We start from the raw sequence: 288,358 nt of genomic DNA on the forward strand, positions 1-288,358 counted from the left end.
CGTACCACAATAGTTGTAATAGTTACTACTTACTGCTTAACAACCAAAATGTGGTATTGAAGGGAACATACAGCTACTGTTTTTCATAATAAAGCCCTCCACCAAATATGGATGGTCACCCTTTAGGGTAAATTTCTGCAAATATTTCAATGTAATTTCACATTATAACTTCTTTTACAGTTAAAACTGTACTTCTTTTACAAAGAACCTTTGAAAAAAATGTATCCTAGCATAGAAAGTTCATATGCACTTATATGATCTAAAGATCAAATTATAGGGTTGTGCAGCATATCTTTTACGTGTGTCTGATGCCTAGTTCGATGTCATTGTCCACTTTTATATCTTTCGAAAAAGAAACCTAACGATGACGAATCAGTCTATAATTTGAGACGGTATTACAAGTTGTGCTCCTCGGAAATAATCTATCAACCTTTCTTAGCAAATCTGTCTTCATAATTAAGCAAATATTGTATAAAAATGACATATTCAAATTCCGATAGCACACAACACTTCTTCGAGAGAATCCGTAAACATGCTATTAGTATTGTATTGTTTTTATTTTAAACAATAATGATTCAATGATGTTTGTACCCGATACTAATTAAAATCAGTCATTAGATGTTTTTTTTTAATATTATATGCTAATGATAAATGAACAACATTTATAAATGAGTGTATACATTGTAGGCCCGCCATTATCAGGGATCTACGTATCAATTCATATTTTTTGTCAGTAGATCTGCTAGATGTTTATGCTTTCTATAAGCTATAATGGGCTTTGTTTGCAGTACTAAAGGAATTTCATAATTTGTGATATTCTTTTTTAAATTGATAATGTTTATTATCAATTAATAAAATTGAGAATGGAAATGGGGAATGTGTCAAAAAAAACAACCCGACCATACAAAAAATAACAGCAGAAGGTCACCAACAGGTATCCAATACAGTGAGAAATTCCAACACCTGGATGCGTCCCTCAGCTGGCCCCTAAACAAATATATATTAGTTCAGTGATAAAAAAAAAACTGTATACATGCCATGATTATTAAAACTAATGGAAAAAAAAAATAAAGATTTACAAACCCCTAAATAAGGTTCTGTCAATTTAACCACCAACACAAATGTTTGTTACGGTGATTTATAGTAGAAACCAGGTTTTCTGCTGGCAATGCTATTTTTGAAAAGCGAAGTAATTAATTAGCGGCGAAAAAAAATCCTAACTTGCAAACAATTTTGCGGCTTGCGTACACTATTTCAATCTTTGTATCTATGATGTAGGAGGGGAGAAAGATGAAAGAGGTACATTCAAACTCAAAGATCGATAATAAACTGACAACGTTATGGTTAAAGATTACATATAATAGTTTTTGTAATTTGTAAATTATGAAACGTCATTCAGACATATTAAGATGAGATATGAATCGACGTTATACGTGTCTGTCCCAGGTATACATTTATTTAGCACTATTTAACAAACCTTAAGGAATTTTGGGTCCTCAATCATGCTTTTCAACTTCGTACTTGATTATACCTCATTAATTTTTTTATTGACGCATTAATCATTTAAAAACAGAACGCACGTCCGGCTTACAAAATTGAAATCCCTATACATGTATCTATGATGAGGTTTTGTCATAGAACTACAACCGTTGTACAGTCTCACAATTTTAACAAGTGTAGTATGTGTTTGTCTTTATGAACATGTAGACACTCAATGTTATACTTATTTGAAAATGTTTCAAATAAAAACGATAGTCAAAAATGTACCAGTTACCACACGACTTTATGACGAAAAGGTATTATCTTTAACAAAATGTCATCAACAAAAAATAAAAAGTCACTGTATACTTCCATTTCATAAATTCAGTGGTGGATAAAATACAAAATTAACCTCTATATAATCTTCTACTTTTACAATTTCGTTGTCTGCAGTATTTATTTGAAGAAATAATTTTTAACTGATGAGTTTATACTGCTGACAGTTAGCCTAAATTCAAAATTTAAAAAAATCATAGATGTGATTATGAGAGTTTTTCTATTTAAAATGTAAGACTTGATAAATCCTGATCAAATTAAAACGAATAAAATTAATATTTGCAGAAAAAAAACGAACTTTTCTAATCGTTTATATTCAAATAATCAATCAAATCAAATCAAACCATTTTACAGTCGTATAAACATTACAGTATTTGACCAACATGTGTTAACACAAAAAAACATATATACATAATGTCAAAAATACACAATAAAAAAGCATCAAAGTTTATAACCACAAACAAGCTGTTAAGAATCCCCAGCCCTCAGTTCTAATGACTTTTTTAAGAAGGATCCTAACTTATTCGTTTGTAAATATAATAAGTATGATTTAGCCAAGATAAAACAAAATCACAGTCTTTCATGAATAATCAGACGCCCATATATTAACATTTACTGAATACAACATAAACTAAATGACGGAAAAATAACGTACCAAATTCAGTCACTAAAACGCAGATAAAGATCCACAGAATGAAACACATTTTACACATTATGTTAATTTACTGCATTCTGCGCTCGTGCAAATTGACACAGTGGTTGTCAACATATCATGTAATAGATTTGATTCCAATCAATATAGAAATACGCCATTTTCATTTTATTCAAATTATATTGGTTATTGTAAAAGTTTTTATTAATAGTTGTATAGCAGAAAAATTGTGAGAGTCTCTCTGTAATGATTTTTTGTAATTAATACATAAGCAAATGTCTGTATCAAGTCAGGAATATGACAGTTGGTGTTCATTAGTTTGATGTGTTTGAGATTTGTTTTTGTCATTTTATATACGGACTTTCCTTTTTTGAATTTTCCTCGACGTTCTGTTTTTGTGTTATTGTACTTGTTATTGTGAAGATGAACAAAACGATATCTCGAAATTGACAATGAGGGTCGGTCAAAACAAAACTTTACGTCAAAAGAGATAAGTTCAGCTTCCAATTTGCTCAATTTAAAATTGTGTGTAACAACATTCCAGCAGCGACTGCTTATGAACCTTTCTATGTTGTGTTTGGATACTGTTGCAACAGTTTGTTTGTCTGTTGGTTCTTTGTTTTTTTAGTCATTAGATTATGTTTGACTTGTAAGATTTCGTCTTTCTTTACATACTCACAAAATCAATCTTGTTTTAAACCAAAAAATCACAATTCAGTTTAAGAGATAACAGACAAAATATAAATAAGTTTGCTCGATTATTCGATTGACTTGTTTCACAATTTTCGAGCCGGGGCCCTTTACAAGTATATATGCGGTGTGCTTTCCGTTCGTTATTGAAGTCCACACGGGTACTTGTAACCTGTATAACTGCGTTTAAATTTGAATTAGTATAACTAGTGAATTAGTTGGCAATCATACCACATCTGCATTTAATCTTTAGTAGAATATTTCAGAAAGTACAATGTGCGTTTCGTTTGTTCTTGAAGGACATACGGGTACTTATAACATGTATAACTGCGTTTAAATTTGAATTTGAACAGTTAGCGAATTAACTGATTATCATACCGCATTTGCTTTTAATCTTCAGTAAAATATTTCAGAAAGAACGATGAAAATAAATCTTATTTAGAAAACCGGATTACTTCGTTCCAAACAAATTAAACGGTCATTTTGACTAGTTACCAACTTTACGAAAAAAAATCAGCGATATTTTTTACAATACAATAAGAGAAGCGATAAAAGGGCGTATGAATATAGAGAATAATCTTTTAGGACTATGTGCTTACTAAACAAATCTTATAACCTTAAATTATTTTGGAAAACTTTGATCATCTTTCATATCAGTTGAAAACGTAACATTTTCTTTTCCAATGTTGATTAGCACAATATAACTAAATTTGCACATAAAAAAACAGCGAATACCTCCCCCTTTTTTTTTTAAATATTATAAACTAAAATATTGGTACTATGCTTATTTAACTATACATATGATACTTAGATTTTTTGTTATAAAACATTTGAAATCTAGATCAAAGTCAAACGCAAATATGTTCAGTAAAAGACAAGTGAAGTCAATCTTTTTCAATTGGGTTTTAAGTCATGGTATAAAGTTTCATTGTAAAATATACAAAAAGTTATTCATAATGGTACAGATGAATACCGCTCATTAATAAATCAGTTAAATTACCTTTCAAACGGAGCTAATGGATATTGTTCTGCTATCATTAAAGTCTTTCTATGAAAAGTAATATTTCCGTACCTATATTATTGCCCAAAACTACGCAGATGTAAATTCTTAAACGAATAATGTGAAATATGAGGATAGAATATAAGACTTTTTTTTAGTCATCGGCGAATTTCTATGATGGATATTTGAAATTTGATTTTATAATTGAACTTCAAACTATAATTGTAGTTCATTGACTCTCATAAAAAAAATTACTTTAAGACTGTATAAGGAGTTTTGTTGGGCATATCGTTTTGATTATTATTGACCTGAGGGAGCATTTGCGTGCAGTGGTACACGCGTTTTGTCTACATAAGACTCATCAGTGACGCTCATATCAACATATTTATAATGCTAAACAAGTACAAACTTAAAGAGCATTGCTGATCCAAAATTCCAAAAAGTTGTGCTAAATACGGTTAAGGTAATCTATGCCTGGGATAAGGAAATTCTTAGTTTTTTTTCTCGAAAAATTGAAAGTTTTGTAAGCAGGAAATTTATAACAATGACCACATTATTTATATCCATGTCAACCCCGAAGTGTTGACTACTGGGCTGGTGATACCCTTGGTATCCAAATTCGGCTAAGGTAATCTATGCCTGGGATAAGAAAATCCTGAGGTTTTTTTTTCGAAAAATTTAAAGTTTAAACTAGCTTCCATTAACTGCGAGTACTCTCAACTCTGTTGTTTGTGTCTTTTTGTTGTTGAGATATAAAAGTATTCGATCATGTTTACGTGTTTTTGTTGTTGAGATATAGAAGTACTCGATCATGTTTACGTGTTTTTGTTGTTGAGATATAAAAGTATTCGAATATGTTTACGTGTTTTTGTTGTTGAGATATAAAAGTATTCGAATATGTTTACGTGTTCATGTTGTAGAGATATAAAAGTATTCGATCATGTTTACGTGTTTTTGTTGTTGAGATATAAAAGTACTCGATCATGTTTACGTGTTTTTGTTGTTGAGATATAGAAGTACTCGATCATGTTTACGTGTTTTTGTTGTTGAGATATAAAAGTATTCGATCATGTTTACGTGTTTTTGTTGTTGAGATATAGAAGTACTCGATCATGTTTACGTGTTCTTGTTGTTGAGATATAAAAGTATTCGATCATGTTTACGTGTTTTTGTTGTTGAGATATAAAAGTATTCGATCATGTTTACGTGTTTTTGTTGTTGAGATATAGAAGTACTCGATCATGTTTACGTGTTTTTGTTGTTGAGATATAGAAGTATTCGATCATGTTTACGTGTATTTGTTGTTGAGATATAAAAGTACTCGATCATGTTTACGTGTTTTTGTTGTTGAGATATAAAAGTATTCGATCATGTTTACGTGTATTTGTTGTTGAGATATAAAAGTATTCGATCATGTTTACGTGTTTTTGTTGTTGAGATATAAAAGTATTCGATCATGTTTACGTGTTTTTGTTGTAGAGATATAAAAGTATTCGATCATGTTTACGTGTTCTTGTTGTAGAGATATAAAAGTATTCGATCATGTTTACGTGTTTTTGTTGTTGAGATATAAAAGTACTCGATCATGTTTACGTGTTTTTTGTTATATGTTTTTTTTAATTGTATCTATATGATGAGTTGAAACTTCTCAACTGATTTTAATAGTTTGTTTTAATGTTGTACTGTAACACCACTGTTCCAGATAGGGGAGCGTTGGGATCCTGCGACTATGTTAAACCCCGCCATATTCTGTATGAATTGGCCTGTCCCATGTCAGGAGCCTGTAATTTAGTGGTTGACGTTTCTTGCTGTGTTACATAATTTTATTGTTCGTTCATAGCTGTTTTATTCTTTGTTTGACAGTTGTCTAATCAGCTAAACGTTTAATAACGTTGAGCTGTAAAGGGATTATTTAGCTTCTCAATGATCAAAATTAGTGTTTTTCAAACTGCTATATAACCAGTGTATTTTTGTCTGAGAAATTGGTCCGAGACCACATTTATCGTCCCTTGATTTTCGTTGTTCACAAATATAGTCCCTAGTGTTGACAGTGGGTACCTTGCCATTAATTTGTATACCCATCCCACATTTAGTTCTTAATGTGTAATGCCTCAAATTGTAAGTTGGGGTTGAAATTACACTGTAAAAACATTTGGGTACAGAATTAACAGGAAGGAAAGTAGTGATTTGGTCCAGCTGATCAAGGTTTAAAATTAGCACTTCGGAAGATTTCAAAAGATTTCAAGACGCTCTATACATAAAATTGTCCAGTATTTTGAGTTAGAGTCGATGAAGTTTTCTATAATTTTGATATGATTTGTCCCAAATGTAGTACAACGCCCCGTGAAAGTTTCTTTGAGAAAGCGCAGGTGGGAATTTTTTTTTTCATTTATGTTTTGAAAGAAATGCACTAAGAAATAATTGTGGTCTCGGACCAAATGGTTGGTTCAAATTTTTGGATATTTTCATATTTTTGTCAAAGGGTCAAACTAAATACTTTGTCAGAATTTTACAAAAATTAAACGAGCCAACTTAATTTAAGTGAAGGTGTTGGGTACTTCTTTTAAAAAAAAAATACCAAAACAAAATATCATAATGACAGGAGGTATAAGAACTGAGACACGTCAACTGGATATTGCCAAAAATAGACTGTAGAACTGAAAATTTACAATGCCCAAAAAAAGAATGAAATAATACATTATAAAGATTATTAATAACGTCAATACCTAAAATATGTACTGCAAGACCATCGAATAGATTTGAGAAGTTGATACGGAATATTTATCAACAAGGTCTTGGTAACTACCGAAAATTTTTTTTAGAAAAGGAACAGACATAGACCTGGTTTATTTACTCTCTGCTCTGACACTGTTGGCGTTTGAGAAAGTCTGAGTTATGACTGCAAGATTTTGAATAGCAAAAAGTAAAAACACAATAAATACTGAACTCCGAGGAAAATTCAAAAAGGAAAATTCAAAATCAAAAGGCAAAATCAAAAGTCCAAACACATCAAACGAATAGATAACAACTGCCATATTCCTGACTTGGTACAGGCATTCTCTAATTATTTGAAAATGTATATTCCTCATACAGTTGAAGTCGGTAAATTACTCCTCAGGTGTGAAAAAGTCATAATTTATCATTAAAATCGTTTCGTTTGTCATAGCTTCTAGTACTGAGATGACCGCTAATATCAAATTCGAAGGAACAGTCTTAAAATGGAAGCCTACTCTGTTGTGTCTTTAATTTCTATTTCTGGATGACATGTTATTGATACCCAATCAGAAAAGTTTGCATTGTTAATGCAAAGAATATCATCGATATATCTGAATGTGAAATTGAATATGTATTTATGAATGTTATAATGAACACGTGTACGTATTTGTTTTGACATTTGTAACATGACTAGATACCGGTATAAGGTACTGAGTATAGTACAAGCTAAAATAAAATAAACGGGAAGAATTGTTACGGTAAAACTGGTTGTAATAATGTGTCATTCGACGCTTCCCTTCAGTTCACTGTGGTCATTTCTAACCCCAACCACCAACCTACATCTATTTTATCAATGTTGTAATTTGGTGCCTTCATTCTTGTGATTCATGTGGAGATTGTAAGATTATACATGATTGAAAAGATTGGTAACAAAGACATTTCTTTTGTAGATTGTGTATAATTAGAAAATGATATATTGAAGCAGCGGTTACGTGCAGACTCACATTCGTGCATTGTAAATAGAATTAATAAAGTTGCTTAACTGTACTGTCCAGACTAGCTAATATCACAAATAGTGTTGGGTTTTTTTATAAATATATTATGTTTGTTTGAGTAAACGAACAAGAACATACAATATTGTTTCTGGTTCTTCTTGTTTTGACCAGAATATCTAAGTATATATTATAGGAACTCCCACTCAATTGAAAAATAAGCAGAGGTCGACAAAAAGAGCCGAATAACTAGTTCCCCTAGGAATGCTGACAATTTGTGGGAAAAGTATTCCGCCAAATTTTACAAATACGTTCTCAATAAGAACCTCCAGTATACTATCAATTTTTACTCTGTGTAGTATGTGTAACATCTTTGTTCGTTTTTGAGAAAACATACCGTTTGTTATTTTAAAGCAATAGTAAATAGGGGGGATAACAAAAACAATTAGTAAAAGGGCCTAAATTAAAAAACGATTATTGGTACTTTAGCCCTTTAAAGATGATTTTTAACCAGGGTTTTTTACATGAAAAATATTAAAGATAGACAAAAAAAGAAAAAGAAAATGTATAAACAACAGCAGCAGACAATGTCTTCAAATATTCCACCAAGACTGCAATGAAAAGTCAGCTTCGAATATTTGTGTTTCTTGATTGGTAACATTATCAGTACCAACTGACGATGAGTTTTTACTATGTATTTGATTTTATTGTAGACTGGACTCTTATAGTCATTGTCAATTGACACTAATATATAATGTGCTTATGGGCTTTGTTCATTGTTGAAGCCCGTACGGTGACCTATAGTTGTTAATGTTTGTGTCATTTTGGTCTTTTGTGGATAGTTGTCTCATTGGCAATCATACCATATCTTCTTTTTTATATGTCAATGTATGAAGATCAGACGTACAGAAAGATACCAGAGATATATTCAAACTCATAGATCGAAAAAGAAAAACTGACAACGCCATTGTTGAAACAGAAAAGACAAACAGACAAATAATAGTGCACAAGACACCACATAGAAAATTAAGGACTAAGCAAAACAAACCCCACAAAAACTTGGGCTGATCGCAGGTGCTCCGAAGGAGTAAGCATATCCTGCTCAATATGTAACAGTTCGGGATGTTCTAATGTGAGGTGAAGGATTTTTTGTCAGTGGTTGTAACTAGTTAGTTTATTTTTGCTAATAAACAGGGTATTAAGTCTGCAAAAAAAAAACGGTTTTCTTTTCATATAAGACTTGGATAGCTCATAAAAGCAGGTCATTTTTCAAAGTTTTAGCAAATTCCTGATTTCTTTTCTTTCGATTTGAAATCCAATACAAACCAATAAAGATATTTCACCTGCCATGACTCTTCCAGACTAATGGAGGTTAAACGTCATTGTCACATGCCATGACACTTCCAGACTGATGGAGGTTAAACGTTATTGTAACATGCCATGACACTTCCAGACTGATGGAGGTTAAACGTCATTGTAACCTGCCATGACACTTCCAGACTGATGGAGGTTAAACGTCATTGTTACATGCCATGACACTTCCAGACTGATGGAGGTTAAACGTCATTGTTACATGCCATGACACTTCCAGACTGATGGAGGTTAAACGTCATTGTTACATGCCATGACACTTCCAGACTGATGGAGATTAAACGTCATTGTTACATGCCATGACACTTCCAGACTGATGGAGGTTAAACGTCATTGTTACATGCCATGACACTTCCAGACTGATGGAGGTTAAACGTCATTGTTACATGCCATGAAACTTCCAGACAGATGGAGGTTAAACGTTATTGTAACAAGCCCTGACACTTCCAGACTGATGGAGGTTAAACGTTATTGTAACATGCCATGATACTTCCAGACAGATGGAGGTTAAACGTCATTGTTACATGCCATGACACTTCCAGAATGATGGAGATTAAACGTCATTGTTACATGCCATGACACTTCCAGACTGATGGAGGTTAAACGTCATTGTTACATGCCATGAAACTTCCAGACAGATGGAGGTTAAACGTTATTGTAACAAGCCCTGACACTTCCAGACTGATGGAGGTTAAACGTCATTGTAACCTGCCATGACACTTGCAGAATGATTGAGGTTTAACGTCATTGTAACATGCCATGACAATTCCAGACTGATGGAGATTAAACGTCATTGTTACATGCCATGACACGTCCAGACTGATGGAGATTAAACGTCATTGTTACATGCCATGACACTTCCAGACTGATGGATATTAAACGTCATTGTAACATGACATGACACTTCCAGACTGATGGAGGTTAAACGTTATTGTAACCTGCAATGACACTTCCAGACTGATGGAGGTTAAACGTCATTGTAACATGCCATGACAATTCCAGACTGATGGAGGTTAAACGTTATTGTAACCTGCAATGACACTTCCAGACTGATGGAGGTTAAACGTTATTGTAACAAGCCCTGACACTTCCAGACTGATGGAGGTTAAACGTTATTGTAACCTGCCATGACTCTTCCAGACTGATGGAGGTTAAACGTCATTGTAACATGCCATGACACTTCCAGACTGATGGAGGTTAAACGTTATGGTAACAAGCCCTGACACTTCCAGACTGATGGAGGTTAAACGTTATTGTAACATGACATGACACTTCCAGACTGAAGGAGATTAAACGTCATTGTAACATGCCATGACACTTCCAGACTGATGGAGTTTAAAAGTCATTGTCACATGCCATGACACTTCCAGACTGATGGAGGTTAAACGTCATTGTAACATGCCATTACACTTCCAGAGTGATGGAGGTTAAACGTCATTGTAACATGCCATGACACTTCCAGAGTGATGGAGGTTAAACGTCATTGTAACATGACATGACACTTCCAGACTGATGGAGGTTAAACGTCATTGTAACATGCCATGACACTTCCAGACTGATGGAGGTTTAACGTCATTGTAACATGCCATGACACTTCCAGACTGATGGAGGTTAAACGTCATTGTAACATGCCATGACACTTCCAGACTGATGGAGGTTAAACGTCATTGTAACCTGCCATGACACTTCCAGACTGATGGAGGTTAAACGTTATTGTAACATGCCATTACACTTCCAGACTGATGGAGGTTAAACGTCATTGTAACCTGCCATGACACTTCCAGACTGATGGAGGTTAAACGTTATTGTAACATGCCATTACACTTCCAGACTGACGGAGGTTAAACGTTATTGTAACATGCCATGACACTTCCAGACTGATAGAGGTTAAACGTTATTGTAACATGCCATGACACTTCCAAACTGATTGAGGTTAAACGTCATTGTAACCTGCCATGACACTTCCAGACTGATGGAGGTTAAACGTCATTGTTACATGCCATGACACTTCCAGACTGATGGAGGTTAAACGTCATTGTTACATGCCATGACACTTCCAGACTGATGGAGGTTAAACGTCATTGTTACATGCCATGACACTTCCAGACTGATGGAGATTAAACGTCATTGTTACATGCCATGACACTTCCAGACTGATGGAGGTTAAACGTCATTGTTACATGCCATGACACTTCCAGACTGATGGAGGTTAAACGTCATTGTTACATGCCATGAAACTTCCAGACTGATGGAGGTTAAACGTCATTGTAACATGCCATGACACTTCCAGACTGATGGCGGTTAAACGTTATTGTAACAAGCCATGACACTTCCAGACTGATGGAGGTTAAACGTCATTGTTACATGCCATGACACTTCCAGACTGATGGAGGTTAAACGTCATTGTAACATGACATTACACTTCCAGACTGATGGAGGTTAAGGTAGTTCGGGGGTTTAAATTTTCGCGCCGTCTGCACATAAAGTTGCGCATTGATATCGTAAGTGATGTACATTGTCGTAATTTTCCATAACAGTAAAATATGATCATTTAACCCTCTTGCTGCCAAAGGGACATTTATGGCTTCTACACACAAATCTTGTTGATTGTGTAGAACGTCAAAGGTCCATTGTAACGTCACAATACTCAGGGGCACTGGCAACGTCAAAAGACGGTGTCAAAAGGACGATTTTGGCGGGAATGAAGCAAACTGAATAAAATGCTTTAAAAGTATACTTAAAACGGATGTTAAGAAATGATAAAGGATCATAAGCTTGTTAGTACTATGATACCAACTTTACTACTTAACTAGTTTGTCATTTTTATGTAAAATGTTGCATTCTTTCGAGAAATTTGTTTTACGTTTTTTTCGAACATCTATCAATCAGAATATCTCCAGAATATAAATCAATAATCGTATTCCTAGAAAATAACCACAAAAAGGTAACTGCTATACTTGATTAAGCGAAATAATAATATTCATTCACAATACACCATACACGCTTTATTTAAAAGAACTGGATATTTTTTTTAGGGCTCAAATACCACGATTGAAATCTCAGTATTTTTTGGATGAAAGCACACACAGGTTAACCGATGTAGAATCTACTTGTATTGCCATACGAAATTTCAATACATTTTAAACCTGTTTTATCATGAAAGCACTGACTTAAAAATAAATATTTTCATTCAAAATGGGAATGTTAATATAAATGATCATAAATGTGTAGTAGACACAAATTTTAATGATTTCTATTCCTATCATAGATATTCGTTCCCAGTAAAAAACTCTTTTTTCTGGCATTCATGACAGATCTTTTACTTTGTAGGACCCACTGAGCAATAGATTTATTGTATATTGAATTTCAGACGTCCTTAATATTGCATGAACTATTTGCCACTGAACGCTGAGAAGAGAACAGTTTTTCAATTAACAGATTTTAAAGCGGATAATTCGTGTATGCCAATTACAGTACATGTACTTTATCATAGTAAATGAAAATGAATTATTATTGATTCAGGCTCACTTGTGGACGATAGTAAATTAATTTCTCCCCACGTTTTTTCTGGGTTTTTTTTAATTCGTATTGTCTTAAATTTTGAGTAATAAGTGGTCAACAAAATAATAATAAACATGATTAAAAAATAAGCAAAATGAATAAGGATTACAATTTTTATTTAGAAAATATGTCCTCGCTTACCGAAACAAGGATTGAAATCATGATATTTTAATATGACACGTTTGATACTTTACAACAAGAAGTAGTTAATAGAATCATAGAACAGCTCCTCGGATATTTATTTGTTTTTATCAATTTGTTCCCGCTTTGTTTTGTGTTTTTTTTCATTTTTGTTGGGTGCCGTTATTTGGCCGTTTATATAATGATTTGAGAGATTTTTTCACAGTATTTACCAATTACCTAATTAAAAACGAGAATAAATATTTTAGTATTGTATAGGTGGTTAAGAATCATTTATGCATTTCACTTGACAAAGATAAAACATAGTCGCCTTCAAAGCTAGTATAGCAATTGGTATATTATTTTCTCTTCATTTTAAGACAAGAAAGATGAAAAAAAATATATATTCCAAGGTTAAAAGTTGTATTCGTAAATAATGTTGCATAAAAAACATCGTTTATGACAATCTTAGAGCAATAACTTCCGTAAAATAACTTATACATCGCTTTTCATAATTACGGCTACATTTACGCGGGAAAAACTATGGACGGCGGGAAAGCGCGGTTCTACAGTGAGACACAAGTTTTGCAACGTCACAGATAAGAAACGTCAAGATGCTTTTGGCGCGACAAAGCAAGAAAAAAACTCGGCAGCAAGAGGGTTAAATAATCTTTTTTATTCAAATGCATTGAGAAAGGAGTTGAATAACTTTTAAATGCAATTTTAAACTTAATAAAATTTATTGTTACAATTGTCATTGTTGAAATAGGACTTCCGTTCTAAAAAAATAAATATCATTTTTGACGAAGGAGAAGAAAGAAAAGAGAATTACTCACATTTATCGAACACGTGAACTGCTTTTCATGAATACTGTAATGCAGATCGAAATTATAGTTAACGATCTTCATTTTGGTAGCTTATGAAGCAGTTTCACTCTTGTCTTACACAAGAAAAGGTCCGACAAACATGCGAATGATGATGTAAACAAATCATGGAAAAGGGGAAATTTATACTGACAAGTAAGTACTAATGAATTGAATATACATGTTCAAGAGCGATTCACGACCACTGAAAATAACATGTAAGCGTAAATAATTTCAAAACAATATCCGTGTCGAATAACAAAACAATGACTCCCCCCCCCCCCCTGAATATATATAAATGTAACCAAAGGCATAGCTCATTATACTTTTATCATGTAATAGATTTGAAATGTTGGACCTGAGAAATATGTCATCTGCATAGGGTTCAGAACATTTAGGTTTCTGGGAGAAAAGGTCAAGATTCATGAAAGTAAAGGTTTATATACATGTAATTACATGCATATGCAAACAGAATTTTCTTGTTGTAAACCTGGAGTATACACCTTATAGCTATTAGCTTACTCTGTCGGCTGACCCGGCTGCTTGACCTTTTGACGCATACAACAATCACTTTTCCATTGTGACGTCAGATATTTTATTTTATGACGTCAAAATTTTACAAGAACTGTGTGATATCTTGTAATGGCGGACAAATAGCAATAAGGTGTATTCGAATGTGAATGCAGTTGATTTTGCCCAGATTCCAGTAATAACATTTTTGATTAAGCATGCACACTTAAAATTAAGACATGTGAGAACAAAACAATCTATATAAAATAGATGTGGTATAATTGCCAATGAGACAACTTCAACGTATCCAAAAGAGACCAAAACGGCACATACATAAACAGCTACAGGTCACCATACGGCCTTCAACAATGAGCAAAGCCCATACCGCATATATACTAGTCAGCAATAAAAGGCCCAGATTTGACAATGTACATGATGTACGTATACATGTACAACAATTCAAACATGAAAACAAAAGGCCTTATTTTTATATAGAAAAATTAATGAAAAACAAATATGTAACATATAAACAAATGACAACCACTGAATTACAGGCTCCTGACTTGGGACAGACACATACAGGAATAATGTGGCGAGGTTAAACAAGTTAGCAAGATCTAGACCGTATAAATTATTTTTAAAAATGAATCATTTCACAAAATAACCTTTCTTACGTATATCATGAATACCGATGGTCTGGATTGAGGGTCCTTCATTTCATTCCTATCTTATTCTTCATACCATTTATCTCTATTTATTTGTTTCCCATTTTTCTGTACTTCTTATAATTTAACAACCCGTTTTTCTTCATTGTTACATGTATGTCTGTTTTCTTTATTTACAAATGTATTGTGAACATTACATGCATTATTCTCTATTCTTTAAAACTTTTCCTTACCCCCTATAATATATTTGATCCTACAGAATCTTCATGAGAGAAAAAAACAAAATTTTTACTACCTAAACAGGAAAAGTGGTCTTGTCATAAAGTTATATTTTTCTAAGTTTAAAAGCTTTTTAGGTCTCTACACAGTTATTTCGAAGTTCATTTATTTAATATATTATAGACATTAAATGCAAACTTTTAAAAATTACACCTGCGCTAAATGGGTGTCATATTCTCTTGGTGGCTTCAGACATTTTTTTACGTTTTTTAGCTTGTCCATTCATGACCAAAAGTTACAGTATAATTTCAACTCTTTAAATACTTCCTATTTAAGGCATATTTATTAAAGGTGTATGAAAAAAATATTTCAAGATATGTACATTTTTGTAATCAAATTTATAGAAATGATTATATAATTGATTTTCATGTGGAATGCATGGTAATGTTCACACAAGAGTCTTTATTTTGTAAATAAAGATAAAATCAAAGGATGTTCCTAAAATGTATCTAATAGGATAGTAGAAACTAACTGATCTTAACCAACTTTGTGTGACCAGAGATTACTAAATTAAAAGCCTACGGACCAAGTTTCATGGCAATTATAAGATATATATATTATAGACAAAATGTTTTTAAAGACTAATTTGATGTACATGTATCAGATATGTAGAATGTTTAATAATTATTCAAAAGTCAAATTATACAAATGTATAAGCATGATAAGTATGCGCCTTTTAGCATGTTTTGTAGGTTTTTGAATGAAAAAAAAGGGGGGGCTTGTATGAAGAGGTGATATTTCCCTGCAAATTAAAACCTCATGAATGATTTTGTTGTATAAAAAATCCCAGTGGCGGATCCAGAATTTTTCATAAGTGGGGGCTCACTGACTGCCTAAAATGGGACCCCACTCAGGTCATGCTCCAGTGATTCCCTATATTATTAACCAAATTAACGGCTTTTGACCTGTAGCTGTTAACTTCTGTGTCATTTGGTCTATTGCGGAGAGTTGCCTCATTAACAATCCATTATCATACCACATCTTCCTTTTGTATTGAAACACAAATATTGACACATAAAAACCTTTTAGATAGAAACTCAGAATGAGACTAATGGATAACAAGAGTGCACACACTGAAATGTCTCGCCTTCTTTACAACTGTCACATAAACTTAACATTAACCAAGACAGCTTAACAAAGACTAATGAACCATGAAAATGAGGTCAAGGTCAGATGAACCATGCAAGGCAGACATGTACAGCTAACAATGCTTCAATACATTAAATATAGTTGACCTACATGTATTACTTATAGTTTTTAAAAAATAGACCAAAACACAAAAACTTAACACTGTGCAATGAACCGTAAAATTAAGGTCATGGTCAAATAATACGTGCGGGAGTGACATATAGATCATAAAATATTTCCATACACCAAATAAAGTTGACCTTTGGTATATAATATTAGATAAAAAAACCAAAACTCAAAAACTTAACTATAACCACTGAACCATGAAAATGAGGTCAAGGTCAAATGACATCTGCCCGCTAGACATATACACCTTCCAATCATTCCATACAACAAATATAGTAGACCTATTGCATAAAGTATAAGAAAAACAGACCAAAACACAAAAACTTAACTATAACCACTGAACCATGGAAATGGGGTCAAGGACAAATGACATCTGCCCGCTAGACATGTACACCTTACAATCATTCTATACAACATATATTGTAGACCTATTGCATAAAGTATAGGAAAAACAGACCAAAACACAAAAACTTAACTATAACCACTGAACCATGAAAGTGAGGTCAAGGTCAGATGACACCTGCCAGTTGGACATGTACACCTTACAGTCCTTCCATACACCGAATATACTAGTCCTATTGCTAATAGTATCTGAGATATGGACTTGACCACCAAAACTTAACCTTGTTCACTGATCCGTAAAATGAGGTCGAGGTCAAGTGAAAACTGTCTGACTGGCATGAGGACCATGCAAGGTACCCACATACCAAAGATAGTAATCCTATTACTTATAATAAGAGAGAATTCAACATTACAAAAAATTTGACCTTTTTTTTTCAAGTGGTCACTGAAACATGAAAATGAGGTCAAGGACATTGGACATGTGACTGACGGAAACTTCGTAACATGAGGCATCTTTATACAAAGTATGAAGCATACAGGTCTTCCAGCTTCTAAAATATAAAGCTTTTAAGAAGTAAGCTAACGCTGCCGCTGCCGTAGCCGCCACCGCCGCCGGATTACTATCCCTATGTCAAGCTTTCTGCAACAAAAGTTGCAGGCTCGAAAAAAACTAAGCAGACTGTCAGCTCACACTTTTCATATGTTGTCACAAATATGGTTTTTAAAAGCACAATAATAACCAGATGCTCCGCATGAGGCAGCTTTATACAACCGCAGGGGTCAACCCCTCTTTGAACAATGAACAACTTCTGTCATTTATTTTGCTAAAAAAAATCTCTTGGATAGCCGATGACCCGCAAATTTTATTTCAATTTTATAAAAAAAGAGACATCAAGCTATACAGTATGAAAAAATGATCCACTTCTGTCATTTATTTTGCTCTGAAAATTCAATCATAGAGATTTTAGGTCTGTTTTTCCTATATTTAGCCTATTTGCACTCTTTTTCAGAGGTCAAAAAATCTCTTGGATGGCCGATGACCCCCGAATTTTATTTTAATTTTGTAAACAAGAGACATCAAGGTATACAGTATGAAAAAATGAGCCACTTCTGTCATTTATTTTGCTCTGAAAATTCATTCAAAAAGATTTTAGGTCTGTTTTTTCTATATTGAGCCTATTTGCACTCATTTTCAGAGGTCAAAAAATCTCTTGGATGGCCGGTGACCCCAAATTTTATTTCAATTTTGTAAAATAGAGACATCAAGCTTTACAGTATTAAAAAATGAGCCACTTCTGTCATTTATTTTGCTTTGAAAATGCAATCAAAGTGTATTTGTGTCCATTTTCCCTATAATTCCCTATAACCTATTTGCACTCATTTTCAGACGTCAAAATATCTCTTAGATGGCCGGTGACCCCCATTTTTTTTTGCATTTTTTCATTTACAATACTTCAAAGTTAAATTTCACAAAGTATAAGAAAATTCTGTCGATTTTTTTCTATACCCCTGAACTACCTTAAACGTCATTGTAACATGCCATGACACTTCCAGACTGATGGAGATTAAACGTCATTGTTACATGCCATGACACTTCCAGACTGATGGAGGTTAAACGTCATTGTAACATGACATGACACTTCCAGACTGATGGAGGTTAAACGTCATTGTAACATGCCATGACACTTCCAGACTGATGGAGGTTAAACGTCATTGTAACATGACATGACACTTCCAGACTGATGGAGGTTAAACGTCATTGTAACATGCCATGACACTTCCAGACTGATGGAGGTTTAACGTCATTGTAACATGACATGACACTTACAGACTGATGGAGGTTAAACGTCATTGTAACATGCCATGACACTTCCAGACTGATGGAGGTTAAACGTCATTGTAACATGACATGACACTTCCAGACTGATGGAGGTTAAACGTCATTGTAACATGACATGACACTTCCAGACTGATGGAGATTAAACGTCATTGTTACATGCCATGACACTTCCAGACTGATGGAGGTTAAACGTTATTGTAACATGACATGACACTTCCAGACTGATGGAGGTTAAACGTCATTGTAACATGCCATGACACTTCCAGACTGATGGAGATCAAACGTCATTGTAACATGCCATGACACTTCCAGACTGATGGAGGTCAAACGTCATTGTAACATGACATGACACTTCCAGACTGATGGAGATTAAACGTCATTGTTACATGCCATGACACTTCCAGACTGATGGAGGTTAAACGTCATTGTAACATGCCATGACACTTCCAGACTGATGGAGGTCAAACGTCATTGTAACATGCCATGACACTTCCAGACTGATGGAGGTTAAACGTTATTGTAACATGCCATGACACTTCCAGACTGATGGAGGTTAAACGTCATTGTAACATGTCATGACACCTCCAGACTGATGGAGGTTAAACGTCATTGTAACATGCCATGACACTTCCAGACTGACGGAGGTTAAACGTTATTGTAACAAGCCCTGACACTTCCAGACTGAAGGAGATTAAACGTCATTGTAACATGCCATGACACTTCAGACTGATGGAGGTTAAAAGTCATTGTCACATGCCATGACACTTGCAGACTGATTGAGGTTAAACGTCATTGTTACATGCCATGACACTTGCAGACTGATTGAGGTTAAAATTCATTGTTACATGCCATGACACTTCCAAACTGATGGAGATTAAACGTCATTGTTACATGCCATGACACTTCCAGACTGATGGAGATTAAACGTCATTGTGACATGCCATGACACTTCCAGACTGATGGAGGTTAAACGTCATTGTTACATGCCATGACACTTCCAAACTGATGGAGATTAAACGTCATTGTAACATGTCATTACACTTCCAGACTGATGGAGGTTAAAAGTCATTGTCACATGCCATGACACTTCCAGACTGATGGAGGTTAAACGTCATTGTAACATGCCATGACACTTCCAGACTGATGGAGATTAAACGTCATTGTAACATGCCATGACACTTCCAGACTGATGGAGGTCAAACGTCATTGTAACATGCCATGACACTTCCAGACTGATGGAGGTTAAAAGTCATTGTCACATGCCATGACACTTCCAGACTGATGGAGGTTAAACGTCATTGTAACATGCCATGACACTTCCAGACTGATGGAGATTAAACGTCATTGTAACATGCCATGACACTTCCAGACTGATGGAGGTCAAACGTCATTGTAACATGCCATGACACTTCCAGACTGATGGAGATTAAACGTCATTGTAACATGCCATGACACTTCCAGACTGATGGAGGTTAAACGTCATTGTAACATGCCATGACACTTCCAGACTGATGGAGGTTAAACGTCATTGTAACATGACATGACACTTCCAGACTGATGGAGGTTAAACGTCATTGTAACATGACATTACACTTCCAGACTGATGGAGGTTAAACGTCATTGTAACATGCCATGACACTTCCAGACTGATGGAGGTTAAACGTCATTGTAACATGCCATGACGCTTCAAGACAGAAGGAGGTTAAACGTTATTGTAACATGCCATGACGCTCCCAGACTGATGGAGGTTAAACTGCATTATAACATGCCATGAAGTTTCCAGACTGATTGAGGTTAAACGTCATTGTTACATGCCATGACACTTCCAGACTGATGGAGGTTAAACGGTATTGTTACATGCAGTTAACTAATGAATAAAGATGTTAAATATACCTTGGCTTTTCTTGTAAGCCCTGGCTTATACATGTAGTACATCATGTATAAGTTCTTAAGAGCTTTAATGTTGTAGTTTAGAGTGGAAAATATTTTAATTTACATTTTAAATTGATACATTTACCTTAAGGGGCAATAAAGGAACCAATTGACTTATTTGTAGATCGTACTTTGCTGAGCAATTTTGTTTTTCATTGTAAACAATTTAGTACACCAGACGCGCGTTTCGTCTACATAAGACTCATCAGTGACGCTCATATCAAAATATCTATAAAGCCAAACAAGTTCAAAGTTGAAGAGCATTGAGGATCCAAAACTCCAAAAAGTGGTGCCAAATACAGCTAAGGAAATTTTTGCATGGGATAATAAAATCCTTGGTTTTTCGAAAAATTTAAACTTTTATAATTAGGAAATTAATAAAAAAAAAATGAATACATTATTGATATTCATGTCAAACTCGTCATATATACCAGGACTAAAGTGTTATGCTTACGCCACACGTGCGTTTCGTCTGTCTACACAACAGTGTATCTCTTTTTATCATTGTTAATTATCATATTTAAGATAATAACAAAAAACTGCACATTTAGTAACAGCAACCCAACAGCTGGTTGCCTGATACGTCTGATAATTTCAGGGAGAAATTAATACATTTGACCTGCTGAACATCTTAAATTATTGTCAAAATGGCTCTGACTGCTTTAGTTACAGAGATATAATATTTTCCCCATGTTCTTCCCCATATTTTTCCATTTTGGCCATCTTGGTTAATTGGTTAAAATGACTCGAAACTGACTTCCTTCTATTTACTTAATTTCTTGCCTATTTCACAATTCATATTTATTGTTTTAACCCCTCGAAATTTGTTAGAACTAATGAAAATCTCAAGTACCGGACTTTGACCTTTCATTTAAAGAAATGCATACATTTTCATCTATACAACTAAACATGCACATTTCACGTGCAGATCTGTTGCACTATCAAAGTTGAAAATGGGTTGCCTTGGTCACCCAAATATAGCATTTTTTATTTCTAATCTTCCAAAAGTCGTTTTTGAAGTTGAATGAACCGTTAAATAACCGCTAAGAGATATGAACTTGTGATTTTCCATTTACATCGTTATAAAACCAGATCTAGCTTTTCGTATATTGAAATAAAATATAATGTTTATGTAGATAAGTTCTTTGACGGTCGAAAATAAAGAAATTATTCATTCATTCATTGTCATAAGCTATTATTCGATAGCGCTGTACAAGGGCCCTTTATCTTCATGGGTCATCATAGCAATTTAATAACTGGACAAAAACTACATGGTTTCTAAGTTGGTGGAAAACCTTGAAAATAAGGTTGACGTTTATTTACAGATTACTGGTATTGCTACATTAATTGAATATATTCAAAAGACGTAAGAATTTCATTTGAACAAGACTTTAAGACAGTGGATCCATTTGTTTCTCTTTCTAACGGATACTAATTAGGGTCTTCTTGTTGTTAAATATAACTTTCATAGTTTTCACAATTGCACAATGTCCAGCATCGACCAAAAAAATGTTTAATTGATGAAAAAAACGTCGTGATCAGAATTAGCCACGACATTGGATCCAGTTTTCTTTTCCATTATGGTGCAATTTGAGGTCTTCTTGTTGAAGTCTGCAACATAACATTCTTTCATGAAGGCACACATATAGGTACAGTAAATGTCACTTTTCACAATGGCGCTGCTTAGGGTCACATTATGTCCTGCATAACTTTGGCCTTGGAATCCGCAGGTATACGGAACAGTTACTAATGGATAAATATACAATGTAAATTAACTGTATACTGCAGATTGTTATTCATGTTCTTATTTTTAAAAGGGGTATCAGCTACGATTAAGAAAAGCAAGTTTTTTTTAACATTGATAAAAGCAAAATACATAAATAATAATGCACTATTAGCAGTCAGTTTGCGTCAATTTCCTGAAAACGATTTAAATAAACATCACAGACAGAAATAAGCAAACCAGAATTTGACAGCTCATATAGCATTAAAAAAAACGAAATCCTACATTGATGTTATATCCATGTTTAGTTTTTACATAATGTTCAAACCAATAAATCCTCTTTTTGTTTCTTAACCCTTATCATGCGTTGTGTGGGGATCATATATCAGTTGGTCTTAGTCAAAATAAAAATGATTATGGATAAAAGAAGAACAAATATCATATTGATGTTTGATATTAGTACTCTCAGTACATGTGCTTTAGCAAAACATTTTTATTTTTAAATAAAAACATTATGCAATTTTCGTATGTAGAGGGTTAAATTAGTTTTTCAAGCATACAACCACCATAGCTTTGTCGACTTACATGTCGTTAAATTAAGACAATGATAAGAAAAAAACTTTACTTCTAGTGTTCAACTAAATGGCTCTTCAAGTCCAGAAAAAAACGTAATAAAAAATAAACAAATGTGAAGAAATTGTTGAAATGACTGAATGAATAATAGTTTCTTGATGAATTACCTGAACGTAGATAACGAATAAATGTACCATGCACTTCAACTTCACATAGTGTTAATGGATTGGGATCATTGAGCCGTATGCGAACATACTGTCCCATCATCTTGTAATTACATGAAGCATTTAAAAATGTAATTGGTGCTTGCTGATGATAACACAATTGGCTGGCACCGTCCTCAAACCAATAAGTTCTGTTTCTGCACGGTTTAATCACCTCGATGTCGAAATTCGAAAGTCTCTCAACTGAAAAAAAAACAAGAACTAAATTTGAAATAAAAACAAAAAAAGTTGGAAAATAACCAATTCATGCAGTAACCAACAAACCGTTAGATACTTGAGTAAAAGCAAAGTCTGAAAATTTGCATTTTGTTCGCAGACAGGTAAAAACGTTAAAAAATTGTATCACAATGCAGAAATGTTAAAACAACAACAATGTCGTTGTTAAATTTGTTGATTGGTAAGGGTGTTCTACGCCGCTGTAGAATTAAAGGTTTTATTGCAGCGACGGCATTGTTATGTGTATACCTACGAATATATTTGTGTACTTTAGAAACAAATCCAATGATCATCTGTTTACAACACTTAATTTTAAAGTGCTTCAATTTAGTTTTATTAAAATTTCTGTAATCAGCACCCTACGATATGTACAACATACCAGCCGGAGCATAGTCATTTCTTCCATAGATAATCACGTTGGTGATGTCATAAATGCCACCCAGATCCACTGCCCACCATGATGATTTATCTTCCAGGTGAGTATGAGTACAAAACTGCTCTGATAATGTCATGTGTTGTGTATATTCACCATCTACAGCATTTCGAGATAGTCCGGAGGTTTCGCTCCAATTGGTTGACTGCTTGGTTGGTTTGTGTCTTGCTACTTCCAGTGTATCTACATGTACAGTGGGTATATGAATAAATTAAATAAACACTTTCTAGTTAAATATTTAAGTACATTTAATTAAAAAAGCATGCATACTACATTACGGCCAATAATTATCAATACAAAATATTAGCATGGTACCTTTGATAACAATACACATTTTCTATTGTATAGTTATTTGTGTGTTCCTCTGTCCTCAATGCATTTTTATATTTATTTGTACTGTAGTCCTTCATTTAATGTTGTCATTGTAGTGTTATTTATGACATTGCCATACAAGCGAAAAATTGGCTAGCCGCACAACCAGTTCAACCCACCATTTTTCTTAAACATGTCTTTTACCATTTCAGGAAAATGTCAGGTTTTAACTTAAAGCTCGTTTCTGTGTGTGTGTGTTGCATTGTGGGTTTTTTGTTTTGTTGCACTTCACTGTTTCTGTTGTTTTCCTCTTATTGTTTATGTGTTTCCGACGTTTTAGTTTGTTACCCAGCTATGTTTTCTCTTAGTCGATTCATGAAATTCGTACTATTGTTTGTCTTTTTCATTTCTAGCCATGGCGTTGTCAGTTTATTTTAGATTTATGAGTTTATGAGAATAAAAAGTATAGTGAAATGAATTTGTTTACTAATATTTTCTGTTGATTTTTCTTACTTTTAAAAACTAATGTTTTCTTTATTTATTTTATGTTTATAGTTGGTTTTTTTTTAATGTTTTTATAATTTTTTTAGTTTGTTTTCCTAATTCATTTTTATTTGTTTTTTTATTCTCTTAATTTTTAAGTAATATTTTTAGTAGTAATGACAAAAAGTCAAAGATAAGTTATTGACTAGCATTTGACACCAACACAGAGTGTCACTGGTGAGTCTTTTGTAGACGGAACGCGCGTCTGGCGTATATACAAAATTTAGTCCTGGTATCTATGATAAGTTTATTTATTAAGTTAAAAAAACTTATTTTACATTATGTTAATTGTATTCCATTGTTCTTATGCATTATTTAATGAGTTATTGTTCATTATAACGCATACTCATTGAAATGATATGTTTATAGAATCAATGAAGCAAGTAATTTAACAAGCCTTTTCGTCACAAAATAAAATCATCAATATCATTTTTTCACAATGAATTTTCATAACAAAAATTGCACAATCTATTAGTATTACAGAAACATACAGATAGCATTATATGTGTTAGGAAAAATAACTGCAAAATGTATATTTGTTTATCGTTTTTCAAATCTAAAAACAGGCTTTGTGCATGTAAATTCACTAGAGAGACTATAACTTTAAACTTTTAACTTTAAATGTCTACCTAGTAATCATTAAATTTTGATAAAGGCTAGTTTAAAATGCTAATCATGATGAGAAATTGTATTATCTCTGAACTCTGAATATTTTTAAAAGAAATTATTAAAAGAAAACATATCTTTCTTTTTTAAACAATTGTACACTTCCGTAGATTGTTACATTTTCATAATCTATTGATTGAATCACTTTTTGTTTTGTCTATTATAATGTCAATCGTTCTGAACACGCACGAAATATTTGCCTGTGGACGTTGAACTGGCATGCTACATATTGTTGGTATATATTTGCCAAGAATGTTTCATTGTACATAAGCCTTTTAGATAAAGTAAATAAATGCAGGGACTTGAATTAATTTGAAGACCTTGATTTATAATAAATGTAAAAAAAATATAAGAATATGTTATCAAATAGAATAAAAACTTATGATGAAAACTGTAAACGCAAATGCTTTACTAAGTTAAGGATTATTGGTCATAATTAAGAAATAAAAGGATGCATTACAGCTATGACATGTATTAGAAAATAGTTTATCATTTATTCGTAACTTGCCAAAAAATACATGTAAAACAATATTGCCAAATTAATAGAACTATTTTAATAAAAGGTATAACATCAAAACAAATAGTCATGGGGACATTTTTGTATATATATAGTTACGACCAACGAGTATTTTGTCTATATAAGTTCAAAAAATGTAGTGAAGTGTAAAACAAATAAAGGCAACAGTAGTATACCGTTTTTCGAAAGTCATAAAACAATAAGAGGAGGGAGGAGGGGCAGGGTTGTATAACTATCATATTGTATAATAACTGGTTTTTTTTAAATATATTAGTGTATGGGCTTTGCTCATTGTTGAAGGCCGTGCTGTGACCGATAGTTATTTATTCATGTGTCAATTGGGGCTTTTTATGAGTTTTAGTATCGGACATAATACAACATATGTATACGGAAAAATCATGTGACATAAAATTTGTTAAGCACAAACAAAGGTTATTTGGTACTGGACTTTAATGGCATGCGCTTCACATTTTTACACACTCAGGACGAAAGCGATCAACGATCAATCATTCTTTGCTGCACAAAACAGATAATAAAGGTCACCGTTAAACTCATGTAATTCACCAATTTTCACAAATATAGCATAGTTCATGTTTTGAGTAAGATGTCGTGATGACAAATATTTGTAAGCTGGAATAAAAAACTCAAAAAACGGTTATATAAAGTATTATACTTTCAACAACAAAAAATAGCACAAAATGTAATATAAGAAACTTCATAATCATTTAAGCAAAGAAAGGTTGCAATGATAAATTGTATATCAAACATTAAGTATATAGATAAAAGTATGATTCGTCAGCATATGTTGACACTTATCTTTATAAATAAACCTGATAAAGTTAACCTTTGTTTTGATGGTTTCAAAAACATAATATTGAATTTGATATATAAAATGTAAACCAATTGTTAATCAATTTCAAAAATGAAATTTAATAGACGGCCCAATCCTTGAGGCGCGTGTGATTAGAGATCTTATAGAATAAGAAAGCACCTATTTAGAAATGTATCACATTTTCTTAAAATTTTATTATTTTTAGAATTTGTAAACATTATTAAAAAGTAAAATCACAAAAATACTGAACTTAGAGGAAAATCAATTCGGAAAGTCCATAACCACTAGGCAAATTCAAATAACAAAACGCACCAAAAACGAATGGACAAGAACTGACATATTCCTGAATTGGTACAGGCATTTTCGAATGTAGAAAATGGTGGATTAAACCTGGTTCTATAGCGCTAACCCTCTCACTTTAATGACAGTCTTACCAAATTCCGTTATATTTACATTGATGCGTTAAATAAACAATAAACAAGTCAAAATATGGGTACATCAGTCATCATCGTATAACAATTTTAAAAGGAACAATTTAACAGAACACACAAACATCTACTATCTACAAATACAGTGATTGATTTGAGTGTCTGACGTCAGATAGTTTTTATCCGTCACATAAATTTGTTGTTCAATGTGCATACACACAATTTTATGTTAGCATACAGGGTTAAAAAATCAAAAGTATGTAAGAATAAATTTCAGAAATTGACCGATATTTAATTAGTTATCAAAGGTACCAGGATTATAATTTAGTACGCCAGACGCGCGTTTCGTCTACATAAGACTCATCAGTGACGCTCATATCAAAATATTCATAAAGCCAAACAAGTACAAAGTTGAAGAGCATTGAGGATCCAAAATTCCAAAAAGTTGTGCCAAATACGGCTAAGGTAATCTATGCCTGGGATAAGAAAATCCTTAGTTTTTCGAAAATTCAAAGTTTTGTAACAGGAAATTTATCAAAATGACCACATTATTGATATTCATGTCAACACCGAAGTGTTGACTACTGGGCTGGTGATACCCTCGGGGACGAAACGTCCACCAGCAGTGGCATCGACCCAGTGGTGTAAATAGTTATCAAAGGTACCAGGATTATAATTTTAAACTAGTCCAAAAGTTATATATGTATTTATAAGAATCCAAAAATAGTTGATTCCACTACGCGATTGAATGATTTTGACGTTTGTGGTTCAACGTATATAGTAATTCATAATAGAAATATATCAAATGACATATAATAGAAAAATATCATACTGACGGGATCTTTTAACGTACAGAGTAACGTTATAAGAACAATAGAAATACAAAAAGTCGCATACACAAAACAAACCACTCAAAAATGAAAGCCAATACAAACACATTGATGAGATGTATAAGTACCTAGCCACGTCAAACGGATATCACATAAAACCATTCAACAGTAAAAGTAATATTAGTAATAGAACAATAAAACACGTTATTAAGATGATAAACAATATCAGCACGCAGAATCTATACAACAAGACCATCGTGTATTATTTGAGAAGTTGATACGGAATATTTATCAACAAGGTATTGGTACCTTCCGATGAACTTTGGTAAAAAAGGAGGAGACGTTTTTTGACATACCCCTGGTTCATCAACTAAATGTGCAATCATTTCTGAAAACATTTGTTTTATTAATATATCAGCCGCAGTTCTTGTAATTTATTTTACATCCGACATATTTTTTATTATATCTGTATTTGCGTAAAATTGATTATAACAAATTTTTCTTTTTACATCTTAACTATACACTTGGAAAAAAGTATTGCAACACCAAATTGAAATTGAATTAAAACAAAACACTTTTCCATTTTTTGTGATAAAATTTGTTGAAATTGAAATAGTTAAACATTATTGGAATATCACCTGAGTTTAATCAATAAATATCGATTCGATATTTTTTTATCAGCACATTTAGCTTCTGTACCCGTAAACAACAAAACCGATGATTTTATCCTCCTTGTTTTCAACACTTTAAAGAACCAAGTTTATAAAGTTATGTGATTGACACCTTGTCATGGGTCCTAAACAACTCTTAATTGCCACAAGATGGCAGAATATCAGCATGAGAAAAGCAGGTATGTCGTTGTGACAATTGCACGTATTGTTGGTTATCACCATTCCACTATACGTCGTTTTGTGGAAACATATGATATAAAAGACCTTCCGAGACCAAGAAGACTCCTTATATCATTTGTTAGGGAAAATCAAGCATAATGAAGGTTGGTCAGAATGAAACCCATTGCATACAATACATTCTTCAAAGGGAGTGGTGGTCATACAGGAGCCTTTAAATAAGAACTGTTCGAGATCGACTCATCGCTCCTTTTTATCGTGCGATAGGACCTTTTCGAGGACCTTTGCTTACGAACAGACACAAAATTGTCCGTATTGAATGTAGTGCAGAGCTCGTCAAAGTTGAATATTATCATCTTGGAGGAAGATCCATTGTTCCAATGGAATTCGGTTCATCTTCTTTGGACCAATCGTAGCCCGGATTTGAACTATATCGAGTATATATGGGACACTATTGGGCGTAGAGTGCACGAAAAGGACACCACAGTTCAAGCACGTCACGAAATAAACAATGCCCTCATCATAAATGGTTGCTGCTACCTTAGCAAAAATTTAGTCGATTTATTGCAGGAATCAGAAGACGTTAAGAGTCGGTTATCCGTTTGAATGGAGGCTGTGCACAAAGTACTAATTCTTTGGCGTTTAACGATCAAACATGATTTGAACAATTTTCTTAAGATTAATTTTAAAATGTCTGACATTGTAAAGTTCGACTATAGATACATTTTTTGTTCGTGTAAATGCCCATGTTATCATAAACTATGTTTCAATATTATGTCACAAATATTTTATCATATTCCATTCAAAATACCAGGCTGATTTTTCAATTCATAAAACATTAAGGTGTTGCAATACTTTTTTCCACGTGTATATCAGATTTGCATTCTCACTAATAGGTGACTGATTAAAACAGGGGAATGATTTTGAACTTTCGTTTTTGAGACATTTATATTCTATATACATGTATCTTATCCATGTATATGTTAACTGTCGTAAAATAAATACTTTATGATTATCATTATGTATACATAAAATTGAGAATGGAAATGGGGTATGTATGAAAGAGTCAACAACCCGACCATAGAAAAAATAACAGCAGAAGGTCACCAACAGGTCTTCAATGTAACTAGAAATTCCCGCACCCGGAGGCGTCCTTCAGCTGGCCCCCAAACAAATATATACTAGTTCAGTGATAATGAACGTCATACTAATTTCCAAAGTGTACACAAGAAACTAAAATTAGAATAATACAAGACTAACAAAGACAAGAGGCTCCTGACTTGGGACAAGCGCAAAAATGCGGCAGGGTTAAACATGTTAATGAGATCTCAACCCTCCCCCTATACCTCCAGCCAATGTAGAAAAGTAAACGCATAACAATACGTACATTTAAAAATCAATTCAAGAGAAGTCCTTGTCTGATGTCAGAAGATGTAACCAAAGAAAATAAAAAAAATGATAATTATACTTAAATAACAACAGACTACTAGCAGTTAACTGACATGCCAGCTCAAGACTTCAATTACACTGATTGAAATATTATGATTTCATCATATGAATATCAGGCACAATCCTTTCCGTTAGGGGTCTAGTATCATACCGTCATAACATATATGAGAAGAAGTGAAGCAGTATTAACACCACAATATGCAATCTTTAATGACCTGACAACAGTATCGTAACTATATTCCTTCTTAATAAGTCTGTTTAAAGGTTTTGAAAGCTTCCATGTGTATGATAGATTTTCATCCTCATTAATAGGTGACTGATTTAAAACAGGGGAACGATTTTCAACTTCGTTTTTGAGACATTTATATTCTATATATCGTATCCATGTATATGTTAACTGTCGTAAATACATTATATGATTTTCATTATGTATACATGTTTATTTGAAATTCTATTTTGAAGTTATCCGTTTACTTGCCCTTAGATTTTGTTGGCTGCTTGTCGGTCATGCGAGTGGCTATGTAGAAGGGAAAGTTATACTCTTGATTTTTGCTTTTTTGTGCAATTTTCTTGTATATCATAAATTTATGACAACATTTCTGTATATCATATTCATGCAACTCATTTGCCTTCTTATTTCATACCCCAATTTCCCATTCCATACCCAACATTTACCATACAAATACCCATGATCAAATATATTTCGTCGTCATAAATATATACTTCATTTCACAGAAAACAAATGTTTTTTGAGGTACGAAATGGCAACTGCGTGTCCTAGTTTGTCAAGGTAAACTCTAGAACGTGTATACATTATTTACAGATTATGTGGTCGATTTAATTGTAATTTATTTACAACAAAATTGATTTGAACAGGAATACTATAAAATGAACAAAACAAAATCAGGAATACAGGGTGTGTATCAGTTGACATTCATCAATCATTCATTGAATTTTTAAACAGTTTTGCAGAACTTTTGAAATTGAAATTGATAATGTGTTTTATGTCGTTTTTTCGGTTTTAGAATTTAAGATTAATTACACGATTTTACAATAAATGTTATATTTGCATTATTTATAAATGCATTCCACGTATTTGAAATTAATCAATATCGATACAAATTTACGCAGTTGTAAAATGTATAGAAACAGAAATGTATATGTAAAAAATAAGTACAACAAGAGTTTTATTGTTCGTTACACTTCGGAGAGTTTGAAAACTGCAGCAGTCTGTGCATACAGGAAAAAACATTCCGAAACAATATATTCTTAAACAATTATATGCAGACTGTTTTCCCTTTGATTGAAATATAATGGTCAAATATACGACATATGTAACAGTTCAAAAGTCACCAGATGTCGACAAAATACATGTATCATTCAGTTATTAATTGCCTAGGTCGGCGATTTTTTTTTTTGGCGCTCGAATATTTATTTGAAATTGTGCTTACATTTTGTTTATTTTCCTGATTTATTGGGGACACACTACTCATTTTCATCCAGTTTTGGTCAAGATTATTTAATTCTATAGTTCTAACGAGTAACGACCATAGACCTAATATCCAAAGTCTACATTGGGTAAGGTTTCTTCCAACTGACAGAAGATGGTACTTTACCATCATTCAGGATTGGATCTAATATTGGTCAAATATTTATTTGGAGAAAGTAGAATTGTTTATAAATTCATGGATAATATGTCATATAGTGAAAAAAATGGTCCAGCTTTAGTACGTACATGTATATATGCATCATGCACTTAAGCTAAAATTATAAGTTGTACCGATAGCTAACAGCTATTACCGTTACATCGCGTTCCTTTTTCAGTGTCAATTCAAGATTCAAGATTCAAGGGGGTAAAAATGATAAATATTTTCTTATGGTTAACGATGACACTATATTCGCCCATACTTCAAATTACTTTACTTTTCGGTTCCCAAGACATTCAGTACTGTTTCAGACGGACTTTTTATAAACTACGTTTTTTTTATCTTTTAAATCGATTTGCGGTATTTAACTTGTGTTTATTTTGCTTTAGTACCTTTTATCCCAAATCTTCTTCTGATATAACATAATTTTATCACAAGGTGATCTAAGGTTAGGAAATGAAGGATGTAATACTATGTTAATTTCTGTTTGACAGGATTTATATCAGTCGCCCTCTGGTCACACTTTTATTATCACGTGACCATTTTTAAGGGTTTGCATTTATTTTAAGAAAACTTTATACAGTTCTATAAAATTATTTTTGAAACACGGCCTTTATTATATGCCACCTTTAGCTGGCACTTATGGTAGAAGCATCGTTTTGGAGTAAAGAACGATAACTCTCTCTACACGACCCATCTTCAAAAGTTTCGCCACTCTCGTAAAATCTCGTACGAAATTTTTTTAATTGCGGCCGAATTTAACGTTTCAACGCGATCTTGAAAAAACGGGACAGATCGGAATGATTTCGCTGTTGAATACAACATGAATTTTTATTTGTTTGATTAAACAAGAATTCAAAAATTTTGGTAAATTGTGTAGCTTATTGAATTTTATTGTACCACGGAAATTCTGAAGTTAAGGACAACAACATCTGACGCCATGGTTCGTCTGCTATAACATTCCATTATTAGTGAGGTCAAAACAAATAACCTACATAATCACAGGTACTTCATTTAAAAGTCACAAAATCATAGTAAACGATAATATATTTAGCGTAAAAGTTCCGACCAGCCATGGGAACACAGAAAAAAACCTCTGCAGGCAATATATGTCGGATTTTTTGGTATGATGGCCATGCGGCATGCGGGGTAAACTCCGGTGCAAAGGCACTTGTTTCTGTCAAATTATGTGGGGTTTTACTGTACTGGTATGGAAAGTAACCCCCACATTGACAGAAACAAGTGCCTGTGCTCCGGTGCACTTGTTGACCATGACTACTTATGTTCATCTGCAACAATATTCCCCACATAAAGGGAAACTGATGATTATACTGTTGAATGAGATCACTGTTATTCATGTAGTCAATGACGAATCCAGCATATTCATAAGGAGGGCGCTCTAGTCATGCTTCAGTGATTCCCTATGTAGTCAACAATTTTTTCTTAGAAAAGGGAGAATCCCCCCTCTGGATCCTATGGTATCCCAAAGACTAATTCAAAACTTAACAACTTTGGTAGCCCACAGACTGATTTAAAACTTAACAAAAGTTTAAAACATAAAAAAATCTTCAAATTATTCACAAATGTTTATATTGTATGCTCCCATATTGTCAAAGATTGGATTTTATGGGAAGAGGGAGTTATTATGATAACCCATGAGAATATCATGACTTTGATAGGTATATACAGGGCATGTTACTTGGAAGTGTGTGGGGTACATCCCAAAAATCTAGCTACAGCAGACTAGTCGCCTGCATATTTTATGCATCAGTTTAAACCTTTCAGATCAAAACATTCTCTCTACCGAGTACTTTATCACTATATCAGGTTCACATTTCAACCTATTTAGCAATACACACTTATGTTATGGTTATATAACATCACAGTACAAAATTGTACTCAGTAACCAAATAGCACCTTTTTAGCCAAAAAAAACTGCAAAAATCTCACAAGTTTTCTTTCACCATGTGAAGTTATTTTATTATCCTCTTTTTAAAATGAGCAAATTAAATTTGTTACCAGCATCCTTTTTTTCAAAAAGTAATAGTTAAAGCATGAAATAATGTCAAATTGTTCGAAATATTTGAAGAAATAAAACAAAATCTCTGTTTATATCCCAGTTTTAAAGATTTGAAATTAACCATAAAATTGAGAATAGAAATGGGGAATGTGTCAAAGAGACAACAACCCGACCAAAATAAAAAAACAACAGCAGAAGGTCACCAACAGGTCTTAAATGTAGCGAGAAATTCCCGCACCCGGAGGCGTCCTTCAGCTGGCCCCTAAACAAATATATACTAGTTCAGTGATAATGAACGCCATACTAATTTCCAAATTGTACACAAAAAACTAATATAAAAATAATAAAAGACTCACAAAGGCCAGAGGCTCCTGACTTTGGACAGGCGCAAAAATGCGGCGGGGTTAAACATGTTTGTGAGATCTCAACCCTCCACCTATACCTCTAACCAATGTAGAAAAATAAACGCATAACAATACGCACATTAAAATTCAGTTCAAGAGAAGTCCGAGTCTGATGTCAGAAGATGTAACCAAAGAAAATAAACAAAATGACAATAATACATAAATAACAACAGACTACTAGCAGTTAACTGACATGCCAGCTCCAGACTTCAATTAAACTGACTGAAAGATTATGATTTCATCATATGAACCTCCGGCACAATTCTTCCCGTTAGGGGTTTAGTATCATACCATCATAACATATATGAGAAGAACATAACCCGTGTCATGCCAACAACTGTTTTTAGAATAAATGTCTTTAGTTCCGACGCAAAGACCTTATCAGTGACTCAATATTAACGCCAAAATATGCAATCTTTAATGACTTGACAACAGTATCGTAATTATATCCCTTCTTAATCAGTCTATTTAAAGGTTTTGTAAGTTTCTGAGGTGAATACTGACACCTTTGTGCTTTATAAAGAATATTTCCATAAAAAATTGGATGTGAAATACCTGAACGTATAAAAAGTCTGCATGTTGAGCTATATTTACGAATGATGTCTTTATACCGATGATAAAATTCAGTACAAGTTTTGACTAGTTTGTGATATCGAAAACCCTGATGTAATAATTTTTCAGTAATACATAAATTTCTCTCGTTAAAATCTAAAACATTGTTACAAACACGAGCGAATCGTACAAGTTGAGATATATAAACACCGTAAGATGGTGACAAGGGAACGTCACCATCTAAAAACGGATAATTAACGATAGGGAATGAAAAATCATCCCTTTTATCATAAATTTTAGTATTCAGTTTTCCGTTAGTGATATAGATATCAAGATCGAGGAAAGGGCAGTGGTCATTATTAGTATTAGCTTTATTTAAAGTAAGTTCAGCAGGATAAATTTCATTAATATACATACTGAAGTCGTCATTATTGAGAGCCAAAATATCATCCAAATATCTAAAAGAATTATTAAATTTGTTTATCAAATGTTGTTTTGATGAGTCTTTGCTTATTTTTGTCATAAATTGTAACTCATAACAATACAAAAAGAGATCCGCAATAAGTGGTGCACAGTTAGTTCCCATTGGAATTCCGATAATCTGACGAAATACGGAATCCCCAAAGCGAACAAAAATGTTATCTAGTAAAAATTCAAGGGCATATATAGTATCAAAGCATGTCCAATTAACATAGTTTTTTGGTTTATTGCTACTAAAAAATGACCTAAAAGAGTTTGAACATATATATTCACATTCTGATTTTTTGAATGCCCATTTAATTAGGTGTGTGAATTTTTTCTTAATGAGAATGTGAGGCAATGTGGTATACAGGGTAGAAAAATCAAAACTTTGAACAGATTCAAAATCACCAATATGAGCATGCAATGTATCAAGTACTTCCAACGAGTTCTTGACACTCCAAAAGTAATTTATTCCACTATTTTCGAAGGCCTTATTTGAACAATGTATTATACAGTCAGGGGCGTTACTTAAACAAGTTATTTTTTTTAATTACTTATATAAGTATTTTTTTATTTTAAAAATAATAAAATTACTTGATAGAGTTATTTTATTTTTCAATAGAAACATAGACTAAATGTAGTTTTCATGATTTTAAACAACATTTTATATCATAAAATAAAGAATGTATCAGATTTGTGTTTTATCCATTTCATACAGTAAGTATGGAGTGAGTCGTGGATGATATTACGACACTCATTCCAATTAATAATTGACGGGGGACGATATTTAGGTCCTTTACTGAGGAATGATTTTAACTCTCGGTCTTGAACGATGTTAAGATCTCCTGTTATAACATGGGAAATGGGTCCATAAATATATGCGGAACTACTGCAATTACATGAAGTAGGTGTATTTTCACTGATATTAACATCTTTACACAATTGACTATAATTAAACACAAATTTCCGGGTAGATTTCTTGTAAATATAACAAATAAGAGGTAGCTCAATATTGTCAAAATAACCAGGAATTTGTTCTTTAACAGAATGGTCGTTAAATATACCGGCAATATTTACAAAATCAAAGCCTTTATTGACATACTTAATTTTAATAAAATGTTTTTTATGATCTTCAGGGCGATCAATTTTGGGAAATAATTTAGAATAACAATATGCCATGATAATTTGAACAATTTCATACTTAGGTAATGATGTATGGAATTTGGGTACTTACCTCAGTATCATTGATTGTTTGGATGTTATTTCAAACCCATTTTTCACTGACACTACATGGACTCAAAATTAAATTGGTGTAACTATATTGTAAACAAGGAAAGTCTACAAAATAAGCACAAATTAAACTTTTGTCTGGTACATAAAAAAAAGTTGGTAAAAAAACTGACAGTTAAGTTGCAATTTGGGTATTCTTATGTAGCAACTCCACAACAGAACTTCAAATTTATTTTCATGACCAAATCAAAAAAAAAAGTACAAAACTAAAGGCAATAAAATGTTTTGCCACGCATAGCCTGATACGATCACAGATGTTTATATTAAGCATATAAAAAAATGTCAGTTGAAATTAAACATATTTTAATTTTGGATCCTTTAAACTTCAATATGGACTTATTTGAAAACAGGTATCAGGTGAATCCACATATTTCTATTCAGTAGAAGTCTCTAACAACATATCTCCTTAATTTCATATGATAGTAAGTCCTACAAAAATATTGTGCATTTAATTTTTTTTATAGCTTCTCTCATGTGAAAGCAGTACCTTTTTGGTCACTATTTATGTGCTGTGTCTAAATAAGAATTGTAACACGTTATAGTGACTGAACAGGTTAAACAAATACTTCTCAAGAAATGGAAAAAGAAGGCAACTTGAAACAGCACCAGCCATGCCAGTATACCTGTATGTATGAATAAAAAATCGGATCAGAATAGCATGGACAATACAGGGGCGGATCCAGCCATTTTAAAAAGGGGGTCCCAACTTCTGTATGTCCCCATTCAAATGCATTGTTCGGCCCCAAAAGGGGGGGGTTCCAACCCCTAGAACCCCCCCCCCCCCCTGGATCCTTCAATGCAATATATTCGTTCTATGTCCTTGTGAATATATTGTGAGGAAAGTTATCGATAATTCTGCAGATTACGCAATTTTATCAAGTGTTTTGTACATTTTCTGTTAAAATTTTCACACAATCAGTGAAACATTCAAACAGGCTAAACTAAATTTTTATTACTGAAAGTGTCAAACCATGACAAGTGTTTTATTTACCAAAAAACTCATGTGTTTTTGTGAGAGAAAAAAAAGCATGTGCATTATTCATTTTGGAATCAAAGGGAAAGAAGATCCTTTTGCAGCGCACTGGCACATGTCAATTGTGAATATATACTTACCAAATATATTTTCTTTATCATGATACTCACATCGACATTATCAACAAGTACATATCATAAGAAAAATACACAAATTACAAATGAAATATTTAAAACACCCTATTTTGAGTGCAACTCCTCCCAAATCAGTAGAAGAAAAACCCAAAATTTTAAGAAAAAAATACCCCCAATAATGTTGTTCTATAACCCCAAAATCAATTCGAATCTTCCTTTTGTGTATTGAACCTCCTAGAAAAATTTCATGGAGATCCATTAACTTATACTCAAGTTATTGCCTGAAACCAAATGTGTCTTCTTGAAAACAACTATGACATGATTAATCATTACTCGAAAGCAAATGTTTTACATGCTTTTATTTCCCATTTCCATTCTCAATTTTATTCTGCTTTCATATAAGAACTTGAAAAGTAATTAAGCTACATCATGTACATGTAACAAAAAAATATATGAAAGAAATGACATAAAACCGACTCTGAATTTAATAGTACATGATATTGATGAAGAACTCACAAACTGAGGTGAAACAAGATGATCAGAAATACAAATGTTTTTTTTTTTTTTATTCGAGTCAGATTTTTATTACCGAAGCCCTTTAGTGCAATCAATTAAAATTATTTAGTCAAAATTGAACACTAGTATTAAGTTTTAGCATAGACATTAGACATTAGACATTATTTTATTATACCAATCATGGGCCCTTTTCAGGCAAGATACAAAAACATCATAATACAATGATTATATAAACTTTAGTGAAATACACAATAAGTAATACACAAATAATAAATTGATAATATGAGCATTTAAAATTAAATCGCTGAGAATTCAGATAGAAAAGGCAAAATGCAAAATAAAGTATCAACGAAAATACATTGGTTTACAGTTACAATGAATGTACACAAAGTGTCTTCTAAAACAATGTAAAAGCTCATAAAGGATATCAGCAAAGAACGATTGCAATTATAAATTTTTTATCACACACTTAGTGTATGGATTATAGTATGGTTCTTAAACATATGTTGCGAATTGCTTACATAAAGTTAACAGTTGTTCTGATGGTTTCAAATACTAAGCATCAAATATTCAATATTCTTAATGTTTTACCGATCTCAGGAACATGCAATGAAGTCAGATTTATATTTTGGTATTTTTATCACAACACTTGCGTACCCTGGTTTTTGAACAATTCAAGTCATTTATATTTGATATCATTCACCGTAATTTTACAAAAATAAACTATTCATATTCATTCATTAATACGATGATGCCTTTGTATTCACAAAGACGGAAAACAACTTGAAGCGAATAAAGAAATTACGTACCACTCTCAGTAACTAAAAGGCATAAAAAGATCCATACAATGACAACTATTTTAAATAACATTTCGATAATCTGCATGTCGTACTCAACTCTTATCACAACTGATTGGGACAGAAATTGTTAGTCAACATATATTGAATTATGAAAAACGCCTCGTTAGTAAATCAATATCGGGTTACTATTTAAAAGTAGATGTTAAATAATTAAACAGCAAAACCAATGTCACAATTACTGTACAGCGATTTCTGATTAACAGTTTTTTTTAATTATAGGAGACAACGCCTTGTTAAAGGAATGAATTGATGTATAACTTCGACCAATTCACTCGTTATTATACGTTTGTGAGTGACTTGGTTCAAGCTGTTTTAATAATGTATTTAATATTTATAATTCTTTGAAAAATGAGATAAGGAATTTATATTCCCAACACGTACATGACGTGGCCTCTTTCACGCGTAACATTGTATACTCCTGTCATGGAAATGACCTGGCGCATAGATATATTGTATAGTGAAAATGAATTATCATTCAAATGAAAAAGTTGTCTTTATTATCCTATTTGTAAATACAGACGAAGTAAATATAAAAAGAAGATGTGGTATGATTGCCAATGTTCACAAGAGACCAAAATGCAGACATTAACAACTATAGGTCACCGTACTGCCTTCAACAATGAGCAAAGCCGATATCACATAGTCAGCTATAAAAGGCCCCGGTATGACAATGTAAAACAATTCAAACGAGAATTATTTATGAAGAAAACTTGAGAACAGCTTTCCGTATTGTTTACGTCGAGGCGGTTTATGTTTTTATTGTGGTTATCATATTTACATTGATTAAATTATTGAATAGTCATCTATTCAAAAACAAAGTTCAAGAGACACTTCCAGAACACTTTTCGATAATCATATAAACCATATTACCTTATACATGTTAGGCCTATATGCAAATCATACAAGATGTCTAGACAGATATTATCGTCTAGCAAATAGAGAAAACTAAGAACGCAATATAACGTTACTTTACACAACTACAAGTGGGCGGTTTGTCTAGCTATAAACCCAGGAATAACCTACAATTTGCTTTAGAACATGTCATTCGTTCTTTTGGTAATATATAGACGTGATTATGATTGTTAGGATTTTCGGGACTTTCCTTTTATTATTTGTTTATTTTACTTTTTTTTTCAATTGAAGCAGTTCCCAAGGTAAGTGATTTTTTTTTAACATTTTACTTGTTCTTTACCTTCGTAAGGGGGCGTATGCTTTACAAATGTTTCTTCAACGTTTCGACCCAAATATGTGTTTTTTTTAATTTTTAACGTACAATCACTTCTATCCAAATGAGTACAAATGTATTAATTTATAGTTAAGTCATAATTCATGGAAGCCATAGACTATTGGAATAACCCTGCTGCAATGTTGCACCTGTCCCGAGTCAGGAACCTCTGGTCTTTGTTAGTCTTGTATGACTTTTAATTTAAGTTTCTTGGGTATAATTTGGAGTTACGTATGACGTCCATTATCACTGTACTAGCATACAGGTACATATTTTTAAGGGGCCATCTAAAAGACGCCTACGGGTGCGGGAGTTTCTCGCTACATTTAAGACTCGCTGGTGGCCTTCTGCTGTTGTCTGCTCTATAGTCGGATTGTTGTCGCTCTCACACATTCCCCATTTCCATTCTCAATTTTGAATTTCACAGAATGTGGCAAGAAATATATTCATTTCTCATAGAACCATAAAGGAATTTTTTTTTTTAAAAGCATGTCACTGACTCCAGAGCTTATGGTGACCACAAGGACCCGCAGTTTAGCAACAGGGGTACATTATACTGATAAACATGTCATATGTGACTGATAAATTCCATATGAGACCTGCAATTTATAAGTTAAACAAATAACAATACTTTATATTTAAAATTCAAAGAACCATATATTTTGTGTCGTCTTACCTTTTCAATCCTTCATCAGCCATATATGAATTGTCAAACGTCAATATTCGCATAAAAACTTAGATAGAATAAAAAACAGAAAATCTTTTGTTGTTCTTTTTCAATGTATTAAAATGATTTTTTTTCTTATCTTGTACCAAAAACATAAGAAACAAAACCGGATCTTTTATATTTCTTTTCCATTATACTGGTCACTTTAATGATAACGCTGTTAATTATTTTTATTTCGATTCAAACAAAAAACAGGTAACGATTTATTTTTAACGAATAAATATATCATTTATGAATTATTGTTATGTTATGTGTGTAATTCATTAACTAATGAACTGTTCACTATAAATTATTGAAACAAGCAAAAAGTATTCTAGTTAATAGCAATTTTATTTTGAAAACGTGACAATAATTTTTCATGAATTATTATTAAGAAGCTGCGTTGATAGAATAGACCTTAGGCAACGAAACACTTAACATATATATCATTTTTAAATTATTGTTATTTTATGTGTGAAATTCATTTATGAATCAACTGTTCACTATAAAATATTGAAACAAGCAAAAAGTATTCTTATAACTAGCATATGATACAATTTTATTGTGAAAACGCGACAATATTTTTTCCAGAATTATTATTAATAAGCTGCGTTGGATAGAATCGACCTTAGGCATGTGCGTCTATACACTCATTTGATTAATATTGGAACAATCAAATACAAAATAGACATTTTTTTCCCTTTTATATGTGTTTTTATATCAAATCATTTTTTGATAAATTTGTTGCATCATTATTTTTTAACCGAAATTATTTAACAACAGTTATCAAAGGTACCAGAATTATAATTAGGTACGCCAGACGCGCGTTTCGTCTACGCTCATGTCAAAATCTTTATAAAGCAAAACAAAAAAAGTACCAACATGACCAAGTTGAAGAGCATGGACAATCCAAAATTCTAACAAGTTGTGCCAAATACGGCTAAGGTAATCTATGCCTGGAATTAGAAAATCCTTAGGTTTCGAACAATTTAAAGTTTTGTGAACAGGAAATGTATAAAAATGAACAATATTGATATGCATGTCAACTCCGTGTTGATATTCATGTTTATAATGTCGATTTCTATCCCACGCAGCTCTTTTTTCATTTGGTTGATAGTCATCAGTGTAGTTCAAAGTTAGTACTTTAAAATATATGCTTGTACAGCAAAATACGTTTGTTAAAGTAATACTTCGAAATAATTTTAACCAAGAGAAAGCTTAAAATCAGATAGGATATATATTTTATAAAAAAGAAATGTCACTTAAATTACGCCATAGAGTTAAATATGGATGCATTCCATTCTCAATTTTATGCATACATTATGTATGTACCTGTGCAAGTAAAAAGGGTGTGTTTCATGATGGTTGTGGCTTGGGATGCATATCATTTGCTTTTGGAGTATTGCTATGCATCTTAATCAGCATGTTGTTTTCTTTGAATGGCAATTGCAGAATTCATACGTTATACATCACATGAGCACCGACGTACTTAGCTGAGAACGTAATAGAGAAGTAATAGACCACAAGCAAACGTTTCAACTAAAAAGAAGTAAATGAAAACAACACTTTAGTCTTTACTATTCCGTTCGTCTGATTTTTTAATGAATCAAAAGGAATAGAACCACATCTCCATTACTTTCTTTGTTAAATCCTGCAACTTCGAACATAAATGGCATGGCTTCTTTGTCTAAAGTTCAAACAAAGTGGTCGTCGTTCTATTTTAAAACTATATCTTATCCTGACCTAAGCCGTACTTGGCACAACTTTTTTGAATTTTGGATCCTCAATGCTCTTCAACTTTGTATTTATTTGGCTTTTTAACTATTTTGATCTGAGCGTCACTGATGAGTCTTATGTAGACGAAACGCGCGTCTGGCGTATAAAATTATAATCCTGGTAATTTTGATAACTATTGTGTTGAAGCGTACATTTTATTGCATTTACGATCGAACTACGTTTGGTAGTACAAAATTAGAACCTCTCACTCAATCAGCAAGCCAAATATTCCCGATTACTATAGTTCCCTAAATAAACTATTATTCTAAAGAAACTTTCAACAGGGATTCAACAGTAATCAAGTTAAAGCTATGCGTATGAACAAGTTTGTTTCTATTTTCTTGTATGTTCTTTATGATCGGACCCGACTACGTGGCTAAATAATCATGATAATATAACAAGGTTGAGAATAAAACGTAATTCTATAGAATGTATATGTAAACTTCTTTAAATACCCGTCAATTTGTTGGTATGGTACAATAATACTATGATTATCATTTCTCTGACTATGCCTGACTCAGCTTTTTACAGTTTCTATGACTAGCAGCTTATCAGGATTGGTATTAGACAAAACTCAAAATCTACACAGTGAAATGTTAACTACTCAAACGTTTGAATAGATATCACACAAACTTTATTTTTATAACTTTACTGCTTGAAATCATTAGGCGAAAAACATACAAACTCATAAAGAATTGACATGTAATGAAAGGAAATATCAATGATAGGAAAGAAAATGACGGTTTTTCGTCAACTTAGGAAGAGATAGGTTCACGTTCAAGGTACGACAGTAATACGATAAGCAATAATGTTAGTCATTGCTAATCGAAAAACAAGTTACGCATTTCTTGCTATGCATGTATCACCATCCATTTTTATCAACAGTCAGTCAACATTTTAAGATAGATTAGGGAATAGAAAATGTTTGGTAAAAAATGTTTCATCAATTAAATTGTCATTTTAATAAATTTTCAGTAGACAAAACTTTAATTTTTCGAAAAACTAAGGATTTTTCTATCCCATGAATAGATTACCTAAGCCTAATTTAGAACAGCTTTGTACTTTACATTTTTTTTATCTGAGTGTCACTGATGAGTCTTATGTAGATGAAACGCGCGTCTGACGTATTACATTATAATCCTGGTATCTTTGATAACTATTTTCTGATCAGACGACTTCTTTGGTACATGATTAGCTAAGACCCCAATAAAACATAGAACAAAAAGTCGGACTTCGAAAAGGATGAAGACAAAAAACCAAGATACTAATGAAAAATTGAAAAAGTAAAAGTGCAATAAATGCAGACAACACCAGGACGACAAGAAGTCAAACATCAATAAAAAACATTATTCATAAAAATGAATATAAGGATCAAAACAAACCCAAAACAAACCATACGAACTCATGTGGTCCGCAAAGGACAGTATTTTTTGATTCACTAATGTACATGGCACAATTCTAATATTTGTTAACGTTTTGGTAATAGATCGCATTTATAAACACTCGGGAAAAAGAGTTGGGATACCAACAAACGACAAGTAGAACACATATGGTTTTAACCTATGATGCAGATATTCCATCTTGATCACTTCATTAACAAATTCATGATGGCATCCGTAAAAGTGTTGAAGGGATGACTTTGACCTCATTTGTAAAATGTATGCGGTAAATAGTAACCCTTTATAAAGAAAATCGTGATGGGAAACGCAAGCATGTGACTATCGAATCGATTAGGAGCTTTATACTCCATAGAAGAAAGGAGCCTCTGAATTTTTTCCATACCTCCATAAAATAGCACACAGTATTATAGTGTTAATCCAGTCTTTTCTGATGCATAATGAAGATTGAAAAGTAGTTGTACTTTACACAATCATTTGTTATATAATTGTTTCCTCAATTATAAAAATACGTTATATCTATGAACACCATTCGATTTTTTGTAATCAAATAAAAAAAATAAAAAAATAAAAAAATAATAATGTTAAATCATTCGTCTTCAATTAGCCTATAATGAGCGCAAAACCACGTGTGTGTCCCTATTTGCCTTATATATGTACCTTCCATGATAGAGAATTCCATTTCAATTGTTTAATTTAATTGGATATTCCCCTGAATATAAATATCAAATCAGCTGAAATGACAACTGCAAAAAGCTTTGATTCAGATAATTAAGTGCTAGTAAGTAATTCAATGTTTACTTTTGTCGTTTAAAGTCATAAGAAACCCCAAATCAAAAAAAAATAATGCATATGTTTTTAAAACTTATGTACATATACTTTTTTCTGAAGAAAATTCTTGAATTTATTCATATTTAGAAGAAGTTTAATTTATTTGAATTGCTTCCTTCCAGCAAGCAATTCCCCGATATATTTTCCGTATGCAAGGTGACCTCAGTGTGACCCATCTCGTAAAAATCCGGTGACCACAATACGCATGGATGTCCTTAAAATAAACTATTATCTGAATTTAAATGTTAAAGACGTGCTCAATTTCCATGCTTTTTTGTTTATTTTTCGTCAATTGTTGACAAACAGGTGACAATCGTTAAACTTCGGCTTCAAAACACAAACTTTAATTACCTGCCATAATTTTACGAAATTTACACGAAAAAAATGATAAATTCGAGCACAGAAGACTAAGTTTATAATGTTTGTATGCATTGGTTAAAGAATTGGAAAAACATTATTTTTCACCGGTCACTCGTTTCTTATGACTTTAAGGTGTTATAGGCGACTGGACGAATTGGTTTACTGTTGCTCAAAATGAAAAATTTTATGCAATATACAAAGAAGAAATGAAGAGTTGTGATGTTGACTTTATCTATGGACAATAATCATGAAATCAATTATCATTTCTTTTCCTGTGTATTTAACAGTATTTTTGCAGTTGCTGACTGGTCTTCAATAACTAGCACAGATATAATCGGGCCTAGAAATTAATTTATAGCAACAATTCTATTGCATGATTATATGTCCACTATATCATTGGTCAGTGGTCAGTATATTAATCGGTCAAAAAATTTGTTTTGATATAAAACATATATGTCACTGGATTTTCTCATTTTCCAGCAGTAATACATTTTAGTTAAAACAATTTTGTCCGTTTGGCTCTGTGAGGTGTATATAATCGTAGATACGGATTCATATATGCCTACAAATATAGTCAAATCCTATGCGTTTAAAGATTAGCGTCTGGTTACATTTAGTACAATGTAGTAAGGGTTATTCACAATCGGTTATAACTCGTTAGCACTACACGGTTTACAAAAGTTATAGAAAGGCAGTTAGAGAGATTACAATATATGTTATCACTACAGGGGTAAACAAATTTACACAAGGCAATTACAGAGACTTCAATAGATATAAACACTTACAAAAAAAACAACTGATGGAAGTATTACAAGGATAATACAGTAAGAACTACAAGGATACATAAGTAAGATAAAGGTAGTTATATAGATTTCAATAGATGTCAGCAATACAGGGGTACACCAGGAAGATAAAGGTAAGTATCTAAATAACAATAGATGAAAGCACTATAATGGCAAAACAGTCAGTTCGAGGCAACTACATCATTTGTACTTACATAAATACAGATCTGAGCACACAATGAGTAAATCGTTAGACAAATGTAAGAAATTAACGATACTTTCACCGTCAGATAATATCAAACATATTACCTAGTTTGCTAAATAATCTTTTTAGTTATCAATGTACCAGGATTATAATTAAGTACGCCCGACACACGTTACGTCTAAATAAGACTCATCAGTGACGCTCATATAAAAAAAGGGGTTACCAAGTAAGACAAATGTAAGAAATAAACGCTACTTTCATGGTCAGATAATATCAAACATATAATTACTTGGTTTGCTAAACGATCTTTATATTTGATTGCCTAGAAGTAACAAATGAATGAAAAAAATCTTGAAGAACTGACTCCTCTTTCTGTATACTAGGATCAGTAATAATTTTGATATGCTTGTTGTTAGAAAAGAAAGTGTTTTACAAAAAACTATTACTTATATCAGCTGTATCAAATACACATGTTTCAAAGACGAATAACACGTTGTGATCAGAATCAGCCACATCATATGATCCAGTTTCCTTTTTCATCAAGGTACAAACTGAGGTCTTCTTGTTGAAGTCTGCAACATGGCATTCTTTTGTGTAAGAACAGATGTAGGTACAATGAATGTCGCTGTAGACAATGACACGTCCAAGGGTCTCATTGTTTCCATCATAACTGTACCCTCCAAATCCACAGGCATAATGAAAGCTAACTGTTTGATAAAACACACCACATTAACTATTTATGTTTAACACTTGTAACATGTTTTTTTAAAGATAATACAAAACTCGTTATAAATGTAACGCGTTCGAATCGCTTTTCTGGACTAACCTTCATCAGAAAGGCTCATAGCCGAATATATGAAATGTTACGCTATATAATCACCGTAATATAAAGGGTCGAAGAGCTATATAACCGAACAGAACATAATGTCAACTTTTGTTGAACTTACAGTTGAAACCTTAGTTTCTTATAATTTATCAACGGGCAATATTACATGTTGACCATTTAGATGTGCAATTTTCGTATCACTATAGCAATAGACTTCATATTACAAATACATTGCTTTATGGATGTTATGTGTATTATTAGGGGCATCAACGACAGAGTCGTCGTAGCAGTTAATCTACCACATTAGTTCTGAGGTTGAGAGTTAAAACCTTGGTCGCCACAAGGTGTGCTTGGTTCGAATCTTACTTTTTAGTTTTTACAAAGTATCTAGTTGAAAGTTGGTTTTTCTCTCCACGTAGTCCAACTTTAACCAGACCAAAACCTGATGCTTTGGTTGATGTCGCTTACGTCAACTAAACAAACAACTATTTTGTATTTATCTTCATGCTTTCATGTGTTATATTCATGTTTCGTTTTAAGTTACTCGGAATTTATGTGTCCCGCATTAGGTTTTTTGACAGTCCCCATTTGACAGCGGATGACATTGAGGGAATTGAGGTGTATTGCTATAGTCTAGATTTCCATTCGTTTTTGGTTTTTAACCGATCTATAATCATGATACCAACGTAGATATCATCGAGGGCAAAACAACATTCATTACCGTTTGTTGTAAATAAATCTCTTCAATGGATACTGATAAAAATACTTTTGTTTAGAAAATAAACTAAAGATATGAAAACGTTTTGTCGTTAGATAAAATTGAGAATGGAAATGGGGAATGTGTCAAAGAGACAACAACCCGACCAAATAAAAAACAACAGCAGAAGGTCACCAACAGGTCTTCAATGTAGCGAGAAATTCCCGCACCCGGAGGCGTCCTTCAGCTGGCCCCTTAAAAAAAATATATACTAGTTCAGTGATAATGAACGCCATACTAATTTCCAAATTGTACACAAGAAACTAAAATTAAAATAATACAAGACTAACAAAGGCCAGAGGCTCCTGACTTGGGACAATATATATATAAAATATGTTCAGTAAAAGACAAGTGAAGTCAATCTTTTTCAATTGGGTTTTAAGTCATGGTATAAAGTTTCATTGTAAAATATACAAAAAGTTATTCATAATGGTACAGATGAATACCGCTCATTAATAAATCAGTTAAATTACCTTTCAAACGGAGCTAATGGATATTGTTCTGCTATCATTAAAGTCTTTCTATGAAAAGTAATATTTCCGTACCTATATTATTGCCCAAAACTACGCAGATGTAAATTCTTAAACGAATAATTTGAAATATGAGGATAGAATATAAGAATCTTTTTTAGTCATCGGCGAATTTCTGTGATGAATATTTGATTTTATAATTGAACTTTAACCTTTAATCTGTAGTTCATTGTTTCTCATAAAAAAAATATTTAAACTAAGACTGTAAATGGAGTTTTGTTGGCCCTATCGTTTTGACCATAATTGACTTGAGGGAGCATTTATGTGCAGTGGTACACATATATCATGTACTTTTTTCATGTTTCTTATCTCACCTGCGCACAGAAAAAAAAATCACAAAAGTTCCGAACTGCTATGAAAATTCTAAACGGAATAATTTGTTAGCAAACGGAAAAATCAAAAACTCAAATACATCAAACGAATGAATAGCAAGGGTTATATTTCTGACTTGGTACATACTTTTTTGGTGTAGAGAAAATGGGAAATAAACCCTAGTTTTATAGCTAGCATACCCGCTCTACTTCATAACAGTCGCATAAAATTCCATTATATTGAAAATGATGTGTGAACAAAACAAACAGACAAATGGTACAAACTTCTTGTGTTTATTTTTCACAATTCGTTCGCTATGCTCCTGTCTTTTGTGAAGTTTTGGTTTTTTACGAAGGTAGTCTGTGTATTGCATGTACATTATTAAGTATGGAAATTCGTTACCACAAATTGATTAAAACTAAATCCTTCCAGCGACAGAAATTTTTGTTTTCAAGTTCGAACGAGCTAGCACATTCTTATTTATTTTTAAGATGTTGCTTACCGGACGTTTAGAAAAGATTTTGGTAAACTTATTGATTCTAAAAGGTTACCAATTCAATACTGTAACTAAAATAAAATTATTCGTTGTAATATTTGTTCTGTTGTCAGTAAATTAAAATCAAACTGAATATCATTGTTGTACACATATGCACTTACATTCATGCATCCATTTGTGGACTGCAAATCTTGGACTTGAGCAAGGTCATTTTTTGTACTGTTTAAGACGTCTTTAAACTAAATTCATTTGATGTTGGATGTGTACTGAGTGATTATTTTGTGTAAGATGCATGATTCTTTATATTATTTGTTAATGGCTTTAAATAGTTATCAAAAGTACCAGGATTATGATTAAGTACGCCAAAAGCGCGTTTCGTCTACATAAGACTCAACTGTAACGCTTATATAATAAAATTTATAAAGCCAAGCAAGTACAAAGTTGAAGAGTATCGAGGATCCAAAATTCCAAACAAATTGTGCCAAATACGGCTGAGGTAATATATGCCTGGGATAAGAAAATCCTTAATTTTTTCGAAAAATTAAAGTTTTGTAAGCAGGAAATTTATAAAAATACCCACATTATTGATATACATGTCAACACCGAAGTGTTGACTACTGGGCTGGTGAAACCCTCGGGGACGAGACGTCCACCAGCAGTGGCATCAACCCAGTGGTGTAAATTGTTATCCAATGTACCAGGATTATAATTTAGTACGCCAGACGCGCGTTTCGTCTACATAAGACTCATCAGTGACGCTCATATCAAAATATTTATAAGGCAAACAAGTACAAAGTTGAAGAGCATGCTGATCCAAAATTTAAAAAAGTTGTGCGAAATACGACTAAGGTAATCTATGCCTGGGATAAGAAAATCCTTAGTTTTTTCGAAAAAATGAAAGTTTTGTAAGCAGGAAATTTAAAAAAAAAATGACATTATTGATATTCATATCAAACTCGACATATATACCAGAACTAAAGTGTTATGCTTACGCCACACGCGCGTTTCGTCTGTCTATACAACAGTTTATCTCTATTTATCATTGTTAATTATCATATTTAAGATAATAACAAAAAACTGCACACTTCGTAACAGCAACCCAACAGCTGGTTGCCTGATACGTCTGATAATTTCCGTGTAGAAATTAATACATTTCACCTGCTGAACATCTTAAATTATTGTGAAAATGGCTCTTACTGCAATAGTTACAGAGATACAAGCCAAAAACTATATTTTCCCCATGTTGTTCCCCATATTTTGCCATGTTGGCCATCTTAGTTAATTGGCGGGGCCATCGGACACAAATATATACCATAAAGAAGATTTAGGCCAAATTTGATTTTATTTGGGTAGTAATTTCAGGGCAAAACAAATTGTTACAGTAAATAATGACGACGACGGACGACGACGTTATAAATGACTTCGACGGACTACTTCGACGTTGACGACGACTGACGAGGACACAATTAGTCCTTTAATTTTCTATGTGGTCCATCTAAAAATGGGCATTAGGTGCTTATATCCTTTTTTAAAATGACTCGAAACTGACTTCCTTTTATTTACTTAAGTTCTTGTCTAATTTACAATTCATATTTTATTTTTTTAACCCCTCGAAATTTGTTAGAACTAATGACAATCTCAAGTACCGGACTTTGACCCTTCATTTAAAAAAATGCATATCTTTTCATCTCTACGACCATTTCTTTAACTAAACATGCACATTTCACGTGCAGATCTTTTGCTCTTCGAAAGTTAAAAATGTGTTGCCCTGGTCACTAAATTGTAGCATTTTCTTACTTTTAATCATCCAAAAGTAGTTTTTGAAGTTGAATGAACCGTTAAATAACCGCTAAGAGACATGAACTTATGGTTTTTCATTTACATCGTTATAAACCCAGATCTAAATTTTCTTTAATTCAAATAAAATACAATGTTTATGTAGATAGGTATTTTGACGGTTGAAAATAAAGAAGTTATTAATTCATGCATTGTCATAAGCTGTTGCTCGATAGCGTTGTTCAAGAGCCCTTTATCTTCGTGGGTCATATTAGTGATGTAATAACTGGACAGAAACTATATTGTTTCTGAGCTGTTGGAAAACCTTGAAAATAAGGTTGACGTTTACTTTAAAGATTATTTTTATTGCTTCATTATTGAATATATTCAAAAGACGTAAGAATTTCATTAGAACAAGACTTTAAGACACTTTCTATCGGAAAATAGTTAAGGTCTTCTTGTTGTTAAATATAACTTTCATAGTTTCTCAATTGCACAATGTCCAGCAACGACTAAATAAATGTTTAATTGATGAAAAAAACGCTGTCGGTTGTTTTTTTGTTGCACTAACTTCAGTGTTTCTGTTGTTTAGTTGTTTTCCTATTATTGTTTATGTGTTTCCGACGTTTAAGTTTGTTACCCGGCTATGTTTTCTCTTGTTGAAGGCCGTGCTGTGACCGATAGTTATTTCATAAGGCAGCAGGATATCATATATTTAGTCGTCGTGCTCGTCTACAATAGGTTAATAAACAACTAGGAAAACTTGGTGAATTTAATAGTGAAATTTTAGTGAAAAAAGGAAGTTTATGTTTTTCGTAAAAAGTAAAGTAACAAAAAAAAAGAGAACTCCGAGTAAAATTGAAAACGAAAAGTACCTAATTTAATGGCAACATTAAAAGTTCAAACTCATCGAACGAATTGCTAACAACTGTTTATTTCTGACTATTGTTAATCATGATTATTGAAGTAAATGAAGCTAATAAAATCATTCATATTTATGTCATATAAAATACGCGAGTTTACCCCTAAAAATAAGTTTAACTGAAGACGATAGTTTCTAAATTAAAATTATCCTCAAATAGATGCATTTCTCGAAAATATTAAGTTGCAGGGGTTTAATGAAGTCGAAAAATAAAAAAGAACTGACTCTTCATCATCGTTACCAGAACTTCTCTTCGATATCGATCAATACTAATGTAGCTTTCATTTTTAACGATTTGTTTTTAATTTTGCTGTATGAAAAGGAGGTTTGGCTAGCCATAAAACCAAATGCAACCCACCATTTCTTCTTAAACGGTATACTACTGTTACCTTTATTTAATGTTAATATCGAATGTCGTAATCCCAATCCAGTCCTTTTTTTCAATTGAATCAAAATGATTTCTTTACTGGAAGAATGTTAAACTTAAGTACTTTTCTTTGTTAGCACCTGAGTAGCACCTGAGATCACCCCTAGTTTTTGGTGGGGTTCGTGTTGTTTATTCTTTAGTTTTCTATGTTGTGTCATGTGTACTATTGTTTTTCTGTTTGTCTTTTTCATTTTTAGCCATGGCGTTGTCAGTTTGTTTTAGATTTATGAGTTTGACTGTCCCTTTGGTATCTTTCGTCCCTCTTTTAAGTCTTCACTAAACTAAGGAATTATACTTAAATCGGAACCTTTCTCTAATTACCAAATGATATAGTCTAGCTCATCACATGTACTGATCATCCGTGTAAAAGTTTCTTATGATTATTTACATTCAGTGATCAATGCATGCTTTTATTTTAAAGAGCTGGGGTTATATAGATATTGGCATGTAAAACAATTCAATAGAATGTAACACAGTATAATCACAGTGTAGATACTATTCTGTACGCTATCCGGAAGTCGCTATTTTCGAAGCGATGATTTCCAACTGGCTAACAGGACGTTTTGCCTACGGTGAACTCCTTCTTTCCAAGAACAATCATGGAATGGAATACATTACCTGCCAGGGTTGCTGAAGTGGGATCAGTTGAAGATTTTCGCTCAGGGCTAGAGACAACACATTAATACCAGACTGGACGATTGTACATAATTTTAACCGTAACAACCTGATTTTATTGTAAATACTGTATATAGCCTTAGGGGACTAGATATGTGATGTCACCATGCGTAGTCCCGCAGAGTTTAAACGTTTCATTGAAGGAACCCAACTCTTATATGGAAGAAGATTCTGTGGTGTTCTGTGGTAAAAAGACGCTCCGCATTTTCCAGATGCATCACGGGTAATCTCACAAAATCTCGCGTCGCATAAGATGTTTTACTACAGTCTATGCAAAAGCTCACGAGATTCCAATCCTTCTAACTATACAAATCCTTGGTGAAATGAGAAAAAAAAAGTGGACAACATTCTCAACTGATATAGTGATATAGTTATATTCAATAAACACTTTGTTAACAAAACATAAGACACTTAAGTAAGAAATTGAGGCTATGTATTATTGGTTTAATTCCTTGTAGTACTAACGAAAAATTGAAAAAAGTACGCTTTAATGCTGTAGAAATATGCTATTTTGTCGGTTTTTTAATTAAAATATTTTAATCAGAGTCGGCGGCTACATCTCTCGCTACATAAGTTAGCATTTTTCTATTAGGCCTAACATTTGTGATACATTTAATATAAATCTATGATTTATATGGAACCCTTTATCCGATTTGTTCCAGTGAGCTTCCTTGACAAAAAATTACATTTCAATCTAGAATATACAATGCATCTTTGAATTCTCCGCCTATTATGATAGGCCGTTAACCTTTAGAGTTATCTTTCTTGGGAAATCTTTACATTTTCAGACGATTGTTGTGTGAGTAAATAATATATGTATTTATGTTTATTGGTAATTTCTGTGTAAATAGCTGTATTTAATTGTTACATTTATATAGTTGAAAAATTCACTAAATTTTATGAGAAATTTTCATGCGATTCAAGGTGTATAAAGGTTCCAAATTTCCAATCGACATTACAACCGTGACTCACTTTGTTTGGCAACTGAACAGAGAAATATAATAATAGAATGATATGTCGTTGATTTCAAGATTATTTATATTGCATTGAACAGTGGGAGAACTAGAAATCTTGAAAAGGGGGGGGGGGGATTGTAAAGGGGAAAAGGGGGGATCCAGTCATGCTTCGTGATTTTCTATATAATCAACCAATTTTTTCCCCTTATAGCCTCAGCAGGAGTCTGCCTCTGTTGAAAGCATATCAGAGCTTGTGTATTTATAAAACAATGAAAAGGTTAATACTGCTAAAGACAAAAGGATACACTAAATGTATCTTCCAAAGAAATATGTATTATAATGTGAACGTACACAAAAGGTATGGAACACAATTACTGACATCAGATACATATACCATGTATACTACAATGTCTACAATTATATTGTAATATACATAATAAAATGTATCTCTGGGGATATTATTTAGCAGCTAAAAAAACACCAATGTTTCCTAGACATTTACAATAAAAAAAAAGAGTACTGATTTGCATGAGTTTGCTCACAGGCACTTGTCTCAGAAAAAAAAATTACCTCTATACCTTAATATAACAACACCGTGTTATATTAAGGTATAGAGGTAATTTTTTTTTCTGAGACAAGTGCCTGTGAGTTTGCTATAAAAAAAAATGTTTTTTTAAATGGTAAAATTTTGTATCAGCAGTAGTGAATCAGTAACACCCCCAAAAAACAAAAACACAAACATACTGTCCATGATTTGCAAATGCCATCTGTAGCTTTTTTAAAACAACAATCAAAGAGCCACTCCCTCCAAAAAACAAAAAGAACAATTTGATAATTAATCATGTTAATTGTTGAAGATTCATAATAGAATATAATTATGATTTTTATTAAAAAACATTGCATCATTCAATGATATTCATTTGTTTTCTGTAATTTCAGTCTGCATATATCCACTCCTACTGATAACATGGTTAAGGACAGTCATCCACTCATACTGATAACATGGTTAAAGACAGTCATCCACTCATACTGATAACATGGTTAAGGACAGTCTTTCTACAAATTGAACAGCAGCTTTTCTGTGTAAAAGCCACTGTTACAACAACGTTATTATTTCTGATAATCAAGCACACATACTTTTTTAGAAACAACATTTTCTGCTGATTAAGCTTCCTCTGTCAACAGTTTAGGTTTATCCGTGTATTAAGGTTACTGTATCAATATTTTTGTTTTTCAGATGCAGCTCACTGGGTCAAAGAACAGTTTTTTTTCTGAAAATCTCACTTCAGATTAGTGGATAAACAAGTTTTGATGATACTTACAGACTGAAACCTCTTGACCAGGGCATATTTGTTTGATTCTTGAAAATGGAAACTTTCAGAGAAATATCTATCATTACTGAAGAACTTGTATATAAAGAGTTGAATTGCACTGAAAAACTTGAACTCTCTAATACTAGCGTTAAATGTTGCAGATGTGATCTATGTGGTAAAGAGTTTACGAAACCTAGCTACTTAAAATTACATTACCCTACCCATACTGGATACAAACGTTATAAATGTGAAGAATGTGGTAAAATGTTCACTCAAAAAGGAACGCTGCAAAAACACATGGTAATCCACACAGGCGAAAAACAATTTAATTGCGGCATATGTGACAAAGTGTTTACACAAATAAGTAATTTGAATGCACATTTAAAAACACATTCTGGTGACAAACCTTATAAATGTCAAGAATGTGGTAAACAATTCGTCCAAAAAGGAAATCTAAAAAGACATGTTAAAACCCATACTAATGAAAGACATTATAAGTGTAATCTATGCGATAAAGAGTTTACTCAGAGTCAGAGCTTGAGGAGACATTTATTAACACATACTGGTGAAAAATCTCATAGATGTGAAACGTGCGGGAAAGCCTTCAGTCAGAGGAGCCATCTTCAAATTCACCTGAGACAGCATACCGGTGAGAGACCATTTCCTTGTGGTATCTGTGGTAAAGAATTCCGATTGGCTGAAAACTTGAAGATGCATTCAACAACACATACGGGTGAAAAACCATACAAATGTGAAGTATGTGGGAAACAATTTGGTCAGAAAAATTCAAAAACAAGGCACATGAACATCCATACGGGTGAAAAAACATACAAATGTGTGATATGTGGGCACAGTTTTAATCAGCATCATAGCTTGAGATCTCATTTAAGAATACATACTGGTGAAAAACCTTATAAATGTGATATGTGTGATAAGGCTTTTCGTAATCGTCACAACTTGACAAATCATTATGCTATACACACAGGTGAAAAATCATTTTCATGCGGTGTGTGCGGTAAAGAATTTCGACTAAGTCAGCATGTGCAGAGACATTTAAATAGAGTTCATGTGAATGTGAATAAAAATTGAATAATTTCTTTCATACATTTTTTAGGATTTAGATACATATTTAATAACCGATTGCCTTGTGATTGCCACAGTAAATACAAGAGGCAGGGGGGGGGGGGGGGGGTCCAGCCATTTTAAAAAGGGGGATTCCCAACCCAGGATTAAGGGGGGGTTACAGCTATATGTCCCCATTCAAATGTATTGATCGGCAAAAAAAGGGGTGTTCCAACCCCTGGATCCACCAATGAGAGGGCACATACTGAATTGTTTCGTCTCTTCCTTATTATTGAATCTAGGCTGCAGGTCTTCAATATGAAGGTGTAATACAAACATCACATAAACTAAACATGATCATTGATCCATGTAAATGAGATCAAAGTCAGCTGTTACCTGCCGGACAGACATGCCCACCTTAAAATTATTCCATACACCAAATACAGATCTATTCAGAAACAGACTAGAATGTACCTTTTGTAACATGGTAAAATGTTTGAATTGTTTTACATTTGTCATTTCAGGACCATTTATAGTCGACTATACAGTATGGGCTTTTCTCATTTTTGAAGGCCGAACAGTGACATGTACTTTCTATGTAATTTGGTCTCTTGTAGAGAGTTGTCTCATTGGCAATCATACTAGATATTAGATGTTGTATTATTATCATTCTCAAGTAGTCACATTATTCACTTAAAAAAAACTCACCATAATTTTTGAATTTACAGTACTCTTAAATTATTGCATATGATGATACAAGTAACAAAAAAAAAAACCCAGTTTTTTAAGCAATCACTGATCCATAAAAATGAGGTCAAATATAATGGAGAGACATAAACTTTGTAACATAAGGCATCTATATACAAAGTATGAATCATCCAGGCCTTATTCCTTTTCAAATTAAAGGATTTATACAAATATTTAACACCATTGACTGATAAGCATCCCTATATCTCTTCTGAGAATTTTGTTATAGGTAAGACAATAAGATCAACTCTTCTTTGAATGCATAATAACAAACTACTCTGTACCAGTATTCAAATTTATGAAATATCAACTGGTCAGACTCCTGTAGTTTTGTGTATACTGTCTTTAGTTTTTTTGTGTGTTCATCCCAATCTGATGAGTCCAGCCTTTTTCTGAGTTTGCTGTTTCACCACATGGCACTGACTCAATTTAGAGGAGGGTTTAACACATCCACAGCCTTTATATAATTGCCTGTTCACAGTCTGGAACCTGTACTTTATTGGTTTCTGTTTTAGCCATATTTGTTTGAGCAGAAATAAGGCTGTTATTTTATATTTTGTTTTAAATGTTTTTGTTATGGTTGTGGCATTTTATAGCTTACCTCATAAAGACTTTGTGTTTTGCTCATTATTCAAGACTGTATGGTACCCTATAGTTATTTACACGCTTGTACTTTAGTTACTAGTTGATAGTTGTTTCATTGGCAATCATATCTCCTTAAATTTATATTACCTTCTAAGTAGTACTTTATATATATTTGACTACCAGAAAATAAGGTGCTAACTTTTACTTTCATGTTAGTAGATAGATATAGGAAGATGTGGTGTGAGTACCAATGAGACAACTCTCCATCCAAATAACAATTTATAAAAGTAAACTATTATAGGTCAATGTACGGCCTTCAACACAGAGCCTTGGCTCACACCGAACATAGGAAGATGTGGTGTGAGTACCAATGAGACAACTCTCCATCCAAATAATATTGAATAAACAATAAAGATTTAAACATGTGAAAGCTCTCTCACAGGCTACTTAGTTTTATCTATCCAGAAAAACGATTGGTTTAGAATCATCAAAAACATAATAATAAAAAAATCTTTTATTTTTCAAAATCAATGTTGACAGTTATCTTTCCAATGTGTCCATATCATGACCTGTCTGCAGTAAGGTGAACTCTGTAACAAACTGCTGGTTTAATTCTCCATCTAACTGGTGGATAGCTCTGTAGTGTAAAGTACCTACATTCTCAGGTTGACCTTTTGGATGGGTCATCTCCATTCTAATGAAGTCAAGCCAAAGATCTGAAATAGGTAGAAAAGATATTAATAATCTAATCACATTAATAATCCCTAATAAAGCACATGGTTATTGGAATTTAAATAGCAAGAACGTTTTGTCAGTTTTATATTTTTCCGTTTCCGTAAGATACATATTTACCTCTGCATGTAAATTATGTTAATGTAGATTCATTTATTTTCATGGGTACACATTTTTCCCCATTATAATTCACGAAACCCCAAACAAAAAGATAGTTAGTACCGTCACACATCAATGTGACAGCAACACTAAGAAACAAACAACTTACATCTAGGAGGAGGGGAGGTAGGAGGGGTTCTGATCGTGAAATCCCGGGCTTAAAAACATGAAATCCTGAGGTCTCGAATTTAAATAAATCAAAATCCAGAGTTCCTAAATTCGAAAAAAGAATTCCTGGATCCCGAAATTAAAAACACCCCATCCTGGTTGAAGTCCTATTGAAGGTCTTATCCCCCCTCTAGGAGGGTAGGCTTCAAAGTTGCACTCATTACAACCCTCATCTGGAAGTCTCAACAATACAAAGGTTTAACATGAAGAAGTGAGAGATATTTCCCTTGGCTACCATTTTTCAGGCGAAAATGTTTCCTTATTTGACTAACCAAGTTGAGACATGTATTACAAACATCTTCATATTCTTGTATGTGCTGCACTTCAATTATAACTATAACTTCAAGGCCACTCCATCAAATATTAAGGAAGTTGGCTTGTCATGTTTAATGATTTTTTGTCAGTTTTTCGGAATCCTCTTGTTTTATCCATTTAAATGCCTTGAAAAAATTTGCACGGTGACCCCCATTTTTCTTTTGGTTAATCTTTTACATGTATAATGATAAAGCCATCTGTAAAAGTCTCATCAAATTTTAATTACTTTTTTACAGTTTCTGAGAACTTCAACTTGTCAATCATGATCATCAAGCTATGAAAAATCAAGAGAAAATATTTTCCCGCCAAAATTTTAATGGATAATATCTTGAAAGTAAGCACGGTGATGGGTGACCTATATATTTTTTTTGCTCTTTGGATTCCTTTATTAATCCCTTATCTATATAAACTAGTGTTTTGAAAAGTTGATTACTTTGAAACTGAGTAGCAAACTCCCTTAATATTGGTATATGTACTATAAAGTCATGGTACCTAAAGTTATATTTACTCTCTAATTTAAGAAACAAATTGATGAAAACTTGTTGATGTCCCAACACTTCATTATACAGTATAATCACAATTTAACAAAACATCATCCTACAAGCTGTTCATTTTATATATGAAGATTCATTACAGTACAATCTAGATCTGATTACCTGCATTACTGTTTCCAAACTCCATTGTAGCATCTTCATATGCTCTTCTTAGTAGCTTAATCTTTGAAGTTGCCTGCAGGAGAATAGAATAATAATCAATGCTATATACTGGTATTGTATTGTAATGAAGTAAAAGAAATATTATTTTCTTTTGAGGACAAGTTTGTGCTTAAATAAAAGCTACTAATAGAAGGAAAGTATGCGACTCAAAAAGATTAAAATTGTGGATGGAAACCATGATACCATTCATAGAAAGTCATCTTTTTAAATCGTACTGTTGATTTATTATAGCAGGTACCATTTTTTGTGGATATTTGATTTTACATATAAAGTTGTCATTCAGTAGATAGTTATAGGAAGATGTGGTGTGAGTGCCAATGAGACAACTCTCCATCCAAATAACAATTTATAAAAAAAGTAAACCATTATAGGTCAATCCAGCCCTTCAACACGGAGCCTTGATTCACACTGAACAACAAGCTATAAAGGGCCCCAAAATTACAAGTGTAAAACCATTCAAACGGCCTACATATATAGCTTGCAGAGCCTTTAAATTGTGGTTCAGCTTTACCCAATAAATGCACAAAAATCTGTATCCCAATAATAGTAATCAACAGTAAGCTGCTAGCTAGCAAGTCATTTGACGGTTGTGCCAATATAACTCAGTAGTTGCTGCATTGTAAAAGAAAACTTTATACTGGTAATAAAATTAGACTTATCTCCCTTTGAATAAACTATTTGTTACATCTTTTGTCATCAGACTAGGACTTCTCTTGAACTGAATTTTAATGTGTGTATTGTTATGCGTTTACTTTTCTGCATTGGATAGAGGTATAGGGGGAGGGTTGAGATCTCATAAACATGTTTCTGAGCCAAGGCTCCGTGTTGAAGGCCGTACTTTAACCTATAATGATTTAATTTTTAAATTGTTATTTGGATGGAGAGTTGTCTCATTGGCACTCACACCACATCTTCCTATATCTATTCACCCTCATCATTTTTGCGCCTGTCCCAAGTCAGGAGCCTCTGGTCTTTGTTAGTCTTGTATTATTTTAACTTTCAGTTTCTTTTGTACAATTTGGAGTTTAGTATGGCTTTCATTATCACTGAACTAGTATATATTTGTATAGGAGCCAGCTGAAGGACGCCTCCGGGTGCGGGAATTTCTCGCTGCATTGAAGACCTGTTGGTGACATTTTGCTGTTGACTGCTCTATGGTCGGGTTGTTGTCTCTTTGACACATTCCCCATTTCCATTCTCAAATTTATTTTAAGATGATCTATGATTGAATTGTCAATATGATAACTATCCACAAATGACCATATGATGCAGATGTAAGCAACAAGATGTCATTTCACCCTTTCAACAATGAGTAAAACCCTATTCATAATAGTCACCTGTAGGCCCATACATGACAAAATTTGGAACAATTAAAACACAAAAAACCATCACAAGTGTATTTCTAAGGGAAAAATTTTCTAACATGATTTAAAGAGATGTTGGTGGACAAAAAGTGTATATTCAGAACTAGCAATAGACCAAGTGTTGTATGTATTGGATAAACATGAAGGTGAGATGAGAAGATTGGTTCTGAAAATTGTCAATAGGTGAAAGGGCATTATGCTTATTAAACTAAATAGAATCACATGGTGATGTGTGCATATCTGATATGATTGAGAATTCTACAAAGTGAATAAATTATTGGAGCTAGACAGGGCAAACATTTCTTAGACTACAGTGCAAAGAGCATTATTTTTGATAAAGTAGCCAATATTTGGAAAAAAGTTTCTATGGTGAAAAATCCTACACTTGTGCACGTCCATGACATCTGTGTAATACATGTTATAGGAACTAATAATGTACTTGGTTTAATAAAGATATGATTAACCATGAAGGAGAAGTCAAGAGGACAAGGTAAACAATTCTAAGGTTCATGGATATTGGGTTGGTGGTTTTGAGTCAAAGTCTGCATAACAAGCACTATATCTAACAAGTGTTTACCCATGAAACCACAGAAATTGGCATCTTAAGACAAATAAAATTCTTCATTAAAAAATAAACAGAATATAAAATTCTGTACATGGTCATGTTTGCATATCATGATCATTAATTCTACAAACTTTGAAATGCATCAAATAAAGAGATTTGCTTTAATAGACAAATGTATAGACAGATGTTGAGAGACAGACAAGCTGAATTCTTTAAACCCCCAAAATTTAATCACAATTTGGACAACAATTATTTTATAATTCACTTTCTGTTGAAAACTCTACTTTACATTATAATGTTGCAACCCAATATGCAAATAAACCAAATAAACTGAAAAATAACTGGTGTAAAAATAAACTTTAAATGTCAAATTTCCCTGTTCTTCTTGGGAGATAACAGTTTTAATTCTTTTTTCCTTTGTGATACACATATTATTAATTCTAGTCTTTTATGGTTATGCATCAGTTCAATACAAAAACTGACAACAAATGTGTACAGAATTCTCCTCAAATTTCAAAGTAGGGCTCAGTCTTGGTGCATTTAAATAATTGAAAGTATAAATGCAGACATAAACTTAATCCAATCTCAAATTTCATGCTTTCTTGTCAAAATAAAGCAGATTATATCTACAAAATGAGATGAGGTCTTTGTGAACATTGGCAGTTTACTGATAAATGTTTTAACAAACCCATTAATCTATTCAGTGATATTTATTGAAAACTGTCTATAAATTCAATGAATGGTGAAAAATTGACTTTTTTAATCAACTATCTTCAGATATATTGCAACCGCTTGGCAGGTCATGTGGAAAATTTCCAACCTTTGTTGTTATCATAGCTGTTTTTCATATGTAGATATTACGCCTGAGCAATCGTAGCATCCCTAAATCCAATTTTCCTACTGATAACTCGTTATTTGAAATATCCGATTTTTAAGGACTATAAGAACTGTTTGAAGATAGCCGTAATGCTATTATTTTGTTTGATAAGTTTTAATTCGGCTCATTTCAACTGAAAATTATTTGATAGAAATCAAAACTTAAAAGGAAATGTTGTTTATTACATGCACAAGTTTTAAGGATGAGGTTTAAATGATAAGAAATATGCCTTCTTCCAGTTATAGAATAAGGTTAAGCCCATCTTTGCTATCTCGTTAAACTCAAAGATATCTGAATTTGTTTTTTTAAAGAGCAAAGAACACATGATAACCTCTTAGAATTTTAATGTAAAGATAATTGGTGTTTATGGCAGATCTTTGAAAATAAAGTTTATACTGCCATGGTTAGGATGGAAAACAGAGAGAAAAAAAGGGGGAGGGTCATTTTAGTATATTTTTATTTTTCAGGTTATTTTTGACAATTAATTATTTTCTTTGCTGAATTCTCTTTAATCTCTATATATTAGTCCCCAATTAATAGTGTTTCTAAATTAAAAGTCGCCTTAATTAATCACAAAGTAGTTTGATGATCTTTCAAATAAGCAGAAAACAGCTTAATTCTCAAAACATTAGTCAGACAAACTTATTTTAATGTGAAAATAGCAACTAAAAAACAAACCACATTTCACCTAAAAGAGGTCAAATCTCACATGATATAAACATTATTCAACATCTTAAATAATTGATACAAGAGAACAAGGGAAATTACATTCCAATACCAACTCTCTGCTATAACTTTCAATACATATTTTATAATCTTTGCATGTCCAGAGTCAATAAATTAGAATTAATTAAATCAGAATCCTTTGGTACCTGGTTAAGTTTTAATATAAATTTTTTCATTACCTAATTTGTTACAATAAATAGCATTCTTTAGTATAAAGACTATTTAACATAGACAAATCTATCTGTAAACAACAAACCTAGTTCAAATTTATAGTTACTGGTAGTCCAATCTCAAAATAAATTTATAAACTGGCTGATGGAAATTGTATAATGTTGCGTTTAAATTTTGTGCATTCATACCACTTAATAACAAAGTCAAACTCTCTCTGCTTAAATTTATGAATTGTTTAAACTGAATCTTAAACTATTATCAATATAAAAATATGAGGATGTTGTATGATTGCCAATGAGATAACTCTTCACCAGACCAAACTACATAGAAGTAAAAACCTACAGATCACTGTACAGCCTTCAACAATGAGCCAAAATGATAATTATATAATTGATATTGGTTTGTTTTGGCATATCTATGATGGTCTATAAAAACAAAATTTTCTAAACAGGGGACCAGTTTAAAGCTTGACATTTTTAGCAGACACTTGTCTATTTTTAGGTCTTTCAGTTTTTCAACTTTTTGTGTTGTTAGGTTGCTGTTTCATTTGTGTATTCCTAATATCTTCATCATCAATATTGTATAATTGACCGCTAGTACTGTCGAATAAATCATTAAATATTTGATAATGTTTAGGGTCTAGTATAGAGATGACATGTGCTTATATCAGATATATAATGAGTCACGATTTGCTAATTATAAGACTCATCTATTACTCAGCCATTAGTAACAAAACAATAAACTACTGAATTCCCACACCCCACTTTTATCATGACCCAATATCTACATGATCTAACTGGAGTTTCCTAATGGTAGCTTGAATCAAATATTTATAGAAATGTCTTACATTTAAATTCAAATTCTTTCATGATGGTAATTAAGACCTTGAATTAACCAAATGTTTTTTTTATGGCCATCTGACACAAACTTACAGATAATTTTTATTACTTTTTGTTAGTTTTTTGGCTGGAGAAACAAAAAGAGCAACATAAACCTGCCTAAATGGAAGAAATCCAGTGTATTAGAAAATAAAAATTATCAAAGCACATGTTTGTCATGACACTTTTATGTAAACAAATGCATCTTTAATAAATAATTATCACAGACTTACATTTATCTCTTGTAATATCTAACGATTAATTTGATAAATATTTATTAACACTACACAGATGCACAATTTTATAGGGTTTATAGAGTTATCTCCCATTTACAGATAAAATATATATACTGTTATCAAACCTAAAGATTGACTTTAAATTTCTAAATATATACAAAATGTATCTTCTACAAAATTATATCAAAATGTGAAGATTGCCAATAAGACTTCTGTGAATGAAAATTGGTACCCACATAAATAAGAGAATGTCAGAATGTATCAGAAATAAACATGGATGTGTGAACAAGAAAGTGCTTCATGATAAACATCAGTGCAAACCAACAGCACTTGCTAAACAAAAATCTTTCTGAGCTATTGACCTCGGGATGGCATGTTAGATCTGACAGGATTTTTCACCTAAAGGCCTTCTATATCTTTAAAACTTAAAATATGTGATCATTCAAATTAACATATCAAATCAACATGTAACCAACAAATACCTGTGAATTTTCTATCTTGATATATTCATAAAACAGCTGTAAGGAAACAGGTTTCGTTTGAATCAATCTGAAAATAAACAAAAATTATTTTTTATCATACAATCTGATTACTCAATACAATATAATAAATCACTGACAGCCAAGTAAAATCAAAATTTTATTTAAAATAAGAAAAAGATACCAAAACAAAAATAGTAACTATAAAGTCAATAGAGACTGACAAAATTTGGACAAAAAAACAAACAAAACATTTCATTGAATACTAAAGACGGAGCAACTGACCCCACCAGAAACATATGGTTGGGCTCAGCTTTACTGGTAATTCCAGGGGGTCTAATTGGGGGGTTCTGATCCCGGATCCCGGTTACTGTTTTGTCAGATTCCTGTATCTTGCTTACACTATGTACGTAAGCAATTCTCATTTTTTTGTCAGTTCCCAGCGGTCCCGCAAGACCTCATTTCCTGTATTCACACCACAATAATTTGACTTTCACGTGTCACGGTTACAAAAAATCGGCAATCCCGCGTCACGCTTAGACCCCATCGAGACCCACATTCCAGTGTTTATTGAACCATGCAAAATAGTCTCATGTAGAGAGTTGCCTCCTGGCAATCATTACAAATCTTCTTGTTTTAATAAATAAGGCAAAGGGCAATGCATGGACTAGCAGCAGAATGAAACTTCAGATTATATGGAATTAAACATTGATGAATGATCCATGAAAGTGAGGTCAAGGTCAGATGAAACCTGCCAGACTGACAATTATTCTTACAACACATAAAATTGACCTACTGCTTATAGTATTTGATAAACAGACCTAATCAAATGTCAGATTATAAATTTATGCAACAAAATACTAGTATTGCAAAGGCAAAACAAAAACTAAGAATTCATCATGAATGAACCATGCAAATATGAACAGTGAACTCTTTTAGATCATATTTTACAGGTTAAATTTCTAAAGACTTTATTCAGATGCTGATGAGAGGGCTGGAAGTTATGTGGGTTCAAAATAAAAATATTGTTTCATGAAAACTTGTTAGAATAATAACATCTTCTTGGTGCAAAAAAGTCCTGACAAAATTACATTAAACCAAATTAAATCAATGTTTGTACATTTCTAAATATTTTATACCTCTTATCATCTAACTACTTACTATAAAAATGACAAATGCATTTTAACAAATGAAAGCTGTGATACAACAATATACCCCGCAATGACAAGGTTGCATGTTTCATACCCATAATCCAAAGATTTTCTACTGGTGATTAAGGCATATACAAAAACAACTCTCCTTGTATTTCTACGTTCATATTGGAAATCAATTTGTTTCAAATTAGAATCGGCTTGTTAAATCTTTTACCGCGATCACTTGATATGCCTTGAAACAATGACATTTTTCAAAAGGAAATTAGGACATAAAAGATTTCTTCTTTTGACCAGAGATCCAATTAAATTCTGTGTTGAAGAATTATAATTTTCTGAAAAAGTCAATAAATGGGGAATTTGTTCCCGAAGATTAATTTAATATGTCAGGATTAAAAAAAAAATGTTATCTAAATGTGTACTGTCTAATTTGAATATAAATCTTAACTTGGCAATAATAAAGGTTTATTATAGCACTCATGGAAATGTATGACATAAGGGAGGTAATTGGTAAATATCAATGAGACCACAAGCTAACAAATAGACCCATGTATGGGACCAATAACTAACAAGTGACAACGAGGCAGTAAACAAACAACAAAACAAATGTTCTGAAACAGTAAACAAGGAATTTATTCCCAAGATCTATCAGACATATGGCTTATTTCAGTAATATGTCATTACTGGACCAAATGACCAGTATAGACATAAGAATATAGTAATACTCAAAATATAAAAGACTGCTAAAACACTGACTGGACCAGTAATGCTTGAACAATCACTGCACCAAAAGATGAATGAGGTCTTGAAACCCCTTTGGAACCTCTGCCAAGCAATACAAATAAAAAATTCTGAGACAGTAACCAAACAATAAAAAATAGAAATCTGATAGGTTGACACCAAATCAAAAAGAGTCTTCTACAAAGTCCAAAATTTCCCTTTGTATAACAATTTTTACAAATAAGTTTAATTAAAACTGTACCTTTGGAATAAAGTCCTGGCTTTCTGTACACCTTTGGTCAGGTACATCCACTGCAGGTAATATTCTTTGAGTGGTAAAGCCACCTGTCTATGGCTGCATATACCTTTCTGCATTTAAATAAAAAAATACAATAATTTGCTGAATAACATTATACTATAAACTCAATATGCAAAATCTGAATGTATTGGTTTAGAGAAGCAGTATGAAATAAAAATATCTGTTCTACAGCCAAGCAGACAGTATGGATACCCTTAAATCTTAAACCTGAACCTCAAAGTATACCTCATATTTTGTAATAATATTGAATACATCTTTAGATGAAATCTTTTTTTGTTGTTCAGTTTGTGTAATGAAATAGACGATTTGATATGTGAGGATGGTACTCTCTTTGTAACCCATAATGTGTCCACTAATATATCATAAAAAGGTGAAAGTGATAAATAATCCACATCAGATATAGGTAATTCTTTAAAGAGAACATCAATACAGTTCACACTTACCTCAAATAATTCCTCTGTTTTTTCTGACTGACATGTAACACAGAAATCCAATAACAGTCTCCATATCTCCAAACTTTCCTGCAAAAGAATTAAAATGTAAAAACAAAATCAAAGCACTGACCACCTGTTCTCATTTCTATACTTTTAAACATAAAGAGTCTGCATCAACTGAAATATCATACTCAGACTCAGAAATCAACCAATCAAAATACTGGATTTAGCTTTCTGAGCCCCTATTTTGTGTTCCAAGTACTGAGTAAAGTTTTATGACTTGTAGTTCAATATACATTTTGTTCTCACCTTAGACATCACCAGACACTCAAGATTATTTTGAGGAAATGTTACAAAAATTCTCTTGTTTATATATCAGCAACAAATAATGAGAGATTACAAACAAGAATGTGTCCATATGAAGTATATGGATACCCCATCCCCACTAGCATTTTCTATGTTCAGTGGACTGTGAAAATGGGGTAAAAACTTTAATTTGGCATTCAAATGAAAAAGATCATATCATAGGAACATACATACTAAGTACAAAAGACTTCAACTTCATAAAAAACTACCTCGACCAAAAACATAACCTGAAGCGGGACAGATGGACAAACAAACAAAAGAACAAACTGATGGATGAATGGAGGCACAAACCAGAAAACATAATACCCATATGGGGCATAAAAACAATGAACTAATGCTTAGTAAATCTTCAGTACGATGGAATCTCTAAAGTGGATACCTTGTGTATGTAGGGTTGTTTATACAAAAATAAAATGTAAAGGTGTTGTCACTGATAAATGCAACTTGTGCCACATGTGGAGCAGGATCTGCTTTCTTTTCCAGAGAACCTGAGACCACCCCAGTTTTTGGTGGGGTGTGTCTTTCTTTTTAGCCATGTTGTTGTTAGTTTATTTTCACTTTGTGAATTTAAATGTGCCTTTGGTATCTTTTACTCTCTTTTCCAGTTATTTTGAACCGTAGTTAGTTGACCAATTACTGATTGAAACTCATCTTGAATACCTTGATATATATAATATGAATAAATTAAGGCATTGAAATTGGGTCAAGGTCAAGTGAACCTAGAAACAGATATGCAAACCTTATAAGGATTGTATTGATGAAATAATCATTTGATCTACTGCTAATAACTAGATATATGAAGATGTGGTATGAGTGCCAATTATTGATAATCATGTTTAGTAAAACATAGAATTAATAGAAACACACACAATTTCCTCCGCAGCCAATAACCATGAACATACAGTCAAGCAAATGAGACAATAATTACAAGAAGGAAACTTTGTCCAATGGTTGTTATATGATCATGAGAGATCCAGCTCGTCACACAAATGTCCAAATGTCATTCAAACAGCTGGTAACATATACACTGGAATTGCATCATTGGTATTGGATAGGATTGGACTGAAATGTGCTTCTTAAAGTAAGAAGCACCCCCCCCCCCCCAAAAAAAAAAACAACAAAAAAAATAAATAAAACAAATAAAACAAACCTCAAAAAAACAAAACAAATCCAAACCAAACCAACAAATAGTCTAGTAGTTAGTAGTAGTTTACCAGTTTCCTCTTTTATTATATTACAAAATATTTTGTTGGCTAATCATTAAAGGGGGGGGGGGGACAAAGCAAAACAAAAATAGTTTTGGTTCCCTCATGCAACTTCACCAATGTGCATTGAGAAATACAGCTTCAAATTCCATTCATTATTTTAGAACTCATATATTACTAGAGTAAACAAATTCTAATTTTAATTTTATGAATTATTTTTACTTATATGACTGGACGATAAAATCAAATGTACAGTAGTTGTCGTTTGTTTATGTAATATATACGTGTTTCTCGTTTTGTTTATATAGATTAGACCGTTGGTTTTCCCGTTTGAATGGTTTTACACTAGTAATTTTGGGGCCCTTTATAGCTTGTTGTTCGGTGTGAGCCAAGGCTCCGTGTTGAAGGCCGTACATTAACCTATAATGGTTTAATTTTTAAATTGTTATTTGGATGGAGAGTTGTCTCATTGGCACTCACACCACATCTTCCTATATCTATAAATAAAAATTTCAACGACGAGACTATAATACTAGAAAGTCTCAGATAGTGAGAACATCTTATTTTGTTGCCGCTGAAAGATAAACTGAGAAAGGCATACACCCGGATGATCAATGTTAGATTGATGTTTGAAATCATCCAGGTGTTGCGAGTTATGAGAATGTTGTACGGGAGATAATCCTTATGTATGTTCCTTGACTGTATAAGATATAAACTGTGAGATAACCCAGATTTTATTTAAAGTAAAATTACAGTACAAATCAAACACAAATATTAAGAAAATCAACACTTGAATTTTCTTATTGCCAATAATGATTCAACAATTACAAAGACTACATAGGTTAGATATAAAACAAATTGTTAATCACTCATATGCCATATCTGTACATAGTTCTCATAGCAAGTATTAAAGGATGAACACAAACCTTTTAAACAACTAGCATGATTAGTACTAAGTTTTAAAACAGGTATATCAATATATATTTAGCATCTATAGTTAAAATCACAATAATATTAACATTACTAATAAAGCCAGTTGTATTGCACCATGTGCACATTTCAACAGTTTGAGTCTCTTCAATAATGCTCAAGGCCAAAAAAGTTGAGAGTTCAAAATCTAATACAAATTTGAATTGTTTGTTTTCATTCCATAGTACTCATCAGATTTAGTTCAATCAATAAAGTAATATTTAATTAAAATTGTGTAATTACCAGATAAAAATTAAAACAAAAGTTAAACACGTCACAATGACATTATCATTCAATTTCAAAGCAATTAAAAAAAAAAAAAGGATAATTTAATTCTTAAAAATCAGAGTACTGCACTTGGAAAATTTTTGATTGGACAGATTTTGGACTTTCTAATCGAGTAGAACCTCCGATATAAAAAGTTCCTGATGCAGAATCAGCAAGACATTTTGGTGCAGTTATTCCTAAATCCTCAGTCTTGATGAATGTTATGAATACTCCATCACAACTCAGTATATGCAGTGTATGATTGTTACAGTCAGCCACTACAATATTATCCGCTGGTGTTGTCAGTAAGTCTGTAGGTCTAAATGCTCGGTCCTGATTATTGACATCAGGATGGCCAGTATATACTTGTATAATGTTTCCTGATTGCCCCAAAACTACCACTCTACCCCTGTTTAATATATCTAACTGGTCTATCACCCAGATGTTACCATTACTGGTACTGGTTATCCTTAGAGGAACTGTGAATAATGCTTCGTTGGTATTGTCAAAATCATACTGATTTACACGATTCCCTTCCTGATCCATGACTAACACTACCTGTTGTCCTCGACCTGTGGACAGTGCCTCTGGTGTTACACATCCTATGATAACATTCTGCTCCCTTGTAACATGTATACCTTTGGTAATCAGTGGTGATACATTGTAATTGGAATAGGACATATGTCCACCATCTAAATTGATCTCCCTTAGTACTGTTTCCCCCTCAACTGATAAAAGAATATTGTTGTCTGAATTAACTGCAATATCAAACACTTTAAAACAGTTACATTTTCGGACCTTCTGCATATTATATCCTGTCTGATCCATATAACTGAAATTTCCATAAGAATAATCTTTTAGCATTGCGAAATAAGTAGAACAGGTTGTCAAACCATATATAGGTGTGGAATCTGTAGCAAATTGTCTAATAACTTTTATCTCAGGTTTTTGTTGTAGTTCTGTTTTATCTCTCACTTCTGCAGACGTAATTGGACTAACTTTGGAGAAGGACAACTTTCTAATTTTAATCTCTGTTTCCTTCTGAATTTTCAGCAGCTCATTCATTTCAGTATTATAATCTTCCTCTATTACAGCATCATGTCCTCGGTGAGCTTTTGTAATGCATAGGCCACAGATAAATTCTTCACAATCTTTACAATAAAAGCTACAACCTTTCAATGTATGTTCTTTGCATTTTATATTGTTAAAGCTTATAAATCCATCAGAATGATTACTTGTCGATTCTTGAATATTGCTGCATCCTTTTGGAATCTGGTCAACAGGTGTAAACTTAGGGTTAGCCATTTTGATGGAGATATTGTAAGTTGTGTTAGTTGTATTAAATCAAATCATACCATAAACAAAACTGAACTTATCATTTATATATAACTAAGTGAGGTGCACAATCAGATGCAGTACATGATATGTCTATTTATGTGCTATGTATGTCACCATAAAAGTAAACAATTGTAGATAATAAATATATGATGTTGATCAGCTGTTCAGATTACTTAATATCAGATAGAAAATCAATCCTCTTGGACTTAATGTTTTCTGGTTTGAATGGTTTTACACTAGTAATTTTTTGGGCCCTAATTATAGCTTGCTGTTCAGTGTGAGCCTAGGCTCTGTGTTGAAAACCATACCTTGACCTCTAATGGTCTACTTTTATAAATTGTGACTTGGATGGAGAGTTGTCACATTGACACTCATACCACATCTTCCTATCATACATAAAACAGGAATAAAAGGAGTCACCAATACATAAAACCATCAACCAACAACATTCTATATTTCTCCAATTTTAAAATTTCTAAAAATTAAGGTATTTCAGGGAGAGTACCTATCCTATTGCTAGATATACATTTTAAGAGTACAACCCAAGTACCGTAATCTTTGTTATGCTAGCAACAGGATTTATGCTCAAATGAAATGAAAAGAAATGATGGCCCATTGGGCATGTCGCAATTCAGGAACATTATTCAATGGTTGTTGTTTGTGCAGTGTAAAATATTTGTTTGTAGTTCATTATTTTGTACATAAATAAGGCCGTTAGTTTTCGCCTTTGAATTATTAAACATTTGTTGTTTCAGGGCCTTTTAAAGCTGACTATGCAGTATGGACTTTGCTCATTGTTGAAGGCTGTACAGTCACCTATAGTTGTTAATTTCTTCAATTGTTCTCTTGTGAAGGGTTGTCTCATTGGCAATCTTATCCCATGTTCCTTTTTTATGGCAATCTTATCCCATGTTCCTTTTCTATATTAACACATTACTTTGCAATACACAAAATATAGCTGAACAATTTATGACAAAAGACCGTTGATCAATGAATACTAAAAATGTTCTTTGAACAAAACCAATCCTGTTCCATTTCAAAAACATAGGAGGTTAAATTTTAATCATAAGTCAGTTTATATGTTCAGTATGTAACCAGTACAGCAAATAATTGTCAGTTAAAAATATTGATCAACTGATTAGATTAAAAATTATTAACTTGATACCAAATAAAACAGATATGGCTATACAATAGTAATTTTGGGCCCCTTATAGACTTGTTGTTCAGTGTGAGCCAAGGCTCTGTGTTGAAGGTCCTACATTGACTTATAATGGTTTACTTTTTTAAAATTGTTATTTGGATGGAGAGTTGTCTCATTGGCACTCACACCACATCCTCCTATCTCTATTAGTTTATTTACATACACCAAATATAAAGGCCCTATAACTTAAAGTATCTGTGAAATACACCAATTAAGCCACAAAAACTTAACATAGTTAACTGAATGATAAAATGAGGTCAAGGTAAGATTTAACTTGGCAGTCAGACATGTACAAAAATTCTTACAAACATTTAGTACATCAAATATGGTGAACCCATCAATATAGTATCTGAGATACATCCTTGACTTGTACACTTAACCTTGATTAGAGATCCTTGAAATAAGGTCAAGGTCAGGTGAACCCTTTTTTGCAGACATCTTAGAGGGAACCAGTATAGACAGAGAATCTGTACATAATTAAATTGATCCTTTATAAATATTTTTGCGAAATTGACTTTTGTTCTTTCTTTATTCCATACATTAGAAATAGCAATAGATAAAAAAAAAACTTCTCAGTAAATTCTTTAATTATTTAAAATCCAGAGTATTTCACTTGATAAAGTTTAGCTTTGTCAGAATCTGTAGTAGCACAACCTATATATAAATCTCCTGGTCTTGACAGAGCAAGGGAATATGGGAATCTTATTCCTTGATCATCAGTCCTAATGTAGGTAACGATAGCTCCATCACAGCTAAGTATATGAATTGTATGATTATCACAGTCAGCCACCACAATATTATCTATTTGTGTTGTTACTATGCCTGAAGGTCTAAAAGGTTTTTCCTGAGAGTTAACATCAGGGTGGCCATTGTATATTCGTGTGACGATTCCTGCTTCTCCCAGCACTACCACTCTACCTCTATATGATTCATCTAACACATCAACCACACAGATGTTACCATTACTAGTACTGGTTACTCTGTAAGGAAAGGTAAACAATGCTTCCTTTTTGTTATCCAATTCGTAACGTTTTACATGAGTTCCTTCTTCATTAATGACTATTACCATCTGTCGTCCTGTTTCCATGAAAAGTGTTCCTGTTGTAACTGCTCCTATGATAACTTTCTGATCCCTGGTAACATGTATTCCACAAGTCCACAGTGGTGCTACATTGTATTTAGAACCTGATATTTGTCTGGTATTTACATTTAACAGTTTCAATCTTGGGGTGCCATTTACTGATAATAAAACATTGTTAGATGAAGTCACTGCCATGTCATACATAGGAATATTACATTGAGAAATGACTTGAACATGGTCTTTTGTCAGGTTTACTTGTTGCAAAACTTTAGCAGAAAAGTCTACTATCCATACTGAATCATCAAGAGAATTAGAAGATATAACTGAACTAATAAATTTAACGTTTGAGGAAAACGTTTTAAAAACTTTCATCTGAGGTTTCTCTGAAGAATCTAATTTTATTGATTTTATCTTTCCAAGTACAATATTTGTCAAGGCTAAATCACTCAATGTTTTCTCACTCTCTTTAAGATTTTCAAGAATTTTGTTTATTTCTCTTACATAGTTCTCCTCGTTCAAAATATCATGTCCTCGATGGGCTTTGGTTAAACACTTCCTACAAACTAATTGATCACAATCCTTACAGTAAAAACAGCAAATCTGTGAGGTATGTACAAGGCATTTATAATCTCTAAAAGAAGCATTTCCTTCAGCATTACCACTATTCAATTCTTTAATAAAGACTATTTTATGTCTGACAGCATACTGTAACATAGGATGGACTACACTTCTACATCTTCTACACATCAATAATGAGCAATCCCAGCATTTCCATTGAATTGGTCGTGTCCCTCCCTCACACAACTGGTATCTTACAGGATTAGGGGCCTTATGTGATGACTGTGAGTACCCCATAGTGATGAGAAAATTAATGTAAATTGATTTGAGCTAAACTGAACTTTGATCAAATCTAATTGTTCATTCACACGAGCTTGATATCTTTTAACAAAACTGATCATCAAAGTAGGAGGAAGTTATATATGTACATAATGATTAAGATACCTTTGTTTATTTTTCCAGATTAACTTGCTGAATTTACTTTATCAATTCACAAAACATCCTGCTCAATTTTCAAAATTGTTTACTGTCAAGTAAAATTGAAAAAAAGAAAAGGAGTATTTGTTAGTTATAAGGGTACTTTGATACTGTTAATTCAGAATTTTTTGCAGTGTTTTTATAAATAGAATGAAAGCCTGACACAACAGTCACAGGTTAGGAGGAGGGTTGGTCTCCAGCGAAAATGTTTAACACAAAAAAACTTTTTTAATGTGCCTGTTCAAAGTCATGGACCTGTAATTCTGTGGTTGTTGTAGGTTGATATTTGTTGTGCTTGTTTTTTTGTTTATCATAACTCAGACCATTGGATTTCTCTTTTAAATTGTTTTTTTTTAATTTTATCATGTCAAATCTCTGCACCAATATAATTGATATGTTGTTTAATACTGAAGCTGAACATTGGCCAATGACCCACACAATGAGGTTGAGGAACATCTAATTTGTTTGGGTTAAAGAGTAAAATAACAAAAATATTGGACTCTGAGAAAGATTATAAATGGATAGTCCCTAGGAAAAAGGGAAAATGAAAAGCTGGAACACTTCAAACAAATGGATTATAATAACAACTGTCATATTTCTGTTTTGAACTTTCAGTAAAGGCATTTACTTATGTAGAAAAAGGTGGATTAATAAAATTGAGAATGGAAATGGGGAATGTGTCATAGAGACGACAACCCAACTATAGAAAAAACAACAGCAGAAGGTCACCAACCTAGTTATCTCACTTCTCAGATCCAGCAAACAAATTAGTATTCAGTTTTATTATTGTTAAAAACTATCCTTTTTTAAAAACCAGTGAATTGCAGCTGATAAAGTTTAGCTTTCACAGAACCTAGAGAAGCACATCCTGTAATGAATTGTCCTGGTCCAGACACGGCAAGAGAATATGGGGATATAATCCCTATACCATCAGTTCTGATGTATGTCATGAATGTGCCATCACAGTTTAGTTTATGTAGTGTATTGCAGGTATTGTTGGCTATCACTACATTATCTGCAGGTGTAGTAAGTATGCCTGTAGGAGTGAAGGGTTTGCTCTGCGAATTAACATCAGGATGACCATTGTATAGTTGTACATGTATATCATTTCCTGCCTGTCCCAACAATACCAATATACCCCTAGCAGACGTAGCTATCTGATCTATCACCCAGATATTGCCTTTACTGGTACTAGTTATTCTGTAAGGAAATGTAAACAATGGTTTCTGATTACAGTCAAATTCATATTGGTTTAAAACGGTCCCGTACAACTAAGCATCTTCTGGAAAAAGTGATTGGTAAACCTGGTGTGACAGCTCCTATGATTATTTTCTGATCCCTTGTTACATGTATGCTCCGAGTCCAGGGGTTTAAAATTGTAGTGGGTAAAATTTTTTCAATTTGTTCATTTAGCAGCTGCAGCCATGGTGTACCACCAACTGATAATAATATCTCGTTCTTTGACATATATGCCATGTCACCTACAAACATTTTAAACTCTGATAGGACCTGGAGCTGCCTTCTGTCATATTCACATGCTGCAACAATTTAGCTGACAGGTTTACTATCCACACAGAATCATTAGTAGTGGATAAGACCTTGGAAATTCGGGTAAATTCTGTGGAAAATTGTCTCATCAATATAATTCTTACTTCTGCTGACTCTGTAGATCCAGATTTATATGAACTTCCTGTACTTTGATTTGATAGGGTTAACTCCATGAACTTCCTCTCAGCCTCTTTCTGACAATGTCTGAGATGCAAGAAGCATGGCCATTTCAATTTCGTATTCTTCAGGATCTACTGCCTCATGACATCAGTGTGACTTTGTCATGCACTTGCCACAGATCAAAAGTTTACAATCTTTAAAATAAAAGCCACAGGTTTGAGTGGTATGTTCTTTGCATTTACGATCTTGCAGAAGCCAACATCTCGTTTGGAATCATCATGTCCCAATTCTTTAATATCGACAATTGTATGGCTGGTGGCATTTTTGAACTTTGGATGGACCACATCCTTACATTAAGTACACATCAGTAATGAACAATCTATGCATTTCCATTGCATTTCCATTGTATTCTATTCCTTTCTTCACACAAACCACATCCTACAGGGATTTGGGCCTCATGTGGCAATTGGGAGTAAGCCATTTTGACAAAAAAATGAAAGGTAATGTTTTTAATCATATTGTACTTTGAACAAAACCTTGTAATCATTTGAATAGAATGAAAGTGAGGTATGCAATCATATGCAACTGAAAATATGTCAATTTATGTAACCATAAAAGGAAACAAATATATATCAACTGATTAGATTACTTCACATTATGATATTAATTAAAATAAACATAGCTTTCTATACAGTATGGTTTTACTCAATTTTACACATTGGTTTCTTGTGAATATTTTTTTCATTGGCAATGATACTACATCTTCTAACTCTCATATTCTCTCATTTTCAACTTTTGGACTTAAGTTAAAACAGCTGTATGATGTTAACACTGGGTGTGGCCTTTAATATGATGTAAACCTAGAGGTAAAATTTTGAAACAAATAGCCATAGTCATTAAAACTGACAAAGGGATCAATTTGGCTTTCAAATATATTTGATGGACCACCAAATTCATTTAGGGAGCCCTACACATTTCAAATTTCAGAGGATTCAAAAGCATCTGGACTTTCAAATTTCAATTTGGTGCATATAATAGATGCAGCATCAGTGAAAGGTTTAACATAGAGGTTTGGCTTCATTAAATAGAGGCATTCAGTTTAGTTCTCATTGAAAAAGAAGTCTAAGTGCCCAGAGGGAACCATCCATTCACAGGAAAACTGACAATCATATTCAATTAAGATTGGAGTAAAAGACCTTTGTGGGGTTCAAATTCACAGCCTCATTATTGACATGCTAGTAAAAGGTAACACTCATACTGTGAGTAAATATTATTACTTAGACCACTGAACAGCCACAAGCCTCTTTTTCATCAATGTATTATGAAGTCAAACATATCATATAAACGTTCAGTATAACTAATTCATTTATACTTTGTCCCTTCAATTACACTAAAACATGTACATATAATTCAGTTTTGTCAACACTCCATTTAAACAAATTACCAAAGCAAGTGAATTCATTATAAAAAATGATTTGAAAATTGATCCCTACATTTCTTTAGAGTTATGATCTACTAAATCGTTACATAGTCATGATAGGTTAACAAGATTAGAAAGCCATCGATCATCGTATGAATACAGATTTTGTACATTTAAATTTGATGAAAACACTTCAAACACATGCAATAATATCTACCACTGCATTTGAGAAAGAGAGAGATCAAGTTTAGGTATTCAATTGCAAATGAGGTATTCAGTCCCATTGTGTTTTATTCCTTAGGACACCTATCGAGCTGGGCCGTGTACGAGACGTATCAAACGAACCATGCTCTTGTTGCACTGAACGAGCTGTACTTTCTCCGTGCGTTATATTATGCCCCTATCACATTAAATCTACGATTAGCAACAGGGGATGAGCTGTGAAGATATGATTTCAATCATAACACAATCGGCCCAACAAAAGATCTAATTATCTCTTTTTGGACCAACTACCTGTCTTCGGCAAAGGAGGGCCATTAAATTTAATTAACATATGATGTCACTGCTGATAACTGCTTGAGTTTTGTATAAATGGCGGGATTGATTTCACCGGGATGAATGGTTTGGTCCTTACAACAGATTGATGTAATCTTTAAGAAACTGTGAAATGTTATTTTTCTTAAAATAAAGAGGTAAATAGAGGAAAATGGAAATTTGAGGTTATCTTCTTTAATATAGGTTTATACCATTTGACAAACATTTTTTTATTAATAAGCAGCAAATATCTGAAAACAATTCAAAATTCCTTAACACTCGTTAACTACATAAACAAATGTCAAACACTGAACAACAGACTTCTGACATCAGTTTCACTGCGTTAGCCAGCTACTTCAATTAAATGACAATTTTGCTGATCAAACTTTAATAAATTTACAAGTTTTTCTTTTAAATGGAAAGAATAAATATTTGGACATTACGAAATAGCCATGTTTACCATTTCATCAATAGATCCTAAACATTTATGTCCAAAATACTCATATATTTACATGATCCAACCTTTTAATTCATTTGTTAAAACAACAACAAAATTCAAAATCCAGACATTAAAATTACTTATAATGTAATTTTTCTCCTTAATCCAAATTTGTTTAGATATATAATTATTGATCCATGCATTATGCTGACAAGAAAAGGAAAACAGTTCGCTTTAAATTTTTACTGATCGTTGTTTTATGCATTAAACTTTGTTTGGACAGGCGACTTCTAGGTAAATTGCCTTTTAATAGTTCCGCGGCTTCATTACACCTGTCAATTTGCATATATCCGGACTGTATCCAAGATCAATTGATGCTAAATAAAACATCATAAGTGACTTGGTATTCAGGACCACTTGAAAGTTGGTTTAGCTGAAAAGTTATTATGTAGTACTATAGATCTTGAATGACACGGACTCAACTATATTTGTAATTTTAGAAACTGACTTTTAAACAAATCCTGCCAATTATGGAATAACCATTGTTTCAAAATCAATTTAAAGTTATGCAAACATGGTAGCCATTGAAAATATGTCAATAAAATCTCTAAAGAAAGACAATACATGAGGTCTAGCACTTTAGACTACAAATAAAAACAATTACCTATCACTATAATGTTACATGTTAACTGATTTATCTGACAAAGGGTCAGGTGTCCAAACAAAAGTCATGAATGGGCAGTAAGCAAATTATATTCTGTAGAGTGATTACGTTACATTTTGGTGGCAGTCAATATTTTCTGTCGGAATGATTCACAAGGAAAATGTTATTTCATACATTAAATGATAGAAAAATGGTTTTTTTTTTGTGAATAACGGCAAAAATGAGATACATCTAAACTTGCAAAATTTGTTTCATGGCCTCTACCATGCATTTTAATGAACATTAAAATTTCGCAAAGGGTAAATCACAGTGAAATGTATACCTTAAAATTGGTGGAAAATTAACAAAAAAAATCCTAATTAGGGCATATATATTCATATATGAATGGATACAATAAAAAGACCTTTGTATAGAAAATTTAATTAAAAAAGGCAGGAGATGCAGGGACTAAACTTAACTCTTTTTCTCCAGGAGCCAGCTGGGCCCCCAAAAACATTTTTTTCAGATGCAAAATAAATGATTGGATAGAATAGAGTGTTACAAAGTTTTGTAAACTTAATTGTAATATCTTGTAAAAAGCTGACCTATTAAAATATGTCTGTTAATCTAATACAAAATCTGTACCTGTCAACCCTTTCAAAATAAATGACCTTCATACATTCTGAAGAGCCTGCGATCAACTTGTTTTCTTTTAAAACTTCTACAATAGGTCTATCCTTTTACCAATACAACAGTTTTCAACAAGTTTGTACAGTGAAGACCCAACAATGAAAAGTAAACAAACATTATCTATTCCTGCAGTTACAGACCGGGTAAAGTAAACATCGCAGGAGCTTTGATAACAATACCTGGTACATTTTCGTCTTTTTAATTATTGACTTTACCCAAACCTACAGATCTCTATAAATGTTTAAACCTGGCAGCTGATAATTCTCTCATAATATGGTAAAGTTGTCCCTCCCAGTCGTCTACCCATTGTTAGGCAGTGACTTGATAATGCTTCTGACATGTTTTCCTTTTAAAGTTCAATATTTGTGAATAACTCAGTTTTACATCTTTAAATTCTGTCATGCTGTGCGGTGAGGACATCACAATACAGGTCTCCTTAATTTAATAATGAGTCGCTCACAGTTTAAATGCAAGCAGTGTTCAATAAAATTACATGAAAATGTATCCTTGATTGCACTTTTCAAATAAACACATAAGTTTATCCTTATAAGTTAAACCATATTAAGTTGATAATTGCATTTATAAGGAAGGTATAGCTTAAATCAACTATAGTTATTAAATGTGAATTGCTCTGTAAAAGTGTAGATCTATCTCAAAATTTGAAAAACATGATGTTCGCATATAAAAAATTGTTTTCTTTCTTATTTTGTAAAACTTTAATGGGAGATAATGCAAAAATAATAACCCAAAACATAAAAATGCAAAAATAAGATACTGCAAGTTAAGAAATTATTGCGATGTTTTTATTCATTCAATTTTAATTGTGAGGAAATATTAAAAAAGAGCAACTTATGTGTTGGTTTATGAACTTTGATTAATTATTCCAATGAAACATACAGTGATGACATTGTATGACTAGATCAAGTGTTGTATTGCACAATCTCTAGGGCTTTATCATCTATATCTCAGTTTTTGTTAAATACACTAGGTCTTAATATTAGTTGTATTTTTATATTCTAGGAGAAGAAATAAATCTTGAAATCCTAACTTTTAGATATTTTTGGTTAACCTTGCTTTATATCTGTTTTTTAACAATGAGATACAAAATAGAAACAAGCGGATATACTAAAAAATGTTTCATTTCATTTCTTCATTGATTCTATCTCATTTTCCTTCAGGATCACATTTATACCAAGGAATATTTTTTAGAAATTTTATCTCAATGGCGAAATGAGGATAAAGTTAACCCCTTGTGGAAAACTCCCACTTTCAGTGTGAAGTTGAATCTCTCTACGAGAGTGAGGTTTTGGAAGTATCAGTCAAATTTTGTTATCCAGATAAAAAAACAAAGAAAAATCCACTTAGTAAAAATACTTAAGAATCGATTTTTTTCAAATAAAATTATCAAAAAAAGAATTCTTGACGACTTTCTCATAAATTCAATATTCCCACGATATTTATTTTACCTGATATCACCTATCAATCTTGTTGTGTCGTGACCTTAAAAACAGTACTGGTTCTGCTTGATTGGTCAAGACAGATACACATGTTTATTCCCTTACTGATTGAATAACTCGAGTGACAGGTGCGAAAATAAACATACAATTTCTTATTTGACAAAACAAATATCTTTTCCAATGAGACACAAAAGAAACAGTTTTAGTTTTAAAAATGAGAACTTGCTAAAATTAATGTAAAGACTTTCATGAAAGGGACGACTGTTTGGATATTTAAAAGGGGTGTATATTTCAATTTGCCAGACAAATTTGATAATTATAGTGAAAGTTAATATATTTTTCGTGTGATTTCAATTAATTATACTGAAATAAATATTTAAAATTTAATTAAAATTTATCTTGCAAATTCCACCACAAATGCACCAAGAATGGTTGGTGCATTGATTCAGTACAATAATCTGAGGTTAAAGGCCAAAAATGGTTTTATATGGGAGGGCAACATGATGATCATTCATATTTACATGGTATTAAATGCAAGATGTAAAATATGTACCAACAAGAATGTGTCCATAGTACACAGATACTCCACTCACACTATTATTGTCTATTTTCAGTGGACTGTGAAATTGGGGTCAAAACGCTTAACTTGCCATTAAAATTAGAACGATCATATCATAGGGAGCATTTGACTAGTTTCAAAGTTTGAAGTTCATCAAAAACTACCTTGACCATAAACTTCAACCTGAAGTGGGACAGATAGACGAATGGAGGCACAGACCAGAAAACATAAATCCCCTCTACTATCATAGGTGGGACATCAACATTTTTTTCCTTCTTATCTTACCAAAGACTGTTTGAAGAATGCATATAACACACGAATATGCAAGTCACAAATAAGGTCACTGAAACAGCTTCAAAGAAAGTTCAGAATAAAAACAAGTATTGATGTGTCCATATGACACCTAGTCCAACTTGCTCATTTACATTTTCATGTAAGTGAACTGCAAATTCTGGTCCAATCCCTAATTTGGATTATATTTGTTTTAATTCATATTACTACATCTATATTTAAAAAAACACCTAAAACAGTAGGACTTAGAGCTATTTTCCTAATGCATGAAGAGTAAGCCTGCTTTGTTTGTATAGAATACAATTATAATAAGGATGACATCCAATCAAATTTGAATATAATGTATACAGGTATAAATAACTATGCCTATCAATATTGTCTGCAGATGTCACTCTTAATTACAATGCTTTAGCAGACGTTTATTCAAACAAAGCAAGCAAACAAGCTAACCAAAGTCTTGCTTCACACACATTAGAAAATTAGCTCTAATAATTTTTAGACACCAACCTTTTCAGGTACATGTTTCTGTGACTCTTTAAATATAAGAATTGCTTCAGTGACATCACACTGTGTTCTCATGCTCAACAGTAAATATTGTCTCCATAGTAACATACTCAATGCATGCTGGGAAACTGCCCTTTGTACAGTCTGTAGTGCTGTCTCCACCAAACCAACATTCACTAAAACTTGGATCTAAAAAAAGATGGGTAAAATTAAAAACAAGATGAATTTTGAAAATTTCTCAACAAATTATACAAAAGTTGCTTTGGCCACAACAAATATAGATTGTTTAATTCAGTAGGCAAGTATTGTTTAATTCAGTAGGCAAGTATTGTTTAATTCAGTAGGCAAGTATTGTTTAATTCAGTAGGCAAGTATTGTTTAATTCAGTAGGCAAGTATTGTTTAATTCAGTAGGCAAGTATTGTTTAATTCAGTAGGCAAGTATTGTTTAATTCAGTAGGCAAGCTAACATAGAAGAACTATTCCCGTTTGATAAATCAAACTCCACTCTCCGCTGTTCATTTGACCTCAATCATAATTGACTTGTATTGCAAGTTTTCCTGCTGGAGGAAGGTGGTTCTCTCCAGGCACACGGTCTTTTTAATTTTATTTGATTTGAGTGTCACTGATGAGTCTTTTGAAGACGAAACGCATGTTTGGCCCAAATAAAAAAAATCAATACATGTATGATGAGAATTTTTGCTGACATCATTTGGTCTCCGGTGAGTAGTTATCTCATTGGCAATAAACCATACCACATCTCTTTTATTCGTATTTACATCTCATTGGCAATCGTACCATACCACATCTCTTTTATTCATATTTACATAAGCTATATCATACCCATTTTAAATACAGATCGTCTGATAAGAAGTCTCCCTTGGCAGCTGATTCAAACAGACTCAATACTTTGTGGATTCTCTGGAAGAAAGAAAATACCAATGATATGAAATTAAAATCATTCAAATGTTTCATCAAATTATTCTTATAATTTTGATATTTTTTTGTTCTTTCTACTTTTTCATTATCAATAAGCTTTGGCTTTTCAAAAAATTTGGACTTGATCATCACTGAAAAGACATTTTTTGTTGAAATGCACATCTGGCGCTGAAAATTTCTTACTGCTATAAATGTTATAAGCAATTATTAAAAAAGATAACTCCTCAATTTCAATAAACCATGGCAAACATCTACAGACCCAGTTACAAACTATGCACCTTTAAATATTCCACCAAACCAACAGGAACATTTACAGACCAGAAATATTCCATGTGTCAATTAAGATCATCATACCTAAGGGAATATCTACAGACCAGAAGAATTTCACAAGTCAGCAAATATTTTCCTTCACTGACTCATTTCAAGCATCTCAAGAAAAATATGTCAGGTGCAGAATTTTACTCAACAGATTTTTCATAAAGTGAATGAATAAATATACAATGTATTATGTTATAATAAACTGAGAATTATTTTTTTAAACTGAGTCAATCAAACTCTTGGCAGGATTTCTACCACCAGACATCATTCTTCTTTGCAACTTCTGAAAACCCAGTCTCAAGTTTCATTTAACCACATATGCAAATAAAGATGAAATTTCAACCTAAACAAAGATCGTATTATAAACATTAAACATTATAATACAAGAATCTATATATAAATCTTCTCCAATGTTTGATTCTAATGTGGATTAGTACGGTCTTTTCAAATTAGAAAGTGATACTCAGGACTGTCGTAGATAATGGTTTATTTTCCGTGGATAATCGTTTACTTTCCTATGACTTGCCAGAAATTTTGCAAATAAGTAAACAAGCACTATGTAATTGATATGTCAATAGTGAAGTAGTATATTTTTTGTTTGCTTATCTGAAAATCAAACAGATTCGACGGACCAACACGGACTTCTTTAAATCTCAACATATAAATGGGATTAGATAGAAATAGAAGAGAAAGGACTTAATCTTACTGACACTGAGAAGTTTATTGGACAGATCAGTTGAAATGTTTTATTTAAGGTTGTTTTTATGCACTATTCGATATATTTTTGAGTTTTATTTGTCAGGGAATAGATAGTACATGATTACAATTATGTCATTTCAGATTCCTTGTAATTTAAGTAAAAATCAGCAATCATATGTACTACTGTTGGTAGACAACCAGGCCCTGAGGGTATAATCCACTGACAGCAGCCATTTCTTAAGTACATGTTCTTTAATGATTTGAAAGATTATTTTAGCTTTCATTAACATGCTAAGAAAAGTTATAATGGTAGGTAGGTAGACAAATAATTGTTTTTTTTTCTTTTTAATGTTTTTGACGGCACAGTTAATAGTTCAAAGAGGGGAAATAATCAAGCTTGTATGAAAAAAAAATCTTTAAGGAAGGCAGGGTAAGTGGAACACAAGTATTTTCCTATCAGGACTTATTGTGCTCTAACTAAGGTTTTGGCTGTTGCAATCAAGCCATTTTGGTTTTTTATGCTATGAACTTCTGAAGGTGTTTCATAATATTGACTTCCCCCAACTATAATAGGTACCAATAACAACTTGATGAAGGTTCTCTAATAAAAAATAATATTTGAGGTTGCATACCATTTGTTCATTTAACAGGAGAAAACATATAAGAGACTGACAGTAATTTTGCTGTCTCTGTTATTTTAAAGAAATGTCCACCCAGACAGACTCCACATCAAACATTAAAATCGGCTCTGTCAGCTGTGATGTCAACAAAGGCCAACAAACAACTCAAAGCATGTCGAAAGGAACCAAAATGTCATGTCCATAAAATAAACAAAACATTACAAAGTTTAAATAATCAATTATGATAAAAATGATAAGTAAAATTAATGATGATTTATTAATATTCATATCATAACAATTACACCTTCGGCTGCTGTCAGCTCTATGGTCGGGTTGTTGTCTGTTTGACATTTCCCCCATGTCCATTCTCAATTTTATAAGTCACTTGTATAATTACAACTAATTATGTAATTAACCTGTATGATTTAATATACAGCTTGTATATTAAGACTGACAATTGTGATGAAATCAGTGATCACATGATTAGGTTCCGACAATAATTTTATTAATTCTTTTAAAAGAGTAAACTTGGCATCTGTCATTTTCCATTGGTAATGAATTAATCGAAAATAACCCCGGAAATTATATCTCGTTAATGACAATTTTTATTGTAATCTGGACTTCTTTAGCAAAAGATTAAATTGTAAAATCAACATTAAACCTGAAAAGAAAGCTGCAGAAAAACGGATTTTAAAAGCAATTTATTTCGTTCGCGTTCCTGTATTTCACAAAAGTAATGCACTTGAACCATTCTAGTAGTAGCAATGAAATTAACGTGAACAATCGTGAATGAAAATAAATTGAAATCACGATAAATGTCATGTAATTTAAAATGACAACGCTATTACAAGTCATTTGTCATTTGGGCCTTAGAAATGAGAGAATTTGTTCACTAATACCCAAATAAAAAGAGAAACCACACAAGAATTTGTCTCCCTAACAATTCATCTAATAAAAAGAGTTAAAGTTTTGCACAGGATAATTGATTTAGATAAACTTCGTACATGAAATTTCACTTCTTTACCAACTTAAGTGATTTTAATTATTCTAAAATTTACATATTTCCCTCAATTGGCTTAAATCCCAATCTATCTTGATTTTAATAATTACAGCAACTAGACTGTTGTCACAATAAACTGCAATAATAGTTCTAAAATGTAGTAATAGTCCAAAAAGGAGATGTTGATGTTATCTTTAAGGTCAAACATCATACTTTTTTGTTGTTTTATTGTTTGTTTATCTATCATATCATGGATTTGGGTATATTGCAGTAATCTAAATAACAACCTGTCCAATAAAGTTAAACTGAAATATTTTGTTTTATTTTTTGGCTTACATTTATGGTAAGTTACAAGGATCCCAAAGTATCAAACTTAATTTTTAAAGAACTGATCTATCTTACAAAAGAGACTTTTTAACACGAGGAACTGCATCAAGAAAGAATTTTCGGGGTATGCTAATTTACGGAAAAAGTAATCTCACTTTGCACCCCAAAAATTAAACCACATAATTATGTGAAAATTTCTCAGCTTCAAAACGAGCCATCATACATATATCCAAGTTTATTATATGGACTGAGCTATAAAAGAAAACTCCTATGGAGAAACAGTTGCGATAATTGACCCACATCCACTGCATCTAAACTATGCATGTATGGTGAATTGTCTTATTTGCCATCATACCACATCTACTTATTTTTCATAAACAAAACATGAAAATTTATATTTAACTGTCTGCACAATATCAAGCTGACTAAATGGTCTTACAAATTTGTGCAGACAGTTAAATATCTATCATTGGATCTTCAGTGAAAATGTTCCATCTTTTTGTTATTTTTGTCATTTTGTTGCAGTCACATTGACATATACCCCTCTCTTATTAAGTTGTTTTATCCATATATATAAAATACCTTTTCCTTCACGGTCAATGTTTGAGATTCATCTTCAATCGACTCCAAACAGGCAGTAATATAGAACTTCCAGGTCACATCTGAAACGAAAATGTTAAACATCAATATGGTTATATATGACCATTAATTAGAAGTAGACAGGTCTGACATGCAACTTTGTAAAATTGACATTTCTTAGAAACAGGAAGTTTTGATATATTGCCATCTAAAACTCCTGATTATGTCAATCACTCAATGAGAGACTAAGAAATACTGTTTAACTTAAGACAGGTCTAACATGCACCTTTATAAAATAGAATTCTTTGAAAAAGGAAGTCTTGATGTCAGGGTGCCGGATTTTTCTTGCTGCTGTGAAGACCCATTAGTGTCCTTCAATAGTTATCTGCTCTTTGGTCAGGGTTGTCATGTCTCATTGAAATATTCCACATTTCCATTCTTAAGTTAATAGGTTCATTATGATTTGAAATTGATTCTTTTTCAGTATAATTATTAATGTCACAATGCTTACAAGTTATCATAAGGCTATTGTAAGACCCATTGTTTAATGACATCATTTATGATGATTGGGTCAACCCAAATTTAATTCATTCACAAAAATAACTCAAGATTGATCTAAATATAATTCTCATTGAGTTTAATGTTTTAACAATTCCATTGGCCAAACCTTTATCTTAGGTTAATGTTATTCATATATGAAATTCAACAGAACAATCACAGGCAGCTGAAGATGCTATAATACATTAGACAAAAAGTTAGTAGAGAATTTGCCACAAGCCCTTTCTGTAGTAACGATTAGAATTTGCTTTCAGATTTTCAAATTTTAAAAATGCCACAAATGCCTGGAAGTTATTACTGTATCTGAAATTCTCAATAACAGATCATTAATTATCAATGAAAATATTTCAAAGAGATGAACTTCAAAGTAAAATTAATATCAATTTCATAAATTTTTAAATCTTTCAATAATATATTGCTATGAATCCTACAGAAACTGGTCTCTATGAATATAGTCCTGTTAAGTCCCTTCAGGGCATTGTAAAAATCCTTTAATACTGATCTTGTTTATTTTTAGATAAAAGATAGATATCAAAGGGGTATTTCCTGATTTATAATTAGATAAAAGCCAGATTACAATACTGTATCATACCTTTGTTTAATATTTGTTCCAGTTTTATTACACTTTTAATCTCCCAAACTAAATAAACCTGATCATAATAAAATAGCTTTTTGATCTACATGTAAATTTCAAAGATTAAGATAATTAATATGTACATTTCAACCAAATCTTGAAAATTACACATAGTTGACAAATTACAAGTGGTCCTTCGAGGGGCTATGTCTTTTCAATATAAGTTGATCTTAGTATTCACCAAAATTGGAATTTTTATTCCAGAAATTAAAAATAATAAATTTTATTGTTGTTTTCCATTATTCAGGGCAAACAAGCACTTCAGTGTGTAACAGTCAAACCTTCTAACCTTGAAGGAAATTATTTCTTTCAATTCATTTTCCAAGGGCATCAATAATATTTATTTTGTTTACAATTTGAAGTTTTATTTCTGATTTCAAACCACTTCATGATTAAAAATCAATATTTAATTCTTTTTAAAAGAGATCTCACAGAATCATTCAAGATAAATAAAAACATTTTTTTCAAATTTTCAAATTTTTTTTTCAGATGCAATTTTCAAGAGAAACATAAGGTTGCGCTGGACAACTTTCATTTCAATGCAAAGCCAGAGGGAAAACAAAATATTAAGGAAACAAAACTAGAAGAAAACAATTTCTGTAGTGCAAGAAACATGTTTGTGTAAATGAGAGACACAACAAAAAGATGGTTATATTTTTTTTGTTGAGTTGCTGTCTCCTTCAGACATCTAACACCACATCTCCTTTTATTAAATATTATAAGCTTGATATATATGCTTCACAAAGCTGGTTGTAATACATCACACTGTTTTATTGACAAAATTTAATCCATCAAAATGAAAAATTTCTTTGTTGAATTCATTGCAGTATGTCTCTAACAATTTTTTTTTTAACTCAGAAAAAAAAATTGAAAAAATCTTTAACATTGATCGATTTGTTCTGCTCCATAGAAAAACTTCTTCAATCACAAACAAACAGACCACGCTCCACTAATCAAAGGACTTGACGAGGTACCCAAGAGAAAATACCCATCTTCCCCGTGTTGGATAAACAATGAAAATTTAAAACATCCAGGAGCTTCTTGCATAAGAAGATTGTGATTAATTTTCAAGTAAACTAATAGGATCATTCCTGGGAAGAAGTCCTTCAAGCCATTTTCTTAAATAATAAATTACCATTGGAAGCGTTTTTTCCAAGGCAATTCAAATCCAGATGTTAAAAACATAATTGTTTCCATTTTTATGGAATCAGTTTAAGTTGGAGAAATGCTTAGACAAACATTAAGAATTCTAGTGTTCCGGCATGTTAGTTTAAAAGATGAAAATTCCCAGAAACAATATTGTTGTTTGCTGTGAAAGGAGTGAAATTGCAAGATTTCTTACAAATTCAAAATAATCTGCTTTTATTTGACTGCAATCCAGGGAAATCAAGCTCTTTCATAATGCTGTGGATTCATTATTTTTCGTTGGATACTTATTTTCATGGGTTTCCTGGGTACAGTTGAACTACAAATTCAAATGTACAAATTTTTCTATGTTCAGATTGGCAAAACCATAAAATCAAATATCTTCGAAACTACAAGCTTTCCTCAATCTACAAAAAATAATGAATCTACAGTACAACTAAACGTAATAATTGACATATATATACCAAAATTTTCTTTTTATAATATCATAATGAAAACCCCAATGAAATTTGATATGACCCTAAGATAAAGTTTAATGTACCGTATAAACTGAAAAACCTCTACTTAATCAACATTATACCCGAACTGAATTAACCCGTTCAAATTTGTCGACTACAATAAGCTAGTGACATACGAGATCATGTGATGTCACATTTTCGTAAGATGCTTTTTTAATTAATTTACCGCAGTTGAGCAGCATTTATTGTGGCACTATTCAGGCTTCAATTGATAACTTTTAAATAAGTCTGCCTTAGTTAATAAATCCTAATTTTTGTATGTAATCAATTAATGTTTTCTGTATGGCCGATTGTTAGAATTCGTCAAACCACAAGAAAACATGCTGTCATTTAATTAAATACAGGTATTCGGTACACTTAAATATTTCGATAAGAAAAGTGCATGCAGGAATTAATACTGTGCTTATTTATTTACAGTCGATTAAAGACATTAGTTCTAGCAACTTAATTAAACTCGTCCAACCGTACATTTTGTCCAACCATACATTATGCAAGGTGTATCTATTACAGGGATAAGGAAATCTTTTTTTAACACCTCAGCGTTAACAATCCCTCCCAAAAAGTTAGATTGTTAAATAGTAGAAGAAATTGTAATTGAGTAGCACAAACTCTAAATTATTCAATCAACCTCACTGGCATCATTATTTTTAATCAAGGTGAAGTTGTAGTTGAGTTGATTTTTTTTAGATAAGAAAATAAGCAGCCATATAAGTGTGAGCTTCATAAAGAAAATGTTCCTCAAATTTGTCAGATTTTCAACTGTTTAAGCATATGAGTAATTCAAAAGAACCAAATTATCCTTCTTTCATGTTTTTTAGATTTCTAATTTCAACTTTCAACTCTATGTGTCTCCAGTGAAAGACAACCTTCTGCTGCCTTGCACAAAGAATGGATAAAAAAGAATGTTTCCAACATTGGTCCTATCAAAACTGGTTCCAAACTTTCATAGCAGACTGAACAAGCATGTAACCGTCATAAAGATTTTCTACGAGAGATAGCGCCTTTCTTATCACAATTCCGTTCCTGTCAATCCATTAAAATGAAAACAACATTTAATTCTACGAGGCAATTGGGCGATATTGAGCTGCTAGATAAGATGTACATTTTATTGACACTAACAATCTCATTCTGCTATAAAAGGCATCAATATCTCCATACGTTGGTAGAAAGGAAATAATTGTATTTTTCAGTTACAAGAAATGTAATTTTGACATTTGATTAGCTTGTCGCCTGTATGACAAGAAGACAGAGTATGGTTTTTTTCAAAGTGCCATTAGCCATTATACAACAGCTGCTGAAGAATGGTCAATTTCCCATGCTATAATGAGCAGATATGGAAGCAATTGACGGGATTAACTATTGTTTAAAAGAATTGAGGAGATTTGCATACCACTAATCATATTGCTATTAATAGGTGTTCTCTTTCATGGAGGGAAATACGATACTATAAGCCATCAATTATGGTCTTAACTTTTCCTTTTTATTCATGAGATGGACATTAACAGCATCTAAATATCTCAATAGGTAGAAAATAAAACTCAGCAAATGAGCTGTTAAATTCTGCAACCTTTCCCCGTCTCCAGATCGTAAATACTTTTTTCTATTAAAGACGACTACAAGCTGATTGAAGGAAATTGGGTGACAAAAAATAATTCAAAATGAAATGAAAGCACCGGCTGATCGCTGCTGTCGTTAATAAAGGACTGGACATCGGATGTAAAATTAATAGATCTTATTTGCATATTCTGTTAAAAAATGACTCGATTTAGGATTAAGACTTACAAAAGAGCCAGTTGCTTTCACCACTAATGTCCCCAATAAGAGAATTATACACGCTTTTATTGTTAAGAATATGTCTATTTGCCTAACTGTGTCCATGAAAGTGCTAAAACTAATTGTCTTAATTTGCATATAGTGAAAAGAAAGACTCGTGACAAAAGAATCTAAGTCCTACAGAATCGCTCAAGTATGCTAATGATAAGAGAATAATTCTGAACTTAATGGTCAGAATAATGTTTGTTTGGTCAACCATACATAATTCCTTTATCCTTAATTGCAAAAATCTGCATACCGCACACAAAAATGTTTATATTATTCAAAAGTGCAGAGTTTTGCACTTGGAATTCAAATATTCTTCAATTTATGACCACATGCAGTAAAAGTCTTTCTTGAAAATCTTTGTCACACATTTCTTTTCTTTTTCTCATATTGCAATTTTTCAATTTGCTTTTCAATATAGAATGAAAATTTTAGATTTTTAGTCTTATATATATGCTTTTTATATATTTTACAGTTCAAAATCTTACCTTACTTAAGCTTGTTAATTTGTTTGGTGTGAGCTTGAACACTCTGTGATGAAGGGTCATATGACTTTGACCTAAAATGGTTTACTTTTACAAATTGTGACTTGGATGGAGAGTTGTCTGATTTAAGGGCTTAGAGCAACTTATATAAATCAGCTGTATATGGTCAAAATATTTATTTTATAGTGACCTCATTACACATAGTATCTGCTACTTACACTTACAGTCAGTTGCCTGAAGATAAATATACAAAATTAGCAGGGAACCTATCATCAGCTGATTGAACAAATCAGAACTGTGATGGACTCTCAAATGCCAACTTTGAACAGAATGTATGGACCTGCTTTAATTTTGAGCATAAAAGACCCAAATCTACAACAATAAATTAGGAAAAAAAATAAATTTCTGATCAGAATTTTGTTGCATCTTCAATTTCTGAAATTTTCAGCTTTAAGACAGGATTCTTCCAAAACTGATAGCATTTGCATAAATGTCAAATGGTTTTGTTCTTTTTTACCTCTTATTAGGAGAGTTACTTCAAATGGATGTTGATTGCAGACGACATGGAGAAGACAGGCAATTCTCTAAAGTAATAAATGTAGACATTATGCCGCTTTTATTTTCAAGTCTATTGTCTTTTTTTACAATTAATTGATATAGGTGAATGACTAATTTCAACGGTAAAAGACAAGGACCAAAAAGTAATTATTCTAGACAACTTGTAGACAATTAATTTACCAAGGATGCATATATATCTTAATTACTGTATACCAATAACGAAACACAATACACGTTCATGTTTTATGATATTTCGTAAAAAGTCGTAAAAAGTGGACGGAAGCAACAATTGGATTGATTTTCTGTCGTTATGAATACCGTGGACAAAATTGATGTAGCTCTTCATTGCCTGCTTTGACGAAGGTTAAGAAAATATTATAAACTACAATGACAATTTGTTTCGTCCCTGAGATTGCCAATCCTGATTAATTGTCCTATTGTCTTTTAATATGTCTCTGAGATTTATCTCTATAAATCTTACTTAAAGTCAATTCTATGTTGTTTGAGAATAAGGATTATGGACATTCGATCTCATCTAAGTCCATTGTATATATTGTAAGGCTAGTAATACAATCGGAGATTAAGGTACTTGGAAGCCAGACTGGCAGTAAAAATAAATTTATGAGCGAGTTATACTTTTATGTAACATGATTTTTCCATAGCTTTTCCAACACAGTAAACAATCAAGATTACTTTCATACGAAAGTTCTCCTAAAACATATACTGCATGTATATTTATGCATGTGACATTTTTACAAGCCATTAATTAGAAAGACATGATTGGAATTAGTTTCCTCTTGTATGCTCATGATCAAAATAAAGAATGACAAAAAGTAAACAAAATTTCAAGGATAAATAATTGGTAGAGGTGAACCCCAAATTTAAATGTTCAACAGAGTGCAAGTTTTTCCTCAATCCACGCAAAATTCAGGTGACCATGAAAATAAATAAATCCACAAAGTTGCAACAATACTTTTTCATACACTGGGAATGACATGAAAATTAACAATCAGAAATATATCAATTTAATCATGTCATTACAAAACAAGTCAGGTGTAAGGCAGATGGCCCAATCAGCAACCCAAGTTGTTACGCCACCAGAAAATAGTCCCTTTCTTGTTAAGTATTGTTATTGTTTCTATGCTGTTTAGCAAATAATCATCTTACTGATATTTCTAATTGTATTAATCAATATTGCATGATGTACCACATTAAATAAAACAGGATGTACTTATGTATTTAAATCAAGACAGAGAGAAGAACAAATTGCATGTCTGACTCTGTGGCAGACGACACATGCATTCAAATCATCAGACATCACTGCACTTTATATCAAAAAGTTTTTCAACAAGAAATTTGATTGATCATCAAAAGATATTGTATAAAATATTAAATAAATTTTTACTTCAATATTTCCGCCAAATTTGATTTGTATGAATATTGACTTATCATTTCAAAGCTTAAATCTGTATCGTATAAGAGTTTAAGTGAAGCTGATCTTTATTGTTGCATCTTCCTTAAACATGTAAATGCCATGTTGTTTAACTTTGCAGGAGACAATTTGTTTAAATATTTAAAGTAAAAATCCATCTTCTGACTACATCCAAAGGTATCTTTTAAATATCATTAGAGAATCATCACATTATATGAGGGGGGATAGGACCTTTATGGGGACTCCGGGATAGGGTGTTTTTAAGCTCGGGATTTCGGATTGACCCTATCGGGATCCAGGAATTCTAATTTTGAATTTCAGAACCTCTGGATTTCGTTTTTTTAAGTCCGAGATTTCGTGATTTTGTACTTTTAAGCTTGGGATTTCGGGATCAGAACCCCTCCTACCCTCCCTCTTATATGCAAATACAATCTCTCAGTATAACAATTTTTCTGCAAATTAGTCATTTTAATTCTGTTACCATGAAAAGGAGGAGGTGGTATGATTGCCAATGAGACATCTGAGTATCCACCAATGTCCAAAGGACAAGAACAGGTCGCTGAAAAAGTTGTTTGGACAATTAAATTAGTCTTTGAAATTTGTCAAGGTCAAACTGGCTTTGTTCTAAAATTTTGTATGGTTAAAGTCAATGGTCCACAGAATTTTTTTTTAAATTTTAACAAATGTTTTATAACTCTAGGTTAATTTAGTGAATTTCCAAATTACATGTATGAAAACCTTAAAATTCTTAACAAAATGTCAGTGCAAAACTTACATTTTAAAGTATATTTCTTTTATAATTTTGTAAAAATAAAATCCCATATTTTTTTTTCCAACCTGGAAAAAATGTTAGGAGTGACTCTTCAAAGACACAACTTACTATAATATCAATATAATACAGTGCAAGCCAATAAATTATTGAAAAGCATCAATATAAAAGTTAGTGAAGCAATTATGGCTTCAGCCGCTTATACACAATAAAGATCAGAGTTATGATGATCAAGGTTAACATTTAGCATATTTAATTAGTTGTATATGTATTCTAATTATCAGGAGGGTAATAAAATTTCACTTGTCAAGACATTACACAATTTATAGACTTTTTTTCATTCAACTTAACTCAATTATTGAAAGCACCAATTTTCTATTACAGCAAATTTGACCCACTGTTTGTAGACTTAAACTTTGTTGGCTTGCTTGCTTTGTTTTTATAAATGTTTACTCAAGCTTTAATTTAGAAATAAGCTGTAACAATTTTGTAATTTAAGCATAAAAAAAAGAATATGACTGTTTGGACTCTATAGGTGGCCTCAAATGAAACAACTCTATTTTAAAGGGAACAAATGATATAATACATTAAAACAGTATGCCATATACAATGTACTACTATAGGTTACATTAATGCTTTCAACAATGAGCAAAAAACCCTACTGCATTGTGAATCAGCAACAAAAAGCTCTGATATGACAAATGTAAAATAATCCAAACATCTTCTTTTATTTATATCAAGAAACTAACAGCCTTTTATGTACAAGACAATAATAAAAAAAGAGATGACATACACCAACAGCCAACAACCATTGAAATGCAGGATCATGACTTTATAATGGATAGACACATTCAGAATGTGGCAGTATTTAAAACTTGAGGTTGGAGGCTTTAGTGATTTAAGACATGATGAAAACAAATTGTCAATGATTACATTCTGGCCTCAACATTTTCTTTTTCTTTCTGAAGTAATACAGCATACAAAATATATGTACTTTAAATCAAACAAGTCTTAAGTATGAGTTCAACAGTTCATTCGAAGTTTTTTTAAGTCTTTAAATAATGTGGTCACTAGACTCACTAATGAAATATACAAATATTTTCTCGTAAGAAATATGATTATCGTCTTTGTTTATATTGGACCTAATGATAGCTAAATATTTTCACACCCTGAAATTTACATTGAAACTAAACGTCACAAGCCTTTTATCATTATGGTCTTTATAAATGTGTAATAATCCTGTTATCTTCCACATCCAAGGTAGATAATCCATCTTAAACAAAGAGAAGATAATCCTTTATCTAAACAATAAGGGAGATAATCTCATTTCTAAATAATAAATTTTACAACCTATAATTGTCTCATTTGGTGATAATCTTGTTTCTAAACAATATTTTATGACATGAAAATACTTTAATAATGTGTTAATCTGTGCCCAGAGATAATTCAATTATCCACCCTTCCTGGATAAATAATGTAAAAACTTGTAAAAAGGAACAATAGATCCTTTGACCCTTAACCTAATCCCACCCTATTGTGATATATAGTATGTGTTCTGTGTCAGACAACTGCCCTACAGTGATATATAAATTATTTGTCCCAAATTGTTCACTTGATTAATTTATTCTCTAAAGTAAATATACATATTTTATATAATTAATAGGACCATATGCATGGATCACACTAAAACAAAAAATCCTTTTTTTCTGTGTCAGTGAAAATATTTGATTAAGATTTCTTCATTAATTTTGTTGTTGTTCTTTTTTTTCAGCTGAAATATCAGTGTTATAGCTTAAGCTAGTTGCTTCCAAAAATAACAATGAATCACATTTGAAACTGAGTTTTTTGCTTCTTCGCTTGGTTTTATCTTTAATGTTCTTACTTCATCTTTTTTGTTCATATACTAGCTGACATAAATTCACTGAAATCCTTCAAAACTAATAATTACAAGTTAGCTTTTTCAACTACTAGAGGTAAAGTTTAAGAGAAGAACACTGAACATTTCTTTACCATGGCCTGATGAAAAGATCCTATGGGTTGTAAACATTTTTTCAATAAAGAAACATTTCTATATAAGAGCATCATTATTAAATATTCATGGGCAACATACAAGTTTTGTATATTGAGAACAAATGTAAAACAACAGTGGACATGAGTCATTAGATAATTGAAAACCCTAGGGATCCAACATAAATATGCCTGGCTGGATCATTTTCTGTATATCTATAAGCCATGCAATTACAATAAAACATCAGTTCAAAGACCAGTAGTTGCACTCCAAATATCAATTAGCAAAACACATAAGCCAAATTGTATTTAAAATACAGAAGCTTTCATAATAGAAGACCAAAGGGAGAATTATCATTGTCAGTCCACAAAGCAGATATTTTGTGCAAGTAATGTATTTGATCTGTTACTGTTGGACTTATACATGAATCAAACTAATGGTCCAGCCGCATTAATATATAATGTGTAGAAACAACATGTATCATTATTCAATTTAATCTAACTTTGGCCTAAGACAAAAGCCATTACCTTGTCTTTTATGCACCCTTCCAAAATACACAGAAGATAAAAAAAAATTGAGAACATGTTAAATTTAGAATAACATTAAGATTCCTTTCAATTTGATTCAGTATATCCCACTACACCCCCCCCAAAAAAAAAAAACCAGAAATCTTTTTTTTTTAAATTGCAGTGCTATAGATATAAATAATTATTTACTAATATTCAAGATTATTAAATTATATTAACTATTTCATGAAAAAAAAATTGTTATTGAAATAAATCCATAAATTTTAAGAAAAACATAATTAAATTGTACTGTTATATTTTGATATAACTTTCTACAGGTGTCAAATCAATACAGTACTACTTCTATAAAAGCTACTTCTACAAATCCATTATCATATATTAATGTTCAATTTTCTCAATAAGTTGTTTTTATTGACATGGTCCTAATTTATTGTAAAGATCAAAGTCACTCTGATCAAATAGATTTCACACAGGTAAGTAATTAGACACACTTGATTGGCTGTGATGAGTACAGGGGCGGAGCTTGAGGGTTTGAGTGACATACAGTGTAATCACAGTTATTGAAAAAAAAAGTGAATAGTTGTAAAGGAATATAGTTCACTGACTACAATTATTTAGTCTTCAGGACAAGCTATTCATCTCTTCACCTTAAAGCTTAAAAGAATTCAAATATACCATGATCATCACACACAGAGGCGAATAAGGCACCTGAATATTTGAATACTGGAGAAAAAAGACTTAATTAAATCAATACTTGAGAGTTTTGTGATAAATATATACTGTGTATTTGGTATATGGATTTAATTTACCTTTCGATTGAATGATTAGCTGGCTGTCATAGTTAATGGATTACGACTTGTACTGTGTCTTTGGGATGTGTATCGCCAAGTCAATTTCTTAATATTTTTATGATCTAAGCGTTTAAAAATTACAGGTAAGAACGAAAGAAGAAAATTATAAATGACGAAATAAAAGCTTAAATTTCTTTCCTTGTCAATTTGACTGGACGAAATAGTTTTGTGCAATTTGAGTCGCTAATGACTTTTAAATTATTATATGATATCATAAATATAATTTATAAATCATTGTTATATTAAATAAGAATAATATTTGCATCTCACCTTGCACAGGTGGTTAAACCCAGACCTCGTAAAACTGTCAAAAAAACACATTATCTCCCGGAGGACATGTTTCTCTGCCCTAAATGTATTTTACATGACATTGTCTGAAATATTCAAATAATTTGTAATCTGTTTGACTTACCTACAGATGAAGGCCTGCCTGGGATATTGTAAACATATAAATGACCTATGTATTGGACCAAATGATACTGTACCTATGTCGGTCAGAAACGAATAAATAAAAAAATAATATGGCTTCCAAAATGGTCATATATTCTGGACATTTGTAACTTTTACTGGACATTGTCTGTCTGGCCTGGGCAAAGCATGAAACAGTCATCTACTTTTTGATTTCCTTTCTTAAGAGACGGACATATTTATAAATATATACAGAATTAAACGTATTTTTTTATTTGATAATAATCAAATATCGCTTTAACAATCAGTCAGCCAGACCCCCATGCTAGAAATTATCTAGTGTAAAGTATTCCCAATCAGGACAAGTAAATACAAGAAATTTCTAAAAGGGGGGGGGGGGGGGGGGGGTGCTTTTCATCTTCAATTGTCAAAGGGGAAAAAGGCTGTAATCTCTTGAAATTGATTTAGTCTTCTAATGAGAGCAGCAACAAACAAAAACATTGCAATGTCTTTTTGTGTTGTTTTGTTGTTGACTCCTTGACGCATACGAAAATTCTTTGTTTGTATTCCCAGAATCCGCGGGTCCGTTCGCCCCCATTCATGTTTCGCACCCACTCATGTTCGCCCCCTTTCACCGTATTCCCACAAGGATTACATGTAAGTGCAAAAAAGTATTGAGATCTATTTTCTATCATTAATGAGAGCTGTCCCTGTCTTAATTGTTAGGGATTTCTTTTTGTTTTCATATTTTCCCCCAGACAAGACAATTTAACATTCTATATACAATATGTTATAAGATTGTTAATTGTTTCAATATTTCATTTATTGGTTTTTAATGAGTGAAGTTTTACCCTGGAACTTAAAATCATTGATAGAACTAAAAATCCACTAAACACCTTAATCATATTACAGGACATATAATGGAAACCATTAATATAACTGACAACTTTTTCTGACAATCACTTTATTTATTTATTTGTTCAGTCATTAACTGATTTGTTATTGGACAGCTTCTGTGTTTTTATTATTTCTTCCAAGTATTAAATGATGATTGTTTTCACCATAAAAAAATCTCTAAGAGCAAATAAAAAAAAAACCAATCTGGATGCTTATGTGTCTACCACCAATAAAAAACAATACTTTGACAAATTAAAATTTTCACTTCTAGTCCATAAACTTCAAAAGAATTCCACATCAATTACAGACAATTAGCACCCCCCTGATGTCACCCTCAAAAATGGTTTATTAGTTGTAAGGTGAAAATTACATCTTTTACATATTACATAACACTCATAAAAGGACATATATTTCCCTTAGGGTGGGTAGCTATCAAAGACATGTTAAAATGTAATAAAATTTGTAATTTCTCCAAACAAAGTTATTCAACAATTCTTAAATTTCTCATCCAAGTAGAAAAAAAATTAAATATAATTTTAATTCCAGATCGACGATTTCTTTAAATTTGATTTCAATAACAACACGAATGTTGTTTATATCAGAAGGAATATCTGATCTCATGTTAATAACACCCCGTGGCTGAGTTTAGGACACAACTTTTTCACCGAACTTATCATCATAAGAGGTAGGAAGTACACATTTTTGTATGGCCTGCAGATATTTTTTTGTTCAATCCTTAGTAAAAATCAATGCATTAGTGTATAAGAGTATTAAATAATTCATTTAGGAAGAAGTTTATACATGTAGTAAGCTCCCCTTCCTAAATGTCTTTTACAAATATTTGTTTGGGGAGATTTTCAGTTTAGTGTTTCCTTTTTGCTATCGGTAATATAAAATAAGTTTGAACGATAGGGTCAAATTGATAGCAAAAAGTTTATAATCTTGGACGCTAGTAAGGTCAACATCAAAATATCAAATTCTTACCACAGGGCAAAATGTCGACTCCAATCCCCCTTCCTTGTACGCTTGATGAACTTATCTTTCAAAAAACATTTTACGCAGGATGGTATGAAAAACACTAATCAACACTATTCTCCCCCCCCCCTTCATCAGTTATTTCAAAACATTGATTATTACATCTTGATCTTGTTCCTGAATGAATTGAATGCCAAGGTATTAATTAGGTAGATTCTCAAGTAGGAGCATCTTTTATTCTTCAAACAAACCACAAAAAAGCTACATTAACTATTTCCATGTGACACCAATAACTTGTAGAAATACCAACCATGCATCTTTAGTATAAACAACTTATCTTCAATAAAGTGCTATCTCTTATTGTATAATAAAATCAAATTAAGCCAAGTAGGCACTATTGAGCTTAATCAAATACCTCCACGATTTAATTAAACAACTTATCTTTTATTTTCCAGAGGTAATGAAATTAAAATCCATTAACCATCAAAAGAATCCAATAAAAATTGTACCAGTTTTACTGAACCTTCTCAAGTTTGAGAGAGGAGAAATGATTCAGTGATTACTAATTTGTGTGCATAAGTTGACATTATTAACCCCTTTTTCCATTTTTTTTTAACAGTTACTTCCCTTGAAAAAGTTGCCTTTTTGTGTGATAATAATAGCAAGAATGTGTTTGATTGAGAAAAAACGCTTCTATTTAAATATTTTTTTCAAAAAGGGACCATAACTTAAATAATTCTTAAGGAATTACATGTACAAACTTAACAAACAATTTTGAAATGACAAGACCATATATGGATAAACATGTTTTAAAATTACAAAAATATTTTTTTAAATTGTTGTTTTTTTCAAAGTTTAGTTACTAATTAAGCACTTTTTTGGGGAAAAAGATAGGGTCAAAGACACTTATACAGACGTATTGAAACTACAAAAAAAAAGTGTGAAAAATGCCCTTCATGGTGTTTACAACACTGTAATTCTATTGACCTCAGGTTATAAGTTACACTGCAGTGTGAAACTGCAAGACATCTGAGTTTGTGATAGTTGAACCTTTTAATATGAATCCATTTCTCTTATTTTATAGAGGTGAACATTAAAGATAGTTTATAGCCACGAAAGGACACAAAAGTCTTTTGATGACACCTGAGTAGTATAATCATTTTTCAATTGAATCTTTTATAAACATTTCCTTGGCGGACAGTTAATATGATGACCTCACGTTGCTTGTTAGATTTAAAATATTACATTTTTATTATCGTAAAACATTACATTGAAAGTGGACCTTTGTAGTAACAATCCGTCATCACACAATTTCAATGTATGGGGACAGTATTCCAAATAATAATCATAAACTATGATTATAATCTACTGTAGTCTACACCCCTGTGATTTATAGGAATCTATTTTATGAGTCTAAAACTATTATTGATAATCTCTGTACATTTTTGGTGAGGTTTTATGGAGGTTTATTCTAAAAAGAATGCCAAGGTTTATTAGTGTTATACTGAGTTTTATGGATGGTTGTTTCTCATTGTTTGCCTATTTTTTTCTCTCGTGCCTGGTGTGTTGTTCATCTCTCTATGACTTGTGGTTTTTGGATGTCCCTTTGAAATTTTCTCCTTTTTGCACAAGGGCTATTCTCAGGTCAAATTTGGATCCAGGACAGTGGTATTTTTTGTTGTTGATTAAAGAATGATGTTTTCTGTTGAACCCTCTAATGTACAGTAGGTAAAATCATTAGAAGAAAAAAGGAAAACTCATAATTACTCATAATTGACCTATACTTAGTTTAGAGATGATTTTAATCTGAAAACCCCATTAAAACAAAGTCATTAGCAAGATCAATTATAGATATAAAAAGAAAATCATTAATTATAAATTAGTCGTACCCTGGAAAATAAAATCCAATTTTCACTTTCTTTTATAAATATATGATATTTCATTTTACACCAATTTATAAATCAATCCTTTTGAAACAAAGACACATGATTTATTAAGGGACCAATCAATTGCCAGGAAGTTACAGTGAAAAAAAATGTTTAGGGAGGCAAAATACAATAACACGTATTACGTAAGATGACAATAGGTGTGAAATAAACATATGGTCATTTTCCCTCAACAATTGTTCATTTCTAACTTATTAGCATACCAATATTTATTATTCATAGTGTACAAAGCCCACATGTCAAAACGTTAACAAGCCCTGGGCTTATTATATCTAGTATTAGTACATTATCTATTAGATCAGTAAATAAAGCAAACCATAAACTACAGAAATCCGTAATAAAACATTCATAGGATCACTGTAAATATATAGGAGTAAATATTGCCGATAATATCATTCCGATTACGGCCAAAAAAAATACTTCACCATAACCAAAGTGAGTAAAGTGTGTTGTCAAAATCTTACAATCAAATTAGAGAAATAATTTCATGATAAAACGAGACCTTATTCAAACACTATACTTGAGAGTTACCGTGATGAGAACAAGAAAATAACTCTAATTGCTTCCGCTGGTACAATGGACCGTTGACCATTCATAAATATTTACTTATTCTGTGAATAATGGAATTTGTGAGATTAGGAACAATACACGGCTTGGGTTATCTGATGAGATAAGTACGTTTGTATTGTTTAGGGTCACTGTAAACGATATCGTACTTAAACCAGATAATGGCCACCTTATTTAGATAAAAACCAGGTACAAATACTTTGAACTCATAACCATGGTCGTTAGACGCAGGGGGCTATCTATATTACCGTCCGAAGACAAATAATACAACTCGCGAAGGGATTAATGATACGGCAGGCGAGAAATATTTCTGTCTGTTAAAAATTGATAATGCTTGTCAATATCTAGGAGATAAAAAATCACAGCCCGTCATTATCTCAAATTCGGAAACATTGTAAAAACAGTTAATTTTGAAATAATATTCCGACCCCTTTCTTGTACTGATAACAGGATTAGTATGCTAAGCATTAATTATTTCTTAACTGCCTTAAGTAGCTTAAATTGTCTACAGGGTTATGAAATTGACTTGGGAGTTAGGAAATTTGTTTTTAATACATTGTGGCTTCATATTTTTACTCTTAATCTAAATTTTAATTGTAAAAAATGTATATTGTTATTTATCAACTTAAATTCTTAATCAGTTTCAACTGCAAAAGATTACAGGAATTAAATGCAAATTAGGAAGTCTAATCAACTACTAGTCTAAACCGATTTCAACAATGAATATACAGAGAGGTTTGGTAAACCCAATTTTAATCTCTGATTTTTTTTGATTTTTTTTTTTTAAGTACATCCAATTAAGAACTACATCGTATTAAGATTATGATAACTTTTTACTTATTTTATATTTTTCTCATACACATGTATGTGAAGAAAGCAGTAACACATGTTTATACTAATTTTTTTCTGTTTTAGGTCTGCTACACATACATGTACATGTAATACAAGATTCTCTACCTAAGAAAATGAGAAATTAATTTTGCAATGGTAGGTATTCTGTATAACTCTAAGAGTGAAGAAAAAACTTGTACATTTTGTACCTGCAAGTAACAAACTATCATTACATTTAAAATAAAGATATGTGGTATTATTGGCAACTGAGATCATCTCCACAAGATAACAAAAGACACAGAAACTAATAGGTATATGTCACCTTACAGACTTCAACAATGAGCAACGTGTTGATTGGAAAAACCATACATCATGTACATAGAAACAAACCTTATGTGATGGAGTATGCTTCTGTTCTTACTGAGAATCACTGAGACTTATTCTCCAGTTTATTCGATAAATTAATGCTTACAACGTTTTATTTTGATTTCTAGAGGTAGTTTTTATTTTGCTTGTGTTGTTGGGATAATGTCTAATTTCATTTATGTCCTTCCTAGCTATGGTCAATCATAAGAATTTAAATGAATATCAATTCATTTTTTTTTTAAAGAAAAGCTACATCTACAAGTTTAAAAAGCACTTTAACTATAAACATATGTTTTTACCCACTTTTTCACATCATTAGGAAAAAAGAAAATAAAACCAGACATTTTCAATAGGGTCACTGTTATGATCCAGAAACCTGTTGAATTTTATTTTCACCCTAATTATTAGTTAACATTCAAAACACGGTAACCTCCCTGTGCTAATTATAGACTCATGTCTGGTACAAAATAATACCTTGCGATCGCCTCAACGACCATGATACATCTTAATCCTAAAATTATTACCGGTAATTGAGGGGTAGCTTGGTTTCCCTTAACATGGCAAATTATCGATCATTTGGTCTTTTCATTGTCCGCTCAATCGAGAATTTACGGATGTTCATTATTATTGTTCAAAACAAGGGCAATAATGCAGATGCATTGAACTGATCGGATTATAATCACAGCTGTCAAGGAGTCAAAGGTCAATGAAACAAACATCAGAATTAAAGTTGTCCTTTTCAGGTCAATTTCATCTGTTGAAATCAGCAGAATCGATTAAACATTTTGTAATTTTGAACTACCTGAAGGCATTGGCTCCACTTCTACACCTCTCAGTTTTGAATATAAAACTGCTACAAAAACAAACTATAAAGCATTAAAAACAATTCATTTTAAAAAGGTTAATGTCTGCAAGATATGTGCTAAAAAAAAAAAAAAAAATTTTTTAGGCAAGAAATATGATCAATTTTGTAAAACAGGATTTAGATTTCAATTTTTTGTTTTTATGTGGTATGAAACTTCCGCTACAAATAAGCGAGATGATTCAAGTACATGTATCATTGCCAATGAGATAATATGTGAAATTTTGTAATTTTCAACTACCTAAATTTTAAAAAAAGAAGAAGAAAAGTTTGGTCAAAATGCTTTAAACTTAAGTAGAATAAAGTTGAAACATACATACACCTTTAGTTGTCTTAAATCATTTTTTTGGCGTAGACCAAACGAAACTAAAGGGACTTTCCTTACTAGACAAAAGAACTGATATAATTCAATTTGGATATTTACAAAGTCTGGTGTATATTCCTATTTATTAACGTAAGCCAAACAACATGTCCCACAGAAGTCAAATTTATCTATTTGTGAACAAATAGTATACCATATATTATTTCCGAACACTCAAACATATATCAATTGTTTGATGATTGGGAAAATAAAGACTGTAAAGTATCAACTCAAGTCAAAAACAAACAAGGTATAAATCGATTAAATTTGAAAACGACATCAATTTTAAATGACGAAAAAGATTTATGTGTGTTTTTCCCAGGTTACACATAACAGCGGATAATCGAAATACCAAAGTCTTTTGTTAGTAAAGTAAAGCCGAAAATTTGTTCTAAATGGACGCTATCAAAATATTTGGAAAAAGGCAATGTACATCGGCTACAGAATAAACACAGTGAAATCAACACCTCTTTGATATCAAGGTGAAACTGTACATATGTTTAAATGGACAAAAACTGGGATAAATAAACTAAAATATCTTTTTCATTAAAGCTCATAATTGATTTGAAAGAAAGTTTTCTTTTGTTGTTTTTACATTAAGGTAGAAATGTGTCAAAAGCTCTTAGAATGGTGGTGTAGACTTGGTCAACCTTGAATGGGGTGGTAGACTTGGTCAATATTGGGGGGAAAATCAATACTAATAAATGGTCATTCACTATCAAAATATATGTCTGTCCCATATTTAAATCCTCAAATTATATATTTATCTCTAGAAAAATATTTATGGCTGGATTTTTTTTATCTCTCTTTAATCAGAATTTTGGCAAAGTAATATTAGATGTATGTTTCACCTGAGGGTAATTAACTAGTGATAATTTGATAACAGGTAGAAATAAACAAATAAGGTCACAGTTTTGATTTGAGCCTTGGGCTGTGATTGTATACATTTATGATCTAAATAACTTATGATTTTTATTTATAATTTTATTAGGTGATAATTACAGTTATTGTTTTGACAAGTGTTGAGTCCTTGTTGAGTTGTCTATTTCATTGTTTTTAAAAGATATTTATTAATTTCTGATTTTTATTAATTACTTCATTAGACATACTTTTTTTAAAACTGGTTGTTTGGACAACTTTAGGACTTTTTAGCTCAATGAGTTGTCTCGTGACCTTTCTCTGCTGTGTTATTCTTGGACTTAAATAAATGAGTTGTCTCCTGATCTTTCTGGGGACTATTATATATGTTAATTTTATATTTTCTGACAAATATTTGAAAGACACAAGCTTAAGAAGTCGAGTGTTCTAACCAAAAGTGAGTTCAGATTTTTCACTAAATCATTTTCGGATCCCAATTTTCAAACTTTAAAAAATTATTAAAGCCGACATTTACTTAATTAGAAAAATATTAAGACTTTAGTCTGCTGAAACCTTGCAAGTTTTATCTCTTAAGTTCAGCTTATAATCTTGTGTATATATATACCATGTATAGAAATAACGTTGTGATAACAAATTCACAAACAAAAAAAATGTCTGATAAACTGTCAGAAGTATTGAACTCTGTATTTAATATGAGAGGGTAAAATAGATGAATAGCAAATGTAAATACAGGTAAACCGATTCGACTGCCGAGACGACTATAACACCGTTGGTGACCTTTCAACCATATCATGTAAAGGTATACAGAAGACAGATCGTTTTCTCTGATACCTGGCCGTTAATACCGAGAGTGTTACACATAACATTGTAATCTCCGCCGCATGGACTAAGTTAAACTTTTATAAAATCGTACGGATTAAAACACTTATCCTTCGGATTAAAACTTTTTCAACATTATGGGAAATTAGTGAAATATTTTTTTGTAGGAATAAATAAATTTGAATGAACAGGTAAGGTCTAATTGAATTTTGACAGGTAAATTCGTTTGAATACAGGTGGAATTTCATTGTTCTGATGTCTTTTTGCACCTTTACGTTAAAATTTAAGGTGTCTCTGATCATGGGATAACGTATGTTAAATGGACTTGATCTATCAATTTGGAGACTTGAGCCTTTTGTCAACTTATATCTAAAACAATAACGTTGTAAATGGATATGTGAGTGATTTTACTTACATCTTGGTGGTCTGTGAAAAGGATACGCACATTTCATTCAACAGGTTGGTGAATGAAATATTTAAAGAATTTCCGTGTTTTTTTTTGTCTGGATCGCACAAAATATTACGACAGGAATGATCCTGATATTCATTCTGTAAATTCATGAGAGAAATATTCTAAATTGTTACTGTAACAGGTAAATTTGTTTTGAAATAATATTTCTTAAAGGAAATCTTCAAAAAGTTTATATCTATTCTTCATTTTCTGTTGTACAGGAATATAATTTAGTAATCATTGATGCTTAACTAAATAAAAATATGTATAATTTACATCAATGTGCGAAATTTGCATAATTTTAAATTCATTGTCACAAAAATAAACATTTCCTTCTGCGAACTCCTTGTCCCTAATTTTTGAGAATCACAAAGGGAAATAATTCAAGACTGCAGCCATTAAAGTAATTGCCTGGTTTCCCAATTTTGTGTCTAAATATTTTTGAAGGCTTTAAATACTGATGAATCTACTCAAAATTTAATATCTTTTTAATTTAAATTTTACATAAAACCGTTCAGAAAATGACTGTCAGAAAGACTTTAATAGAAACGTCAACCGCATTAAGTAAAATCATCGTCAAAATTGATAGAATAAAATGATCACGACAGATTTCATTCAAATAATGAATTTCATTGTGCGTTTTTTGTAAGGCATATTTATAAATTTATTACTTCCCAGTGTGAAAATAATGAGACCACATATTCTTTATAATAGCAGCGCACATTATATCATAAAGCAGCCTTGCTCACTGGCCATAAACATTCAGAATATAATCACAGCTTGGTTAGGTTTGAATTACGCCATTAAAATATCATACCCAAATACCAACAATCAATTTTTCTTTTTTATTCTCGTCCACAATTGAATGGAAGAAAATGCTAACAAATTGTGGTATTTTACGGTGGAAACAATTTTAAGAAAATAAGTTGTACAAATATGAGAAAATTGTTTAATTTGGCCCATTTAGAAAAAGTCGGCTTTTGCTTTGTATCCCTTGCAAATCAATTGAGTTTATTTGTGTAAGATATTGTAAGGTCTAAATTCATATCCATATAACTAGAAACCACAAAGCATGCAATGTTATTTAAAACATGGATCTGTTAAAATTCAATAAAGTTGACTTTACTAAAAATTACAAACTAATGTGTTTAAATTCTTTCTTTGAAGATTAAAGATACTGCTAACCAATTCAGTATAATGGTTGATTTCATCGCTTAATTTCCACATTTACATACATTTTATATATTTAGTGTATTACATTAATTTCATTTCGTAAGATTTACATGATCTAGTCTCCTCTCTTTAAGTACTTTCTTTTAAAGTTAATAATCAAATTTTTAATGTGAACTTTACTTCATAGTCAAACTTAAATATCAGCCATAATTCAATTTCCTTAAGTCCTGTTTCAGAAACAATATTTTCAAACAAGTCTATAATCCTGATGTGATGATATTTAGTCCTATGTAAATTTAAAAAAATGTTGTCTCATATTCCTTTGTTCCTGTTGTTCAACAGTTTGTCTTTCCCTGACTTCTGTTTTTTTTCTCCTTTTGTGTTGTTTCCCCTTCATAAAGAATTCAAGGAAGGATTTTTTTTCTTCATAAAATTACATTTTTGGTGGCAGTTCTCGCAAAAAATAATAATCTGAATAGTGAAACTCAGGGAACTCAAATTAACATTCACAAATTTTATTTTCAAATTTTCAACTTTTCATCTATTAGTATATGAATGAAAAAAAACCGATTGATCAATTGTATAATGTGGAATGCTAAGGGAAAAAAGTTAGGACAAGTGTAACCTTTCTGGTAATTGATCCAAGATCATCTCCAATTAAAACTACTAATATGTAATTCACAGTTCAGTATTTTAAAAGTACAGAATTCAATTTCCAAATAATAAAAAATTTCTTTCAACCCCAATCATCTATATTTTTCAGTTAAAAAAATTATTTCAGTCTCATTAAAACTCTTTATAAATGAAAGACCTTTTGTAACCAAATTTTCACCAAGACATTTTAACTAGATACAAAACACCATGTTAACAAAAAAATTATGAAAATTCAATTATCGTTGACAATATTTTTTCACACAATAATATAATTCAATGAAAAATTCAATTACATGTACAATAATTTGGTAATTATGACAATTTTAAAAATCATAATTTCAACACTTATGGCCAATTCTCAAAACTAACAAGGGACACAATCAGTTTTTCAATTATTATCTGATTTCTATAGTTTCTTAATTAAATTTGCAGACAACAATTAAACTCAAACTGAAATTTGATCCAGGGGTTTTTAATTGACCACAAAAATGTCCCCAATTGTTAGATTCACCTGCTTGAAAGATAATCACGCAAGAATAAACAAAACCCATAGGTATATAATATATCGTATAATCATCATTTTTAAAAAACAAGGAAAGAGAAGGTGCATTCCCCCTTCAGCGACCATGCACCAAATCACCTTTTTTACTGCTGAAGAAGATGATCAGCCAATATTTCAGCTTCATTTACTGATTGTAAAAAATTTAATGTAAAAAGTCTCCAATTCGAATATATTTTGGGTAATTTAACACCAACAACATAAGAAAAGATTGGGAAGGTTTAAATCAATTTTTCGCATAGATAAAATGTTTAGTAGTTTTTGGAACCACATAGATTTTTTTAACAATTCTATCCTATGTGAAATGGCCTATGAAATAATTTCATTTATGAAACTCGTTACACTGGACGCAGCTTTTTTAATCCAATTTCTGCCCTCAGCTGGGTTTCCTTGGAAATAGGATATCTTTTTGACATAAACATTAATCATGTTAATTTCATGGGATTCGTTTTCCGTATGTACAAAAAAAATCAATCTTCCTTTTAATTATATTACAAACCTGACCTACATATAAATTATTGTTTATTTACCATTTTAAGCACAACACAGTTTTGTCAAGTTTTTCATGTTACAAGAACGTATTTTATAATACTATTTTAATTTTATATTGCGTAATTAACAAAAGTCAAGCACAAAATTTTTTTAGTAAAATCCCCAATATCAAGACTTCGTTTGCACCTTTTCTTGGAAGCTTGAAATATTAATCAGTCGAACATTTGTAAGAACAATGCTTAACATACGTTTCCTGTATGCTGTAGGACTCAACAGAAGAAGAAAAAACCTTACTAATACTATTTGGTTAAGTTTACACTAGATCATATCAAATTTTTTTAAATTTGTTGCAGTAATTAGAATATGTCTTCTTAGTTGTATCTTGCATGTTGAGGTTTTAAAAATGATTTTAAGAAGGAGATTCAAGTTTCAAAAGCAGATGGTCAGCCCTTTTTTTATACATTCACAACGACATGCTTCAATATCTTGCTAATAATTAGTCCACAAGAATGATCACAGGCTAAACACATTTGGTAAAACCTGCAGGTTTCAAAACTCAAAAGTATTGCATGTAATAAAGATATAAATCTAAATAATGTTCTCACAGTATCAATTAAATTTCATATAAACCACAAAAAATAGTAAAATATCATTTAAATAGTATTCATATAGTCATGATAGTGATGGTTGAGGGGTAAAAAAGGGGGGTAAATTGATACATTGCATGCCTTAACAAGTGACGACTAGAAAAAAACTATAACTATTAAATTTTGATGCATTTAGATATCCATTTCATCTGGGCTAAACGAAATGCTATCTCGGAAATTAATCTATTTTAAAATTAATTGAGATGTTCTAAAAATTCATATTCATTCCATAACAGAAATATTATGGACCATAACTCTGTTATCAAAACCCATAAATTGCACGATCCTGAATTTTAAATTAATGAAATCAAACCCAAACAAGCAGAAAATTATTCATACGTTTCTTTCAATATCAGTTTGATAGGTGAACACAAATCTTCACATAGCCTACTTATAAAATCCCTCATCAAAATTCAAAAGAAAACACGACATAACAACCTTAATCCTTTCATAATTCGTCTTCGACATGTCACCGATCGTGTCAAATCTTTTATCCACATCTTTTTTATATCTATATAGTAGTGACGATCGTCTCACCAAGTATCTCTCACCCTCATAGCTATATACATTCAAGTATGTGATTAGCGTAAGGAGGAGAATAATACTATTGTTGAGAACTCGTCTGATAACTGTTACTGAAATGTGTTGATAACTGCCTAATTTGGTACCTCAGGCCTTTTTTCCTACTTTTGCCTTTTTGTTGATTATTTTTTAACAATTAAGATTGAAGAAGGTGACATACCACACAACTAAATATAAATAAAACGAGATGGGGGATATTTGTCAAGGAGACAGCAACAAAAAACGAGATGGGGGATATATGCCAAGAAACGGCAACCAAAAAATATAACTAAAATATAATAAAGAGCATACCTAATCTTCAACAAAAGACATGCTTTTTTTACATTTTATGTTTCACATAAACTGATAAATTTGTTAAAAGAAAAACCTTTTAAGTTTAAGTTCCTAAAGTATCACAACAAAAAATATCAAAGGCAACTTTCATAAAGTAAAAATTTTAAAATAATCTAAAAATATTGTTTTGATTTCAGGAGCTCATGTTTAAGTATCTGTAATATACAAATATGTAGATATCACGATTACCTCTACATTTCTTTACCTTTTACTATAACTTTATGCAGACATATAACTGTCTACCGTCGTGATCAATCATACACTTGCATAACATGCTCTTATAATATGTCATATTTCTTATTCAAATTTTAAAAGACAAAATTTCATGACAAGTTGTATTTTTGTTCTTTTGCAGACAAAAGCGACCAAGATGGTTTAGTCAGAATTTCGACGTTTTAGTATGGACGACATTGCGTCACAAATATTACCCAGAATGCCTCAACCATGACCAGCAGCATGACGTTACATTTCTTATTCTATCTAGGGATTATTATACCAGCTATCATAACATTAGTTCTATTTGTGATATTTCTATTCTTTCTGCGTAAAAACAGAATCCGCAAAGAGATTATGACTAAAAAACATGACCCTCATCGTAAATTTGGGAAAAAGAGGGAGAAAGATGATTACAAGAGTGCCAAATTAATAGAAAGTGAAAAATACTGGAATTCGACTCAGTCATGTCATTCAGGAGATTATGCAGAACACAATGAGGCATTTGATGCCAGTCCGGATTTACCAGGAAATGACAATAAACAAATGTATAATACATTCCATGATAGCGGTATGTCTGATCTTAGTGAAACTCAATACAAGTTTGAATGTGATCGGCCAATCTCTCAAGCATCAACTGATTCGGAAGATTCAGGATTTCGTAGTTCTCGGTCAGGACAATATATTCACAGTGCACAAAACAGCACAGGAAATGACAAAGATAATCCAGTATTCAAACCCATCTGCAGTGAGAGAGAACGTGCAAATGCTTCTCTCAATGACTGTGAACAAATAAAACGCATCCAATCTAGTCGCCACTCATATCCTATTCAAAAGAAGAAATCGTCTCATTCACGTCACCATGGCAACAGCAGACACAATCAAAGAGATATAGACTTAAACGAAATAGAAACGGATCTAAAATTAGTGCCAATTTCTACAATTACCCAGAATTCTTATCATATGCCAATGCACCATCTACCGCCACCACCGATGCGTCATTCCAGTGATACTACAGTTCCTGTTTCGTATTCATCACAACATCAATATGGACCTGTACAAATGACACCATTATTGACTAGCATATCAAAATGTTCTTATATGTCAACAACACCCACCCACGGATTACAGTCACCCCCAAATCCACATAAACAAACTGTTACCACGGCAATGGTACACAACAGACCTAATATTGACATACGGCACAATGCAATGTCATTTTCAGTTGTGTAGCGATGGATCTTTCGTAAACATTTTTGTTCCGTGTTCTGTTCTGATTGAGATTGTAGATATGTAAATTTAGCATGTCAAACATGAATATTTAAATTCTACATAGTGCATGGTGTGTGTATATTGTATAAGTTAATGAAAAAAGTTATTTTTTTATGTTTTTAAAAAACATAACTGCATTTGGATTGAGAATACTATAGTGCCAGGTATAATGTGTGTGCGTGTTTGAGCAAGTGTTTTTGTCCAAAATATTTATGCATTGATAATTGCATATGAAAGTAAAACAGAACATTCCAATTAGTCATTTTCATCGCATGGATTGAGATAGTAAAACGAGAAAATATTTTTCATATTTTTAACATTTCACATTACAGTAATTTTGAGGCTGGAATATGTTTCTAAGAAAAAATGTGAATAACCAGAAGCAAAAATGTGCTTTGAAATGGATATTATCTCACAGGATATTTTTCGCGTGATACAAATATTTATATTAAACCAGTAAATTATAAAAGTGCTAAAGTATCGTTGGAAGTATTTGATGATAAAACTGATCATAGAGGATTTTTCCTGGATATAATTATTTTGCTACTTTTCCAAACTTTACTGTCAGCTCAAGGATTTTACAATACAAACATTTGTCAAACAAAAAGAGTCTGTCAAGAATAAGGTGAATGTAGAATCTGAGCAAACTATTGTTTTCCTTTGGTCTCTATGATATTTGTGTAGTAAATAGTAACTATTCCCTTTAATTTGAAGGACAAACAAATTTAAAGACTGTCAAGAACAGACAACTCTTGTTAGAACAATTTTTTTATTGGGCTTTCATTGAAATATTATATTGTATGATCTGTATATATATTACAAAATAAGGATTTTTGAAATCCTGACTTATATGATCAATTCATCATTACAATTTTAAAATATTGAAATAATTTTGTTTTATTTTTGCCTTAATTTCAATGATATAATGTGGTGCATGAAAAGCAGAGTAATATTGTTAATGCCCTTGCTGCAACAGCTAAGAAAACATAAAAAAAACCTCTTCAAGAGAAAGCAAACTGCTGTCCCAAATTAGTAATGTCTGGCTATTGCTGTCTCTTCATGTCCTTGTCTATCATGGGATGCAAAGTTGCAAGGGTATGTTTTAGGTGAACCATAATATAGATATAGGAAGATGTGTGATGAGTGCCAATGAAACAACTCTCCATAAGTTTATAAGTGAAATAATGTACAAATTAACTTTGAGTTTTTTGTTTTCTATCTCATCCCCCTTTTTTTAAACAATTTTGTATTTACTTTGTGTCATATATCAAATTTATTTGTTGTCATATATCAAACTTATTTGTTTAGTGTATGTTCACTTGTTTTTGCCAAGTCTTTTTATTGAGCTAAGCCATTTTAATTGATGTTACACTATTGTTTCAGGTTAGGGTGAAGGTTGGCCACTATGTTCAGTGGTTGTCGTTTGTTGATGTGCATCATAAGTGTTCTCATTTCATGTTTTTAATATAGATATGACTGTTGGTTTTCTTGTTTGAATAGTTTTATGCTATTCATTTTTGGATCCCTTTATAGTTTGCCTTTTTGGATGTGGCTGACTCTCTGTGTTGAAGTCAGTTCTTTGATCTATAATGGTTTACTTATACAAAGCGTGTTTTGTATGGAGAGTTGTCTCATACTTGCACTCACACAGTATAGCATGCTTTCTGTATGTGAAGCTTTGTTATTTAGATCCAGGTAATGGACTCTCTGATTTATAGGTCCTGATTCTTGAGAAAAGTGTGACCAAAACTTGGGACATACAGTCTGATTGAAACATGGACAGAAGTAAACCAGTATAACCTCTGCATTTTAAATTTAAACCCTGATATTTTTTCAGAATATGTCTTGAAAAAAATAAAAATAGACCTAATTCACAGGGTTCCGTAAGAAATTTGGTAAACACATGAATGATTCACCCTGCAAATATATTCCAATTCACTGAACAAAATCCATGACTCCATCATGGCGGATACAAAATCTACAAATCCCTGAGGTACTAAAAACATTATGCTACCCACAATTCCTATTAGAAATTTGATTGATGAATTTTGCATCAGAATATGGATCATCTTGTCTGGTGACAAATATTTTGTATTTTAAGGACAAGAACCAAAGAATTACTAACATATGACATATATATAATCAATTTCTCATCCTCAAAGCAGACAAAATATTTCATCATTGAAAAAAACTAAGCAGATTGATACAGTTGGGTGCCTTCAATATAGACTCGATTTCCCTGGGGATTATAGTAAATCACAAGTCTTAAGTACAGATAAAAAGATGCATATCTAGACTACAGCAAATATCTTCCAATTTCCTTTTATGTTCGACACAACCTGATACGTATGAAATATTGCGTGGAATAAACAAATGGTTTTCTGGAAGAAGCATAATAATTTCTTATCTACAAATTTGGATCTGAAATACTGCACATCTGAGGAATCACCAGCTTTAGCTTAAACGAATAATATTTTTATATGCACAGAAAACCAACAAATTTTGATAACATTATTTCTTACTGATAGAATGTCAGCTGGCTTTCAAAGTTCGAAATTTTGAAGATTTTTTTTTGTAAAAATGTCATAAGTGTGAACAGGTCACAAATTAGATTGAGAATGTTCTATCTGAATTTCTGCTTTGTTTTGTACTGTCCAATGCTTTATATCATTGGCTTTCCAAATAAAAGGCTTCATGGGTACAGGATGATGGTTTCTCCATTAACATGTGTTATGCATACGAAAATCATATCAAAGTTTCGTTTAAAATTTAAATTTACAAAAAAGACGAACAGAATTATCTTAAAATTCTTCAATTATTACATGTTTATCACAAAAAGGTTTATCAAATGATTATTTTTCATTTTCTGAAAATATTACATGCAATAAAAGTTAAACTAAAAAATTAACTAATGCAGTGTTTTGAAAAAATTGTGAAAAAGCTTTTAAGCATTTCTCATTGTTATGCCACAATTATAAAATAATATTTTACTGAAAAGGCACCATTTTAGTTATTTTGCAAATTAATTTGTCGCTTCTATAAATGACATAAACACTTTACATATTTCTTGACACTCAGATATTTTTTGTATTCATATAAATCATTTTTTCTTAATTTAACTGTCATAGCAAATTAGCAATTTGAACTAAAGATTTGTCAATTGTTATCTGTTTTTTTCCAATAAAATGTATTACAGCACTAAATATGATCAACTTTATTGAAAAATGAATAACACCAACCGTTAATAAACTATGCATTTCAGCGAACATTAAGTTCAAACCACTGGTTTTAGACACCAAACGGAAACAACAAGGATAGAGTATAGTGTAGCTTATCAAAACAAGTTAACATTACATTTCATGAAGGACGATTAATAAAAATTTAATCAATGAAATATTTCATTGTAGGACAATAAGCTCTGTTACCATATGCTGAGTGTTATTCAAAACAGAAAAATTATGTCCCAGTACAAACTGACATGAAATATATATCGCATGTATAATTGTATGAAACATTATCCAATGCTTTTGTCATAAGCAAATATTTTCAATATATTTCGCATCATTCCGGCAACACTAGACTTTCTACTGTCTTATTATTGCACAATCCTTTAAAAAAAGTAGCATATGAATTAGTGCATCAATAATCTGGTATTTAACTGTTAACACACACAAATGTCTGGCATTTGTCACTAAATTATAAACTCTCTGAAATTTTTACTATTGTTGCAGATCAGACAATTACTACATCTTTAAAGTAAACTCTTTTCATTTTTTAAATAGATTTGTTTTTGGCGAGTTATGTTTTCAATGAAATCAAGCCCCCCTCTTTCCCCACTGTTGCCCCTCCTTCATTTGTCAATATCCGAATATTCAGAAAAAAAATTTAAAGCTTACAACTGTTACAAGTATCAATACATCACTAAATGTATAGTAAGAGATGAGTACCTTGATGACATCCCAAGTAAACTTTTCGAGTGAAATATTCTCATTGTTCATTTGTTACCTTAAGTAGCCTCCTACTTACACAAAGGTTGGTTCCTGGTTTGATTCCCGTTCAGTATGAAAATTTTAGGAACTCAATGTTTGGCTCTCCCTTGACACCATTTGCGAGTATGGTCTTGAGGAAACAATGATAGTCTGTTGGAAGGGGGCGAAAAATGGCTGACCCATGTTAAGAGAGAGCCATATCTCTTGCACGTTAAAGACACCCTTGTAGATTTCGAAAAAGAGTAGGCTAATGCTGCTACAAGGCAGCACTCGCACTGGCTAAGTGGAAAAGGATTAATATAAGTTGCAAAACTTGTTTCACAATCCACTGTAAATAAATATGTTTAAACTTGACTTACAGATTTAAAAATTTTGAAAATCAGTTAAATACTGACACAATTATTTCAGCAACATACATAATATATACCCTTTTTTATGAAAGGAAGGGAGGTTCAGGAAGCAAGCTTATCTTGTCAACCCTCTTTTTAATAGGCTATTCATAAGATCTAACTGTTTAGATTTACAAGTTTTTAACCATAGTACAGCATTAATGACAGAAACATCAAATACTTCTTGATTCAGGCCTAAGTATTAGCAGTCAACCTTCTTACTCACAAAAATTCAGGTGGCATATTTACTTCAATGAACATATAAATCTTTTCATTAATTTGTTATTTATGAAAAAGTCATAATATTCAACATCAAAGAATTACCGAATGGGAAAATAAAATGCTATAAAATTAAAATGCAATAATCTTAACCGTTCTGTACCAATGGCAACAGTTGATTTTTTCAATTTTTATGATGTGTTTATTGTGCTAATTTCATATTTCAATGTATTTTTTTCATAAAGAGGGACAAAGGAGGGGTTTAATAATTTTGCAGCCCATGAAACATTAAAAAAATAATCACCGACCCAATATATCAGTGGTTGAAAAATAAATATTGACAATAAAAACTGAATATGTTTGCTCAACGATTTAATAGGTCTATTCTGCTGTTTGTTGTACAAACTAAGAATCCTTTTAAAATGTGAATTGCGTCAGGCTAAATATTTATACTAACTTGCTCACAAAAGATGGAAGTTTTTCACACAGGTGTCATAAGACTTAATGAAAATTTAATGTGAATTTCTTAAAAAAAGATTATAGACAGATACCATTCAGGGATTAAAAAAAAATCTAGGTCTCTCAGGTCTTTGATTTTTTTAACATTTATATGTTAAGTTATCTTTTTATAATTATAACCTTAAGATTGATCCTACTTATCAATGAACTCAATCGGTCCATATATATATCAATTTTGGACCTGTACTGGTGGAACTATGATAATACTGTACTGCAAGGTTATGAATATAAACAAGGAATAATTTTTAATAACAAGGCTTAAAATTGATGAAACTTTTTGAAATAATATTATTAAGTTATTCTAATTTTCATTTAGAAAAAATGGTTTGACATGTTTTTTGCTATCTACTTTCTCGGCATGTTATTTTCACAAGATATCGCGACCTCTTAAGTGAACCTATGTACTTTTTCGTTCAAGAAAAAACTGGTTAAAACTGCCAAAACATTTCCTTCCTTAAATCCTATGAAATTATTTCGTAACATGCCTTCTTAATACTTAACAGTTCTGCATGATATAGTGCAGAAATATTAATAAGTATGCATAGCACATGTAACATTACATATCATTTATCATTAAAATGGAGATCAAAAGACTTATATTCCAATAATTTATAAATGTATTTAATATATCTATACATCGGAAGAAATGTCTTCAAAGCATGTACCTAATCTGTTAAAATACATATTTGAATACACATTTCCATAATTCCCATATTAAATGCACTATAATAATGCATGATAATAATAGATGCATTTACTTTGTTTTTACTCTTTAAGTTTGAATATTTCTCACAATTTTTACCCCCTTTCAGCAAAAAAAATATACAATTTGTCCACCAACTAGCAAAAGGGTTCCATACAGTTGGACTCAATTTACCTTTTTAAAATATGGTACAACTTGTTTTGGTTGAAAATATTAAATAATTGACAAAAACAGAAAAGAAGGATTTTTTTAAAACTAAGGCAAAGAGTTGACCCCTCTGATCAGAGATTCATTGGCATGTAGATGGAGATTTGTGACCATTAAACTAGAGAGTACACAGCTATGGTTCTAAGTGTTAAATAAGTTTACATCAGATTAAGTGACAAGAACTATATACAACATATGATATATTTAGATTTGATTTACAATAGTATATATACAAACAACTTTTGACTACATTATAATATCCATGAAAGATCAATAAATGTACAATGTAAAAGACATTTTTTTTCTCACCAAAATGAACCTAAACATGTTTTCCTTACTGACAGCTGTTAAAAACATGTCAACATATGTTATATGTTTGCATACAGTGACCTGCAGTTGTATGCATCCTTGTTCTTTGGACTTTCTTTGGTGAATAGTTGTTTCCTTGGCAATCATATTAAAATAAGGAGATGAAACCAGTCATCTTTGGACCTTCAACACTGAGCATAAATCATAATTTTGGTATAGAAAGCTATGAAATGCCCCATGTGAATGACAAAGTTAATAAGAAAACAATTGAAAAAATATATTTTGAGTGGTCAAGTCATGGTAAAGTTAAATCATACTTTGATGTTTATTCAATACTGCTTTTATAAAACTTATTTTCGGTGGTAAATAGGTCAGACTGTATTTGGTGATCAGTTGTACTCACTAAATCAGACAGACAGACAGTCACTTCATGATGTTCAGTCAAAATGTATTTTGTGTTATGTCAGACTAAATTTTAGTTTGTACTTCATTGAAAATTTCAGTTTGTGCCCAATGATGTCCTGACATAAACTGTGAAAAATTGAGTTCCCACCAATAATAATGAATCCATATCAGTATGACACTGTATTTTCTACAACTGCATTCTTTTATATACATTTGTAACTATCTCATAATATATTTTGTGTTCATTAGTAGGACTATATTCTGTAGTTGTTTTAAGTCAAACCATATTTTGAGGTTACATTTCAGAAGTATTAAATTAGTCATGACTGTTTATTGTGGTTACAGCAGACTCACACGAGTCTGAAACAAAGCAATACAATAAGTATTCTGCCATTAAAGGCCGATACTATATAACAAGGAAATATATGTTACCAAATAACGCAATGACAAATGGCGAAATGACTTTATTGAGGGGTGTAGTCTGCATTGACAAGAATAATGCATTTTAAATTAAATCGGTACAGTGAAAATTCTAGTCTCAAGGTTGAAAGATAGAAACTTGAAACCTCAAACAATCAAAATAATAAATATTAAGGACATGTTAAAGCCTTTCTACCTTATATATAAATTACAACTGACGTATCAAATTCTACATATTTGGTATAAATGACTTGATACTCTTTTCAATACATGGATGTGGGTGGGTGATATTTATTACATAATTTGGACATATCTTTACCCATATCTAATATCTGTCACTCTCTTTTGAAATATTTGGATATTACGATGTGATTACATACATTAAGGTTTTTTACAAGTCTGAGCATGTCTGAATATCGTGAAATCAAACGTTGGTTATCTAATAAACTGTTTGTTCAGTATGCAAGTTTGAAAAGCTAGCCTGTAGCTAGAAATTTTGTTAAGCAATTATTAAAAGCATGTTTAAATAACTTTTGAATCATACGACCTCAGAGGCTCAGATCTGCTAGATATTTATTAAAAAAAGAAGCAGTCACAACAAGTTCCCCAGTTTAAGACATTTGGTTCATTGCTGAACCTCTTTTATTGGAACAAGCTGACCAGAAGAACAGACTTGAACATTTCTGAAATCACCAGGTAGAACCAATTATGCCAGTTTAGACTTCATAAATTCATAAATTATAAATAAATAATTGGCACATATGGAAGTTTAAATCCTGCATTAACTTAATCCTGCAGATAAATAATGCTTTCTTAAAATCAAAGATGTAAATTTTTATTTTGAAGTAGGTTTGCTGGTAGTCTTGTTTTAGTTTTCTTAATACAAAACATCATAATACAATTAGAATTTTCAATATGGTATTGACACCTCTTCATTGAAATCTGGATGCCTTTTTATTCTGTCATTTGTTTGGTAGCCTGTGTCTGTGATGAATAACTCCACATTTCCTTTTATTCTATCATAACTATCATAACTCGAGTTCCAGAATGATGGGGTTGGAAGGACTTTATAATGGACACATAGTACCTGTGACACTACATCCAGCATAGATAAAAAAAGGACGGGGATAACCAAAGGAATACTCAAACTTATAAGTCAAAGACAAACAGAGTTCCATTATGCTATGACAAAAAAAATATCAACCAAAAGGCAAACAACAGTCTTTAAAACTCAACATAGAAACTTAAACAGAGCTTAGCTTTTTGGTAACCAACAAGAACCTAGGCAAAAACCCAAGGGTGATTTAAGATCCTCCTGAAAAGACCGGTCCATCTCCATAACTGGAACCTGCCATGACATGATAAGTCTAAGTCAATGATGTCTCATTTGAGAAGATTAATAACCAAAGTAAAAGTAAAAGGACTAATCAGATTTAAAAGTAGGTATGTGTAGCCATTATATTAGTCTAAAGCTATCATATTTTGAGCCTGTACGAAGACAGTCTTTCTGTCTTGGTCTGCAAATGTATTTGTGTTGTTTGTACATGTCAAATTGGTGGTGTTCGAAAAAAAGATTTTCATTCCTTTTTGTATATGAATTGTTGTTGTATGTACACATATTGTTGCTGCTGAATAATTTCATGGTTTTTGATGTTGTTTGTATGTGTTTTGTTGTTGTCTTCGTAAGTATTGTTGTTGTTTGAATATGTTGTTTTGTTATTTGAATTTTTTATTGTTATTTGTATTTATATTTTATGTTGGTGTTTTGTTGGTGTTTTTATTGTACTTATATGTTGTTGTTTGTTTGTGAAATGTTATGAGTTGACTGTTGATGGTTTAGGTGGGGTGTATTATTTTCTTCAATATCTGTTTTTTTAATAACTGTTTTGATGTATTATGAAGAATTACTGCTACTAATTAGAATCAAAATAAATACATTTCAATTAAAGTGGCATAAAAAATTCACAAGTTTTTATTCAAACTGGTACCCTAATGGCAAAACACATGAGTATAAATGACAAAAATTTTCCATTAAAATAAATAATTATACCAATTACAAATATATTATAGATCATTTCCTGTTTATGGTAATGGAATAAGAAGCAAGGATATAAACCAACATCATTTTCTACCTTTTACGGTAAATTATTTATGAATGAAACTCGTTCCAATGAAGATGCCAGTGATTGAACTGATGGAATAAAGTACAAAAGTATAAAGATAATATATTTTTCTCTCATGTACAGACCTCATTAAGTGTCAAACACTTGATGTTTTATATTGGAAAAAAGTCAACTGACATTTTTCCAATGTAAAAAGCTTACATTTCTAGAAACAATTCATTGATCCCTTTACTTCAATTCTTATTTTTTTATTAATTAAAGTACTAAGAGCTTTATAGCACAGAGACTGCTTTGTTAAATCAAATTTCAGGGACATAATATGGATGGCACTAATCAAGAATAAGGTTGAGTAAAGTATCCTTCCTCAGAGCTGAACTTTTGAATAATATCGTGCAAAAATGTTTTGTTTTGTTTCTAAATGAATTAATAATGAATATTTCAATTTCACAAAGTGAAAAAAGCACAATTAATCAGAAAAAAATGACCCAGTTCACAATTTATTTATTAAAAAATTGATATCAATATTTGTGTTTATTTAAAGAAAAAAATCACAGAAATTGAACAAAATAATCAACCGAGATATCAGAACACCAATGACTCAGCAAAATTGACAGCAGTGTCAGCTTCTGTGACTATTTTAGTTCCCTACCTCAATTCTACTTTTATTTCATTTTCTACAAATTTTAATAAGAATATCAATAAATTATTTGCCGTCCGTCCGGTTGCCATTTTCCTCTTGTTACGTCGCTTGACAGATAAAATGACCTTGCAGATAATTAGTTGTTTAATGAACGATAAAACTGACACACGTCCAATTAGAAAAACCTCACCATAAATAAAGGGGTTATATAAACTTCATTACTTTGTCAATTTTCTATGAAAGATATTGAATCTTACGTATTGATTTAATCTTGATCTAATATAACCATTCTAATATTAAAGCTATTTACTTTCATCCCAGAGTTTTATATAACATTGATTCACCTTTATTTGGTAAAAAGAACAAATTCCAAGAACAAAATAAAAATAATGAAATATGGTACGATTGCTGAAATGAGACGTAACTATCCACTAAAAGATCATAACAAATTATAAAAATAAGGCAATGTTGTATGAATGCTTTTGAGACAACTACTTTCAACTGAAAAGACAATTTGAAAAAGGATGTAAACTCACAGGTCAAACTACAGAATTCAACAATGAGCAACACCAGAGTAAATGATCATTGAAGCCATAAAATGGGCCAAGATAACAAAATATGAAACAACTATGATGATATCTAAGTATTTATTATTTGCCTTCAAGAAGAATGTGTCATTACACATGGAAACTAGTGAAATATGATGGCATAACATCAAAAATTGGGTGCAGAATTTACTTTCAAATTAAAATTGATATGAACAGTACAATTTTCTGCATATAGTTACAGAACAGCACAATTTTCTACAGATGTACAATATATGTTCCCCAGAAGTGAACTTTTCTGTTCAGTACTGATGAATCTTTTGTAGATGAATCACATCAAGTGTACAGAATTCTAATCCTCAGATATAATGATGTGTTTATTTGTACCTATCATTACATCTGTCAGATATAGAAAGAGCAATTTTAAAAAGTCATATTACATAAATATCTTGAAACTTAGAAATTGGTGCAATATATTAATCTGTATTAACACTTCACCCTTATAAGCCGTGCAGCAAGGAAATAATTCATCAAAATAATCAAACATAACAGCAAGATATTTAATTTGTATTCGTATCGATGCAATGTCATTCATACTGCATCTTTTATTCAGATTGAATTTTTGTAAGCGGCTGTGTAAATACATCACAGAGTACAAACCAATTTAACGGAAACAAAGCCGTATACAAAATGTTTTATTCAACAGACAAACGACAGAACAAGTGTTGTGACATGTGGACACAGTAATTGAAATAAGCAGGTAGTTCGGTCGTTTTATGTAAATAAATAAAACATTTTTAAAAAATTTCATACAAATCCATATTTCATTTTTTTAACAATTAAAATTAAAATTCATTTTTTACCATTGTCAAAATAAAATTCAGTACAATGCAAAAACCTTTGATCGTTTGTGTTTATATAAATTTTGCAAGCTTGCTTAAATATGACAATTGCATGTTTTTATGCACTTTTATCTTAAAAATATTTAAATCAATGAATAAAATATGATTGGATTCCTGTTAATTCATTATTATTTTTTCTCTTATTAATACTTAAAAAGCCTTGGATTTTATTGGTTCATTACTCTGACAACAAATTCAAGTAATTCAACAAAAATACAATTATAAATACCTGTAAACAAATTTATAATTTGTTAAATTTGATGAAATACAGTTCTTTCACAGTTTCAATCTATGAAAAAGAATGAACCTACATTATAAATAAAAGTAAGATCTTGATTAGAGATTATAATTTTAGCTCTATCTGTATCAGACAGGATATTTTGGATTTGATGTGGTCATCACTGTGGTCTCAAAGCAAATGTATATAATGACAAACATGGGAATCATGTCACCCCATTTTTTATGTCTTGGAATCTTTAAAAATCCATTGTCAAGCAACTAAAGTATACAGCTGTCTATTCCTGGTTGAAATTATTTAGTTTTCCCTTTGAGAATTTTAAGTAAATTTAAATATCTTTTCCAATTCACCTGTATTGGTCTTCAATTGATTAAAAAAAGAAAAAGTTCCTTTACTCAACCACAAAGCATCATCTCCGTTCAGCACCAGTAAGTTTCAATACACAGATAAACAAACAGCCAGATATTTGATTAATTATTCAATCCGTATCATGTCACATGTATTTCTTTTGAAAAAAAAGTGTACATTTTTTTAAAGCTCAGCAGTTGAAACAAGCCACTGAGTACAATTTGTTTGACATAAACAAAAGATAATCTGGTATGCCAACAGGACATGTGATGTAACATATGCAAGAGCATGGTGCATAAAACAAACTCAGCAGAGGGTCAAATCTGAGGATTCTGTGTACTGTCATCAGGAACACCTCTGGATTAGACATATTCAGCAGACAGTCAGATCTGAGGATTCTATGTACTCTGTCATTAGGAACATCTCTGGATTAGACAAACTCAACAGACAGTCAAACTGAGGATTCTGTGTACTCTGTCTGATGACAAACTCAGCAGACGGTCAAATCTGAGGATTATGTGTACTCTTGTCATCAGGAACATCTCTGGATCAGACAAACTCAGCAGACAGTCAAATCTGAGGATTCTGTGTACTCTGTCATTAGGAACATCTCTGGATTAGAAAAACTCAGCAGACAGTCAAATCTGAGGATTCTGTGTACTCTGTCATCAGGAACATCTCTGGATCAGACAAACTCAGCAGACAGTCAAATCTGAGGATTCTGTGTACTGTGTCATAAGGAACATCTCTGGATCAGACAAACTCAGCAGATGGTCAAATCTGAGGATTCTGTGTACTCTGTCATCAGGAACATCTCTGGATCAGACAAACTCAGCAGACGGTCAAATCTGAGGATTCTGTGTACTCTGTCATCAGGAACATCTCTGGATCAGACAAACTCAGCAGATGGTCAAATCTGAGGATTTTGTGTACTCTGTCATCAGGAACATCTCTGGATCAGACAAACTCAGCAGACGGTCAAATCTGAGGATTCTGTGTACTCTGTCATCAGGAACATCTCTGGATCAGACAAACTCAGCAGACAGTCAAATCTGAGGATTCTGTGTACTCTTGTCATTAGGAACATCTCTGGATCAGACAAACTCAGCAGACGGTCAAATCTGAGGATTCTGTGTACTCTGTCATCAGGAACATCTCTGGATCAGACAAACTCAGCAGACAGTCAAATCTGAGGATTCTGTGTACTCTGTCATCAGGAACATCTCTGGATCAGACAAACTCAGCAGACGGTCAAATCTGAGGATTCTGTGTACTCTGTCATCAGGAACATCTCTGGATCAGACAAACTCAGCAAACAGTCAAATCTGAGGATTTTGTGTACTCTGTCATTATGAACATCTCTGGATTAGACAAACCCAATTATAGGTGGATCAAAAGGGGGGGCCTGGTCCCCTCTTTCGTGGGAAAATTTTGGTTTATTATATAGGGAATCACTGAAGCATGACTAGAGCAGCCCGACTCTCCCCTTTTAGGTCAGTCAGAAGGCCTCCCCTTATGAAAAGTTTTGGATCCGCCACTGTCAATAGATGATAAAATTAGACAAATTGGTAAACTTTGTAATCAGGGACATATTTAATTCAAGACATGCTGCCAAGCTTATAATGCTAGTTGCAAAGAGCTGAAACAAATTTGAATGTGTCATTAAAGTATGCTCAATATACCTTGCTTTCATAACTTTAACAGAGTCTTTCTATCCCACTGTCTCAAGTTCCTAGAAAGTTTTCCTGAGGTTAAGGTATTCTAAATATTTACAGTTAAAGCTGCTATCTGATTTTACCTATAACTTTTTCAAGATGGTTTCAATACTTTTAATTCACATCCCCTTATGAACAGAAATGAGAGCAAAACATCTATGAACAGCTAACAAGCAGAACAAGCTTATCTAAAATAGACACAGAGTAGGCCTCAATAGATATACCTTTTCATTCATTAAAGCATATTAATTACAATTTAATGTCAACTTTCATGACAATTGTCACTCAAAGGACTTTCAGCAAGCATTAAGGTTTCAGTTGAAATAGAATTATTAAATGGCAAAGTCAATGCTCACAGTCAAGAAATGGATATATATTTACTGAAGTTAAAAAGTGGCTCTGTCAGTAGTCAGAGACAAGGTAAATGAAATTATAAAAATGAATTATTTAAACCGGAAGTCCCCAGAGATCTTCAATTATATCAAATTGTGTGAAAAGACTCATAATATATAGTGATAAGGTGTGATTTCAACAGAATGACTGTTTTAAGCAATTTTAATAATTCTATTTAATTTGGATGAGGAACAAAGGTCTGTCATTTAAAATTATACAGAAGCAATATGTCAGGATCTTTTAGTTACTGAGGGTCTGAATGGGATAAATACCTATCAAAGGTATCAGGATTATAATTTAATATGCCAGACAAGCGTTTCGTCGCCATAAGACTCATCAGTCACTCAGATCAAAACAGTTCAAAAAGCCAGACAAGTAAAAAGTTGAAGAGCATTGAGGACCCAAAATTCCAAAAAGTTATGCCAAATACGGCTAAGGTAAACTATTCCTGGGACAAGAAAATCCTTATTTTTTTTGAAAAATTCAAAGTTTTCTTACAGGAAATTTATTAAGAAAAGACCATATAATTGATATTTATGTCAAAACCGAAGTGTTGACTACTGGGCTGGTGATACTCTCAGGACGAAACGTCCACCAGCAGTGGCAATCAACCCAGTGGTGTAAATGGGGTTAAAACTTGAACACTGAGAATAATGGGCAAAAAAATACAGAAAGTAGGCCCAAATTTCAAAACAAATTTCTTAAAAAAAAGAAAAGAAGATAGCAGATTATAAAAAGACATTTAAATTTTGTTTAAAAAATTAATACAATAAAAAATAAATTTCATTCAAAAGAATCAAGCATAAAATAAATCCATCGCAATTCCATTTTTTTGCTGCATGTGTAATTTCAAGGCGTAAAGAAATATTATCATATCACCTTTTTGTTCAATGAAACATGATACACAACTGCATTATGCTGTTAAAAATGGCTATGCAACATCCTTTGTGAAATGTATAGTCTAAGTCAACCTAATACTTTGTCTGATTGGCATTATGAAGCTTTATTCAAAGAGGGCAAGTGATGCAGATTAAGTTAGGATCAGGTGTTTCCATTAACAGACATAGACAATTCACTTTGAACTTGACACTAATAAATCAATCTTAAAAGGTAATTCAATTCATCACAACATGCAGGTTCTTTGATTAGGAAATAGAAGCCATCATACCAGATAGAAAGATGATCTAGAAAAATTACAAAAAACACAAACCATCGCATGTCACTTTTCATATCTTGCAAAAATGAAAAGAAGAAAAAAGATCATCAAACATTTTTTTAAAGAACAAATTAAGTAATCTAAATCTAGGAAATGATGTTATGTCATAAATTTTACAAAAACAGTCGCATAATTTTTTTAATTCATTTTAAACATGTAAACATCAAAAGGATAATGCTTTAATCATGTTAATAGCGGTTACTGAGAGTAAAGTACATTATTGTAATTGTGATAGTTTACGATAATCAGGATTTGTTTTAACTAAAAGAAAAGAAAGCAGTTTGCTGGATTTTAAAACTAATATTTCAATTTATTATATTACTGCTGTTTTTGTTCAGTTATATTTCCATTCTTTTTTGCAATGATGGTACCCTTGTTTATCACAAAGAAAAATTAGCAAGACTTATATGATAAAAAGCAACTCGCCAATGTAGGTTTACTAAAAACTGAATATCTTTGATTTGTCTTCATTTACAAATTTATAACCTCGTTGAACCTTCTCAATAATACAACATTCAATATCCTCTAGGTATAATGTAATCATATGTATTATTCCTCTAAGGATATTAGTTATTGAAACATGGAAAAAAATCAACCACAAATATTCTTCACCATGTCAAAATTTCCGAAGAATGAGAAACATCAAATTTTCAGACCAAATGGCTCCTTCTTACAGAATTATTGACAAAAACTTATCAAAATATAAAAAATTGTAAACACATCGATCAAAACGTTGATATTTCACAAACAATTACATAATTCTAAAATAAAAAGAATGTTTGGCAAATATGGCTGATCTATAACTTGGCAACCAAAACATTATAACGGATGTAACTAAAGATTTCACTTATAGATAGTATGGTAGAGACTCCAACAAGAAGAAGACACAGTTATGGCAATGTAAAAACTTTTAGTGTAGTTCTTTGTTGATATTTAACAAAACAGCCATTAGAATAAAATTGAGAATGGAAATGGGGAATGTGTCAAAGAGACAACAACCCGACCAAAATAAAAAAACACAACAGCAGAAGGTCACCAACAGGTTATTAGAAGTATACCAACATCTATTTTCATAATTATTTTATATATGTACAAGTTATTTATTAAAAAAAAATAAAATTGTTATATACTTTAGTCAAAAAATTTAATAGAAAATCTCAACTGATATTGTAGCGTCGTACATGCAAATTGTTGTGTTTGTTTATTCTTCATTGGCTAAAGGTGTAGGGGGAGGGTTTGATATCTCACAAAACATGTTTAACCCCAATGCCATTTTGTGCCTGTGGATGTATAGTCTTTTGTTAGTCTTGTATGTTTTTTAATTTTATAGTTCATTTATATGTTTTGAAGTTCAGTTATTAATATGACCTATATTTTCTATGACCTAGAACACATTTTGATAAGGAGCCAGCTGAAACCAGCCTCCAGGTGCAGGATTTCCTGGCTTTGTTGCGTAACCTGTCGGTGGTGGCTTTTGGCTGTTTTTTTACTCTTTGATCGGGTTGTCTCTATGACACATTCATCATTTTCATTTTCAATTTTAACATCATCATCAGTCTAGAGTATAAGTCTAAAAAGTTGATATTAATCCAAAGAAACCAAAGGCTGAATATATTATTAGAAATAATTAACAAAAACAAACAAATTCACACTCAAGGCCAAATTTTTAACTAAGACAAAATTCCTCAATTATGACAACATCAAAACTTTCTTAGCTATGGATGAACCATCTCTCTTTAAATACATGAAATACCTTAGCCTAATATTTAATATAAATATGTGTTATTCACCACAAATGAAACTTGTTTACAAGATGTAAATTTCCTAATCAAAAGAGAATATTTTAAGATGTATGAAAAGTACATGTAATATACAGTGTAGGTTTACAGTCAATAATCCTTGTATAATACAAAATCAATTTCAACCCTTGTGAAAAAACATAAGGACACATCAAAGCTTTTGTCCGAATCAGATTAAGCTTATAAAACGCAGTTGACACCTAGATTATAATCCCCAATATTAAATCCCTTCCCCTGCTGTTACAGTGCACAATCAATTGAGGTCGCAACAGAACAGACCAATCATCAAAGAAAATGTCCGTCTTCTTATGCCATGGTGGCGTCTTGTATGCTGGTTTTATAATCTGTCGTAAAATCCCTGTTCGTAGATAATGTCAATATTATCGAAATAAGATACAGTTTGTCAAATCTGAACAACTAGATTTCTGTCAAAAAGACAAAATCCTTTGATAAATTATCTAGATCAAGTCAGGTCTATGTGTTTTTATATCCTTGTCTGTTGGTAGATAAATCCTACCAAATAAAGTATATTACATAATTCTATATTAGTTAACAAACACCTTAGTCATTTGCTTTGATAATGTATCATTAAAGCAATGGCATACTTATGGATGTGAGGTATATATCAATGAGACAGCAGACCAACAACTTAATCAATCAAAATATATCTAGAGAATAATCTTATATACTAAGTTTTCAACAACAGACAGATGTCTCTATAGATTAGCATAGATAGTTGGTTTAGCTTATAGGGTTTGGTTCACAGTTTTGACCTTGAACAGGTCAGTTCAATCTTTGAGGTTTTTGTTTATTATTCAAGTTTTATGGACTTTTTCAATTCATTTAAACGAAAAGTGTAATGCAAACTTTAGCAGTGACAATTTCACAAAAATCACAAAAAATCAGACAAGCAGTGCCACAAGTGTTATATTGACACTCTCAAAGTTGCAAAGGTCATTTTAAAATGCTAGTTTCAATTGTAACTTTACTATGATTTGATGTCTCCATGTTGACCAGACGTCACATTAAAAGAAAAATACTTAATTCAGTATGTTTCTTAATGCAAACATAAGAAATAAGACAAAAAAAATAAATAATAAGCATGTTATATTCTAAATGGTTTAAAAACTGATAGCAAATGTGTAAAATTTCAATGTTTTCAATGCTATAACTATAAGTGCAACTTTGTACCTTTTTTTGGCTAAAAGAAATTATACAAGAAATTAAACAACTTGTTGTACTTTCAATGTCCTGGCTGTTGATGACATCATTTGTGTCTAATATTTTTTTTTACCGAAAAACACAAAAAAATAAGTCATGTGCCATTTTACTTCCTTAATATCAAACTTCTCATTGGTTGAATAAATAAAATGGATACTGATATAAACATATTTTTTAACGTAATTAAGTAGTTTTTTAATCTATTGAAACAAATATTTACACATGCATGTCTGAAAACGAATGCCTCTGACCTTTAATTACTCTTACTTGAAACATGCATCACGTTTCTTTGAACGTTCAGCCCAATGCGTACTTCATCTTTTTTATGACAAAGTATAGCCCATGACATGTACAAATTACTGGTATAATAGCAATTATAATTATTCTAATTCAAATCATAAACAACATGTAATATGTAAAATGAATCGGTAACGATACATCATCCTGTATAAGTTCTGTCTAGAAAATTAAGTCGTTCAGTTTTTTAAAATTGTGCAATGACTATAAAAAAACATCACTCGTGCACGTAAGGTATGAAAAGTTCTCCCCTGTATTGGTTTCACTAAGAACAGTCAGAGATAAAAATCCTTTGTAATAAAATTTCAAATGACAAAAAACATTTTTTTTTTTTTATTTTCAAATGATTTTTAAATATCAAAAATCAGTACCAAACATGGTTTCTGGAGAATATTATTTTGACAAAAATTGCAAATTTCATGTTAAAATCAAAGTTTCATTGAAAGACATTTTTCCAAAATATTGAAATTGCAACTGAAAGACTTTACTATCTTAACTTCCAAAACAATTTTGGAGTTTATTAAGTTTTACATTTTTTGAAAAATTCATCAAACTTTGTCAAAATCTATCAAATGTACTAGAAACCATAGAATTATAAATCAGCTGAGCCAACAATTCAAGAATCAAATGTAGCCAAAGATAAATCGTAGCTGGACAGTCTGACTTTCCAATGTGACATGTCTGCATTTTTTCATCAATTTCTCCCGAAGTACACCTCTGCATGTAAATAAATTAAAAATTAACATACTTTCTTTTAAAGTTCATAAATATTTAAACATGACATGTACAAATTACAGTTGTAAAACTTATAACAACTATACATATCATTGCCCTTTACAAATACAAGTCGTAAATAATAGGTAAAATATGCAAAAAGATTGCTGAATAATGGATCACCTTGTATAAGCCCTGACTTGAGGTATTAATTGTAACATGTAAGTAAGCCTTTATAGATATTTGAAGTCCATCATCAGTAACCTTAAGTCATGCGGTTATAAAATAAATAATACTACTATTAACGAAGCCTAGATTAGCATAAAGTTTCTTCTTATGTGAACCATATGCTGTAAACTAAACTTATCTTTTTTGGCTGATATCATATTTGGGGCTATCATTAGCCCTTTCAAGTCAAATTTGCACAATCTTTGTGAATTTCGAATAATCTAGATTTATTGATGTTAGGGTAGGTCCCACATAAGGAACCTAATGTGTCAATTGTTGTTTTTAATATTTGAATGTTCTTTGTAATTTGGAGAACTTAGTGTTAATTGCATATCTTTGATTATTTCTCTTCTAACTTTATGAAAAAGACCGACATATGATGACCTCTTGATTCCATGTTATATTTGTATTGTTTGGTTGCTGTCTTGTTGGCAAATACATCAATTTATCCTTTTATTCCTATTCACACTATTTCCCCTGAATAAACCTTAATTATTCTATTAAGGTGGCTCACCCCAATAGTGACCCCCGGTAGATTTTTTTTATTTTCACTTATTCTGTAGATTTTTTTATGCTGAATCCAAAAATGCAAAGAAAAAAGGGGGTCACCAGGCTCGTTTTCCCCTCAAATTGAAGCGAAATGTGCGATTTTGACCCTTTTTCCTAACATGTCCACCCCTACAACAAAAAAGGTTACATCAAATTCAAAGAGTTTTAAAACCAAGTCAGTATGATTTTTATGTGAAAAAACATTAGAATTTGAAATGTAAACCTTTCCCGTTGTTGTTTTTGACTTAAAAATCCTTTTATTTTCAGATTTATGTCTAAATTTTGCATTTTCTAATTTCAGTTTAAGGCAAAAAATATTAATTGAATCGATTTTTCGTAAAATTTTCCCGGTAGATTTTTTTTAAAAACAGATATGTCAAAGCTATGAACTTTTCGAGCATTTTAAGGTAAAATAAAATGGGGGTCACCAGGCTTTTAAAAAAGTTACGAGCTTTTGTTTAACCCCTCTACCCCATAAGGTCTGGTTTCAATGCAGTCCATTAATTACTTAATTGTGAATTCTATATTGGTGGCTTAAATAAAATAATGTTTGAAATTATATTAATAAACGATGGCTGAATATAAATGTGGTTATCGTATGAATGTTTGTTATCAAGAAGCGAAACTTTGATTATTTAGGTGAAATACGGTAATTTTGTCTGGCGCGAGTTGCTTCCCTCTAATTTGGCGCCATTATCGGACCAGAGGAATTTCAAGGTCGCTACGCCGAGCAGCATACTACATTGATGAATACGACCATTTACATACATAACAGACATTGTGGTGAATATACAACGATGAAGGTAGAGTTATTGCATAAGAAAACATATATTTCGATATTTTAGGCAGCCAAATGTTACCAGTATCACGAAAAATACGAACTTGGGGGCTGTCTCAAAATACTCGCTACTGTTGAAAAGCACTGCGACTGAGACCTTGTACGAGCTCAATTTCTGTTCCATGTTTAATTGTTATAGTTAGTATCTTATTTATGTGCTTATCTTAGTATTTTCACCTTACTGGCAATTTGTAAACATGTCTGGCCCGTTTTGAGAGATATCCGTGTGGAAACGGACGAAGAGGAGGGGATGACATCTAGCTACTATGAACCACAGGCGCTTGGGTCTATGATACATTTTAATCTGAGTGATTTAAACGACCCAGAGAAAATACCAAATTTTACTATCCATACTTTGTTTCTTAGTATGGATAGTAAAATTTGGTATTTTCTCTGGGTCGTTTAAATCACTCGAAACTAGGTGAGACATGCACAGAAGTGATAGATATGTATTATAAAAATAGAAAATTGAATATTTTAATAAAAAAAAAAAAAAAAAAAAAAAATGTATCATAGACCCAAGCGCCTGTGATTTGGATTGATTTTAAGCAACCTGGTACCAATAGAAGCAGTATTGTCACAGGTTTGTATATTGTGGTTTTTATTCTTTTTAAGTCTCATTTTCATTATTTTCTGTTAAGAAATTTGCTATATATAAATATAATCAATCAAATTAAATTATTGAAAAATATTTTATGCCTTCTCAAGGAAAAACAAAAACACTTAAAACAAACCTATTATCAAATATAAACACATATTAATATAGGCCATTCTACTATTTTTAAGCTCTCGTAGATATAGATTAAATCCAACCATACATTTTTAAATGCCCTCAAGATATTTTTTTGAAGTAATGTGTTTTTATTTAAAATATTTACATGATATACATGTAGCAAAAAAATGCAGGTGACAACTACTTTTGGCCAGGTACTGTATTTTGAGTTGAAAATAATTGTTGCTTTGTGAATAGTAATTTTTAATAAATACAAAATTTGTGTATCCTATATTCCAAATAGGGTACAAATAGCCTCAGCATAATTTATTCATGAGGACTGCATGAGCTGCATTTTCAAAATTGAAGGTAGCCGAACAGCAAGAAGCCTTTATTCAACCTATAGAAACAAAATCACTATTTACACTTGTTGTGCATGTAATTATATTTTGTTTGCTAGTTATTGATCACAACAAATTCTTCATTATTTTTACACCATAGTGGCAGGGGCATTAAGTTAAATTATCTTTGCATTGTCAGTCTTATCAAACTTGCATGTTCGTCCGAAATTTGTTTTCTGTTCTCTAACTTCAGTTTGCCTCTACCAATATTATTAAAATAAATAAAATTCACAATTAAGGCATATATATTATTCTTGTTACCAACAAACACACATGAAGTTTGAATTTTTGGTGGGGTTGCTTTTACTTTTCTAGAGTTCTGCCCCTTTACAAATTTTAAAATAGCTTAAGTTTTGTTCCTTTCTTTAACACAAGTTTGCTTTATCCAAATATTGTGATACTTATATGCAATGCTTACTACAACACAACTCAGATAAAGTAAAAATTTGGGAGGTGTCACTCTTTTCATTCTTTACATGCAAGCGGCTGCTCATCTGTGTCCTATGGACACATTCTCCATTATGAATTAGTCTCATCTGTATGCTTTTGAATGTCAATAATTGTTGATTTTCTGACAGAATTACTCTGATATTTAATTTCAGGCTGCAAGTACATTTGTACATGTACATGCAAATGGAAGGAGTGATCTTGGAATGTTCAACTTTACTCGGAATTATTGGCACAGTACTGACAGAATTTTATGAGAAGCCAGTATCATCTAGTCTTGCAACCGGAAACTATGTGTAAAGTGCTGAAACTTAAGAACAACATTCTACATGTATATGCAATATGTGTTGCCACAATCCAATTGAGGAGCAGAGGTCAACTATAAATTGGAACTACATGTATATGCCTTAGTGCTGTCAAAATCCTTAAAAAATGCAATCAAAAGGACCTGCTTCACCTACCTGTCCCAATGATGAATAAAGATCATATATATATATTGAGTCTTATAAAAAAAACAGTGAAGGAGAATAAAAATTATGAAGATATAGAGCTGATCAGCTTATGATTGTACATGTACATGACCTATAAATGGCAACAATGCTTACATTTATACTAGAACATTTAAATTAACAATATTACATTTGTAATACATGTTTTATAAATTTGATCTCGGAGACATCTGAGGAATAAAATCAATAACGTTTCAAAAATTTGATTTAGTTGAGCCTTTTTTTACGCCTGTTTTCAGGAGGTAATATGGTATACCATTGACTGTCAGTCGTCAACATGGTCGGCATATACTCATTTAATAAATACTAAAAGGTACATGTAGTAGATAAACTATTTGTGTGCAATACATGTAGTTTACAATTCTGTCAATTACAATGTATCATGGACCACATAATCATTTGTATGGTTCATTGATCAACAGTAAGTCCTCTTTTTTCATATGCTTAGTATATTGTGTAATCAATAGGTCATCTTCATGAATATTTGGTGGACATTAAGCAACCAACAATCAATCAATCATGTATATTTGGTGTATTAAATGTATTATAACAAATTAAAATATCAAATAAGAGGATGTGATATGATTGTAAATGAGACACAAGAGACCAAACAACACAGAATTAACTATACATGTAGGTCACCATACAGACTTCAACAATGAGTAAAACCTATTCTGCATAGTTGGTTTTAAAGGCCTCGAAATGACAAATGAACAAATTAAAACGATTCAAATGAGAAAACTAATGGGTGATTTATGTACAAAATAATGAATAAAAAACAAAAATGTGTGTCTTGCAGGGTTTATCTGAACTTTACCTAATTTCATGGATTTGTCTATTTCTTAATTCTAAATATGTTTCAAAATATTTGGTTGATGGGATGATTGTTAGAGAGTCCGACATAGGGTGCGGGCTCATTGGTTGATAACATTGCGAATAACTGTAGCCGGTCCCGCTTTGGCAGTCAGTTCCCACATTGTCACTGGAGGAATAAAATAAGAAAACAAATGGTATAAGAAAAAAAATGAATCATAATTTCCTGTCGATATGCACATCTACATAGTATGCCCTTATTATCTAAAAAGGTTTCAAAAATTCTAATGTGCGTTTTGAGAGATGATGAGAAACTGTTACAGTGCTATATTGTAGTAAATAAGTTCAAAGGGGCATAACTCCTAGAATGAAAAAAAAATGAATCGTAATTTCCTGTTGCATTGCACATCTACATAGTACGTCCTTATTATCTAAAAATGTTTCATGAAATTCTGTTTGAGAGTTGTGATGACAAGAAACAAGACTGACTGACGGACGGACAGACGGGTCAAAAACATTATACCCTTTGCAACTCCGTTTTGTTGTGTATAAAAATAGGAAGATGGGGTATCATTGTTTATGAGGCAACTCTAAACCAAAGACCAATTTACATAGAAGATAACAATTATGTCCTCGTACGATTACCAATAAAACCATATACCACATAGTCAAACAAATAAAAGTCCAAGAAATTACTTTTTTGTATTTATTGCACATATTGAATATTTAATTTGTTCATACTGAATCGTCACTGGCAAATATTTCAAACATAATACGGATGAGAACATATAGAAAAGTATCAATTATGTATTTTATGCAAAGTAAGATGAGCTAGACATATTGTTGTTGTTGTGCTGGTAAGAATGAGTGAACAATTATGCTTGGTGCATGTATAGGCAAAATTCCCCCTTTTGACCTAACGAGGCTTCGTATGTATACACGCAGCTGTTGAGCACCCTGTATAATCAAGGGATCATCTGTCAGATTAGTCATATTTCTATGTTAAACATAAGATTTGAAAATAAGCAGATGTAGTATTATTGCCAATGAAACAACTATCCACCAAAGTTCAAATTTGAAATTCAATATAATAAATAAAAAAACATCATTCTCCTTTTATCATCACGCATAGATTAGTTATACATTTCTTTGCCACGGTAAGATCAAAGACCATTAAATTCGTGTTCACAAACAAAATTGTCATTCACATTTTTTTTGCCGCAATGCCATTACCCCACTATAATTATTTTCATCACTACGCGCAACTAGTGTAGAGAGCTTTAAATCTGCTCTCTCGGAACGTCAATAAATCGACGGGGCCTTCACTCCCGTTGTATAAAAGCCAGAATTGGTAGCTACGACGTACCCATACAGATACAGAAGAACTTTCCTTATTATCTTACCATTTAAAAAAGCATGTCAAAAATTAAAATAGATTGAAGTTAAAATTTGCCCGGCTAATATAGCGTTCCTGTGTACTGGACGGAGTTTAAAAATTACCATCCAAACTTTTCCTGAACCTAGTAGAAGTATAGATTTATATATATAAAGTCTTAAGTAGTGTTTGTGACTGCCCGACACGCTGTGGATGTTCCTAGAAAAATCCCGACATAGTAACCAAAAATTTTGCGGTCCTCCGCAAAGCATGCAGTATTGAGGAATTATATCATAGGTCGGAATACTAGGCCAGTCCCGGTTACTTTTGACAGCGGTGGATCCAGGGGAGGGTTCCGGGGGTGGACCCCCCCCCCATTTTTGGACGATCAATGCTTTTGAATGGGAAAATATAGTTGGAACACCCCCTTTTTGTCCTCGATTGGGAACCCCCTTTTAAAATGGCTGGATCCGCCCTGATTAATCAATTTTCATCTTCATGAAAAGGCAAACAGCCAATTATTGAAGTGTCCTTTTATTTCTGCAGGAAAACCAATAATCATTTTTGTGAAATAAGTTGCTGGATTCATTAGTCTATTATAATAATAACACTTGCTCTGATTCACTTAATGATGTTTCTTTTCATTTAATTTGAACTCGATTGACATATTGATAGATACAACAGAATATTGCAAATCATCAAAATAACAATAAGCAAATTAAATATTAGACAAAAATCATAAAATAGAAAACATTGGCCCCGAGGTCTTACATTATAGGACTTAGTCTAGTGTTCAGGAAATTATGGAATTGTGATACGAGCAAGTTTATCAGATGATGTTCGTGCTCATTTATTGATAAGGTAAACAAATCTTTAAATGAAAATGTTCAAATTTGTTTTGGGGAAAATAAAAAATATAAAACTATAATTAACAAAATTTTGCAGTGTAAAAATATATCGCATAATGGGGAATAATTAAACCCATAAAAATAACTGGAAATAAAGATATTAAAGAGATTTATGACAGAAACAAACTGTTATAAAACGCCAAACGGATAGCTTGATAAGTACCCGCCCCGATGCCTTTAAAGCATACTATACGGGTTTTACCTGTTTTTGAAAGCTGTACGATGACATGCAATTGTTTACATCGCTATTATTTGTTCAAAGTTAATCATTGCGTCATGGGCAAAACATTTTCAAAAATAAATCTCCAAGACATCATTTAATATTCAACCGATATTTAATTCAAAATATGGTACGAAATGGACCGTGTAAGGTGAGAATGCGTTTTTGGAGCGAAGCGGCACCGTCGACGCAGTCATATATTTGACTTTGTCAGTATTTATATATATTTTTTTTAATGTTAATATGCTTAAATCACGTATATTTCTCTCCTTTTAGTCTTTTATGCGAAAAACGAAGAAAGCACTCTGAATGTTTGACCGTTCGTATTTCCTGTTTTGAAGAACGTTTTGCCTCACTTGTTTACATCGTCAAGGGTGCTTTCATACACGCCTGCGTTCCAAGGTCGTCAATGCTATTTTTGAGAAGACCCCTGAAAGCGACCGTTTCCAAGGCACTCGTCGTAAGAAACATGCGTTAAAATATGCGCATTGTTAAAGGGCCGAGCCACCTTAATCCAACTTGGTTACTGTCTCATTTACGTTACAGTGTTGTGTCGTAGTTCTCTTGTATTTGATACGCTTCCCTCAGTTTTAGTTTGTAACCCGGATTTGTTTTTTTCTCTATCGATTTGTGAATTTTGAACAGCGGTATACAACTGTTGCCTTTATTTACTGTGTATTCATTCATTTTTTCGTGAATTAAGAAGAGGAAGAATATTTTCATGGACATTAATTCATTTTAGGGTTTAGCCAAATTAAGTCTCTTATAACATATATATTGACTGGTTGGTCTTTAAATTTGTGGTTTACTTGGTATCCATGAATTTCGAACATTAGTATCCCAGGTATAATAATGAATCCAAAGTAATATACCACACAAAAGGCCTATACATTTCTTTTTATTCCTTTTCACCAGAAAATAATAAATCTAATGTCATCATGATAGATAATGTCAGCAAAAACTTAAAAGTAACAAGTTCATCATAAGTCCCTGCTAATGGTCGGACATGTACTTTTAACCTTCACTTTCAATCATGGTTTTGTTAGACAACCTCGTTTGTTTTCTTTGGATGTCAACAAATGATGACACATATTTTCTTTCTTTAAAAAATCTATTTTTAAAATAGATCAGTTCAAAACAAAATGAAAATGTAATGTAGCAATGGTTTTAACATAAGAACTCTGATCAAGATAGAAATGGAACAGGAGGGTAAAAAAACAAAATTCAAATTGGTTAAAACCACTACATTATGACGCAAAACATTTTATTCATAGAACTTAGTGATGGTATTAAAGGTAACGGTCATCTTTAGCAAATTAATCATAACTTGTATATAAAGGGTGATTTGGAGCTTGAACATTTCTGGTAAAATAATTCTACTATTAGGGATGTATCATAAATTTTCATGTTTTATGGTGGTCGTCTCTTTGACATCGAGATGAGAATATGAATGGATTGTAGGTATTTATTAATTAATTCCTGGCTATTTCTGGCCATCAGTGAATCCTGTTATATCATACCCAGACAATAGTGATGAATAAATGATATGATAGATAGTAGATCATTTTGTACATCATGATATTCTGTCCTCAATCAGATGAGACGTGTCATCTATAAGATTAACATTTCCACCCACAAAGTGTCAACAAATCTGATTCTCTTTTACCAAAACTTGGCATCTCAATTGTTGTATTTACATTTATGTCATGTATGTAAAAGAAGGGTTTAGTTGAATTTTTCATTAAAAAAAATAAAAAACCCTGTAACACATGTAACACTTGACAACCCTCCCTTTTTCCTTAAAAAAATAGTATCAGCTTTTTATTGTATGCTAAGACTTCATGTAAATGTCAGTGATTGGCCTTCAACACAGAGGAAAATTGTACATCTCACCACTATCTAATTGTTAATTCAATCAGATATAGACAACCTTCAATGTCTTAAATTCAAACGAGATTGGTGGACATTATTTTCATCATTGTTTTCCTTAATATATCTAAACAAATTAAAGTGATTATATCTTTTTTTATTTGATACGTTTACTAAGATAATGCAAACAGCAGTAAAGTTCAAAGACATTTTTTTTCCATTTTTTTATCAGGTATTTTACTTCCTGGTTGAACTTTTTACAAAAACTTTAAAAAGTATGACAAAACTGCTGCCTGGCATTTCCCACACCTTACAATTAAATTTTAAATTTAAACAGCCGAATCAAATTAAATTTTATACATTGAAACTGGCTGATATATAAATGATTTAAAAGTGAACGTGAAACGTATATAGAAATTAGCATGTTTAATCTAGTAGATAAGATCTTCAGTGCAGTGAGAATATTCAGAAGGTCTATTGAATCGGAATTTAAAATCTTAAGATGAAAGGATTCGGATGACATTCAAATGGATGGATACAATGTCGGTGGATCATAAATTCTGATAATTGCACCAATTAAGCTCTTATGGACCTCTTTATTCATCCCTTTATATAAATCCCGATTGTGCATGGTTGGTAGACATTTGCAAACGTTTTTTTAATATATTAAAGCATTTTTCTGCAATAAATATCAAAAGATCTTCAAATCAAATTTCACATTGACTTGATTATTTGCAAATCTATTAAATATTATGGTCTTAGACCAAAGACAATGTTTGTCGATGGCTTTCATTATTACGTTTGAATCAATATACCGATTACATAGAGGACTTAGCATTATGTTGCTATGTTCGCCATAATTTTTCTCTTATCATCCAAATCTCTCATTTGTCACAGAAAAAACTTGTATATGGTGCTTCGAAATAAAATTGTCAACGTAAAATGAAAGATATGGTCAGATTTATGTTGTTTATAATGTCTTATAAATTTTGTCTGACAATTTACACTCTACAACAGATCAAATAAATGACTAAAACATCCAAACTACATATGTTCCTATAATGCTATAAAAAAAAAAGGAAGATGTATCAATATTTGACATAAAATCACTAATTGCATAAGACAATAAAACAAAACCCAAGGAGCAACACTTTTTTTTAGTTTAACAAAATTTACCTTTTCTTTTTAAACCCCTTTCAGTAATTGGGCCATTCCAGTTAATGTCTGCTAAAGGAGGATGGATGGTCCTTTCTGAGGGGTGTAAATTAAAAAAAATCTTAGTGGTGTTATTTGGTTTTTTTTTCTTGATCTGACACGTACAATTATACACCAAAAAAACTTCTGTTGGTCTTGCAGCAGTAGGTACCTTTCCCCCATGAAGGCCATTCTACCCAATATAAACAAACACTTTACATCTGATAGGTCTAAATGTGTAGATCTGATGGGTAGTTTTTCATGATGTTTTTCTGATACCTTAAAAAAATTCTCCCCATCCATCCCCATCTGTCAGAAATTTACTAAAATGGCCCATTATATATAAGCTCCTCAAGTGTTCAAGAAGATTTTTAGATTTGATTGTTCTCCAAGAAAAAAATTAAAAGTGCAATATTCATAAAACAATATTTTCATTTTATGATATGGTACTTCTGACAATTAATAAGAAACAGTTTGTATTTCTTTTGATGCTAGAAGAATCTGCACCAATTACACCAGTTAATCAGCAATAAGAAACAGATCTAACAAATGTATGAAATCTACATCTATCACTTTCACCTGTAATTGATACAGAAAAGAATCCAGGATATTTCTTTCTTCTGTCACATGAAAACAACAACTAATTCATTTCAGAAACCGACATCCTCGTACATTACAGGTAGGTATGAAGTTATGGACATTATACCCCTTACAACAGATCAAGAAGCTTATTACTTACATGTAATTTGATTTATTTAAATATCTAATGAAGAAGTACCATCAGAATTTATATAGAAGTATTTATACTCAACAAAAGCTCTTTTCTTACATCACTTTAGTATGCAAGAATTCAAAGACACGTATAAATCGATGGAGTACAAAGAGACGTCTATTACTATGATATGATACCACACACATAGATCTCCCCAGCATATTAAACTACTTAAATAATAAAAGTATTCTATAATACATGGCAAAGTAATAATTTATTCATTTGGCTATTTATTCTATTTTCATTGATTCTCAAATGAAATTGGAGATCTTACACAATTTGTGAATGCATGTCCAACCTGATAGATAAGAGGTACTGAAATCAAAAATAAGGATAAGTCAAAGTTTGGATTTATGTTTGGTCCTTTTTGGTTTTATCATCACTTTAAAATCAATCTTAGGTTTTGGACTTTTAAATATAATTGTCAAAATGCATGTAAAATTAGTTCTGTTAATGTCATAAGTTAACAGTGTAACACTAACTATATATACAAACTTCTAAACATTCTGTATGTTTGTGCCTGTACCGAGTCAGGAACCTGTAATTCAGTGGTTGTTGTTTGTTGCTGTGTTACATATTTGTTTCTTGTTTCCTTATTTTGTACATGAATTAGGCCATTGTTTCTTTAGTTTGAATTGTTTTACATTTAACATTTCAGGGCCTTTTATAGCTGGCCAAGCAGTATGGGTGCTCATGGTTGAAGGCCATATGCTTACCTATACATTTAATTGCTAATTTCTATTTCTCGTGAAGTTTTATCTCATTGGCAATCATACCACATCTTCTTTATTATATTTGAAGTCTGAATTGTCACAACACATTTGAATGAACATTATGGAAACTTTAAAGTCTGAATTGGAACCTACAAGTAAATGGACAATGGAAACTTTGAAATCTGAATTGTAACTTTAAAACAAGCAAGTGGACAATGGAAACTTTGAATATATAAAAAAGAAGATGTGGTATGATTGCCAATGAGACAACCATCCACAAAAGACCAAAATGACACAAATATTAACAATTATAGGTCACCGTACTGCCTTCAACAATGAGCAAAGCACACTATAAAAGGCCCCGATAAGACAATGTAAAACAGTTCAAACGAGAAAACTAACGGCCTTATTTATGTAAAAAAATGAACGAAAAACAAATATGTAACACATAAACAAACGACAACCACTGAATTACAGGCTCCTGACTTGGGGACAGGCACATACATAAATAATGTGGCGGGGTTAAACATGTTAGCGGGATCCCAACCCTCCCCTAACCTGGGACAGTGGTATAACAGTACAACATAATTTGAAGTCTGAATTGGAACCTACAAGCAAATGGACAATGGAAACTTTGAAGTCTGAGGTGTTACTTACAAGCAAATGGACAAAGGAAATATACGATTATCATAAGAATCAGATTAAATGATGACAATCATTCATAGACAGTACTCTATTGTAATATATCATTTATCAATATCTGTATTCAGATTAAAAATAGACCTAGTGGTCATTGTGAGAGGCCAACGATCGGTGGTCAGCCAAGGCTGTGCCTTAAAATCTCATTTATCATGTAACCAAATCTATTGTTCAATTTTGTCATTATTCAATTGAGCGACGGTCCTTAAAATTGTCAAATCTCCTCTTGTTTACGGTTCATCACGAGTTTAAATTTCAATTCTTTCATCCATGTAAATTTGTCATTCAAAATTATTAAAAGAAATTGAATTTGAGGTGCAGCAACGATTATACTTTAGCTCAGTTTTCCGCAATGCTAATTCCCATTTATAATACAATTCCTGCTTTAAATGGTTTTAAACTCAAAAGAAAAACTGTTAATCAGTGACCCAGTATCGATTTCAGAACCCTTGAGTTGTCCATAAGTGTTTGATTTGATAGGCTTATTAACCCAAAACGAATTAATTAGGTGAATATCGCGTTTGTCGTTCGGAGGCAAAGGGTTAAAAGTTTTGTTAAATTGACTTCAATGTTTGGTTCACATCTGTTGCTGTTTCAACTTGTGACATTGAAGTAAACATTAAGCCGAGATCTGATGTTCAGATTACAATCAGAAAGAAGATGATAAACAATCAAATCCTTTGGGGTTGTCTTTTATTTTCTGCATTTTAGAGAACGAGAGTGAAGCATAATTGCACAAGAGAAATACAACTCATTATTGCAGCCGTCAGCTAGGGTAGATGCAACAGTGCTCAAGGTGAAAGCTATTTAGGACTGACCCTCAAAGCTAGACATTTCAAGTTTAACTGCTGGTTTTATTCCTCTCCCTGAAGACAAAAGTTTTCTCTCTTTTGCCTGCACTGCTGATTGTAGAATTCCTAAACAACTTAGTTTTTTTTCTCCTTACAGTATGTTAAGTCATAATTGTCTAATTTCTTCTAAGGTGTATTATAAGTTGTTGTCTCATTACCAATCATACAACATCTCCTTCTTTTCATACTTTAATGCATGTAGGCTCAGACTTCTCAACCATGTTAAGTAGAAATCTTTCTGCCTGCTACAGAGAATCTTTCTGCCTGCTACGGAGAATCATTCATCCACAACTAGACTTACAATTAGTTCCGTTTGACGTACATCCTTGGATCAAAACAATGTGGTTTCTCTCCTGATATGTCTACGGAGAATCTTTCATCCACAATCAGACTGAGGATAAGTTCCGTTTGACGTACATCCTTGGATCAAAACAATGTGGTTTCTCTCCTGATATGTCTTGTCACTTTAAGTTGACAAACAGATAATTAGATGACAACATTCTAACGATGTTTTATATGTTTAGATTGACTTATATTTCCCTGATCCTTGTCATGTGGAATCTTGATATGACAACGGCAAGAAATAGTAATGATGAAGTCATTAATTATATCCCTGATTGTATTTATGAATTTCTTTTTAGTGGTATCACATTGGGAAAAGTGGAAAAATAACAAGCAAATTTAATTAGAACTAATTAGACAAATGTATTCGTGATTCAGATGAGAGAATCTTTAAAGCTGAATCATAGATGAAAGGCGAAGAACAGCTTACTTGTGGAATGTCTCAGAACAAGAATCTGATGTATTGTATCATTCTGAATTATTATAGAAAAAAATCTTATTGAAAAAAAAAAGCTTAATATGCTGGCAAGCACCAAATGCTTATGTACAATGCTACAATGCAACTTTGCCAATAAAAGAAGAGATTTTCATGGCTTTTAGTATTCCTGATAAAATAGCCGAATAAAAGTGCTTCAGGCACAAGTACCATATTTATAATGTATTTTATCAATTGTCCTTTTTCTTAATATGTCTTTAAACAAGCCTTTTTTTATTCAGAAAGAAAAATGGTTAAATAACTTCACAAATGGACACCAATAATAATAGAATATACATCGATATTCAATATACTATATTAGTAATTGGAGGCCTAGGGAAAAGGCAAAAAATAGGCGCACTGTACTACAGTCTGGCCATGTTCCTAAAATACCAACTTACAACTATTAATTGACTCAAATATAATACACAGTGTCTATAAATACAGTTGATTTATCACTTGATGTCTCAATATAAGGAAATATATGAATCTCAATTTCCTCCGAGGTGCACCGAAATCAACAAAGATGCAACTGTTCTTATAATATCAAATACGAAAGAAAATCATAAATTTACGCTGTCACTAATGGCTGACTATAATTGTAGGGCATTACAATGACGGATGTGAAAAGCAGACAATATTCCCCATCAAACTGAAGCGAAAAATCAGTATTATGTTCATATCTGAGGTTCACAAGTCATCAAAGTGAAAATACACCCATAAAATTAACAAATAAAAGAAATAAATGAAAAAGCATCGAGAATAAAAGGGTAATTCATTCAGTGTTGTCGTTTACCGAAGCAGATAATTTAATCGTTATTACTTGTTGGGAAGTTATAAGAGATCTTGGTACTATTGTGATCCCAAACATGAATATGGTGGGCCATGAAAACTTTTTTATTGGATATATTATGTGATTAATCAACTAAAACAGGACATTTATATTGTAAGATTTGAAATTATATATGGTTACGGTAGAGGCTGGGAAACTGTTTTATTTATACAATAAATGTATAACAATAGATCTGATTCATAACTTTTACATTGCTGTAATATTTTCAAAGAACTGTAAAAAAAATAACCTTCCAAAGCACTGGAAATCAAGCAAATGAAAATACATCTCTACATTCTTTAATAGACAATCATGTTCCATTTCTTTTCAATTGAATTACAGTAAAGAACCTGTTTGCTTTCCTCCATGACACATTTTTCACATTTAGTGATAACTACAGTATAACGACGCCTTTGACCTAATCAAATTTGTGATGACCTCAGTTAATATATTTTTCTTCAAAATTCCCTATCAGTCTTTATCAAAATTGTATCCAATAAAAAAATTATATATTTGGGTATGTCTGACTTGCATTTCCTTATGGAAATATAAATGTCCCATTTAGTAAAATTCTTCCTAGAAGATGAAAAAAAAAAACATTCGACAGAATAAGGAGGAAACAAAACCTCAGCAAGCTGGGATTAGATACTTTTTATCGTAAATACAATATTCCTGACAGTGCACGTTGTATAGAAATGCACTATGTGTTATCAATGTCCCATTATTTGTAACAAAGCAATAAATCTAGATGTCCTACCGACTATGCCGATATTGAACATACTGTCGCATCAGTCAATGAGTTATGGATATAGATTACAAATACAAGTCTTTTACATTAATTATTAATTTCAAACAATGTAACTAGCCATGTTGTGATGATTGTGCAATTATTTTATAAAAACATTGAAAATTGATAGGAAGAAAAAACTCTGCATGTTATTTTTTATTATATTCAATAAATGGTACCATGGTTTCTGAAAACCTTTGCCATACATTCTTGACAACGTGATATAAGGTTGACATCTGACAATTCAATATGTGGCATGTAAATTAAACCACATAACAATCAAATTTTCTTCCGAATAAATCGGCAACGAATTGATTAATGTAAAAATCTATGAAAAAACATAAACTACATCTTAATGACATAAGATCAGCTTGCCGAGTGTAATCAGCCGCATAAAAACAATTCGTAACGGAGAAGGATGCAGGAACCACGGATCTGGGCCTGCTTCTACAGTGACAACATCATTATCAATAAAATATCGTTTACACAGCTTTGCCGAGTCATAAATAAATTCTCAATAACTATAATTGTTAGCAATCCTCCCATACAATTGTCCATAAAAGATGTTTAAACAGCTTTAAAATTTTAATCCCTGCACCAATTTTGTGATAATTGTGTGCATATCGCATGTTATGGCTTCTGACTCCTGCTGAGAACAGCAATATGTCACACTCAAAAGACACCATTATGACATTTATAATCCATAAGGAAAGAAGAGATTTATATTAATATATGTTCTAAGTACTCTTTTTAAATGAAAATAATATTTCTGCACTATTTCTGGGAATCAGTTAATAGTAAAATTAAAATAACAAAAATATAAATTAGGATAAGAACAAATGATGCAAAGAAATCGTCTGCCAACGAATGAATTGTCTGCTTGATTTTATAATCGCAATCTTAACTTTTTGGAACAAAGTATTCAGAAAAAATGTTGAATGTTATATTCTGAATTATTAAGCCTTCTCACAGTATAATCACTGTACAAAAGGGATCAGAAATATTTTTATTTAAAAGTGGTCTTATGCTGATTTTGAAGGTCAACACACTCATGCTTTGATAATCTCAAACACTGATTGCAAAAATTTCAAACTTTTACTGATAAACATCAGAAATATATGGTTAAAAATCTGGAAAATCTTGAATTAAAGTATGACAAACTCAACCATTATAATTTTAAGTCCACCACACATCATGAAGTGCATGTCCGAAGTCAGGACCATTGTGTCGGTTTTGTTATTTGACTAGCTTTTAAAAATTCAATTTGAAGCTTCAGATACATTTGTTGACAAAATTTGTTTTACTCCAGAGAATTAGGAGCTTGACATAAGAAATATATATTAGGACAAAACTCAGCTACCAGTAAGTTGCCGACACAAAGATCTATGTTCTGTCCTAAGAAACGAAGCAGCAGACATGCCAATCTATGTGCTGTCCTGACAACCGTAGCAGCAGACATGCCAATCTATGTGCTGTCCTGACAACCGTAGCAGCAGACATGCCAATCTATGTGCTGTCCTGACAACCGTAGCAGCAGACATGCCAATCTATGTGCTGTCCTGACAACCGTAGCAGCAGACATGCCAATCTATGTGCTGTCCTGACAACCGTAGCAGCAGACATGCCAATCTATGTGCTGTCCTGTAGACATGTCCAATGATCAATCACCATAATTGATATAAAAACAAACACAATCAACAGTGTGTTGCTGACCGTTACGTTTCAGATCTTTCTACATTCCTCTCAAGTCTGCGGCTTAATTCCCAGGATGCCGATTACATTCAATGAACATTCCACAACAAAAAAGACCAGCAGCGACAACATCACTACCATACTACTCTCATCACACAATTAACGAGGTATTCTCGTTGATAAAAGTAAAAACTTGTTCATCAATAATCTTATCTGAAAGAATCTCATTGCATGCTGAGTGTCATAAAGGGAATTTGATTTTTCCGGACAGCGGGACATGTTCAAACTCAGATGAAACAATTCCATCCCATCTGCAGTCATAAAAAAATCTGATGGTTTAATTAATTGAGGTAAATAACAAAACTGTCATTCAGGGACAATCATAAACATGTTAAAAGAGACTTTAAAAAAGTGCTTTCTATCATGGCTAGCAAATTGCTCATACAAACAACAGTGGTGCGTGAATCTAAAATAAAAACATTTTGTTAAAGTTGTATGCTAAAAAAGAGGAATTTGTGTTTGGAAATGTAGGATTATATCACTCTTGCATGACTCTAAATCCCTCAAAGGGCTTGGTTTCAATTTCTGTTATTTTGCTGTAGGACATCTTAGTTTTTTTTATTTGTAAAGCAAGTTTAATCTGCAGGCTCACCACCATTTTTTGTTTTTCTTGCCAGAGACACAAGGTATTTTCCTGTTTATATACATTCAGTGGCCGATTCCAGAAATTTTCATAAGGAAGGGTCCACTGACTCCCCAAAAGGGCTCTAGTCATGCCTCAGTGGTTTCCTAAATAATCAACAAAACACAAATGGGGAATATAGGTTTGCTCATTGTTGGATGTCATACACTTAACTGTATTTTACAACTTTGTCCATTGTTGTTTGTAGAAAATATAAACCTATCATAGGCATCATACCGTATCTCCTTAATTTCTATCAAGATTTGTCTAAAAGTATCACATTCTCAAACAGACCCAAAAGAAAAGCAATTAATTCTTATCTTTAAAATTTAAATCTTATCTTTAACAATGAAATACGACTACAAAACTTCTCCTTAAAAAGTATTTCCTAAATTACAACAGGACCCTATTCGGTGTCAATCACACCAGCAAAGCAAATGATGGCGGCCATTAAACGGACATATAATCTGCTCATCAAATCAGCTTTTTGGCCATTAATATCACATCACACTGTCAGAGTCAAAGATAAAACTACAATCACTGAGGTAATAACATTATCATTGAACCCAATGAACATTACTAGATCTGACAGCCAGTGACAGGTATCTTTTGTAATTGGATTGTATCATATAGTAAAAAAAAACTTCTGTGAAAAATTAGAAGTTCAAGATTATCATAACTTCCCCAACAAATATGCACATGAGTGTTATGAAAGAAAAATCGGTTATGTATAGGTAATTGTGTGACCTATAGCAATCTTCAAAACCTTTACTGAATATATATGCTATACAAATGGCCTTCAATGCATTGGCGGATCCAGAGGGGGGGGGAACCCCCGCCCTTTTTTTGGCCGATCAATGCATTTTAATCGGAGCATATACTTGGAACCCCCCTTTTACTCTGGGTTGGGACCCCCCCCCCTTTTTTTTTAAATAGTTGGATCTGAGCCTGAAATGACAAAACTAAAAGCCTGATTTATGTACAAACAATAAATTAAAAACAAGCATGATATACAGTAACAAACAACTACCACTGAATTTCAGGCTCCTGACTTGGAACAGACACATACAGAATGTAGCAGAAAAACATGGCTTATCAGAACTTAAAACATATGACTGGCATTCTTCCCTTGTTCTTTTTTTAGTCTCCATGATAAATATTTAAAAGAAGAAGGGTCTAATTATTATATATAAGTACATGCACTGCCTTGTTGAGGACTCAACTAAATGTAAACACAATTTGTTTACATAACACAGTGTTACATAATATAATTATTGAAATTAAAATTTTAATTTGTGTTTAAAGTTGTCAGAATGACATAATCTTTTGTTCTACACTTTCGCTGTGGTTACTGGTAACCTGAGGAGACATTTCATCTTGACAGGGAACATGACAGTTAATACACACTAGAAGATCTGAATTCAATACCTAGTACATGGGAATACCTACATTTTATAGAACCGATTTCAATGAAACTTTCCATCATCATACAAAGTGGGATATTTAATGTCAAATTTTTATTTGCTTTCACATGGACTAGCGATGTTTTTACAACATAATTTGAGTATTTTTATGTCTCAATGAATATTTATAAAATCATTATTTTGAAAAGATTTCCGACACACCTCATCATTTCTATAAAGAAAATTTATAAAAAGAGATGTTTTTATAATTTCAAAAAAAAGTTAAATGCGTAATTACTGAATTGATATCAATTTGAACATTTTAAATGAATAAAAGACATGTTTGGAAACATCACTTATTTGCTTGCAATTCTATGAGTCCTTTCTGCAATATGGGTGTGTAAAAACAGGTCCATCATAAACTAGCATTCTATCTGACAGCATGCCATTTTTCTTTTTCACCACTTTGATATCAATTATTTCTCCTTTTTCGGCATGTATGAAAGCTGATTCAAATTCCTACTTCGTTCAAATCATCTATTTGTTCCATGTTGAAGGCCTAAGTACTGTGACTTTAAGATGATGAACAGCTATAAAAGCAATATTCATTGGCTGCTGGTTATTTCATGTTGCTATTTCTTAAATTTTGCTTTGATTTTTATGTGGAATATTTTTCTGTCTTAAGGAACTCCCCATTCAGAACAGTTTTTCTCAGTTGAGCAAAGAAAGAAAACTATGAAATCATAAGCCAACGTCATTGATGTTGTCTTGGAAAATAGTGATAAACGGATTACCTATGATCTTTCAACTAAAACAAGTTTCTTGGCTATATCTGTCGTGTCACATAATATTAAAATTTTAAATATTAATCCAAAATAAGGCAATAATTTTTTTTCAAATGAAATATGAACTATTGAACAAATCATTGATCTTATATAGTATCTAATATAAAACAATGTTAATGGATTAGTTTATAAAAAGCATCATTTATATCTTTAATTCTTGCAGAAGTTAGGATTAAAGCTAAAATTTTGTTATATTTTGTCTGATTTTGTGCTGCTTTATAAGAATTTTTCACTATCAATGAACATGGAACTAGAGATTTTTGAAGAACTAACGATACATTTTTCAACATGTCACCAATATAGTTATTAGCCATGAGTTATTGCATCAGTTATTCAATCTTTCCTGGTTAAACTTGTCAATTGACCGATTTTTGATTCCATCATCGTTTGTCTTCATTTTCAAAAAATATTGTGACTGTCTTCAACTAGGCAGGAACAAGGGTTGTTATTTTCAAAAAAATGTCTAAACATGTCACTGGAAATTGATGAACTATCAGAAGAGAGAAATGTACATTTAAGGTTAATTGTCTCAGAACTGACAATTTTAGTTTTGAAATAGATGTGTGGATTTTAATGAGACAAGAGGGTAGCTGGAGATTCATCATCAATTCTCAGAACTTAATGATGTCTTCGTTTTGAAGATTAATTTGTCTTTTATTTTTTTTTTCCAATAAGACACATTAGATTTTGAAAAAGAATTTACCATTGTCATATTTATAGATTATCTATGGGTTTGAGTAGGAGTTTCTCGGCTACAATCTCATCGTAGGGCCTTTGATAGCCCTGGCCCTGGGACAAACTTACACCAATTCCTTTATAATGTACTTATAAGTTTCAGATTTATTATTTTGATCATCAATTGTATGAACACAGCGATTTTGGAATTCACAATATGAATAGAATTGTTCTGAAAATGCCTTCACAAAAGGGGTATAATTCATTTTTATAGTAAGTGACTTCACTGATTGATGGATGCCTCATCTCCAACGGCTAAATAACATACATGAATTTAGGATGACATACAAATTTTAATAGGTCTAATTTTCCCAAGAAGTACGTAAATGTCATAATGACCATATTTCTTATGTATAAAGCAATAATGCATATATGCAGTTTTGTTATGGACAAAACCACTAGGCTATAAAGCTATGTATTCCAAGGACAAGAAAAAGTTGGGTCGAAAAATGGACTGAAAATATATAACAAATGTTTAAAACTTTCAGTTAAATGCTTTTACTTGTAATATTATTAATTTGTAATTAAAGCTAAGAAAAGTGCAATCAAGATATTTTTTGAGAGAAAAAAAATGTTTAACGGAATATATCTTCCTTTTTTCAATTACCCACACCATAATGATAATGAATTAGTGTATGTATTTTCACGTCTCATTGATTTGACCTCACATGTCCTCTATCAACTTTAATCACCAAAATCAAAATCTATTTATATCCCTAAAGTCAGGGTCCCCGATCCATCTTACAATACTGCAGATGTCATCCTTGTTAAGTTATGGCACACATCTATCCTGCAGGCAAGAATTTACAAATTATTTGAAACACGATTTAGGAAATAAAAATATGACTGTGAATAGTGAAAATATTTCACTGAAAATGAAAAATTGGGACAAACCTTTTAGGATGTAAATCATATCTCTATCTTGGTAAAGAAATCTCAAATTTGACCCCTTTGCTTTTTTTCACCATATGTTTAGCATAAAAAAGTAAAATAAATTGACAAATTATTACTAAAACAGTGTTTATTTAAATGTTAAAGTGACAACCTATCTGACATATTGATTTTTCATAAATTTATTTATTATAGAGTGAATTTTAATTTTGTTAAAAAAAAAAATTATGAAAAAAATCATTATTAAACTTCAAACCTATAAAAATACATTGGAAATGGGATATGAGACATTAAAAAAATCGTTGACGACATTTAAGGGCAAGATCTCTCCTTTTGTACAGATAAAAAGTTGACAAAGATAACATAGTCAAGATAGCATAGTTTAACTGAAAAGTTAATAATAAATGAGGTTTTATGGGGACGACCTTATAAATATTTGACTTGTAATTTATTCTGCAGATGTCACTGTCAGAAATGATCATCATTTACAATGTTACATTATTTTATGTAAATCGACAAATTCAAAATCTTCATATTCCACCTAGACACTTTGACCAATGAACCATGAAAAATCAGAGTTACTTTTGTACTTCAATTTTCCAAATATAACGGAAAAATAGAAAAACGATCATTTAGAATGATATTACATTAAAATGTCTGTTGATTTTTTTTTTGTGAGCTAATCTATTAAACTTCAAAGAAAACTATATGGGTGTATTAATCATTTCCATATATTAATGTTGTTTTTTATATAATAACTTACGACATCACAAAACATCACAAACAATTTCATCTCGGTAGTCATAATAATATATAAGATTTTATAAATATTTTACGGACCATTTAATTTAACCTGAATCAAAAATGCATAAAACTTTTAAGAATTTTAAAGCATATTACTTTTAATTTCTGTATCTTACGTATTTAAACATTTTATCTACAATTCTTTAGCCTATAACCACCTGGTACGGAACAAGCTGAAATCATATATAAAGATTAGTGCTTTTTCTCATTTCCCGAATTCTAATTCAAGCAATTCTACTTTCTGTGGCGTTAACTTGTGCTTGAGGACTGAACACGATCACACATTAAGATCAAATCTGCTCCCATCAGGTGATTTATGTAAAGTCAAACCTTCCGTGTTTTAAGTAGTCATTTAGAAACAAAGTTTCTTCATATTTTGGTCATGAACATGATAATTTTCACTAAACAGATCAAATTGTTAACTCCCAAGCCCATAAAACACTACAACTCAACACATTTATATGTATTTAATTATGGACGTGTGTTTCCGATAACTGTTTAACCCAAAAATCAAACCGGAAAAAAATACTGTTCGATTTAAAAAATAACAATGGTCCTGTATAGAAAACTATCACAACCTAGCTTTCAAAATCATCACATACTGTATAATTCTCAAAATCTATATTCAATGAACAACTTAAGAAATTAATAGGTCCAAAAAAATAAATATGAAAAGATTTAATTACGCATGCTTTTCATGATTTTGTTTCTTTATCTGATGTTAACAACTTAATACTAGTGACAAAAAGTAAAGTTTAACCGATGAACATGATGATAAGATTGTTTAACCCGATAAACTAGAAAATAAATATAATAATAGAATCAATTGGCCTAAATCACTTTAATTTTAAGGTCATTCTAAACATGACTTTTAGTTTTTTGGATATGTATCTTCATAAACCAATATTTAATAAATAGGATCGGTAGAGGCCTAAAATTCTTCAACTACCTGCAACAAGACTCTATATATCAAAATTTTAATGCTGTACAATTAACATTTCATTAACAAATTGAAAATGGAAATTGGGAGCTTCTGTTTTTAACAACCCGACCATAGAACAGACAACAGCAGAAGGTCACCAATAGGTCTTCAATGCAGCGAGAAACTACTGCACTCAGATTTGTCCTTCAGCTGGCTCCTAAACAAATATATGTAATTCAAAAAAGCCCCATTTTTTACACATATAACCTACCATTAATTCTCTTATATGGTAATTTAAGTTGCAATTATAAAATACAACCCTTAAAACTACATCTGTTTTGAACTTCGAAGGAAAGAATTGTACCGTTAAAAACAGAGCCTCAACTCATCTAACCATTTCAATGAAAAAGGCGGAACAAATTTTTCCATTATTTGCACTTCTTATACAATAATCTATATCAGGTATACAAAAATAAATACAGTATATAATTACTGGACTTCAGACAATTTGCAATTAATTATTTATTTAAAGGTCTGGCTATTCCGATATTGATTTGAAAAAACTTCTCTATATATTTCCTTTGTTCAAGGCAAGTATCAACGAAGACATTAAAGTTCTTTCAAGTAAAAGTGAAAAGTATCAAATACTGATAAATTTTACTCCCATTGACCTTAAGAATCATTATCACTGACCTAATGACCTCTTTAAACAATGAATTCTATGTCTAGTGTTTTAACTAAAACATTAAATATGAACATGTTCTTTTTTTCAATGATAAATGTTAGTTATGTTCATTAAATTTAGAAAGACATGATTGAACCCAGCCAATATTCATGGTATGAAGTCTTATTAGTATTGATTGGTGTTTAACACCTATTTCAGAGAGTCGTTGTGAAGTGGTTAGTGCATCGGACTACTAACACAAAGGTTCCTGGTTTGATTCCCATTTGGAATGAAAATTTCAGGACCTCAATTTTCAGCTCTCCATTGACACTATCTGCCAGTATGGTCTTGAGGAAATGATGATAGTCCGTTGGAAGGGGACAATAAATGGCTGATCCGTGTTAAGAGAGCCATATCTCTTGCACGTTAAAGACACCCTTATAGAATTGGAAAAAGAGTAGGCTAATGCCGCTTCAAGGCAGCACTCGCACACGCAAAATGGAAAGGGATTAATATAAGTTGCAAAACTTGTTACCCAATCCACTAAAAATAAGTATGTTTAAACTAACACCTATTTCAGCACTACTGTGGATTAGAGAAGTATTCATCTGCAGTGGCCAAAGAAAACCACTAAACAAACTAAATCTGTCTGAAAAATGTGGTTTTTGTGATTTTAGTAATCTGTCAGAAATGTTCCTAATGGTCTCTAAATATTTAGTCATTTCTTGTTTTTTATGAAAAATGTTGTTTCGGTGATTTTAGTTTAGGGGAACAGGGTGTTTTTTTTTTTCTTTTCTTCTAACTCTTTATCAATAGGACAATCGCCTTACCCTTATCAAATCCATTTTTCAAGTTTCTTTCCTTAAAATAAGTCCAACTTGAGACAAAGTTAGAACGTGCAGCTGTTATGGCCGGTTATTCACTTGTTGTTCAATATCCTTATCTCTTCATTTTATTTGATAACGTAAAACCGTAGCAAAAGTTCAAAAATTGAGAAATTCATTTAGTATGGGATTATTTTTAGGCCTTTTAACATGTATGTTTAGATAATAGTTTTTAGTGTCAATTTTTTTTTTGATTCAAAGCGGAATTTCTGTAACAAAATGCAATATCATTAAGCTTTAAAACCATATTTGACCATCCCCTTTGTACAAGACCTTATCTACAAAATTTATCATCTAATAATTAATTTTTCGTTATCTGCAATATAAATTGACTACCTACACGAACCAAAATTGTTATCTTCTGCAAAGAAGTCGATTGCATACCCACAATGCAATCCATCAATACGGTGACTTAGCAACTTCAGACATGCACGTAGATTACCAAATAAAAAAACCTGACATCACCAATAGCAAAGTACACGATTCAAAATTAAACAAATATTTTTCATTGACTTTGAAGACTTTTTCTGACGGATGTCAAGTAGAAACAAAAGTTAAAACATTAAATTCCTCATAAAAAAATCAATCGTTGAAATTACGCGAAACAAAAATCTGTCGATCCGACTTGACACTTGACCATGCTTTGATACAGGTGAAGATTACAAAACGATTTTTCAAGTGCTCTACCGATTCTTCTTGATCCCTCTTGTGTAATATCGCTGGGACTTCATAGATAACCCAAGGATGGGTAAAGAAGGAAGGGGATTAAGGTATGCAAAGGTCTACCCACTCTCAGACGACAAATAGAAAATCTATATCGACACTTACTCTTCAAATTGGATGAAATCAGATTAAAATGCTCTAAAAACGATGACATAATTTGATTGGTATTATTATCTGCCATCAGAATTCCCAAATGATTAAATTATGCATAGATCTTTTAAACCAAATTAAACTTTCCAATAGTTTTCTGCTAAGAGTGTCACGATTTTATATTTTCCTCAAGTTTAATGTTTGGATTTGATATCTCTATATAATTAGAAAATCCCTCCATAAGTGCACTGATCTTTTTCTTGGTAATCTGCATTCTGTTTTTCTATATCTAGGTTAAGAATGGCATACTAAACACTCTCAGATCTGTGCTTAGTGTCTTTTTCTACAAGTACCCACGTCCATTCTGTGTTTTAGTAAGATGTATTTCCTATTTATATCCATCTGATCTGATTTAAGCTTTTTCCAACTGATTTTATAGTTCATTTTTATGTAGTACTGTTACACCAATGTCCCAGGTTTGGGTTTAACCTCCAACATTCCGTATGTATGTGTCTGTCCAAAGTCAGGAGCCAGTAATTCAGTGGTTGTTGTTTATTTTTGTGTCACATATTTTCCTCCTAATTGAGTGTCATTTAATTCAAAATTTACCCTTACCTGAGATCATTTTGTTGTTTTGAAATGTTTGGTTGCTGTCTCAGTATAGTAAAAAAAAAAGTCAAACATATATTTTCTTATATTTTTTAAAAATCAATTCAAGCAATTCAGCATTTACAATTAGACCAGATTTCAACCGATTACCACACAGACCAGAAGGGCATACTGTAAAACATGGTATGGTACGATGGTATGGTATGTGTTATGGTATGGTGGTATGGTACGAATACCATCATACCATGGTATGCATGAATGGTACCATGGTATGATGGTATGGTACAAATTACTATACCATGGTACGAATTACTATACCATGGTACGAATTACTATACCATGGTACAAATTTTTATATCATGGTATAACTTGATGATATGAAGCATGGTGTGGTTTTTTGAAGTAGGAAATTTAGAAAAATCTAAAATATGATTTTTTTTAATTTGTTGACATTATGTACATATATCTGTTTTATTTATGAAAATAAAATTTTACAAAATAAATAGCTATAGATGTAGACAAACCAGATAGACTATCACTTACGGAATGCTGTGAACAGAAAACAAGAAAAAACTCAATTTAAACATATCAGATAACTATAAGGTAAGATAGATAGATATAATGTCCCGTTCTGACAGGTTGAAATGGCTGTCAATTATTCTTTGAAATTTTGGGAAGTACTGCATATCTCATGATTATAATCTAGATAATGTAGTTACAGTTTTAATGCATAATCTTCTGTCAATGGTCAACTTTTATATTGTTTTGAAATATGACACTTTAAACAGTTGCATATTCTGTCTACATCTATGGCCAACAAATCCAACTAAAAATGTGAATAAAAGGTGAATGCATCTCCTGTGTGGATTAGAAACCACCATACTTTCAAATTAAACTGTCACTAATATAATACTATGCTATGCTAGTTGATACATGGATAGATAGCACATGTTATAGATTGTATTTTGTTTTCTTCATTTATATATAACAAATGTGCATTAAGGAAGTGAATACACACTATCAACCAAGGAATGTGTCTTTTTTATTATGTGAGATTTTATTAAACAACTTTATTTCATTCTTTTTAAAAATTCATTGCAAAATTTGAATATTTTGTATACTACATGTATATGTAATAATAATAATATAATCATATCCAGTTATGTTTTGAAATTCAGGATAAACAACATAAAAAAAATTTGTGTTATTATAAAACACCCATGCATCAATGCATCCCATAGGATCCAACACTATTAGGCTTGAGATTGTCATTTTAAGATGCATTATTTTAATATAATCAAATATGAAAATGATTTATGTGTATATTGATATATTGATATTTCAATTCTCCATCAACAGTCTAGTTATTTTTTTTATTAATTTGTTATGGTCACTTGTGTTTCTAATTTGCTGTATTGCTTCACCGTTAATAATACTCGAAATGCATGATGTGAGTGACAGCTATTTCTGTGCAGATATATAGATAAAAATAGGTTTCTTAATGTATTTCAAGGTCAATAATGCTATGTATTGTAAATCTTTGACCTTTAATTACATCAACATCTAAGAACAATATTTTTTGGTTTGAGATTTCTTAGTTGAGACTTAAATAAAGGGTTATAATCATTTGCTAGACGAAAAAAATCTAAAGTTTCATCTGATGTTCCATCGAATATTATGAATACAGATTGTCCCTATATCTGCCATGATACAATATTTTTTTATACAGACTTGCTCATTTTATAGTTTATGCATAGATGTAATAACAACTATGGTTTATGGAAATTAGGGTTTTAATTTTTTTTTTCTTTTTTTTTTTCATAGTTTTCATTTAGTACTACGATTGTTATATGGACCCCCCATGTTTAAAATGATTTTGCCTTCAAACAAAACCCCTAGAATGATTTTCTTGACATTTTCAGAAGTGGCACAATTTGCTGGCAAGGCCATGGCGGTCAACATAAAACTTTCAGGTCAGGCCTGGTACTTTGAAATAACAGACAATTAACGACCAATAATCCAATGCTGTCTAGTCATGTTAAAAATAATATCCAAGTAAATTGACTAATCTATGAATTATTAAAAACTTCATTTCAGGAATATTTACATAATATACAGTTTACAAAATTTACATTCAAAGATTCATCGGTACATCACTTTCACACATCACAAATGGATTTCATTACATTCCGCATCAAAATAAGCAACAGTGTCCAATACTGTGCACACACAAAAAAAACATTGCATAGTGTCCAATACTATGTGGACAAAACCACGCAACAGTCTGAGCGGACAAAAATATCAAAACTAAATACAGTTGAATAGTCATGTAACACAACTTCTATGAATCTACAAGTTCTCCCAAGATGTGCTAAAATCTGTCTAGAATAACAAAATCCTTTTTAAAGTTTCATAGTGAATGGGTCTTTTCTCGCCTTCAATTCTCCTTAACACTTAAACAGAGGGCTTTTATATACCTCTATTCCACAACTGACCTAAATAATCTCCAAATATTCTCCAACTCTTCGTTTACAAAAATAAAACATATAAATCATATAAAAGTATTTACTACATGACCTAGAAAACATGCTATGTTAATATTATAGCAGGATAGCCATTTGACTTAATGACTTTAACAGACGATAACCAAAATTAATTACAGTGGACAAAATAACACTTGTACAGCAATAAAAAAATAGCAATAAAAAAGTCCTTTAATTGAACAAAAATTTTAGTCACGGTAGATTATATTCTCACTAACTGCAACTAATCACCAACCACACTTTAGCTGTTTTTCTTCAACATGATTGTTTTACTATGTGGCAAGGATAGGACAAGAATAAATCAAGATTTCCACAATTTTATTTTTTGCTTACAACTTTATGAAGTTCTTAACTTGCTTAACTTATGTCAATATCCTAACTAAAAAGAATTGACTCCGCTTTTGAATTTTTGTGGGCAATTCTTTTCTAAATTAATTTTGATTATAAATGTCTTGAAAAAATTGAACCAATGAATATTTTGTTTACATCGTTTTTCCAACAAATACTCTTGTTCCTGTTTCTTATTGAAAAAAAGAGTTTGTTTTGGAATAGGTAAAAAAAGAAAGATAAGAAAACAGATAATTAATAAAATCCTGTTTAAGAAAAGGTTTATAGACTTTTCTTAATTTCCTATTTCGAAAAACCATACCATGCTTCATACCATCAAGTTATACCATGGTATAGTAATTTGTACCATACCATCATACCATACCATGGTACCATTCATGCATACCATGGTATGATGGTATTCGTACCATACCACCATACCATAACACATACCATACCATCGTACCATACCATGTTTTACAGTATGCCGACCAGAAGGACCTCCTCGCATGTCCCATATACATTGACTTTCACATAATACAAATAAAATTGACGTGCAGCAATTACAGACAGTTGTGCTGTATCAAATCAAAGGGAATTACGTCTTTTGAAGTTGGAGAATGGTCTATGTTGGTGTTCACGAAAAGATATAAAAAGTTTACCATTGGTAATCATTAACCAAACATAAAAACTGACGTTACAAAAGAAACGAGATGTAGTAAATATCAATTAATTATTTTACACCCCAAAAGAATTAAATGTAAATTAAAGATCTCCTAGTAGAGCTTTATATATAATTCAATTTTAATTGAGAGGATAATTAAATATTTCCTTTTAAGACAATTAAATAAATGTACAATAATTCTTTTTATTGTCTCAGAAGAGAATGGTACATTAATGGTTTCTAATCTGAAAGTGCTAAAGAATATGTTGTCTATTCCTTCCATTTCATTTTTTTTATTTATCTCATTTACATAATTTTATTGCCTTGATCAATTTGATTGTGTGTTGTTTTGTTTGTATTAGTTTGATTCCCTGTTGAAATATATTTGCAGGACTGTGAACTGGAGCTGAGTAGGTAAAATTGGTTCATGAGCAATAGACCACTTTGGAATCATGTCCCTCAGCGAAATAGGTCGTCAATTTCATGTGCCTTTCTGATGTAATTTACAAGTAAGAGGGGATTGCCAGTATCCCTGCTCTATTGAAGTTTATCAAGAGTTTTTTTTTTATCATCATTACATGCATTATGCAGGATTAACTAGAAATATTATATTTGTTCTGTATGAACTTAATCCCAATTTACTTAAGACAGTGCTAAAAGCAATTATAATTTAATTGGCTTAATAATTTGTGCAACTTAAGCATTATAAATTTTTCAACCATTTTCTCAACTTAGGAACAGAAGTGATGTTCACTAAAACCAAAGTTTTTTTAACAGAAATGCAAAAACTCAAAAATTGTCTTTTATATCTTATCAAAGAATATTAAGGATAATGAATTAATCTGTAATTTTCCAAGACAAAGATTTTTTTGTGTGAATTGGGTAAGATATGATTTATCACTGTACACAACATGAACACAAATATGGCAGAGTTAAAGACCTTTTGTGGTGGTTCGTAATCTAAGCATCACAACAAGACAAAATTGCAGTATTCTATACATGTTTGGTATCAACCCAGTCAATGTTTGACTTGGGAAGAAGGTATAGTGATGTTTTTAATGAGTATCCCGGCATTGTTTACATTTACTTTCACAAAGATGTACATTAAATAAAAACTTCGGTAAATGAATTTCCTACTAAACAAACATGACAAGAAAGCAACATGAAAAAATATATGGTTTTGCATTTGTAAATATTTGGCCGTGGATTGGGTCAAAATTTACCAGTTGCTACAAAGTCATAAATAGTTTGTGTCCACCTAACGTTCATTGCAAACAAACATTTACAAATTTGTGTCCCGTTAAAGACCTTATAAAAACACAATCAGTGTGATTATTGTTTCAAACCGTCGACGAAATACTTCAGTGGCATTTCGTAACTAGGAAACTTCGATCCCGGATAATGCCACCTTAAGTTATTTTGTATTTGAACGTCTTTCCCTAAATAAATCACGATTAAAATATCTATTTATCATCAAAATCTTTTCATTCACTGATAGACGATTTATAAACAAAACCGGTATCCAGTCTAGTAAATTTAATCTCAGACAAAATACAAAAGTCATTTATCTGCAATTTTTAAATTCTTTTCAAATAGGGTTCAAAATAATGCAATGACTTTTCATTTTAAATTTTTTATCACCTTTTGAATTATTTGATCTTACTAATAAATAAATATGAATAAAGTCACGTTTTAATTCCATTAATCTTTTCATCCAAATTAAAATATTTGGTACATTTTTACAGTGGAACCTGACCATCTTAGTACTTTTTTGGAAAAAAAATTTCACATATCAAATGTTAAAATGCCTTTCGATGGTTCAGTTTTGTTATTTTTTATGTAAGAGTTAAAATGAAATTAATCTCAAAAACATTCCAACATGTTTTTTTTTTTTAAATTGACAGAAATATATCTTATTCTATAAACAGAAGATGTCATCGTTTGGCAAAACTTATTTAGTAAACATTTTCATGATAGCTACAAATATAAGATACAGTGTTCACTTATCAATTTCTTTTGTTTATTCAAATCATCATGGAAATCATAATTCAGAACAAATTGTGTTATAACCATAACTGTTAACAAAATGATATCAGTTTTTAAACCCAAACCAAACATTGTAATCACAGGTACCAGTCGTTTTCAAAATCTTGATGAACTTATGAGTTAGTTAGGGGGGTTAACATCCTACAGAACGTAATGCAATAAGTTCGACAGTAGTTGAATTCAAGAGTCACAGTGTCCAAATACTTATACTATTTGAAGTTAACAACAAATTTCTTAGTAAATTTATCACTCAATGGTAAAAACTATTTAATCAAACATAGAACAGTTGATCAACTTCAGAAAAATACTAGACACCGTATCATGTACAAATATAATGTATGAATTAGCTATTCATTAAAACCTAATGGTTAAGGTGTCTTCAAAATTTGATCATTATCTTCCATTAGTGCTTTAAACTTAGAGATTTGCTAGTAATTTAGCTAAAATCAATCTTAACATTTAGTAAACTCTTTAAAAAAAATGTCAAGTAAAATAACATGCAATCAACAAAAGTTTCATGATTTTATCTAAGAAATGAATTATCTTTAAAACTTCCTTTTTTTGTGACTTTAATAAGATTGTTATGTCAGCCATTTATTGGGGGATGGGGGTTTGAGGGGTCCTGATCCGAAGATCCCGTGCTTAAAAGCATGAAATCCAGAGGTCCTGAATTAAAAAGACAAAAATCCCGCATTACAAAGAATCAATTCCGAAATTCAATTAAAAACAACCGATTTGGATGTCCAGAAAAAGGTCCTGCCCCCCCTTCATTCATGTCACTTCAAAGTTTAACTTTGAGCATCTTACATTCTTTCCATCAATTCTATGTGAACATAATAGTTAGTCAACAGCTATTAAATTTCCTGATGGTCATTTTAAAAATATATTTATTTTAAGTCTATGGGAGATAACTCTATATAATAGTTTTGACTTCCTCAAAAAAATGTTGACCACAAGCATGACAAGCACACCAAGTGTGTCTTCAACCATACAAAAACATAAAAAAAAACAATAGTCAATTTATCAACATTAAAATAAATTTGTAAGGGTTCCGCGGAACCCAGTGTCTCGCCTACTTTTGCTGTAAATCGCAGGCTCAACAAAAAATGAGGAAAAAAATCAATAAAAACATTCCTCTTGATACTATCTTTTGATTGTAAGAAGCTTCTGTCCAAGTTAGGTAAAAATCTAGGATAGTTAATGAATCTAATTACATGTTTTGAAAACTTTAACTGCGGACTGTATGTAATGTTAACTGGAAGAAAATATAAGTCCATTTAAAAGTAAAATACAGAAAAAATGGAGTTATCTTTTTACAAAATTTTCTTCTGGATACTATCTTATGATCATAAATAAGCTTCTGTCCAAGTCTGGTACAAACCCAGGATAGTTTAAGAAAGTTATTAAAATTTTAAAAACTTTAACCACAGAGTGAATGTAATGTTTCCACTCAGAAAAACTAAGTCCATTTAAAAGTAAAATACAGAAAAAATGGATTTATTTTTTTACAAAATTTACTTCTGGATACTATCTTATGATCATAAACAAGCTTCTGTCAAAATATGGTTCAAACCAAGGATAGTTTAAGAAAGTTATTAAAATTCTAAAAACTTTAACCACAGAGTGAATGTAATGTTTCCCCGCAGAAAAACTAAGTCCATTTATTAGTAAAATACGGAAAAAATGGAATTTTATTTTTACAAAATTTACTTCTGGATACTATCTTATGATCATAAACAAGCTTCTGTCCAAGTTTGGTAGAAATCCAGTATAGTTTAAGAAAGTTATCAAAATTTCAAAAACTTTAACCACAGAGTGAATATATGTGGACGCCGCCGACGACGACGCCGACGACGACGGAAAGTAGGATCGCTTAGTCTCGCTTTTTCGACTAAAGTCGAAGGCTCGACAAAAATGGATTTACAAATATGCACAAATACAGTATACAGTTCCTGGATAAAGCCAATTCTTCAAAGCAGACATAAATTGTATATTACACCGCATTTTGTTTATACATTCGTATAGATTTTTTTCAAATCATTATTTTTTTAGAAAGTTTAAATTTGACAACAATATTTTAAAATGTGACTTTAAAAACTTGCAAAAACGTAAGTTCATGTCCAAAAGTTTAGTCCTGGAAACATGTTTTCAACAAAATTATAAAAACTGTCATATGAAACTACATATTGAAGGTGGTACATAACACTACAGGGAGATAACTCTGTAAAAATTGGTTGAAAATTTTAAAAACTTTCCATTGTGGAGGAAATATGAAGATTCTTAATGATTAAAATTAGTGTTTGTCAAAATTTCTATATATTCAATGAGAGTTTTCTGATAAAGCATGTGGTTCAATTACTGCAAGCCTATGTTTTATCCATAAAGCTTGTAGAATTTCAATTTCCAAATTCATGTGATTTCAAACAAACCAACATTTAAATGCAATGCTCATTTCTTTTGCAGAAGCTCCTCCTGACTGAGAGGCGATTGTAATTTATTATGGTTAATTTTACCTACCTGAACTCACATGGTATGTACTATGAGTAAACTCAGCACTTCATTGTACCAATCAATTAAAAGTTTATCTCCTCTGTAAGATGGCTACCAGACCAGTATCATTTTCATATGATAAATTACCGTAATCTTTAGTTTTCTGTTTAGTGTTTTGTAGACTTTTATTTGTCTTTTCATTATTATTTGTTTTTTAAGTGATTTCATGATGGTAGCACTATCTTTGTTTCTTTCTTAATTACATTGTTCTTTAAAGCTGAGTCTTTTTTAATAAATAAATTGTAGAACTCTAAGCAGTCATTTTGGAATACATTGTATTCTCTAAACCCAGACTTCTTAACATAAGCATCTATCTTTTGGGTTTCATAAATTGAGCTTGAATAGGAATATTCAACAAATAGTCATGAAATAGAGTGAAATCTACTCTATCATAATACTTTATGTAAATGTCTCCTACCTTTAGGGATCACTTTTTCTTTTAGGGCCTCTTCATAGACTTCATGAAACTTTACTTCATTTTCATCTAGAACAATAGTTAAGAAAGACTACCCATATTAGCAAAAGCATAAACACTGTGAATTAGGTATCAACAAACTCTAACTTCACCAAACATAGACATTCAAATATAACAAATTTAGCTTTCAAATTTTTTGTTTATGCCATTTCCCTGTTTTCCATTTCCTCAAATTTATCTTTTATATAAGCTTTGGATTTCAAATATTTTGGCCACGAGCATCACTGAAGAGACATGTATTGTCGAAATGCGCATCTGGTGCAACAAAATTGGTACCGTTGATTTTATTATCATATAATAATTCATGTCAAAAATTATTTTTGAAACAAAATTATTAATTTGGTTGAGAGATAGACATATAGAGAGAGAGTTTAAGTAAATCAACAATATTAAATGCATGAACAATTTTAAGTCTTTTTTCTGATTAGGGCTGTTCCAAAAACAAATGTATGAGGGAAGAAAGACACTTTTAACTTGACCCCACCATGCATACATATCAAATTGGATATTTCATTTAAATGTTCAAGCAATCTTTCTTAAATAACCACCCCCAACCAATTAATTCTGGAAAAGCTCTTATTGCTTTTAACTTAGTGTTGCTTCTTTACTCAAGGAGCCTGTAATTCAGAGGTTGCCATTTGTTCCTGTATTCCACATTTGTTTTTCATTCATTGTTTTGTACATAAATCAGGTCATTAAGTTTTCTTGTTTAAATTAGTTTACATTTGTCATTTTGGGGCTTTTTATAGCTGACTATGACATATAGATTTTGTTCATTGTTAAAGGCCATTATGGTAACCTATAGATGCAACATTCTAAGTCATTTTATTTGTGATAGATAATTCTCATTGGAGATCATACATTATTTTCTTTTTTATATATCTAGCTTGAATTTTTGGGGTAAAATTTTAAGATAAAGGACACAATATAAAAGTTTGTCTGAAAAGGGACAGACTGATAATATTTATAGGGAGAAAATAGGAATAACAGAATAAATGTATGTATTTTATCCTTAAAAATATAACCAAAAACATATATTGAAGGCCTACAATGGCAGAGGAAAGCACAGACAGAGGAAAGCACAGAACAAACAGAGGACATAACAGAAAAGTTTATAGACCAAAGCACATAGGGGACAGACTGAATAACAGAAAGAGAGAGATATGCATAATTTGTCTTTTTGAGGCTAGCAAGGACAATGTGTAGCTGAAAGTTCTATCATAAATCTCCTTATACCTGTGTTTGGTGTAGTATACAAACATTGCTTAGCTATGGCATCCCAGGTCTGTGGTTTGTCTGAATACTCCCTCCTCAGACTGTAACATAAAACAAATTAGTTAAAAATAAATTACTTTATTCAAAAAGTGCTTTTTCTTTGCTTTTTGCATGTTTTTTTTATTCTGTGCATGTGCAGGGTTTGTGTTGTGGATGTATTCCCCATATCCTTTGTTTTTCTATTCTATAATCTTCACATTATTTGTTAAGATATCATTTATATGTGTTCTTCAATCACAGATGCAGCAGCTAAGTATTGGCCTCAAAAAGGTGCCATAAATGTTTAGTATGATGCTACATTTCTGTCCTCTTATAGACTTTAATAGGAACAAAATTTAAAATAAAATCGAGAATGGAAATGGAGAATGTGCCAAAGAGACAACAAACCGACCATAGAGCAGACAACAGCAGAAAACAATATATTTCTTTGCTTTGGATTTCACAAAATGTAGATAAAGATTAATAAATTATTACACAATATATTTTTGTTCCCATTAAATCGACATGATCCAAGCAAGTAAAGAAAATTGTTCGGAGTTATGTCCCTTTTACCTTGCAGCAAAAAAGCTATTTGTATCTGAAATCATTTTTTCATGGCTTTTAATTGAAAAATAGATATAAAAACATTTGAGTAAATTAAGTTTTACTGTGCCTGTTGCTGTGTGTTTTTTTTCTACATTGGCTAGAAGATTAGAGGAGAGTTAAGATCCCACTAAACATGTTAAACCACGCTGCATTTATGCATCTGTCCAAAGTCAGGAACTTTGGCCTTTGTTTGTCTTGTATGATTACAAAATTTAATTCATTTATATTTTGTGAAATTCAGAATGATGTCCACTTCAACTAAACCTGTAAATATATTTGTTAAGGGCCAGCTAAAGCCTGCCTCTGGGGTTTTCAAGCTGTGTTGAGGACCCCTTGGTGGCCTACAGCTGTTTTCTGCTCTATAGTCAGGTTGTTGTCACTTTGACACATACCCCATTTTCATTCTCAGTTCTGTTTGAGTGCTAATATGATGTTATATGAAATTGTATATAAATTTCGTGTTTCTTCAAATATTTAATCATATCAAAGTTTGTGAAGATGTTCATTTTCTGTCATTAACAACACATTTTGCCAATAGACGGAAGTGAAATTAATAAGATCAATTAAAAAATTGCTTCCATGATATTGTACAAAGGCAAAGTTATAAATAAATAACATTTCTTTAAAGTAAAAATATTAAGCTTAATTGCAGTATACAAATATTCATTCAGAGGATATGGTAAAAAGTTGATGTTCTAACTTACCTTGTAAATATATCTTCCTGTAGTTTTGTTGTAAAATCAAACAGTTGACAGATTGGTAAAAATGACAAAACAAAATCTACATTTTCTGAAAATAAATAACAAATAATGGTTAAGTGTTGTGTATTGAAGGGGTAGACGAATTTTTTTCATCAAATATTTGTTTGATTTATTTTCATACATAGCACACTTTGAAAATAAAATAAGAATGTCATTTTATGTTTTGGTACCAATCTTACCAACAATTTCTGTGCATATCTTATGTTTTGAATTACAAAATGTTCCAATCATTAATATAACTTCTTGTACATAATTATAAATATAATCTCATTCATTTCATCATGTTTTTTAAGTTGATTATTAAAGCATAAATTTGTGTGATTTTTAGGAAAGTTACCTTCACTAACACAAAGGAAAGTTATTAAGGGACATCTTAATAACTTTCCTTACAGGGGACAATTTGGACAAAAATACTGTCAAGTTTTTCATAATTGCTTTTAATATACAACACCACTTTCAATACTCATAAGTTATATAAGATTGTGGTCTGAGTTTATTGGTGGATGATGCTGAAGCATCTTGAGCAGAAAAGTATGGTATTCCTAGCTAGACAATTTAGATCAATGTTGAATGCATCAGCCATGATGTTTAACCTCACAACCAAAGTGTAGAATATATATAAATGTTCATAATTATAGATATACTACTCATACAACTTGACTACAAAGGGTCCTAGGGGTCATTCAAAAAATGTATCTTTTTGTCTCAATAAAAACCAGTAACAGAACATGAAGAGAATGTCATACACTCTAAACATTCATTGTAAACACAGGTCCTTGTTCAGAACTTGAAATTTAATATAGACAATTTAGTGCATAGCAAGTTCCCAATTTGTCACAATATTGTTGTGGCTTTAATGTGTTCTAAACCTATCTTTAAGTGTAAGTGCACTGTGGATGGTTAAACATTGTAAACAAATAATATCAGTTAACTTGTAGGTATATTTGATAATGAAAATCTAATCATTATAAACTAATATTTAACCAGTTCAATACATCATGCATAAATCATATGATGTATCAAAGTATAAATATTTAACATAGATGAAATGAAACAGTTGTTACATATATAAAGACAAAATAAATGCTGTTAAGAGTTCTATGATGATGATGATCTACAAGAAAGGCATGTCTTTACAATAAAATATACCTTTATATATACATATTTTTAGGGGCCAGCTGAATGACACCTACGGGTGCGGGAATTCTCGCTACATTGAAGACCCATTGGTTGCCTTCGGATGTTGTCTGCTCTATGGTCGGGTGGTTGTCGCTTTGACATATTCACCATTTCCTTTCTCAATTTTATCTTTGTTTCCTGTCTCCCTACCTAACCTACATTTAACATAGATATAGGAAGATGTGGTGTGAGTGCCAATAAGACAACTCTCCATTCCTATACTTTAACACATTTTGTTATGGTTAAATAATTTTAAAGTTTTAAAGACATTTTTCTATAAGCAGTAGGTTAATTAACATGGACAATGGACAAGATAAGACATTCATCAACTGAAAATATTTTTGCACACTTTATCAACTATTCATGTTTTGCAGTTTTAGGATATTGACATGTCTCTGAGTGTTACAAGTACATATAGGATGCTAACATACATTGTTAACTCAGTATTAGAAATATTAAAACAATGATAAGATAAACAGTTCATCTACATGTACCCCAAGTCCAACTTATATATGCTATCTTTTGAAATTTACATAGATGCATACCATGCATACTAACACATATCTCAAGTGAATTTCTACTGTGCAAAGGATGTGCAATGATGTGTCATTCCAATTTACTATTTATTTAACTTTACAATCTTTTATCAACTGTTCATAGTCCAATATTTTATCTGATATTATCAAGTTCATTAAATTTTCAAATCACCTTCAGATATCATTTAGCAAAGAGGTGCAATCTTTATCTTCTTTATTCAAAATGTAAAATGAATATATATATATTGATGAAAAGAGATTTTTAATGGATATTTGTGTAGTTCAAACATGTTGCAATGTCACTGAAACTGATATGTTTATGGAACAGTCTGACTTTTAGAAGTGCTAGAACCCAGGATGTAGTTACAAAGTGGTAAATAAGATTCCTAATTGCAGAAGCTGATACAGTGAAGTCCCAAAGTCATCAAGAATGGCTCAAAATACCATCCTATGCCAATTCTGTGAATTATCAAATGACATTGCGTGGAAATGTTTTAACTGTGACCTTGTCCTATGTAATTTATGCTTAAAACAACATTCAAAATTTAGTGGATCAGATGAGCATTATATAATTGACTTGAAACAAGTTGGAACGCCAGAAAATGTGGAAACAATTCGAAAGTTTAATCTTAAAAACTTACGATGCACAATTCATAATGAGGAAAAATGCTCCCTTTTCTGCTGGGATTGTAAAAATATAGTTTGTTCTTTTTGTGTCCTTGAACCTGACCATAAAGGTCATAACTTTGACAAACTTAGCAATGTGTACAGTAATCAACTTTCTGATCTAAAAGACATCAAAGAAAGGATAGAAAAAGATTACTCTGCTCTCAGCAAAAGTGTTAGTGAAAGTACTTCTACAAATGACAATTACAGTGAAATAAAAGAAAAAATCATCCAAAGGGAAAAAGAAATAAAAGAAAAAGTTTCTGCAGAAGCTACAGTGCTCATTCATAAACTCGATAAACTAATTATACCAAGTAAAGATGCATTCATAGAAGAGAAACTGAAGATTCAAGAAAAGGAGAGTCAAGTAAAACAAACAAACAAATTAATTAATGAAGCATTACAATCCCATCAAGCATCTTATGTACTACAGAGTATTGGCAAAGTGGACAAAGATTTACAACTAAATGTGAATACAGATGATATACCACTAGTGCAAAAATTTATATTTACAGTTCCAGATTCTCTTAATATCAATTTTGGATCAGTGAAAAGATGTCCAATTCTCAGGGTCATCAATACATACAAAACAAATGTGCCTTGTATTAAAAAACTCAAAAGTTTAAAAAATGGAACTTTAGTCTTTTTTTATGAAAAATTTGGGGACCATTACATAGCATACTATAATGTTCAAGACAAAAATTGTATAGTCTGTACCATATCATCAATCTCGAAATTGGAAGGGCGAGTCTGTAATATGACTGTAACAGAAGATGACGTAATACTGTTCACTACTGATATCAGCAGTTACTCAAAAAAAATACTATGTATGAATGCATTTGATAAAAAAAATAAAAAATTTGAATTAAGTATCAATTCTAAAAACACATACAAACCACACAATGGAATACATTCAGCTAACCAGAAGATATTAATTGGATTTAATGAGCATGAACATTGTACTTCAATGCTGATACGAGACAAATGTGTAATGATCTTTGATAAACTAGAGGCTCCAAAGAGCCTGTGTCGCTCACCTTGTTCTATGTGAATATTAAACAAAGGAAGCAGATGGATTCATGACAAAATTGTGTTTTGGTGATGGTGATGTGTTTGTAAATCTTACTTTACTAAACAGTCTTGCTGCTAACATTTATCTCTATCTATAATGAACTTGGCCCAGTAGTTTCAGTGGAAAATGTTAATAAAAATTTACAAATTTTATGAAAATTGTTAAAAATTGACTATAAAGGACAATAACTCCTTAGGGGGTCAATTGACCATTTCGGTCATGTTGACTTAATTGTAAATCTTACTTTGCTGAACATAATTGCTGTTTACAGTTTATCTCTTTCTATAATAATATTCAAGATAATAACCAAAAACAGCAAAATTTCCTTAAAATTACCTTAAAAGGGGCAGCAACCCAACAATGGGTTGTCAGATTTATCTGAAAATTAAAGGGCAGATAGATCTTCATCTGATAAACAATTTTACCCCATGTCGGATTTGCTCTAAATGCTTTGGTTTTTGAGTTATAAGCCAAAAACTGCATTTTACCCCTATGTTCTATTTTTAGCTGTGGCGGCCATCTTGATTTGATAGTCGGGTCACCGGACACATTTTTAAAACAAGATACCCCAAAGAAGATTGTTGCCAAGTCTGGATTAATTTGGCCTAGTAGTTTCATAGAAGATTTTTGTAAAAGATAACTAAGATTTACGAAAAATGGTTAAAAATTGACTATAAGGGCAATAACTCCTAAAGGGGTCAACTGACCATTTCGGTCATGTTGACTTATTTGTAAATCCTACTTTGCTAAACATTATTGCTGTTTACAGTTATCTCTATCTATAATAATATTCAAGATAATAACCAAAAAACAGCAAGATTTCCTTTAAATTACCAATTCAGGGGCAGCAACCCAACAAAGGGTTGTCTAATTCGTATGGAAATTTCAGGGCAGATAGATCTTGATCTGATAAACAATTATACCCCATGTCAAATTAGCTCTAAATGCTTTGATTTTTGAGTTATAAGCCAAAAACAGTATTTTACCCCTATGTTCTATTTTTGGCCGTGGCGGCCATTTTGTTTGGTGGACCGGGTCACCGGACACATTTTTTGAACTAGATACCCCAATAACAATTGTGGCCAAGTTTGATTGAATTTGGCCCAGTAGTTTCAGAGGAGAAGATTTTTGTAAAAGATTACTTTAATTTAAGAAAATGGTTAAAAATTAACTATAAAGGACAATAACTCCTTAACGGGTCAACTGACCATTTCGGTCATGATGACTTATTTGTATATCTAACTTTGCTGAACATTATTGCTGTTTACAGTTTATCTCTATCTATAATAATATTCAAGATAATAACCAAAAACTGCAAAATTTCCACAAAATTACCAATTCAGGGGCAGCAACCCAACAACAGGTTGACCGATTCATCTGAAAATTTCAGAGCAGATAGATCTTGACCTGATAAACATTTTTACCCTATGTCAGATTTCCTCTAAATCCTTTGGTTTTTGAGTTATAAGCCAAAAACTGCATTTTACCCCTATGTTCTATTTTTAGCCGTGGCGGCCATCTTGGTTGGTTGACCGGGTCACGCCACACATTTTTTAAACTAGATACCCCAATGATGATTGTGGCCAAGTTTGGTTCAATTTGGCCCAGTAGTTTCAGAGGAGAAGATTTTTGTAAAAGTTAACGACGACGGACGACGGACGCCGGACGACGGACGACGACGGACGCCGGACGCAAAGTGATGGGAAAAGCTCACTTGGCCCTTCGGGCCAGGTGAGCTAAAAAGGATATTGTTTAGAAACATATAGATTTCCTAAAAGGGATTTGGATTTCTGGAAAATTAATATAGACAGTTTAACAACGAATACCAATGGGGACATAATTATCTGTGACCAGCATAACCTTTCTGTATTTGATTCGAAGTTAATATTCAAATGGACTAATCAAAATCTTACAAGCCCTAATGACATAGTCACAACACCTACTGGACTAATTGCTGTATGTGATATGTACGCAATACATGTATTTTCTATGGATGGGAAACTCTTGAACAGAATTGGCAGAACTGAAGGAATATGTAATCCTACCTGTTTACATATCAACAAGAGTGGTCAACTGCTGGTTGGATGTGAAGGTCCAACAAAACTTGAGGATTCTAAAATTCATGTGGTGGAGATATTAGTATGATTATCTGTATTTTAGAAAAGTTGAAACTAGGACAAATGATCACTGTTCTTATATCTATTAAAATGGTCATTAAACACTTGGTTTAAAAGAGTTTTCTGTGGATGAGATATTTAATTAACATTCAAACAATTGAAACTTTTCTACTAGTATCCTTTTCAAGTCACAGGACTAATAATAAACAATAATGCATGTGTTGTCATGCTAATACAAAAATAAGGAGATGTGGTATGAATGCTGTTGAAACAAAGTATCTACCTGAGTTGATGCCTAATTCATAATAAATTTATTTATAAATATCAAATATGATAGACATGAGCTAACAACAACCACTCAAGTACAGGCTCCTGACTTGGGACAGAATAAATAGAAATAAGAAGATGTGGTATGAGTACCAATGAGACAACTCTCCATCCAAGTCACAAAAGTCAACAATTATAGGTCAAAGTACAGTCTTTAACACAGTGCCTTGAACCAGAAAACCTATATTCTACAAAAAAAACAAAAATTTGTCCATAGAATGTGGAGGCACCACTTGCACAATCATTTTCTATGTTCCGTGGACCCTGAAATAGAGGTCAAAACTCTAATTTGGCATTAAAATAAGAAAAATCATATCATAGGGAACATGTGTACTAACTAAGTTTCAACTTGAATTGTCTTCAACTTCATAAAAAAACTACCTTGACCAATACTTTTACCTGAAGCTGGACAAACAGAGGGATATACAATGGAGACACAGACGGAAAAACATAATGCCCCTAGGTGGAGCATAAAAAAATCAAAGCACCAAAGGCGCTGTAGGCAGTTAAGTAAACTAGAGGCTCTAAAGAGCCTGTGTCGCTCACCTTGGTATATGTGAATATTCAACAAAGGACACAGATGGATTCGTGACAAAATTGTGTTTTTGGTGATGGTGATGTGCTTGTAGATCTAACTTTACTGAACATTCTTGCTGCGTACATATATCACCATCTATAATGATTGGCCCAGTAGTTTCAGTTGAAAGTGTTAGTAAAATAAAATTTACAAATTTTATGAAAATTGTTAAAAATTGACTATCGATTTGTCTGAAATTTTCAGGGCAGATAGATCTTGACATGATAAACAATTTAACCCCATGCCAGTTTTGCTCTTAATGCTTTTGTTTTTGAGTTATAAGCCAAAAACAGCATTTTACCCCATGTTCTATTTTTAGCCATGGTCGCCATCTTGGTTGGTTTGACGGGTCAACGGACACAATTTTTAAACTAGATACCCCAATGATGATTGTGGCCAAGTTTGGTTAAATTTGGCCCAGTAGTTTCAGAGGAGAAGATTTTTGTAAAAGATTAATAAGATTTACGAAAAATGGGTAAAAATTGACTATAAAGGGCAATAACTCCTAAAGGGGTCATTTGACCATTTCGGTCATGTTGACTTATTTGTAAATCTTATTTTGCTGAACATTATTGCTGTTTACAGTTTATCTCTATCTATAATATTATTCAAGATAATAACCAAAAACAGCAAAATTTCCTTAAAATTAACAATTTAGGGGTAGCAACCCAACAACAGGTTGTTCGATTCGTCTGAAATTTTCAGAGCAGATAGATCTTGACCTTATAAACAATTTAACCCCATGTCAGAATTGCTCTAAATGCTTTGGTTTTTGAGTTATAAGCCAAAAACTGCATTTTACCCCTATGTTCTATTTTTAGCCATGGCGGCCATCTTGGTTGGTTGACCGGGTCACCGGACACAATTTTTAAACTAGATACCCCAATGATGATTGTGGCCAAGTTTGGTTTAATTTGGCCCAGTAGTTTCAGAGGAGAAGATTTTTGTAAAAGATTAATAAGATTTACGAAAAATGGTTAAAAATTGACTATAAAGGGCAATAACTCCTAAAGGGGTCATTTGACCATTTCGGTCATGTTGACTTATTTGTAAATCTTATTTTGCTGAACATTATTGCTGTTTACAGTTTATCTCTATCTATAATATTATTCAAGATAATAACCAAAAACAGCAAAATTTCCTTAAAATTACCAATTTAGGGGTAGTAACACAACAACAGGTTGTTCGATTCGTCTGAAATTTTCAGAGCAGATAGATCTTGACCTTATAAACAATTTTACCCCATGTCAGAATTGCTCTAAATGCTTTGGTTTTTGAGTTATAAGCCAAAAACTGCATTTTAGCCCTATGTTCTATTTTTAGCCATGGCGGCCATCTTGGTTGGTTGACCGGGTCACCGGACACAATTTTTAAACTAGATACCCCAATGATGATTGTGGCCAAGTTTGGTTTATTTGGCCCAGTAGTTTCAGAGGAGAAGATTTTTGTAAAAGTTAACGCAGGACGACGACGGATGACGACGACGGACGACGACGACGGACGACGACGGACGCCGGACGCAAAGTGATGAGAAAAGCTCACTTGGCCCTTCGGGCCAGGTGAGCTAAAAAAAAGCAGAGGTAAACTTGGCAGAAGTTTATATAATAAGACAAATATTGTTGCTTCAATTTGCTTTTTAAAGATTTTTTAAAAAGAACAAACATTTAACAATCATATATTGTACATTTATGTTCATTTAATGAATTAATCATTGAGGCAAATAATTCATATTTCATCAAGGTTTTTAAAAGTAACACATATATCAAGTATATTTTTTTCATGGTCATGAGTCTGCAGTGGTACAAGTTTGCAATGATTGCAGTTCGTTAACTTTAGTATTGGTTGACTGTTAGAAGTTCAAATTGACTTTAGTACGAGCTTGTAAAAGTATGAACAGACTTGATTCCCTGGAACAAAATCTGAGTTTGTGTTCAACAGTACACTAAGTTATCAAACAGGAGTGGGTAGGGTGACCCTAAGGACTCTCCCTATATTTCATTTGATCAGTTTCCATACATGAATATATATGGTTTAATTTAAAGGTGGGGTCTCAACTGTTTCCAATTTCTCAATCAGGAGGGGTGGGGTGACTGCAGGGACTCTCCCTATATTTCTTTTTATTTAGAGGTGGGGATCCCAACTGTTTCCAAGTTCTTAAACAGGAGGGGTATGGTGACCACAGGGACTTCCCCTATATTTCATTTGATTTGTTATAAAGCCTATACATGAGTATATATGGTTAAGGGGTGAGGATCTCAAATTTTTCTCGAAGGTCTCAAACAGGAAGGTGTAGAGTGGCCCCAGGAACTCCATCTATATTTCATATGATTTGTTATATTGTCCCATACATGAATATATATGGTTTAGGGTGGGGATCTTGACCGTTACCAAGTTCTCAAACAGGAGGGGTGGGGTGACCCCCTATATTTCATTTGAATAGTTATATTGTCCCATACATGAATAAATATGGTTTAGGGTTTAGGATCTCGAATCTTTCCAAGTTCTCCAACTAACAGGAGGATGAACAGTGACCATAGGGACCCCCGCATTATTCCTTTGATTTGTAATATTGTCCCATACATGAATATATATGGTTTAAGATTGGTGATGTCAACTGTTTCCAAATTCTCTATCCAGAAGGGGGAGAGTGGCCCCACGAACTCCACCTATATTTCATATGATTTGTTATATTGTCCAATACATAGTTATATATGGTCTAGGGGTGGGGATCTCGACCGTTTCCAAGTTCTCAAATAGGAGGGGTGGGGTGATCCCCAGGGATATATATTTCATTTGAATAGTTATATTGTCCCATACATGAATAAATATGGTTTAGGGTTTAGGATCTCGAATCTTTCCAAGTTCTCCAACTAACAGGAGGATGAACAGTGACCATAGGGACCCCCGCATTATTCCTTTGATTTGTAATATTGTCCTATACATGAATATATATGGTTTAAGATTGGTGATGTCAACTGTTTCCAAATTCTCTATCCAGAAGGGGGAGAGTGGCCCCACGAACTCCACCTATATTTCATATGATTTGTTATATTGTCCAATACATAGTTATATATGGTCTAGGGGTGGGGATCTCGACCGTTTCCAAGTTCTCAAATAGGAGGGGTGGGGTGATCCCCAGGGACTCCCTCTTCATATGTCATTTGATTTGTTATATTGTCCAATACATAAATATATATGGTTTAGGGGTGGGGATCTCCACCGTTTCCAAGTTCTCAAATAGGAGGGGTGGGGTGATCCCCAGGGACTCCCTCTACATATTTCATTTGATTTGTCATATTGTCCACTACATGAAGTTATATGGTTTAGGGATAGGGATCTCGACCGTTACCAAGTTATCAAACAGGAGGGATGGGGTGATCCCCAGGGACTCCCCCTGTATTTCATTTAATTAATTATATATTGTCCCATACATGAATAAATATGGTTTAGGGTGGGGATCTGGACTGTTTCCAAGTTCTAAAACATGAGGGGGTGGGGTGACCCTCGGGACTTCACCTATATTTCATTTGATTATTTATTTAGTCTCATACATGAATGTATATGGTCAAGGGGTGGGGATCTCATCTGTTTCAAAGTTATCAAACAGGAGGAGGTACAGTGGCCCAATGGACTCCACCTATATATAATAAGATTTGCTTACATTCAGGTACCATATATATAGTTGCACTATTTGTGCCTGTCCAAAGTCAGGAGCCTGTAATTCAGTGGTTGTCGTTTGTTTATAAATGTGTTACATATTTGTTTCATAGTTATTTTTTTTATATAAATAAGGCTATTAGTTTTCTCGTTTGAATTGTTTCACATTGTCTTATCGGGGCCTTTTATAGCTGACTATATGTAATGGTATGGGCTTTGCTCATTGTTGAAGGCAGTACGACGACCTAAAGTTGTTAATGTCTGTGTCATTTTGGTCGCTTGTGGACAGTTGTCTCATTTGCAATCATACCACATCTTTTTTATATAAAAACCTTCCAGCTATTTTAACTGACCCATGAAAATTGAGAAGAAAAAAATACCCCTTGAAATTGCAGTAATATGTTTAACTTTAAATGCATCTAACATGCATTACCAACATTTATCACTGATAAAGAAAATTTATACTGTTACCAGGAACATATATATATTGTAAGATAAACTGTTCCCAGCTGTCACGTTGTATTGGATTTTGACATTAAAATTTGTGTACAAAATGTTTTCTGCTTTTTCTTTCTTTTACATATATCTTTTGGTTTTCAATTCTAGTGTTTATGTTTATTTACCATACATAGATGTACTTTGTCACCTGTCTGGATTTGTGTTTTAAATGATAGCCAAACCCGGGATTATCATTATCCGCTTCCGGAATCGGATCCGATATTGTAATTTTTTTCCCCGCCAGCCATTTTATTTTCAATGTTGTTTTTGACAGATGGAGTGAGATACGATTCTACTTGGATTTACACATTATTTGTCGGGGATTTTCTGTATAAATCTAGCGGTTGAACAAATTGAACATCGCTGTCATGGATAGTAATGATGAAAATAAGTTTGAGATTGTTTATGAGAAAACTTGTTTTACCAAAAAATGTTTTGAAAGTTATTTTTTATTTTCTTTCAAGGTCCGTCGGGCATGTCGGGCGTAGCTAGTAACCAAGTAGAAAGTCCGACTGCAAAAATGGGAGGTCACAGACCTCGGACCACCGCTAATTTTAACCCCTGCGTCCAAATTGAAAAGATACGAAATTTCGTATTCTAATTCAAAATTGCCGCCAACAGCGTGATCAGTCGAACTTATTTTAATAGACTACTGACGTAGTTGACTACGTATTGATGACAAACAATATTCCTACGAGTTTTGCAATTTGGAAAATCTAAACTACTTGTCTTTAGAGATTTTCGGCAATTAAATATTTCATACATTTGTTCTTTGACATCTTAGCCAAAAGCTCAGGGGATAATAAAATACATAAGGATTCCTAATGTGCTCTACTTCCTATGTGCAACTTCAATACTTTTGGGAAAATCAACAATCAAAAGGTTTTTTTGGTCATATTTTTTGTAATCCAGAATGAAAAGTATGAAAAAAAATGTCCAATAAGTTATATAATAACATTAGATCCAGCTAGATAATAACAATGGCACGTATTTCAGTATTTATTGGGTAGAACACAAATCCAGGGTGCTCGCATAAGGCAGCTTAACTGCCTAAAAACAGAAAAAAGAAACAAATATGAATCACACCAACAAGCTACAGCCACAACATGCTCATGACTTAGTACATAAAATGCCATGGTTTCAATGTTTTTGACAGGCTGCAACCGTCACTTTAACCTGAGACAGTAGTGTAACAAAACAACATAAAAAAGACATACTAAAAAATATAATTTGAAATGGCTTAACTCAACCAAAAAGAAACTTAATAAAATTGAGAATGGAAATGGGGAATGTGTCAAAGAGACAACAACCCGACCAAATAAAAATCCAACAGCAGCAGGTCACCAACAGGTCTTCAATGTAGCAACAAATTCCCGCACCCGGAGGCGTCCTTCAGCTGGCCCCTAAACAAATATATATACTAGTTCAGTGATATCATAATGAACGCCATACTAATTTCCAAATTGTACACAAGAAACTAAAAATTAAAATAATACAACATAATAAACATGTTAAACAAAAACAAGTCATCAACAAATTAAAGGGCAAATGAAGTTAACTGATTTCGTCAACTGGCATTTAGAATATAAAAACTAAAGATGAAAAATAGAGGATTTAAAAAAAACTCTATAACAGAGTAAACCGGTTTGTACGGACATGCCCTTCAAATTTTCATGGTAATGTCGTGATAATTATTGTGATACATGCATCACCGAAGAGTCTGGTATCCTTGATAAAAAAATATACTTGCTGTATATGTTAAACTATATTAATGGGAATTTTGCCATCTCTGAGTAGTACAGTAAGTCAACATACAAAACAAAAATACTAATTAAAAGAAAATATTTGAGAACTATAAATACCTGGTATAGCTTCTATAGCCTTTTTGTAAACCACTTCAGCAACAAATCCTTCCAACACAGAATCAGATACTTTGTCTGCCTGATTAACAAAAAAAATATTAAAAGTTAAAGCAAATATCAACAATTTTGTAGAGAACATAAAGACCTATATAACCTCTTTCATTTATTTCTTGCAAAATATGAACATGGTTAAGAGTTGATCCGGTACAATAAACACAATTACTTTATTTATGGCCTGAGAGAAATGAAATGGAACATCATATCTATTTTGTGTTTTATGAAACATAATAGCTAGTAGGGCTGTACCTTTAAAAGTACCATCATTACTACAAAAGGGCATCTTCAGATGTTATCATTCTGTATTTTTTTTTTTTTTAAAGTATACAACTTATTTATCATAAGCTGACAAGAGTTATTTCCCCTATTTGGCAATGATCTTTGTATTTTTAAATATCTTTATTGTCTACAAATCTTATTTAACCAAGTCATTGAAATAGGCTGTCATCCATATAGTGCCAATTCAATCTTTATGTTATGGTTTTCTATAAGTAAAATACAGATATTGTGTAATCATAGAAAACCAGTTATACCAAGTTTTTGTAACAGAATAAATTCTACCAGATATAAATAGAATTAAATTTATAATTCCAGAACAGACTTGATGATTGTAAGGTTTCTCCTTTCCTACAAATAATAATTATAATAAGGATCAACTTAGCGTTCATTAGGACTGTGTTTTTGCTTAACTGAATTATATTTGATTATTATTTAAACAATGATTGAAACACTTATGATGTATTAAACTGTCTTCATGATTATTTGAAGTGTACAGTCACCTCATTTCACCAGTACACCCTTAATATTTTATAATGTAATTCAAATCAGCAATCCTCTAACACTGTCAGCAGTCAATTGTTTTTTTTTTATGTTTTAACTACAATCCTAACAAAAACTAAATGTGTTCATCATAAAAGTTTAAATGAAACTAGAACCAGTTTAAACTGAGATTGGGCAATAGGTGAGGTGAATATGTGAATTCCTTGTGTTCCACTCCTTTCTGTGTCCAATGAAAACAATATCACTGACTCATTTCTCCACAAATATAAATACATTTTGTTTGTTTTCTTCAAATTTTCAAACTTACCTCTTCCTCGTCAATCCCTAATACAGATCTTCTCTGTCTTAACTAAAAATAAACCGAAAAACTATTTTTAATAGACATTTCTAATAAATTGGATAATGCATTGTTTAATGATTAACAAAGATAACAACCATTCTGTACCTATTGACTGGCATAGTCCCCTACCAATTAAAAATTCCTTATACTGGAACAAAATTTTATAACTTGATCTATAACTTGTCATGGTGTAAACTATGTACAGATTATTAGGTTGTAGTCTAGTCAATTTAGTGAAATTGCAACACAAGGTTTTTCTCTGAAAAACAAGTCTGCTACTATCTATGAACAACATACTAAAACTATACAAAAATATATTTTGCGGAAAGTGGTTTAATTCACGAAAATAATTTGTAGTAAAAGTAAGGTAATATGAGTTACTCTCCCTTATTTGCCAAAATTGAAAAAAAATAATTTATCCATAAAATGTTCTTTATTTTTTAAAACAGTTTAGTTAAAACAATACAATGCATAATTCTGTCAATTCAAAAGAATAAAATTACAAGTGAATCACTTTCCTGTCTCAAAGTTTGTATAATTAAATAAAGATATAGACCAAGATTGTGTTCCACTATTTTACATTTCGAAGATATAATTCTCCACAATAGTTATGGTATGTAACCTATAACAGAAGACTATTCTGAGTTAGATTAACCAACATAGTCACAATCTTACTATGTTTTTGAAAGAAATCTACCCCTGTGTTTAAGTTAATTTTAGTAGGGGGAGGTGTTCTCGAAACATTTTTTTGCCATTAAAAATTGATTTTTTTTTTTGCAAGACTAATTTTTCGAAATTCAAAGTTTTTAATTTATTTTTTTACCACAACTTTTACATGTTTTAAAAAGAAAACATTTTTTAATTTTTCTTCTTGAACAAACATGTTAAGATTTAGAATCAAACTATATTTTTCAGAAAAAAAAGAATGATGAGTGTTAAATGATTGTATGTTAGAATGAATTCCAGGCTCGTGAAGCAAATTATAAACTACTCATGTAATAAGCAATGATCTCAGTACTTTAACTTACACACCATATACAAAAAGCTTTGGCTGTAACACTAAACCCACTAGGGTGGACGTTACATACCAGGAAAGTCGCCTCCCAAAACATCAATATAATATATAATAATAATACTGAACCCACTTTTCACTGATTTCTAATCGGATGTGTACAGATTTATATTTTAGTTGGTGCCAAGAGTATTTATTCATCAACTGTAATTAGCTTTGAACTAGCTGTTGGAACTCAGTTTCATTTTGTTAATTTGTTTAGTATATACTCTGTGCTGACCTTTTTAAGTTGAGCCCTTTTAAACTGAGTTTTACAATTTGCACTTATGTTGTTTGCTATTTCACAACTGTTCCTTATTATGGGAGGGCTGAGTGCATGCTCGCACACATGGTTAACCCTGCACACTATGAATATGATTATCACAAGTAAGTGGCCCTTGAGTACATGGTGGTTATTGTTTGCTGTCTGTTATATTTAATTTTCCATTCATTGTCTTAACAGTTTTATATTTTAAGGATGAGCTATTTTAGTTGTTAACATCCACACCCTCATCATTGTTATCTCTTGTGGACATTTTTGTTATTGCTAATCAGACAACATCTTATGTTTTTAGAATGGGAAGGTTTTACAATAAATCATGGTTTCAAACATACTACCAAGAGATCACTGATAAAGTTTAGTGGACCTTAAAAGCTAAACATTAATATTCTTTAGGCTTTGGTGTATGTTAATTAATTTTTTTTTTAGTTTCGTTCAAATGAGTAATATAGAATAATTATGAATATAGAGAAATTTGAGGTTTTTAAAGTCAATAAGAAAGCAACCTTAAACAACTAACAGGACTATCTCTGGTCATAAGTTGCCCACATTTTTACAGTTTTTATGCTATAGCTGATTCCTTTTTATTAAATTAATTAAATGAAATATCTTAAAGAAGGAACTTGGTAATGATTTTCTTTAGGCTGTTTTTATTTAATAAGTTGGTTTACGGACATCAGCCCAAAAAACTTAGGGTAGGAGGAGGGAAAAAAAATAAATTTAAACTAGATCTTTCCAGTTGTTTTTTTTTTAATTGGTTTACCGATATCTGTAGGGCTCACACTTCTTCAGAATTATAGGGAGAAGTGACTTCTCTTTTTGAAACTGATAGGGAGAAGTGGTGAGATTTGAAGGAGAAGTGCTCATTCGTGTGGTGCCCTACAATGTTTGGATTTTACTATAGTATAAAGGGTCATATGTAAATAATGTTTTTTTTATATTGTTCAATTCATATCTGAGTATACAATTAAAGTAACATTTCAAATTAAAAGTTTACTTAGGTTCTTGTGAGAAACTTCCAACTAAATATTTAATATCTAGCACTAAATTGTTTTTTTTTATTTTGAAAAATGTAAAGAAATTATAATATATCAATTACAATTTAATTCAAAACTATCTTAAGTATGAAATTCAGTGTTTCTCATCAAAAAATATATAAGTTATTAACCTGGTCCATAATATATTGATATTAGCTAGTGTGATAGTCTCAGAGTTAAGCAACTTTAATCAAGTTTGAAACAAATTCAATCCATAAAAAAATATAGGGAATTATAGACACCAATCAATTAGATGTAACTAAAAGTCTCTTAATGCATGTGACATACATAATTTTTCCCTTTGTGGTCAATATTCGTCTGTCAGCTGTTTCGTCTGTGCGTCCATAATAATTATTGTAAAAGTACAGATTTTGGTCTTAGCTGGTCCGGTTCAGATCCGTAGTTTAGAAATCGGTAAATGGCGGACGAATGCAAGAAAATTTACAAAAATAAACGATGTTTGACAAGTTATTTGGAAAGGAACATGACGTTTTTAATGCAATAAATGGATTAAACATTTACTAGAGGCAACTTTTATCACGTTTAAATGAAGTAACAAACTTATTTTGCCGTCGAAATTTAGGTTGATGTACGTTTTCGAGTGACAAGCACCGGAACTTGCAAAAATGTTCGAGGTGATGAGTTGTATTTTTTATCAAATAAACTGCTACACACTGCAAATACAATGCTTCAGCCTTTTTTCTTAAGATAATGAACCGTTTATGTCTTAATTTCTTAAATTATCAATAAAAAAATGATGTTTTATCAACTTGTTAAAAATTGAAAATGTCCGATGACGGATGCGACTGGAATCGTCAAGTTTTCGCTTTTGGGTGTCAGGGAAAGCTAACCAGTCACGTTTCCGGTGCACTGGTTTACGATTTTTTAGTACAGTAATAGGAAACAGAATACGAAACGTAAACACAAAAATTCCGTTTAAAATGTTCTTAGTAAATCGATAAATATGAGGTCGGCGGAAATAATTTTTAAGGATAATATGCGTTTATTTTTATTTGAATTAGCGAAAATTCGGGTCGGCGGATCCGTAAACCAACTTATTTAATAAAAACGGCCTTATATACATATATATCTTTGACCATAATATTCTTACAGCAGACAACCCATGTATGTTAGTTTTTTGTCATTGTCCTTTGATTAATGTTTCAGACCACCACATACAGGTTTACAGGGAACACACAAAAGGCGCTGCAGGGGCGGATTCAGCCATTTTAAAAAAGGAGGGTTTCCAATCCAGGCCAAAAAAGGGGGGGTTCCAACTATATGTCCCTATTTATATGCATAGATCAGCTAAAAAAAGGGGGGTTCCAACCCCGGAACCCCCTGGATCTACCAATGCACTGTTACTATTAACACTTCAGGAAGTGATCCCATCAATTCATTCAACAGTCGGCCTTTATCTCATTTTCAACATTCAAAATTTGACAACTTTGATACAATTGCTATTTAAAGGAGTAGGGGCAATAAGGCCCTTATTTGGCCCAAAAATTACTGCAAATTTAAAAGTTATCACACATAATCTTTAATTATTGAAAACTTGACTAAGGTATAAGGTACTAAGAAAAACAAGCTTGACATCAAACAAGTTACTATGGCAACAAATCATGACCTAATGTGCATATTTTGTTGAATTTCGTGATTTTCCTTGTTTTTTCATCAAATTTTAAGCATATTTTAGATTGAAAAAGTATGTGCGCACCCAAGAAACAACTTTATACTTGGTGAGAGCATGCCAATAGATATAATAAAGCTTCTGTTAAATTATTTTGTTGTTTCTCGGCTGCGCAGGATGTTTCCTCGAGGGAAATAATTACAGAAAACTGCATAAAATCTGTTTTTTCATCGTTTTTGTAAAAACAGTACATATCATGACGTAATTGTGACGTCATCAGATAAAAATCTTTATGTTTTTCATTTATATTTCTTGAGCCTATGCATTTCTAAACATTATGTGCCAATTTGAAATGGTTATCAAACATTTTATTTTCTTGGGCCAAAACTATGCCTTAATGCCCCCCCTACTCCTTTAAGCTCTTGAGGTATAATCATTATTATATTGACAAAGTTTCTCTTGAAATTGCCTTAAACAATTTCTACATTTCATGCTAATTCAGTGAACTAGTGTATGTTCCAAAAAATTAAAAAGCTTATCTGAAACATATCTGAAATTAAACCTGGATATTGATAGAGCTTGCTAAGTAAAATTGGTCTGTGTTTAACTGTGACTTTATGCAATTCAAATGTTGAAAAAGTAGCTGATGGAAAAAAAAAACACATAAAAGGACTACAATCAATAACGATGCAATGACACTACTAGAAAAATAACTCTTCCAGCAATTAACATGGCTAAATCAAAGGCAGTAACCAAACTGATTCACAGTTATTTTTTAACACAATCTAATTTTTGGTTTAATCAGGGACGTATATAGTCCTTGGTTTAATATAGCTACATATGTAATTACTATAAATACATAACAGTTACAAAAGGATAGCAGTTTCAAACTTCCATAAAATGCATTTCTTAAAAACTGAGTTTTACTGTGTGTTTATCTACATTGTCTAGAGAAACTATGAGAGAGTTAATTCTAAAACAACATGTTTTTCTCCCAGCCACATTATTACACTGATCCGCCAAGTCAGAAACCCCTAGCCTTAGTTTGTCTTGCATTTATGGTTTTTGTTGTTGATAATTTTGGTTCATGTGTATGTATTGGAGTTTCAAGACTGGTTTCCATTTCGCTGAACTAATGTACACAATAATTAAGGGGGTCAGCTGAAGCCCACCATCGTGTGCCGAAATTAATTGCTATGTCGAAGACCAATAACAGGGGACTTGTTTTCTCTTGACACATTTCCTGTTTCCATTCTCGACTTTACGTTTTTAAAAATTAAACTGAAAGTAACCAAGATTTATTTTTTTTTATTTGTTATGCCCCTCACTTAGGGGTACTATGTCTTTCAGTCTGAGCGTCCGTTCATTCATTCGTCCGTCCGCCCTGCTTCTATTAAAGTTTTTGGTCAAGGTAGTTTTTTGTTGAAGTTGAAGTCCAATCATCTTGAAACTTAGTGCACATACTCCCTGTGATATGATCCTTCTAATTTTGCCAAATTACAGTTTTGACCCCAATTTCACGGTCCACTGGACATAGAAAATGATAGTGCGGTGGGGCATCAATGTACTATGAACTCATTCTTATTTTGTAATTAGTTTGTAAAATAAGATATTTCACACAAAAAATTGGTCATTTTTTATATCGATAACAAGAGGAATACATATAAATGCATATAATCATAAGATAATAAAGTCTGTCTATAAAGATCCTATGTTAAAAGTTTTGACCATGAATAACCATGAATAACCGAGCTTTTTATTTCCATTTTCACAATTTTACTGTACACATCATATTTTACACAAGAATTACATTTTTTTAATACTAATTTCTATGGGACTTCTAACGATAAACATCAGAAAGTATTTACTATTTATATCCCAATTCAAAAGTTTTAACCACCAATAACCAAGATTTTTTTCAATTTCAGTTATTGGATTTTCTGTCTCAAAACATATATTCAACTAAATTACCCAAATATTGATACTGATAACTAAAGGACTTCACAAAATAAACATAAAATAGTATGTTCTTTTTTCTTTATAGATCAATTTCAAAAATATTAACCATTAACAATGAAGATTTTCTGCGTTTCCAGTTTTCGATGTTTTTTCACTAAAAATCACTTATTTCACCTCAAAATTACTTCAATATGAATAATAATAGCTAATGAACTACTTTATAGTCTATTAAGATAAGGTTTCCTGTCTTCCACAAGCTTTAGGTCTAAAAATGCAACAATAAATACTAATTTTTCTTCTTTTCCAGTTTTCAGCATTTTTTCTCTAAAAACCACATATTTCACCCAAAATAACCTTTTCCGCAAATCATATCGATGTATAGTTTTAGTATGTTGTTAGTACAAGTCTATATGATAGTTTTCACTAAAAAAAGCTTGTGTTGCAATTAGTTGGAGGTTGAGTGATTTTAGAGCTAGATTGACTAGGCTATTGTCTGCATGTTGATATTGTGAAATGTCAGCAGCAAGTCATAACAGGAAGCTTTTTGTTAAGTGAGCGCAATCAAAAAACCTTCATATTGTGTCGAGCAGCTGATATTTTACAATATCAATATGCAGATAACCTGATAATCCATTTATCAGGCTGTTGCGTTCTGTAAAAGTGAGGTTTTTTTTAGTTTCACCAGCAACCGGAAGATGACTTGATAAGTTTGTTTCAATTATTTTGACTTTCCTGATATATCCCAGTCGACGATATTAAGGTTTGGTCAACAAATTTTATGTGACAAAGCCGTGATATGCAATTTTGCAGACTGACGGATGGACAGACAAATAGAGTGCAAACCTTCAACTTTGTCTGTAGGGTAGGGGAATAAAAAAAAATCTCCACAACACTCATTTATCATTGTCTATCCTCTTCTATTTTTTCCATAGCATTTGTTTTTTTACAAAGTAAAAGCCTCAGTGTACAGAATTTATTTCAAAGTATGCAGCAGTATTTCAATTGATGCAGGAACTGACTATGACATTTTAATTGCAAAAGGGAATCAACTTGATTCTAAAAAAAATGCTACTACATGTATTAGAAATTTAAGTGGTTTTCCATAATTTTGCAATTTTCTAAAATTTCAATGGCATTTCAATAATGAAAGAGTCTGGTCATGATATGCATAATGTTAAATCTTACCTTTTCAGCATAAAGTAATTCCATTCTAAAATACTGTAAAAAATAAATTTTAAATGTTAAACTGTAATTTCAACCAGGATTCAACATATATTTTTTTTGTTCCAGCAAATTACCTCTTTTAGATCGCATTAGTCATAAAAGTTACAAGTATATATTGAAATGTGAATGCATTGTTTCAATTTATATATTACTTAAAGTTACTTTTTAAATCTGTTAAATATTTATATTTTTAATGAGAAAACAACGAATTTCATCAACAGAATAAATTTCATATTGAACTTGAATTGATGAAGGCCATAAGGGTAAATTACTTTTCTTTTTTTTTCTCCAATAATATGCAAAAGTGCTAACGTGACGGTACCCAAATTGCACCTATTTTGACAGTTTTTTCACCTACGTTTTTTTATGATCAAGAAATAAATGTCATTAATGTGTCTATTTTGTAGCCCTATCCTTCTTTATTGTATAGGTACACCAATTTAATTTTTAATCCATTTTGAGTCATAAAAAAATAGGTTTGAATCAACCTCCAAACTATCCATGATTCTGTAATGAGGAGTACCCAAATTGCATCCATGCTTAAATTCACATCGTCAAAAGTCTAATAACCGAGCTTTTGTTTAATTTCTTCAAATATTTTGAACAATTGGATATAAGTCCATGCTTACTCTTCATATTTTACGAAATGGATACTTATAATATATTGTATTTGCTAATTCTAAAAAGATGACGTTTTGATGACGTCGCATGATGACGTTTTCATACATTTTGTTTTTTTCAGTAAACAGTCCATCTGTTGATAAATACTGTGAATGTTTTGTGTATATCTAAATATGTTTACCTATGTTAAAAGACGTGCATAGTATCAAATCATTAAAAACAAATTGTTTAGTCTCTAGGAAATCTTGTAAGATTTCCCTTGCTATTTTTTCTCAATAGGTGCAATTTGGGTACTCGGTGCAATTTGGGTACCCTTACGTTATATTTTGTAAGTAGTTTCTAAGTGGAACAGCAAGGAAACTAGATTATTATGCATGCATTTCATCATCTGCAATAATCATTCAAGTAAAATTCTATCTTAAACCAGGTGCTTCACAGGGCATAGCTTTATACGGCCGCAGAGGTTGAAACCCAGAACAGTTGGGGCAAGTATGGACAAAATATTCCAGCTTGATACAGCTCTGAATTTGGATTGTGATCAAATGTTTGACATTATATGGATTTCTTACGCAAAACAAATGTCAAGATCTTACATCTATTGCACAATCTTGTTCCCTTTATGGTAAGGAAATTTGTAGTATAATTTCAGAGAGATTCATACACTTAAATACAAGTAATTGTTTGAAAACTACAAAAATGCTTATTTTGGGCCCCCATTTTGGCCCCTAATTCCAAAAATATTGGGACCATAACCCCCAACCTTCCTTAAGTGGTTTGAACCCTCAGGTAAAATTTTATAAAGATCCATTCTCTAAAACTAAAGTAATTGTTTGGAAACTAAATGCATTTTTAATTTAAATAATCCATCAGGTAAAAATACAAAAAATGTATAATCATGTTTGTGGCACTAATTTTGTTTATTAATGAAGATGGTATGAATATTTTGACAGAAATCTGATCATTGGTTTCGCTGTTCAGCTGGAGGGTACACAATATGTGAACCAATGAACAAAGGGACATAACTATAACTATATACACCAATATATTTCCTCATGTTCCTAGCTGAGTAGTTATATACAATGTTTTTCTTTGATACCATTTTTTTTTGTGCAGTAGTGATTTAGATTTAGTCCCTGATGTGACGGACATGACAGGTTGCTCCATAAAATCTAAATAATGTTGGAGCATGGAAAGATATGGGTTTTTTAGCCATTGGTTGTGGCCAATCTATTTTTTATTCCATATGATTAAAAGAAAAAATACTTTAAAAATCAATTTAGCTTATGGGGAGATTTTGAAAGTTTTACTTTACCCTCTCAATATTAACCCTACAAACCTCCAGCCATAACTGTTGACTGTTACTAAGATATCTGATTCCCTGTTGTAACAGATGTCGTGCATTATTGTGACTGTTGTTGTTCTCCCATTCCCATTTAGCAGCTAGAATCCACAGATCTAAAACAGACAAGTAATGTAAGTCATAAATGACAATTAATTAACATTTGATCTGTAAGTTTTATATAAAGTAACAGCTGCCATGTAAATGGGTCAGCAGGCAAAAGTCTAACAGGAAACATACAAATACTATGGATTCATTTAATTTCATTGATATCAGTTTTTAGTTGATAGAGAAAAAGTTATATATTTTTTTCTAAAATATTAGATTTTGATTTTAACTACTGTGGATTCATTAATATTCGTTGGATACCAATTTTCGTGGATTTCGTGGGTACAGGAGAACCACAAATTCAAATATTCAACGAATGACAAATTTTCCAAAGAAATGAGTGTAGATTTTGCCAAAACCACGAAATTAAATATCCACGAATATTTAAGTTTTCTTCAAACCACGAAAATTGGTACCCACGAAAATAAATGAATCCACAGTACTACATGTACTAGGTACCAGCGTTTTCTTTTTTTTATTGAATTCAAAATATTATACCTGAGCAAAAGAATAAATAAATTTTCTTTACGTCACAGATTTTTACATCATTATTAAAAACATTTTGACTTTGAACACTGATGCAAGAATGGTATATGACCACCAGATGGCAGCACCTTGCTCCTACAGTAGATTACAAGAAGTCTTACCTGATTTCTTGTTATGAACTTGTAACATCTTGGTGAAAAATTTACTAACATTTGCTTTCTCTTTCTGAAATGATAAATAATAGGATATTTATGTTAATGATTGATGCCAACAAGACTTCACTACCTAATTCATAATCATCCCAAACTCTGTGCAAGAAAATAAAATAATTATACATTTTGTTTTTAAAAAGAAGATCACAAAAATAATTGATACATTAGTCTAAATATTTTATGTGTTTACTGTTTAGTTATTCTTTTCAAATAGTATACAGTCTGCCAGTTCAAATGTTATTGTTTCGCCCTGAAAACTATGTGTTTTCAATAAGCTTATACTTCTCACTAACCCATATTCCCTGCATGCAAAATTGATCAGAAGAATGAAATCATAATAGTAAGTCTTTTGATGAAATAAGTTAGTAATTACTATAACCATGATATCTGTTTCATTTGTAGAGGTCTATGAAAAAATGCTCATAAAACAAAAAGAGTCTGCGCTGAAAGTTTGGGTTGGTATTAAACCCTATTGATTGAAATAAAACCTGATTCACTGCATTTTTATTGCAAGCATTTTCATACCACTATCCTGTAATCTGGTTTGGCTACATACCCTTGATTGTGAGAATTCTATGTGTGACAGCCATAGTTTGACATCATCAGGAAATCTATTGGTTACCAACTGTAAATGGAATATAAGATAATTCAAAATAATATTCTCTGAAAAGACATGAGTCAGATATGGGTCAGAACCAGCATTTAAAATAGCGTAAATATGGTAAAACTCACAAAATAATGATAAAGGTACTATATATCAGGTGTGTGTGTTTCTAATTTTTTCAATTTTCAGAGTTTTACTGCAATCTTGACCCAGCCGGAACATTTCAATGCTCATTTCAATGCACTAGATATAGGAAGATGTGGTGTGAGTGCCAATGAGACAACTCTCCATACACTGTATGGATATTGAACAAAAGTATAAGACTGTCACTTAAAAAACACACAAATATGGCCTAATTTGCATTGGAGTTTGACTTGATCTGTTTAAAACATGCAGGACAAAATTTAACTTTTTTTACATTCTTTTTCTTAAACATATTTCATTATTCATTAATTCAAGAAGAAATAATCATGTGTATACTTATAAGTGGCACATTGGTGTTCATGATTCATCACAAAGTTAAAATACAACTTGAACAAAACTGCAAATCAACAGCAATTCAGATTAAACCAATACATACACAACAAGCAATGATATCCATAAATTATGTAAACACTCACTCTGAATAAGTTGTGTATTCTACACGTAATGGCATACTCAATTTCTGTCCTTTTGTGATGGTATCTCACTTTCTGTAAAACATTATACATTTATTAGTTTATACATGATATACATTACATATCTTATGACCAGGATGACTAATAATAAAGAATATCTAAATAAAAAAAACAAAAAACGTCAATAACAGATAAAGAAACTATCAAAATGTCTGCTATTGGTTTCAGTGTGTTACTTCAGATTCATAATATTATCATCTTTTGTGGGATACCAATTTTTGTGGATACCTATTAACCAGGAATTCAATTTGTCAATAAAATATATATATATACTTTATACATTTCTCCATTTCCTCAAATGATTATGAAAAAAATTGTTCTCCTCACTAGTGAAATAGCTGTTCTTGGTAAATGGTTGGTTAATGTTTGATTTTGATGTCGAATGTTCTTTTGGTTTCTACTGAGTTTCCTATAGTGACGACATGAAAAAAGGCAACCATGCCTGATGACATCACAACTTCAAGCAAATCTATGTAAAGGCAGGATGAAAACCATTAGAGAAACAGATATCACTACTATAACTTATGTATAACTATATTTCTCCACTCTCAACTGTAACATTTCAATCATTTTAAAAGTTTGACAAGTCTCATGCTTAATTTTTTTAAGTGTAAATGTCTAAAGTAGAGAAAAATTGTAACAAATTTGTTGCAGTGGTGGTATCTATATTTTCAGTAAATTTTTTGCCTCTTTTGTTTTGTATTTTTGTTTATGCTTACAACTATTATGTGTATTAATAATGATTAATCCATTCATAAAATGATTTAAAAAAAAGGTAAGAACCAATTGTCAGATAAAAAAAACAATCAAAAAGTGTTATACCTGTCTCCTTGTATGTATCAGCTTTAGAACATCAACTTCATACTGGATAAAAATAAAATCATTTTATATATACATGGCAGCAAGCTAGTACATTGTACAGTAGTACAAGTTGTTCATTAAATATTCTTTATGCACTCTATGGTTGTCTTAATGCTTTTGTTCTTTTATTTTTACAATGAGACTGTCAAGCAAACTATTATTGGATTGATATTGACAATTGATATTTAGTAATGTGTCCATCTATCATGTCTATGTTGTGATGTTACACTATTGTTTCTTATAAAAACGTTTAAACCAGCTGCATTTGTTTGCACCTGCCTTAAGTAAGGAACCTGATGTTTAGAGGTTGTTTTTTGTTGATGTGGTTCATAAGTGTTTCTTGTTTTTACGATAGTCATTTTAGGGCCCTTTATAGCCTGCTGTTTATGCTGTTTGGTGTGAGCACTTAGAATGCACTTTTTATTCTAGGTTGCCATACATAGAACTTAGAAGTCTTCTTGTTTATTTCCCATATATAGTCATGTAGGTTTGTTTTTCTCTAACATAATCAGACTACCATTTCTACCAATCAAATACATTGTTAAATTTTATAAGAAAAGTCTTCCTATTCCCCCATATAATTAAATCTAACACAGCCATCATTTTAAATAATTTTGTGGATTAATTCATTTTCATGTTATTCATGTTTTACTATCATGACTATACATGTACATCATGTACATACTAAGTTTTGTTGACTTAGTAAAAAAAAAGGTAATTCCAGAGTCAACGTTCTTTCCAAGAAATACCTTTCAACAGGTTATAAAATGTGAAATTATCTAGAACTGAATTCTATAAAAGGTTGTACTGCCATAACAAGTTATATACATACCTTAATGTACTGCATAAAGTCTTCCTTACATTTTGTTCTTCGTCTCAGCTTATACTCATAATTTGTTCTCTTCTTTAGAATTTTTCTAAAAGATATAAAGAAGTTTATACAATAAAATATAAAAAGGTCATATTTCTGCATGAAATAATTTTGAAAGCTAAATTCAAGCAAACAATAAAAGTAGAAAAAGACTTTTAATTTTGGAAGCTTACTTTTAGCCAACAATAAACATATAAATAAAAGTAGAAAAAGACAGAGACTTTTATAGTTATGTAGACTAAATTTTCTCACTTTCAGTTTTCAATTATCATGATTGTATTACCTCACTATGACCAGAAACATTTCCTTATACCATGTAAAGCAATGAGACAATTTACTCTCTCTCATTGTTCAAGGAAAAAAATATAATGTCTGTATTTCATGCATTATAATCAAAAGTTCAAAATTCAAGACAAGGAACTGAATTTACATGAATAATTTTCAAAGTTTAAGCTCTACGTTTCAGGCTCAGTATTTTTTTTGTTTATTTTGTTTATAGTGTACCTGTGTCATCATACAACAAAAACCATCTTGCTTTTCTTTTTTAATTTTCTAATGACTGCAACATTGTTTTGTACAAAAACTCATATTCAATTATTTTCAATTTAAAATCTTAAAGATATCAACATAATATTAATTTTACAATTGACACACATATTCAATTTTTATCTAAATAGTTAATACATCATTGTACATGCAAGTATTTAAATTGTGTTTAGTGTTGCACTTAAAATGCCCTTTTTTATGACATAACTGTCATTATAAATTCAAGAAGATGGGGTGCTATTTCCAATGAGACATTATTTTTATACTTTCCACCATATACTTAATAACTTATGTTAAAAATACCAACGTTTATTAACCAGTTAAAGATAACCAAAGTCCAAATGTGATTTTCCATGAAAATTGAAAGAAATAAATTAACAAAAATGGTGAAAGGATTTTTTAAATCCATTTATTCCATGAAAATGAAAAATTGAGTTTGGAGTACAATTTTATAATTATAGTTAATCAGTTTATTACAAAGTTAAGCAGATGTATGGGTAGTCCGAGATTACTCTGACGTCAGACGGCTGTTTTGCCAGACAAGCTGGGGCCGTGGGACGTCAGAGCTTGTCCCATATCAAAAAGTGGATATTTGCCCACCCAAAATAGATGCGCTACTTTGTCGCGTCTGGAGCCGACTGAGGGCCTTGGAATTTTATAAATCGGGCATCAATCTCTTCATTTTTCATTTATCTCTTCATTTATGTAAGTTTCACCTACCTGCCAACCTTTATTTTACTATATTTTATCAGTTTTCATAGTGACCCCTCCATTTCAGCATTTTCACTTTCACTTTCAAATATGGACGTCAAGTTACGAGAGAGTTTGTGGCCTCGAGACTCAAATATGCAAATATTTATATTTTTTTACCTCCTTTGTAGGAGATCGATGATTAACATCTAGAAGCAACCACGTTTTTTCGGTATTCAGCATTTAGTTCCGACCACGATAACCATCGTAAGCTCTCGGATCTTTAGGCAGGCGCATCGTAAATGAACGAGGTGTTACATTATGGTCATTTGCCCTGTTTTCTCGTGGTCACGTGATAATATTTGAAAATGAGAGTGAAAATGCTGAAATGGGGGGATCACTATGAAAACTGTTAAAATATAGAAAAATAAAGGTTGGCAGGTAGGTGAAACTTACATAAATGAAGAGATAAATGAAAAATGAAGAGGCTGATGCCCGATTTATAAAATTCCAAGGCCCTCAGTCGGCTCCAGAAGCGACAAAGTAGCGCATCTATTTTGGGTGGGCAAATATCCACTTTTTGATATGGGACAAGCTCTGACGTCCCACGGCCCCAGCTTGTCTGGCAAAACATCCGTCGGACGTCAGAGTAATCTCGGACTAATGTATGGGCACTTACTGACCTAGCTACATGTAGCTGTCACTATCTTTACTGTACGTTTTGTCAAGAAATCATATGTCTAGGGTCATAGTTTTCTTTGTACAACTGTGTTTTTACATGACGATGAATACAGAAAAAAAAACAAAGAAGCATTGATATCAAACAGAGTCCTTAAATAAGCTGGCAAAGCTGTTGGTCGGGATGGAAATGCAAATGTGGCGTCTGCTTTTGGATGTTTTGACAGACCTACCTAGTTTCGATTCCAGTACAAATTCCTACTCTTTCCATCTGCTCCAACTCAGGGAGCATTTCCTCAATACTCTGTTGGACATATTCAGCCATTGTGACACCTCTGAACAAAGGCTGATTTTAAGAAATAACTGGTTAATGTCAGTGTTTACACCGTCCTTTTCAACACGTGCTTGTTTTTAAAAGACCGGAAGTTCTAATTCTAATACCCGGAATCGTTGAGTCCGAAATAGACATGACATTTTCTCGGTTTTATCTCTAGGAATTTTAACATTTTTTTGTATTTATTATAATATGAATCATATATTTATCAGTTAACGGATTCAACGATTGTTAAAATGTTAAAAGAATTTTGAGGTGTTTTTTTTTATAAAGATAAAAAAGATAACAATTTAAAAACACTGAAATCCGTTATAAATAAATCAAGTTTGTTTTTATTCAAATAAACATGTTAAACCTATTTGTTTACAAATGTACTGAGCTGGCATTTTTACCACCGCGATCATAATTTATCATGATACAACATGTCGTCTGCAGTTTCCTCTACTTATTTCGACCACGATGAAGAAAAATCTCAATATTTTTATTTTCCCCATTTTTTTTAATATCTCACATTCCACCTAAATAATGCTAAAGGTGAATAGCTATCCGGCGTTGTAACTTGAACCAGCGTTTATGAAAGTTTATTATTTTTTTAAATAGCATACCATGGCTTGGACTTTTTTTTAATCATACTCAGTATTATAATTGGACTATCAAGAAGTATGAATGAATCAGGCGGGTTTTTTTAACGGTTTTTACCGGGGTTGGGGTGGCTGTGGGGCTGGGAAGAAAGGTATTCGAGACGTTGGTAATCAGTGCGATATTGTTTACAAGTTACATCTTAATTAACTTATTTTCAACTTTGTTTCCTTTTAGTTTTAGTTTAATATTTTTATTTTCATTGATGATTGCACAAGTCATGAAAACTTATAACATTAGTGTTAATATTTTGCAGCATTGTTTTTGCCATTGTTCTTTGAAAGACCGGACAAAGGAAAAAATATAAGTGTAAAACAAAAAAGAGTAAAATCTTTCCATTTCCTAATGGAAGACAACAAGTTCGACCGAAGTCTGTCTATTATGAGTGAGTGATAAGACAACGCACAATTGTACTATCATGACCCCTATATATAGATAATAACAAGACGTTGTGTTCATGTTTAATCAACTTTGCATATGGTCATTTACAAATGAAGAATTTTATATCGATAAACATAGGCAAGTAAAATTAACTCATCAAATTCACTCTAATGAATGTGACTGTCTTAAAGTCATAAAATTGTGAATGGAAATGGGGAATGTGTCAAAGAGACAACAACCCGACCATATAAAAAAGAACAGCTGGACCAGACTATCTGAGCTCACGATGTTTTATTCGTTGCTGTTCTTTTTGTTTGTATATCTTTTTTCCCGGAAGATTTTGGTGTTGGTGGTTGGTGGGAGAATTACAGTTACACTTCATATTGTTTTTACATAGATACATGTAGATACATGTAGATTTATGGCATAGGAAAATGATTCATCAACTCAACAGCAACAAAAATCATTTAAAAAAAAACCCAAGAGGTTTTAAACAACACAGATGCAGCCGTGTAATACTATACAATATGAATTGTTTTTAGTCTCCAAAGATGTAAATAACGTAAACAATTTGAAGGTATGACATACAACATTTAAAGTTGTTTTTTCTATAATGGATGTGATGCTGCTTCTGATGCATGGTCAATAATCACAAAACATACAGGTTTTGATATGTGACTACATGTATTATTAACTCAATTTATATTTCATGTTTTTTGTCAAACGTATTTCTATTTTATTTTATTTTTATTGTCTATTGCAATTGTGTGATAAAAAAAATCAATGTACTGATTATGCCCGTAATGGGTCTACTATATTGGAAATAAACTATATCTTAGCTTATCTTATCTTATTTATCGTTTGAATTGTTTTACATTGTCATTTAGGGGCCTTTTATAGCCGACTATGCGGTATGGGCTTTGCTCATTGTTGATGGTCGTACAGTGAACCATAGTTTTTTTTTGTGTCATTGGTCTCTTGTGGAGAGTTGTCTCATTGGCAATCATACCACATCTTCTTTTTTATATCTACTGTCATCATGGTTCCTGACACCCGTCTATTGTTATTGGGAAGGGCTTATATCTCATTGGCGTAAACCCTACATTTTTTATTCATATTAATAGCAAACATATATTTATATATGTGACGTGTGCCTCTAAGAAGATCGTTTTTTTTTGTATAATTACATATATGTTTCACTATCCTAAGAGATTATGATATATATGTATAAACATTAATAATTACTCGAACGTTTTTATAGCACTTCGTTCTAAACGAGCAAGTATCTGAATTTCCTACACTTTCTTAAATGGACCACTGTCCTATTTGCGCTGAAATGATAATTACACTACGTTCTTTTAATCTTTAGAAAGAAAGAAGTTTTTGTACTTTAGAAGTTTTAGATCTAGTACAAGAATCTTTATGCATTAACTTTTAATATAATTTTTTTTGTAGTTTTGGTTTTAGCACTGGTTTACGGAACACACAATTTATTAGCAGGTACCGTACACATATTTATATGTCAAAACTCTATAGTTTAATTTAAACATATTTATTTATAGTGGATTGGGAAACAAGTTTTGCAACTTACATTAATCCTTTTCCACTTTGGGGGTGCGAGTGCTGCCTTGTAGTGGCATTATCTTGCTCTTTTTCGAAACCTACAAGGATGTCATTTACGTGCAAGAGATATGGCTCTCTCTTAACACGAGTCAGCCATTTATCGTTCCCTTCCGACGGACTATCATCGTTTCCTCAAGACCATACTCGCAAATGGTGTCAAGGGAGAGCCGAAAACTCAGTCGGAAATTTTCATCCCAGACGGGAATCGAATCAGGAAACTTTGTGTTAGTAGTTCGATGCACTAACCACTACACCACGGCTCTTAGTCAAAACTCTATATCAAACAATACTAAAAAAATGGGCAGAAAATGGAAGTAAACTAGAAAGTGACAATTAAACAAACATAGATTCCAGCAAATGGCCATAGGACGACCAGACAACAGTTCATTTAACCATGGAAATAATATTGAATATTACTTCCATGATTTAACACTAAATTGAAAACCAAAGATTCAGCAACACCTGGGACCATTATACTAACGTTAGTACTATAGTCTCAGGCAACACTAATAAATTAATCTATATGTGAAGAATAAAAAAGAAAAAAAAGAACTTTATAAATTGTGTGTCTGAAGCGCTGTATAAAACTTTTAATTTAGTTTGTCGTTGGGTTTCTTTCTCTTTTATGTATATCATATACATTTCCTTAAATTTATCTCCATCAGGTATAAGTGAAGAATCTATTGCATAATAATTTAATTTTGGATGTAACGCGTTTTCTGATTGGCTGACGTTATTTTGTTATCAGACATAATTTAGTCATGTGACTGTGACGTCATCAACGTTTTCTCATGGTTTTCTACGGTTTAAAATGGAATTTAGAATTAAATTATAAGAAATGACTTAATTGATAAAATAAATATGACAGGTACATGTATATATCAAGAAAAACCTTTTTGACCACACACGGTCTCAACATTAGTGACAGGTAATATTGGCAAACTAGAAATCCCTATTCATTCCTGTTGCCAGTCAGATTATGCGCTAGTGATGCAAAGAAACACTAATGCATTTCACATTTCAACATAATATATAGATATAGGAAGATGTAGTATGAGTGTCAATGAGACAACAATTTATAAAAGTAAACCATTATAGGTCAAGGTACTGCCTTTAATATATACATTTTAAATGTATGTATCGTATAAAACAGTGAGCGATTATGATATTTTAACAATAAGACCGGATTTGTCCTGACATGATCATCACATCAGGCGTAACTTGTGAAGCAGGATCTAGTTCTCCTTCATGACCATTTGATATTACCCCTGGTAATTGTGTTAGTGTACTCAGTCTGATTTTATGTTGTGTTCTGTACACTATTTGTGTTGTGTTTTGTTTTGTTTTAAATTTTTCATTCTTGTCATGTAACATTATTGTCAATATAAAAATAAGTAAATGTGGTTAAGTTGCCAATTCGACTTCTATTTGTTGTTTTTTTTGTTTTTTTTTTGCCATTTCATTATTTTCAATATAAAAACAGGAGATGTGGTATGATTACCAATGAGACACCTGTCCACTAGAGTTTAAATGGAGTCGACATAAGCAATTATATAGACACTAGATCGTATGTACAATCACTTTGTTTCCAACTAATGGGTTTGAATACTTAGCCTGTCTTGAATTGTATTTTATAAAATGTGCATGAGCCAAGGCTCCGTGTTGAAGGCCGTACTTTAACCTATAATGGTTTAATTTTTAAATTGTTATTTGGATGGAGAGTTGTCTCATTGGCACTCACACCACATCTTCCTATATCTATATATTTGGTCATCCGGTAGCAATGCTTCTCTGAATATAACTTTCGATAAACTGTGAAATCATTTTACATCCGTGGGTACCAATTTTCATGGATCAAAGACTTACATATTCGTTAATATTTAATTTCGTGGTCTACATACCGCCTTATAGAAAATTTGTAATTCGCTGAACATTTAATTTCGTGGTTCACCTATGTCCACGAAATCAACGAATACTAATGAATCCACATTTAAGTTTACGTTTTAATTGAAATACATTTTCCCCCCTACAGTAACAGCACCAGTGTGTTCTGACTGTGCAAATGTTGATCATCCATGGAATTGTCATAAATCAATCAGGTGTCAAGCTAATGACGTAAGTCTTTCTCTAAATTTCCATAAATGTCGTGATTTTCTGTATTGTGAGAACATGGATATACTTTCAATAAGTTGTATTTGTTATTTTTTTCAATTCCAAGATTACTATATATCCACTGTGACAGCGGTTACTGGAATACTCTCAATATAACATGTCACTAACCGCCGTGGATAGTAAACTTAGAATTGATAGTAAATAGTAAATACAAGTTATTTGTAGTATATTTATGTTCATAGAATTGAAATGAAATAAATAGAAAACTAAAAAAAAAATTACACTTATTTTTAGTTAACAGTAGCCGGAGGTTAAAAATATGTACTGTCCCAAAGTACCTATGGATAAAACATGATGCCGGACATAATATACTCGAATCGAAAGTCTGCTCAATTATATGTTTCAGAATAAAGCATTTATTATTTGGTTTCTCTATTTACTGATAAGACTGGATGCATGTGATTTCAAGTTTTAAAAATGCTAAAATTAAAAGCCTTAGCACGATTTTAACGCCATTAAGACAATGTGCTTTCTACCAGTTCTAGTAAGTATAGAAACGACAAGTAATTATACGATCAAAAGTTGACCAGTTTCATAAAATAAATTCTGTAATATTTGTTAACTGTTAGTGATATTATTTTGTTTTATATATCCAGGTTTGTTCTGTGAATGTATTTTCGCACCTAGGGACAGTACTCTATTCGCTAGGATGTCAGAGGAAGCAGGTACGTAAATATAGTTTTAGTATTATAGCAGAATTACCTCTGTTTAATAATATAGGGTTATTGCATGAATATTGGGGAATATTGTTCCGAGTAGAATTTTTTATCATATACTTAGACTAAATAACATATGTATGATAATAGCGTTAAGTTAACGTAAATTCCATATTTTTTCGAATTGGCGCCTAGCAGGCTGATATGAAATTTTTTTCACATGCTTCGAGTGTTATCACATGCCTTTCCGTAACGTTATTGCATGGCATTCCGGTGAAACTCGGCAAATTCCATAAAATACCCTTCAATGCCTCGTTTTCACTGAAAAACATTACAAAGTAGTGTACCAAAAACATTATTTGGATACTGGAAAGTAAATTTTGTAAAATAATTAATAAAAAGAAAAAAAAAACACCAAAAAAAACAAAACAATCAAATTATCAAATAAATGCTTTTTTTAAAAGTTTCAAACATAATTTAGAAAGTTACAATACAAAAAAGTTGACTTTTCCAAACAGTGTTCATTAGGTATATTTTGAATTATTTTTTTGTCGTTTCGTCAAAATTTAAATGTTTTTCTTCTCTGTTGAGGCACATGATAGAAAGATTTCATATCGAATGTACTAAATTTGGGGTCGGACGTCCGTGAACTTTTCACTCTTTGAACTTCTATTTGGGAACCACGTAAAAGGATCAATATATGAATCTGTGATTTTTCTCCATCGTTGAAGCATATGATAAAAAGATCATAACATGTCATTTTTCATATCGCATGTATTATCAGCCCTCGGTCAACATCAGCCCTCGAGCCATGCGGCTCTTGGGCTGATATTGAACCTAGGGCTGATAATGCATGCGATATGAAATATATTAAATAAATGCATTTTTTAAGTTTTTCTGAAACATAATTTAGAAAGCTACTTAAAAAAAATTTGACTTTTCCAAACAATGTTCATTATATATATTGTTGAATGATTTTTTTGTCGATTCGTCCATATAAAATGAGGGTTTTTTTCTCTCTCTGTTGAGGCATATGATACAAAGATTTCATATTGAATGTATCAAGTTTTGAGTCCGACGTCCGTTAACATTTTACTATTTCAACTTCTTTTCGGGAACCACGTAAAAGTATCAATACATGCATCTGTTATTTTTCTCTACTGTTGAGGCATATGATAAAAAGATCATAACATGTCATTTTTCATATCGCATGTATTATCAGCCCTCGGTCAACATCAGCCCTCGAGCCATGCGGCTCTTGGGCTGATATTGAACCTAGGGCTGATAATGCATGCGATATGAAAAATGCCATGTAATAATTTGATATTATCATATACTTAGACTAAATAACATTTGATTTTTACCGTATGATAATAGCATTAAATTAAAGTATTTTCCATATTTTTCGAATTGGTGCTTAGCGGGCTGATATGAAAAGTTTATCACATGCTTTGATTGTTATCACATGCCATTCCGTAACGTTATACATGGCATTCCGGTGATACTCGGCAAATTCCGGAAAAAACACCTCAATGCTACGTTTTCAGTGAAAAACATTACAAAAAAGTGTACAAAACAATTATTTGAACACTGGAAAGTATTTTGTGTAAAATATTTAAATTAAATTAAAACAAAAATTAAAAATATATTAAATAAATGCATTTTTAAAGTTTTTCTGAAACATAATTTAGAAAGCTACTTAAAAAAAATTTGACTTTTCCAAACAATGTTCATTATATATATTGTTGAATGATTTTTTTGTCGATTCGTCTATATAAAAATGAGTTTTTTTTTCTCTCTCTGTTGAGGCATATGATACAAAGATTTCATATTGAATGTATCAAGTTTTGAGTCCGACGTCCGTGAACATTTTACTATTTCAACTTCTTTTCGGGAACCACGTAAAAGTATCAATACATGAATCTGTTATTTTTCTCTACTGTTGAAGCATATGATAAAAAGATCATAACATGTCATTTTTCATATCACATGTATTATCAGCCCTCGGTCAATATCAGCCCTCGAGCCATGCGGCTCTTTGGCTGATATTGAACCTAGGGCTAATAATACATGCGATATGAAAAATGCCATGTAATAATCTGATAATATTGCACGAGCTTGCAAGTGCAATATATGTTCTACGAGGGACAATATTTCCCAATATTCATGCAATAACCCTGTTATTGTATAGCAATATAATATTTGAAAGTAAAAATTGGTTTAAACTAAGATTTTAACGTTGATGACGTCATGAATTTTGAACTAGTACAATATTATAGGGTTATTGCATGAATATTGTCCCGAGTAGAATTTTATATTGCACGAGCTTGCGAGTGCAATATATGTTTTACGAGGGACAATATTCCCCAATATTCATGCAATAACCCTTTTATTGTATAGCAATACAATATTTGAATGTAAAAATCGGTTTAAACTAAGATTTAAACATTGATGACGTCATGAATTTGAAGATTTATTGCACTAGTGCAATATTATAATTTATTGCACGCTTACTTTTGGTTACCATCTGTGGGAATTATTATATTGATAACAATAATACTGGAAATTGTAATAATATTTCATGTACAGTAACACATATTTCATACTAAAGTAATTTTGCAATGATATTCCAATGCACATAGAGCTAATTTAACAGTAACGTCATCAGTGCCAAAAATATGTTTTGCAAATTTTGCGATACACTAACAATCAAATGAGTTTATCACATGGACTAGTTTGACATTGTAAAATATTATCCCTAGCTTGAAGGATATGTATTACATGTACAGCAGCCAGTCCGTGCAAGAAAGAAATCTAATCGGGACTATGTTCACCAACAAACTTGCAATAGCCATATGATATTTTGCCGGTTAAAATCATAGCATGATAAGTTTTTATTTTTTTTTATTTTTTAAAAAATTCCTCGTTGTTTCTAATTTCTATGTCATTTGCAGATTTGTTTAGAATTCATAAATCATGCTGGTCCAAATATAGGAAAACGTATTGCTGATGCTGACTTCTGCTTCGCCTGCTGTATAGACGATATGTGTACGAGAATAACGTCGTGTTATCAACTAAGAGAACGTGAGATTTATTATAAATTACGGCAACCTTAAATTAACATGTTTGTTTGATGTGCATATCCATGTCTTATAGGGTTGGGTGGTTGGGTATGGATTTTTTTTGTTTGGCGAATAACATAACTTGCATGTTGTAGACAATAAAAATAAAAGAGTGGACACAAATTTAAACCAAAAAAATGACTATTTTTGTCATTCTTTTGTTCCAGGTTGGCTGCTTTTTTTTAGATGAATAGGAAGGAATCATCATACATTTCTTTTTGGCCTAATTTACTTTTATTTGATAATTAGTAAAACAAAGTAGCAACATTCCAACAAAGAATATAAATACGTTATTTTTAACGGTGTAAACACGTTGGTTTATTCTAAATTGACGCATTATCGTTAAGTTTCTTTAACCATGGCCCAATCATTCATTTTGGTTGTCTTTGAATTGGCATAGTTTCAATAGTTCAATTAATGTTACCAGGATTATAATTTAATACGCAAGACGCGCGTTTCGTATATATTAGACTCAACAGTGACGCTCAGATCTAAATAGTTATTAAGCCAAACAAGTACAAAGTTGAAAAGCAGTGAGGACCCAAAATTTCAAAAATGTTGTGCTATATACAGCTAAGGTAAAATTGAGAATGGAAATGTGGCATGTGTCAAAGAGACAACAACCCGACCAAAGAAAAAAATCAACAGCAGAAGGTCATCAACAGGTCTTCAATGTAGCGAGAAATTCCCGCACCCGGAGGCGTCCTTCTGCTGGCCGCCAAACAAATATATACTAGTTCAGTGATAATGAACGGCATACTAATTTCCAAATTGAACACAAGAAACCAAAATTAAAATAATACAAGACTAACAAAGGCCAGAGACTCCTGACTTGGGACAGGCGCAAAAATGCGGCGGGGTAAAACATGTTTGTAAGATCTCAACCCTCCCCCTATACCTCTAGCCAATGTAGATCTATTCCTGGGATAAAAAAATCCGTTTTTCGAAAGAAAATCAAAGTTTTGTAACAGGAAATTTGTAAAACGACCATATAATTGATATTCATGTCAACACCGAAGTGCTGACTACTGGGCTTGTGATACCCATATGGACGAAACGTCCACTAGCAGTGGCATCGACTTAGTGGTGTAAAATAGTTATCAAAGGTACCAGGATTATAATTTAATACGCCAGACGCGCGTTTCGTCTACATAAGACTCATCAGTGACGCTCAATATTGACTGCAAAGACGACACCAATGTGACTCATATTAACTGCAAGTCATCTTATGAACATTTTAGGCGCTTTAGTGATTCTAGTAGATAGAATATCATGCAAACAAATGTAAATCTGTTCTATATAGTTTTCTGATTGCAGTATGAAAAACTATGAGGTCAGAATTTTATTTCCGTTAGAAACAGTTCATCTTTTTGTTTTTGTTTTTCAGAGATGAATGCAACAATGTTCCAGTGAGCTCTGTCTACAAGATTATGACCCCGTCAGTTATTGTATTAATAAAACTATGAAAAATGCACCGTGTTTGAAACTGATGAAAACCAAGATAATGAGTCTCCTAATTTAAATTACCTCTAGCCTACACATTTGACTTAATGACAATAAATCTCCTGATTTGAATTACCTCTAGCCTACACATTGACTTAATGACGAATAAGTTTTGCATGGGGTATCCGCCAAATGAAACAGCAACCCATAACAATAACAACCAAGGGGACAAAAGTCATAGTGAAGGCAATATATCGTATAGCGGGTTATTTTCGCGGGTGTAAAATTTCGAGATTTTCATTGAACAAGGTATACGAAATATTTTGGCGGTTATTATTTTGGCGGATTAAAAACTTTTATTAATACCTTTGTATGTACACCTTTAATTTGGAGGAATTTATTTTGGCGATTTAGTTCTGTCCGCGAAAATAAGCGAAAATTTGCACCCCGCGAAAATAACCCGCTATACGGTAAATTGTTTCCCATCCCTAATAGTTTCTATCTGAGACCGTTTGTGAACACTTATGTATATTTTAATTAATAACGTGACTTTCAATACTTGGCATTGAAATAACTATTGAAATTGGGTCCACCAACAAACACAAAAATTAGAATAAGGAACCAAAACATAAAATTACATTACATGCAATTGAAATACTCCCAAAATCGAACAATGATGAAATCATTCTAATTCAAGATATTGTCTGACATCTTCTTCTGGGTAATTGTCTGTGTCATTCAAAACACTTGGATTTGAATTATCAGGTACAAAATCGCCATCATTAATAATTTCATAAGGAGATGACGTTACGTCATAAATATTAACGCTGTTTGTTTGTCCTGCCGCAGCAAAATATCTGCAATTTATACATTTTGTTAAGTAGAATAGAAGACAGTGATATGCAAATTATTGAAAGTAAATCAGACAGATTGGCAATTGACATGCTATTCATATTAAAATGTTTGAGTTGATCAGTTCTATTTATTCAAATGCATTTTATAATATATGTGTTGTCTTTATTTAAAAATATGAAGGTGAAACATTTGTTTTCTTTCGAACGAGTACATGTCTGTAAAACTCACCACTAAACATAAACAATTGTTTATTCTTACACTTTGATATATATTTATATATATGACTACAGTTAAATTTGCATCATATCTTGCCTAACATTTGACGATTTAGTCAGAACAAAATATTATTTCAGAGCCCCATTGGTGAACTTTCCATTTACCGACCGTGCAAGGGCTGTATAGCCAGTCAAGGTCGTTAAAAACTTCCATTGCTTGTCTTTCCATTTCTAGGTAGAAACATGCCGGTAGCGCCTGGATATTGAGAATAAATCTATTTTGAATTTGAGGAAATATAATATGTTTGATATGTGCCTTTTTAATTGAATTTGTTCTGGTAAATATCTTACTTTTCAATTTGATATTCGTCTTGCATAAAATCCATTGAAAACGTTTACGATACGTCCAAATCCATCGTAAAAGTATACATATACGTGATTATCAAATGAACAAGGTATCCAGGCTATAATAGAATAAGGGATACACGTGTTTGTAAACAAAAAAAACTCTAGAAGTATTTTCCGACGACGGGATAAACCATACAAACAACGTACATGCTAAGCATACATGTCACAAACAATATTTTACAGTAACATAATGCATCAAATTACTCACATTGCTCTTGAGGCAGATTTTTTTTGTGAATCTAAAAAAAGTTAGATTTCATACATGTATTCGAAACAATGAATGTTAAACATAACTTATTAAGAAGAGTTTTCAGATTTTAATAGACAAGAAAGCTTCGAGATCTGTAGTTGTAACTTTTGTAATAAAGTCAGATTAAAGAAAAACATCTTTTATGAAAAGTCCCAATATATGTTAATATCTCTCAGAAGTATAAAATTAAGCAGATTGAGCTGTTGAACAGCTGTTTTCCCCTTTCAGCGGATATATATATCCTTTTTCAAGACCATCAACCAATCCCATCGAACCTTCAAGTTCTATATAAACGATTTTATATGAGAGGGAACACTAAATTAAGTTTATAATGTTTATATCAAAGATCAACGAAAAAGATTTCAATACTGCACTGGTATCACCAAATGTGTACATTTGTATCTTGATAACAAAATTAGAATCATGAATTTTCACAATTTTTCTCCGTTGTATGGTTTCTATTGATAAAGCTATTAAAATACCTACATTATTCTAAAAAAATCCTGGATGGACATTTGTGACTAGGAAATGAAATGCGCATACGGACTTGGAATCCTTCAGCAGATAACACTCAACCACTAGCACTGCGCATGGCTAATCAATGTTTTTTTTAATTAAATGTGACAAACATCTGGTTGTTTTGAACTTATCACCTGGTGTGTCCTACCATTAGCAACTAGGCGGGTGCCATATGTTGATCGGAATCTGCTAACCCTTCCGGAGCATCTAATATCAACCCGAGTTTTTGGTGGGGTTCGTGTTACTCAGTTTTTGGCTTTAGGTGTTTTGTGTAATGTTGTTTGTTTGTATTTTGCTTTTTTATGTCATGACGTTGTCCGGTTTTTTTTTCGACTTGTGTGTTTGAATGTCCCTTTGTTTGGTACCCTCCACCTCTCTTGCATCGCATTTGAATTGCTTTTATTTCACATACCTTTTCTTTGTCGGTAAACCAATACTATTGATAGAATAACTGACACCAAAAACAAGACAATTGCCAGTGATATCAAGCTGAACAGTCTTGTGTTAAAAACTTCAGAATCTATAAAGAGAATAATTATCAAATTTGAAATAACGCGGTTATTTTCTAAATAGAATAAACAATTTATTTATTCATTCTTCCTCAAAGAAACAGTAGTTTATTTAAATACATGTATTATCATTTGGCGAAAGTTTGCGCCATATATCAACCCTTTAAGGGACTGTTCAGCATAGACTATGCATTTTAACATATCTGTTTGTGCTTGCATATCGTAAGTGCCGTTGAGCAGAGTTATAATTCTATTCGAGATTTGAAGTTTTCCTTAGAACATAATTGATGGCATAGGTCGTAATGAATTTGTAATAAATAGAGTTAAAAACATAAGTGTAGAAGAATAAAATATCTAGATAAAAAAACCAGTTTGAAATTTGATACAATATCGAAAGAATTTGGACCTTTATTTATTATTGAAAAACATTGTGTGAGGGAAAAGAATATTTTTCGCAATTGACTATTTATAATTCAGACTTGAGGACAATCATACCACATCTTCTTTTTTATATATTAAGGACGCCAGGATTATAATTTTGTATCCCAGTCGCACGTTTCGTTTATAACCAACAGTCTATATATGTACATGCTGAATGTAACGATTTTGTTTGTATATAAAATGTTTTCAAGAAGTCAACGATAAATGCACACGACGGGTACGTCGGGATTTTTTTTCGCCTAATGAGTTCGAATGCTCTATTTGTATGTCTCGCCATCTTTTGCAACTGTTGTGGTTTCCAGCATAATAACATGCTGATTCAAGAAAGCTTACATCCCCAGCCCAGAAGTCAGCACTGTGACATGAATTATCATTGATATGGTCATATTTATAAATCAACTGTTTACAAAACATTTGAATTTGTGAAATATTAAGGCTTTTCTGCTTCAGGAATAGATAACCTTAGCTGTATTTGACCAAACGTTTAGGAATGTTGGTCCTCAATTTTTTTCAACTTCGCAGTTTTTTGCCTTTTTAACTTTTATGGATTCGAGCGTCACTGATGAGTCTTTTGTAGACGGAACGCGTGTCTGCCGTAAATTCAAAATTAATCCTGGTATCTATGGTGAGTTTAATATTTACACACACACACAGTACTATTCACACACAAATAGATAACTAATGTGTATCTATAACAAACATTTTGATATGTAAGCGTTTTATGTAGTGCTCAGTATTTATTACTCTGACCATTAAATTGAAGTCTGAAAATTTCCGAAAATAATCATTTTTTTGCCAGTAATTATTTTACTATAAAATCAGTGCCTTATATATAATACCATTGTCACAATTGGTTAATTCAAATGTAGATTTTGCTGTTCCGTAATCATTTCCAAGTAATACCAGGAACTTTAACCTTCCGATGTCTTCTTTGAACACTGTCAAGTTTGCGATGTAACCAGTGCATGTTAAAATTATCCCATACATTCGTATCACTATGACATCCTTCGACGTGGTCTGGTAAAATCGTGTTGAGTTTGGCACCAGCCTATTTTTACAATACCACTTCGGTTTGTGAGGACTTTGCATTGATAGAAACTTTGCAGATAATGTAACAGTTGTATCCATTGTAATAGTTTTGTCAACTAGAACTGGTGGACCTAGATGAAAAATAAAACTTTACTAGTATTCTTTTTATTCAAATTGATTTGATCAGTTCTTATGTTTAGTGTTTGTATTGAAATGGGAATCTAATCAGAATTTTACATGCACCCCATAATAATTCCGATTTAAGCAGAACCACAAATCTTTTTTTTTTTTATTTTGGACTTGAGATTCTATCTTGAACTGAAGTAAATGGTACGCGTTTACATGAACTAACATTCATTTAAACAGCTGAGGAATTCAAATTATTATACCTTTTACGATTACACTAGTAGAACTGTTTAGACGGTATAGCTGTTGAGAGTCTTGGTTCCATGCTCCACAAATGTATTCACCGTTGTCCTCATAATTACAAGAATCGATTGACAAAAAGGAAATATTTCCTGTAATATTTCCTGAGAGAGATCGTATGTGTGTACCATGAAATATGTGCTCCCAAGGAGAAAATCTAAATTCTGACAAGTCACCGCTGAATCGGCATGATAAAATGACTGAGTAAGTGTTGTTGCAGAAAACCATATCCATTGTTTCGAGAATTGGAGCTCCTGAAATATGGTTTTTAGTGATATTACCTGTAGCATAGTGAACATACACGTTCAATAATCCTCACATTGCAGTGAGTTTTCAGATCTAAAGAATCTTTGTAAAATTGAGACTTGAAAATCCTATGATGACCAGGTTATACGAAAATCCAAGATTCGTCCAATTGCAGTTCTTATTCTTACGATCAATGACGATATCACTACTAATTTGATTTTAGTAGTTTTGATCATAACGTCATTTGAAACCTCTGACCAATGACTTAATCAGTCATGTTCAGTGTTTCTGTCAACTCTCAGACTTATTCATTGCAGTAAAGTGAGCAGTGTTCAGACAAAATAACTTGCAATCAATTCAGTATTGTTTAGTTGTTTATCAAATAATTTAGTACAAGTCCATACCATTTACTAGAAAGTTTTGAATACATACTAAACAGATCGCAATTTATTACAATCGAATTGTCTGAACGGTCCTGATTTGATAGTATCAAATAAATCTGAAAATTAACCGAAATACTAAAAATTAACTAAATAGTTTATTTAATGCAGTTTTAAAAGAGATGTTCCGATCAAAATAAACGTTTCACTTATAAAAAAAATGGGTTTCTAGCTATATTTAATAGGATTTTCCAGTCGGTATCTTTGTTTACCTAAGTTTATCTATACTTTGTGAATGAAATGTAAGGTTAATAATAAGGAAAGATTAGTTCATTGTTACATTGCAGTGTAAACGATGAAAGAGATGAAATTAAATTTGCTATGTTTATTTGAACAGGTATATTTAAGCTCGTTTTAAACACATATCAGTTCAAATTCGTACAAGTGCAAAAGGGGACTAATATTTAAGCATTGTATAACTAATGGTTAGACAGACATATAAAAATAAGAATAACCAAAATAAAGACATCTTTTAAAGATGGAGGAGAAGCAGTGGCAAATTTGTACAAAGTAGTAAAGTGGACGAAACGTATTAACGATTATGTATATATATATCCCTTCATTTATTCTTATATGCATTCATATACAATGTATAAAAGATCAATATAAATCTTACTGCTAATACAAAAATTATCAATTGTATACTTACTTATTATATGTAGTTTAATCGACGTTGAGCTGGTAATGACACTTGATGATTTACATGTACAGAATGTTCCGTTATCTGAAGAATTCACTCTTTTTGAAAGTTTAGCAACGTATGTACCATTATAACTCCTGCTTGTTATTACAAATTCATTAAGACAACTCAAATGCAATTCGAGTACATGAACTCTGGAAGTACTTTTACATGTCAATTCAACAACACTACCAGCAAATAATGGAAAGTCTTTATCAGATGTTATAACAGGACCAATGATATCTGCAAACGGAGATCAAACTTATACAGTCAAAAGAATCAAAATATTTGCATTTTATATAGTTGACATTGATTCGTTTACACAAGTGAAAATGAGGCTCGGTTGAGAACAAAACCTTACGACAAAATAGACGATTGTGCTTCCCAATTGTGACCTTTACACTTCTGTAAAGCAACATTCCAGCAGCACCGGCATATGGAGTATATATCTCCCGGTTGTTACGAACTTCCAGGTCTTGCATTTCCTATCTTTATTTTCATGATAGATGATAGCTGTTCTCATTTGTAATCACAATCCCATTTTTATTATCTTGAAAATTTCCTATACTTATCACCGGGTTTGTACTTAAATTAGCATAGTGTGTTTTTTGTTGTTCTGCTACACAACTGTCCCTGTTAAAGAAGAGATTTAAGCGCTAATTTTGTTATGTACTTATTGATTATCCACAGTCAGAATGTAATTCTGTATACGTAGTTGTAACATATGAACAATTTCTGAATACCCTTCAACAGCACTAGGGCAATGTCGGATTTTGACGGAGTTCGTGTATTTCAACCTGTATTTTTGAAGACTTTTTTAATTCATTTTTATTTCTTACAATGACGTGTCAGATTTTATTTGAGTTATGAATTTTAATATCCCCTATTCAAACGGTTTCATTTTTTGTCATGCATTGTCCCTTAACATATGTATGAGCTTTGCTTATTGTTGAAAACCGTGTAGTGCCCTACACATTTTTGTTCTCTGGTCTCTTATTGATTTTTGCTTTGCTACATATTCATCATTCATACGTACCAACTACAGTCACAAAATGACAATCTGATAGTGTACCAACGATCTTGAAATCCATAGAACATTTAAACTGTAGGACTCCACTAGTTAACTCTGCATCATATTGTAATACAAAACTTCTGCCATCTGACAGACACTGACACACAACATTCTGGCACATTGACGAATCTAGGCTTGAGAGGCAACCATTTGCGTTTTTATATATTCTTGTATAAAGCTGATTGTTTACATGAAAATAAATTGACGAATCTTTGGAGTCTGTATTCGAGGTACAAAACAATAGTATCTTTTGTTGGATTTGGACATATTTAGGTCCAGTGACAGTAACTTTTATTTGTTCTTTTAAACCTAAAATAAGATTGATTATGTTTATGTCGTACGCTATATTAATTGTGGATTGTTTATTTGAGTAGTGCGTATTGTTATGAAAAATGTCCAAGTAATAAAAGTCTCATAATAGTTAACTGCTAGTACTGACATCAGAATCGGACTTCTCTTGAACTGAATTTTAATGTGCGTATTGTTATGCCTTTACTTTTCTACATTAGCTAGATGTATCGGCGGTGGGGGTGGGGTTGGGTTGGGGTTTGAAATATCATAAACATGTTTAACCCCTCCACAATTTCCCGCCTGTTCCAAGTCAGTACCTTCTGGCCTTTGTTAGTCTTGTATTATTTTGATTTTTTTTCGTATGTACAATTTAGAGTTTAGTATGGTGTTCATTATCACTGAACTAGTATATATTTGTTTAGGGGCCAACAGAAGGACACCCCCGGGTGCGGGAATTTCTCGCTACATTAAAGACCTGTTGGTGACCTTTTGCTGTTGTTTTTTTCTATGGTCGGGTTGTTATCTTTGACACATTTATTGATAAAAATATAGGTTTTAACCATCGAATATAAAACATAAAACACCCTTTCTCTATTGCTTTTATTTTGGTTTGGGTTGTGAATATTTCTATCTTTAAATAATTATCTACCAATCATGTGCAATTTCGACATTTTTCACTAGATTGCTCGATGAAAAGTAGTCAATAGTATCTAAACAGCGAAAAAGGAAAATCTTGAAACCAAAATTTCAAAATGGATGATTTCAAACTTTTTAACTCTGTATTAAAATAAAATCTTTAGTTTATTTAATTCAGGCTTAACTTGACACATAATCATACCCTAAACTTGTAAAATATATACAATACGTATTGAAATTGTTGCTTACGTCATAAAATAGTATTAATATGCACTTATGAGAAGTAAACTTATACCTATACGTTTCGGCACTGCTACATTCACACTAACTTTATCAAGTGTAAATCCATGGTAGCAGCTCCATGTATCATTTAAAGGAAGGTTATTAAGGGCTCGATTCACAACATATACTGTTTCACCGGATGTTATGTCTTGTGTTATACTGTTCATGTGCTCACTTGCGTGGCACTGTGTCGTTGTGTTTGGGACCGGGCAGTAGGCTACCTCTTCACCAGATGGATTACAAAATACGACAGGTAAGTATAAATCATCTGTTTTACACGCTATTCTTAGCTGATCCTTGTATAAACTCCAGCTTATGCACACATTTCCATGGATTTGGCAAGTATCTGTTTAAAAGAAATATCACATTAGTCTTGAAAAAAAACAAGAAACCTTGTAGTATGTGTTTAATGAAAGCTAAAACAAAGTACACGTTATTCTGACTCCGAGTCAGATGCTTTAGTTTAACCAAATTCCGTTGTTTTATGGTCGAGAGATTATACTCAAGATCATCTACACACGATGTATATAAGATGCCGAAAGATAATTTGTTGGATATATTAAACTGTGTTTACGAGTAGTTTGTCTTTTTCATTTTTAGCAATGGCGTTGTCAGTTTAATTAGTTTCGATTTTTGAGTTTGACCTTCCCTATGGTATCTTTCGTCCCTCTTTTTGAACTTTTTACGACGAAATGATTTGATTGGCGTAAATTCAGTTTTGTACCGCTCCATATTGATCCATATTCAACGCTAAATAAAAAGATAAAGACAGCAGGAATCAACCTATCAACATGGCAATAAACGTTGTTTAAGTTTAAAACATTGCTAACATCATACTTTAAAAGCTTTAGGAATATCAAAATAGACGATAAAGAACGCAGATTATTATGTGAATGCTTCATGATCTACAAGAGTAGCATGCCATGAACTAGTTGTACAAACACACGATAAACGAATGTGAACCAATAAGTACAAAACGATAAACAGTTTCTAAACCACATTTATGGCCTTTTTGTCTTCTTGAGTTCAGCTTCACTAATTTTGTAGACGAAATGCATGACTGCCAATCAAAATTTTATTTCTACAACCTATTATGAGTTTATCAAATGAAGATACAACTTCTGAAGATTAAGAATTCATTGTTCTGTAGTATTGTTAATATTGATAGTATAATCTCAAAGGATAAACCCCTAGCTTTTTTTAATGTTTTACAGCCAAATTTTTCACTTACATTCAAGCAGAATAAATGTATATAATATATAAATATCCATGATGTCCCTAGTTTGAAAAAAATATTCTGCAATTCTATGTCTGAAAGCCCAGTTTCCTATTTCCTGATTTGTTGCCATCTATCCGAGAGCAATTGTATTTTTTTATGAGTAATTTGTATTAAAATTTCATCCGGATATAGCGAAAATAAAAAAAAATAATGTATTCGGAGGAAGTAGGAAATATATAATATATAGTTAATGTGCAACATTTGAAGCATCTGCACATTGAAAATTAAATTATCGAATATATTGAATTATTAGATATTTTATAATCCTGGTACCTTTGATAACTATTATTTTAGAATGTAGTTAACATCAGTTTAAATATGTTTCAATTTGCTCCATGAAGCAAAATCGACCCATTGATTATAAGAAAAAGAAGATGTAGTATGATTGCCAATGAGACAATCTTTCACCATTCAGCCTTATTTTGATGTTATTATATGAGAAAAAAAATAACCAGATAAAACTATAATATTTTATAAAATGTAGGTGTAATAGCCCCTTTGATTTCCCCTTCTCAGTCTTTCATTTTGTCTTTGTTAAATTGCGCTTTTAAATTTTGTTGAATTTATCTTTGGTACATGCAAAATATCACTGAAATTTCATGAAGATGATTTGCATATATATATATGTGTGGTCTAGCGGGACGGCTGCAGTGCAGGCGATTTGGTGTCACGATATCACAGTAGCATGGGTTCGAATCCCGGCGAGGGAAGAACCAAAAATTTGCGAAAGCAAATTTACAGATCTAACATTGTTGGGTTGATGTTTAGACGAGTTGTATATATATATATATATATAAACGAGTCTAAATTGAAAACTACGTTCAAACCTATGACTGCGTTGGATAAAAACCGCAATTTTTATACGTGTGCATGTCAAACAAATTTCGTTGTAGAAGGGTCTAAAAACAGCACAAACAACATTTTCCAAAAGACCAAAAGAGTGAAAAAGTATATTTAAACAAAACGCATTTGACTAACAGGTCGAACAACTGATGTTCTTTAACCCTGCTGACTGCCATTATCGATTGCCAAATAAAATTGATCACAAGATGTAACAAAATGGATTCTCATATAAATTTAATACGTCACAGAAAGAAAAAAAAATGTTAACTTGTGGACAGGATGTTGTGCCACAAACATTCGGTGTCAATATTTCTTTAGTACACCATATCCGGATATCGACAATAAATGTCTCTTCAGTGATGTTAGGGATCGAAACGGTATTTGGAAGGCCAAATCAAAAGTACCCTCATTTTCAGAGAAAGTACCCTCATTTTTAGATTAACTCTTGAATTTTAAGAGTCAATATATAGGATGAACGGATCATATAAACCGGAGGGAAAATATGATACATGCCCAAACAAAAAATATAAACGAGTCTAAATTGAAAACTACGTTCAAACCTATGACTGCGTTGGATAAAAACCGCAATTTTTATACGTGTGCATGTCAAACAAATTTCGTTGTAGAAGGGTCTAAAAACAGCACAAACAACATTTTCCAAAAGACCAAAAGAGTGAAAAAGTATATTTAAACAAAACGCATTTGACTATATATACATAAGTACGTCTGAGTCAGGTGAGCCCAGGTGGTCGTGTGGTCTAGCGGGACGGCTGCAGTGCAGGCGATTTGGTGTCACGATATCACAGTAGCATGGGTTCGAATCCCGGCGAGGGAAGAACAAAAAATTTGCGAAAGCAAATTTACAGATCTAACATTGTTGGGTTGATGTTTAGACGAGTTGTATATAGCGGGACGGCTGCAGTGCAGGCGATTTGGTGTCACGATATCACAGTAGCATGGGTTCGAATCCCGGCGAGGGAAGAACCAAAAATTTGCGAAAGCAAATTTACAGATCTAACATTGTTGGGTTGATGTTTAGACGAGTTGTATATACATTATGTACACAGCCATGTATCACCATCATTGATGGCGATCCGATGGATACATCTGTTGTAGGGTTGTCACTGACTCAGACGTACTTATATATATATATATAAAAAAAAAATCTCCTATGAAATGATGATGGATATGAACTTCAAATCGGAAATCCCCTTATCAAATTGCAAAATCAAACGAATAGAAAACAACTGTCATATTCCTGACTTTTTAATCGATGGAAAACTTTCAATAGATATAGGAAGATGTGGTGTGAGTGCCAATGATACAACTCTCCATCCAAATAACAATTTAAAAAGTAAACCATTATAGGTTAAAGTACGGCCTTCAACACGGAGCCTTGGCTCACACCGAACAACAAGCTATAAAGGGCCCCAAAATTACTAGTTTAAAACCATTCAAATGGGAAAACCAACGGTCTAATCTATATAAACAAAAGTCATCTAACTATCATTTAGGTGACCAGGCCATAATATGTATAAATAAAGGCAAAAGTAGTATACCGCTGTTCAAAACTCACAAATCCATGGACAAAAAAACTAAATCGAGGTAACAAACTAAAACTGGGGGGAAACGCATTACATACAATAGGAGAACAACGACACAATATTCAAATGTAACACACACAGAAACGGACTAAGCATTAAACAAAATCATATGAGAATAACAAATATAACATCAAAACCAAATACATGAATTTGGGATAGATAAGTACCGTGACACGTCTTATAATAATGTGAATTCATTCTCAAGAATAAGAGAAAACATATGACACAACGAAAAAACAACGTTAAATGTAGCACACACAGAGACTAACTATAATATAACAATTGCCATATTCCTGACTTGGAACAGGACATTTTTTAAAGAAAAAATGGTGGGTTGAACCTGGTTTTGCGGCATGCCAAACCTTCTTCTTTTATTGCCATTTGAAATATAACATTAAAATGACAACACAACATTATAGGACTACAATGTAAAAAAATAGGAGAACACAAAAGAAACATACGAATAATAGCTAACAAAAGGCAACAAATTTAAAATTTAAGTACGCCAGAAGTGTATTTTGTCCACACAAGACTTACAAGTGACGCCCAGATACAAAAGTGTGAAAGCCGAAACAAGTACAGAGTTGAACAGCATCGACGACCAAAAGTTCAAAAAAGTTATACCAATGCTAATACAAATGCGTACATAATATCCACTGACTTATTATGCTAGTGGTCCCTGTTAACAAAACCTTACTTTATCGCCGCCGACACCACTGGAAAGGAGACTCCATTACCTCGCACAGGCGACACAATAAAAACAACATTTGTAACAACGATCATCGATTTGCCATATCTAAAACGCGCTAGAACTATGATATTGTATCAAAAATTTTCCTAGTAAACACATTAAATGTTCATATAAAATTGAGAATGGAAATGGGGAATGTGTCAAAGAGACAACAACCCGACCAAATAAAAAAACAACAGCAGAAGGTCACTAACAGGTCTTCAATGTAGCGAGAAATTCCCGCATCCGGAGGCATCCCTCAGCTGGCCCCTTAAAAAATATATACTAGTTCAGTGATTATGAACGCCATACTAATTTCCAATTGTACACTAGAAACTAAAATTAAAATAATACAAGACTAACAAAGGCTAGAGGCTCCTGACTTAGGACATTTTTGTGAGATCTCAACCCTCCTCCTATACCTTTAACCAATGTAGAAAAGTATACGCATAATAATACGCACATTAAAATTCAGTTCAAGAGAAGTCCGAGTCTGATGTCAGAATATGTAACCAAAGAAAATAAACAAAATGACAATAATACATAAATAACAACAGACAACTAGCAGTTGACTGACATGCCAGCTCCACACTTCAATTAAACTGATTGAAAGATTATGATTTCTTCATATAAACATCAGGCACAATGTCTTGAATATGAACATATTAAAATGAGTTTTAAAATTGAAAGTTTAAACCGAAAATTGGCACACATGCATCAAATTAATAAATTTTCGAGGTTCGAAAGATGCAAGGATATTTCATAAGGTCATCCGGAATGTCTGTAGGGCTGTGGAAAATACTCAGCAACGTTTTGACTAGTATAAGGAAGTTAAACATATACAATGTGAAGAACGCAATGCAACATTTAAACTATCAATCGATCATTCAACAATATTTACGACCAACCAACCAACAAATTTACCAATCAACCAATCAATTAACTGTGCATGCATTCATGCAGATTTTGGAAGCCAATATGTTCAATATAAGATTCTTGGTCTTTATTTCTAGAGAACCAATCCAATGAATGTAACAAGTCAATCAGTCAAACAATCAATCATCCACATAGCAGTCAATAAAGTTTCGAAGGGAAAATAATTTTGATAGTTTGTTTTTTTAATAATTGGTTTATATTAGTACTTTATTTTATACATATACATTTTGTACGTTAACTAATAGCATATAGCGTACTCGGGAAGATAATTTAGAAAAAAAACATGCTTCATAAAAAAGAATGGCCAACGCAGATTCAAGTATCTTGTCTTAGGGAGGAATAATTCCTACTTTGTAAAGGACCCCTCTGATTCTAACAAAAAATTCCCTGAATCTGATATTATCAAGATGCTTGATTTCTTGATTGACAACATATTTGTTACGTTCGGAGGACGCGTTTTTCAACAGACTGTCGGCATACCAATGGACACAAACTGTGCCTCTCTACTAGCTGACTTTTTTCTTTATTACTATGAGGCTGAATTCATACAGGAATTTCTTAGCAAATCCTTTATCTCTACTTTCCGCCATATAGATGATGTTCTTTTGCTAAATTATTCAAAATGGTGACTTTGTGGAACGCATCTGTCCCATTGAACAAGAGATAAAGGATACTACAGTAACAGTTCATATCTCGACTTACATTTAGAAATTGACAATAAGGGTCGATTGAAAACAAAACTTTACGACAAAAGAGATGATTTCAGCTTTCCAATTGTGAACTTTCCATTTCTAAGTAGCAACATTCCAGCAGCAACTGCATACGGGGTATATATCTCCCAATTGATACGATATTCCCGTGCTTGCATTTCCCATCATGATTTTCTTGATAGAGGGTTGCTGCTCACAAGGAAGCTATTACACCAAGAGTTCCAAATGGTGAAGTTGAAATCATTCCTTCGTAAATTTTACGAGTTGGTTGACCGTTATGGAATAACCGTTTCAAAAATGATATCGGATATGTTCCTTACGTCGTAACTACTATCCTCTTCCCTTTCATGAATGTGACCTACCGAATAAGATTATTTACCGAATTTGTTATCACATAAGCATCACGACGGGTGCCAGATGTGGAGCAGGATCTGCTTACTTTTCCGGAGCACCTGAGATCAGCCCTTGTATTTGGTGGGGTTCGTGTTGTTTATTCTTTTTTTTCTATGTTGTGTCATGTGTAATTAATAGTGTTTGTCTTTTTGTCTTTTTCATTTTAGCCACTGCGTTGTCAGTTTGTTTTAGATTTATGAGTTTGACTGTCCTTTTTGGTATCTTTCGTCCCTCTTTTACAGGGGCACTAGCTAAATATAAAAAAAATAAAACAAGATTTTTGATTTGTGGAATCAATAATGATAATATTATGGTGAAATAATCATTCGCTTTTAGCAGCCAGTATGATCTTATTTTGTCATAATAAACATAGAAACAAGCAAGTGAATAATTCGATCTCATTGAATCCGTATTCATGTGAACTTCAATTTAATAACCCTTCGATATGGATAGTTAACTCTTGAATTGTATGCGTGTTTGATCGTGTAATGAAAAGAAGGTTAATATTGAAAGTGAAACAAAGATAAACCGTTTGATTGACTGATCCGATCCCAAAAAAAAATCTCTCTTATACAGGTTAAAACGATGATTAAGATATACTTTTAATCTTTGAATACAATTAAATAGACCTATAGGAATCTAATCGTACGATTTCCGATATATATGTTTATTATCGGGCATTGGTGGTCTTCTTGAGGTCTACTCGACGATGCATTTGATGAGTTCTAGTCTATAATACAAAAGAAACGAAGCTACGTTTTATTGAGACAATGACCTGTTAATTGCTCGTTTAAGACTTTTTCTAATTTAAATAAATGTTTTACATTTTTATAAAACAAATATTTAGAGTCACATCAGTGAACACAACTTTGGCAACCAGTGCCCCTTTGAACTGTTCAAATAGATATATCATAAATACCAGGTGCGTTTTAACTAAGACGTAGGTGAAGTAATAGAACTAGGAAGTTGGAATCTTTCCAATAAGACATTCATTTAAACAGTTTGTAACTTCCTGTAATATGACTCATATGTACAACACAATGTTAATGTATATAACTATAAGTTTTTTCTGTATTCCTTATTTTAGGGCCTCGTTGGTTGAAAAGTGTCTTAATTAATTGTTTGTGTAATCAACATATCTTTTATATTTCTTCGTTTAATAACGAGTATTAGACATTCACGGAAACTAGGTCTACACCGAGGATTATATCTTAGACTTACGATTACATTTAAAAAAAAAACAAAGGGTCATCTCAAAATAAAAAAAATAAAATAAAAAAATAAAGATACATAGTAAAATGATTTATTTTATTATGTAAATAAGTCTTTGCGCTTTACGACGGCAGCGCATATGGTCACAACAGATGTTAATCGCTGTCTTGGATGTCTCCACAAAGTCCCCATAACTTTATACCTTTTTAATTCTCCGACTGCGTGTTCAACCTTAACTCTATAGTGGGTTATCAGTCTATTTAACTTTCCACATTTTCTCTGCATATTTCTAACAATTTGCTGTCTAGTATTTTGTTAAAGATATATGCATAACGTTCGACAAATTCTAAATTTAATAGACAAAAAACATAATTAAACTACCTGTCTTGCTCTAACAATCGTAATTCATTTAATGAAGGTGCTTTTTTTTCTACGCACCCCTATTTTTCCACCAAAACAAATCTTTGTGTAACATTTTAAAAAAACAATTATATCGCGACTTAACTGCGCTTGCTTATAATTTTTATTATTGTATCGTCTTGAACACGCATGAAATATTTGTTACTGGAAATATGGCACACACTCAACGTTTCAACTGTTGTATGTTTGTACTTTTTATCCTCTTAGAAAGTATGTTTTCATTCCTTTTTGTCAAATTTGTAGGGAAGAGGTTGTTAAAGTAAAAATATTAGAGACCAGGTTGACAAAAGATCATCAAAATGTCCCTAGCCCATCTACTGCAACTGACAAAAGGGATAAGATGCTTGAGGATCTATCCTCTGAAGATGATAATAACGGGCCACTTAATCCAGAGCCGATAAAACCCTCAAAAATGCTACTCCGATACAAAATATAGAGCAGGAAGTACCAGAAGAGCCGAAACGAATGAGGAGGAAATGGAGCAACCGCAAGCTGTCAAGAGGGCCAAGCTACAAAAAAAAAATAAAAAAAAATGCCGCTCATGAATTTGATTAGAAAAAAACATGAGACCTACAGTTAATTTATTACCAAAAAGGTTCCGAAGTTGCTATGTACATGATGTAGGCTTAAGGTCTCTTCATCAGAGTCTGACGATGATGAATTATAGTTCAAATTCTATATTTAAAAGGTCGACATAAATATTATCACCATGAGTTTTTTTCCTTTACTTTGAATGTTTATTGATAGAGGAAACGTAAACAAACTGTTTTCTCGATTGAGAAAAAGTTAAAGATTATAAAAATTTACCGAAAGGGAAAGGAAATACAACGAAAAACATATTATATATACATGTAATTCTTAAACAACACCTTGTTGAATCTAATTCTCCTTTTAGGTCAATGTATGGCCTTCAACATATTTATACTTTTGAGTGGAATACTTAAACTATAGTTTAACACACCGAACAAAATTAAATATTTATTTAAATTATAGTTTCATGTTTTGCTTGAAAAACTTAATTGTTCGACATTTAAAATCACCATAAAAGAGATAGCATTGGTTTGGAACGACAGTTTTATTTATACTTTGAGACGACCAAAGTTTAAATGTTACCTGTAACAGTGTAAGTGTAATCGTAATCCTAATCGTAGGTGTATGCGAGTTTCCGTAAAGGTCTATTACTACTGGCGACTGAGATCGCAATCAAAAACTTGTCATATGCAACTTTTTTTATAAATTAGATTTACCCTTTTAAACCAAATTTATTTGTTACTTGTACTACCAAATATTCTGTTTTTTCAATTGTTTTTATCATTGTCTACGATTTATTGTATTCTATTCAAGTTTTCATAAATAAAGTATTTCTTACGGTTTGAACTATTCATGTACCAATGCTTAACTATTAATTTAGTTTCACCTTTTTATGTATTTTCATAAATATACCTGAGAATAAGATTTGACACGAAATAGACTTATGTTATTTGTAACATTGTTAGATATATGTTACATAATGATATGAATAGATCGTTTAAAGTATTACGTTTAGGTTTTTACTTAGTTGTTCATTCAGGAAAAGGATTTCTTTACTTTTGTTAGTAAGCAATGAATAGTATCATATAGTTACTTAGTTTTTTGAAAATATTTTTGTCAATATAATAATAGTTCTCCAAAGCTCTATTGTTAACATCGATTTATATTCTTAATTTCAAATTATGAAAAAAGTTTTTCCTAAAGTGAACTTATTTGGAAAAGTGCCACGTTATATATCTGTACATGTGTTTTGCATAATTTTATAAATAAAAATATATAATTATATTATATGTGCTATTTCGTGGAACTTGGCTTACTTTGTGAATGCAAAAAATAATGATTTTTCGGATAAAGATATTCAGTTACTATATATTTCGACATTTCTATTTTTACATCAAAGTTAAGGAAGCAGATAAAGAGTAAGTACGTCATTTTATAAATATAAGTTTGGATTTTACATTAAATGCTTTTAATTCTGCTATGTCTTTTTATATTTTTCTTTTCCTTGTGAATTATCTTCTGTTTTTTTTTTGTTTAAACTTATTTTCTACATTCTCGGCTTTCAAATAGGATTAAGGCGTTAAAGATAATGGTAAATTCAGAAAGGCGAGTCCGGCCAACACAAAATCATTACATACTTTTTTCGTTTAGTGTTGATAAAGATTACATTTAAAAACCTTACTAAAATTGTCAATTGATGATCTTTAAGAATCATCAATCAAAAGAATAGACAAGCCTACCAGAATTGTAATTTAGTTCAAAGGGTCTAAAATCAACATCGCCGTATAGAATATAATATGATATCCTGCATTTTCAGGGATTGGCATTTCTGGATAATAGGTTATCAATTCGTGAATGAAATAGAAACTAGCTGAAAGAAAATAAAACAGTGTGATGAGACCATATATTTTCCTTCTTTATATTATATGCATTCGTTGTTAGTTTACGGGATAGTTAGTGGTAATTCAAAATCTACATTTATATGCGTACATTAAGGCAATCGCTATAAACGTTAAAATGATTTCAGTGCAATTTTAAACGACCACACATAAGGACTCGCACATATACATTGAATTTTGATCAATTTTTAAATCTACAAGTGAATTGTTTTCCTTTCCTTTTCTTTCGATTTTTCCTTGTTTCCCTTTTCCCTTTGCATACATTATATATTTCTCCAACTAATTTGTTAAGCTGTTCACTGAAAACGAAAAGAAGCAAAACATTTCCCAATTAAGGGAGAGACCAGAAGAGAAAACAATTTTATGTTTTCCCCGGCAAATCGACGTTTCAAACGGACTGCATTCTCCTTCACTGGATCTACGAGGATTAACTCTCGTAAACGTTTCCAGTGTTCTTAGATCACAACCTCATAATCGTTGAATGCTTAACATTGCATAACAATATAAGCATACAAATATTGACAACAAAACAAATAGATATAAAAGGTAAAAATTTCAAAGATAGGGGTAACATTAACAGTCAACATTATAAAAACAAACAAATATTTTAACAAAGAACCACAAAAAGGACCAGTATTATAAACATAATTGTAAGTTACGTAAGCGCGCCATAGTTTTTTTTATATCCTGTGAAGTTTGTCGTTGATATAATATGTTCGTTGTTGTTTACGGTTTGCATGTTGTGTGGAAAATTAAATTATTGTTTGTGCGTTTCTCTGTGATGAATGTTCTTGCGTGTATTTGCTTTGTTTCTGTCACGTAGTGCTGTCATTTTAGCGCCGTTTTAAACATTGTCATAAAGCGGGATGTTTGGGGAGCCTAAAAACCAGGTTCAACCCCCTATTTTGTCTTATTTATGCCCTTGCCGTATAAAATGACACCGCAGTAATAAGCAGTTAAATTCAGGGATAAGTTTGTCCTGTATATGAATAGTATGTATATTACCAGAAAGTTATAACAATTATTAGAAACATAACTAATCTGCTATTGAACTTGATATGATGCAAACCGCCTATGCAATACAAAAGTAACTGTGTCAACTCGGCCCGTACAGAATAACTCAACCAATATTGATTTTCTTCATATACTGGCCGAATTCTGGTCCGATAAATGTTGTTGTTGTTGCTGCTCTGTATATCTGTACATCTTTCCATATATATCTGGAGAACTGTAGTGTTGAGTATACAACACTTCATAATATATATATATATATGCACTGTCCCACTTTTACGACACTTCTAAGGAAAGTTCTATAGTATGTACACGGTAAGAGCGGGGTGGTCCCTTTTATATTTTAATCACTCAATAATGAAAGTATCATACATGTCAAATGAGATTTATCAAATTATTTAGCAAGTCAATCATAAACAGATATGACAATCTTTAGTGCGGAAGTTATTCAATCATTGAACAATTTATTTATGGGTACTTGCTATTTAAATTTTCTCGATGTATATGACGCAATCGCGGTGAACCGTGTGACAGATATCTATTTTACTATCAGTGATCGTCTAAAAAAAATTCTCTCACAAATTTGTAGTATACAATAATCAAAAATATGTTCGCCTTGCTTATTCAGGTGTTAGATATACAAATATAAGGAATTACGCCCTCTCAAAAATTAATCCATACGCCGCTGACTTTTATCAAGTACACAAAAATTTATAAATAATGTGATGTCAGTCTTGATGACATTAACCTATAAATATTATCGATTGTAAAGGAATATGTATACATACGGGTGTACTCTATTTAAAACTGAAATGACGTAAACAAATATTAAAATAGTACAATGGATAGGTATGGACAGAGTTTTCAAATTCAAATGTAATAATGATTTCTACGTACTTTTCGGTGATTTGCTGTATCCCTATTTTTGACCTATCGACCTAGTACATCTCTTTTTGTTCACATGTTTTGTCAATATAATGGAATTGTATGCGAATATCATTCAAGTGAAAGGTTCAGCTAGCTATAAACCAGCTTTAATAGATATAGGAAGATGTGGTGTGAGTGCCAATGAGACAACTATCCATCCAAATAACAATTTAAAAATTAAACCATTATAGGTTAAAGTATAGAAAATGTCTGAAACAAGTCAGGCATTTGACAGTTGTTATCCATTTGATTAGGAACTTTTCGTTTTTGATATTCCTCAGTTTTTTGGTTTTGTAATTTTACTTTTATACAATCCTCAATATTTAAGCCTCAAAGGAAAACAATATATCGATATCGTATATGTACATTGTGATAATTAATGAATTTTTCGCCATATGGCTGTACTTTTACACATTCAAGAACTAAGTTTCTTGCTAGTTAAAACATATATATCAGAGAGTAAAATGTAAGTATATAAATATTTTCTAATTATTTTCAGGTTAATTTCACATTGACTATTAAATGGAGATCGTCGCAAGAATTTTTTTTCTTTTGGTTCTTGGTATATCAAGATTAAATATATTTGGTAAGTTTGTTTTGTGACTTTCGTTTTGTTATCAGATGATAGTTCAAATAGTTAATTCAAATACATTATATGTCCACAAAACACACACTTATTCCTACAATATACTTTTCAAAGACTGAAACTTAACAATAATTCTTGCCTAATAGTGATTATATCGAAAGAAAAACAAACTAAATTTAGTAACACATCCAATATTAAAAACTGCTGAGACACCTTCAGATAAATTGTATATGTATGTTATTCTTGGAGTAGATTACACTAGTTTTAACATTATGCAAATTTTATAAACAACAATTTCGAAGTTTTTATGAGTTTGTTTTAGGACTACGTTTTCGCCTATTATGCAAGAATAATAGGAAAATTAATTTGACTTCAAGTTTGTATGAATAAGTACCAATAAATATTATTTTTCAGATGTACAGGCATGTGAGAATATATCTTGTTTCTTGTGGAGAAAAACAGACAAACAACTATCTATGTCATGTTACATTAAAAACGTTTATTCATCTATACTCATACTTGATCCCTTTAACACGACGCAAGCAAATTGTTCAGCCTTTAACAACACGTTCGTCTGTGATGCACTGCCGGAAATTGGTGCATATTTCAATTCTCTAAAAAACGAAACAGTTGTACAGTGGGATATATCACATGTTTTAATAACTGGAAAATGGTTGTGCATTCATGGTGATGATATAATCGAACTGTACATAGACCCAACAAAAGGTAAGATTAATGAACAAACAAAGTTGTTTTTGGTAAATAATTCTGGAATTACATAAAAAAAAATTATACAAATAACATCCGTACAGTTAAGGAAAAATAAACATGTATTTAAACGAGTTTTTCTCCTACATTGAAGCGATAACAAATACCATAAATGTTCTCATTCATTGAAAGCACATTGTGTTGACCCTGCAATTTGATTAAAATCGGGAGGAATTAACCGAGGACAGCCATGCATACTACATATCAAACTGTAATGTAAACAATAATTTGAAATTTGCTATTCCTCGCAACAGAGGCATGACACCAGAAGACTATAACTATACACGTTTATGATTATGAATTTGTGTAAACAATACACTAATTTTGTATATAAGAAAGGTCGTTTAAAGTATGACAGATTTTATTCTTTTACCTGTTAATTTTGTAAGCAGTTCACTATAATTTAAATTATTCAGTTTGTATACAAACTCATCATAGATACCTGCATTTTGATGCGATATTCGCGCGTTTCGTTTATAAAAAAATCATTATTGCGCTTCAATGCCAAATAAAGTATACCGCTGAAGGGCATTGTGAACCAAATATTCAAAATGGTTTCTAAATACTAAAAAATACTTCTAATGTAATCTATTCTTAGGGTTAAACTCAGATTCAAAGTTTTGTAAACATGTTATTAAGAATGAGGGATATCAACAAGTTTTAAAGTATCCCAAAAGAAGCCTATTATCTATATTGAATTGACACACATGTCTTTCATCTCCAATCTCGGGTCCTTTCATAGCTGACTATTCGGTATGGATTTTGCTAATTTTTGAAGACCGTACGGTGACCTATAGGTGTTAATTTCCGTGGTATTTTGGTATCTTGTGGAGGGTTGTTTCATAGGCAATTATACCACATCTTCTTTTTTTATTGAATCATAATCGGGTACCGTCAAAATTAGATTTAAGGGTGTTGCGCTTCCGATTGATGTTCAAAATCAATGATTTGGTCATTTATCCAGATTCTGTCCATCTCAAAAAGAAAATAACAAAATTACCCAAAACGGCAAGTTCCTTTTCAGATAGAAAAAATCCAAAGCTCAAACACATCAAACGAATGGGTAGTGTAAAGTGACATTGCAATGTATTTGTTATCATTGTTGACTGTTTGTTGGCCAACATACTTGCATATAGTCAACAACTCACATTTATCGTTCATTTTTGTGCAAAAATATTGTGCTCTGTTTAATTTAAACATATGCTATTGAAAAATGCAAATTTTAAACTTTCAGCCTCACACTTATCTATTAAAGTAGAAATGAAGACAGGAATACAGATTAAAAACAAAAACATATATTTGTTTACTTTCGAATGTACTTCATGTCAAACACCTTATGGCAATTCTGCTGAGTTCATATTAAATAACAATATTCTGGACGTACTTCGAGAAGCCGACAATAAATGTTATCATAATTTAGGGGAATGCAATTACAAAACTTGTGAATGCTGTAATAATTCGAATAGATATGTTTTGAAATATGAAACGCTTACAAAGACCTCAATAATTTCGTATGGGTGTAGGATGAGATTTAACGATGAACACCAGCAAGGTCTCGTGGTAAAAGAAGTGATTTCACAATTCAGAGATCTTGGTAAGTGATTTTTTTACATTAAATGTTTCTGCAAAGTGAATTTGCCTAACTTTCTTGCTTTTTTTCTATCTTTCTTTCTTTTCTTTTCTTTCTTTCTTTCTTTCTTTCTTTCTTTTTTTTCTTTCTTTCTTTCTTTCTTTCTCTCTCCCTCTTTCTGTTTATATCTTTCTATTTATTTTAATTTGTATAAATACATAGAAATGATTATTGAAAATTCGTAGCAAAAATAGTTTTCAACATTTCCTATTCACAAATAAAATTATTTTTCTCCATTGAATTTGTTTGAAACGATCTATTTGTTATTGTTTTAGATGACGTTTACCCAATATTTAGTTTAAATAGTATTAATGAAAAATTACACGAATAGAATATTACAATACAAGTTCACATCCTTTTTCATACATAACATTATATTTTGATTAGGAAGACACAACTTATCATTGCTTATCTCTCGTGGAAATGGGACTTACGTAGGATTTAAAGAGTCAGATATTTTATCAACAATACAAACATCAACAAAGGAGACGACAACAGAACACATGCACACTACACTTTCAAACGGGAATGTGTCAAGTATGTAATAATTTAGTTCACACCAATTGAAATTAGAACTTAAAGATATTCACTTCACTGCTAAAATACACTGTTATAAATTGATTGAATATAAATAAAGAAACTGGAAAAGCAGAAGAAAAACAAATAATGGGTCCGTGTGATTGATTTTGAGATACAACTTATGACATTGATAAGTTTGCAGGGAAAAGCAATTTCTAGATTTAAAAAAAAATTAACATTGTCACCTTTTTTCTTTCGAAAGCCATGACAAATAACAAAGATTTTTAAATATTTTAAAAGATGACATTTTAAACTATATCTAATCAAATTAACTTTAAAAGTAGAAGTTCATGGGCAAAATTTTTGACTGGTAGTTCGTGAATGAAACCAGAGGATTCCGAATATCTGACAAAATTTTAAAAAATATCAGGAGGAACGAGCAGCGTTAAGATAAGCATATGAACATATTTCAACAGACATTATAATGATCACTTATAAGATCAATATTTCAAATCATGTAAAATGTTGTCAAATTTTCATAAAAAGGTTGGTGAGATGCCTTTTTATATTTGAATTATTCATTCTGTTGAACTGTACATATTTTTACAATAGGTCGTTATCTTTTTTGGATAAACACATCGTAGAATGAAACTTGTGTACGCAAGACGCGTGTTTCGTCTTGAGAAGACCTACCAAATACGAATTTATTTGTATATGCGAATTTCCCATCAAAATATAGTTAAGTGACTTAGTGAAGCTTGGTCGTTTCAACGAAAATCTCGTTTTCTTCATAATTAGTTTTGCCTTGTCTTCTCGCAGGTTTGGATGAATTGCAATTGGTTTCAGTATAAATAACGGTGCTTGAAAAAAACGAAATGGTTCTAGCAGGATGGTTGTTTAAAATATTTCATCACGTGTAGATAGTATTGAATTATTACATAGGTAAAGGCAATTGAGGTTCTTGTGTATATGATAATTTATTAAAACAATGAAATGTTAATGACGGAATGATTGTTTTCATATAACATGATAAGCAAGCAAATCGTATACTCAAGAACATGTTAACACGAACAGAATAATCAACCATTTTGACTTCATCGTTACAGAAATGACTTTGTTCGTCAGCGAGATGATCTTTGGAAAAAAAACATAACTATTAATCGATTCATTTTACATTGGACCTTTAATACAAACATTTGGTATATCATAGTGAATACTCATTTACATGTTTTTAACTTTAAACTAACAGATGACGCAATCATTTTTTGCAGTATTTCATAATACATTCACACCAACTTCTGTGTGCGTGATGTATTGTCAATTAGTGTCATTCATACGGTTCAACTTGCATTTTCAAATATTGTAGATGTGTACTTTGATTTTGGAAGATCACACTTAGGTCCGAAAGGCAAAAATACATTAAGCCATACTGGTAAGTAATGAATCATTAGGATGAAGTCTACTGCAAATCATCAATGATTTAAAAAAAAAGAAGGGAAAATTCATGTGTGATATTCTACTTACACATAATGGTCATACACCACACCACATCTTCCTATATCTATATACAATATGTATCACACCATACCTGTAATATTCACAGATATAATGAAACCCTTCTGATTAAATTGAAGGATATGATGATACAAAAAGTTGGGATTATACATCACCAATTAAAATGAACTGTTTGATTTGAGGGAATTGTAAACGTATATGGTCATGAAGGTGAATGCGATCATAAATCTTACAAAATTTATTGTGAATTATAAAATTTATTAAGAACTGACAAGCAAAACAATGCCTATACGTGCACAAAGTATTTCCTAATTTTTCAAGCTTTAATATTAAGTAAAATCACAAAAACTGTTGAACTCCAATTCTAAACGGAAAATTTCAAATCGAATGGCAAAATCAAAAACGCAAATACATGAAACGAATTGACAACAACTGCCATATACCCGATATATTCGAAAATACAATACAATGACTTGGCTCTTATACAATTTTATTATATTGACATTTTAGTGCCAAGTCATGGTATTTTGGATATATTTATGATCTATGAGTTTGACTGTCCCTCTGGTATCTTTCGACTATCTTTTCATACAAGTGAGAGGTTAATATAGCTATAAAGCTAGGTTAAATCCACCATATTTTTTAAAAAATAAGTCAGGTATTTGACAAGCAATATCTCATTCTAACTCATTTTGACAGTATTCAACGTGATCTCCTTTTCCTAAATAACCATTTCCAGATAGTTCTATGATTAAAGGTTTCATAATGAGTGAGAATGAGATATCACTTGATATCAACATAAGTTATTAAATTACAATATATTAATAAACGAGAATTCGGCGAGTTTATCAATTTTATTTTAATTAAGTAACAAGAGTTGACATCAAGCGATATCCAATTATCATAAGTTGTTAAACCTATTTCTCTAATGGTAAACACTGTCATTGTGTTTTATAAAAAAAAAACACGAGATATTGATCTCGTTTTTTGGGGCAAAAACTATTATGACGTCATATTTTCTGTTCCGATGTCAAACTTAACATCAGACATTTTAAAACTTTCCTAAACGCTTCAGAATGTACTAATATTTGACAAAAACGAAGATTTTCAGTTGAAAAGTGTGAGTGTTTCGTATATTATGAAAAGTTCCCATAGTACGTCCGATCACCGGACAAAATGCACATTGTCTTAACCTTTAAAAGTTGTCAATGACTTAAATAATACACTATGATAATGTCGTAATATCGTCTCAGGATGCTGAATAATCCAGTCTAATAAACGCATATTTTTACTATTCTTGTATCACACTACGTGCAGTGTGAAACGAAAAATTTCTCTTCTTGCAAGAAATGGATAGCAGACCACACTCATAAATATCCTTTCTCTTATGGTAGTGGCCTGTTATCCAATATTTGCCAGAAGAGATAAGTTCATGCATGACTATGGTCACATGAAATGAAATTCGTTAGCAAGAATATGTTTGTATTGCAGAAAATGCTCCTAATGTTATCTAATATAATATAAGGACGTCTCAAAGCGACATCTTTTTCACTTTTACATCCATGCATTTGTTTTCGTATTGGTTATGCACACAACTTAATATAACTTTTCGAGGGAATTATGCATGTGATGCTTGATAAAAGCATTTCTTCTCCTGCAATATATATTTAAATTGTTTCATTTTTTTTTTAGATTTTAAAGATAATGTTATCAAACTAGCAGTTGGGTTTGCAATTGTAATATTCTTTGTGGCATTGATATGTTTTTGTGTACCATATAGGAATCCAGGTTCAGTATATTATATCTTAAAAGTGCCACATCGTTGCATAACTTGGCTTGGTGAAATTTAATGATCTTAACGTCTTGTTAAATAATTTTCTTCCTCACTTAAACTAACAAGGCCTCATATTTTTTTGCAACATTATAGCTCTGCAAATGTGGTATATCTGATAGAATGAAATTCAAAACAGTGTGGCTGTGGCTATTGATTGACAGATTAAATTCATCCATTGACTGGGACAATTTACGTGCACGTTTGTCTGTAACGACCACTGTTCACGATGTACCTACGATAGACATTTAAACTGTGGGGTCACCAAAGGTTTCTTAACGCCTTTAATTATAAAATAATTCGAAAAATTAATTAGGAATAATCTTTATGTTTTGATTTTATATAATTGATATAAATCAAAACATCGTTTTATTTTGATAAATTTTTCGAATTATTTTATTTAGGGGTTGAGAACCTTTGGTGATACCATAGTTTAAGAGTCTTTTAAAAGTGCATAGTGAGCATTTGGCGTTACATACAAACGTTCACCTAAATTGTCCTAGTCAATGAATGAATTTAATGAGTCAATCAATGGCCACAGCCACATTGAATTTCATTCTATAATAAACGAAATGTATATGTATACCTCACATATTCAAATAATAAAGTCTGTTCTTATGACTTGGCCAGTACGTCATATTAAAACGGTTTACTTAATTATTTAAACATAGCATGTATACATATCATGTATTATATCAGGTAAACAAAAATTGCAGAGCCATACATATTTTTTTCATATTTAAGGGATTGAGATACAACACTGACTTATCTAAAAGAAACAAAACTTTGTTTTACGAAAGTAATTAAAGAGAGAGTATATACGAAGGGGCAATCCCAATTCATATGTCAAATAAAACAGACAATTACAACATAGAAAAATAGAACTAACGAAAGGATAAAAATTAGGATAAAAATTCTAGAAACATATTTCAATTCTACGCAAGAGGAATAATGATAAAATAAACTAAAAGGAAGTAAACCGTTTATGGAAAGGAATACTTAAATTGATAATTAATGAAGTTGAAATAAGCTAATTGACAAACCGTTACATTTTTCTTATCATTTTGTCAATAAATCATTACTTGACGTGTATAATTCTAAATACAGCAAAGATAATGTGGTAATCGAAGCTTTGAAATACATTATATTCTACATGCCCAATGACAATTTAAATATTTTTTTATTTGTCTTGTATATCATGTAAATATTCATTTTTTATACATGTTGTATTTCACATTAAATACATTTATTCTTGTAGAAGACATATAAAACTATGAAGTGATATAAGACGCTGCTCATAAATCTCGAAAAGATATTGAGAAACCACACATCCCCAAGTGAACTTCACATGGAAGACAAAAACAGAACCTAAAAATATACGCCCTTGTAAAAGTAAGATCATAAAAAATACTGAACTCAGAGTAAATGATAGAAATTCAACGAAAGTGCGTTTAAAGTACCAAAACAGGCAAAGAAACCTTTGGAAGATTCATCTTTACAAGAAAACATTGTCAACCAACAAAAACTTGCGAGCGATTATTTATTCATTATGCAAATATGATTCCCAAAGCAAAGTTTTTAGATTTTAACTTGCAAACTGTTTTAAATTAGCCAAAAAATATTGTACAAAAAATGCAATAAGGATGAGTCCACAACTACTTTGCTTCGATAAATTAAACGCATGTGAATTAATCGCTTTAACAGTGACTACAAACAAAATATAAAATCACCTCGGACCAGGATATGTTGACTTGTAAACACCTATAGGATTAAACTATAGTAAAAGAACATTAACTCTGGAAAATTTTGCGATACATAGTCACTAAGTACTTTTGTATTTATTTGAAGAAGTTATGTATATATAATTCAATTAGATCATACATCTGTATTCAGAAAATATCGGTATATCAAGAAATTTTAAAATATTAAGTACTGCCACAATAATTTTGCAACGAATAAAGTTATGTATTTATCGAATTATCAAAATGATGATCTTATACAGTAAAAGATAGAAGCGTGTATCAATAAACAGGAAAATTATTGTAATTGACTAGCTGAACCTTCATATTTTATTCAAATGAAATATACAAATCATACCCACAACTTTATTTCTATAAATATGATAAATAAGCTGCACATGAACATCCGGTCCTTTTGTTTCAAATAGATTTATGATATATAATTTAAATGCCAGAAATGTATGTTTTCATTGGGTAAATGTTTAAAATAGAAATTATAAACGGGACTAAAAGTTAAATGCAAGTCAGAAAACTATAAGGTCTGGTATCAGAAGATATGAGTTGCATTTTTCTTCATCCAAAATTTTACCTCGTAAGATCATCAAATAAAGACACTAACCACAAAAGGATTTTCTGTTTGAAAGAATATTTTTTTGTATTTTTGAAAATAGGTGATGAAACTAAAAAAAAGCAATAAAATTTGAATAAAGATTTTTCCGAAAACAACATGCCTTAATAATATTCATGTCTAAATTATCATAAAAAGGATTAAAAAAATCTCATTTGCGATTGAGACAAAAACAAAATCAAAAGAGAATATGTAATTCTTACATCAATATCAATTTCTTAAGTGACCAAAGTTTAGTTTCTTTTTTCACCAAAATGATATATTATAATACATGTGGGCATACTGAGATTATTCTAATTCAAGATAATGACCGACATCTTCGGGGTACTCTTCTGTTTCATCACTCTTAACACTTGTCTCAGTATTGTTGGAAGCAGTTGGAACTAAGTAATCATCACCAATTTCTTCATAGGGAGAGGTGAGGTCGTAAATATTCACATTGTTGATGTTTTCAGGTGCAGCCAAATATCTGAAATATATGACTTCTATTTTATGAAATATTTTTGATATTGAATAGCAATAAATGATTTTTATCAAGCAAAAAAAAATGTAATATTGCAATTTTATGTACGGCAAGATATTTTCATTTAAATATATTGTATATACATATTATAATAAGACTTTACAATAGCGTTACATTTGTAAATATTTATATGTTAATAATATACAATAGTTTTCGATTCAGGAATATACATAGCAATAAATGAAAAATGCTTTTTTCTTCCGTTGTTTTTTCTCATTTCAAATATTTCAAAATCAATATTGAAACATCTTTCCAATTTTTTCTCTGCAAGGATACCAACCAAAAAAGTCAAATGCTAAACCTGACATATAGAACAATGTCATTAACAATAATTACGGTACCACTTTTACTGTATAAGTTTAGCATTGTTGGCAACAATTCCTGTCATTAAAGCTCGAGACCAAACTATTTAAAAAAAAGTTCACTTATTTAAAAGTGAGGAGCTGATAAAAACCAACTTGAAAAGTGTGTTGCTAAAGACTAATCATTAATGATCAAAATGTAAATTTCAATGATAAAAAGTTTTCGAATTCATACCGTTTTTGACAGATCGTACCTCAAATTACGTCATAAACGTTTACAATTTTTAGAGCGTCATTTGTGATTATTTTGTACATGAAACGCGTTAAGTCGCGTACACATTCTAAATTCTTGTATCGTCTATGAAGAGTTTATTTGCAACCACTGGGTCGAAGCCACTGTTAGTTAGGTTTGATCCCCGATTATATCATTAGGCCAGTAGTCAGCATTTCTGTGTTGACATGAGTTGTCATCGATAAGGTCATAACTATGAACTAACTGTATACACATTTTGGATTTTATCGAAGTACTTATGATTGTATTCTCCAGGAGTAGATTACCAGAGCAGAATTCGGCAAACTCCTGTTTAGTGTTGAAATCAGAAATGATCTGGAACTACGTATTTAATTGTTTTTTTAAACACTATTATGTTGATCCGAGGGTCACGTATGAGTCTTTTTAAAACAAAACGCGTGTCTGATATACACATGTTTTATCCTGATATTTTTGATGATAGATATAGGAAGATGTGGTGTGAGTGCCAATGAGACAACTCTCCATCCAAATAACAATTTAAAAAGTAAACCATTATAGGTTAAAGTACGGCCTTCAACACGGAAATTCAACATATTGATATAAAAAAAGAAGATGTGGCATGATGGCCAATGAGACAACTCTCCACACGAGACCAAATGACACCGAAATTAACAACTATAAATTACCGTAATGCTTTTAACAATGACCAAAGCCCATACAGAATAGTCAGATATAAAATGACAAATGTAAAACAATTCAAACGTGAAAACTAACGGTTTAATGTATGAAAAAGAAATTAACACAAAACAAAACAACAAATAACAACCACTGCATCACAGGCTCCTGACTTGGGACGGGCACATGTATTAAGAAATTGCGGGGTTAATCATGTTAGCGGGATCCCAACCCTTCCCTAACCTTAGATAGCGGATGCTACAGTACAACATAAGAACGAGCAAAAAAAAAAGGCTTAACTTATCAAATGATACCAAAAGAAATAAACAAAAACACAGGGTGAACGTGGCCCAGCTTCTTGTATATTCCAAAAACAAAAAGACACTTGGTATTGATCTGAGAGTATTCGCAGTTACTAACAGCTAGTTCAAAGCCGCTAACAACTCATATAAAAAAATCATGCATCTAAGACTCAATGAACAGGTTATATTCTATGTCATTAATATATCTCTACAAAACGTGTCAACCAAAGGGATGATAAACTGTTCAGCTTCAAATATAAGATTTAAATAAAGATGTTATTGTACTCTGTTAAGGATCAATCAACATTATACGTATAAATGGATTTTTCTGACACTTAACATCACATTTACTATGAAGTTAAAGCTTTTAAAATTTTAATTACACTCTTAAAACATCTTGTATTTCTACCAACCTTGGACAGAAGCTTGTAAATGATGAAGCAAGTATATAGAAGAATTTTGTAATTTTCACCCTGTTTTTCTTCATATTACTTATAAATGGACTAGCTAGCATTACATACAGTCTGCAGTTAAAACTTGTAAAACATGCATAAGATTCATAAACCATCATGGAGTTTTAATAAAATTTGACTGTAGCTTCTTACAATCAACCGATAGTATATCAAGAAGAAAATCTGTTAAATGATTTTTCACCATTTTTGAGTCTGTGACTAACAGCACAAGTAGATTAGACACTGGGTTCCGCGGAACCCTTACGAATTTTGTTCATGCACTAATTTATAACAAATACCACTTAGTCTAGATAGTCTTGAACAAGTTTAACTAGCAATAAATGGTTTGGTTTCAGTAATTTTACTTCTACACAAAGCTTCAATTTGATTTATCTAGACATATCTCGTAAAAATAAAACAAATAACAACAAATGCAAATAACACTTATTGACTTATTGCGTCAGAAGGGCTTTTCTTGATTTAGATTTACCTGGTTACGCCCCAACCTACACTTGTGAAAGTCAGCAATGTATATACACATAAAACATAAAAAGCCGAGGAACCAACACAGAACTAAAAACGATAGCCAAGTAGGTATTGTCAAGTTCCTTGAAGGAGTTTTAATCCTAGCCTGTCAGTATCTAGCACCAACTACTGATCTGTTGATAATATTGAGGACCTACTGTATATCAAAAGTGTTGTAAATGTACAAGTTAGAAATATCAAGGATGTTCATGAAGTATATTTGTCGGGAATGATAACAAACATTCACCCATACAACAAATACAACGAAATACTAGAAAGGTGTGTCAACTATCCATATACAATTTGTAGACAACTTTTAATCAATACATTACACAAATATAATATATAACTCTACTCACATAGCTCTAGAGGCAGTCAGTACCTGTGAATCTATAAGAAATTTAATTATCATCAATGATGATGACGTATTTAGCTATCAATTAATTTGACCATTTCGTCGTCAGTTTAATAAAAAAAAAATCATATTTTCTTTGTTCTTTAACACTTTGAATTGTTTTACATTTTTTTTGGGGTCCTTTTATAGCTGACTATGTGGTATGGGATTAGCCCATTGTTGAAGGCCGTTGGGTGATATGTAGTTGTTAATTTCTGTTTCATTTTTGTCTCTTGTGGATAGTTGTCTCTTCAGCAATCATAACACATCTCATTTTTTTATATGTGATTTTGTAAAAATAAGATATATTAAAAATGTTATTGTTGTTTGTTGTTGATGTATATTTTATCTGTAAAGAGTTCCTTAAAATTCAGCTACGAATATCTAAATAAAATCTTTAATGATTTAATAAAAGGTAATTATGATCCATTTCAAAAGGTAGGTATAAATATATTTAAAACATAACAGTTACTGTGCATGCATTTACATGTACAGAAAGATGGGTGGATAAATCAATTGCGCAAATATAGTTTTAAACAATTACTTGTAATAGTTCAGCTTTTAAATTTCAGCAAAGCAACCAAAGACTGAATATTGGCATTTGCAGCTTATATTACAACAACTGACAAAATCAATGCATAGGAAATTACAGTAAAATTTGGAATGACTCCAACATGAGATAAAAAAATCACTTTCTGAATTGAAAAATCTTTATTCTGTAATCCTTTTTTAAGTTGCTAGCTTTTAAATTGGTGTTATGAATTGACACATTTACTTGTTATAATACTTACTTCGTCTGTGGCGGCAGATCAAAGCAGTTGATAAAATAACTGTTATCAAAAGTAAAATCGTTCCAAATGATAGCCAGCTGAACAGTCTTAAGTTAAAAACATTAGAGCCTACTAAAAATAAATATCACATTAAATTAATGATCAGGTTTTTTTTAAAGTTTAAGAACCGATCTATATCGATAAGTTTGTTTTTGGTGTTTAACAACCATTCTGTCTCCCAAAAAAAGACCACGATGAAAGAAAGCCTCCATTTTCTTTAGTTGTATATTTAAGGTATATAAAATTGATAAATAATTGCTTCATTATAACAACTTGCAACCGACCATTCTTTCGCATGTTTCATTCTATTATCCAATCAAGAGGCATTGACGTAGATATCAAATTTTTTTTTGATTTTTTAAGAGACGTAGAGATTTTGTTTCGTGTTATTCTTGCTTTTTATTTTAGCGTTATAACATGTATAATGAGTGCCTTTTACATTTCAATTTTCTGTGTTGTTTCTACTGGTTTCAGTCATCCGTTTGTTGGTCCATATAAACAAACTGCATATCTATTATTGTTATAGTGGTTTTTTTTTATAAATACTGTTCCAAACATTAACAATTATTTTCATAAAGTCTTCTTTATTCAGATTATTCCAAATTTTTCTAAATGTCACGAAGAATACATAATAAACATGTCTAAGTTGCCTTTAAATAATTGTTTATTAGTTTGTTTTGTCAACCCTGTGTGTTTATAGCATTTCTGATAGACTAGTTCATTTTTAAAACAATTGTTAATGGCATGTAGCTGTTTACTACATTAAGTTTGTTTCTTAACGGATTTTTGTTTCTTAAAAGAAAGGAATTGACATGTCTTTTTGTTTCTTCAATGCGCATGTTGTGACTTTGCATGACATAAATTCTTTTCTGATACATTGTGATATGTACAGGATATTGTATTCTTTAAGACAAAGATGAGACCAAACGAAATACCACAATACATTGATGGTTAATATTTAATTTTTGTGGTATATAGACGCAAGAAGATCTGATATAAGAGCGAAGGAGACAACTCTCCATCCGAGTAAAATTTTGTAAAAAGTCAAAAATTATAGGTGAAATCGTTATTAAATGTACCAGGCTTATAATTCAATACGTCAGACGCGCGTTTTGTCTACAGAAACTCAACGATGACGCTCAGATCAAAATAGTTATAAAGCCAAACAAGTTCAAAGTTGAAGAGCATTGAGAGCCCAAAATTCCCAAAAAATATACCAAATACGGCTAAGATAATTTATGCCAACGATAGGAAAATCCAGAGTATTTCGAAAAAATCATATATGTTATATGGTATGATACTAAACCCCTCACGGGAAGTAGTGTGCCTGATATTCATAAGATGAAGACATACTCTTTCAATCAGTTTAATTGTAGTCTGGATCTGGCATGTCAGTTAACTGCTAGTAGTCTGATGTTATTTATGTATTATTGTCATTTTGTTTATTTTCTTTGGTTACATCTTCTGGCATCAGAATCAGACTTCTCTTGAACTGAATTTTAATGTGCGTATTGTTATGCGTTTACTTTTCTGCAATGGCTAGATGTAAGGGGGAGAGTTGAGATCTCATTAACATGTTCAACCCCGCTGTAATTTTGTACCTGTCCCAAGTCAGGATCCTCTGGTCTTTAGTAGTCTGGATTATTTTTAATTCTAGTTGCTTGTGTACAATTTGAAGTTTAGTATTGCGTTCTTTATCACTGAACTAATATATATATTTGTTTAGGGGCCAGCTGAAGGACGCCTCCAGGAGCGGGAATGTTTTGCTGCCTTGAAGACCTGTTGGTGACTTTCTGATGTTGTCTGCTGTTTGGTCGGGTTGTTGTTTCTTTGACACATTCCCCATTTCCATTCTCAATTTTTTTCTGAAAACAAGCAATTTATAAAAATAACAAATTGAATAATTTTCGGAATTTTAAATCCTCAATGCTCTTCAACTTCATACTTGTTTGGCTTTATAAATATTTTGATATGAGCGTCACTGATGAGTCTTATGTAGACGAAACGCGCGTCTGGCGTACTGAATTATAATCCTGGTACCTTTGATAACTATTTACACCACTGGGTCGATGCCACTGCTGGTGGACGTTTCGTCATCGAGGGTATCACCAGCCCAGTAGTCAGCACTTCGGGGTTGACATGAATATCAATTATGTGGTCATTTTTATAAATTTCCTGAATATAAAACTTTGAATTTTCGAAAAACTAAGGATTTTCTTATCCCAGGAATAGATTACATTAGCCGTAATTGGCACCACTTTTCGGAATTTTAGATCCTCCATGCTCTTCAACTTCGTACTTGTTTGGCTTTATAAATATTTTGATATGAGCGTCACTGATGAGTCTTATGTAGACGAAACGCGCGTCTGGCGTACTAAATTATAATCCTGGTACCTTTGATAACTATCAACACTGAAGTGCTGATTACTGTACGGACTACAATACCGAACCTTTGAATTTTAATCACGAGGAATTACATTGAAAGAGTGTTATAGATCCTTAATAAGTAGGAAAAGTAAAGTAATACCATTATCATGATTGTTGAATTCAAATTCCATTTTTGTCGTTCCATACTCATTATCAATCAAAAGATAGCACTTAAATATAGCGTAGTCGTTACTGACTGTGAGATTTGCGATGTAACCATTGTGGGTTAAAATTTTCCCATACATTCTTATCACTAAAACATCTTTCGACATATTTTGGAAATATTGTGTTGAGTTTGGTAGCAGCATTGTTTTGTAAAACCATCTCGGGTTATATGGTCTCTTTACTGATAAAAACTTGACAGATAATGTCACAGCTTTGTCAATCGTTATAATTTTGTCAATTTCCACAGGAGGACCTGGATGAAAAACAAAATGATAAAATGAAATTTCATTAAAAATTCAGAATTGAAAAAATCTCATTACCAGGGAAAACATTATATACTTATTTTTATAAAAATAAGGCTGTTTGTTTTCTTGTTTGAATTGTTTTACATAGTCATTTCGGGGCCTTTTATAGCTGACTATGCGGTATGGGATTTGGTCATTGTTGTAGGCCATACTGTGGTGTAAAGTTGCTAATTTATGTGTCGTTTTGGTCTCTTTTGAATAGTTGTCTCATTGGCAATCATACCACATCTTCTTTTTAATGTTTATTTGTTCACGTACATTTTACGTGCTGTATTTAGAATTGATCCCTGCTTCAATATGACAAAATTAGTATGCACGATCATCCTGACGCTTCGGCATTTGCCATTGGATGTGAAGCAACCAACATTCAATTAATCATAATGCACTCTTGAGGTTTTTAAAGCATTTGTTTAACCATATGTTTGTTTTTCAATACTATATTGATTTTTGTCATTTATAATATTTATCTCAGCATAATAATCAATTAAGATATAAACCTCTTTGAACAAAATACTGATCAAGATGATTTTAAATTGAATATGCAACCGAATAAAAATGCATTGCTATGAAACTGCAAGATAAACATAAAAATAATAAGATTATAAACGAACTACTAAATTAGAATTGACTAAGTATAATCTACATCTGTCATAACTATATATATTTACAGTTACAAATGTGTGTTTTTTTATTTTGTTTTTGTTGTAGTTGTTGAAAACACCGGCTCATTATTACACCAAAAAGTGCACGCAGATTGCATAATTTATTTTTTTAAGTATTGAGTTGAATCAAAATTCTAAGTTTTGAAACGTCAGTCATTTAACTAATTATTGATTAACGAATCAATTTTGGAGGTGATGCTTACTAATTGATACATTTAGTTGTACATTAAAAACTATTAATTGTTGTTTTTAAAATATTTTAAATCATTGTTATTCACGGCATTTAACAGATTATTAGGCCACACCAATTTAATTTCTTGTTTTACGGATTTTTGGACTTCAAAAAATGGGGCGAGCGAGCGATTTGAAAATTTTAATAAAAAAATATTTAATTTGCACATTTTTGAGGCGAAGCTTAAAAAGTAAAGGCGAGCGATTATAATTTTTTTTTTGTAAATATAAAATAGGAGGTTTTGACTATATTAAAACTTGATTTATCACTTGTACCTTGACATTTCTTTAATTTATGAAATATTTTTTCCCTGTTCAACAAGAAATAATTGAATAATTAAATCTGGTCTATGTATGTGTGACTGACAATGAGACAATTCTCCATCCAAGTCATAATTAGGTTCAGAACAACCCCTTAATGTAATGAATATCCCTTTTATGAGGGGTCATATAAGTTATAATATATTTTTTTTGTAAAAACACTTCAAGTACAAAAGGGCTAATATTTTCCCAAAGAAATATAATATTTGGTATTAAATGGTCAAAACATATCCAAGAATTTTGTAATATTCCTGGACTTTAACCTTGTTAACACCTTTACTTTAACAGTTTAATATTATTCAAAATAAAAAATGTAAGTGGACCCATCCCTCTTTTAGAAAAGTGGTTTAAAATATGATGTATTTCTCCTCAATTTGAGTAAAACATTCTAAGTTGTCAAAGATTTTGTATAGTAGCACTATACAAGTCCTTAGTATTTCTATTTTCTTTTCTACATCAGTAGATATGGTAAAATGACCCCTTCAGGGCCCTTGTCTGAGGGAGGGTTGTTCCAAACCTGATAATAACAAACATAAGTCAAAGTACGGCCTTTTACACAGAGCTTTGATCCAGACCAACCAGCAACCTATAAGGCACCACAACTTAGTATTGTACACAATTCGAACAGGAAAACCAACGATCGAATTTATATTTCCAAACGGGAAAACACCAATGAACCTGCCACATCAACAAACGATAACGGCTGAACAATAGGTCCCTTAATAAACCTGAACAGGTGCACAAACCTGCAGCGGACATGACCGTCACCATACTTTATAATTGCAGTTGAAGGCAAATCCTTCAGGAGTTCTTTGTACTTTATTTCCACGAACATTTTGTTATAGGGAATATAAGTTAGGGGGAAAGAAACCAACGTTTTGTTCTGTACTGGTATTTCCGGTTATATATTTACTTGTCCTGCTTCCATTTATATCGGAGCACTCCCAGGTGAAATAAATTAATTGGTTTCATGCTGAAACAAATATTCTCGCAGATATTTACAGTGTTGTGGGGTACTGATAGGTTTAAAATCGTTATATAAAGGCTAGACTGTGATTTATAAACAAATGTTGAGATCTTTTTATAATAATTACAAAAAAAACGGTGCGGGAAATGGACATGATTTCATTTCCGGATGCGGGAAGCGGGAAAATAATAAAAATAAAAAAAATCTGTTTTGAAAAAAATAGATGCAGGCCGGTCCGTCGAACAAGGAATCAAATTGGTGTGGCCTTAGGACATTTAATTAATGATGCCTCAGCGTAGTTAATAAGATGACACATGTACATAAATAGATTAGCTACCGTTAACGGTCACACTAGTAAAACTTTTTTGATGTAACATCTGTTGAGAGTCTTTGTTCCATGCTTCACAGATGTATTCACCATTGTCTTCATAATTACAAGAATCAATTGATAGAAATGAAATATTCCCCGTTACATTTCCTGCCTCAGATCTTATAAATGTTCCATGAAATCTGTGCTCAAACGGTGAGAATCCAAATTCTGACATTTCGCCACTGATTGTGCATGATATAATGACGGAATCTGTGTTATTGCAGAATATCTTATCATTGATATCAAGAATCGGTGCTCCTGGAATTTAAAATTTTCAAAGGTTTCAAAATTAAAGTAAAATAAAAAGACCCGTTCTGTATGTAACCTTCATAAGTAGTTATTTCTTTATGGGAAATATATTATCGTTTACCGTACAATTTGCAAAGTAAACCAAATTTTTGCCTACTATAGCAATTTGTATATGCCGTAATCTCCTAGGGTTATCGTCAATTGTCAACTGTTTTTAATAGTGTTTGTACAAAAAATCTGTCAGTGCACCCGAAAAAGGCAGTACTACTTGTGGTGTTTGAATTCAATGTGAACCAATTGTTTTATTTTACATTGTTGTCCATTTTTTGCTTAAACCATCGAATCACTTTTTTTCTTTCCTATTTGACCTGTTTACCTTAATGTTTTTTGTTGATTTTCCTTGCAGCGCATACGCAACACTATTTGTCTACTCTATTCGACATATTTCTAAGTTCATGGGCTACAGGATTTTGGATAATTTCACGCTTTGTACACCAATATCAAAATGATATTGTACGATCAATTCGATATCTTCTTATATTTGATCAATCACCAATTTATTAGCACAATGTTACCCATTAACAGCGTACGATTTTATAAAACACTCATCTAGAATACAGCAGACCCTAACTTAGATATTTATCATTACTTGATGCTATAAACGAGACATACATGTATGCACAAATATACGTAAATGTCAAATCTGGATTAAAAAATATTGACAATGATATTATTTAAACATGAAGTAAAAACAAGTAATAAAGCTGAATAAGGTCACAATAAAGCAACACAAGCTATCTCATAACTCTAAATTATCATATTAGTTATGTCAAACAATTGGAAGGTATAGCTTGCTAACTGTTAACCCAGGTTTAATCTACAATTTTCTACATAAAGAAATGTCTTCACTAAGTCAGGAATGCGACAGTTGTTTTCCATTCGTTTGATTTGTTTCAGCTTTTGAATTTGCCAGTTGATAGGGAATTTCCGATTTGAATTTTCCTTTGAAATCGGTGTAATTTCTATTTTACTTTTCACTTACATCTATGTAGTGATAAAAAAAAACATGTTTATGCAATTATATAGATGTGGTGTAGTCAATCATATAGTACTTACTATTTACATGCAGTTTGATTGAAGATGACTTTGTAATCACGCCTGAGGCTTTACATGAACACTTTGTTCCATTGTCTAACGACGTCACCATTTTGGAAAATTTAGCGACGTATGTATTATTTTCACGCTCACTTGTTTGAACAATTCTGTCAAGACATTGCATGCGAATATGGAATAGGGAATTCGTGGAAATTGTTCTGCACGTTATTGCAACAACACTGCCGGCAGATAGCGGCAATTCTTTATCGAATAAAATGAATGGACCGTTTATATCTGCAACAAGAAGTGAAATAAAATGGAGAAATACGTTTCCACAGATAATCATACAAATATAAATATAATTGAAAATGTCGTTTGTTTCCTTGATATTTGTTAATAGTTTTGTCTTTCTTTAAAATTTGAATCTCACTGACGCAGTTGATCACTGTGTCAGGTTCACATTTCGTTATTACAAATATAAAGTCTTGTTTTTTTTTTTGTAATGCTTACAAAAGAATGGTGAGAATGAACTTTGTTTTATACGCACCAACTACTGATACAAAAAGGCAATCAGATAATGAGCCAAACATCTTGAAATCCATAGAACATCGAAATGCTAAGTCTCCTGTATCTAATTCTGAAAAATACTGCAACGTGAAACTTCTTCCATCTGCCAAACACTGGCACATATGCCTTTTACAATCTGATGCCTCCAGGCTTGAGAAACAGCCGCTTGCATTTTTACTTATCTTTGTATAAAACTGGTTGTTAACATAAAAATAAACCGCCGAAACAGTCGATTCTGTATTTGAGGTACACAAGAGAGAAATCGTTTGTTGCCTTTGGACAAATTTCGGTCCACTTAAAGTTATTCTCGGCGATACGATAAACCCTGAAAAAGTAAGACCTCATTAGTTTAGTTTGTACAACTTGAACGATACACAATTGTAAATGATAATGACTTGTTATTATTTCAAATATTGCACGACGGTTCCAACCAATCAAATCAATCAAGAAACAGCAATTTGAAGATAACCGTTAGTGAACTATCGAAACAACTACTGACAGTATTCCCTCGGTCTAAATGGCAATATCAAAGAACAATGGAATATACAACATTATCATTTAAAACTGTTTACTCCGGTGAGGGGGGAGGGGTTGAACATTCAGACGTTTCTCTATTCCCGTCACATTATATAAAAGCCTGTTCAAAGTAAATGAAGTGTTTTGCCAGAAATCAGGCCGTTGAGTTTCTATTTGAACTGTTTCATATTTTATTATTTCATAGCTTTTTTATGATGCCTTTATACTGTGGTGGCTTTGTTCGTTTTTGAAAGACACACTTTGATCTATAGTTGTATCCATGTCATGTGCGCTTTATTATATTTCAAAAAGTAAAATCACAAAAAATACTGAACTTAGAGGAAAATCAATTCGGAAAGTCCATTACCACAAGGCAAAATCAAATAACAAAACGCATTAAAAACGAATGGACAAGAACTGTCATATTTTGACTTGGTACAGGCATTTTCGAATGTAGAAAAATGTTGGATTAAACCTGGTTCTATAGCGCTAACCCTCTCACTTTAATGACAGTATTATCAAATTCCGTAATTGATATTTGCAACCTATCCTAATTTTTATACTATCCGTCAGTCATATTTAATAATACGTCATGTATAAGGCTACGAGCCGTCAGTCAAAATATAACATCAACATTGTGAGATTTGAAAATTGTTATGAACATATAAAATTACTTAAAAGACTCTCTACATTGCATGAGATACATATATATTTTTGTGCAATTATACCTTTTGGCATTTCAACATCGACAGTGATATTTTCGAATCCATGAACACACCTCCATAAACCATTCAAAAGATTAACATTTGGAGGTCTTTTAACGACAAATACTGTTTCACCAGATGACAAGTCTTGTGTAACGTTGTTCGTTTTTGGATTAGAACACATTGAATTTGGATATGGCAGCAAGCAGTATGCTATTTCATAACCGGACGGACTAAATATCGTGACGCTCGACACTATTTTATCTGCTTTGCACGTTAATCTAAATTGATCACTGTTTACAATCCATGTGATGCATATACTTCCGTAGATTTCGAAAACATCTGTTTAAAAAAAATCAAATAAGTCTAAAAATAAACCTGAAACAAGTCTATAAATTTTCTATAAAAGCTATACAGTCATACATCATTGTTTCTATACACAATTTAAGTTGGAGTTTGGCCAGGAATTATGCAAAAAAAGGAAATATAGTGATATACAATGTGTAAACTTTTTCATGTATTTGTATTTAGAGATTTTGTGAAGATAGTACTGAATCATGGCGAGTCAAACGTTTCAAAACTGGAAAAAAATAATGATTAAAAAAAGCATTTTCAAAACATGTATTTTGCAGACCAAATAAAGAGGGATAAATTATTAGTTTCAGAACTATATTCTCTATGAATTCAAATGTTTGCATTTAATCACTTCCATATTTCAATAACATACTTTTATCAGCTCTGTTGCGTTTAGCATTGAGAAGATACTGTAACAGTGGACGATATTGAGAGTGAATCATTGAAATTGTTTAGTCAAAACTATGTTGAAGGTGACCTATAATTGCTAATGTTTGTGTCATTTTTGTCTTTTGTGGATAGTTGTCTCTTTTGCAATAATACCACATCTTCTTTTTTACATTAAACCCTTTTTTCAAAACAAAAAAATACACACTGAGATTTAAAAACCTAAAACAACACACTGAGATTTTAAAATTACACACTGAGATTAAAAAAACATGAAAAACACACACTGAGAAATTAAAATTACATACTGAGATTTTAAAAAGGCCACACTAAGATTAAATCAATTGAAAAACACACACTTAGAATTGTTTAAAATTACACACTGAGATTCACATTGAGATTATTATGCAAGTTACTAATGAATATTCATGAGATGAATAATTCAACAGATTATTATCTTGGTTTCTCGAACTCTTGTCATTATAATAATGTGGTTCCTTCAACCAACATTCATAATAAAGGGCATTAAGGCCTAGTTTTGGCCCAAGAAAATGAATTGTTTGATAACTATTTCAAATTGGCACATAATGTTTAGAAATGTATAGGGTCAAGAAATATAAATGATAAACATTATGATTTTTTCTGATGACGTCACAATTACGTCATGATATGTACTATTTTCATAAAAAAATATAAAAAAACCAACAGAATTTATGCAGTTTTCTGACTTTATTTCCGTTGTGGAAACATCCTGCGCAACCGAGAAACCACACTAATTTGACAAAAGCTTTATTATAACTATTGGCATCATCTCACCAAATATAAAGTTGTTTCTTGGGTGCGCACATACTTTCTCAGTCTAAAAAATACTTAACATTTGATGAAAAAATAAGGAAAATCACGAAATTTAACAAAATATGCAAATTAGGTTATGATTTGTTGTCATGGTAACTTGTTCGATGTCAAATTTGTCTTTTTTTTTTCTAAGTACCTAATGCCTTAGACAAGTTTTCAGTAATAGAAGGATAGTTATGATAACTTTGTAATTTGTAGTAATTTTTGGGCCAAATAAGGGCCTTATTGCCCCTACTCCTTTCATACCACATCTTCTTATGTCTATATATTAAGACCTTTTTTTGGTAACTCATATTCACAAGATTGTTGTCTATATAATTCAGACTAATATAATTGCTAACAGCGTATTGGGATTGTTTGCTCAAAACTTTTTAAGCATAGGTCCTTTTTCAAACGTTTTTCAATGTTTTCTATTTTTGTTACATTTATATGCTATAATCGGCACTTGGGTAAAAATGTCTTTGCATTGTTTTTCTTTTTGTAGATTGTTCCAACATTTCTTATAATTTTTCAAGTATTTTACCATGATGTGATCATATGTGAGACAAATAATACATGTCTGTGGTTATATTTTGTAATGAGAGTAAGGTATTTTTCATGTTCTATTGGTCCCTTACGTCGTATTCCTAATGTATTTTATAAAATATTTGGCGCCAGATTTAGGGAGTTACGAGTTCTGTCCCCTAGTTGTTTTCAGCTTGTAATAGATTAAGATTACGTATGCTAATTAGATATATGCGCATTAAAAATGCACACAACTCTCAGTGTGTAATTGTAAATTCTCAGTGTGTGTTTTTTCAGTTTATTTCATCTTAGTGTGTCTTTAAGAAATCTCAATGTGAAATTTTCAGTTCTCATTGTATAATTTTCAATTCTTAGTATGTGTTTTTCATTTTTCATAATCTCAGTGCGTCTTTATGAAATCTCAGTGTTTAATTTCTTATTCTCAGTGTGTATTTTTTTTGTATTTTAATCTCAGTGTTTTTTTTTTTAAAATCTCAGTGGTTTTTTCTTAAAATTCTCAGTGTATAAAATTCAGTCGAAAAATGTTTTAAGCATTCATTTAGTTTTGACGAGAACTACTTGTCATACCTTAAGTCATTATTCTTCATGTGAAGGCTATACTTACATGTAAAAATTTATTCAAATGTTATTAACACCATTCAGGGATGAAGTGTAGAAACTATTGGGGAATTTACGATTTGCTTTTGGCTTACAAAATTTTGATCAAAATATCTACATGTATGATGGGTTTATTTCTGACCGTTCATAAAACAAATATTTACGTTACACTTTTTACAGAATTTTATTTTGGTCATCAGCTTTAGAGTGATGATTTCGTAACGTGTTGTATAAAACTAAGACGAGGTGGTATATTGCGAAGAGACACTACATTTATTATAAACTACATCTGATAGGTCTTAATTTATAGATCTAGTTATTCATGATTTTTTTTTCTGATAGGTATGAAAAAAAATCTGCCCATCCATCCCCACCTGTCAGAAATTATATGGAATGACCCATATCCAACTGGTGAATCTAAGACGGGATCAGAGTCCCTTTTGTGACGTTCAATGCAATAAACAAGGCCATATATTTCGAACTCTCTTTTATGTAGGGTTGTAGTCCCCTTTGCTTCCCTGTATCCCTAGCTTGGACACAATCAAAGGTTTAAAAATGAGTCTTTGCCTCTTGTTTGCCAAACAACTGAAATTAAGAATAAACACAAATACTTAACGAACTTGTTGGCTAATAGTCAGTATAGATAATTGGTCTATGTACTTTTCTTTAATGGAGTATTTACCTTATGAGCTCGCAACTAAAATTATAAACATATATATGACTTTATTTAGTTCTTTTATAAGTATCAGTTCTATCTTATTAACACAAATGTTCTTAGAAAGCATGCCACTGGATATTTTTTTGCAAACAACAGCATATTCCGTTTTCTGTCATTCGCCTCTTTAGAAAATCCTTAATACACCATTAATTTCTTACTTGGAACACAAATTACTCAAAAACCAGCCGACTTTATAAATAGCTTAACCTTCCACTTGATCATTTCGTTTTATATTGTACCGATGACTGCCAGGTGTTTCCCCTCAAGGCAACCGTTTCTCACGTGATTAATACTCGTTTTTGGAATCAACTTTTAAGAAATGTACAGGTAGTATTTCCTGGAAAAGCTAATTGTTAAATTCAATACACTGTTTTGAACAAATGAATAGGGAAAATAAGTATATTAAATTGCAAAACTAGATGTGTCCAAGCGACACGAATGGTCCCGTCTCAAAAAGTTGAAAAATCTGCAAATTCAATATGAACACATGTGGACAAAAACATGATGGTAGTTTCACATATAAAAAATCAGCTCAAAATCTAGAATAGAGAAAAAATCCGTATAACTGTGATTTTCAATAATTAATCAAAGTCCAAAGCTCGTAAATTCAGCAAAAATAAGCGGAGCGGAACGAAACTTAAGCTTGCTCTATAACTCATCATGGTTAACTCACATACCAAAATTAGTCCAATATATGAAGGCGTTTAGTTAAAAAGTCTGTATAATGTGATTTTCAACAATATCTCAAACTCCAAAGCCCATAATTTCGGCAAAAATTATTTGAGCACAACGAAACTTCAATTTGATCTGTAATTCATCATTGTTAACTCACATATATAAAATATGCCCAATATCTGAAAGCGTTTAGAAAACAGTCTGTATAACTATGATTTTCAACAATTTCACAAAGTCCAAAGCCTGTAATTTCGACAAAAATTAGTTGAGAGGAACTAAACTTGAGCTGTAACTCATCATAGTTTAAAACTCACATAACAAAACACTAGCCCAATATCTGAAGGCGTTTAGCGTTTAGAAACAAAATCCGTGTAACTGTGATTTTCAACAATTTTTCAAAGCCCAAAGGCCGTAATTTCGGCAAAAATTAGTGGGGCAGAACGAGACTTCAACTTGATCTGTTACTCATCATGGTTTACGTACATGCCAAAAATCAGCCCAATATCTGAAGGCGTTTAGAAAAAACTCCGTATAATGGTTTGTTGCGTAATGACTGCATGACAGATTTACGGAAAGACGGAAAGACGGAATTTCGAACAAGGGTAAAACCAAACGACACCGACAACTTCGTTGCGGGGCCATACAAACATTTAAACTGTCTCCTTTAAGCTTTCGTAAAACTGGACGAGTTTAAATAGTTTCTGACCATTTTGATCAATTTTGATAAAATTTGATTCGTGAAGTTTGTCACTGTACCTGTTCGGAATTTTACACTTCCACTTGAATTACTATGGGATCTGATCTCTCTGACTACAGTTATATTATAGCATAATAAAGAATAAGTAATAAGTACACTATCATCATTCAAACATTGAACAGTAAAAGTTAAAATGAAGCTTTTCAAACTCCAACAATAGCTAAAGTTTATACAGTTCCACATGACTATTGTAGCTCAATATAAGACTTACATTTAAGCAGACAATACGTAAATATCATATAACCATCCATTTTGTTCCTGTTTTTTAAAATTATCAAATTTGTCTACGATGCATTTTTTATTTCCTGATCTGCTTGTTAACTATCCGATAGCAATAACAATTTGATTATTTTACATACATGTATATTGAATGATATCCGGTTGACATAAAAATATGGAAATGAAATAGGAAATATATAATTGGTGATTGTCATTTTGCAATATTAAAAAAAACCATCTGCATTATAGATATTGTATTTTTACAATTATCATAATTAATAAAAGTTCCTCTATTTCGGCCAAATTGATATTAAAGTCATTTTTTAACTGAATGTAAAGATGTATGTTAATAAGACTTGCAGCTCCTACACAGACTTTGTAAAACGTCATCAGTGTCTGAGTAGAAAGTTGATGAACCAGAGGTATGTCAAAAAACATCTTGTCCTTTTTCTAAAATAGCTCATCGGAACGTAACAAGACCTTGTTAATAAATATTCCGTATCAACTTCTCAAATTATACATGATGGTCTTGATGTATAAGTTCTGCGTACTGATTTTGTTTTTATGCCCCACCTACGATAGTAGAGGGGCATAATGTTTTCTGGTCTGTGCGTCCGTTCGTCTGTTCGTCCGTTCGTCCGTCCGTTCGTCCGTCCGTCTGTCCCGTTTCAGGTTAACGTTTTTGGTCAAGGTAGTTTTTGATGAAGTTGAAGTCCAATCAACTTCAAACTTAGTACACATGTTTCCTATAATATGATATTTCTAAATATAGTGCAAAATTAGAGTTGTTATCCCAATGTCACGGTCCACTGAACATAGAAGATGATAGTGCGAGTGGGGCATTCGTGTACTGAGGACACATTCTTGTTCATCTTAACAGCGTGTTTTATAGTTCTTTCATTTGTCTTTGTTTTATTATCAATATTACTTTTACTGTTGAATGGTTTTATGTGATATCCGTTTGACGTGGCTCTGTACTTATACATCTCGTCAATGTGTTTGTATTGGCTTTTATTTTTTGGTGGTTTGTTTTGTATATGCGACTTTTTGTATTTCTTTTGTGCTTATAACGTGTCTCTGTACTTTAAAAGATCCCGTCAGTATGATATTGTACTATTATATGTCATTATGATATATTTCTATTATTAATTACAATATACGTTGAACCACAAACGTCAAAATCATTCAATCGCGTAGTTGAATTAACTATTTGTGGATTCTTATAAATTCTATATATAACTTTTGGACTAGTTTAAATCTCGCTCTATTTCTGAAATTTATTCTTTTTTTTAACCCTGGATGCTAACAATGCCTATGTAAATTTTAAAATTGTTTGTATGCATATTGAACGACAAATTTATGTGACGTATACAATTTTTCTGACGTCAGACACTCAAATCAATGAATGTGTTCGAAGATAGTAGCTATGTTTGTGTCTGTTAATTTGTTCCTTTTAGAATTGTTATACGAAGATGACTGATGTACCCATATTTTGACTATTTTATTTATTGTGTCTGTTTATAATTTAACGCATCAATGAAAATATAACGGAATTTGATAAGACTGTCATTAAAGTGAGCGCGACATAGAACCAGGTTTAATCTACCATTTTCTACATTTGAAAATGCCTGTATTAAGTCAGGAATATGACAGTTCTTGATGCGTTTTGTATTTTGATTTTGCCATGTGATTATGGACTTTCCGAAATGATTTTCCTCGAACATCTGTATTTTTGTGATTTTACTTTTTGTATGATAGCGGTTTTTGCTCACAAGGAAGCTTTGAGACCAAGAGTTCCCAATGTTGAAGCTGCAATCATTCCGTCGTTAACTTTACGGAAGCCTTCATGAATGTGTTGACCGTTATGGAATAACCGTTTCACAGATGGTAACGGATATGTTTCTTAAGTCGTAACTACAATCCCCTACCGATGTGACTTACGAATTATACTATTTACCGGGTTTGTAATAACATGAGCAATATGACGGGTGCTACATGTTGGACAGGATCTGCTGACCCTTCCGGAGCACTTGTGATCAACCCCAGTTTTTTGGTGGAGTTCGTGTTGCTTAGTCTTCTATGTTGTGTCATGTGTATTATTATTTGTATGTTGTTGTTTTTTTTTCATTTTTAGCAATGGCGTTGTCAGTTTATTTTCGATTTATGAGTTTGACTTTTCCTTTTTTAACAACCTCGAAACAAACAGTTAAATCATAATTCTTTTGACACTCTTCGAAACAAACAGTTAAAACTCGACATTCAGTCGAGATTGGCATTTTTTCATTGTTTAAAATCGTCTCCATTATCCTCTATACTGCTTTTTATTATCTATAAACTAATACCATTCCATTATCACCTTTTTTATGAAATCTTTTAAAATCAACGAGTTTGAAAGTTTTTTTTGTATGTTTTGTATCTCTATTAGATGGTGCATCAGTTTAGACCGGAGGTGTAAATGTTCAAACTTTTCAAATTAACAGATTTTTTTATAGGTTAACGAGAATAACGCGAATACACTTAATTAAACCATATTATTCTAATGCCGACATATCCTCGTAGATAAAAAAAAAATCAAACATCAGTGGCATTGACGCAGTTTAAGAATTTTTTATGCCAGATACCAGTCGTAAGAGAGTGACACATGTTAATTCTATAGTCGCTGTAAACATGTTCATACTTTTGCCGACTCAATGACCTTTGAACAAGAAAATTGTTTCCACAACATAAACATAGTTGATAACCTTATAACGTCATTCCAAAGAACGCCTCAATGGATGCTATAATCTAATTGCAAATAAAGACAATTGTATCCTAGATATATATATGAGCAATAAAATATATACCCCTTTTTGAAATTCCTTTCTATACTTAGGTAGTACAACTTCATCCCACTCGTCTTACCTGGCAGAATGTACTTACTGTTTGCCTCTGACAATTTACTTAAAAGTGAGAAACGTTTTATACCGAGTTCGTTGTATATGTTGTATTCGTAGATGATTAAAAAAAGTTCAGAAACAAAAACAAAAATATACTCTAAAAATCATTTATTTATTTAAAATGAAAGTTTAAAGTTATAGTAAATTAATCAGTCTAAACGAACAACGAAAAAACAGCTAGTAATGTGAATTGACACATCAACAAACAAATGTGATATCACACGAACAATAATTAATATATAATTACAGCAAGGAAAATATCATGTTATAAGTAGGAACACAATTGACTATCGTTTACATAAACAAAAATTAAGATATCAATACAGCAAGGAAAAAGAGAAAGAAATTAACATGAACACTATGGATTACACACACAACAATTGAGATATCATAACGGCAATGAAACTATCGTACACATTCACAACTCTAAAGATATCATTACAGCAAGGAAAAATAGAATTCAATTACCTCGAGCACCTGACTAGGGTTTACACCCACACTAATTACGTCATTATTACAGCAAGGAAAAAGATACTGCAATTAATATAAAACACTTGACTATAGTTTACACCCACAATAACTAATATATGATTACAGCAAGGCAAAAAATGTGAATAGTTTCAACACACATGACTGCCATTTACATCGACAATTCTTAATATACCATTACAGCAAGGAAAAATAGAAATGGAATTGATATGAAGAACACACTTGACTACATTTTATACCAACAGAAGTTAAGATATCTTTACAGCAAAGAAGAAATATAATACAATCAGTAAGAACATCTTTGACAACATTTTACATCCTCAGTAGTTAAGATGTCATTACAAAAAAGGAAAAAAACATGCAATTAGTAAGAACACCCTGGCGTTTACATCTACAAAAGGTAGTACAGCAATATAGTAAGGAAACCTACAATGCAATTTGTAAGAAGACCATTGCCAAGCGTTTACATCCACAATAAGTAATTTATAAATACAGCAAGGAAAAATAGAATGCAATAAGTAAGAACACACTTGACTATCGTTATCTACACGTATAATTAATATATCGGTATATGCGATCAAATTATAAATTGGATGTTTGCTCCTCAATTTTTAAAATTTTTGCCAGATTTTCGGTAACCTCCGGTTTTATCCATGTATTAACATTAAAAAATATTGCCAAGTAACCCCTACTTTTCTTTTCATATTAATATTACATATGGTTTTAAAAGACATATTTCAAAATCTTATGAAATTCTTGTTATTATATCATTGTTTTTAAAACAAAAAAGGTGCCAATGTTAAATGTATGAAAAGTACAGAGATAATTTTTTCCCGCCAAATTTTCAATGGCATGTATCTCGCAAACAAACACACGGACCCTCCGTTTTTTCTCTGCTATTTTTGTTACTTTATTCATATACTATCAATTTATAACACTCTTTTAAAAAGCTTGTTATTTTTAATCAGAGTAGCGAACATCCTTGAGAAAATAACAATTGATCTGATAGGTTACAGCTGATGCAAATGAACAGGATTAACTGGCTGTTGCATTATTGAAAAAAAAGAATTTTAGTTGATAAGAAGGCTTCAATATTCTAAGAAAAGCTGCCTCGCGAACATGATGTATAAATGCAATTAAAAACTAATATTAATCTTTTATTTGTATTTAAAAAAAATAACAGAAATATCACCTCTATCAATCATAACTTGCATGCTTCCGAAGTGCGTTTTTGAATATGTCTCCAACAAAAACTCTAATAGCCAGGTATTCACTATATCAGATCTGATAATATGTACTAATAATTAACGGTAGAGACAACGAGCGTCTTTTTATTGAAATTTTCCGAGGCTTTGAAAGTCAACTTAACGATCGTAAGCTTATAATAATTAGAAAATTATTTATTGGGCAACTGCAATTACCCAGATTTTTTTTCAATAACATTACAATCACGAAAACAAGCAATTTCTTTTTTTATTTAGTACCTTATCAAATTTCAACTTATATTTCATAGGTTATTTATATTTATAAGTCATTTTCCATAATCAGTAGTTCCTCTTGTGGAGGAATAAGTGATCCTTTTGTTTAATTTAAATCGATTTGTTGTCAGATTTGCAACTGCAAGAAAGAAACCTGTTAGACCACAAAGCAAGGTAAAAATATATTCCAGCCACTCGGATTCATAGAGGGCGTTGAAAATACCTATAAACCAGAAAACTCCCGATAAAGCGACCATCCGAAAGTACATTTTAGCGTCTTGGTATATGTTCAGTTTTCGAATGTGGGCAGCTTCAGTTCGAATTTTGCAAACTTGAATAATCACAAAAAACAAACAAGATGAATTTACAAATACTGATACCATAACAGGTCCTGTAAAAAAGATCAGGTTAGCAAGGTAATTATTTGGAAAACAGGCATATGAACCGTATCCAGCAGAAAGAAAACTAGGACCAAATACATCAATACAGATAGATGGAATAACTAAAAATAAGGGCGTTATCAATCCTAAGGCAGTTAATCTTCTTTTTCTTTTTCGGGAGCTCTCGGTACTTTTAAGTCTCCTAATTGTCAATTTCGACAACGTTGAAGTAATACATGCGACAGAAATAGTCATAAAGGAAAACACAGAGAGCAGCAAATAATGAAGTGTAACCCCAATTACATAACACAGTGTTTTTATTTCTGTAGCCCCAATGCCAACCATAAATAAAATGTTTGATAGCATTATTGATACAGATATGTTTTCAATGTTAGAAATCGGAATACTAGTGGTCATACGTAATTTGCGATTGACTATAATCAGTACACATAACGCAATTGCTGATACAGAGAAGGAAACGTATGTTATCATGACAAATATTGAATGAGTTTTTAAATTAGAAACAGTTAAACAGCTCATTTCATTGACGTGTAATTCTACTCCCTCAAACTGAGCTTCAATGTTAACCTCGCCACATCGCCAATTGTCGATCTGGTCCAAGCCAAATACTCTGTTATCAGAGGGAAATGTGTCGAGTGATTCAGATCTAAAATAATGGTATCTATAGTCCTGCTGCTGAGAGATCAAAGAAATATTTGTACCATTATTTGGCATATAATTTGAGTTAAGTATTTCAATCTCTGGATTATAAGTATCGTTTTTTAAAATAACCCTAATTTTTCTTTTCGTTAAGTATTTTCGAATTTCTTCAATTTCATGGCGGAATGCGGATTTATGTATAATCATTTCCACTCGTACAGTAGCAACAAGTCCGTTGTCATTTATCCAAATCTTGAATTCGGATGTTCTTATGGTAAAGTTCCCTGCATTGTAGCTAAAGCTTACCATTACAGCAATTTGGTGAAAGCTTTCTTCCTCTATCACTTGGTTTGAAAACAAAGAAAACATAAAATCTATACCAATGTTTGTGTATACATCAAACTGACTGCACATACCTCGTTGTTGTATCTGAAAAAAAAGGATTTACAAATTTATATAATAAAAATTATATTTTTTTTAACTGACAAGGACTAAAATCGTCTGTTTACGAACTTTAAAGTTATAAAGAATGTAAGATTTATAATATAAGTAAAAATTAGCTTATATGGAATTTTGCTTATGTCCTTTTCGGTCATTAGCCTCTACGACTGTTTGGGTACTTATCTTGGCTTTGAGCGTGGCTGAGGAATGTAAATCACGAACAGCATTTCACACGCACGAAATTTATAACATATAGTTTGATTTTTTATTCAACATTTATTTATGTCTACGTATTTAAACGTAACAAGTGTTTTCCATATAAATGTATTTTCCCGCGTTTCGGAGTATAGCGGGAAAATGTTATCTAAAAGGAACGTTTAATAAGAACGATATATATATTTTTGGCGGGTTTTTGTTATGTGTAGTTGTAAACGGGGATACGTGGACCAATCATTTGGATTGTCAATAAGTATTCTTATGTTAATGAGGTGAAAGCGGGTTTTAAATTTTCTTGGGTTTGAAAAACCATTCTAGCCGCAGACGTTCAACACTAAACATGTCGGAGCCGGCAGAAATAAACATGCTCATCGACCGAAAAATTAAAGACGCTATGAGCCAGAACCAGAACGAGATACTGCAGAGCATCGACAGATTAATGTCTACTCGTTTAGACACGTTTCAGAGATCCGTCCACGAAACGCAGAGGCAGTTATCAGAAACTCAAATGTCAAAAATTCAGCAGATGAACACTGAAAATTACGTTTTCAAGCGAAAGGGAAACGAGGAGCAGTTCAAGGTTAACACAAAAATCGCCAACAAGATGAAAGAGGCCAGAAGTATTCTAACAGAATCGCAGGACAACAACGAAAGTACAGAGGGCGCGATGAGGAACACTTGTGAAGGTTTGGACATTCTTAATCATCGACAAAAATTGATTAAGCTCGCGGATCAGTCCGAGAACGGAAGGAGAACAAATACGGATTATGAAACGCACAACCTTGCAGATGACTCAGAAGACGAAAAACACATAATACGAGCAGAAAACAAAGCGTCGAGGAAAATGAAAAGCGACAAAAAGTTTAAGACACGTACAACTCCTTATAGTGCCCCACAGTCTACTCGATTCAGCTCAGTTTATCAACAGAGTACAGTTAACATTCCTGTGGTGCATCGACCCGGAAAATGTTATGAGTGTGGTATATCAGGACATTGGAGGTCAGACCATTATAAGCAGGGTTGGCAATCTCAGAAAGAAAAGTCTGATAAGATAAGTACTAGATTATTTAGTAGTGATTTATCTGTTAATTTTGGTAGAGAAAATGCTATAGTTTTATGTAATTCACCTGTAGGTAAATTAAGAAGTTCAATTGATTATTGGCGTAATATTATTTGCGCTAACGAGACAGTTATTGATATCCTAGACCATGGATATAAAATACCTTTTCACACAGAGCCAAGTGAGTTATTTTTCGAATAACAACAAATCGTCTTTAGAGAATTCAGATTTTGTAGAAAATGAGATTTTAAAGTTGATAGAATTAGGATGCATAAAAGAATTTTCATGTAATCCTAAAGTGGTCAATCCGTTGACGGTAGCTATCAATAAAAACAAATTAAGGTTAGTTTTAGATTGTAGACACATTAACCCACATCTTCATAAATTCAGATTTAAATATGAAGATGCTAGCGTAGCCAGTCAAATGTTTAAGAAAGGAGATTACTGCTTTACTTCCGATTTGAGATCGGCCTACCATCATATAGAGATATTTGAATCACACAAGACATATTAAGGTTTTGCTTGGGTCAAAAATCGGGAAACAAAATATTATGTCTTTAATGTTTTACCATTTTGTATATCTACTGCTGGTTATATTTTCACCAAAGTTGTAAGGTGTATTGTAAAACATTTACGAAATTCAGGTTTGAAGATTATCATGTATTTAGACGATGGCTTAGGCGGGGCTGACGAAACTAGCATAGTTGTTCAGAAAGTACTGAAAGCTTCTGGGTTTTTTTTATAGCAGAAGATAAATGCAATTGGACACCTAGCCAAAATGTGGTATGGTTGGGTTTGGTATGGCAATTTGACAAAGGCATGGTTTCAGTCACGGAAAGGCGACTTTCCAAATTGTTAGATACTTTAAATAGAATTATACGAAAAATAGGTAAAGGAGAAATACACGTTTCGGCAAGGTTTCTTGCTTCTATAATTGGTCAGATCATATCTATGCAAGGGGCAGATGGTCCTGTAGTTAGACTACGTACACGAAGTATGTATGAATGCATATTGTATAAAGCAAGCTGGAATGCTAATGTTCTTTTGAACAGTTGATCTCTTGATGAGATAGTTTTCTGGAAGGAAAATATAGAGAAAATGAATGGCAGAGAATTGCATATTGTTGAGCAATATTCGAGTGTAGTATACACAGATGCCTCGGGCATAAGTTACGGTGGCTATTTGGTAAAAGCCATAGACGAAGAGATTATGGGTAGTTGGAACGATGGAGAAAAATTGAAAAGTTCTACTTGGAGAGAGCTTGAGGCAGTTTATAGAGTACTGCAGTCTATATCTATGTCATTAAAAGGTCAAACAGTTAAGTGGCACACAGATAATCAGAACGAAGTAAACATAATAAAAAAGGACAGCAAGAAATCTGATTTACAAAATATTACAATTAAAATAGCTAATGTATGTGAATTAAACTGCATTAAGATCGTACCAGAGTGGGTACCTAGACAAGAGAACGTTAAACCAGATAAAATTAGCAAGACTATTGATTGCGATGATTGGGAGATAGACGATATTAAATTTGAATATCTTAATCAGAATTGGGGTCCACATACCGTAGATAGGTTGCCACTGATTGCAATGCAAAATGTAGCATATTCAATACTAAACACTGGTGTCCAGGTAAACTGGGTATTGATGCTTTCAGTCAGTGGGGTAAAGAAAATAACTGGATTGTGCCACCACCTTCAGACATATCCCGATGTATACACAAAATAATACAAGATAAAGCAGATAGCACGTTATTTGTTCCTTTATGGGTTTCAGCACCATATTGGCCACTTTTACACAAAGTCAATGGTAATGTTATAGAATTCGAATCGTTCATTAAAGATAGTAAAATATTACCATCAACAGTTATCAAAAAAGGTCGAGGTAGAAATGGTATGTTCGGAAAATCCACAGATTTCAGGATGTTGGCTATGAAAATAAGGTTTTTATTTATTTCATTCTTTCCTACAGGTATCGGTCTGAAAAGCAGGGTGTTGGAGCAATTACAAGATGGAGGGATTCTCTCGGCTGACTTTGACGAATTGGGACGTAAGATGTCATCGTATTTACTGCAGTCCAGAAGTGACAATACTAACAATAAATATTTTTATGCTTATAAACGGTGGGAGAGATTTATATTGAAACAAGGGGGACTATTTTTGCCAGCAAAGCCTATACATGTAGCCCTATATTTAACCAAACTGATAGACACAGGTTCATCTTATAGTGTAGTTCAGTCAGCATTTTACGGTATAAAATGGGCACATACAGTTCAAGGTATTTCAGATTCCACAGAAAATGCATTTGTGACTAATTGACTGGAGTCTTCTAAACGTCAACCACATAAACCGAAAGTTAAAAAGGAACATATTGATTCTGAATCTATTATTGAATTTTGTATAAAATATAAAGACAGTAATGATATAGCTATTTTAAGGGATTTATGTATGATTGTTCTTAGTTTTTCTGGTTTTCTTAGATACAACGAGCTTAGTTCTCTTCGATGTAAATCGATGTTCATTTCAAAACTAATTATTTAGAAATTGATATTGACAAAAGCAAACCTGATCAGTATAGATTAGGGGAGAAATTAGTTATTTCAAATGTTGAGTCTGCTGCTTGTTCTTATAGTTTATTGTCCAAGTATTTCAGTATTTGTAAAATTGAGTCCAGTTCTGAGCAGTATTTATTTAAACCTATGTTTAGATCAGGCAAACGGTGTTCGCTAATTTACAAGAACAAAAAACTGAGTTATACCAGAGCTAGAGAGTGTATAGTAGCTAGACTCAAAGAAGTTTGTGGTGATATACACATAGGTTTACATTCTTTAAGGGCAGGTGGAGCCACTGTCGCAGCTAACGCTGATGTTAACGAACGCTGCTGGAAACGGCATGGTCGATGGAAATCTGATACTGCCAAAGATGGGTACGTGGCAGACTCACTTGCACATCGTTTAGAAGTTACTAAGAAGCTAGGTCTTAAGCATTTTCATTTTATTGTATATCATTTACACTTTTTCTGCCCTTTCTTTGTGTTTCTAGTCTGCACGGCTAAATGCATTGCTTTGTGTTTGTTATTATTGTAGTGTAGTTAAGACATGTATTTTCCCGCGTTTCGGAGTATAGCGGGAAAATGTTGTCTAAAAGGAACGTTTAATAAGAACGGTATATATATTTTTGGCGGGTTTTTGTTATGTGTAGTTGTACACGTGGATACGTGGACCAATCATTTGGATTGTCAATAAGTATTCTGATGTTAATGAGGTGAAAGCGGGTTTTAAATTTTCTTGGGTTTGAAAATCATTCTAGCCGCAGACGTTCAACACTAAACTTCAATGTTTCATAATATTTGATATTGTATATTATTTTTTTGTTTTTTCTTGTGATGGAGTTTGGCATCAATGTCCCGAGGCGTGCCTTGCACTTGCTCCGAACACAGGTTTCCATATCAATTTTCTTTCATAAAGTTTTTGATGGTTTTTCCTGGGCGGCAAGGTTTACGTTAAAGACGGATATCTTTACATACATAAATACATACATACATACATAGAGATATGGGCTCTTATTGATTCAGCGTAAACTTGTTTCAGATGTTTATTCTTTCTGTGTACCTCATTTGGAATGTATTTGTATTTCATATATGTCATGATTTATAATATAATATATACATTAAACGCCGGCTCTGTTAGTCTGCACGGCTAAATGCATTGCTTTGTGTTTGTTATTATTGTAGTGTAGTTAAGACCACTAATTGAACTGAATCCTATTTATTAAACCAAGAACATGTAAGCATTATTTGTATTAACATAAATCTCAGATCAATACAAGTGCATCAGAAATAAAATATTTAGTTTGAAATATTCACAAATAGATTTTCAAAAGAAATTCAAGTTAACAATGAATTTGATTTGTCAAAGACAATAATCAGAAGTTGACGCAAATTGTTGCTTGCTTTAGTGAATAAAATATGGTACACCTTCAGTCCGATAAGAAATAACCTGGAAATCAAATTAAAATAACATTAACGGTACCAATTTTACTCCTTAGATATGCATTTAGACAATACATGTCTCTTCAGTGATGATCGGGGTCAAAATATTTGAAACCCAAAGCTTATATACAAGATGTAGAGCTATAATCCAAAAGGTCCAAAAAGTATAAGTTTTGGCAAAGTGGACAATCAGAAATATTTGTCTTACCTTCTCTGTCCATTCCTTGCATTGGTTTTCATCATTATAACCTCCTGCTGGATTTCCCAAAGATATAAGTATCGACAAACTGAAGACATCGTCTTTCCAGATATTAAAGTCAAATATTTTGTATATACATAATATAGTATACATATCGCTTGCAATATTTGAGTCTAGGCAGAAATAATTCTTATATAATTTTATCAATTTAGGTACTAAGATAGGATTACTGTGACTTTGACATCTGTTGTTGCTGCTTGTTGATATAAGATTTGTCATACAAAACCGAAGGTTGGTGTTGCGTGGTGGAATAACCTTGTAATCGGCATTATTGAGAAAATATGTCATTCTGTTCTCCCTTTTCAAACTAGACATAAATTCATAAACACCTTTAACAGAAGCAAACACAATATCAAATTCTTGAACATCTGTTATATTGTTACATAATGCACAAAACTTATTCTTGAATGTGAGGATCTTTCCATGTGACACAAATAGACCGTTTTTCGTTAAATTATTTTGTAAACATCTTTCTTTCACAGTTCTGTTTTCATAAGAATCAGGACAAGAATCCACTGCAAGGAAACCAGTTTTGTCCTCAATGCCAACGACATAAGTCTGGGGATAGCAGTTAAATGAAAGTTGACTATTGCTGTTTCTGATGGTTCTATTATAATCATTACAACAGTCTTTAAACATTTGACAGTCGCTATCACAGTTACAGTACCATTTGGTTTTATTCTGTGCAATAGAACAAGTTCCATACTCATGACACAAACCACGGTGAGTTTCTTGTGTGGTAATTAGATTCATTGTTGGCTGAGTACTCAAACCACTGAGTATATTCAAAGTCTCATTTCTTTCCAAAGTCTTGGTTCTTGGAGAAATCTTTCTTTTAATGTTAGTGAATCCTTTCGAAAAATCATCTTTAAAGGTCATCATTGATGTCGTAAATAATGCAAGGTGATATCTTTCTTCGTCTTGGGTTTGCTTTGCAGAACCATCAGATGTCATCTCCGTCTTTGTTGCAGTATTCTTAGTACCATTTACAGAACCATAATGAAACCTCTCCATATATGTTGCTGTATTATTGTTGCTATCAGTTGAACCATCAGGTGTTATCTTCGTTATTTTGACCGTATCATAATGGTAATGTGTTGAACTGTCAGAGCTCCGTTTCCTCCTTGTAACAGTATTCTGGTAGTAATCAACAGAACCATTAGAAGTCCATCCCATCTCTGCGACTGTATTTGTATCACTATTTGCGGAATTACTGATCATATCCGTATTTTCGACAGTATCATTATTGTAATTTGTTGAAACATCAGAGCTCCTCTTCCTTCTTGTGACTGCATTTTGGTTGTAATTTACAGAACTATTACGGTTTCTCCCTGTGTTTATGGTGTCGGTGACATAATTCCATGATAAGACACCGCATACTAGAAGAAATAATATGGGTAAATATGACTGTCGAGATGTCTTCATCTTAATGCTCAAACAACTAGTACCAAAGCATCGGACTCTTTATATACCCGACAGAGTTGAAGATATAATGCGCAGTAACAATTAATAGGTGGAGAGCAGCGACTTTAAATATCAGTTTCAAACGGAATTTGTACAAAATAAAATGTGTATACTGTTGATCACCAAATTCATATTGAATCATCAATATTTACTGCTTGTTTTGGTAATTTGAAGTGCATTCAAACTGCTGATTTGAAAAAAAAAGAAATGCATATTGGTAAACATACAATCCTTATTAATTTTCTTTTCAAACTAAATCAGAAAGATAATTAGTTCATTAAAGAACCTATATGTTTCAACTGAAATATCATCATGTTTTAAGGTAGCTTTTTATAATGCAGTTATTCAGCAATCACTGTATATAAAACGACTAAAATGTAATTAAAATTTAATTGTAATCGTTCGTCATTCATTTATTTACAAAGATCCTTTAAATGCAAATGTCCAATGTATCGGTTCATTTGGTTTGAAGCTATATATATAATTACAGTAAACCTTAAATATCCCATATTATCTTTTATTCAAATCTGCTAAATACAATCAATTGTCCAAAAATAGCAGTTTTTGTTTTTCATCATTTGAATCTGTATTTTTGTGTCTTGAACTAACGAGAATAAAAAGATATTGCATATTTGCCACTCGAACAAAAAGCCGATGACACAAACATCATTAAATATCTACCAAACACACATGTTTATATACAAATATAATAATTTCTGTAAATATAGAAAATGCAATTTCCCCTTGGAACTCAATTTGTTATTGCAATTATGTCACTTTTACTATGAAGTTTCGTAAAATATTAAATCCTAGAAAAAAAAGTTAATATGCAGTTCTATGTTATTCAAATGTGGAAACAGAAGTATGTGCAGCTTGTTTTCAACTTGTATATGCCCCGAACTTGTTAGAGTTTAAACTCTGTTCTAACACTACCTTCACGTTGGGCCTACTTAAGAATTAAATTTCACCGCAACATTTTTTTTACAGCTGACATTCCCAAGTTATGTCTCTATGACATGAAAAAAAGAGATTATATCTTGGAACCAGTACGAAAACAAAACAAAATATTCATGAAGATCATATACTTCCCAAAAAGAGACGTGGTTTATGGAACAGCTGTATTTACGTGTATTTTTAAGTGCAACCAATAAAAGTGCTAAATTAATAATGTGTAATTTTAATTTATTTGAAGTCATTAGCCATTTATATATGAAATGATATGAGATGAATTGAGATAGCACGGTATGATATATGCATTGACAACTTTACCAGGAAAATGAAACATAAAGCTGAAAAATGGTAAAAAATGATAGGCAAACAAAGAATAAAAAAAAAGAATCTGGAGATGTTTACCGCAAACAAATAAGCAATAGTTGACAAAACATCTAAAAATTATACAATTTTTACAAAAAAGTAGGTTTCAACTTTAAGAATATTGTATAAATAATCGGTGGTGTGTCATCTGTAATTTGGACGACAAGTATATCGGGCCGTTTTCTCATACTTATCGTAATTTGTTCTTAGGAAAATCGATTTGGTTGTTTCAAGTTTCTTGTTTCTTTTACATTGTCTAGTACTGGGGATGTGCCACTAGTGGTAAACTACTCGTTGGTATCACCAATTCAATACTTAGTACTTTGGAACCAACAAAACTTCCTCCGATAAATTTGGCTGTTCTTTTTAAGCCCTGTTTTGTTCTAATACATATAGCAGGCATACATTCAAATAATTTACCTACTTGGTTTTCTTACGTTTATGGTTGAGAGTTCCAAATAAAGATAGCGCTTCGGTTGCAACTATTAATTGAGTGTTATTTCTAATTTATATTGAATTTATTCATAGCAATGAATATTTGACAAATTAGAATGACGAAAAGACACGGAATTATATCTTGTTATTTCACAGTTGAGGCATAAAATGTAGTTATGAGAATTGATCGCTGATCGTGTGCAAATTTTTTAAGTAGTATTCCTGTTGAATTAATCAAAGACAAAGACTCCTGTACGGCAAATTTGAACTTTTTCAATAGCCATTCTGACCTACAATTTGTTATTAAAAGCCATGCAGACTTGGAAGGTTAGAAACAAATACAAGTAACTGCAAGGTAACTGTACAAAATGACAGTTCTCAATGAATCAGGGACAATAAATTTCTTAGAACGAAAGTGAACATTGTATCATAGCAGGAGAATGACAGTTGTTATCCATTCTTTTGGTGTGTTTGAGCTTTATATTTTCCCATTTGCTTATAAATTTTGAATTTTTCCGTTACGTTCATTATTGAATCTTTCTATACCGGAAAATTGTCCTATTTGTTAGTGAACATGATATGCCAGTCTTCATAAGATTAATTCATCAGTAACGCTCCGATGACAATAGTTATAAAGCAAAACAAGTACAAAGTTTAAGAGCATTTTGGAAGGACCCAAAATTCGAAAAAAAGTTGTGCCAAATACGGCTAAGGTAATTTTCAATTCAATTCAAATTCATTCAAAGCTTTATTTATAGTCGGCATGTTACTTAACAAATAAACATAAGCTCTCTGAGCTTTTATAACCGACAAATGCATACATTTACATAACAATCATACACAATACAAATATTAAAACATAAAGGTATAGAACATACATTTCATGCATATTTAGGCTGCACTATTTAAATACTATATATTATTCACATGCTTAAGCATAAGCACTAAAAGCAAACATAAACTAAAGAACAGCATTCTCAAATTATAAAAAGCTAAGCAAACATTCTCAAAAAGCAGCACTATTATATTTTCAATTGTGGAGATAACGGTGTCTATATCTCTATTTGCATAAGGTTATGCGTTGTCATCAGTATAATTGTAAAGTGAACTGTGTGTGGTCAAGTGAAATATATCATTAATGAAAATGTTGAAAAGTATAGGACCAAGAATAGAACCTTGTTGAACTCCTTTGTATATATTTTGCCAATTGCTCAGATTAGAGCCAACTCTAACACATTGTTTCCTTTTAGATAAGTAATTTTTAATGAGTTTTAATGGGGAAGTTGAAAGATCATATGCTTCAAGATTAAGCAGTAGAAGATCGTAAGAAAGACAAACGAACGCCTTAGATAGATCCATTAGCATTGAGCCAATACACTTATTTTGATCAAGTGCCATTGGCCAGTCCTCGATGATTCTGAGAAGGGTAGTTTGACATCCGTATTTCGGTCAAAAAGCAGATAAGTATAGATGAAAGTATGTATTGAAGTATTCAACAAGCTGGTTGTAAATTGCTAGTTCAAAAAATTATGAATTTGAAATTGCTGGAAGTATACTTACTGGTCTATAGTTGCCCACATCAAGAACGTTGTTCTTTTTATGCAATGGTACAACTTGTGCCTTTTTTTAATTTGTCTGGAAAAGTGGCTGATTTATCTTATTTATCAATTCAGTTATTGGTTTTGTGATAACTGGTTGTGCTAGTTTTAGCACTTTAACTGATATGCCATCAATTCCTGTTGTCTTTTTGATATTTTTAAAGTTGTTTATCTACAAATTCATTTGAGAGGCCACAAAATTGTAGTTGTTGTGTGGCAGAATTGTTTTCGTGTATTTTTTAACACTTGTATGGTTAATATTAGCGATGAGTTGTTGCCAATATCTTTATCCACATTTATAAAAAAGTCATTGAAGTGTTCTGCTACTTTCTTTTGGTCACTTATTATGGTTTCTTCTTCACACAGAATGATGTTTTTGGTGAAGTTGATACCTTTGTTTGTAATAAAAGGTTTAATAGTAGGCCAGAAATCAGATGTTTTGGTCCGCCTATGCAGCGTTCGTAAAAGTATGTTTTAATGGATTTTTTCTTTATTTTATTGACTAGATTTCCCAGTTATTACCTGATTTTGTTATACCTATTGTACAGTTGTCTTTTTTTGTACACTGCTTTTTGTAGCTCCTGGCTCATAAATGGTACTGGTTGTTTACATTGTGTTCTTTTTTTTCAAGGGAGCATGTTGGTCTTAAACATTTACCACAACCTTTTCCATCTCTGAATATACCTGATTTATTCCTGGGATAAGAAAATCCTTATTTTTTTCGAAAAATTAAAAGTTTTGTCAACAGGTAATTTATTAGAATGATCGTATAATTGTTATTCATGTCTACACCGGAGTGCTGACTACTGGGCTGGTGCACGTGATACCCTCAGGGACGAAACATTAAAATCCTTTATCAAATGTCAAAAACAATTGCTCAAACGCATCAAACGTATGGAAAATAACTGTCATAATACTGACTTGTTCGTTTTTAAAAAAGATAAAGAAGACTGTAGTTCTGAAAAAGCTAGTTGTCGTTATTTTCATTTTGTCTGAATGGCATCATTTCTTGTTCACCTTTATTTAAGTGAAAGTATCATTACTTATCCTGCCATCAAAGAAACGTGTTATTTCAACTTTTTCATAGCAGTAGACAGTATTTCTCTTTCAGAATACTTATTATTTCATTCCATCACAATACATTTCTACGGCTTCAGAAATGTTGATTTACGACTGATATTTTTGTTTGCTAAACGTCCAGTGGCAGTTTTTTTATGTAATTTTTAAACGAGAACACTTGTCTAGAAAGACCAATGGGGGGTTATGTGCACATAAAACATGTTAAATCCAACAAAATTTGATGCCTTGACATATTTAGGCTATCTGGACCATTCGTTGTTCGCTGTAATGTCTTTTTCATACGTCTTGTTTTTTTAAATGAGTTGGAAGTTGTGGGTTTATGTGTTTTGTTTGTATAACAGACGGAATAACAATGAATCAGAAAGAATAGCTCTAAAGCGAGATTAACCCGAGAATAAGCAATAGTATTCAACTACTAATGAAAGAAAGAGGTGGGTTTTTCCATGTTAAATAGAAAGAGAGTTTGAGAATATACCTTAAAGGGAAAATGATACGCAAGACGGGCGTTTCGTCTACAAAAGACTCATCAGCGACACCCCAATAAAAAAGTCAAAAGGCCGTATAAAGAACGAAGTTGTAAAGAATAAAGGCCAAAATACGAAAAAAATTGCCAAATACTGCTAAGGTAATCCATTCCTAGGGTAGAACATGCCTAGTATTTCTAATAGTTCAAAGGTTTGTGAACAGTTAATGGTTTTAATATGACAATATAATTGATAATTCATCAGCCCTCGGGGAAACAAATTCCTACAACAGTGTAAAAATACTCATCAACGATACCAGCTGTCTTCCGTTAGTGATGCTTGTTAAAATAACAACAAGCTTAAGAGTAGTCGCAGGCTCCATATATTTGACGACTCAATGAGCCTTTTGATCTGAGACAACAATATTGCTGCCACCACATAAACATGATAATCTAGCTGGTCACCTTATTCAAACGAGTTCTTCGAGGAATACTTTAATTTATTTTTATTACAAGTTGAGCCAATTGTGTCCTTTAATGTAACATAACACACAATATCTTCCTTTCTCTAGGCACTACAATGTGTTCCTCATCCTAGTCGACTTACCTAGCAGAATGTACCTGTTTTATTGCCGATTATCAACTGGTGTGTTTCTCTCGTCCCGGGTATACCTAGCAGAATGTTCTTGTTTTATTGCCGATTATCAACTGATGTGTTTCTCTCGTCCCGAGTATACCTAGCAGAATGTACCTGTGTTATTGCCTATTATCAACTGGTGTGTTTCTCTCGTCCTGAGTATACCTAGCAGAATGTACCTGTTGAATTGCATATAATTAACTGATGTGTTCTTTCATCCCGAGTATACTTAGCAGAATGTACCGGTTGAATTGCATATTATCAACTGGTATGTTTATCTCGTCCTGAGTATACCTATCAGAATGTACCAGTTGTATTGCCGATTATTAACGGGTGTGTTTCTTCCGTCCTGAGTATACCTATCAAAATGTACCTGTTTTATTGCTGATTTTTAACTGGTGTATTTCTCTCGTTCCGAGTATACTTAGCAGAATGTACCTGTTAAATTGCATATTATTAACTGGGATGTTTTTCTCGTCCCGAGTATACTTAACAGAATGTACCTGTTGTGTTACCTATTATTAACGGGTGTGTTTCTCTCGTCCCGAGAATACCTAGCAGAATGTACCTGTTGAATTGCATATTATTATCTGGGGTGTTTCTCTATTCCCGAGTATACCTAGCAGAGTGTACCTGTTGAATTGCATATAATTAATTGATGTGTTCTCTCGTCCCGAGTATACTTAGCAGAATGTACCTGTTAAATTGCATATTATTAACTGGGGTGTTTTTTCTCGTTCCGAGTATACTTAACAGAATGTACCTGTTGTATTGCCGATTATTAACGGATGTGTTTCTCTTGTCCCGAGTATACCTAGCAGAATGTACCTGTTGAATTGCATATTATTAACTGGGGTGTTTCTCTCGGCCCTAGTATACCTAGCAGAATGTACCGGTTGTATTGCCGATTATCAACTGGCGTGTATCTCTCGTCCCTAGTATACCTAGCAGAATGTACCGGTTGTATTGCCGATTATCAACTGGTGTCTATCTCTCGTCCTGAGTATACTTAGAAGAATGTATCAGTTGTATTGCCGATTATTAACTGGCGTGTATCTCTCGTCCTGAGTATACCTAGCAAAATGTACCGGTTGTATTGCCGATTATTAACTGGCGTGTATCTCTCGTCCTAAGTATACCTAGCAGAATGTACCGGTTGTATTGCCGATTATTATGTGGGCAAGGTTATTTATATACATATTATCTATTTGATATTATTTCCAACTTTGTACTTAGTTTATATCTATTTTATCCAATACTATAATGATCTTACTATATTGAACATATTTTGTATTATATGGTTCAATGAATCCAAAATACTCTATTTGGGATCTTTGATATTTACTCACCACTGGCTATTGGACAAACTAACTTAGTTAATAGTTGTTTTATCTGGTTCTATCTAGTTAAACAGTTCACCTTTTGACTATATATATTGTACTTTTTTACTTTATTGTCAATCACCGTGTAGAACGCCACATGCGGGGTGTCGGCTATGTGTGACATGGGGTGGCAATTTTGAAGCGACGAAAAAGTAACAAGGTAAGTTCAAGCATAAAAATTTCTTATTTTAAGAACTCTCAGTACCATATAATGTATTGCACGGAAGGAACTGCAACATTATCTATTTCCTGAAAGCAGAAGCAGTCTTTTACAGTGCTCCGTTTTCTCATATACCTCGCCCTAGTTTTCCATGTTGCAGATTTTGAAGCTTTATATGCAAATTTCTGTATAAAAAACTACTTTATACAACTTCCCTCCGTATTATTTATATAGAATTGTATTCCTCTCATGGACTTTTACCAAATATCAGTTTCTTAGTTAAAATTAATTGTTTTTAAAACTATTATTCATCAAAATAAAAAGTGTCGCTCTGGGTGTCAGATTTTGCATCTCAAGGGGTAGAGGCTTGTCATAAAAATAGAATACATTTTCTTAAAAATCAGTCTCTATCTGATACTTTTTTTATTCAAACACACATACACTGTTATGATGACATATTACAAACTTAAGGTATGTCATTTGGTCCATATTTTAGTCTTTTAAGTAGCAGTCTGGCTAAAACAGGTCCTCATCTAAAATTAAAAATTCTCATATGCCACTTAACTCATAATGTTTGTGTAAAAAGGCTTCTATTGTTTGGGATGACTGATATATTTCGCGTTTAGTGGTCTTTGATGTAGTTGACCACGCCCCATCAATGTTAATGAATTGTGAAATGTATAATATTCACTCACACATATATATGTATGATATGTACTGTCCATTTCTCGTTTTAGCATTTTTCAAACATTGGCTATACATTTCGTGTTACTATTTATGTGTTGCTTATTAATTTAATTGTTACACTTCTTAGTGACTGGATAGGCTAAACCATTGCCTTCCTAGAAAACTATTACACAAATGAACAACACCAGACTTTTTGCTGTTCCTGCTAATGATGTATATGTCGTGTACAAGTTACAATTGTGTACAGGTTATAACGTGTACAAAAATATTGTACATGTTATAATTTGTACAATGCTAAAATACAAGTAATGACATGTACAAAAGTACCTCGTACATGTTACAACATGAACAATAGTTATCAAAGGTACCAGGATTATAATTTAATACGCAAGACGCGCGTTTCGTCTACATAAGACTCATCAGCGACGCTCAGATCAAAACAATTAAAAAGCCGAACAAATACAAAATATTGCTTAAAAATGGTTTTAACCTGTACAAAATTTGAAAATAATTATTAAGCAGAATATACATGCAAGATTGAAATTTCATTATTAACAGCATGCATAAAGTATTAAATGTTCATACATTTTAGAAACACGTTTTTTACTTGTTGCTTCAAGACAGAGATATGCGACACATTCAGTTGCAACAAACTTTCAATTTTCTACACTTACACCTACTAGACTCACAGTATGGCTGCCTTTCTCATATTGACAATGCACAAAACATTGCATTCCACTCAATCATACGCACTATATTGCATCTCTCTTCTATATTGATAAAGACATGAGTTATCCATAGAGACAAAAAACTTCAAAACCAACAATGGCTACTACGACAAGGATGTGAGCTAACTTTGACAGATGACTCAAAACCAGGACAAAAAGCAACAATTTTAAAAGTCTATCATCAATAATTCCAATATAATATTTCAAAACACTCATTCTATGTTTTTTTTTATAGGAATTAAACTATTTGTCTTGTCATTATCTGTCTTAGAAAGGAATCGAACTAAAATAAATGAACAATAACAAAAAATTAATGAAAATATTATTGAAGTTAATGTAATAATATTTTGTACAAGTTAAAACCATTTTAAAGCAATATCTTGTACATGTTAAACATGTATGAGGTACTTTTGTACATGTTATAACTTGTATTTTTGTATTGTACAAATTATAACATGTACAAAATTTGTGTACGTGTTATAACCTGTACAAAATCGCAACTTGTACACGACATATACATCATCATCCAGGCTTCACTAGAAAGGGCGACAAATAGAAAAGGCACTAATTCTTTGGCTTTCCTGAATGAAGGATATGTTTCCAGAGCATATGCCATTATACACAATTGTTACTATAGTATAATGCTATAAATTAACTAATTTTCATATCTAAGCTAGTTCAGTTTGATATCGACTTATGATATGCAGTGAAGACAGATCATTGCAAATTGTTTAAATACCGTTAATTAAGATACATGTATGCATGTTTGGCATACATCTTTGTAAAGCAAAATGCGGCTTCACTATCTATTTAGAATGCATAATGCCAGCTATATCAGATTTTAAGACAGTTTATTTTCTCGCCATCAATTTCTAACCAAGATTTCCAAATGGTTAAGTTGAAATCATCCTGTGTAAATTTTAAGGGCGCCATCACGAGTTGGTTTATCGTTATTGAATAAACGTTCCACAGATTATATCTGATATGTTTCTTACGTCGTTAAAACAATCAATGACAATCTCCTTCTCTTTTCATGAATATGACTTACCGGATAAGACTATTTACTGAGTTTGTAATAACACTAGCAAAACGACGGGTGCCACATTTTGAGCAGAATCTGCTTACCCCTCTGGAGCACCTGAGATCATCCGCAGGTTTTTGTTACGGTTCGTGTTGCTCAGACTTTCTCAGTTTTCACTGCTGTTTCTTGTGAACTTTTATTTATTTGTTTGCTTGTCTTTTTCATGCCATGTGTTGTCAGTTTATTTTCGATTTATGAGTTCTACTGTTCATCTGGTATATTTTGCCCCTCTTGACCTGACAAATACTAGTATATGCCTTGAGTGAGAGTTTAGCATACACCAGGTCGGTATGCTGGCATACAGACCTACAAATACTAGTATATGCATAGAGGGAGAGTTTAGCATACAGACATGACAAATACTGGTATATGCATAAAGTGGGGTTTTAGCATACACCAGGTTGGTATGCAGACATACATACCTGACAAATACAACTAAGAGAAAAAAGTATAAATTTAGCATACTTTTCATTTAAACATCTGAAATAAAGATTGGTAAATGCTATGGCATGTGTCTATTTCAGAAATGGGATGAAAGTATAACAAAAATGCAGAATGAAAAGGTTTATTTGCTCTTACTTTTTCCTGGGTGTTGAAATAGTTTATTCTAGTATCCTATAAAAAAAGGTTTATGATAAAATGATGAAATTTTGGATTCGCATTTACAAAAAAAAGACCACAAATCTTGCGAAAATGTCAGACAAATATTATTAATGCTATACAGTGACTTTTTAACGCGAAATATATATCAGTCATCCCAAACAATGTAGCCTTTTCACACAAACATCATGAGTTAAGTTGCATATGAGAATTTTTAATTTTAGATGAGGACGTGTTTTAGCCAGACTGCTACTTAAAAGACTAAAATATGGACCAAATGACATACCTTAAGTTTGTAATTTGTCATCATAACAGTGAAGGTGTGTTTGAATAAAAAAGTATCAGATAGAGACTGATTTTTAAGAAAATGTATTCTATTTTTATGACAAGCCTCTACCCCTTGAGATGCAAAATCTGACGACCCGAGCGACACTTTATATTTTGATGAATAATAGTTTTAAAAACAATTAATTTTAACTAAGAAACTGATATTTGGTAGAAGTTCATGAGAGGAATACAATTCTATATAAATAATACGGAGGGTAGTTGTATAAAGTAGTTTTTTATACAGAAAATTGCATATTCCTAGTAGAATGTACCGGTTGGTTTGCCTATTATTAACTGGCGTTTATCTCTCGTCCCGAGTAGATCTAGCAGAATGTACCGGTTGTATTGCCGATTATTAACTGGCATGTATCTCTCGTCCTGAGTATACCTAGCAGAATGTACGGGTTGTATTGCCTATTATCAACTGGTGTGTTTCTCCCGTCCTGAGTATACCCAACAGAATGTACCTGTTGTATTGCCGATAATCAAATGGCGTGCATGTGTCTCTCGTCCTGAGTATACCTAGTAGAATGTACCGGTTGTATTGCCGATTATTAACTGGCGTTTATCTCTCGTCCCGAGTATACCTAGCAGAATGTATCGGTTGTATTGCCGATTATTAACTGGCGTGTATCTCTCGTCCTGAGTATACCTAGCAGAATGTACGGGTTGTATTGCCTATTATCGACTGGTGTGTTTCTCTCGTCCTGAGTATACCCAGCAGAATGTATCGGTGGTATTGCCTATTATTAACTGGTGTGTGTTCTCTCGTCCTGAGTATACCTAGCAGAATGTACCTAATGTTATGCCGATCATTAGCTTAATGTTGATGATGCTGGTTTTAATTAGCCATATAGGCTCTTCATGTTCTCTTGTTGGGTGCAAATAACTACAGACAAATGTATTTCGCTTACTGATTTTGTTTTTAATACTGAAATAGATAAATCATATGTACATGACTACTGTTCACCATTTTTAACATATGGAATTTGAAATAAATATTCTTACTGTTTAAACATTTTTACTTGTGAAGGTAGACAATGTTAAATATTTTTTTCCTCCATTCTTGCAATCAGTAAAGATATTATATATACGTTCTTTATTCCAGATTATGAAGCGCAATCTACGACATTCAGAAGTACTGTTGGTTCGTAATCAAAAGTTGAAAATTAAACAAAGGTAGATAATTTTCAAATGACCCACAAATCTATCTATACTCATTTTGAATGTTACATACATGTGTTTTTGGTAATTCACAAAATATTCGAAGACCCGTGTTTATGGTTATTACAAGTTTGCAAAATCAAAAGAGATCTTTTTCAACGTCTTGAAATCTTCATAAAATAACAACATACGTAGATAACTTTTTTCATCATTTTTCTTTAAGCTTATTTACTGAAATATCTAATTTTGTTGTATCAAATTGTTATAGTGTATACATATCACATATGGCCCCCTTATCTAAGGCTTGTGTCCGATATAGATGATGTTCTGTCACAAGATTTAGCAACCGTCATCATAGTTTTACCCTCTTTGAGTAAAGTAAATATTATTATTATTTACATTTGTGGAAAAATGTTCTCGGTAAAGATTTAACACAATAGTTCAGACGTTTTTCTAGTTGTTGTATTTATTTGAGACTATTGACGTATTTGACAACAACTGAATGTGATCGTATGACTTTTGACAATGAGCAATATCTATACTGTATATGTAGCAATAAATGTACCAACCGGTAATCAACACTAATAGGATGTCTTTGCCTTGACATAAATTGACAATGTACGACATACATTTAGTTTTTCAGTATAATTAACAATCGTGTTGTTTGTTTCCCTTTAACTGCTATCATTGATTTTATATTAGACGTGATGTATGTATGTATGTAAATCGTATCTATATCTTGACAGCTGTTGAAAGTTGAAATTGACCTTGGTTTGTACCTACAGTTCTGTTTTGATTTAGCTTATATGTTTTAATTATTTGTTTTGTCTTTTTCTCAAATGAATTGGTTAATCGATCCAATTTACAAGTACTCTTACTTACAATGGTGTTTCTCTATTATTTGTATTTAAGCTGTCATCGTGGTTGGTACAGTGTGCGGATCAATATTATTGGTTCTTGTGATAGTGTTTGGCGTTAATAAGAACAAGTAATTCCTAGATTATGGATTAAAACGAAATAAAGCTAGATTTACTCGGCGTTTAAACATACCATTGACAAAATCTTTAAAAAGAATAGAATAAATGGATTGTAAACACTTGCTATTACTGTTGGATTTAAATAGTTTTAATGTATGATTTGTGCATTGACTATTGTTCTGTTTTGCAAAGTAAAACTTCGAATTAATAGCATATAAGAACCAGTTTCGGATATTAGTCTTGATACTCTCTAGGAATACCAAGCTCTTGATTCCATAAACCAGACAAGTGTTTTAGTTGTGCGAGACGTTCAAATCAAAGACATGTATTCTTCTTTCTTAATGCCAATGGAATAGAAAGCAACAATTATTGGTAAGGCCACTTATTTTCGGCCTCTAAAATTCGAAAATAATAATGTTTACAAAAATAATAAATTCCAATCTCCAGATGTTCATAAAACATCTTTGGTTTTTTAGATATTTGTATTGCTATCTTTAATTATGTTGTACATGTGTACACATGGGCCTTAACTTTGCATTTAGAGCAAAATGTTGTGGACCTCCAAAATAGTCTTATTTTTAGAAATTGTCAATGATTTAAAGATGTAAGCGCAGGCTCTAAAAAAAAAAGGCACTTGTTGCATATAGTATTTTGCAATAATTTTCATGATTGAAAATTTCTTTTTGGAGGACTCTCAAATCTGTTCTTTTTGAATTTTCTGTTGTGATGGATTATTAGTACCATGTTATATCCGGTCTTTTGTTATGTATTTCCTCTTTTGTAACGACCTGATAGATTGAAGCCCTCTTCAACTGATTTTTATCTTTTGTTTTATATTTTTATTAAAGGGTCAAAGTAAATACATTGTTAAAATTTTATGAAAATTAAACGATTCAAATTAATTTTAGCAAAAGTGTTGGGTACCACCTTAAATGTCTTCCATATTTGTTTTCGTAATTTTTTTATATAAATAATTTTCTCAATTGAATCGTTTCATACTCTGCATGTCGGTGACTTTAATATCCGTCTATGCGGTATTGGTATTGCATTAGGTTGACGTCATAACGATTTCCCATTATTGCTTTAATCCACTTTATTTTAACTTTTGTGGATAGTCTCATTGGCAATACTCTGACATCTACTTATTTTTATATTGTATGTCATTTGTGTGTTGGCTAACGTCTACACATGTTCAAAATAAGAACGAATGTCAGAAAAATAAAAGCGTTATGAAATATACAGCAGATAACATAGTTAGATAAACGTATTATAAGGGTAAGTGATGTATCAATTGTATTGTATTAACCTGTACATTTCTGTTTATTAATAATATTCAGGTGTCTTCTAAAAAGAAACCGCAATGATGGATCAGCAGATTATGTAAACACGATACATCAACAAGATCCATCGTTGTATGAAGGAGTCGGTCAGGCTTTAGATGTACATAACTATGAACAACTATCTATGATGGAACATGTGTACAATAATACCAACTTAAGTAATAACTGAAGAAAAATAAGATTGAGTTATTGTTTGTGAGGAATAAAAAACTTTATGATACATATGATCGGGAAAGGACTCGCTCGTGAACATGATAAAACATATCATTATTGTGTTTAAATGTATGCGCGACTATTATATGTGTTTGTGTCTGTTACGGTTCTAAGATGTTTTGAATTCTTTCTTAATGTAATGTTTGATCGAAATGTGCGTTTACTTAAATCTTATACAATTAGAACCACAGCTCTCATTAAGAATATACAAATAAATATATACATTTTGCTCTTTGATTGTTTTTTTTTTTAAATTTACGCATTCCCCGTTTCCACCGTCAATTTGAAAAGCCAAAATAAATGATAGTTAATTTTTGAACTATGCAAATATCGTTTAATTTGTATAATACTATTTTATAAGAAGTTGAATGTATTACTTTGTTCAAATTTGTTCAATAATTAATTTCAGTATGGTTTCAATTAAGGAGCAAGATTTGTTGTACATGTATTATATCTTAAACTTTAACTTTCTAGGAAAAAAATATGAATAGTTAAAAGCGTCTGCATGAAGACCGTGTTTATTCAATATTAGGTTAGTAGGGCCTCGGGGCTTTTTGTTTAATACACGGTAAGTTGTAGAGACTTTGGCACTATTTGATTAATTAAATATAGTGAACGGTAATTATATATCAACTATATACATAGTGCCACAAATGAGTCAACTTTTTAAATGGCGATTGGTGATGATTTTCGTTGTCCGACTTTTCAGAACGTCATTATCGATGTTGTGTAACGTAAAATCAATAACATGTGTTCAAAGATGAATTACTCGAACTAAACTTTTTAAATACGGATTTTTAAACCGGAATCGTAGCGAAGTTTAACCATTGTTGATATCAACAAAAATGGCGAAGCACGGGAAAGAATTGTCAGACGACATCAAAAAGGCTATCATAAGTTTAATTAAAAGTGGTCATCGAGCAAGCAGTGTTGAGAAAAGCTTGGGAATACATGTAGTTAAATCCACAATTTCCAGGCTTTTGAAGCGTTGGCGGGTGCGTGGAAATACCGAAAATGTTCCTCGAAGCGGAAGGAGAAAAACTGTCACCAAACGGGCAAAAACCACTCTGTCACGGATTGTGAAAACGTCTCGCCGTTCAACCCTCAAGGATATCACCCATGAATTTAACACTTGCACACCTGCTAAAGTGTCTAGACGAACTGTTCAACAAAAAGTGCATGAACTACGATCTGTTCGGAAGAAAATTGGCATCAGGGTTGTTAATCAAAAGAAAAGAGTGTGTTTTTTTTTGCAGGAGTAAACTTCATTGGACTGTGAACAATCAATGGAAAAAAGTTATATTTACAGATGAGATGATGATGGTGATCAAACCTGACGAAGCACTTAAAGTTTGGAGGAAGTCAAATGAAATTTGGAGACCTGAATGTCTGGGATATGTTTCACAGCGACCGTCCACCAATCTTAAAATTATGGTCTTGGGATGTATAACATATTATGGAGTTGGTACTTTAGCTATGATAAATGGTAATATGAACTCTGTCAAGTATATAGAAACACTGGACGATAATTTATGGCAAGTTGTAACCAAACATTTTGGCAATGAACCTTATCTTTTTTAAGATGATAATGCACCCTGTCATCGGTCAAGGGTTGTAGAAGAATGGAAAAGGCAAAACCAGATACCGTAGCTTACCTGGCCTGCACAATCACCATACTTGAGCCCAATCGAAAATGTATGGCTTCTGATGAAGAATAAAATAAAAAATAGACTTTATCTGGTTCGTAACGTTGAAGACCTTAAGTCTGAATTACTGCGTGCCTGGTTAGAAGTGCCATTATTTTATATTCAGGGACTTTATTTAAGCCTACCACGTCGTTGCAGACAAGTTCTTGTTCAAAAGGGTGGCATAACAAAATATTAAAAGTATAAAACTTGTTATGTGAGGTTAGTTTTTATTCAAAGTTCATTCAACATTTTTGTTATTTTTGGCATCCATTAAAAAGTTGACTCATTTATGGCACTATTATGATAGATGAAAAACTCTTAAGTTAAGTCCTATAAAAAAAGAAGATTTAAACACCAATATCTTAAATACATGAATATGCATACAAAAAAAGAGATTATAGTCATTCTTTATTATCTAGTATTTACAGATGTGTTATGAAAATATTTAACTGGTTTTAAAGCGGACAACAACATAACAAAAGGCGACCTAAAAAATCCGTGAGAACTATTTTACAAGTAAAAAGTGTGTTTTTATGATTTAAATTAGCATTAAAAAAAACTGATACCAATCTTCTCTTGTATAATAACAGCTGTAAAATGTGGAACAGAATTAGCTTACCGTACGTAGCACATGGAATCGCACTTGGAATCGATGGGGTTTCTTAGTATTTAGTTTTTTTGTGCATTTAGTGTTTTGCATATTGCTATTGCTATCGACTTTTCATCGTTGCTTCTAATTTTTTTATACGCTCGTCCAAATGTTGACGGGAAGTATTATGGTATA

The 288,358-nt window shown here is 31.9% G+C and overlaps 8 protein-coding genes across 12 annotated transcripts; 4 read left to right on the top strand and 4 right to left on the bottom strand.

Moving 5' to 3' along the window:
* Positions 1-21,916: 21,916 nt before the first annotated feature.
* LOC134726765 (fucolectin-3-like) lies at positions 21,917-39,091 on the bottom strand. The gene is made up of 4 exons (XM_063591178.1): positions 39,002-39,091; positions 23,717-23,953; positions 23,065-23,304; positions 21,917-22,347 (listed from the first exon to the last, which is right to left on the bottom strand). The coding sequence occupies exons 1-4, from the start codon at positions 39,075-39,077 to the stop codon at positions 22,115-22,117; spliced, it is 786 nt and encodes a 261-aa protein (XP_063447248.1). The 5' UTR covers positions 39,078-39,091; the 3' UTR covers positions 21,917-22,114.
* Positions 39,092-53,771: 14,680 nt separating this feature from the next.
* LOC134726766 (zinc finger protein 239-like) lies at positions 53,772-56,421 on the top strand. The gene is made up of 2 exons (XM_063591179.1): positions 53,772-53,854; positions 55,249-56,421. The coding sequence occupies exon 2, from the start codon at positions 55,379-55,381 to the stop codon at positions 56,411-56,413; it is 1,035 nt and encodes a 344-aa protein (XP_063447249.1). The 5' UTR covers positions 53,772-53,854; positions 55,249-55,378; the 3' UTR covers positions 56,414-56,421.
* A 1,796-nt stretch (positions 56,422-58,217) lies between these two features.
* Positions 58,218-200,444, bottom strand: LOC134726109 (U3 small nucleolar RNA-associated protein 6 homolog). The gene is made up of 21 exons (XM_063590506.1): positions 200,258-200,444; positions 198,072-198,156; positions 197,201-197,242; positions 196,322-196,393; positions 195,654-195,722; positions 195,047-195,110; positions 194,289-194,407; positions 192,293-192,325; positions 185,118-185,159; positions 183,974-184,052; positions 171,426-171,510; positions 170,098-170,177; positions 168,805-168,870; positions 87,880-87,959; positions 84,238-84,315; positions 83,399-83,584; positions 67,738-67,815; positions 67,238-67,344; positions 65,108-65,174; positions 59,749-59,821; positions 58,218-58,434 (listed from the first exon to the last, which is right to left on the bottom strand). The coding sequence occupies exons 1-21, from the start codon at positions 200,347-200,349 to the stop codon at positions 58,259-58,261; spliced, it is 1,773 nt and encodes a 590-aa protein (XP_063446576.1). The 5' UTR covers positions 200,350-200,444; the 3' UTR covers positions 58,218-58,258.
* LOC134724498 (uncharacterized) lies at positions 98,871-115,348 on the top strand. 4 transcript variants are annotated; one of them, XM_063587548.1, is made up of 3 exons: positions 98,871-99,263; positions 104,889-104,960; positions 113,338-115,348. In XM_063587548.1, exon 3 carries the CDS (start codon positions 113,427-113,429, stop codon positions 114,426-114,428), a length of 1,002 nt encoding a protein of 333 aa, XP_063443618.1. In that variant the 5' UTR covers positions 98,871-99,263; positions 104,889-104,960; positions 113,338-113,426; the 3' UTR covers positions 114,429-115,348. The 4 variants fall into 4 exon arrangements, with proteins under 4 accessions (XP_063443618.1, XP_063443619.1, XP_063443620.1 ...); XM_063587549.1 differs by lacking the exon at positions 98,871-99,263 and adding an exon at positions 101,075-101,170; XM_063587550.1 differs by lacking the exons at positions 98,871-99,263; positions 104,889-104,960 and adding an exon at positions 108,048-108,282.
* A 976-nt stretch (positions 200,445-201,420) lies between the features above and the next one.
* Positions 201,421-210,423, top strand: LOC134726767 (uncharacterized). The gene is made up of 6 exons (XM_063591180.1): positions 201,421-201,516; positions 202,834-202,878; positions 205,034-205,116; positions 205,770-205,838; positions 208,784-208,913; positions 210,339-210,423. The coding sequence occupies exons 1-6, from the start codon at positions 201,489-201,491 to the stop codon at positions 210,362-210,364; spliced, it is 381 nt and encodes a 126-aa protein (XP_063447250.1). The 5' UTR covers positions 201,421-201,488; the 3' UTR covers positions 210,365-210,423.
* An 18,256-nt stretch (positions 210,424-228,679) lies between these two features.
* Positions 228,680-239,421, top strand: LOC134726768 (uncharacterized). Of its 2 annotated transcripts, XM_063591181.1 has the most exons (7): positions 228,680-228,768; positions 231,686-231,772; positions 232,187-232,498; positions 234,558-234,707; positions 236,056-236,121; positions 237,897-237,992; positions 239,294-239,421. In XM_063591181.1, the coding sequence occupies exons 2-7, from the start codon at positions 231,709-231,711 to the stop codon at positions 239,302-239,304; spliced, it is 699 nt and encodes a 232-aa protein (XP_063447251.1). In that variant the 5' UTR covers positions 228,680-228,768; positions 231,686-231,708; the 3' UTR covers positions 239,305-239,421. The 2 variants fall into 2 exon arrangements, with proteins under 2 accessions (XP_063447251.1, XP_063447252.1); XM_063591182.1 differs by lacking the exons at positions 228,680-228,768; positions 231,686-231,772; positions 232,187-232,498 and adding an exon at positions 233,786-234,134.
* A 1,100-nt stretch (positions 239,422-240,521) lies between these two features.
* On the bottom strand, positions 240,522-251,726 carry LOC134726769 (uncharacterized). The gene is made up of 6 exons (XM_063591183.1): positions 251,472-251,726; positions 250,074-250,364; positions 247,186-247,503; positions 244,620-244,730; positions 243,794-243,824; positions 240,522-240,871 (listed from the first exon to the last, which is right to left on the bottom strand). The coding sequence occupies exons 1-6, from the start codon at positions 251,632-251,634 to the stop codon at positions 240,691-240,693; spliced, it is 1,095 nt and encodes a 364-aa protein (XP_063447253.1). The 5' UTR covers positions 251,635-251,726; the 3' UTR covers positions 240,522-240,690.
* Positions 251,727-251,956: 230 nt separating this feature from the next.
* On the bottom strand, positions 251,957-258,432 carry LOC134726110 (uncharacterized). Its single transcript, XM_063590507.1, has 3 exons — positions 258,317-258,432; positions 253,262-253,579; positions 251,957-252,342 (listed from the first exon to the last, which is right to left on the bottom strand). Exons 1-3 carry the CDS (start codon positions 258,354-258,356, stop codon positions 251,957-251,959), a joined length of 744 nt encoding a protein of 247 aa, XP_063446577.1. The 5' UTR covers positions 258,357-258,432.
* Between the last annotated feature and the right edge of the window lie 29,926 nt (positions 258,433-288,358).

Source organism: Mytilus trossulus, chromosome 7, assembly GCF_036588685.1.
Source record: "Mytilus trossulus isolate FHL-02 chromosome 7, PNRI_Mtr1.1.1.hap1, whole genome shotgun sequence".
NCBI classification, from domain to species: Eukaryota; Metazoa; Mollusca; class Bivalvia; order Mytilida; family Mytilidae; genus Mytilus; species Mytilus trossulus.

Bases quoted from the DNA above. Each gene is read 5' to 3' on its own strand.
- LOC134726765 (XM_063591178.1), bottom strand. From the start codon at position 39,077: ATGCAGATTATCGAAATGTTATTTAAAATAGTTGTCATTGTATGGATC. The intron at 23,954-39,001 runs GTACGTAATTTC...CTGTACATGTAG, and splicing joins CCTTTTAGTTACTGAGAGTG to ATACACTGGAAGTAGCAAGA. The intron at 23,305-23,716 runs GTATGTTGTACA...TTTTTTTTTCAG, and splicing joins AAATGACTATGCTCCGGCTG to TTGAGAGACTTTCGAATTTC.
- LOC134726766 (XM_063591179.1), top strand. From the start codon at position 55,379: ATGGAAACTTTCAGAGAAATATCTATCATTACTGAAGAACTTGTATAT.
- LOC134724498 (XM_063587548.1), top strand. From the start codon at position 113,427: ATGACCAGCAGCATGACGTTACATTTCTTATTCTATCTAGGGATTATT.
- LOC134726109 (XM_063590506.1), bottom strand. From the start codon at position 200,349: ATGGCTGAATATGTCCAACAGAGTATTGAGGAAATGCTCCCTGAGTTG. The intron at 67,816-83,398 runs GTTGGTGTCTAA...ATTCTTTTGCAG, and splicing joins AGAAACATGTACCTGAAAAG to GAAAGTTTGGAGATATGGAG. The intron at 59,822-65,107 runs GTATTTGTTGGT...ATTCTCCTGCAG, and splicing joins TCAAGATAGAAAATTCACAG to GCAACTTCAAAGATTAAGCT.
- LOC134726767 (XM_063591180.1), top strand. From the start codon at position 201,489: ATGAAGAATTTTATATCGATAAACATAG. The intron at 205,117-205,769 runs GTAAGTCTTTCT...TTATATATCCAG, and splicing joins TCAGGTGTCAAGCTAATGAC to GTTTGTTCTGTGAATGTATT. The intron at 208,914-210,338 runs GTGAGATTTATT...TTTGTTTTTCAG, and splicing joins GTGTTATCAACTAAGAGAAC to AGATGAATGCAACAATGTTC.
- LOC134726768 (XM_063591181.1), top strand. From the start codon at position 231,709: ATGGAGATCGTCGCAAGAATTTTTTTTCTTTTGGTTCTTGGTATATCA. The intron at 232,499-234,557 runs GTAAGATTAATG...TATTTTGATTAG, and splicing joins GTACATAGACCCAACAAAAG to GAAGACACAACTTATCATTG. The intron at 236,122-237,896 runs GTAAGTAATGAA...TTTTTTTTTTAG, and splicing joins AAATACATTAAGCCATACTG to ATTTTAAAGATAATGTTATC.
- LOC134726769 (XM_063591183.1), bottom strand. From the start codon at position 251,634: ATGCAATGTCTTGACAGAATTGTTCAAACAAGTGAGCGTGAAAATAAT. The intron at 250,365-251,471 runs GTAAGTACTATA...TTTAAATTCCAG, and splicing joins AATCAAACTGCATGTAAATA to GAGCACCGATTCTTGATATC. The intron at 244,731-247,185 runs GTATTACTTTAC...ATTTATTTTTAG, and splicing joins ATTCAACAATCATGATAATG to TAGGCTCTAATGTTTTTAAC.
- LOC134726110 (XM_063590507.1), bottom strand. From the start codon at position 258,356: ATGGATGGTTATATGATATTTACGTATTGTCTGCTTAAAT. The intron at 253,580-258,316 runs GTAAGTCTTATA...TTTTTTAAACAG, and splicing joins TACGTATTGTCTGCTTAAAT to ATGTTTTCGAAATCTACGGA. The intron at 252,343-253,261 runs GTATAATTGCAC...TTACTTTTTCAG, and splicing joins CGATGTTGAAATGCCAAAAG to GGTTTATCGTATCGCCGAGA.